This window comes from Rana temporaria, chromosome 5 (assembly GCF_905171775.1).
Source record: "Rana temporaria chromosome 5, aRanTem1.1, whole genome shotgun sequence".
NCBI lineage: Eukaryota > Metazoa > Chordata > Amphibia > Anura > Ranidae > Rana > Rana temporaria.
In genome coordinates this window covers 299,873,792-300,153,357 of record NC_053493.1, presented here as the reverse complement: position 1 = coordinate 300,153,357, position 279,566 = coordinate 299,873,792, and the positions used below count along the sequence as shown (strand labels likewise).

The 279,566-nt window shown below is 42.9% G+C and overlaps 4 protein-coding genes across 4 annotated transcripts in view; 2 read left to right on the top strand and 2 right to left on the bottom strand.

Annotated features, from left to right (window-relative positions):
- The first annotated feature begins 45,047 nt into the window (after nucleotides 1–45,047).
- CLUL1 (clusterin like 1) lies at nucleotides 45,048–105,107 on the top strand. Its single transcript, XM_040354039.1, has 8 exons — nucleotides 45,048–45,119; nucleotides 68,534–68,649; nucleotides 70,936–71,084; nucleotides 81,603–81,776; nucleotides 92,026–92,452; nucleotides 96,012–96,131; nucleotides 99,461–99,675; nucleotides 104,613–105,107. Coding segments are annotated over exons 1-8 (1,380 nt in total). The 5' UTR covers nucleotides 45,048–45,117; the 3' UTR covers nucleotides 104,790–105,107.
- Nucleotides 105,108–113,166: 8,059 nt separating this feature from the next.
- TYMS (thymidylate synthetase) lies at nucleotides 113,167–128,340 on the top strand. Its single transcript, XM_040354038.1, has 8 exons — nucleotides 113,167–113,341; nucleotides 113,427–113,577; nucleotides 117,979–118,052; nucleotides 125,440–125,614; nucleotides 126,481–126,582; nucleotides 126,728–126,903; nucleotides 127,057–127,128; nucleotides 127,830–128,340. Exons 1-8 carry the CDS (start codon nucleotides 113,294–113,296, stop codon nucleotides 127,965–127,967), a joined length of 936 nt encoding a protein of 311 aa, XP_040209972.1. The 5' UTR covers nucleotides 113,167–113,293; the 3' UTR covers nucleotides 127,968–128,340.
- Nucleotides 128,341–142,142: 13,802 nt separating this feature from the next.
- Nucleotides 142,143–205,399, bottom strand: ENOSF1 (enolase superfamily member 1). Its single transcript, XM_040354037.1, is given in 17 exon segments — nucleotides 142,143–142,644; nucleotides 145,679–145,760; nucleotides 157,806–157,905; nucleotides 166,912–167,041; nucleotides 168,768–168,809; nucleotides 171,476–171,610; nucleotides 173,482–173,569; nucleotides 178,473–178,510; nucleotides 179,272–179,351; nucleotides 181,109–181,147; nucleotides 181,236–181,308; nucleotides 187,073–187,099; nucleotides 189,053–189,139; nucleotides 193,982–193,992; nucleotides 193,995–194,096; nucleotides 197,639–197,747; nucleotides 205,211–205,399. Coding segments are annotated over 17 exon segments (1,335 nt in total). The 5' UTR covers nucleotides 205,295–205,399; the 3' UTR covers nucleotides 142,143–142,536.
- A 58,137-nt stretch (nucleotides 205,400–263,536) lies between these two features.
- The window catches only part of YES1 (YES proto-oncogene 1, Src family tyrosine kinase), an 89,723-nt gene continuing 73,693 nt past the window's right edge, over nucleotides 263,537–279,566 (bottom strand). Inside the window, exons 6-12 of the mRNA XM_040354036.1 lie at nucleotides 279,120–279,269; nucleotides 277,243–277,398; nucleotides 275,489–275,668; nucleotides 272,093–272,169; nucleotides 271,851–272,004; nucleotides 268,628–268,759; nucleotides 263,537–265,717 (exon numbers count right to left, since the gene is read on the bottom strand). Coding sequence (XP_040209970.1) covers nucleotides 265,509–265,717; nucleotides 268,628–268,759; nucleotides 271,851–272,004; nucleotides 272,093–272,169; nucleotides 275,489–275,668; nucleotides 277,243–277,398; nucleotides 279,120–279,269 — 1,058 coding nt within the window. The 3' untranslated portion in view covers nucleotides 263,537–265,508. The remainder of the gene's footprint in view (nucleotides 265,718–268,627; nucleotides 268,760–271,850; nucleotides 272,005–272,092; nucleotides 272,170–275,488; nucleotides 275,669–277,242; nucleotides 277,399–279,119; nucleotides 279,270–279,566) is intronic.

The following is a 279,566-nucleotide window of genomic DNA, read 5'->3' as shown; positions in this document are numbered from 1 at the left end:
GCAAATTAGGAGTTACGGCGATCCACGATGGATTTTTGCGTTCGCTACGTCGCCGCTAGTCTAGTTTCCCGTCGCAAAGTTAGTCGTCGTTTTTGGTGCCTTAACTTTACACAGCAATCGTATTGCTGTATAAAGTATGGCCGTCGTTCCCACGTCGAAATTTAAAAATTAACGTTGTTTGCATAAGCCGTCCGGGAATACGGAATTACGTTACGCGCGTCGCCGTTCGAAAAAATGACGTCACTGCGCGCAAAGCACTGCGGGAATTCCAAACGAAGCATGCGCAGTACGTCTGGCGCGGGAGCGCACCTAATTTAAATGGCACACGCCCATTTAAATTATGCGGGCTTACGCCGGAGGCCGCCGGCGTAGTTTTCATCGCAAGTGCTTTGTGAATCAGGCACTTGCGATGAAAACTTGCGGCGGTGTAACGTATCTACGATACGTTACGCCGCCGCGATTCTACGTGAATCTGGCCCTATATAAGTTAAAGAACATCTTTGCTTTTAATAAATAAAAAGGACCAAGGACACGTGTGTACACTAGGTACAGGACAGATAGGGATGTCTTTCTTGCAAATGATTTGCAGTGCCAGCAAGGAATCACACAGTGATGGACTTAGGAGTGGGGATGACAATAATGCTAGCCATACACTATACGAAAAATCGGCCGAAATTCGGTCATTCAGACAGTTTGTTTGTTTTTCGATCAGTTAATGGGCACAAAATCGATAAACGTTGGGACGTTTTTGAGCCGAAAAAACGAAGGATAAGTTTGGAAATTGTGATCTGCCGAACGAACGATAAATTGAAAGGTTCCCGTCCATACTTTCTGCACTAGGTATGTGTAAAAAAAAAAATGTATTTATGTCCACTGAACGATTTATCGGTCATTACATGATGGCACTGTCGTTTGTGCTCACGGCCGAACGTTCGTTTTTCGAAAGTTCGTTTGGACGATTTTTCGTATAGTGTATGGCCAGCATAAGTATTTTAGTGTGGGAAATACATTTTAAATCTGAACTAAACTGTATCTGAGTGCCAGATATAAGAAAAAAAATATCCATAAAGATGACATCATTTTAGCCAAGGCCCAACTCCAGGAAGCAACTGAAGAAATGTAAAAAAAGAGTTTTAAAATAGGTAAATATAAGACACTTTCCTATCTATTTACTAATGCTAGCAGCAAAATAAGGATAACATAATGGTAATGTTGATTAAAAAAGAGCAAAGTTCCACTTTTAGGACAACTTCACTAAAAGTAAAGTTGTTCTTTAACCACTTAAGCCCCAGACCAAAATGCAGGTAAAGGACCAGGCCCCTTTTTGCGATTCGGGACTGCGTCGCTTTAACTAACAATTGCACGGTCGTGCGACGTGGCTTCCTTTTTTTCCCACAAATAGAGCTTTCTTTTGGTGGTATTTGATCACCTCTGCGGTTTTAATTTTTTGTGCTATAAACAAAAATAGAGCGACAATTTTGAAAAAGATGCAATATTTTTTACTTTTTGCTATAATAAATATCCCCCAAAAATATATATAAAAAAAAAATTTCCCTCAGTTTAGGCCGATACGTATTCTTCTACATATTTTTGGTAAAAAAAATCGCAATAAGCGTTTATCGGTTGTTTTGCACAAAATTTATACAGTTTACAAAATAGGGGATAGTTTTATTGCATTTTTATAATTTTTTTTTTTTTTACTATTAATGGCGGCGATCATGACTGCGACATGGCGGACACTTCGCACAATTTTGACACATTTTTGGGACCATTGTCATTTTAACAGCAAAAAATGCATTTAAAATGCATTCTTTATTGTGGAAAAGACAGTTGCAGTTTGGGAGTTAACTACAGGGGACGCTGAAGGGGTTATGTTTCACCTAGTGTGTGTTTACAACTGTAGGGGGGTGTGGCTGCAGGAGTTACGTCATCGATTGTGTCTCCCTATAAAGGGGATGACACGATCTATGCAGCCGCCACAGTGAAGCAAGGGAAAGCCGTGTTTACACGCGGCTCTCCCCGTTCTTCAGTTCCGGGGACCGATCGCGGGACCCCAGCGGCGATCGGGTCTCACGGTCCCGGAGCTTCGGACCGGGCCTGCGGCGTGCGCCCGTGACCCACGGCTGGGTAGATGTAAAGGACGTGCCGGTACGTCCATCTACCCAGCCGTGCCATTCTGCCGACGTATATCGTCGTGCGGCGGTCGTTAAGTGGTTAAATCGGAGGTTCCGTGGGTTGTGGAATTTTTCTTAATATGTGCAATGCTCAGTAATATAGATTGCAATCTACCACTCACCTGCTAGCCGCTTGTACGTCTATCCATTCGTTTTCCTTCAGAAATAAGAACTTTTAAAAACAAATCCTGGGCTTTTCCATTTTGCTTGTGGGCACTGTGAAGCCCACAAGCAAAGACTTCCTGGATTCCGTGCCACGTGATACTCAAGCTAGCGCGAGAATACACGCCTGGCTATTTCTGATGGTCTTCTGTGAGTCTGGAAACGTCACTCCCAGGAGACATTGCACACAGCTCCCATAACGCCTTGAGGCGTCGGGGAAAAGGATCGACACGCCCACTCCCGCAGGGAACAAGACCCGGAAGTGTGGCTAGATGCAACTGAATTAAGGTAATGGTAGAGACCTGGAAAAAAAACACAGCGGTTTAGACATGTATTAAGGCTGCAGTTCAGATAAATAGAATGTTCATTTTGAGGGTGAACCTCCGCTTTAAGGAGGAATTCCACAAGTAAAATCAGTGAGTTACTGTACTGTACTAAAATCACTAAATTAATTTAGTTTACTTTTATTTAACTTCTATGTAAACTACTGCAAACTACTAGGGCATTAAAAGTATTTTATTGTATGTAACATACCATAAAATGAAAAAATGTATTTCAATGATGACATAAGGTGGTTTTGATACCGTAAATTCTTCAGGAGGAAATCCAAACATGGTGCATTAGAGTCGGTTCACGCTGCAGCGGCATGACTTCGGGGGCGACTCTGCAAGTCGTCCTGAGGATGACTTTAGAGGCGATTTGCAAAACGACTTCTGTATAGAAGTCAATGCAGGTCGCCCCGAGCCGCCCCCAAAGTCGTACAAGAACCTTTTTCTAAGTCGGAGCGACTTGCGTCGCTCCTATTAGAACGGTTCCATTGCATTGAATGGGACGCGACACATCAGGCGGCTGAGCCACCTGTCGTGTCGCCCCAGTGTGAACAGTCTAACAGTAGAACACATGAAAAGATAAACACCAAACATTTAAAAATCTGGGGGAGATAGAGTGGATGACCAAAGCAGCGTCCATGTCCGGGGTTTCTAAGACAATTCCCACTCAGAGAACTTACTCCATACATATTATATATTCTTCCCACGTGTGTATTGATTTTTCCATGAGTGCAGTTTTCTTCCACAAACTAAGGTTAATTGTCTTCTACCTAAACTTGGCCAGGTGTTTAATGAAGGCTATAGATATGGTCTTATCTTGTAAGACCAGGGCTTTTTTTCTCAAACAATCGGTGCCGGTGATCTGCCGAGCTGGTTCCAGCTATCGTGGAAGTTCCAGCGCAGGCGCAATCTGATGTGCCGAGATGGTTCCGGCTAACGGGAACGTTCCTTCAAGGACTGCGCAGGCGCAAACTTGCTGACGGAAATCTCCGAACCTCGGCCGGCATCCAGGGCGACGTGGATTTCGAGGTAAGTGGCCAGTCGGCCTCACGTCCTCGCTTCGCTGGCTCTTTTTTTAACATCCTCCAATCCACGGGGATGTTAAAGAATGAGCCTGGATGCCGGGCGAGGTTCGGAGACTTCCGTCGGCAAGTTTGCACCTGCGCAGTCATTGAAGGAACTTCCTCTTTAGGGGAACATTAAGGACAAGTCACTGGAAACTCAACCACGACCCCCCAAAACCCCTCCACCCGCAAACACTCTCCAAATCACATGAAATAGTGGGTGTGGTCAGTCAAATTTAAGAACAGTAGGAGGGACTTAAAGAGGCAATAAATACCAAGATTGCATTACATACAGAGTGCAGAGTTCAGGGGGGGGGTTACATACAGAGTGCAGAGCTGTCACTTGTAAACACAGAAACCAGACTTCTGTGTTTACAAGTGATTGTGGTAAGCAGGCAACAAAGGGTCTGAGCCAGAGGTGGTGGAACTGAGTTCCATCAAGTTCCACCTGAAAAAAAGCCCTGTGTAAGTCCCTATAGAGGCAATAACTGATGTGAATGCCACCATGGACATCGTAAACACTGAAAAATGTAAACTACAAAAAAAAAAAAAAAAGGAGGACAAAAAAATAGAAGGTATTACGCAATCTTTATAAAAAACAAACCCAACTTTTTTTCAGACAGTATATTTAGATTTCGTAAAATCGTGACATGCTTAAATAATGCAAAGTGTTCATTCCCTGGCTCACTTCCCTCCAGCTGGAATAAACTGGAACATTTCCTATTATACAAGAAACAAACAATCTATGTAATATTCTTTGTCTTCTTAATCCCTGCATGACTTAAGCATTATTTTCTGCAAATATATAGCTAATGAATTGTTATTGAGAAAGACTAGTTGTTTATGTATGTTTTATTTTGTACTTCAATTTATTCGCTGTTTTGCCACTACCTAGAGACTGCCAAAACCTCTAAAAAAAATGAAGTAAAATGTATAGTAAATTCTGTAGCAGCAAATAAATCACTTCACTCCTATATATTAAATGTCAGGGCCATCAGCGGAAATGACTTTATCCTAGCATATCTTTAATAAAATGCTGCTGATGACTGTTTTTAAAGCCCATCCCATATGGAAGTAATTTCTGCTTGACAGTTTTCATCTAGTTTAATCGGAATGTCACCAAGAAAAAAAAAAGCTTGGACGCTACAATATTACTAAGTACACATGTCTCTGCCAAGCCAATCAGTGTTTAGGTTAAAGTAGATTCAAACCCAGACTGAAAACAGTCCATTTGCCAAAGAAGTAGAGTAAGTTCACTTTACAAAGTAACTTTCTTGGAGGTTAACCACTTAACCCCCGGACCATATTGCTGGTCAAAGACCAGAGCACTTTTTGCAATTTGGCACTGCGTTGCTTTAACTGACAATTGTGCGGTCGTGCGACGTGCTCCCAAACAAAATTGGCGTTCCCTTTTCCCCCACAAATAGAGCTTTCTTTTGGTGGTATTTGATCACCTCTGCGGTTTTTAGTTTTTGCGCTATAAACAAAAATAGAGCGACAATTTTGAAAAAAATTAATATTTTTAATTTTTGCTATAATAAATATACCCCAAAAATATATAAAAAATAAATACATTTTCCTCAGTTTAGGCCGATACGTATTCTTCGACATATTTTTCATTAAAAAAAATCGCAATAAGCGTTTATTGATTGGTTTGCGCAAAAGTTATAACGTTTACAAAATAGGGGGTATTTTTATGGCATTTTTATTAATATTCTTTTTTCACTAGTAATGGCGGCGATCAGCGATTTTTTTTTCGGTAGTGCGACATTATGGCGGACACTTCGGACACTTTGGACACATTTTTGGGACCATTGGCATATTTATAGCGATCAGTGCTATAAAAATGCATTGGATTACTATAAAAATGCCACTGTCAGTAAAGGGGTTAACACTAGGGGGCGGGGAAGGGGTTAAGTATGTTCCCTGGGTGTGTTCTAACTGTAGGGGGGTGGACTGACATGGGGAAATGACTGATCTTCTGTTCATACATTGTATGAACAGAAGATCAGCATTTCTCTCCCTGACAGGACCGGGAGCTGTGTGTTTACACACACAGCTCCCGGTCCTCGCTCTGTAACGAGCGATCGAATGTGCCCGGCGGCGATCGCGCCCGCCGGGCACGCGCGCGGGAGTTGAGGCGAGCAGGGGGCAAGCGGCCTAGCAGTCAGTGAATTTCAAGTGCAATACTCTGGCTCCTGCAGACTATTCCTTCAGCTCATTTCTGTACTATAGTACGAACCTTCAGGTACAAAGCTGGAGGAAGTATCAATGGACTACAAGTGCAGTGACTTCACCATGCTTTTGCTCCATTGAAAACTACAGTATCCCCTTGTCGTGGTGGCCGATGGGACTCGTTGGCTTTTCATTTACAACCCTCTGTCAATTAATTAAGGCTGCGGAAATTAATGATTAATTCCTCGAATAATCGTTAATTTCTTTGATCGATCAAAATCATTTTAATTAAGATGATCCGTGGATTGAGCTCCGCAGTCTCGCCCATAGGAAAGGCCGCGGCTTTGGCCTAGCTCCAGAGCCGTGGCCATCTTGGTACACCCGGTGGCGGCCGAGAAGCGGCGCGAGCAGGGAGATGTGGACATTACAGTATGGGGTGAAATGTGGACATTACGGGGGAGATGTGGACATTACGGTATGTGGGGAGATGTGGACATTACGGGGGAGATGTGGACATTACGGGGGAGATGTGGATATTACAGTATGGGGGAGATGTGGACATTTCTGGGGAGATGTGGATATTACAGCATGGGGGGAGATGTGGACATTACAGTGTGGGGGGAGATGTGGACATTACAGTATGGGGGGAGATGTGGACATTACAGGGAAGATGTGGATATTACAGTATGGGGGGAGATGTGGACATTACAGTATGGGGGGAGATGTGGACATTACAGGGGAGATATGGATATTACAGCATGGGAGGAGATGTGGACATTACAGTGTGGGGGGAGATGTGGACATTACAGGGAAGATGTGGATATTACAGTATGGGGTGAAATGTGGACATTACGGGGGAGATGTGGACATTACGGTATGTGGGGAGATGTGGACATTACGGGGAGATGTGGACATCACGGGGGAGATGTGGATATTACAGTATGGGGGAGATGTGGATATTACAGCATGGGGGGAGATGTGGACATTACAGTATGGGGGGAGATGTGGACATTACAGGGAAGATGTGGATATTACAGTATGGGGGGAGATGTGGATATTACAGTATGGGGGAGATGTGGACATTACAGGGGAGATGTGGATATTACAGCATGGGGGGAGATGTGGACATTACAGTGTGGGGGAGATGTGGACATTACAGTATGGGGGGAGATGTGGACATTACAGTGTGGGGGAGATGTGGACATTACAGTATGGGGGGAGATGTGGACATTACAGTGTGGGGGAGATGTGGACATTACAGTATGGGGGGAGATGTGGACATTACAGTGTGGGGGAGATGTGGACATTACAGTATGGGGGGAGATGTGGACATTACAGGGAAGATGTGGATATTACAGTATGGGGGGAGATGTGGACATTACAGTATGGGGGGAGATGTGGACATTACAGGGAAGATGTGGATATTACAGTATGGGGGGAGATGTGTACATTACAGTATGGGGGGAGATGTGGACATTACAGGGGAGATGTGGACATTACAGTATGGGGGGAGATGTGGACATTACAGTATGGGGGGAGATGTGGACATTTCTGGGGAGATGTGGATATTACAGCATGGGGGGAGATGTGGACATTACAGTATGGGGGGAGATGTGGACATTACAGGGGAGATGTGGATATTACAAAATGGGGGGGAGAGTTTAATAAAAAAAAATGTAAAAACTGTGTGTTATAATTAACCGAAATTAGTCAATTAATCGATTAAAAAATTGATTAATCGAACACAAAAATTTTAATCAGTAACAGCCCTACAATGAATAAAATGAAACTTGACAGGAGCAGGCCATAAGAAGAACCCCCACATTTTGGGTGTATTGCACAAGTGTCTCTCAAGTGTCTCTTCATCATGGCTAAAATTTAATAAAAAAAGCTCGTAAATCTCTTAGTAACACAATTATGAAAATACGAGCACACCGTGAGCAAAGAAAAATTACTTGATTGGCACAATTCATAAAAGTACATTAGTGGAAATATTTATGATTGATTTCAGGGTCCAGTTATATACAGGCATACCCCACTTTTAAGTACACAATGGGGTGTGTAAATGATTGAGATCTACCCAAGCAAGATTAAACAGGCTTCACCCTGCATTCCACAGTCACGGTTACCCTATTTATAATAGAATGTGCACCAGGTGAAAGCAGCTGTCTGCGAATAGCCATTGAATCTCACATGTACACTATTAATGAAGATTTGGATTTAGCGTGAAAGCGAATCTGCCATGGATACTTATCAGATGGTGATGGAAAAATAAATCTTCAGTGCCAGTACCATTGCCGATTTTAAATGAGGCCCGTCAAGCATAAGCAAGTGTTCATATCCTCCAGTCACAGGGGCAAGGTGGACAAGGAAACAAGAGAGCCTAACCGGTTGGTCTTGTTTTTGATATAATAAATTTTGACTTATTGTACTTGCATAGTGGGCTGTGTATTTCCTTTCCTTCTATCCTTATCCCCTTTATGTCATTGGAGCCCAAACAGTGTTTTTATTATGATACCTTCAACTCACTGCCACAAGACCCTTCCTCTAGACCAGGAATCCTCAAACTACGGCCCTCCAGCTGTTCCAGAACTACACATCCCATGAGGCATTGTAAAACTCTGACATTCACAGACATGATTAGGCATGATGGAAATTGTAGTTCCTGAACAGCTGGAGGGCCATAGTTTGAAGACCCATGCTCTAGACTCCTTAGAGGCACATATTACTGTGATCCCCAAGGAAGGTAAAGACCTTTCCTTGTGTGCCAACTACCATCTGACATCACTTCTGAACAAGAATCTGAAGATTTTCATTCTGTCTCAAGCCTCTTTTCCAATATATCTCTCACCCAGAACAAGTGGGCTTTGTACCATTGAGAAAGACCAAAGAGTCCTCAACGTAAAAAACTTGGCACACACCTACAGATTTCCACCTTGCCTGCTTTTCACCAATGCCGAACAGGTATTTGATCGAATGGACCAGCACTTCCTGCAGGCAATTCTGGCCTATATTTGGGTAGGAGATAACGGGCTAGATTCATATACCTTTAGGCGGGCGTAGCGTATCTCCTATATGCTACGCCGCCGTAACTTTGAGAGGCGAGTATGGTATTCTCAAAGATTTTGCCGCCGAAGTTACGACGGCGTATCGTATTAGGGCCGGCGTAAGCCCGCCTAATTCAAATGTTGAAGCTGTGGGCGTGTTTTATGCATATTAAACATCAGACAGACTTTTTGAGGAGAAGTGAAATGGTATCTTGTATACTTAATTTATATTGCCTACACAAAATTTTGTATATGTACTTAGCCTCCTCTGGGTCTTTGTGCCTTTTTTATGTTGACGAGCCTGTTTTTTCTGCCCTGTCATGTTGAAAAACTTAAAAATAAAGAATTAAAAGAATTAAAAAGCTATGGGGAAAATTTGTGCAGCCTGGATGAATGCTTGTGACATTGTGATGCTGCTGTACAGCGCCATGTCTTTTGTACACTTCAAATAAAGTTTGTACAAAAAAAGGGGGAGCTGTGTAATGCGCTGAATCACACACCACATTTCCCCCTACTGTAGTCCGGAATGAACAGCTGCTGGAGAGGTAAATGTTCCAGCAGCTGTCCATTCTAGTGTAAATTTGCCCTTAGTAAGCCGTAGTTAGAGACTCTTTAAATTAGGTTGTCTGGCAGAAATCTGAATGGCATTGGGATGTGTTGGAGGAATGGATTTGTGTTAAGACATTTCTGTACACTGGCTCCTATAAGGGGACATATCCATTACACTATTAATGTCAGAATATTATGTTGTTATCAAAGGTTCCTTTACTAAGCAAATCTCAGGCCTCGTACACACGACCGAGAAACTCGACAGGCAAAACACATCGTTTTGCTCGTCGAGTTCCTTGTTAGGCTGTCGGGGATCTCGGCGAGCCAAATTTCCCCATTGCCGTTGAGGAAAAAGAAGACATGCTCTCTTTTTGGCTCGACGAGATCCTTGACAGTTTCCTCGTCGAAATATGTACACACGACCGGTTTCCTCGGCAAAAAAAAAATACCAGCAAGTTTCTTGCTGGTTTTTGCCGAGAAACTCGGTCGTGTGTACAAGGCCTCAATGTGCATAGTAAGATTTTCTAGCCACATCAAAAACACACTGTGGGGCACTTCACCCTGGGTTAGTTATATCAATATTCTGTTGCCTAGTGTTTTAGGAAATGTGCATCTATCAGATGCGGGAATGAACATGGATCTGTATTGATACTGTGAGGCCCCGTACACACGTCCGAGGAACTCGACGGACAAAACTCATCGTTTTGCTCGTCGAGTTCTGTGTGAAGCCGCCGAGGATCTCGGCGAGCCAACTTTCCTCATAGAACAACGAGGAAATAGAGAACATGTTCTCTATTTGGCTGACGAGGAACTCGTCGGCTTCCTCGGCCGAAAGTGTACACACGCCGGGTTTCTCGGCAGAATTCAGCTCCGACCGAGTTTCTGGCTGAATTCTGCCGAGAAACTCGGTCGTGTGTACGGGGCCTCAGACTTTGTAATTGATTTACTAAAACTGGAGAGTGCAAGTCTGGCGCAGCATTCCACAAAAAAAAATCAGTTTCCTGATTGGCTACCATGCACAGCTGCACCAGATTTGAAACTCTCCAGTTTTAGTAAATCAACCCCGTAGTGTCTGTAGCAAGGTATCACCTTTCTTATGTGATTAAAAGACTACCATCTGTTTATCCTGAAGGATCTTAGCTCCCTCCGGTGGCCAAGTTAGGTTATAGCCACCTTTTATTTACTTTCACACTGGTACAGCAAGGAATGTTGGGAAACTGAGTATGGAGAGAAAGAGACTCCATTGCCCTGGTTTATTCATGAACTACAATACCCAGAGAGCAACTGTACAACCCTGAATGCTTTTGCTCCCCGCACGGCCTGCTGGGGGAGGTAATTTAAGGAAGAGGACGTGTTTAGCGCGCTCTCGGGACCGCCTCTTCAACCCAGGAGGACACCTGTGTGAGGTGTCTCATGGAAATCTAGGCCAGAGCTAAGGCCTATCGACATCCTGTCGGAACGCCGTCTATAGACAGAGAGAGGATCCCTGCCAGAGTGAACGGACGGTGTCCCAGTTCAACGGTGACCTGTGGGAGAGCCTGAGACTGTCATCCTGAAGGACGGTGTGTTGGAGTTCGTGGACGGAGTGTTCCGAAAGGACAAGGCCTGATCTGGTTGGGTGAGACGGGCACCTGCCCAAGCATACTAACTGCATTGCAGGAGGGTGGATCGCTTACAATTAACACTGTGATTAGACATTTTCCGCCAGTTTACTTATCCCCTTTTCGGATTACAAATTACCAACTGTTGTGTTAATTTGTATTGAGGTTTGGTCTGGTCAACCAAACCATATTAGTGAGGTATATTACCTAAAGACTGCCTATTAGGTATAGTAAACAGTTGATATTCCTATACATACCCTTTAAACGGGTAATTGGTTCTAGTAGTCTGTACAGTACTGTTATATAGGAGAGCTGGGTGAGGTTTGGCAAGGGGGTGCTTCAGTGTGAGTTCCTTACTGAACGAATCCCATAGCTGTGTACTTACACAGGTCCACATAGTAATTATAATTTAACTCGTATTTATCTGTTACCACTAATTCTGACTCTTGCAGGGCTCTGCAAGGGTCACTTATGGTTTACCTCTGTTTCTTTTGCTTTTATCTTACTAAGTAAAGTGTTACACTTAATTAGCTGAACCTGTGTGTGCAGTTCCTCTGTCATCCTACGGGACCCATACAACTCAAGGTAACCATTTGTTTACATAATTTACTGTGGTGTGCCAAGGTATTGTGTTTCCTATCAGTTATTGGGGTTCACAATTCCCATTGATGCCAGGTGTGCCAAGGGGGGGTTCAAAACAGTTTTAGGGGTTGATAGCCAAAGCGTAGACCCGAAACAAACCAGCAGCTCCTTCGGGAGTAGTGCTACATGTCCCATACCAGTTGAGTATAGTGGAGAAACCAGAAGTCACTAAGCAAAAAACTTCCCTGCGGCCTCTGGATTTCACCCGTAGCCATCATTACTAGCCAATGAACATTCTGGAAGCGACCCACCAATGACAATGCCTGAGTAAAGCAGCTAATTAGAATAGAACGGCTATTGGATTGCTGGAGTAACAGATTGAGGTCTGATTGTAGATTTGCTGTATGCTGAGGATGCTGTACACTAAACATCTCTGAGTAATCTGCTTCTGCAGACACAGTGGCACACAGGTCTTCCATTCCAAGCTGTTCAAAGACAGACCTTGGGAAGGTCCCCATTGAAATGTCCCTCTCAGCACTGACCAGGTCCTTAATGAAACAATTATTTTCCAGCAAAAGGCCATAAAAATTTGTAGCGATGAGAAAATGCATGGGTGACAGTTGCCTCTGAAGCAGCTGGCATGACTGGCGAAACCGGTCAGGCTTCCAGCCTTGCTCCCATGTTGACAGCTTTTGGGATACCTTCTCCCCTATCTTCTCCATCCAATTAAGGGACCATGGCTCTTCTAGATATGGACCTATAGACCATCACTTTCTATAAGAACAGCTTGGACTTTCCAAGAAGTTTATTCCTGAACAAGCCTATTGGCCAAAGAAGTGGCTAGAAGCTGAATGCGAGTTAGGGCCAGTCTTATGGATTCAGGTCATGCTGCTACAATCCTGCAAAGCTGTAATTTTAGGCACCTAGGCCAGGAACTGGATAAATGGCCTTGCCCCTGAATGGCCTGTCCTTCAAGCTGCTTACAGCCTTACACCAAAATGTATAATTAGATGTAAATAACGAAGGACATTAATCCCTTTAGCAAGAATGTTTTGCAAAAATCATACAAATCAGTGTTTTCCCAATAGTATAAGTATTGCACAGTCTAGTCTTGTAACAAGAGAAATAAATACATTTAAATGTCTACATTTTTTATAGGCAGTTTTGACTTCCACAGTAAGAAGGTCTGTTTGAAGTATTTATATTAAATTTGTGTGTGATATATGCATCCCCTTTTGAGGTGTGTTTACATTTTGAAATTCTGAGATTCATTTTTTGTACAAATGTATATTTAGATTCTTTCGGCATAGATTGTTAACAGCTGTTTAGCAAGTATTTTGAAGTCTGTAAAACTCTTATGAAGAGAAAACGTATATTATGTTTTTTTACATAGAAATAAATGTGAATAAAGTTGGTGCCATTTGTATAAGTAGATCTGGCTAGGAAGTGAATGGGAGCCTGAAATGGCCCACAGATGGCAAAAAATGACATTGGTGTTAACCATTCCCTAGTTCATCTAAAATAATAATAAAAAAAAGATATAGATATACTCAAATGCACAGTTGAATGTTAAGCCGATTGTGTTAAAAATCTTTCTTCATCTGTCAACAGCACATAGGAGAGGGTGGAGAGGCTGCAGTTATAGTGTACGAGAGCTAATTGGAGGAAAGGAAACACTCCCCTTCACACAGTGGGGAACTGTGTTCTGAATAGACAAGCTCTGTTCTGAGCCCCCCCTTCCAGACACAAATTTATGTGTCTGGAAAACTTCTCAAAAGGGACTCAGATAACAGAGGAACGAAGCAACAGAGAGAAGCGACATTTAGAGCTTTGGAGAGAGATAAGTAAACACTGCAGATATATGTTCTTTGCTCAGGTTCCATAACTAAGGTTTACAAACACTTTAACCACTTTTCCCACGGAAGAATTGGCTGCTCAATAACCAGGCCATTTTTTTGCGATACGGCACTACATTGCTTTAACTAACAATTGCGCGGTCGTGCGACGCTGTAACCAAACAAAATTGACATGCTTTTTTTCCCACAAATAGAGCTTTCTTTTGGTGGTATTTGATCATCTCTGTGGTTTTTATTTTTTGCACTATAAACAAAAAGAGTGTCAATTTTGAAAAAAAAAAACAATATTATGTACTTTTTGCTGTAATAAATAGCCTCAATTGTTTCTTAACCACTTGCTTACTGGGCACATATATACCCCCCTCCTGCACAGGTGAAATTTCAGCTTCCGGCACTGCGTCGCTTTAACTGACAATTGCGCGGTCGTGCGAAGTGGCTCCCAAACAAAATTGATGTCCTTTTTTCCCCACAAGTAGAGCTTTCTTTTGGTGGTATTTAATCACCTCTGCGGTTTTTATTTTTTGCGCTATAAACAAAAAAAGAGCGACAATTTTGAAAAACAATTCAATATTTTTTACTTGTTGCTATAATAAATAGCCCAATTAAAAAAAAAAATCTCAGTTTAGGCCGATACGTATTCTTCTTCATATTTTTGGTAAAAAAAAAATCGCAATAAGCGACTGGTTTGCGCAAAAGTTATGGCGCCTACAAAATATTGGACAGAATTATTATTTTGTATTATTATTGTTTTTTACTAGTAATGGTGGTGATCTGCGATTTTTATTGGGACTGCGACATTATGGCGGACACATCAGACACTTTTGACACATTTTTGGCACCTTTCACATTTATACTGCGATCAGTGCTATAAATATGCACTAATTACTATATAAATGTGACTGGCATTGAAGGGGTTAACACTAGGGGGTGAGGAAGGTGTTAAATTTGTACCCTGCATAGTGTTTCTAACTGTGGGGGAAGGGGACTGACTGGGGGAGGTGACCGATCTTTGTCCATATGTACAAGGGACACAGATCGGTCTCCTCTCTCTCTGACAGGACGTGGATCAGTGTGTTTACACACACAGATCCACGTCCTTGTCTCTGTAACCGCCGATCGCAGGTGCCTGGCGGACATCGCGGTGATGCGGCGGGCACGCGCGCCCCCTAGTGGCTGGAGGCCGGAGGCCTTATATAGACGGCCTCCCGGCAATTAAGATCCACACTGCGGCCGTATAAAGTCGTACGGCCGCCAGGAAGTGGTTAAAAGGCAATTTTGTTCCTCAGTTTAGGCCGATATGTATTCTTCTACATATATTTGGTAATAAAAATCGCAAAAAGCTTATATTGATTGCTTTGCGCAAAATATAGGGGATAGATTTATGGCATTTTTATAATTATTTTTTTTTTTACTAGCAATGACGGTGATTTTTTTCAGGACTGTGACATTATGGAGGACATATCGGACATTTTTGACACATTTTTAGGACCATTGGCATTTATACAGCGACTAGTGCTATAAAAATGCACTGATTACTGTGTAAATGTCACTGGCAGGGAAGGGGTTAACACTAGGGGACGATCAAGGGGTTAACTGTGTTCCCTAATGTGTGATCTAACTGTGGGGGGAAGGGACTCACTATAAAGCCTTGTACACACGACCGAGGAACTCGACGGGCGAAACACATAGTTTTCCTCGTCGAGTTCCTTGTTAGGCTGTCGAGGAACTCGACAAGGCAAGTTTCTCCATTCCCGTAGAGGAAATAGAGAACTTGCTCTCTTTTCCTCGACGAAAATGTACACACGACCGGTTTCCTCTGCAAAAAAATATCTCCCAGCAAGTTTCTTGCTGGTTTTTGCCGAGAAACTTGGTCGTGTGTACGAGGCCTTAAGAGATGACAGATCGTGGTTCTTAGCTTGTAGGAACTCACAATCTGCATCTCCTCTCCTCTCAGAACAGGGATGTGTGTGTTTACACACACACGTCCCTGTTCTGTCTCTCGTGCCCCCGATCGCTTGTGGCCGAAGGTCATCACGACCGCCGGTCATGCTATCCCGCTTAAAGGGACCGTCGTACAGCTATGACAGTCCGCGGGAATGACAGTGGCTGGTTGGCAAGCGGTTAAATTAGCTAAATATTTTTCAGGTACATTAAAACAAAAGGTCTGCAAAGTCTTACATCAGCCATATCCTCAGTGGAAAAGCATGTCCCATGTCAGCAGCTGCAGAGTGGGATATTTGCTGCCTTTGTGGAAGCAGTGGTCTCTTTGAAGCAGTCTGGAGCCAGAGCTCTCCAAACAGCGGAGAACATGAGCTTTGCTGAATGCAGGCCTATATGTCTGACTCAGTAGAGGGCATGTCAGGCCTACATAAAGTTCCATACAGAGAGCATTTTGGTGCACCTGGAATGTATTTATTGAATAATTAAAAAAAACTGTTCACTTTTGATACCTAATCATATACAGAGTACTTAAAAAGAAAAAAAAATAGTACATTCTTTGACAAAGACTGGATGATTGAGCTGAGTGGAAAATGTGCTTCCTTAGTAAATTAACCACTGTGAGTTTTCTCAGTATGCAATGCTGTATCAGTTTTGTTGGTAAAGTAGAGAATTTTGGACATACATATAACTTTAACAATGTGGCAGTGAGTTATATTCTTGGATTTTAATATGAGTGTTGGAGCCAAAAAACTGTTAAGATTTGCATGTGCATTCCGTATGTATCCTGGAGTTATAAGTTGTTCTGGTATACTGATTTATTTTCTTCCAGATGTTATTTACTATACTGGTTAAGAACTAGAAGCTCTAAGCTCTAAGCTTGTTAAAACAAAATTTCAGGAATCTCATAGTCAGTTAAATTTCCAAGTAAACATTATTTTTTCCCATTTCATTTTTTGTTTACTGAGAATATGACTTGCAATCAAATTTACAAGGTGAAAAGAATTTTACTAATTGGTTAGTGTCTATTTATTTAATTAATTAATTAATTAACCTCCCTGGCGGTATGATTCTTTCAGAAAAAACATGCTGAAAGCGGTACCATTATTTGCAAGGAAATTTGGCGTTTTATACTGTAGGCCTGTAATTCTTAGGAATAACTCACTTAAATCTGACCAAACAAGAGACTAGTAGGCATCCCGGGTATGACATTTTTTTAAAAACAAAATTATAAATTATAATATAATAAATAATTATAAATAATTATAACAAATAACAATATAATTCTAATAAAAATGATTCAATAATGTAATCAACTCAAAATCACTTTCGCTGTCGCTGTCATTATATATATTTTTTTTATAACGATTTTCCCCACAAATCGCTATCGCACAATTCTGCAAGTGATTATAATTTATTATCGCTGTTTTCTAGCTCTAAAACCATTTTTGACATAAAGGGACACTTTTGGTTGCTGTGGACAATCTACAGTTTGCAGGGAGAAAGAAACGTTTTTATTATATAAAATAACATGTAGGACACTGGGCAGACCACTAGGGACAAGGGGGGTGTGTATTTTTTACATACAGTACTGTAATCTATAAGATTACAGTATACTGTATGTATTGTGTTTGTTTACGTTTTTGAATTTGGCGCCGTTCTCCGCTCCCGTGCGTCGTAACGTCGCAGGGAACAGAGATCGGCGGCACAGGAGAACACTGTGTGAATCGAGCGAGGTCCCGCTCGCTCACACAGCGCGGTGGCATCGCTGGATCCAGGGACAAGGTAAGTAACTTTGTCTGCTGCTGCAGTGAGGCGAGCCCGAGTCTGACTCGGGGTTACCGCTTTTGGTATGAAAATCTCACCCCGAGTCAGACTCGGGAATACCGCCAGGGGGGTTAAATGTCAATGTTTTTGATAATGATTGGTTTGCATGTTCTATAAGACATGGGACTCTTACACATACAGTATCTCACAAAAATGAGTACACCCCTCAAATTTTTGTAAATATTTTATTATATCTTTTCATGTGACAACACTGAAGAAATGACACTTTGCTACAATGTAAAGTAGTAAGTGTACAGCTTGTATAATAGTGTGCATTTTCTGTCCCCTCAAAATAACTCAACATACTGCCATTAAAGGAACACTAAAGGTTTGTTTTTTATTAGATCAATTGATTGCTGTAAGCTAGAGCATTTAAATATCACTTACCTCGTTTTTCCTTTTGACCTCCAAAATACAGTAATCCAGGTTTGAAAATGCCATTTCCTGTCTCTCCTCTTCTTGCTTTCCACCAGCATTTGAGCCGTTTTGCATGGTGGAAAGCAGAATGTGCTCATCCCCTCCCTATGACTACAGCCCTGCGTGAAGATGCTCTCTTTTCCCTCATGGGCATGGAGGCTAAACCTAATGGGAACTGTAGTTCCCAATAGGCCGTGATGTAGCAAGAATGAATGCACACCGCAAACCAGGAAGTCAGTGAGAATAATGATTCAGGAGTGACGGAGGTGAATAAAACAGCTCGATTTCAACAGGTATCAAACTAGTTATAATGCAAAACATTACTTTTTACTTTATCAGCTACTGTCACACTTTAATTTAAGAGGAAAATATTTTTGTCTTTACAACCCCTTTAATGTCTGAACCGCTGGAAACTGGAGTACACCCCTGAGTAAAAATTTCCAAATTGGGCCCAATTAGCCATTTTCCCTCACCAGTGTCATGTGGCTTGTTTGTTTGTTTTACAAGGTCTCAGGTGTAAATGGGGAGCAGGTATGTTAAATTTGGTGTTATCGCTCTCACTCTCTCATACTGGTCTCTGGAAGTTCAACATGGCACCTTATGGCAAAGATCTTTCTGAGGATCTGAAAAAAGAATTGTTGCTCTACCTAAAGATGACCTAGGCTATAAGAAGATTGCCAAGACCCTGAAACTGAGCTGCAGCACGGGGGGCCAAGACCATACAACAGTTTAACAAGACAGATTCCACTCAGAACAGGCCTCGCCATGGTCAATCAAAGAAGTTGAGTGCACGTGCGCAGCGTCAAATCCAGTAGGAGTGCTGCCAGCATTGCTGCAGAGGTTGAAGGGGACAATCTGTCAGTGCTCAGCCCATACGCCGCACACTTTATCAAATTGGTCTGCATGGCTGTCGTCCCAGAAGGAAGCCTTTTCTAAAGATGATGCACCAAGAAGCACGAAAACAGTTTGCTGAGGACAAGCAGACTAAGGACATGGATTACTGGAACCATGTCCTGTGGTCTGATGAGACTAAGATAAACTTATTTGGTTCAGATGGTGTCAAGTGTGTATGGCGGCAGCCAGGTGAGGAGTACAAAGACAAGTGTGTCTTTCCTACAGTCAAGCATGGTGGTGGGAGTGTCATGGTCTGGGGTTGCATGAGTGCTGCCGGCACTGGGGAGCTACAGTTCATTGAGGGAACCATGAATGCCAACATATACTGTGACATACTGAAGCAGAACATGATCCCCTCCCTTTGGAGACTGGGCTGCAGGGCAGTATTCCAACATGATAACGTCCCCAAACACACCTCCAGGACGACCACTGCCTTGGTAAAGAAGCTGAAAGTAAAGGTGATGGACTGGCCAAGCATGTTTCCAGACCTAAACCCTATTGAGCATCTGTGGGGCATCCTCAAACGGAAGGTGGAGGAGTGCAGGGTCTCTAACATCCACCAGCTCCGTGATGTCATCATGGAGGAGTGGAAGAGGACTCCAGTGGCAACCTGTGAAGCTCTGGTGAACTCCATGCCCAAGAGTGTGAAGGCAGTGCTGGAAGAAAATGGTGGCCACACAAGATATTGACACTTTGGGCCCAATTTGGACATTTACTTAGGGGTGTACTCACTTTTGTTGCCAGTAGTTAAGACATTAATGGCTGTGTGTTGAGTTAGCTTGAGGCGGCGAAAAATTTACACTGTTATACAAGCTGTACACTCACTAATTTACATTGTAGCAAAGTGTCATTTCTTCAGTGTTGACACATGAAAAGATATAATAAAATATTTACAAAAACGTGAGGGGTGTACTCACTTTTGTGAGATATTGTATGTATATTTTATATTTTTTTTTATATAATTTTTTTTTATGTTTATCAAGTCAACATTTTTAGCTGACTGTAAAGTAAGTTTATGTACTACGTTAAATCAAAACGCTGTTGTCTATGAAGGGCTGCAGCTTCTAAGTCTGAAACACGACACTGTGTTTTTTATAGCAAGCTAGTAATTTTCCTTTATCATTCTCCCAGCCATTTCCTCCCACAAGTATTCTTTATTTTTTAAGAATTAGCCTCAGTTCTGAAGACCATTCTGCTTATGCCAAGGCTTCAGTTATGGATCGTGATAATCTGCACCAGAAACCAATTAAACTGTATTATTTTTATATTGATTAATATAGTGCCCCATATAAAAGATGGCATACCGTATTTATCGGCGTATAACATGCACTCTAACTATAAGTGGGAAGTTTCAGGAAAAAAACTTTCCACAGCCCCCTGCGTATAACACGCAGGCATAAAATGGAAGGTTTGGTATACACTGCGCTGCTCGAAAAATAGCTGCTAACACTGCTAAAAAATAATGAATTTGCGAAAGCAAAAGTGTAGGATAAAGTGTAGCGCTTAAGTCATATGTATCAATACGATCAACATATGAATATGTGAATAATAATAACAAGTATATACAAATAAAATTGTAACACACTGCATGTGAAAATAAATAAAATGATATATGCATATAAAGTCCATGCAATAATATTCCACCAACTGGATGATGAAATGTTCAATACATAAAAGTATCCAAGTGCAGCATAATACAGTCCATATGAATGGATTTCACCACGTGAAGATGAGTAGATGTGTGCATGGAAAATCTTTCGTCTTTTAGTGAAAATAAACCACCACCACTAAAATGGAGGCTTACCAGAAAAGGTGGACTTTTAGTGACATATGTCACAACAAGTCGAAACAGGCTTATTATAAGTGCGTTTCTCAATCGTGCAGATAGAAGATATGTAGATATACACTTCAGGTAGTCTGCTAGATGTTAGTTCGACAGATGGGACAACATACGCTGGAAAGGGAAGTTCCTCAACGGTATCGCTCCAAAAAGATCGTTTAGCAAGGTAAGATAGGAGAGAAAAGTGGCCACATAGCGTAATCCAATTTCGTTAAAACAGAATTTATTAAAGCAGCAGGTACACTCACATGTAAGCTGTAGATATCACGCATGTATACATAGGTGAGGCGGCAGTGGAGACGACCCGACGCATTTCATGTACCAACACTTCAGACTACCTGAAGTGTATATCTACATATCTTCTATCTGCACGATTGAGAACCGCACTTATAAGCCTGTTTCGACTTGTTGTGACATATGTCACTACAAGTCCACCTTTTCTGGTAAGCTTCCATTTTAGTGGTGGTGGTTTATTTTCACTAAAAGACGAAAGATTTTCCATGCACACATCTACTCATCTTCACGTGGTGAAATCCATTCATATGGACTGTATTATGCTGCACTTTTCATCATCCAGTTGGTGGAATATTATTGCATGGACTTTATATGCATATATAATTTTATTTATTTTCACATGCAGTGTGTTACAATTTTATTTGTATATACTTGTGATTATTATTTACAGATTCATATGTTGATCGTATTGATACATATGACTTAAGCGCTACACTTTATCACGCAGGCATAGTTTACCCTTTATTTTTCGGGTAAAAAAGTGAGTGTTATACGCCAATAAATACAGTACATAGTAAAACTGAATGACATTAAAACGTGAACAGTTAGAGAGAAGCAATAGACCCAGGTAGAACAGATAAGGTGTCACATATATGGGCATATGTCTCATTGAGGATGACATGTAGTGAGATATCTGCTTTTGCAGAGTCTGCCAGCACCCTCTGTAACCCACTGCCATGTACATTCCAACTTGGACAAAGAACAGGGGTACGTGTGATAGTTCTTGGGAAGCCTAAAACAACCAATCCTGGGCCAGACTAATGGCCAGATTCAGGTAGATCCGCGTAACTTTGCCCGGGCGTAACGTATCCGATTTACGTTACGCCTCCGCAACTTAGACGGGCAAGTGTTGTATTCTCAAAGCACTTGCTCCGTAAGTTGCGGCGGCGTAGCGTATATCGGCCGGTGTAAGCCCGCCTAATTCAAATTTGGTTCAGGGGGGCGTGTTTTATGTAAATGTACTGTGACCCGACGTGATTGACGTTTTTCTCGAACGGCGCATGCGCCGTCCGTGGAATTTCCCAGTGTGCATTGCTCCAAAGTACGCCGCAAGGACGTCATTGGTTTCGACGTGAACGTAAATGACGTCCAGCCCCATTCACGGACGACTTACGCAAACAACGTAACTTTTTCAAATTTCGACGCGGGAAGGACAGCCATACTTAACATTGGTATGCCGCACTTATGCCACCATATAGCAGGGGTAACTATACGCCGGGAAAAGCCTAACGTAAACGGCGTAACTTTACTGCGTTGGCCGGGCGTACGTTCGTGAATTTGCGTATCTAGCTGATTTACATATTTTGACGTGTAAATCAGCGTACACGCCCCTACCGGCCAGCGTAAAATTGCAGTTACGATCCGACTGCATAAGAGACTTACGCCTGTCGGATCTAATAGATATCTATGCGTAACTGATTCTAAGAATCAGGCGCATAGATACGACCGGCCGGACGCAGAGATACGACGGCGTATCTGGAGATACGCCGTCGTATCTCCTCTAAGAATCTGGCCCTACGTTTTTTTTTGCTTTAAGTCCTAGAGTTTTGCCATGATTGTCTATGTTACACTGATGTCACTCTTGCTGGGCTTTGCAGAAAGAGAAAAGAGAATGTAAGTCAGCACTCAACATTCAAGGGAAAAGTTGAGACTTGTTTGTCAGGGTGCCCCTGTTATCAGGGATCCTGGGTACTCCAAACTCTGCATGAAAGAATGTTCAGGCATCTGAGAATTGTATATTGCTACTCACCTTTCTTAATTTTTGCTTTTGGTACAGAAAAGAAATAAAAGCTAAATCACCCTGAACTGTAAAATATGAACTCTAATGCCACGTACACACGATCGGTCAAACCGATGAGAACGGTCTGATGGACTGTTTTCATCGGACCAAACCGATCGTGTGTGGGCCCCATCGGTTATTTATCCATAGGTTAAAAAAAAGCAATCTTGTTTTAAATTTAACCGATGGATACCTAACCGATAGAAAAAAAACGATCGTTTGTAGGCACGTCCATCGGTTAAAAATCCACGCATGCTCAGAATCAAGTCAACGCATGCTTGGAAGCATTGAACTTCGTTTTTTCAGCACGTCGTTGTGTTTTACGTCACCGCGTTCTGACACGATCGTTTTTTTAACCAATGGTGTGTAGGCTTGACTGACCATCAGTCAGCTTCATCGGTTAACCGATGAAAACGGTCCATCAGACCGTTTTCATCGGATGGACCGATCGTGTGTACAGGGCTTTACACTAATGCCGCGTACAGAAGATCGGACATTCCGACAACAAAAATTTGAGAGCTTGTTCTTAAATTTTCCGACAACAAAATCCGTTCTCGTAAATTCCGAGCGTGTGTAGCCAATTCCGACACACATAATTCCACGCATGCTCTGAATGAAGTACGAGACAGAAGCGATCGGTCTGGTAAAACTGGCGTTCGTAATCGAGATAGCACATTCGTCATGCTGTAACGAACTGAAAAGCACGAGGATTAAAAGCGCGAATCGTCTCTTACCAAACTTCTACTAACACGACTGGTATTGAACTTCCCTTTAATAGTACTGTTGTACGTGTTGTACGTGACCGCGTTCTTGGCATTCGGAATTTCTGACAACATTTGTGAGACCGTGTGTATGCAAGACAAGTTTGAGCCAACATCCGTCGGAAAAAAATACACGGTTTTGTTGTCAAAATGTCTGATCGTCTGTACACGGCATTAGTGTTACTAAACCCTGGACCCTGCATTCACTATATCTGGTCCCCCACTGTACACAGAACATGGAAATGCAATTATTTTAGTAAATATAAACTGCTAAATACCCGTTCTCATCAGCAGTTAGAGCAATCTTGTGACTTCTATCAGTGTCTGGTTAAAGCTTGCAGGAGGAGTTTTCATTCTCCTCTGACTGTCCTATGAGGCTGCAGGACTCCTGACCCTTTGTCTGGACAGTGCTAATTGGCCCTGTGCTGATAACATGCACTCTACCAATAAAATAAAAAACTCTCTTGCAATACACACCAAGGCTCTGTTCTATCAGCATATAGATTGGGGATCGTGGAAGAAGGGGAGGTTAAGAGAAGACAGGGTCAAACAATCTTTTACACAATGCAGAGGATTAACTCCTTAGATTCCACAGTGAGTATAAGAAGTGTGCTTTACTGCAAAAACAGATATGTCAGAGGGACTCACAGATCATGCCGGGACAAATGTAAAGACACCACTGTACCTGTAGTCGATTGTTTACTTCCTCCAGACCCATAACATAAGGTGTGTTCTTACATACAGACCTGGGGGTAAACAATGCAGAAATCTATTAATTGTACCTGCAATGACCCATGGTTGCGGATGCAGTGCTCTGCAGGCATGAATGCTAAAATGTTATTCCTATTTTGAACACATTCCTATTTTTAACAATGTGGATACATTTATTACATTTTTGTGAAAGGCGGATTATGTCTTTAATCCTTCACCACTTGCTTGCTGGGCACATATACCCCCTTCCTGCCCAGGCAAAATTTCAGCTTTCAGCACTGCGTCGCTTTAAATTAAAATTGCGCGGTTGTGCGACGTGCCTCCCAAACAAAATTTACGTCCTTTTTTTCCCACAAATAGAGCTTTCTTTTAGTGGTATTTGATCACCTCTGCGGTTTTTATTTTCTGCGCTATAAACAAAAAAAGAGCAACAATTTTGAAAAAAAAACACAATATTTTTTACTTTTTGCTATAATAAATATCCAATTTTTTTTTTTTTTTTTAAATATTTTTTTTCTCAGTTTAGGCCGATATGTATACTGCATATTTTTGGTAAAAAAAAACAAAAAAAAACGCAATAATTGTATAGTGATTGGTTTGCGCAAAAGTTATAGTGGCTACAAAATAGGGGATAGAATTCTGACATTTTTTTTATTATTATTTTTTTACTAGTAATACGGTGATCTGTGAATTTTGTCAGGACTGCGATATTATGGCGGACACATTGGACACTTTTGACACATTCTTGGGACCATTCACATTAATACAGCGAACAGTGCTATAAAAATGCACTGATTACTGTATAAATGTGACTGGCAGGGAAGGGGTTTACACTAGGGGGCGAGGAAGGGGTTAAATGTGTATCCTGGGAGTGATTATTACTGAGGGGGGAGGGGACTGACTGGGGGAGGTGACCAATGCTGTGTCCCTATGTACAAGGGATACAGCATCAGTCTCCTCTCCCTGACAGGACGTGGAGCTCTGTGTTTACACACAGAGCTCCACGTCCCTGCTCTGGCACTGACGATCGCGGGTACCTGGCGGACATGACGCCGGCGCCGCTCGCGCACCCCCCAGTGGCTGGAGGCCGTATATAGACGGCCTCCCGGCAATTAAGAGCCACATTGTGGCAGTAAAAACACGCTGGGCGGGAAGTGGCTAATATAACTTTTAAAAGTATAATTAAAAGCTTAACTCCAGCCAAAATGTTTTAATTAATTTTGTGGACACCATATGGAAGTTACTGCATTCTGTATCCAGGGAGGTATGGGACAGTTTTAAATGCTGTCTCCACTGAATCGGCCTTTACATCGCTGATTGACTGATATTAGTCTGAATATGGGCAATGATGGGTCCTTATTGGATGAAAAAAAAAACAGAAAGAGATGGAGGAGCTTGGAGACCTCATCCTAGTACTGTAATCAGGGGATCAAACACTGCCTCACTCAACGCAAACCAGTCATTTATTTTTCTAACAAAACATACTTTCCAGTCACTTGTATTACCTAAAACTAACTTCACAGTTGACTTATTTTATGTGGAAAATATGTCCTGCATGCCACTGTTTGAATGATGATTGTAGGATAGATACTTCCTGTGAGATTTCTTCACTTGAACCTGTGTCCATCTGTCCATCACACACAGTCTTCTAAAACTTTTGAGTTATATACTGTTGCACTTCATTTGTGAGAAGAACTTTTTTTTGTTTCAATCATTTTTATTGGTATATCTCATATCTTATACAAACATAACAAACGTGTAAATATCCATCAATATTTCATAGAGTTACATATACCTTGAAGTCTACAATGCAGGTACAGTATATTATAAACATTCGAAATCTATTTGCCATTTTTAATAGAGTGTCCAATGAAAGTATAACAAAACAATATTTCCATATACTAGATTCAAAATAATTTAGTCATACTAAAATACGTTGAAATTTAATATTTCATATAACTATAGAAAATATGTATTTATATGTATCTCATATATCACTAGTAATTTAAAGAGAAGAAAAGAAAGAAAAGAAAACATTGAACCAGATAATTTCAGAGATTAAACTGCAGTCTGAAAATTAACATTTCGATTGATCCATGTTTTCCATGGGATCCATGAAGTTTCAAATTTTCGTAAATTATTTTGGGACAAAGCCCATAGTCGTTCGTATGTCATATGGAGATTTGTAACGTCGATGGCTTCAATCACCGATGGGGGACAAGGATCTTTCCACCTCCTGGTGATTGACAACCTGGCAGCAAGAAGTAAGTGAGCTATCGAACTTCTCTTGGCGACCTGAATATCATCAATTCCCAAGGATAATAACGCCAGTGCAGGATTGGGTGTTAGATATATATTAGCCATACTTGTCATTATATAGAATATATTTTTCCAATATTCCTTCAGTTTGGGGCAATCCCAGAGAATGTGAAGTAGATCTCCCCTTTTTCCACATGCTCTCCAACATTTATCAGAATGTTGTGTACCAAACTTAGATAAAACACTAGGTGTGTAGTACCATCTTAAGTTAATTTTAACCGTTAGTTCCCATAAGGAAGCACATCTGGACACAGAATGATTCACAACACAAGCCGATTTCCATTGGTCACACGTATAAGAAAGGCCTAGCTCACTTTCCCATTGTATATGTGAAGCTGATTTAGTAAATATTTTTTTCTCTTGAAGAATATTATAGAAAAATGAAATTCCCTTATCTAGCTTAACTTTGGAGGTGAAGAACAACCAAGCTTGTGTATAGATGTGCATATATTTAGAATCAAAGTTTTTTAAGCACCGATGAATCTTTTTATATTGAGTATGGTGTGATTTGGGTAGGTTAAATTCAGATTCAATATCGTCAAAAGATTTAATCTCATTTTGAACGAATAGATCCTGAACTTTTTCGATTCCATGAGAGTGCCAAACATCAAGGTTTCCTATAGACGTAACTAATTCCAGGATCTTTAAGGGAACATTTATTAAAATTCTTGGAAAGGAGTTACCTGTACCTTTTAAGAATTTCAACCATGTTGATATGGAAATTTTCATAGTAGGTGGTAGATGTGAGGGGATTTTCAAGCCTATTTGTGCACCAAAGAGCCAATTTTTAGTAGGTCTTTGTAGACAGTATGAGGACTCAATCAGTCCCCATGATGTCGACGGAGAGGACTGAAACCATTCTGTAAGCTGGGTCAAAATAGAACTGTGATAATAATCCTGGAAATCCACATAACCCACTCCTCCGTAAAGTCTGTGTTTTATAAGCTTGTGATGTGCGCATCTAGATTTTTTTCCTTGCCACACGAATTTAGAAAGAATTGATTGTAGGGATTTGAGAAAACTAGCCGATATAGGGATGGGAATACATCTAAACAGGTATAACACTTGAGGCAAATGAATCATTTTAAAGGCTGACAATCTTCCCCACCACGACAGTTCACGTTTTCCTAATTCAGCTAGATCTGATTGTAACTTCTTTTTCAGTGGTAAATGATTTTTTGTAAATAATGTTTTCGTATTTCTAGACAATTGAATACCTAGATATGGAATTTCAGAATCCGCCCAAGTATATGGGAAGGTATGCTGTAACACAGCACTATTTACAGCGTCTATATTCATATCCAGTATTGAAGATTTGGATGTGTTTACTTTGTAAAATGAAATTTTGCTGAAAGAGGATAATAATTTTTGTACTTCTGTTAGGGATGTAGATGGATAAGTTAACATTAGTATCACGTCATCAGCGAATAGACTAATTTTGTGTGTATGATCACCTATAGTCACTCCCGAAATATTTGGGTTAGACCTCACATTTTCTGCCAAAGGTTCCATTAAGAGATTGAACAGTAGTGGGGATAAGGGGCAACCCTGTCTAGTCCCGTTAGATATAGAAAAACTATTGGATAGAAAATTAGAAGCTAGGACTTTTGCATTTGGAGAGGAGTACAAAGCTAAAATTGAATTTAGGATAAAACCCTTAAATCCGAATTTTCTGAGAGTCAGGGATAAATAGGTCCAATTGATTCTATCGAATGCCTTCTCTGCATCTAAAGATAGAAGCAGAGAAGGCGTTCCTGTTAAATTAATATTATGAATGACGTTTATCAATCTTCTGGTCGCATCAGAAGCTTGTCGGCCTTTGGTGAACCCAGTTTGATCAAAATGCACCAATTTAGGGATCAAAGTCATGAGTCTATTCGATATTGTTTTAGCAAATATCTTTACGTCAACGTTGAGCAAAGAGATAGGACGAAAATTCGAAGGTGAGGTTGGATCTTTACCGGGTTTGGGAAGAGTCAAAATTGTTGCAGATAGCATTTCCTGTGGAAATTTTGAAATAGAGGCTGAATAATTGTAAATCTTTGTCATGTGAGGTACTAGTAATTTTTTATTCAATTTAACATATTCATTAGTGAAGCCATCTGGGCCAGGAGCTTTTGCTCTAGGAAGTGAATCGATAGTTCTAATTAGTTCCGAGTCGCTAAAGGGAGCATTAAGTAATTGTAGGTCACTGTCTGAGAGCGAGGGCAAATTTATTTTGGAAAGAAATGTATTGATGTCATCGACAGAAGGTTGATGTGTATTGCTATCTCTTTTAAGATTATAAAGTTTGTCATAGAATAGTCCAAATTCGTCAGCGATCTTCTGAGGGTGCACTATTTTAGTTCTAGTGGCAGGATCATATAGGTAGGGAATCAGAGTTTTAGTTCTGTATCCTTTAATCCTATTGGCTAATATTTTGCCAGCTTTGTTATTGGTTGCATACGAATTCGCTTTTAGTCTCCTAAGTTTGCTATCATAGGAGTCTAAGAGCATCGAGCGTAGTTCATGTCTCAATTTAAAAATATCCATTTGAAGCAATCGGGAAGGATTACTTTTATTTAATGTATCGAGACATTTCAATTTTTCAGTTATCTCTACAAATTTTTCATTTCTTTTTTTCTTGGCTCTTGAACCTAGCTGGATGAAAACTCCTCTAATAAATGATTTGTGTGCATTCCACAATATTGTCGGGTCTGATACAGATCCCTCATTATCCAAGAAAAACTCTTTAATTTTTTGTTGGATAAGATCAATATTTTCTCGTTGTTGCAAAAGAAAATTATTTACTCGCCATATATACGCTCCCTTCTGGCAATTAGAATCCTTGACTGTGATGCTAATAGGAGCGTGATCAGACCATGTAACGCTATGTATGTGGGATTCAGATACGTTTTGGAGAAGCCATTTATCAGATATAAATAAGTCTATGCGTGAGTATGTATTATGACGAGGTGAGTGAAAGGTGTAATCCTTCTCCGACGCATGGTAGCATCTCCATATGTCATACAATCCATTATCTGATAAAAATTTCGAGAGAGGGGAAACAAATCTTTTAGCACCTGAAGATGAGTCTATAAATGTGTCTGGAACCATGTTGAAATCTCCACAGATCAAGAGTTGTCCCTGTTGTATATCTTTAGATTTCTTTAAAACTTTCTTAAAAAATTGTATTTGTTTAGTATTAGGTGCATATATGTTTATAATAGTGTATGTTTTGTTGTTTAATGTACAAACAATTATAATAAATCTGCCATTAGGGTCAGCAACTGAGTGTAGTATATTGAATGTCACTGTATCTCTAATTGCCACTAATACACCTCTTTGTTTACATTTATAATCTGCTCTAAAAATGTTAGGGAAGTTATGATGTGTACATGCTACTTCGTTTGGAGTAAAATGAGTCTCTTGAGCACAAACAATATCATAACCTCCCGTTAACGCAGTTTTCCATAATGAGGATCTTTTTGCCGGGTGATTTAGGCCATTAGTATTTATCGATAAGAATTTTATAGACATGTTGATATTAGATAAATTCCAAACTATAAATACTTACAGACGAAGGATGACTTGTTGTAGATAAAAGGTCAATCAAAAATCGATGGTAGGAATATTATAAACCAATAAGAATCTTACCCAGATAATGTGGATGGGTATTTGTTGTGAAACTAAATAAAAAAAATAAATAAAAAACAAAAAATAAATAAATAAATAAATAAATAAATAAAATCAATAAATAATTAAACAAATATATAGATCAAAATAAATAAATAGATAATATATATATAAGATTAAAAAAATATATATATATATATAATATAAATAAATTATTAAATGAAATTAAATAAATAAGATAAAATTATATTAATTAAAAATAAAACATAATAATCGAATCAATTAAATGAAATGAAAGAGCAAAACAAATGGATTAAAACTAATAAGTAAATAAATAAACAAATAAATAAATAAATAAATAGGGAAATAAAAAGATAAACCTCTATAAATAGATAAACCAAGAAGATAAACTATAAACACTAAACAATCAAAAAAACAGAAAAGAACAAATATAGGTACTTATCAAGATATTACTCCTGACAGGACCTATAGCAGTCGGATATTCTTATCCGACTCAGTGAAGGGGAAAGTTCAGAAAGCTCCTGTCTGATGAGGGTATAAAAACTCAGCAGACATCTCGGGTTATTGGTAGTTGTTTCAAAGAAAAACATTAAAGGCATGTAAGGAGGAAAATAAGGCAGAAACAAAGTAAATCTTTCTCTTTAGTATAGTTCCTTTTAGTTCCTTATTGGTAGAATGTATCCTTCTCTTATATTACTGAATCTTCCTGTTCCATCGTTGTGTCTTTGTTCTGTTGGAGAAATTATTGGTACAATTCCCCATGAATGTAGTAGTCTCAGTCCTTCTTGTTGTGAAGATATTGTTGTAGTCATTTCATCTTTTGTTATGAGTAAAGTTGCTGGGTGTTTCCACTTGTATTGTATCTTGTAGTCATAAAGAGCTTTTGTAACAATTTTAAGTTGCCTTCTTAGATATAGAGTGTGCTGTGAGAGGTCAGCATAAATGTGAACATCTTTGTAAGGCTCTGGAAGTATCTTTAACATCCTTGCTTTGGTAAGCATTTTTTCTTTGGTAGTGAAAAAATGTACTTTCATCAGAATGTCTCTTGGAATAGATGGATCCAAATGTCTGGGTTTGGGTATTCTATGAATTCTATCAATCATACGTTCAATTTGCGGCAAGTCAGGAAGCAAGGTTATTATTAGGTCGTCAGCAAATTTAGGGAGCTCAGATGATATGACAGACTCAGAGACCCCCCTCAATTTTACGTTCTCTCTGCGCGATCTGTCCTCCAAGTCTGCAAGCTTTGTTTTAATCCATATATTCTCTTCCATTCTATCTTTGCAATTTTCCACTATGTCATGAACTGTACCAGACTGGGTCTCCATTCTGTTTTCAATAGTATAAACTCTGTCATTTAAATTTTTCACCTCCATAGAAACATTATGTAGCATGGATGAAAAGTTTGACATTAATGACGATTGCAGCGATATAAGCATTTCTTTCATTGTAGTATCCATTACTGGTGTTCCAGATGTAGGGTAGTTATTAATTGATGACGCAGTATTGGGGCCTAATACGCATTGATTGACACCTGTCATGTCTGACATCTGATATTGTACTGCGTCATCAACTCTTCTCCTCGTCTTGGCAGGACTTTTGGAGGAAGGACTCAGTATATATGAATTAGGGGATTCCTTTAGTGTAGTATCTGAGGTCTGATGGGTAGTTTCAGTGATAGGCAAATCATTACAGTGTGATGGATTAGCAAGTGCGTCATTACCTCCGCCATGACATGACACATCCCCCGCAGCTCCGGAAGGTTCAGCTAAATTTGCCGGCTTCTTACTTTGTTTCTGTTCTTTTCTCTTCCGCTGCGATAGCGAGTCCATCTTTATGTATATACCGGTACTTTCTTTTCCTCCGGAAGACGCTGTGAAGGTGATCTTTTTGCCGTCTAACCCGGCGGTCTGAAGGAGCAATCTCTCAGGCGGCCATCCTGGTCGCGCGCAAGCCTTCAAGATATTTGTGAGAAGAACTTAAAGCGGGGGTTCACCCAAAAAAAAATGTTTTAACATTACATTCAGCCGCGTTGTCAGAATGACAATCGGCTGTTTTTTTTTATTTTATCCCCGTACATACCGTATTTTCACCACCGCTTCCGGGTATGTCTTCTGCGGGACTGGGCGTTCCTAGTTGATTGACAGGCTTTCGACCGTCGCATACAGCGCGTCACGAGTTGCCGAAAGAAGCTGAACGTCGGTGCGCAGGTGCCGTATAGAGCCGACTCGCAGTCCGGCTTCTTTCAGCAACTCCTGACGCGCTGTATGCGACGGTCGGAAGCCTGTCAATCAATTAGGAACGCCCAGTCCTGCAGAAGACATACCCGGAAGCGGCGGTGAAAATACGGTATGTACGGGGATAAAATAAAAAAAAAACAGCCGATTGTCATTCTGACAACTCGGCTGAATGTAATGTTAAAAAAAAATGTTGGGTGAACCCCCGCTTTAATCCTTCTAACGACATGTTTAGTGTGGCCTATTTGACTATAGAGAGAAAACAGTCATCTCCAGTATTTTTTAGGTTTCTTTGTAAATAAAGTTAAAGATAAGTTTCAGCTATCTTTAAAACTTATCTTATAACTTCCATAAAGACTACAGTTTATATTATGTAGCATAGTTCTGCTATACTGTGGTGTATTAGGAAAGTGCATGACAGACTTTTCTACATATGCACCAAAAGTAGGAGCCCCCAGAGGATATTAATCATGATTCATTAAGCTGCAGAATTCTTAAAAGGACCTTTAAATGTGCTTAAGTCATGCTAAGTGGCCTCTTATGCCCCGTACACACGATCGGACCTTTGTCCGACCAAATTCACATCAGAATTCTGACAGAATTCCATCGGAATGGGTCATACACACGGTTGGAATTTCCGATGGAAAAAGTCCGTCTGACTTTTTCCATCGGAAATTCCAACCGTGTGTACGAGGCATTAGTCAATATTATTGCGTGCCAAATTTTGAATGCCTTATACCTGAGAGGCTAACTAGCAATGGCATTCAAAGACTTCTGCAATTACCTGTGCAGAAAAATGGCTTGGGCCCTCCCTTTAATTCCACACGTACATTGGGAAATTATGCTGGGCAACCAACTATTCCTGTAATAAACATAAAAGAGTCTCAATTAATTCTATGCACTTTGCTATACACCCTTACACCCTTTAAAAGAGAAGAATGGCCAAAGCTTTTGTGGCCCTTCTTCTCTTATGGGTCACAGGAGTGTACTTACTGTACCTGTTCTCTCCCAGGACCCAGATTAAGCGGGCTGACATCACAGAACAGCTCCAAGCTCTGGAAGGAGCATGACAATAATGGCGGTATGCATTGGGATCTACCCAGATGCCTGATAAGTAGCTGGCTCAGACATTCAGTCTGCCACTGAGAGCCTGAACCAGCTGCTCCAACGCCCTCCCCACCCTGGAGCTCCAATGAGCGCTGGAGGGGCAGAGCAGAGAGCGGTGACAGACATTTACCGCTCTCTGCTCAGGGTGGACCTAGAACTGAGCATTCAGCGATCATGTGATCACTCGGTTTTCGGGCTTAGAGTCGACGGGGGAACAGCTGCATCATCGCAACAATGCAGTCATATAGGTGAGTATGTATGTGTGTTTTTCGTTCCCACACTTCTCCTTTAAGCATATTTTGCTAAAAAAAAATCTTGGCTTGCATACATTGCAATACATGTTCAAGCTGGCTCACTCTGCCCTTAAAAGTGTATGTAATGAAAGCAGACTTCAAGGGTACTATGCTCATGTGAATTAGTTCCTTGAAAGCCTTGAAATTTGGACTGCATGACAGTACTGTGCTTTGAGCCAAGTCTTAATAACAATAGCTGGACATCTGCCATGTGTTTTTGTTTTCACACCTGGATCCCATCTTTGATTTGTTTTCCTTAAGTCCAAGGAGAAAATAAAGCTGTGGAGAAAGGACCTTAGCGGAGTAGAACAACAAAGGATATGGTACTCTAGAAGAATGCGTAAGCTAGAACAATAACAAATACACTGCATGAGCCGGCTTTGCCATGTGCACTGCATTCACTGGAATTCTATTGAAATTACATCTCTGGAAGCATCTGGGTCGTGGACAACTAACATAGAGCCTTTTCAAGCAGTTTAATACTGTGCTCTGGAAATAGTAGGAAAATATTATTAGGAAAGAGATTTTGGCAACCACATAGATATATAGTAAATATTCTTAAAGTGGACCTTTAACCTAACTGTCAAAGCAATGGACAGTCTTTTATTATCATCACTTTTGCTTTGTCACGGCCCCTGGCACGTACACAGATGTCCTGCCGGTCTCGGATTCCGAGAGAGCCCCTCGGCACATCTGTGCATGCACGGGCACCCAGTATCTGTGCACACGTGATTTGTTGCTGCATATGCGCAAAGACCGCTAATGGGGAAGCGGGACGCCTTTCCTGTCTTTCTGCGCGGGTGGCATTTCCACAGCGCATGTGCAGATGAACTGATGGTCTCTGCCAGGACCCAAAGTCTGGGTAGAGTCCATGGGTGCATCTGTGCATGTGCCATAATGGTTGCATGCATGGGGCAAAACCATTTAACAATGTGGACTGTAGTTCCACTTTAAAGCTTAATAGATCCTAAGCCACGCTCTGGGCAAAATCTATATTCAGTAGACTGTTAGGCAGATAAAAATCATGTAATAATGTTACCTTAATTTACCTGTTAGCAGCATTTTCTACTAATCATCTTTCTTTTCTATTTGCCATTTCCTGTGCAAGGAAAGGGACAATTGTGGCTGCTTTATATGCAGTAGGGTGACTGGTCCCCTCTCCAGTCCCCACCCAGTATAGGCTGATTGGCCACTACACTGATTCCATTATGTCGGCGCAAGAGGAACAGCAGAGATCAACACTTTTATAATGTTATGAGCTGGAAATTCCTTACTGTCTGTGCGTATCTCTGCCTAGCTCCACCCACTTTTTATCAGCTACACCCCCACCATCATGCAATCCCCTCTGGGCTCCTCAGCTCAACCTATTCTGTATTTGCTCCATCCACACCCTGTGTCAGGTATTAAGGTTTACATACACTTTAATTAAATAATGTAATAAAGAGTTTGCACAGGTAAATGCATATATAAAAAGATCAGTTGTGGGGATGGGTATATTGACTTTGTAAATGCCTGATAAATTTCAAAGTATCTCAAGAGAAGTTCTGAAGGGTTATTAGGTCATACATATGGTATTTAAAGTGAACCTGTGCTTTGTCCATGTGAGTCTAAACAACAAGTTATTTTAAAGTGAGCCTATCAGGGGATCTAAAAACTTTTTGTAGCAATAAACAAATGGCCCCTTCCCCCACCTATAACTGGCCTTCACAGCAAGGAGCACATGGAAGGGCAAACACATGACAGACAACAACAGAACATTCCGTAGCTCAACTCACCAACCAGTCTGCCAACCGTCCAAATTAACCTGTCCAACAGTCTGCAATTAAAAAAAGGGATTTAGTTAGCACGCATTTGCAAAAGCATGTGTAAGCTGCAAGGCCTCTTTACTGCACCCTGTGTATTGCTTGCAGTCTTAAACGCTACTGAATTTATGAGCGTCTCTACAATGGAAGCACATGCATTAAATGGATAGATGAGGGGCAGGTGGGCCTGGAGGCAGCCCAATCCAACTTAATGGAACAGGAGCACAGTGGACAACCAGCACTTAGCACAGTGGCAGCGAAAGTGCCCAGTGTGTCCCCGAACCATATTTCCACCAGTAACAAACAAATGACCCTGCCCCACCTATAACTGGCCTTCACAGCAAGGAGCACATGGAAGGGCAAACACATGAAAGGCAAAAATAGAACATTCCATAGCTCAACTCACCAACCGATCAAATGTTTTTGTAAAAGAATAAGCTTCATACTTACAGAACCTGGACGGTGTGTTAAAACTTTGCTCCTTTAAGCCCAGTACACACTGCTATATATTTTTTTTTTTTCATTCAACGCAGTAGGCTGAACGAAAAAAAAAACAACCTACTGGGTTGAACGGAGAAAAAAAAAATAGCTCCCCTGCTGTTTCCATTGGCTCAGAGTGCTGATCGGGAGCCAGTCGGCATACATTTTTTTCGGTTATGCCCCTTTGATAAAAGCCAGTCGAAACAGCCAGCTTCTGTCAAACCAGTTGCAGTACACACGGGCCGAATGTCGGCCTGTTTCTATAGAAGTGGCTGATACTGCCCGACATTTGGCCCCTGTGTATGGGGCTTAAAAGAGCTCCAGTTCCGATATTATTTGGCACTTCAGGGTGTGTGTCGAATAGCATGTACCCCGCTGGCTGTTGTGATTCTTCCTGCAGACCCTTATGTCAACAAAAGACACATCAGTAATATGTAGTTCGGCGGGAGGAACCACTAAATGTTGCAGTGGACCAAGGAGATCAACACTCTTGGAAGTATGGATTTCTCAGCAGACTTCGGTGGAATACTTCCTTTGAACAAAGCTATGTTCTGGTGTTGGGGACAGCAGGAAAATATCACTCTCATCATTTTCTGGTAGTCCTATTTTGTATTTTTCCTTTTACTGACAGGGTTGCTTAAATACAGCTGCACAGGACCTGTTATCTACTACAGAGCAAACGCATATATATATATTTTTTGCTGAGCTAAGCATACTTAAGTAATGTAATTTTGTGTTACTGACCTATCCCTTTTGTCTTTCTATGATCCTAATTCATGTTCTTTCTCTTGACCAATGGTTATATGTATATAGCTATAGAAACATCAAAGCTTCTTGCCTTATTGATTTAATGCATATACTTCTCAGCATTACATTGTATCTTTGAACTTGGATGGATTATCAGCTAAAATAAATCTGAAATCATTTCATTAGGCTGACTTCAGGTGAGCCAAGAACTATTTCCCCAAACCTAAAACAGATGCATAGGGTACAAGGGCGGAAAAAAAAAACCTCATCTGTATGAGCTGACAGTTTGGTAACGTGACATATAACAGGTTCATTTCATGTTCTGACATTTGCATACATGGCTTTACCTGCCCTGTCCTTTTCAGATCTTCCTCATGATGAACTCATCACACTCATGTCCCTTTTGTCACACAAGGTCTCACTGAACACTCACACGGGTTATTTTACAGCAACAGAATTGACCTATGGCTCTGATGCCAAACAAAGACAGACTTCCCATCCTATGCCCATCTTTGTCATTAAGCCTTTGGGATGCAATGAGTGTGGCTCATAAATTTAGATCTCCCCTTAGCCTTTTAGCTCCTATATTAAACAACCCAGTGTTCACATTGGGTCTAAAGCCCTGTACACATGATTAGTTTGTCCGATGAAAACAGACCGATGGACTGTTTTTATCGGTCAAACCGATCGTGTGTGGGGCCCATCGGTTTGTTTTCCATCGGTGAAATTTTTTTTAACATGTTTTACATTTTTCCTATGGATAAAAAACAGATGGAAAAAAAACGATCGTCTGTGTGGAAGTCCATCGGTCAAAAATCCATGCATGCTCAGAATCAATTTTACGTCACCACGTTTGGACACGGTCGGATTTTTGATCGATGGTGTGTAGGCAAGACTGATGAAAGTCAGCTTCATCGGATATCCGACGAAAAAATCCATTGGATTAGATTCCATCAGATATCCGATCGTGTGTACAAGGCTTTACTCCTAGAAATTTTATGTGGTGGACAAATACAGGATTTATGTAAATTGCTGATTTTTGTAATGACCAATGCATCTTGACAAGTCAAATTCTACAAGAAAAACACCAGCTACCTCTTGCAGAAAATTATTGTTACACACAGATAACACATTTCTTCTAGGCTCTAGAACATTATTTAGATTTGGTAACTATAATGTCATTGGAGCATCTTTACAAAAATACTGACATAGGGCCAGATCCTCAAAAGGGATACGCCGGCGTAACTGCTGTTACGCCGTCGTATCCCTGTTTCTAACTATGGAACTGATCCACAGAATCAGTTTTCCATAGTTAGGCAGAAGATCCGACATGTGTAAGGGACTTACACTGCCGGATCTTAGGATGCAGTACCACATCCGCCGCTGGGGGCATTTTGTGTCGAAATGCCGCCTTGGGTATGCAAATTAGCACTTACGGAGATCCACGAAGCTTTTCAGCTTCATTTTTTCTCCGTAAGTTTTAGTTTGCAAACGCAAAATTAGGGCTGCTTTTACAAAGTGTAAACTGTTTACACCATGTAAAAGCAGACCCTTCTGTCCAGCGACGCAATTTTTTTTTTGTTTTGAATTTTTTTTTTTTCGCCGTATCTTTTTTTTTTCCCGACGCAACTTTATTGACCCGTCGCGATCCACAAAGCTTGACGTAACGTAATTTCACGCTATGCACATCGGGAAAATGATGTCACGAGCATGCGCAGTACGGCCGTCGCGGGAGCGCGCCCAATTTAAATGGGAATCGCCCCCATGAAAAGAGGAACGCCCTGCGCCGGCGGAATTTAAGTTACACAGCCAAAAATTTCTAGGTAAGTGCTTTGTGGATCGGGCACTTAGGTAGAAATTTTAAGGCAGTGTAACTTAAATGGGAACATTTTCGTTACGCCGGATCTTTGTGGATTACCCCCAAGGTTTCCGGTCACATTTCTGAAATATATGCTATGCTCGACTCGAAACATGATAAACTACCGTATATGATTAAGTGGAAGCAAGATTTGAACGAAGATTTCGATCTTAATGAGTGCAATAAATTGGCCTTTACAGCCTCTAGGTCATTTAACACCTTGATTGTGGTTGCTAATTATAAAGTGCTCTTAAAGGGGTTGTAAATGGAAAAAAAAATGTTTCTCTAAATAGCTTCCATTATCTTAGTGCAGTCCTCCTTCACTTACCTCATCCTTCAATTTTGCTTTTAAATGTCCTTATTTCTTCTGAGAAATCCTCACTTCCTGTTCTTCTGTCTGTAATACCACACAGTAATGCAAGGCTTTCTCCCTGGTGTGGAGAAAGCCTCTTGAGTGGGCGAGCAGGATAGTCAGGACGCCCACTAACACACAGCTCCTTTCTCTATCTACAAAGTAGAAAGCGTCCTGACACTCCTGCTCGCCCCCTCAAGAGGCTTTCCCCACATCAGGGAGAAAGCCTCACATTACTGTGTGGAGCTACAGACAGAATAACAGGAAGTGAGCATTTCTCAGAAGAAATAAGGACATTTAAAAGCAAAATGGAAGGATGAGGTAAGTGAAGGAGGACTGCACTAAGGTAAAGGAAGCTACAGTATTTAGGGGAAAAATGTTTTACCTTTACAACCCCTTTAAAATGGTATGTGGTACCTACAAAATAGCTTTTTATGAGCCAGGTGCCTCCCCTGGTAGCAGGGCATAGAAACAAACTCCAACATAGGCGCATATGTTCTTGACATTATGAATTATTTGTTAATAATGTGAAACATATACAATTTTGTATATTACAGTTTGTGAATCTTGTTTTTAAAAATAAATGACCCAAGGCTCTTACACACAAGAACTGCAATCAGACTATGTTTTGCTTCATTTGCTTATCAGTAGGGATGAGCCGAACACCCCCCGCCCCCCCCCGTTCAGTTCGCACCAGAACCTTCGAACGGACCGAACGTTCGCGCAAACATTTAGAACCCCATTGACGTCAATGGGACTCGAACGTTCGAATTCAAAAGTGCTCATTTTAAAGCCCAATATGCAAGTTATTGTCGGAAAACGTCTTTGAGAACCCAGGTCTTGCCCCTACTTGGTGTGTACTGCCCGTGTCCTCTGCAGTTTGCACCTAAAGCTACGAGATGTGTGTGCTGACTTTGTCCTCTGCAGGCCATTATAATGTCTGGAAGGACAACAAGGAGAGGCATAGAGTCACGAGGGCAAGCAGGCTCTGTTTGGGAAATATTCTCATCTAAGGATAGCCATAGAAAAGTGTCTAAAGAACAAGGGAGAAGCACCGAAGGGGGATTAAATCCAGGCACATTTTGAATTGCATTCTGTGAGATCCATGTAGCATACTTACTGTAAAATAAATGCTTCAGGACATCACTTCTGCTGTAATACTATTTGGACAGCTAAATCATTCTAGTTCTTGTTAGCCTCAGTCATTAAATCTCATATGCAATAACACACCATTGGCCCATAGATAGACATTCATTTTTTCAATTTCTAATCAAACCTCACTGTGTGTTTTGGATAGTTGTGCAATTGAAAGGTACGTGTCAAAATATATAATCTATTGCATAGCCACTGTCAGAGGAACCCCCATACAGAGGCGTATCTAGTGAAAATGGCACTTATGGCAAGCACTGAAACTGCACCCCTGTCAAAACCAAAAAAACAGCTAACAAAACTACAAGTCAAGCTCTTTAATCTTTCAATTAACAAATTATGGATTGGCACTACATAAACCGCCCAAGTGCCCGATGGGTCAGTCCGCCCCTGCTCATTAAACAGTCTACATTCAGTTAAAGCAGAGTTTTGCTGAAAAAATATATATATTAAAAGTTAGCAGCTACAAATACTGCAGCTGCTGACTTTTAATATATGGACACTTACCTGTCCAGGGCGCCTGCAATGTCCGTTCCCAAAGCCGTTTTGTCCCTCGGCTCTCGGGTGGAGGCGCCGCCATCTTTGGTAAGGGAATCAGAAAGTAAAGCCTTGCGGCTTCACTTCCTGGTTCCCTACTGCGCATGTGCGAGTCGTGCTGTGCGATCCCACTGGTCCCTGCTGTCTTCTGGGACCTGTGTGTCTCCCAGAAGACAGCAAGGGAACGGAGTAGGCGCCGGACATGGCGTAGGTCACCGCAGTGATCTATGTCTGGAAGTGGGAGCAAATACCTCCTCCCCCCTAAAAGGTGCCAAATAGACACCGGAGGGGGGGATTCCAAAAAGCGGTCCATTTTTGGATGGAACTCCGCTTTAACCACTTGCCGACTGCTTCACACACATATACGTCAACACAATGACACAGGCAGGTAAATGGGCGATTGCGGTCGGCAAAGGCAGAACAGGGGAATGCCTTTGTAAACAAGACATTCCCCTGTTCATGATCGGGAACAGTGATCAGTGACGTGTCACTGGTAGCTCCTCCCCCTAACAGTTAGAATCACTCCCTAGGAAACACTTAACCCCTTCAGCGCCACCTAGTGGTTTACCCCTTCACTGCCATTGTAATTTTCACTGTAATCAGTGCATTTTTATAGCTATAACCTGAATGGCTACAGTGTGCATGTAATCAACTGTTTTGACATGCATCAAAAGGTAAGCTGAGACAATAAGTAAGGGCTTTTTTCTTATGTTTACTTTATCCACTTATTTCATTCTCCTAACATGCAGTGGGGACTTCTAATGCTGGTTCTTTGGGTAATTTTTTTCTTTATCTTTCTTTAATAGAATGATCAATCCTGCAGCACCATCTGCCTCTGGGCTTAGCAAAGCTCCTACAGAGGAAAGGAAAACATTATTGAATACAGTTCAAAGATGAGCCTCCAAGGGCTACAGGCCTGCTAGCTTTTGCTAAGCCTGTGATCCCTTTTGTTAGTCTTGTTAAACCATCATCAGGAGAAAAATGTATATATGTAAAAGGGATGGTTGTTTATGGCTGACAGGTTCATAGTTACTATGGACCTTCAGCATGACTGAGGGCAGGGACTGGCGTGAATGTACAATATATATGTAAAGCACTGCATAAATTGACAGCGCTATATAAGTACCTGAAATAAACAAATACATAAATGATAGAGTCAGTTGCAGGTGTTGGAATGGTATTGGGCTGCACTGCAGGAAGAATATAGCCAAAGTATAACTGCAACATTCTGAAAATGAACATACACAAATAAACAAATAAAGTGCACGTTTCGGCCAATACAATTGTAGCAAAATTAATTTTCAAACATTTTTAAAAGTGTATTTCTTGGAAAAATATAAAAAAATATATATGATATCTCTGTAATAAATGCACATTCCCCCATGTTTTTTCTATTAAGAAAGCTTTAAGTACAGAAAAGTAGTTGTTTATCCTGCTAGAAATCTAGTGTGCTCTTAAAGTGGTTGTTACCCACTATGATAACTTTATATAATCCTCTGTGTCCCGTTAGGTTCTCCTGTCTCTGTGTTTTATAAAAAAAAATGCAGTTTATACCTGTTTTCAGAGCGCCGATCAGTGCTCACGTGACCTGCCGCCTCTCTGCTCCCCCTATCTGACAGCTGCAGCGGGCCAAGATTCCCCCTCTGACGTCAGTCAGGTCGAGAGGGGGAGAGGAGGAGAGAGTCGGTCATGGTCACATGAGTGCCGAGTGGTGCTCTGAAAACAGGTATAAATGTATTTTTTTTTATAACTCACAGAGACAGGAGCACCTAGCATAACGAGACACAGAGGATTATATAATATTTTCAAAGTTTTTCCAGCAGCAAGAGGGAGTGGGGGGGAGACAGGCACTGTCACAACCTCACTGGGTGGCCCCGCACTTGCCTATATAACAGCTGTCAAAGCAAAAAGATGACTGTCACGGGGACTCCACCCATGGAGGCAGAGTTTTTTCGTATTTCTTCCTTTTTTCTCAGGAACATCAGACGCTGTGATTGAAGAAAAATGGACATCGCGAGACACATGTTCCCCTCCTCATTGGGTGCCAAGTGTGGGTCACATGAAGGGTTGGGTTCTTCAGGGCTCTGCTAGGTACTTGTGCCGTGCATCGTGTACACTTTAGGGTGCCCACGTGTCCCAGATTGCCCGGGACTGTCCCGCAATTGACATGTCTGTCCCTGGTCCCGAGCACCTTCTTTCCGTGACAATACAGTGTCCCGGAATGAAATAGAGGACACAGTTACCCCCTACTAACTAGTAACTACATTTCCGGAACTGGTTGCTAAGGCCAGCGCTGCCTGACGTCTTGAAACCAGTGACAATTTACTGCAGCACCCACCTCCCACCCCACCCTCCTGGTCACCTCCTCCTTCTCTGGCACTAATCGGCAAGCAGCAGGGACTGGTGTGATCTTCACTCTCCAGGTAGCGACTCCACTCCTTTCCTGTAATGCATGGGGCTCATGCAAAGGGAGTGACAGCAGTACTGCATCTGGCGGCAGGCTATGGGTGGCAAGCGGCACTGCATCTGATGGCAAGTGGCACATTCAGCTGACAAATAACCCACTGCCAAATTCCCCATCAACTCCGAGACTACATTTCCCCTGTCCCCCCTCATCTTTTTTTGGGGAAGGTGAGGGGGACGGGGTGTCCCTGAATGGCAGTTTGGAAATGTGGTCACCCTAGTACACTTGAGCAAAAAACTGTCCTCCAATTTTAAAAAGGACTTGTCCAAAACTGTAATTTTTACATTCTTGACACTTTTTTGGGTGAATGAGTAGGGGTACAATGTACCCAATACCCATTCACATAGGGGGTGGGATCTGGGGGCCCCCTTAGATAAGCCCCCCTGCTCGCAGAACCCAACAACCACTGGGCAAGGGTTGAGGTGATGAGGCCATTGTCCCCATCAACATGGGGACAAGGTGCTTTGGGGGGACCATGTTGAGGGCCTGTACGTGGCCCTTTAAGCCCAGTCGTGGGGTTCGCGCACGCCATAATGTCGCGGTCACGAAAATTAGTAGTAAAAAAAAAATATTAATAAAAATGCAATATAACTATCTCCTATTTTGTAAACGCTATTAATTTTGCGCAAACCAATCGATAAACGCTTATTGCGATTTTTTTTACCAAAAATAGGTAGAAGAATACGTATCGGCCTAAACTGAGAAAAAAAAATATATATCTTTTTTGGGGATATTTATTATAGCAAAAAGTTAAAAATATAGATTTTTTTTAAAAATTGTCGCTCTATTTTTGTTTATAGCGCAAAAAATGATGTGTTTAGTTATGTGTTCACTTGTAGTTCCACCAAACAAACAGCAAATTTCAATTCCAAACGTGCTATCAAACATCATAGCAAATGTTCAAGCAAGCAAACTGCAAACAGCAATATAAAGCAAGTAAAACTATTGATTAAGCCTCAGAGAGATCATAAAGTGTTTAAATAACTTAAAGTGAGAGTACAGATACTGAAGAAAGAAATATATCTACCATTTTATGCAGAATGACAAGATTGAACAGTTGAACCGCCGTTTGTTATACTTTATTCAACACATGTTTGTACATGGACTGCTTGCTGTATATTGTCAGTGTTATATATAAAGAAAAGCTGAAGTTAATAAAGAAGTTATCTCAAGAGTTTGGTGTGCTCTTTAAACCTACTGCTTCCATAGAACGGTGCTAGAGGAATTATAGAGTAACAGATAGTCTTGCTTGGACTAAAAGATCAGAGAAATCAAAAATGTTCTAATGCCACAGCGCATAAAGGCACTGCATAGTGCTGCACCTGTCACAATATTGTGCATTCACATCAGTCCATGCCCTCAAGAACATTAAAATCGAAGGTTTCTAAGGCAGGCTATACATGGTTCATGCTGAACCAGCCGAGATTCGAACGTGTATGGGCAGGCTGAATATACCAAGTTGAACGATCGATCAACTTGGGTACAACCAGCATGCCGGGTTTTACCTGCAATTATCACTAGTGGCTGCGATAACTGCTAGCAATAATCACTGTCTTCTCCCAGCTGGAATGGCTTCCCCCACTCTCCCTGCCAGGAGAAGACAATGGCAGGAGGGATTCCCGTATCAACACTGTCTGTGTTGATGGGGGAAATTAGCTAATTTCTTCCCTGCAACCCGTGGTTGCAGGAAAGAAATGCTCTCTGTGTTTAGCTGGCCAAACTCACATTCATATATACACATACTAGGGCCAACCAGCATGTCTTTGAATTTTAAAGCTTTTATAAGATTTTAATGAGCGGGTTTTGTTTTATGTTAAAGAAGAATATAAGGTACGACAGGCTCAAAATAAGAGTATGATGTGCTTAGCTGAATCCTGCATAAAATGGTGCTCCTGTCACTCCAGAGATGGACATATTAAATGCATGGTCATCTGGCTCTGCCTGTACTTTTAAGCAAATGTCTTTTCTCTTTAAGGTAAGCAGAAGGATTAGCAGTAAAGCCAGGCACACGTGCCTAATCACCAATATGTTAAACAGATTAACTAACAAGTCATCAGATAAGCAGTAGTGTAGACTCCTGGGCACTTCAGAGCATTGAAGCGGACTTCTCACTGTCATCTCTTTCATCAAGAAATATGTTAGTATGTTATGTTTGCTGTTTTATAAGCTGTATGTTAGTAGCATAAAAGTTAAAGTTTTTATCTCACTGATTATTACTAGGAAGGTTTGGGCAGTTGCATAATGCAATATACTGTGGTACCAACTGAGATCACTTTATTATAAACAAGTATTAGGCAGCTGACTGTATAAAGTAGTTCTTGTGTGTTCCAATGAACTAATGGTATTCAAAGGATGCTAGATTGGTTAGATTTGGTTTTATTAAAAAATGAATGCTTGAAATAAAATGTTTATGCAGTAGATTTAAATATATGCTATCTATCTATCTATCTATCTATCTATCTATCTATCTATCTATCTATCTATCTATCTATCTATCTATCTATCTGTCTGTCTGTCTGTCTGTCTGTCTGTCTGTCTGTCTATCTATCTATCTGTCTGTCTGTCTGTCTGTCTATCTATCTACAGTGGATAAAAAAGTCATTAAAATGTCAGGTTGATGTGATGTAAAAAAATGAGAAAACATAAATCATTTCAGATTTTATTCCACCTTTAATGTGACCTATAAACGGTACAACTCAGTTGAGCAACATATTGAAATCTTTTAGGTGGAGGGAAGTAAAAATAAAATAATAATATGGTTGCATTAGTGTGCACACCCTTGATTTAATCACAGCACTCAGTCTTTTCGGATAGGCGTCTAACAGCATGGTACATCATGACTTGGCAATATTTGCCCACTCTTCTTTGCAAAAACACTCAAAAATCTGTCAGATTGCGAGAGCATCTCCTGTGCACAGCCCTCTTCAGATCACCCCATATATTTTCAATCAGAATCGGGTCTGGGCTCTGGCTGGGCCATTCTAAAACTTTAATCTTCTTCTGGTGAAGCCACTACTGTTGTTTTGGATGTATGCTTTGGAACGTTGTCATGCTGAAAGATGAAGTTCCTCTTCTTGTTCAGCTTTCTAGCAGAAGCCTGAAGGTTGTGTGCCAATATTGACTGCTATTTGGAACTGTTCATAATTCCCTCTACCTTGACTAAGGACCCTGTTCCAGCTGAATCAAAACAGCCCCAAAGCATGATGCTGCCACCACCATGCTTCACGGTGCGTATGGTGTTATTTTGGTGATGTGCCAGTGTTGTTTTTGCGCCAAACATATCTTTTGGAATTATAGCCAAAAAGTTCAATCTTTGTTTCATCAGACCATAAAAAAAATGCCCACATGCTGTTGGGAGACTTCAGATTTGTTTTTGCAAAATCTTGCCGAGTTTGGATGTTTTTCTTCAGAAGAAAAGGTCTTGCCACTCTACCCCATAGCCCAGACATATGAAGAATACGGAAGATTGTTGTCAGATGTACCACATAGCCATTACTTGCCAGATATTTCTGCAGCTCCTTTAATGTTGTTGTAGGCCTCTTGGCAGCCTCCATGACCAGTTTTCTTCTCGTCTTGTCATAAATTTTGGAAGGATGTCCCGTTCTTGGTAATGTCGCTGTTTTCCACTTGATTATGACTGTTTTCACTGTATTTCATGGTATATCCAACCCCACTTGAAGGTACCTCACTATTTGAGCCCTTATTCTTCCTGGGTGACCCTATGGGATACTGGAGTTTGGAGTGGTGAGAGCGCCTGGAGTGGAGAGGGGACTTCCAGATAGAATGGACGAGAGGCAGTGGAGGCAGCAAAGGATTTGATCGTTTACCCTGAAGGAGTGGAATGATATGCTGGTTTAAAGAAACCTTCTGGTAAGAGTTTAAACTTACTCCTCTCCCGGGTGTGCTGCAAGTTTTCTCTCCTTGTGCATTCAAGCTGGTGGTGGAATTTCTCTTATCCTCGTTTTCTTCAACATTTTTTCCTCCCTGGAGTTTGTTCTATGAACTTGGACATTTTCTTCACTGATGAATATTATTATTATTTTAATATTTCTTGCTTGATTGATCATTGTGTGAGGGCAATACACACTTATACCCCTGAGGACATTATAGGGAAGTGTCCACATTTATGGTACCTGGTTAACATTCTGATCTGTTAGCCTTGGTCGGATCAATATATATATTTTTATATACATTCAATAATCAATATTTTTTAGTTTTCGATGTATATATCTTTTTATTATTATTGATTATGAACATTTGCACATCTCATTAGGTTGTGCCACTAGCGCAACCCTTCCTTTTTTTATTTCTGTTTGTTTCACATGTATCACGTGTTTTTTGGTGTTGCAGCTGGAGTTATTTAATTAACATAACGTTTCATTATTCATTTATTTTTCATATTTATCTTTATCTTAGCGCAAATATTTTTCTTGTTTTTATGGTATATCTAATGCCTTGTAAATTCTTTTGTACCCTTCTCGTGACTGACTTTTTGCCAGTCCTACCCAGAGCTCTGCCAGTCCTAAGCTACCCTGGGTTCTACCAGTCCTACCCAGAGCTCTGTCAGTCCTCCACCACCCTGGGCTCTGCCAGTCCTACCCAGAGCTCTGCCAGACCTTTGCTACCCCAAGCTCTACCAGTCCTACCCTGAGCTCTACCAGTTCTTTGCTATCCTGAGCTCTGCCAGTCCTACCCTGAGCTTTGCCAGTCCTACCCTGGGCGCTGCCAGTTATTTGCTATCCTGAGCTCTGCCAGTACTACCCAGAGCTCTGTTAGTCCTCTGCTATCCTGGGCTCTGCCAATCCTCCACTACCATGAGCTCTTCCAGTCTTTTGCTACTCTGACCTTTACCAGTCTCACTCCTACCCTGAGCTCTGCCAGTCCTCCCCTGGTCTCTTCAGCCCCCTGTACCCTGCTCCACTCTCCTCCATCCCCCTGACTGATGCCGTTTAACCATGAGATCCCTCTGATGCTTTGGAAGCTCTCTGCGGACCATGGCTTTTTTACATCACAGAAACCTGACATTTTGACATCTTTTTATATCCACTGTATCTATCTATCTATCTATCTATCTATCTATCTATCTATCTATCTATCTATCTATCTATCTATCTATCTATCTATCTATCTATCTATCTATCTATGGAGATGGTATTTGGAATTGTTTTATACAATGTCAATCTTTTGACATTGTGGTAACACTTTACAGCATTTTATTTAAAACGTGTTAAAACCGAGTAAATTGTGTTTTAAAAAATAAATAAAAAAATTAGACTAATTACAACATTACATCTAAAGCTTGTCATACATTATACAATTTTCTTATTCAATTTCCTTTAGATCTACCTTCAACTGTAGTATGTAGTAAAATAGCCTGCCTGATTGCATACAAACTAAAAGTGTTTGACCTCATATTATATGGTTTTGGCACATCTAAAGGAATATTGTACAAGAAAAAAGTATAATGTATGGCCAGCCTAACAGCTAAATATAACAAAAAATACTGATTGGTTTTTATAAACAAATGTACCCCAAACTGTGTAACTTTTTGCGCCGTGTTTAAATGATTCATATTAAATCCAATGTTGTGTGTTCTTTGGTCAATGAGATTTAAAGCAGAATTATGGGTAAAATTACATACATCCTGCAGTCTGGAACAGTAATAATATATAATTTTATGTTTTTCATTTTTTTCCCTGTAAGGCTGGCCATAGATGATCACTCGATTCCCCTCACAAAGCTATTGTGTTCTCCTGGCAGGGGGGCAACGGGAGGCATCCCTGTCAAGAGAGTACAGTGAATATTGGCTATGGCTGGTTTAACATAGTTTTATTATCTGTTGATCCTGCCATTCGTTCTGTTGATTTATACTTCAATAGGGTGACAACATTGCTCATTCTGTAAATCTGAATGTTTAAAAGCTAACACGTTTTTCCTGGTCGTCCTACGGCGGCACACAATGGGTTAAGCTTTCCATCTAACCCCTAAAGGAAGAAAACTTAAACAAGCAGTGAGACAAGTTAAATCAATTAATCAATTAATCAAGCACAGCAAGTCCACCTGTCCTGAAGCTATAAACCTCCCCCAAGAACACACACAGACGTATTTTTTTCTTTCTTCTTACCACAGATGAAGAAGACGTGAGGCAAGTGCTCACACCCGGTGCTTCTGGGTTGCTGAGCTTAGGGGCGGCTGTATACTGGGTGCTATCCTCGGTCCCTCGGCCTGCACCCCCACATCCCCTGGTCCGGCAATAAAGGACGTTGTTTTCCTGAGGAGGCCGCCATGTATTCCCCGCTCAGCGGCTGAATGGATACCGGGGATGTTTGCGCTCCATAGGCCGGAAGTCGCCGCAGAGGACCGCGCAGACCTATGACGCACTTCCGGGAGTTCCGGAATTCGCGTCTAGGACCGGAGGAAACGGTAAGCGCCGATGGCGAATTAAATACTCGTTTTTGGATAGCGATTGCTGACCGTCAGCTTGCATGAATATGGTGTACAGTATAGGCGGCTGGGGTCCGGAGATCCCAGTGCTCTGCCGCGTCACTCCCGGTCCGGGTCCCTGGCTTATTTCTGACCGGCGGGATCTGCAAATGGCTGCACTCAGCCTAGGCAGCAGATCCCTTGGCCGGTCAGAGGTAGGAGGCATGGTCCTTATTTTTTTACTTATTTTAAACTTAAAATCTGCAGCAGCATATTATTTAAGTGGCAACTTATGCAACAAATGTGAAAAACGCATCTTGTTTGAATCAATCTGATAATGCTAGTTCTTTCCTGTCATGGTTTAAGGGAGAAATGTGTAACACATTCAAAGAAATTAAAGACTCTCTGGTGCCCAAAAAGGAAGTACCAGAGATATATCCCCTGCTGCATCTAACTCCTCATCTGGGGAACGTAGTGCCTCCTCATCCAATCCGGAAGTTGTTTTTGATGATTTGGATGACCACTTGTACTTGTTACCCAAAGATAAGATTCCCAAGTTACTGTCTGCGGTAATGAATACTATAGAATCTTCCAAAGATGTATCGGCTAGACTAAAGAAGGATCAGCTATATTATTTTCCTCAGATCCCAGATATGAGATTCCCTTCTCATCCCATTCTGAGTGACTGGTTCAAAAAGGTCTGGGCCAATCCTGACAGAAAATCTGATGCGGGGGCCCGCTTTAAATCCTCTTATAGGCTGGACTTCCGAATTTTCATCTGAGTGGGAAAATCCACCTAAGCTGGATCTGGCGGCTGCCCGGATGGTTAAAAATCTCTGTTTCCCTCAGAAGAATCCTCCAGATTGTCCGACCCTTTAGAGCGCAAGGCAGATAGCTTGGCTAAAAAGAATTACCTAGCGGCGGCTTCCACCCCAAAAATTGCGGCTTCCTCAGTTCCGGTAGCCAGAGCCCTAAGGATGTGGCTGAGGAAGGGGTGTCTAGAGACTCTTTGTTGAAAGGAGTTGACATGATGAAGTCGGCCGCAGAGTTTTTATGTGATGCTCCTGTGGATGTTCTAAAATTTTCGTCCAGATCCCTCGCCTTGTCCAATGCGACCAGGAGGGCGCTTTGGATAAGGGAATGGTCGGGTAACATATGATCAAAGTCAGTTTTGTTAACATGCCTTTCCATCCTTCATCCATGTTTGGCCCTCATCTGAAAGATATTCTCAAATCTTACAATGAGGAGAAAGACGCTGCCTTTCACTTAGAGAGGAAAAGGTCGAGTAAGCCGGTTTACGGGAGTTCCAGATACTCCACGAAAAGGAACTATTCCTTTCGGGGCAGAAGGTCCTACTATAAAAAAAGGCAAGATTCAGCGACAGCCAAGCAGCCTTTCAATAAGCCCAAAGAAGCCTGACGCCATCAGCGCCTCTCCTCCAGTGGGAGGCAGGCTGAGGTTTTTTTCTCAGATCTGGCAAAAGACGTTGTTGGACTCCTGGGTAACGGACATCGTCTCAAGAGGGTACTCTCTAGAGCTGGGGTCTTTTCCACCACAGAGGTTCATGCTCAACAAGCCCTCCAACCCAGTAGTTCTAGAGTTGGTGGAAGATTTCATAAGAAAGCACGCTCTAGAAAAGGTTCCAGATCAAGAAAGATTCCAAGGTCTCTACTCCCCGATATTTCCAGTACCCTAAGCCTCAAGAGGAGGGAGGCTAGTAATAGACCTGTCTTACCTAAATCAGTTTTTGTCAAACGCAAATGCAGAATGGAATCAATTCGTTCTGCCATTGCGAACATAGAAGAAGGAGACTTCCTAGCGTCAGTCGACCTTCAGGACGCATACCTGCACGTCCCTATTCTCAGGGCACACAGGAAATATCTACGGGTCGTTCTCCTCTTCAATCTCCAGATTCTCCATTTTCAGTTCACATGCCTGCCATTTGGCATTACCTCGGCACCTCGAGTTTTTACGAAAGTGGTGGTGGTCCTGACTGCAGCCCTGCGGCTACAGGGGATATGTGTGACACCCTATCTAGACGACTGGCTAGTCAGAGCTCCCTCAGAGGCCATGTTGAAACAACATCCTCACAAGACTCTACAAATGCTGGACGCCCACGGTTTCATAGTAAACGTAAAAAAGTCTTCTCTGAACCCTACTCCAGTCATTCCCTACCTCGGGTTCACAATAGACACCCTTCAAATGAAGTTGTTCCTTTCAGATCAGAGGGCTACCAATCTTCAACAGGCGGTACAAGATCTCTTGCAAATCGATCACTGCTCAGTGAGGAAGGCAATGAGAGTACTGGGAATGATGACATCATCCTTGGAAGCTGTTCCTTCGGCCAGGGCTCATTTCAGAGTGCTACAGGACTGCATTTTGACCCAATGGGACAAGAGCCCAGACTCTTTGCAGAGAACTATCAACATTTCTCTGGCAGTGAAGCAGGATCTCCGTTGGTGGATGCACCCACAACATTTCCTGAAGGGCAGATCCCTCAAGGCTCCGTCTCAGACGGTCCTCACCTCGGATGCCTCAGGCTTAGCCTGGGGTGCCCATGTGGAGGATCATTGGGTACAAGAAGCCTGGTCGCAAAGGGAGCTTCTAATGTCTTCGAACTTGAAAGAGCTCACGGCAATCAGGAAAGCACTCGTCCATTTCAAGTCCAGAATTCTTCACAAGGCGGTTCAGGTACAATCAGACAACTTAGCTGCAGTATTCTACCTGCAGTATTCTACCTGAACAAACAGGGGGGAACACAAAGCCCTTCCATGCAGAAGGAGGGTGCCCGCATCATGCTCTGGGCGGAGGAAAACCTCCTTTCTCTAACGGCCATCCACATCAGAGGAGTGGACAATGTGAGAGCGGATTGGCTCAGCAGGAATCCGATCGGCCCGGGAGACTGGGAGCTGAACCCTCTGGTCTTCAGGAAGATCACCTCCAGGTGGGGTCTGCCAGATTTGGATGCGATGGCCAACTCTCAGAACAGGAAGCTTCCCCAGTTCTGCTCCCTATCCAGAGTGGGGATTCCGCTAGCGATAGACGCTCTGTCGATAAGCTGGAGGAAGTTTTTCGTCTATCTTTCCCCCGATTCCACTGATCCCGAAAGTGCTGCAGAAAATTCGGGACGAGGAGGTGAGAGCAATAGCAATCCTGCCATTTTGGCCCAGGGGGGCATAGTTCCCGCTAGCCTTGAATATGGCAAAGGATCAGGTCTGGAAGTTACGCATCCAGAAGGACCTTCTTCTCCAATCGGAGATGCTCCACCCAGACCTCGAGAAACTCCAGCTGGCGGCATGGAATTTGAACTCAAAGCCTTAACGGCTCAAAGCCTATCTCAGGAGGTTATTGCTACCCTTCTAGCCTCTAGGAAGCCTGCTACCTTAAAAGTCTACAGTAGAGTGTGGACCCTCTACTCGGCCTGGTGCGCCAGGAATTCATCTTCTCCTGAGCAAGTGGCATCTCTCTTGCAGTTCTTACAAGAGGGCTTCCAAAAGGGTCTGAAGCCGAACACTCTGAGGGCACAGTTGACCGCCATTAACTCCTGCCTGAACGGAATATTTTCAAAAACACCTCTCGTCAGCAGGTTTTTCAGAGCAATTATTAAATTACGACCATCCTTCCATAAGCCATTACCAGCTTGGAGCTTACCTTTAGTGCTAAAAAGGCTAACATCACCTCCCTTCGAGCCTCTGGAGAGTTCATCCTTAAGGTTCCTCACTTTCAAATGTATCTTTCTGGTAGCAATTACATCCGCCAGAAGAATAAGTGAGCTTCAGGCCCTCTCATCCAAAGAACCCTATCTCAGGTTTGTATCGGATGCAGTTATTCTAAGGACTATGCCGGGTTTCCTTCCCAAAGTCTCCACGTCCACGAATATCAATCAGGAAATTGTATTGCCTGTGTTTGAAGATGTTTCTGAGGATGACCTACACCTCTTGGACGTAAAAAGAACCATCTCTACCTACTTACAGAGAACCTCGGGGTTCAGACAGTCCGAGGCACTGTTCCTACAGTTCCAAGGGCCAAACAAGGGGAAAAAGCGAGTAAGTCATCGCTAGCAAGATGGATAAGGGATACCATCAAGCACTGTTATTTTCTAGAAAACAAAGAATCCCCTCTTCTCTTAAGAGCTCACTCCACAAGGTCTACAGCTATGTCCTGGGCTGAGAGGTATCATGTTCCAATGGACCAGATCTGTAAGGCAGCTACGTGGGCTTCACCGAACACGTTCATAAAACACTACAGAATCGATGTAGTTTCGTCCGAGGGATCGGCCTTTGGCTCGAGAGTGCTTCAGGGTGCCATAAACCATTGATGTCCCTCCCTTTCTTTTCTTGCACTGCTTTGCAAATCCCATTGTGTGCCGCCGTAGGACGACCAGGAATAGGAAAATTTATTCTTACCTGAAATTTTCTTTTCCTGTAGTCCGTAGGCGGCACAGGTTTTCCCTCCCATTAAAATTACTATATTGCTGCATAAGATACGTCTGTGTGTGTTCTTGGGGAAGGTTTATAGCTTCAGGACAGGTGGACTTGCTGTGCTTGATTAATTGATTAATTGATTTAACTTGTCTCACTGCTTGTTTAAGTTTTCTTCCTTTAGGGGTTAGATGGAAAGCTTAACCCATTGTGTGCCGCCTACGGACTACAGGAAAAGAAAATTTCAGGTAAGAATAAATTTTCCTATTAGCAGTTGCAGCAACAGCAAAAAAAAAATCTATTAATTAAACACATAAAAAAATAAACCATATAAATTAAAGGTGACCTTTGCAAACACTGTTATATGGTTTGTCCAATCCCCTATAACTGTCACCTTTGCTTGACATCTTGGCCTTCAAAGATAGAGAAAATTATAAATAAGGGCCTGTGAATAAAAAAAATGAATTCACATACTAAATACTATCCTTTCAGAAATTAACACCCTTACCAGATTACACTATTTATCACTGTACTGGGTCTTTAAAGGATAACTATACTTTTGAACCCATGTGTTTTTTTAATATTGCCACAGAGATACAAAGCAATCTAGAAAATATAACCTTTAACCTCTGCCTATAATTTAAGCTGCCATCACAGGCACAGGCACTGTAAACATTCCACTGTTTATTTCCAGCCTGTCTTCTTGCAGATTAAGACTAAGAACAATAAGGGCTCATTTACACTTGCTTCGGCTTCAACACACATTAATGGCTAGTTTACACTTGCTTCAAAACAAGGCTTCAGACAGGCTTTGTTAAAGCTCTCTAAATACTAGTCTAAGCCCCTGTCACTAAATAAAATAGTTAGCTTACAGTCCTGTTTACACCTGCATTTGCTTTGCTTTGGCTTTCCTTCAAAAATTATAAAGCTTTATTGGTGCTTCAAAAAGTCTTCAAAGCCTCCATAGATGTCTATAGCAAAGCTTGCTTAAAGCACCACTAAAGCCCCACAGAAGCCTCATCGAAGACTCATCAAAGCCCCATGAAATCTCACGAAGCCCCATCGAAATTCCACCAAAGCCTCATTAAAGCACCAAGAAAAAGCAAGGTGTAAACAGGAATGTAAGCTAACCATTTTATTTAGTAACAGAGGCTTTGACTGGCATTCAGAGAGCTTTAACAAAGTGCGAAGCCTTGTTTTGAAGCAAGTGTAAACTAACCTTAAGACCCCTTTCAAACTGGGGCAGTTTTCAGGCGCTTTAGTGCTATACATAGCCTCTGCTAAGCACCTTAAAACCGCCTCTCATTCATTCCAGTGTGCCTTTTTACACTGGGGCGATACGCTTGTGGGACGGAAAAAAAAGTCTTGCAAGCAGCATCCCTGGGTGGGGTTGGGAGCACTGTATACAGCGCTCCAAAAACTCCCCCTGTCCATTGGAATGAATGGGCAGTGCTTTCACAGCATCTCAAAAGCGTTTTGAAAGCGCCACAAAACTGGAGTTTTTAACCCCTCTTTTGGGGTTAAAAGCACCCCGCTAGAAGCCAAAAAGCGACACGAAAGCGCCGCTAAAACAAGCAGCACTTTACCATGAATGCGGCCGCGTCCTCAATGTGAAAGGGGTCTAAGGAGGAATCGGCTACAAAAACTTATTTTGACTCAAAGTGTAGCTGCATTTAGGTATGCCCTGCCCATCCTCCTCTCCCATCTGATTTAGTCCAGCTAATTGTGGAAATCAGAATGTTTAGGATCATTAAAGAATACCTCAGAGCACAATCCTTAATCAAACGGTACTGTTCAAAGTACACAGTAAATTATGAACATGATTAAAAATGGATATTGTTTTAAAGGGGTTGTAAAGGTTCCTTTAAGCTAGTGCATTGTTGGTTCACTTACCTTTTTCTTCGATTTCCCTTCTAAATGTTTTTTTTTCTTTGTCTGAATTTCTCACTTCCTGTTCCTCCTCAGTAAGCTTGCCCCCATCATCCGAGTCATTCTGGCTGGGGGTTAGTGAGCGTGCTCACCCCCTGTCTTGGGACTACAAGGAACACAGCATCTCCCCGCAGGGATGTAGTCCCATTGGAGGGGGTGAGCACGCTGACTAACCCCCAGCCAGAATGGCTCGGATGATGGCGGCAAGCTTACTGAGGAGGAACAGGAAGTGAGAAATTCAGACAACGAAGAAAAAAAAAAAAAAGAAGGGAAATCAAAGGAAATGGTAAGTGAACCAACAATGCGCTAGCTTAAAGGAACCTATTTAGAAAACCGAGAGTCGGCACCGCAAGGGTTTTTTTTTTTTCCTCTGAGCACCAGTGTCACTTTTGATTGCCTGAATCTTCCTAATGAAGACTCCCCTAAGAATCGCCTTAAAGGCTTCCCAGGTGCCGCTGGTATTTGTCTCCCCCGTATGGATCTGCCAGAAATCTACTATCTGTGTCACCACCTGCTCATGGGAGGGGAGGAGACGGAGCCAGAAAGCATTTAACTTCCAAGAAGCCCGGGCCAAATTTGAAGGCAAACGGACCCCTCCAGCCCACCTCATCTATACATTTTTTCAGGGCGGTGCGTTTGGTCATACGATGTGAAACATGTCAGACACTTTTTTCCTGTTGTTCACTTCATTTTGACTGCATCGCTTTGGTTATTTTTTGGATTTTATTTATACAATAAAGACATTGTTTTAGGGAATGCGGCAGTCCAGGATTTTCTTCTATCTAATGCACCTGTGCATAGCCAGCACCTTTTTGGTTTAGTGGGACGGAAGCAAAGCAAACCGATCAGCAGTTTTTAGAGCGGTATCATTTCTCACTTCAGTGCGTTTGGTCCCCCGTCTAGCTGTGACATAGGGATGTTTATCTAAAACCGGGTCTGTGTAACAGTTAAAATCCCCTAAGACATACAATGGCACCTCAGAGTGTTTGATCTGAAAGTCCACCAGTGCTCCTAAGTGTCAAATGATCATAAGGCGATGGTACATAAACAAAGGCAAGAATACATTTAAGGCCTCGTACAGACGAGGTGTCATCCGCTGGAAACGGTCCGCCGGACCGTTTCCAGCGGACATTCCTCGTCCAGATTTTGATCCGATGGCTTGTACACACCATCGGATCAAAATCCGCGCGGAAAACATCCGCGGTCACGTGTCGCGCCGTCGCCGCGACGTGCGCGACGCTGGAAGGTAAACACTTCCACGCATGCGTCGAATCATTACGACGCATGCGAGGGATGGGAGCGGACGGACTGATCCGGTGAGTCTGTACAGACGACCGGATCAGTCCGCTGGACTGGATCCCAGCGGATAGATTTTGTAGCATGCTACAAAATTTTTATCCGCTGGGAATCCGTCGGCTGGATTTTTATCCGCCGAAAATTGTCCGCTAGGGCCTACACACGACCGGATCTATCCGCTGGAACTGATCCGTGGATCAATCCCAGCGGATAGATCCTCTCGTCTGTACGGGGCCTAAAGGAATATAACTGACATAGTAAGAAAATATACCTCCCCTCAGCATCTATTACCGAATCAAATTCCTCATAATCTAAAGAACTATGCACCAGGACACTCACACCTCTAGAGAACGAGGTATGAGTGGAGTGGTACGCCCTTCCCACCCACCGAAATCCCAGACAAGAGACCGAGTCAGCAACCAGATGTGTCTCTTGCAAGGCACAGATGGCTGGCAAGTATTTTCGAAGCAACGTAGACACCATGATACGTTTCAAATGATCATTAAGCCCCCTAACGTTCCAGGAGAGAACTGATACCGTGGTCATTGTGACAATGTTTGTGGGTACATTGCAGGATAACGTAAAGTACCTCCATACCCTGGCGCCTCAGGCAGATGGGGAAACTGTATTACAGTCATATGCCAGTAGTCCAGGAGTATCCTGGGCCATGGCCCAGTTTGAGACTTGGCCGCCATATATGTAGAAGGAAATGCTCTGAAAAAATAAAACCAAAAATACCAGTTCAACGAGCACAACGGTGCTTCAAACTATTTCAGTGCGGCATGACAGGTAAATAGAACAGCCTGAGAAGGCCAAGTAAAGCACAAGTCCTGAGTATTCTGTATGCCCATGCACCAAGGTGACCAAACCAACTTTTGGAAAAAAGAGGACAACGTGTCCTCAATACTGTCCACGTGACTGCCAACCGCAGCAAATAGGACACCAGTTAGTAACACTATAGGGAAGCCCATATAGAAACACAGTTCCGATCACGCATTTAGTTGAATAGTAAATCAATGTATGTTTCCAGCAGCACTCACATACAAAGGGGAGAGTTAAGCAATCCGAGTGTGAACATCAACAATTGCTCTTGGGATAGGGTACTCAGTCCTCTTCTGCCACAGGCCTGCCTGAGAACATTCTCATTTGCGTCCAACCACTCCGACGCCTCTGTAGCATTCTCAAAAAAATGGGCTCGCCCCCCAGAAGTGATCCTGAGCTTTGCAGGGTACAACATGGCATATGTGGCTTGCAGCCTTTGCAGGCGCTTTTTAACATCAGAAAACCGTGCTCTGCTCCGCTGTACCTCCGCCGAGAAATCCGGATAGAAGGAAACTCTGGTCCCATTAAACTGGACGTTTCTGCGTTCTCTGGCCAACTGAAGAATGATTTCTCTGTCACGATAGTTCAATAGCCTAGCCAATAGCGGGAGCGGAGGGTGGCCCGGTGGCAATTGTCTGGTAGGGACTCTGTGGGCTCGTTCCACAGCATAAAAATGCGAGAATGACCCTTTGCCAAAAACATCTAGCAGCCACTGCTCCACAAATTGGGTGGGATCCCGGCCCTCCACCTTCTCAGGCAGACCGCCGATCCCTGCAGATCCATCTGCCTGCTCCAACATGGCCGCCGCTCCCCGCTTACGCAGCGTGTCATCCATGTCTGTATCACTGTGGCCTGTGTCTGCATTTAGAGCAGGCTGGTCCGGGCGGTCAGTTTTCTCTGCTAGTTTCAGCGCATAGTAGCGCATGTCTTTAGGGGGTCTCCGGTCTTGTCTTTAGGGTCTTTGCTCAGCTTACTCACCCCCTCCTTGGCTTTATCACTCCCCCTGCAGAGGACGGAGCGCCGCCATATTGGACATCGTGGCGCAGGCTGTCGCCTTTGTTTCCCCGGGTCATCATAGCCTGCAAGCCGCCGATAAGTCGATCGGGATATACAGCAAGTGTTCCTGCTACTCCTGGAGCAAAACAGTACGGATCGTGCCGCTGGAAACCGGATCAGATCAGGGTAATATGCGGGAGCTCTGTGCTAAAGCGTCTGCTCACATGCCGTGTGAATATGTGAATATCTTCTGTTTACTTTACTGTGCTATGCACTGATTTGTTCGAAGGGCTATTTGATTTGTTTAGTCCATTCTTACCAAAACGTGTATGGTTATATTGTCTTATTGGATCCCAATTTCACTTTCACAATTCCACAAAAAACAGATGGCCTCTTCTTCGATATATTGCCAGGATCCACACACCCTGGACCAAAGAAATAGTAACAAACTGTAACTTGCAATTAATTGTGATAAATTCATTGTTTTAAATAGCTCCATCTAAGGATGGTGAATTAAACTTTTCACTGTGCACTAGTGAATGTGCAGTTGGCTCTTTCGGGTATAAAGGAATGCTTTGTATGGTTCCTTCCAATGTCCTGAAATTAAGAATAATCCTCTTGCGTGGCCTGGAGCAGCATGTGAGCAGACGTCTTTGCTAGCAGCTCCGAGATCCCTCTGAACAATCCTGCGCCATCCTGCTAATCTATCCTCTAAAACTGACTACTAACCTTTCAATTTCCTTGGGGAAGCCCCTGGGATACTTTTCAGAGGATTCTGGTGGATGGGAAGGCGCAAAAAGCAGCCCGCGGCCAGGATGAACATCACCACGCGCTCCGGCCATGATGGCCGCCGCAGCGCTGCACCGCTCTCCTCATTGGCATCCACGCCGGAGCTTTTTGCAGAGGACCCTGAGACGTCTCCCCCACCCTCTCCCGGGACCTCCACTACACCAGCGCTGCCTGCTCCTGGATCACCCAGCGAGGATGGACTGGAGGACGGCCCGGAACCGGAGCCCACGCTGTTGGAGGTCCTCAAACTCATGAAGGTAAATCACTCTGACACTATGGGGAAGATGGAAGAGCTAAAGCTGGACATTACTATAATGCGCCAGGACATGCATAAGATGAGGGACCGGGTGACAGAGACGGAGCGCCGCATTAGTGACCTGGAAGACACTGTAGGCCCAATCCTTCCTAACATTAAGGCCCAGCATACAAAACTCCGGTCATTAGAGGACAAAATGGACGATTTGGAGAATTGCTTGCGCAGAAATAACCTGCGCTTGGTGGGCCTTCCTGAACGGGTCGAGGGATCCGACCCGGTTGCTTTCCTGGAGAGTTGGTTCACCCAGGAATTTGGGAAAGACTGCCTGTCCCCCTGCTTTGTTCTGGAGCGGGCCCATAGAGTGCCTGGCAGGCCGCTGCCTGCTGGAGGCCCCCCTCGCACCATGATCATGCGCCTCCTTAACTATAGGGACAGGGACTCTATCCTGCGAGCTGCCCGAATCAAAGGGAGCCTGAAGATCAACAACGCATCGGTGTCCCTCTTCCCCGATTACTCCCCTGCTGTCCGTGCCTCCAGAGCCAAGTACCAACATGTCAAGCAGAAGCTGAGGGAGAAGACCATGCAGTATTCCATGTTATTTCCAGCGACGCTGAGAGTAGTGCACCAGGGTCAGGTGCATTTCTTCCAAACCCCAGCCAACGCTTTGTCCTGGTTCGAATCCCTGCATCAGCCTGGCCGTGTGTCTGACAGGGCACCCGACACCTGATTCTTCTACCTATCTGTTTTATTTTTCACCTTTTTTTGAGGTTCCCAGGGGTTTTTCTCTACCTTTTTTGGTTCTTTTCTTTTTGTTTGGTTTTTTTGAGGGGGGCACCCCGCTCCACTGGAGAGCTCCTGGGACACAAGGTTTCAGATAATTGCTGTGACAAGAGGACACAGATCTCAAAGGCAAATTGTGCTGCTACTACTTGCTAATAACTGTTCTGTTTTCTTACATTGCATTAGCTGTTGACTGTTACTATTGAGTTTGCTGGCTTGTCTGCGGAAGGCCATGTTCCTAGCATTTACATGCAGTTCGGGGGTAAAGTCAGCCCCTTGTTTCTGGGGTCTGGCAGGGGTTATGTGTGTTGGGCTGTTGCCCATACTGTGTATGCTTGGGGGCGTGCTTGCAGTGTTGTATGAGGTGATGAGTGTGGTGTGTCTGTGTGTGAGTGTTCCTGGCCCTCTCTCTACCCCCCCATATGCCTTGATTGGGAAATTGCTGATTGATTTGCTTATGTGCTATGTTATTTTCAATGCTTTAACATGTCGGTGATAAGATGTATCTCATGGAATGTCAGGGGGTTAAACTCAAAATTCAAGAGAGCCTTATTGTTTGACTTCCTCAAGGTGCACAACCCCCATTTACTATGTCTGCAGGAAACGCATCTACTGGGGTCAAAGGTAATGGCACTGAAAAAATGTTGGGTCATGCACGGGTATCACTCCACCTACTCTAGTTATGCACGGGGGGTGTCCGTTTTGGTAAGGAAGGGCCTCCCATTTTCCTGTGAGAGGGTGGTGTCGGACCCCAAGGGTCGGTATGTCTTTCTTCAATGCACGGTGCATGCCACACCGCTGTTGTTGGTAGTGGTGTATGCTCCCCCCCTGTCACGGCAGATCTTTTTACAGACCTGAGTGTACAATTAGCCACCCTCCCGGTGAGGGCTACTCTTATAGTGGGGGACTTCAACTCGGTGCTCGACCCGGCTCGGGACCGCTTGAGGCCCATCCAGTATGACTCTAAGCTGTTTAGCCAGTGGTGCTCCACCTTTGGCTATGTGGATCTATGGAGGCTCAGCCATCCCGGGACCCGGGAATATACATGTCAGTCCCGTACGTACCGTACTCTTTCCAGGTTGGACTATGCATTGGGGACCCCTGACTTGCTTCCCAATATACGGACAGTTTCCCATTTACCCCAGACACTGTCAGATCATTCTGCCCTTTCTATAGAGATGGTGATGGGACACAGGCCCTCCTTTCGGGTGTGGCGGCTCAGTCCTCTCTGGGTCTCCACTCCTGAGTTCCAGGAGCCGGTCCGGCAAGAAATGTCCCACTATTGGGGGGATAATGCTGGTACGGCTTCCTTTGGCCCCACATGGGATGCTTTTAAGGCATCAGTGCGGGGTTCATATATTTCTAATATTGCCCAGCACAGAAGGTCCTCCCGGGCTACCCTTTTGGCCCTGGAATCCTCCCTGGAGAACGCCAGGGCCCAATACTCTGCGCTCCCCACCCCGGATTCCCACGGGGTCCTGGTGGGGGCGCACAGGGCTCTGGACCTTCACAGGGTGGAGGTGACGCGGAAGCAGCAGTTGTATCTGTCGGCCAGGCTACTGGAGCACAGTGGTAAGAATGGTAGGATGCTGGCTTATCTCTCCCGCACGGAATATGTGGATCGGACGATACCTCAGATTCGTTTGTTGGATGGCTCTGTCACTTCGGACCCCTTAGTTATAAACCAAACCTTTCAGACCTTCTATGAGAACCTATATACCGCCCCGCCCCCCCCGGACGAGGTGGATACATTGGGATTCCTTGAATCTCTCCAATTCCCGATCCTGGAAGAATCACATGTAGCGATTCTGGACAAACCCCTTACTGTAGAGGAGGTCACTGAAGCTATTTTTTCACTCCCCCCCAATAAAGCCCCTGGGTTGGACGGCTTACCTGCCGAGTGGTATAAAAATTATGCAGAGGACATGGCGCAGAAGTTGCACACCTTGTTTGGGCAGGCGCTGCAGGAGGGTGAGCTTCCCTCCTCCATGTGTGAGGCCCTGATAGTGGTGCTCCCTAAGCCCGACAAAGACAAGCTGTTATGTGGGTCGTATCGCCCCATATCCCTATTAAATAGTGACGTAAAGGTGCTCGCCAAAATTCAGGTCCTGAGACTGCAGAAGGTTATTCTTCACCTTATTCATAGGGACCAGGCAGGATTCATGCCTGGGAGGAGTACGTACGATAACATCCGACGTCTCTACCTACACATTCACATGGCAGAGTCCCTTAAAAGAGGTGGCCTGGTGCTGTCTCTAGACGTGTTGAAGGCTTTTGACACGGTAAACTGGTCCTTCCTGTGGGAGGCCATGCACCGGATGGGCTTTAGCGCCCAATTTATTCGGTGGGTCCGTTTGCTCTATACCAACCCTAGAGCCAGGGTGTGCACTAACAGAGATGTATCTGCTGCTTTCACTCTACAAAGGGGTACCAGGCAGGGCTGCCCGCTTTCGCCGCTCCTGTTCGCTCTGGCCATTGAGCCACTGGCTCTGGCGGTGCGGCAGACGGCGGAGGTGGGTGGCATCTGTTATGGCCCCCTCTCGGAGAAAATCTCTCTCTACGCAGATGATGCCCTAATTTACCTGGATGGCACGGAGCGGTCTTTTGTATCCCTGATGAGCGTGGTGGAGGAGTTCGGTGAGGTCTCTGGGCTGAGGGTGGGGTGGGAGAAATCGGTGGCATTCCCTATAGGTCCTACACTTGACTACTCTTACCTCTCTAGATCTAAACTCTCCATCCAACCTACTTTTAAATATTTGGGGATTTATATTAATGTGGACATGGCTTCTTTTGAAACTCTTAACGTCACCCCAATCATGTCCCATATGGAGACCAGGCTTAAAACCTGGGCTTCTCTACCACTTAATCTCATAGGCCGTATAAATATCTTTAAGATGATTTACCTACCCAAGTTTTTGTATGTGTTCCGGGCATCCCCGGTTTTTTTATTGAAGAAACTTTTTAAAAAAATTGACTCGCTCCTGTTCACTTTTCTGTGGCAGGGGTCAAGCCCACGGATTGCCAGGGCCTCTCTCCAGGCTGCGAAGCTGGATGGGGGTCTGGCGTGTCCCAATTTAAGACAATACTTTATAGCATCTCAGCTCACATATGTCTATGACTGGTTCCTGGAGGCCTCTCCGTCCTGTTCCACCGCTCTACTGACCGCTCTGGAGGGCTCCAGGGACTCGCTGGTTGATGGCCTACTTAGGTCAAGGGCTGGGCGGTGCTCCCGGGACTCCCCGATTGAGGTTAGCTGGTTGGCCTGGCATGAGGGTAATGGGGTGCTTACTGATGCGGGTGGGGTGTCTCCTAGGGCTCCCCTATGGCAGAATTTGAACTTCCCTGAGCTCCTGGGCCACCCGGACTCCGGGTGGTGGACCCAATTGGGGGTCACACGAGTTTCGCATGTCTTTGTTCAGGACAAGCTTATTTCCTTTGAGGATTTGAAGGTACGCAGTGGGATAACGGATAATGCTCTACTCAGGTATATGTCACTCCGCCACGCCATACGGTCTCAGTTTGAGGGTCTGACCCAGGAGCTCACGGAGTCGCCTCTAGAGGCACTCATGTCTTACTCAGATTTGGGGAAGCTGGTTACGACATTTTACTCACGCCTTCAGTCGAAAGGGGTCAAACCCTTCCTGAATGCTCAGCGGAAGTGGGAGGTAGATATCCCAGGGCTGTCCGAGGAGGGGTGGGAGGAGGCCTCGGAGGTTTGTTTTCTTGATTTGATTGGGTCCAATGACCAATATGTACAATTTAAATTTATTCACCAGCTACACTACACTCCGGCCAGATTGGCCCGTATGGGTTTGATTACCAGTGCCTTCTGTCCTCGGTGTGACTCCACCGAGGCCGACTACTTACACATGTTTTGGTCATGCCCTGGTGTGACAGCGTACTGGAGGGAACTGTTTTCCTTTTTTGGGGACACTCTACACTTCACGGTTCCGCTCACCCCGGAGGCCGGGTTGTTAGGGGTGCTTAATGACTCTGTACCTACAACGCATGCTCGGACTCTGTTACGAATAATTTTGTTCTATGCCAGAAAACTGATATTGTTACAATGGAAGAGTGCGTCCGCTCCGGACATTCAAATGTTGTATCGTATGGTGAATAAGGTTTTACCCATATTTAAATGTATATATAAAGGCAGGGCTTGCCCTAAGAAGTTTGGCAATATCTGGCAACCTTGGCTGGATATTGCTGACTCCTTCTGGAAGGATACCCCACTTTCTCAGCCATAAAAGGATTAGGGGGGCACGGCTCTGGGTGCTCTGTTGATTGTTGGAAAGACGGGGGCGGAGGGTCTGGGTGTGGGGGGGGGCTGGGGGTTGGGTCGGATGGATGATTGAGGGTGTGAGAGCGTGTTTGTGGGTGTGTGTGTGGGAGTGTGTATGGGTTATGGTTGACCTAAAAAAGGTAACTGGTACTCGCGGCCAGGTTCGGGCCGACTGGGTTACCCGGAAGTAACGGGTTCTCCGATTCCTCCGTTGAGGGAGCGGGGCAATTTGTTTGTGGGAGGGAAGTACAGTGGAGGGATGGGAAGTGGTAGCATTTCTGTGTGCCATGATATGCCTGTATTGTTCCAACTACTGTGCCATTACTTTTTGGACCACTGTACCTGTACTTGTGAAAAACTAATAAAAACAAGTTTAAAAAAAAAAAAAAAAAGAATAATCCTCTTATTTTGGGGATATGTGATAGAATCAGACAAGCCAATATTTTCTGTTTTCAGAAGGCTGTTCTATGTATGTGTAGCGCCCTGCTCTCATTGAGTGGGCGCTATGTGTTAATTTATAGTTGCCTGAGCAGTAGTTTTGGCTCAAGATGATTATTCTAAATTGTTGGTTCTGTTCAATTCAGCTGGGTTGCACAAGTTTCCCCTTGACGTGGGTGTCGCTGTCACCACAGGTCACGGTTGGAAAGGCAACAGGCTGGACGTATTGGGTATCTCTCTCTCAGAAGAGGCTCAGGGGGTGTGGTCAACCCACTGTGCATTCAGGGGAGGGGTATTTAAGGAACAGACGCAATTTAGCAGGGTTCGTCTTCTGATCCCGACCTGAGGGCCCTCTTGGCCTCAAGGTTGTTGAGCTGTTTTGGAGCCTCTAGGCCGGCTGGCCCGAGGCCTAGCAACTAAGAGTAAGCCCAGGAGTTTCTGGGGCCTACTGATCCAAGGCGGGTCCTTTGCTACCTGGTTAATGGAAGGAAGCTGAACCAGTGGGATTCAATTGATGGATGTACCCTGGCGGATTTACCTCACTGTGCTGCCGGTCCGGCTGAAAGATTCTTGGCACCGTGAGTCGTGTAACTTTTGTTGGAACTATATCGAGTGTGCAGTCGGTTGCATGATCTTGTGGCAGAAGATCGTGGGACAGCCTGACGATACTCATCAAGTCTGTGGCAGAGACTTTGTCGAGCTTCGTATCATCTGCTAGGCCAGTGAGAGTGGGCCTATCTGGTGGTTGCTAAAATCCAGTGTGGAGCTGAGTTAATCCTCTGGATCTAAGTGATACCCGTGAACCGCAAAGTGAAAGTGCCTGAGTCTTTCTCTGTCCCTCTACCCCTCTGTTGGAGAACTTTGTTAATAAAACCCTTGAAAGAGACTTTGTGTTGGTGCGTACATTCTTATGGACAACTCTTCAAGGACAACCCCTGAAGCGAGTGTATGGAACAGTAAGAAAACGGCAGGCCCAAATCTAAACCAGCAGCTCCTTCGGGGGTAGTGCTATATATGCACTGATTGTATTATTCTAAAAAAAAAACTGAGATCTACAGATTAGCCACTAGAGGGAACAATGTATTCCACTGCAACCAATACACACTACACAGTATAAATTATACTGTATATAGTCAAATATATTTTATAATATGCAGCAGTTTATGTAGTTGGCTGAAAAAAAAACTTCCCAGGCCAGTACAAGGTCACTTTAATTCTGGCATTTGCATTTATTACTAAAGTATTATGTAGGACTAATGATACAAACAGGAATACTTTACTGTGAATACCTGAAACAAGCAGCTACTGTATGGGATAATAATTGACTAAAGAAAATGTACAGAATAATTTGTAGTAGTAATAAATCAGACCTAAATGGAAAAATAACAGTCATAATAATAAAGGTTATAATAAAACAACATACATAATAATTAGGGCTGTGGAAATTAAAGATTAATTACTTAATTAATCTTAATTTTTTTTGATCGATCAAAATTATTTTGATCGGTACTAGTGGTGCAACGGATCGTAAATGATCCATGATTCGAACGGGTCACCATATGCGGATCGGCACACCACGTTTTCCGCGGAACTCCACTGCTGCCTCGGCCATAAGGAAGGCTGCGGCTCTGGCCTAGCTCCCGGAGCGGTGGCCATCTTGGTCCACCCGGCAGTGGCCTAGGTGAGCCTAGAGTGGCGCACTGATGTCATCACCCGGCCTCAACTGCTCGTGTTCAGCCGGCTTCTCTGGTAAGCCTAAGAAAGCACTAATCTTCCTATACAGTGGGGGATATGTGGACCATATTACAGTGGGGGAGATGTCTGTGGATATTACAGTGGGGGTGATTGTGGATATTACAGTGGGGGAGATTGTGGATATTACAGTGGGGGAGATATCTGTGGATATTACAGTGGGGGTGATTGTGGATATTACAGTGGGGTAGATTGTGGATATTACAGTGGGGGAGATTGTGAATATTACAGTGGGGGAGATTGTGGATAATACAGTGGGGGAGATATCTGTGGATATTACAGTGGGGGTGATTGTGGATATTACAGTGGGGGAGATTGTGGATATTACATTGGGGGAGATTGTGAATATTACAATGGGGGAGATGTCTGTGGATATTACAGTAGGGGAGAGGTCTGGGGGTATTACAGTGGGGGAGATGACTGTGGATATTACAGTAGGGGAGATGTCTGTGGATATTACAGTGGGGGAGATTGTGGATATTACAGTGGGGGTGATTGTGGATAATACAGTGGGGGAGATGTCTGTGGATATTACAGTGGGGGAGATTGTGGATATTACAATGGGGATGATTGTGGATATTACAGTGGGGGAGATGTCTGTGGATTACAGTGGGGAGATGTCTGTGGATATTACAGTGGGAGGAGATTGTAGATATTACAGTGGGGGAGATATCTGTGGATATTACAGTGGGGGAGATTGTAGATATTACAGTGGGGGAGAGTGTGGATATTACAATGGGGGAGATGTCTGTGGATATTACAATGGGGGAGATGTCTGTGGATATTACAGTAGGGGAGATGTCTGTGGATATTACAGTGGGGGAGATTGTAGATATTACAGTGGGGGAGAGTGTGGATATTACAATGGGGAAGATGTCTGTGGATATTACAATGGGGGAGATGTCTGTGGATATTACAGTAGGGGAGATGTCTGTGGATATTACAGTGGGGGAGATGACTGTGGATATTACAGTAGGGGAGATGTCTGTGGATATTACAGGGGGGGAGATTGTGGATATTACAGTGGGGGTGATTGTGGATATTACAGTGGGTGAGATGTCTGTGGATTACAGTGGGGAGATGTCTGTGGATATTACAGTGGGGGTGATTGTGGATATTACTGTGGGGGAGATGTCTGTGGATATTACAGTGGGGGAGATGTCTGTGGATATTACAGTGCGGGAGATGTCTGTGGATTGTACAGTGGGGACTATATATGGTGGTGATCCAAAAAATATATGTGCGTTATAATTAATCGAAATTAGTCGATTAAAAGAAAAATTTAATAATCAAACATGAAAATTTTAATCAGTAACTGCCCTAATAATAATAATAATATAATCAATCAATGTGTTCTGCTTTTCTAGGAGGCATATAACATACATATTTGGACTAACAACATTTTTGCTCTGTTTGAAACTCCATCAAACTGCACCGTTGTCCCCAGCATTAGAAGTTGGTGCCCTAGGCAAGAAGCTGAGAGGTAATTTTATCACAAATCCTTACTATGCTGTATATCATTCCACAGAAAACAGAACAAGGCATCTGGAAATTTTTGAACACAAAACAGAAGCCTGGAAGCAGAAAAAAAGGTGTTATTGCATATATTTTTTAAACTGGAGAAATGTAATGCAAAATAGTGTTAAAACATACTGTACATGAAACACAAACTTTTTTTCTTTCCTTGCTGTTAATGTTTCTGATAGAAATGTCAAATGTTCTTGGCAAAGCCCCCCCACCTCAAAGCACCCCCCCAGGTTGAGGGTGCTCGCTCATCCCCCCCCTTTCCTGGTCTGCTAGGCTGAATGCATGGAAAAGGTTCTGGTATGGATTCCGGGAGGGACCCCACGCTGTTTTAAAAAAAAAATACCAGAAGTCTGGTATGGATTTTGGGGGGAGGGGGGACCCCACAGCATTTAAAAAATAAAATTAAAATTGGTGTGAAGTTCCACTTAAAATGAATACCACACCCAAAGGGCCTATTATATATTGGGGGGGACTCCCATGCCATTTGTTTCAACATTTTCTGTTTGTTTTTTTTCATTTAGCTGTCAGAAAGGAAGTCCATTGACAGCTGATAACTCCTCCATTGTTAAGGACGCAGTCCGCTTCTTAACAACCAGCTATTCTCTGTGCCCTGATTGGGCAAAGCCTTGTTTTAGCCAATCAGGGCTTAGAATGCACTGTGCAGCGCGCAGTGCATTGTGGGGCACTCTGCGGGTGAACATTCTATCAGGTGCCCTGCAAATTCGGGTGTTCGCAGAACGAACGATGTTCAAGCCAAACTTATGCTCAGTCCGAACTGCTCATGCAACACTACCTGGGCGTTTCTTATAAATCTGGTCCTGATCATCACATGTTTACCTTTACAGCTGTAGGACTGTTACTAAAATTGCTGAAACCCAAACAGCAGAAACATTGGTTCCACACTTCTCTGCAGTCACTATAGACGTTTTTGAGATCAATAAGTTACTACAAGAACATTTTTATGAATAATACAGCAGTAGTTAAAAAAGGGCTGCAGTATTATTTATTTAATAAAAAGATAATATACAAGTTATCTGTTCTATCAACCCTAGACTTGGGACATTCGAAGTGGATCTATAACCACTCACTGATATGTCATATATGTTTTAACATATTATTGGAATTCCAAAAGTGGTTTTAAAATCTTGTTAGGTATAGAGCTTTCATTAAACTAATACCTGGTGGCCCTTCACTTGATTGTCTTTATTCGGCACTCCCTTATAGGGTTACAGTTGTCTCCTGATTGTGCTCCTGCCTTGTCACCCAGTCATATGAATCTCTTGTGGAGCCTCCAAGTAGCCATGTTGAAATACTTTGCACAGACATAATGCACTATTTTTACTATCAATAAATAGGTGCAAAAAAAGGAGAAACATGGTGAAAGCATGATTTTAAATTAAAATTAAACATGACATTGTTTATCATACACAGAGCTTTAGAAAACTAAATGCCATTAGGGGTTAGGTCTACCTTAATAGATGTACACCTAACTCTGCCTTGCTTCTTTAATTGCAGTTTCTTTCCTACTCCCAGTTATCTCCAAGTTTTTTTTGAATATGTACTGTGCATACAGATATATTTGCATATGATTTGTATTTGCATATGATTATTTCAGTGGCCTCCCCATTGTCATCCAGATAGAGATTAAACTTTAAAATTCCAAAAAGACAAATACAAAGTAGGTCGAGATTAGACAAGAACCCATTAACCCTACCAGTAATGGCTGGTATACACATATTATTATTTAATTTTTTTCATTCAGACAGGAGGATCGCCCCCTCCCCCAAAACACACCAGTCAATGTTTGCGTCCATTGGCAGATGTTTTTTTGCAAGGCCAGTTCTATAGAAGTTGGACATTCCACAGGCTTCTGTCGGACCGGCTGCCATACACAATAAAAAACGGCCGATATTCAGCCCGTGTGTCACAGGCTTAAAGAATCTAACTCAGAGTCTTAGGTGGAAACCTATAAAACATAATAAAGACCTGCCAAGTCCATACAGATGGTGCAATTTTAAAGTGTATTCAACCACCCACATATGACATTATTGCTGCACATGGATGAATTTTTTTGTCACGATTTGGCTCCTTTTTCCTTCAAAAAAGTCCAGACATGCTTAAATGTATACATGCTACAGTTAGAATTTATGATGTTTCCCCCTTAGGCTAGAAGTTAGCTTACAATAGCTTTATGAAGACTTTTTGTTTGCAAAAGTTATTTATAAATTATTATTTCCTTCAGCACTTTCAAAACTTGGAGAGGACTATGTGGAGGATGAAGTAAAGAAAGCCTTGATGGGAATAAAACAAATGAAGGAAACTATGGAAATAAATGAGGAAAAACATGAAAACATACTAAAATCCCTCAAGAAAACAAAAGAAGAGAAGGAGGTAAATATATATGTATTAAGTAATTCTATGTAGATGAAGGATAGTACTTTTAATGAGATTCCTGAATTCCTTGCACCCACATGAACAAGACAGGAATAAGATGATGGTTTTTTTCAAGACTCAGGCAATGTCAACTATGGGGTTGATTTATTAAAACTGTAGAGTGCAAAATCTGGTGCAGCTCTGCATGGAAACCAATCAGCATCCAGGTTTTTTTGTTAATACTAAATTGAAAAAGCTGAACTTGGAAGCTGATTGGCTATCATGCACAGCTGCACCAGATTTTGGTCTCTCTGGTTTTAGTAAATCAACCCCAATGTCTAGTTTACGGGCCATGTAATTTAATGTGGTCCATTTCAGGTTCCAAATAATGGGATTGATTTACTAAAGGCAAATAAGAGTTCTCTCAGCAAGGGAATGTGCCGCAGGGCTTAGTGCAGGGCTCAAAATTTCAAGTCCTGAGTTACTAGCCAGGCCTTAAAGCGGTTGTAAATAATGTATATATTTTTTTTTTAAACCTGCAAGGCAAAAGGCATAATCAGCTAGTATGCACCGCATACTAGCTGATTATGAAATACTTACCTTGGAACGAGGTGAAGAAAACTTACCTGGTTCATGCCGAGCGAGATGTCATCTTGCTCCGACGTGTCTTCCGGGTATCGCCGCTCCAGCGCTGTGATTGGCTGGAGTGGCGATGACATCACTCCCGCGCGTGTGCGCAGGAGATTTAAAATCGGCAAGGTCCGGCGGCTGCCGGATCTTTCGCCGTGGATTCCCCCTGCGCATGCGCCGCTGCAATCAGCGGCGCATTGCGAGGGGAATATCTCCTAAACCATACAGGTTTAGGAGATATTCTTTATACCTACAGGTAAGCCTTTTTATAGGCTTACCTGTAGGTAAAAGTGAAAAATAAGGGTTTACAAACGCTTTAAGGGTTACTCGCCACCAGTTGCCCCAACCGATCCCTACCCTCCACTGCCCCTAATCACGCTATCATAAATTATCGCATGAAATGACACTTAAATGTTTTATGCAGAATTAAGCTACAAAAATAAATATTAACAACTTCATCAGTGCAGCCTCACCAGTGTCCATCAATGCAGCCTCACCTGTGTCCGCCATTGCAGCCTCACCTGTGCCACCATTGCAGCCTCACCTGTGCCACCATTGCAGTCTCAGCTTACCTGTGCCCACCATTGCAGCCCCAGCTTACCTGTGCCCACCATTGCAGCCTCAGCTTACCTGTGACAACCATTGCAGCCGCAGCTTACCTGTGCCCACCATTGCAGCCGCAGCTTACCTGTGCCCACCACTGCAGCCTCAGCATACCTGTGCCCACCATTGCAGCTGCAGCTTTCCTGTGCCCACCAGTGCAGCCGCAGCTTACCTGTGCCTACCATTGCAGCCTCAGCTTACCTGTGCCTACCATTGCAGCCGCAGCTTACCTGTGCTTATCATTGCAGCATCAGCTTACCTGTGCCCACCATTGCAGCCGCAGGTTACCTGTGCTCACCATTGCAGCCTCAGCTTACCTGTGCCCATCATTGCAGCCTCAGTTACCTGTGCCCCCCATTGCAGCCGCAGCTTACCTGTGCCCACCATTGCAGCCGCAGCTTACCTGTGCCCACCATTGTAGCCGAAGCTTACCTGTGCCCATCATTGCAGCCTCGGTTACCTGTGCCAACCATTGCAGCCGCAACTTACCTGTGCCCACCATTGCAGCCGCAAATTACCTGTGCCCACCATTGCAGCCACAGCTTATCTAGGCCCACAATTGTAGCCGCGGCTTACCTGTGCTCACCATAGCAGCCTCAGTTACCTGTGCCCACCATTGCAGCCTCAGTTACCTGTGCCCACCATTGCAGCCTCAGTTACCTGTGCCCACCATCGCAGCCTCAGCATGAAGAAAGAGAAAAGCCGCGGGATTACAGAGCGGATAGCTGGCTGTTACAGCCGAGTTTACATTACAATTTCCTCCTCTCCGCTCGTGGTTACATATAGCCCCGCCTCCTGACCCCGCTCCTGTGATAGACAGAATGCCAGTCCAATGCTGGGACGTGTTCAGTTTGTTTAATCTGGACACAGGAGGGTCCACTATGAGGGGCGAGGTCCATTTATTTAAGAAACTCTCCTCCAGTGGGTAACGTACCGCCAGGTTCTTAGGTACAAAAAGGGCTTTTTGTGGTCTGTCCCATTCCTTGTATAAAAGCTTGTCTAAATAAGACACACAAGGGAAGACCTTAGCAGTGCGGGTCGCCTTACAGAACCCAAAGGGGACCGGCACTTCTGTTGCTTCTACAGACCCCTCTATCTTTAGGGTATCTCGCACTGCGGTGATAAGGTCACTCACCAGAGCCTTCTCGCGAGCTGACCTGGGTCCAGAGTCATCCTTACTGTCTGACCGATCTAGGTCTGCACCGTCAGATACCTCAGAGTCAGGGTCTTGAGTCGTAGCTAGACCTGGCTCCTTATGTGAATTGTCTCCAGGAGATGGCGGGGGGGGGGGGCGGTTTCTACCCCCCGTTTTCCCATGCGTTGATTCCACATCGGATGCAGGGGCATCAATTGCCAGCTCAGGTGTTTCCGGGGAAAAAAAACCTCTGTTTCTGATGCCATGCTGCCCACACAGGGATTCCAAGCAAGGTGGACAACCCACCCTCCTAACTGCAACAGAGATGAGGGGCTCCCCCCCAGAGGACTCACCACCCTGGAACCAGCAGTGCAGTGCCGCTTAGCTGAGCTGCTTCTTGTTCGCTGAATCTATCTGTCAGTCTGCTGAATGGCTGCTATACTACAAGGCTGCTGTCCTTAAAACAGCTTGTTTGCTAGTCAGCAGCGTGTGTCTGTTTGGCTGCTGATTAAAAAGATGACCGCCACTCAGGCACTAGAGGTCAACCATAGGCATGGCCCCAAAGGCATGGCCGCCAGTGTATAGGTTTAGGCTACAACAAAATGCCCGCCGAGCGGGACGCTAGAGGCCCAAGCTTCATGGAATGCTGCCGGAGCATAGCCGTTTAAGCGCCCTTCCTGGGGCGCAGGGCGCTGAGCGGCCGGAAGATGCGGTACAGCCCCCTTGGGTGACCGCAGTGAGCAACACCTCCAGAGCACTGGGCGGCTACAAGAAAATGGCCGCCGTAGTAACATATAAACCCCAGAAGTATGGTCGCCGAACCAAGTAGAGCCAATACAGTGCCGCTACAAGAAAATGGCCGCCAGACACACAGCAGCAGAATCTCTTATGCAGCTCTGTACATTGAAAGAGGGAAGCAGCAGCTGACAGTATGGACACAAGTAAGAAAAATCTATGCACTTTATACATTATATTGGTTCTCAGGTGGGGCTCCCCAGGTGGGGCTCCCCAGGGCTCCTGACCCCGCTCCTGTGATAGACAGAATGCCAGTCCAATGCTGGGACGTGTTCAGTTTGTTTAATCTGGACACAGGAGGGTCCACTATGAGGGGCGAGGTCCATTTATTTAAGAAACTCTCCTCCAGTGGGTAACGTACCGCCAGTTTCTTAGGTACAAAAAGGGCTTTTTGTGGTCTGTCCCATTCCTTGTATAAAAGCTTGTCTAAATAAGACACACAAGGGAACACCTTAGCAGTGCGGGTCGCCTTACAGAACCCAAAGGGGACCGGCACTTCTGTTGCTTCTACAGACCCCTCTATCTTTAGGGTATCTCGCACTGCGGTGATAAGGTCACTCACCAGAGCCTTCTCGCGAGCTGACCTGGGTCCAGAGTCATCCTTACTGTCTGACCGATCTAGGTCTGCACCGTCAGATACCTCAGAGTCAGGGTCTTGAGTCGTAGCTAGACCTGGCTCCTTATGTGAATTGTCTCCAGGAGATGGCGGGGGGGGGCGTTTTCTACCCCCCGTTTTCCCATGCGTTGATTCCACATCGGATGCAGGGGCATCAATTGCCAGCTCAGGTGTTTCCGGGGAAAAAAAACCTCTGTTTCTGATGCCATGCTGCCCACACAGGGATTCCAAGCAAGGTGGACAACCCACCCTCCTAACTGCAACAGAGATGAGGGGCTCCCCCCCAGAGGACTCACCACCCTGGAACCAGCAGTGCAGTGCCGCTTAGCTGAGCTGCTTCTTGTTCGCTGAATCTATCTGTCAGTCTGCTGAATGGCTGCTATACTACAAGGCTGCTGTCCTTAAAACAGCTTGTTTGCTAGTCAGCAGCGTGTGTCTGTTTGGCTGCTGATTAAAAAGATGACCGCCACTCAGGCACTAGAGGTCAACCATAGGCATGGCCCCAAAGGCATGGCCGCCAGTGTATAGGTTTAGGCTACAACAAAATGCCCGCCGAGCGGGACGCTAGAGGCCCAAGCTTCATGGAATGCTGCCGGAGCATAGCCGTTTAAGCGCCCTTCCTGGGGCGCAGGGCGCTAAGCGGCCGGAAGATGCGGTACAGCCCCCTTGGGTGACCGCAGTGAGCAACACCTCCAGAGCACTGGGCGGCTACAAGAAAATGGCCGCCGTAGTAACATATAAACCCCAGAAGTATGGTCGCCGAACCAAGTAGAGCCAATACAGTGCCGCTACAAGAAAATGGCCGCCAGACACACAGCAGCAGAATCTCTTATGCAGCTCTGTACATTGAAAGAGGGAAGCAGCAGCTGACAGTATGGACACAAGTAAGAAAAATCTATGCACTTTATACATTATATTGGTTCTCAGGTGGGGCTCCCCAGGGGAACCCCCATATCAGCAGTTTTAGGGAGGAGGGAGGGGGAAGGAGGGGAGAAGGGAAATATAGAGCCCTTTACTCACCTCTCCAGGGATGCCCAGCTCTGTTTTCTTGCCGAAGCAAGGTAGTAGCTACTTACCCTCCTGTGGTTTAATGCCGGAGCATCCTGAACAGTGCATCTTCCACATGGTAACGGAGATGACTGTCGGCCAGGCTACTGCGACTCGGCCCTGCAGACCGGTCTTTATGCAAGCCCTGGAGCGTATAGCTCACCGGCCACCCTAAAGCGACGGGCATGTCGTGGACGACCCAGCACGCAGCTACGGTCGGCACACACTCGATGGCCGAAACTGGGAAGAATACAAGGATCCAGGATACAGCCTGTCGCCCAGTCGGCAGTTGATCAAAGATCGCAGGAAAAAAAAAAAAAAATCCGGAATCTTGAACTAACAGCCTTCAAGCCATGTGCGTGAAGGGAGCCATGTCTTCTCCTGAAACTAAGCAGAAAAAAACTGATCTGCGAGATGCAGAGAGAGGGGTTATACCCAGAGGGCCCGCCCCCTGGGCGGGGCTATAGGGTGTGTATGATAAGTTAACCTTTTATATATAAGTTTCTGCCTAGTCACTCCTAAAGGAAGGCTAATACCCACTAAGTCAAGATTAAGGCTGTGTCCGTCCATGAACGAAAGAGAAACCTTTTTTTTATTTTCATTTTGAATAGAGCTAGGGAGGGTTATAACCCCTGTCAGATATTTCTGCCATCCCTTCACTTCCTGGCCCATAGCCAAACAGGGAGTGAGAGTAGATAATGTACAGATGATACATCATTACAGCACCATACACTGCCAACATATCCTCAAAATATTTTCTGTTTAATTATAGTTAAATAAGGAATTTTGGATCCTGTTTTAATAAAATGGTTTAATAAATGAATTAGTCTTTATATCAACTGCATCAATAAACCCTTTGTGCTTCTCTGCATGGCCCTTGATATGAAATACATATGTATACTGGCTTTGAATATATTTATTAACATTAATCAGGTCAGATTTTTGCACCTTTAGAAGTGTTCCATTCACATATCTGGTGGCAACGCTTTTCTTTTGGAAGTCAGGAACTTTGCGTGTGTGGGCTCTAGTGTGAAATGAGAGCTCCGAAAGGAACAAAAGTTAATAAGGAGCAAGAAACACTTGACTGTAATTAGTAAAACATTTAGACATTTAACTTTATTATCTGGAATTTGTATCAATAACATGAACAACTGAAATTTCTTTCTAAATGTGCCATGCAGTCCAATAAGTATACATAGTTAGTGGCTGTGTAACCCTTGATCCTAGCAAGATTTTCCCTTATTTGTATGTAAATGTCAAAGGAAATGGAATGTTTATTCACTTGCTGACATTGCAATCGTGAGCTTTCTTCTACCAAGCCGTGCTTGAGTCTTTCAACATGGTTTTCTTGGAACCAGTTCTATTTAAATAGGTAACACAGCGGACTGCTTTAAACTATCACAGTTTGATTATAGTTCCAGAGCAGACGTTTAAAGTAAACAGCCATGGAACAGGAACATTCCCACTGAGATTTTACAAAATAAAAACATTCAATTAACTATACTGTCCTCATGATCCACTTTACTTTTTATGTTTCCACTACATCTGCTCACTGCAGGAGGCAGCTTATGGGTCCTTGCATGTCCCTCTGATGGCCTCACTCTGAGCGGCCGTAGGGTGAGGAATGAAAAATATGTGTACATTCTCCTCCAGCATTCTTAGCTGACATTACATATTGATCCTGAAAATAAGGATAAATAAAATGTAAATGAAAATGCTGGTTATAGAAAACACTTGGAAATGCAATGTTGGCCCACGTTTTTGCTATCAACTACACATGAACCATAGAAATAGATGTAAATCCAGTGCTTGGTTCACTCACTGTTCAGGACAGTTTAGAATTACACTTTGGAATTTGGACTGTGAAGGGCAATCATTATAGGGATAAAAGGTAATGGGTATTTCTCAGATGGGCAAAGTTTGCAAAGCACTGTTTTCTTATTTCAAAGTTTTCTCCCAACTTTAATGAATACCTGTCATATGTTTATTACTGTATAAACAGCATTGTTGAACAGCAGACACTGCAAGGTACTTCCACGTATCTCTTAGATCTCCAAAAGTTTGCCTCATACAAGGTGGGTTTGTCACATACTGTAGGCCCCAGGTTCTCTGAATGAGACCTAAACATAGCCCCTATTTACTCAAACTGCTTAACATGTCCAAATTAGAGTTGTTCCTGGTAGTAACAACCCACTAGGCTCTATGTCACACTGAGTCTGATGTCCAGTTGGGTAAGACAACAACAACAATACCAAAAAATGCTGAGGCACTAAATAGGGCTTACAATAACATAACTTACTAACAAAACATCAGATTCATGTATGACTGATACGCAATAAACTGAGGGACAAAGCTTAGACCTCCTAGACCCTCACTTAAAGGGGTTGATTTGCTAAAACTGGAGAGTGCAAAATCTGGTGCAGCTCTGTATAGAAACCAATCAGCTCCCAGGTTTTATTGTCAAAGCTTAATTGAACAAGCTGAAGTTAGAAGCTGATTGGCTACCATGCACAGCTGCACCAGATTATGTACTCTCCAATTTTAGTAAATCAACCCCAAAGTGTCACCATAACTATGGGAGCGACACACAGGGCCTATAAAACTTAGCCCCTCCTCCTCACCCTCCAACTGGCCAGTGATAAATGCCAGATGGTGGTTGGCACTGGGGCCCAAAGTTTATGTTGGAGCACTCTAATGGAGTTTTCTAATCTAACAAGAAGGGGAAACACTTTCAGAAAAAAAAAACCTTAGGGTACAAGAGAGAAGGTAGTGCTATCCCTTTGAGCAGGAAGGTAATTAAGATGGTGACCAAAGGTCTAATCTGGAGTCCACCCTGAAGATTCCTCCCTCTCCTGGAGTGACTGGAACAGTGCCACTGGATAGAATTAGCAGGCAGTCCTTTGAGTGTCCTTGAGGGTGATGATGGCAATCTTAAACACAGTAACAGGAACCTCAGATGAAACGGTGGACATCCTGGATACAGACGCTCTCTCAGCACGAAGAGCCTTGTGATCCCACAGCAACACAGATCTGAATACCAGCACTTCAGCAGTGTCCCACACAGCAGGGATGTATTTAGGTTTTGTGCTGCCCTAGGCCTGACTAAACTCGTACACCCCCTAATTTAAATATGACCCACCCCTTCCTGTCAAGGCCACACCACTTGCGGTTTAAGACCGACCCTGAAATTTTCAAGTGGGGACACTAGTTCCGATGGCCTGGGGGGTGGGGGGGGCAATGGATTCCCTTAATTTGCATAGATTTCCTCTCACTTCCTGTTTGGCTATGGGACAGGAAGTGAAGGGAAATCTCTGCAATGGGACAGGGATGGTAGAAAATTTGAAGCCACGCCCCCCCCCCACAGTTGCAGAATGCCAACTGCCCACATACTGGAAGCAGTGCGGCCGATTTATGGGGGCGCTAAACTAATTTGCCTAACAGTGTAGCGCAAGCCAGCGGAGAGACTGTCTGTGCTGCCCCCCTGCAAAGTGCTGCCCTAGGCCTGGGCCTTGTTGGCCTAGGCCAGGATACAGCATTGCCACACAGGCAGGGGAATGGGGAAACAGTCTCTCAACAACCGAAGCATGAAATTCTATGTCCACTGCCTTGTGGGTCTCTCTGTTTCTGGATATGGTCCTCTATACTCACACAGAGGTCCCCCTAGCAGCAGCAGTCTCTGGCCAGGTGCCACACTTCAGTCCCCCTGTAGCAGCACTCAGTGCAGCATTACTCACTGTTGAAAAACTCTCAGCAGCATTAGGAGCTTTCCACAGCATAGCATTCTCTCCTGGCTCTCTAAGTGAGACTCTTCACAACCCAGCTTTCCAGTTCTTCTCCCTCCTCCACAGCTGCAGGGCAAGCTTTCAGAGGACTTCAGAACCCTGCAGCCCCTGCATTCACAGCTCTTTTTTATCTCCCCTTCTCTGGCTGCAGCTGCAGTCAATGACACTCTCTTTGCAGTTTGGCAGCGGTGGGATTTGACTGCGCCTGCAGCCAACTACAATTCCTTCCCTCTCTTCCCTCATGGCCGCACAGTCTGATTGTGCCAGGGAAGAAGAAATGGCAGTGGCACCGAAGTGTGGGTGGCACTGGTACTAGCTTAGGGCCCTGTGGCTGCAAATACAGGCACCCCTGGCTGGGCTACATTTTCATCAGAGCAAGTACAATATAAATGAAGTGAGTTTTGAAAAGACATGCAGCCATTCACTGAAATTGGAAGAGAAGCGGTTTAACCTTAATCTGCGTAAAGCGTTTTTTACTGTCAGAGCAGAGCTTGTGGAATTCTCTTCCACAAGCAGTGGTACCAGTAGGGAGCGTCGATAGTTTTAAAAAAAAAAAACTATTAGATGGGCATCTTAACGATCACAACATACAAGATATACAATTTACAATTAACATAATCACATACACACACACACCCCCCACACAGTTTGAACTGGATGGACTGGTGTCTTTTTTCAGCCTCACCGACTATGTAACTACCGGTATATAAACTAACAACATCAATGCTGACAAAAACATGCATCTACGTTGCACATATTCAGTAAAAGGAATAAATAAGGTCTCTGTAATATTCATACACAGAAGCAATGTATTAAACAGACAATTGGCAAGATATCAAATTGCTAAAGACAATTGAAATGAGAAACAAAATCACAGACTGTTTGCAGGATTAAGTGCAAAGTCTCAAATATAGGGGTATTTTGTATTTAGTAGCATGTCTGTTAGAAATAACAGATCACAAATGTGGCATTGCAACTTGAGTAACATTGGACCTAAACACGTAAGAACCAATGGCTCTAATGGCATGTCTAAGTTTTCTGAAAAAAATAAATAAAATTTGGGCAACCTCTGTAGATCAGTTTCTTATATGGGAATATCTTATTTTTCTTTGCTTGTTGTAAGGTAGGCACTACAGCTTGAATTCATACCATAGTTATGAGCTTCCACAGACAAAAAAACAATGCAAATTAATGTTTAAAGGGTCACTAAAGGAAAAAAATGTTTTAGCTGAAATTACTGTTTACAGGGTATAGAAACATAATAGTTAACTGATTCCTTTTAAAAATGATTAAAAATAGATAAAAAACAATCATATAATGTGCCTAAAGTTTAGTTTCGTTTTTTGCTGTTGTTTCCTGGTTCTCTCATGTACAGAGACAAAGAGCCAATAGAGGGCAGTGATGGATTGTAAAACGAAACTGGATTGGTGCTGAGGGGTTTTAGACACACCTCCTTGATTAGTCACCACAGTGAGAAATCTCCCAGTACTGTGGTTATCAGGAAACAGACAACCAGGAAGTGTCCAGAACAGAGAGGAATTACAGCAACGTCAAAGCAAAAACGAACAATGAGGACATGAAACCAGGACTGCAGTAAGGTAAAGGAAGCTATTTAGCTAAAAAAAAAATTCCTTTAGTGACCCTTTAATTCATTAGAATTAGGATAACCCAGCAGGTATAGCTGAGGGTCTCGGTGTACCACGGAACCCAAAACATCATGCAAAAGATTATAATCCATATTCAGTAAGCCTGTATTTGTGGGCAAGACCAGAGCAGTTGGAAAAAGGAGCCATATTCCCTTGACACATAGGGAATAATTGGTTATAAGACAGGGATCTTTGTACAATATCAACTCATCTTATAATACATGTTTTATGTCTGATTGATAACAAATAATGTTCTGAATAACATGCTATATTTTTGTACAGGAAGCTGTCAGGCTCTTTCAGGACATCAGCGAAAAGCTGAGCGAAGTAGAAATGCAATGCAAACAATTGCTGCAAACTCAGTGGGATGGATGTCAAGTTTGCCTTGATCGGTCCTGCATAACATTCTATACAAACAGCTGTTCCCAGCAGGGTTTACAGGCATTTATCGTCAAGGTAAAATAGAGTTGTTATTATAGGGACTGTTTATTTAACCATAGCTATTTAAGCACATGTGTTAAAGCAAAAATAGTGCTAGCTGTAAGCACATACACAGAATATATGCATTTTACTGAGTTTAATCTTTCCTGATGTCAGTTTGTTCAGACACCAGCAATCAGTTGAGGAGTAACCAAAACTTTTTTTTTGTTTTGGATACAGTAAAGAAGGTTAAAACCCAGACAGTTTTTCTTTTCTTTGCTGTCTGAATCACATTGGAGAGAATTCTCTTTACTTCCTGTCTTGGTGGCACAACACAAAGTAAGAGGAAATATTCTTTCTGGAACAACCGTCCCCATTGAAAGATTTCCCCTCACCTCTGCATTCTGGGGAGGGGTACTAATGGCACAGACGCCGTTTTGGCTGGGTTTGTCTTCCGATCCCGACCTGATGGCCCTCCTGGCATTTAGGGTAGGTGAGCTGTTACATAGCCTCGGGGCGGCTGGCCTGAGGCCTAGCAACAGAGAGTAGGCCCAGGAATTTTGGGGCCTACTAATCCAGAGATGGTCCTTCGCTACCTTATCTACGGAAAAAAGCTGAACCAGTGGGATTCAATTGATGGACATACCCTGGCAGATATGCCTCACTGTGCTGCCGGTCCAGCTGGAAGATTCTTGGCACCGTGAGTTGTGTACCTTTTGTGGGAACTATACCAAGTGTGCAGTTGGTTACACGATCTTCTGGCAAAAGATTGTGGGATGGCCTGACAACACTTATCAAGTCTGTGGCAGAGACTTTGACGAGCTTCGCACCAGCTGCTAGGCCGGTGAGAGTAGGCCTATCTGGTGGTTGCTGAAATCCAGTGTGGAGTTAATCCTCTGGATCTAAGTTGTACCCGTGATCCGCAAAGCAAAAGTACCTGAGTCTTTACCTATTCCTCTACCCCTCTGTTGGAAAACTTTGTTCAATAAAACCCTTGAAAGAGACTTTGTGTTTGGTGCAGACATTCTTATGGACAACTCTTCAAGAAGAACCCCTGAAACAAGCGTATGGAACAGTAAGGTAACGACAGGCCCAATCTAAACCAGCAGCTCCTTCAGGGTAGTGCTACATATCTCCTGAAAATAGTCACCAGGACAGGTAAAGAGGACAAATCTCCCTAGCATGAACATAGACAGTAATAAAGCAGCAGAGGATATGACTCCATTCTCTGTTAAAAAGAAAAAAGAAAAACAAGTCTGTGCTACAGATATAGTTTACAGTCTAAACTCAAACTGTGAGTACAAGACGTCCCTGCAAGGAAGATGGTTAAATCTGATCTCCAGACACAAAAGCAATAATTAAAGTTAAATTAAACCCACTACCACAATTTTTGCTTTATATCAAGTTTATATAGCATATATATCGATGACTGTTTCACAGTTTTAAAAAAAAATCTAAATATCTTTTTAATGCGTTGTACACCACAGTCATATGACTTTGTTTCACTAGTCTCACACCACAATGGGGGTGATTTATTAATACTAGAGGGTTCAGAATCTGATGAAAGCTGCCAACTTCAGCTTGTTCAATTAAGCTTTGACAAAACCAAACAAAAAAACTGAATATGATTGGTTTCTATGCAGAGCTGCACCAGATATTGCCCTCTCCAGTTTTAGTAAATTAACCTCCAGTGGTGGAGAACACTTCAATAACTGTCACTGCAGAACACTTAAATAAAATAGTGGGGCTCCCTGTGCTCACGTATGGAGTTGTGATTGATAGGGGATTTCTCTCCCTGGTCTCACATTTCACACAAGAAACAGATAACAGAATCTGTGAACTGCCCCTAAATCAAGACTTTAGTATTTAGACAAAAATTTCTTATGCCTGAGTTTAGCTTTAATACTCACCTGGTAGGTACGGCCAAGCGAATGTGAGAATAATGTTTCCTTTGTAGGTACCACATCCTCAGGAACGTAGGGAAACCCCCATTCGAAGTCCAACTGTATTCGGTGTACTAGGTACCGCTGCAGGCAGGACAACCTGGTCAGCCACTGGCTGTATCCTTCTCTTGACAGAAGATAGGAGTTTGGGGCCCGGCGAACAGTGGTTAGTCTAATTTATTTTCAGCCAATGATGAAAACACAGTAGGTAAAGCACATAGTCATTTGCTAAATGTCTGGCAGGTACTGCCAAAACCAGGGCCATGATGGAATAGGACAACCTTCCAACACATAGGCCTCGCCAGGCTTCATAAAGAGCTTGGTAGTAGAAAGCAAAAATTTCATCTGCAGAAATGTAGACTCCTCTGCGGTTTGCTCTGTCTTTTCAACTGAAGCAAGAGGTGAGTCTACCCCTCGCTAATTGGTACAGAAGTGCAGTCCAATGATAATAACATAACCATATCCTTAGTTAATGTCCCCGCTATAGACACAACAGGATCCGGAAGCCGTTCCACAAGTGTAGTCTCACCTTTTCTGGACTGATCACTTTCCTCCTGGCAGGGTGATAACTCACAGGGTTGAGACAAGCTCCCAGTATCCCGTATCTCCAGCTAAACCAGACATGATGAGAAAATTGATGAGAGAGATTAGAAAAAAGGGATTTTTAATACAGCTTACCTGTAAAATCCTTTTCTTGGAGTACATCACGGGACACAGAGCGGCATATTCATTACTATGTGGGTTATATGGAGTACCTTCAGGTGATGGACACTGGCAATCTCAAACAGGAAGTGCCCCTCCCTATATAACCCCCTCCCATAGGAGGAGTACCTCAGTTTTGTAGCAAGCAGTATGCCTCCCAAAATGGTCCCCATAAGAGGGGTGGGAGCTCTGTGTCCCGTGATGTACTCCAAGAAAAGGATTTTACAGGTAAGCTGTATTAAAAATCCCTTTTTCTTTCTCGTACATCACGGGACACAGAGCGGCATATTCATTACTATGTGGGATGTCCCAAAGCAATGCTTACAATGAGGGGAGGGAGAACATCTTCCCAAGGATTTAATTTAGAGATATACTTAAATCATAATAAATCCAACTTAGTTGAGAAAAAATAATTTTAAATTTTAAATTTAACTCAAAAGGGAGCCCCCGGAATCCGAGGGTCTCAAACTGCAGCCTGCAGCACTGCCTGCCTAAAGGCTGTATCAGTATTCCTTCTTACGTCCAGCTGGTAGAATTTTGTAAACGTGTGGACAGAAGACCAGGTTGCCGCCTTGCAAACTTGAGCCATAGAGATCTGGTGGTGTGCTGCCCAGGAGGCGCCCATGGCCCTAGTAGAATGAGCCTTTAATGATAACGGAGGAGGCAACCCTTTCAAGCCGTAGGCCTGAGAGATTAACTGTTTAATCCATCTCGAGATCTCGAGATCCACCTCTATCTTGCAGCTGCCTGCCCCTTCTTGGGCCCATCCGGTAAAATGAACAACACCTCTGTTTTCCGGATCTTCTCTGTAGCTTTAAGATAGGCCTTCATGGCCCTGACAATATCCAAGGTATGCAGCAACCCTTCCTTTCTGGAAGTAGGTTTAGGGAAGAAGGATGGTAATACCAAATCCTGGTTTAGATGAAAACTGGATATAACCTTCGGTAGGAAGGAAGGATGAGGGCGGAGAACGACCTTGTCCTTATGTAAAATAAGATATGGTTCCTTACAGGATAAGGCTGCCAGTTCCGATACTCTTCTGGCGGAAACTATGGCTACCAAAAATACTAACTTCCTTGTTAGTAAAACCAAAGGAATTTCAGCCAACGGCTCAAAAGGTTGTTTCTGTAAACTTGACAGAACAAGATTTAAATCCCACGGACAAAGCGGGGATTTAACTGGAGGATTAATACGTAAGACCCCTTGAAGGAAGGTCTTAACTAGCGAGTGGGTGGCCAGCGGCCGCTGAAACCACACTGACAAAGCTGAAATCTGTCCTTTGATTGTGCTTAATGCCAGTCCTTTATCCACTCCTAGCTGGAGAAAACTTAATACTCTATCGATGGTAAATTTGCAAGAAAGCCATCGCTTGGACTCACACCAGCCTACATAGGCCTTCCAGACCCTGTAATAAATCACCCTAGAGACCGGTTTCCTGGTTCTGATTAGGGTAGAGATTACTTTCTGAGACAGACCTCTACCCCTGAGAATCAGGGATTCAGCTTCCAGGCCGTCAAATTTAGATGCCGTAAGGCAGGGTGGAGGATCGGACCTTGCGATAGCAGGTCTGGCCGTAGAGGAAGAGTCCAAGGGTCTCCCACTACCATCTTCAGGATTAGTGAATACCATGCTCTTCTGGGCCATGCTGGAGCTACCAGGATGACTGGTATGTGCTCCACCCTGATCCTGCGCAGCAGGCGGGGTAGTAACTGGAGCGGGGGAAATGCATAAAGAAGTTTGAACTGATGCCAAGGGCAAACTAACGCATCGGTTCCGCAGGCTCTGGGATCCCTTGTGCGGGACATGAACCTGTCTAGCTTCTTGTTTAGTCTTGGTCTGCAGAGACCACTCCCCCGGCAATAGAGTCTGGCGACTTAAGAAGTCCGCCTGTAGGTTGTCCACTCCGGGAATGAATATAGCCGATATGCAGGGCACATGGGCTTTTGCCCACAAGAAAATCAAGCTCACTTCTTTCTGAGCGGCTTGACTCTTGGTTCCCCCTTGGTGATTTATGTATGCCACCGCCGTGGCATTGTCCGATTGTATTCTCACCGGGAACCCCTGCAGTTTGGACGTCTAAGCCCTGAGGGCTAGTCGGGCAGCTCTGAGCTCCAAGATATTGATGGGCAACTGCTTCTCTGCCGCTGCCCAAGTGCCCTGGCGAGTGCAACCATCCAAAATTGCTCCCCAGCCGATCAGGCTGGCGTCTGTGGTTACTATCTTCCAGGTCACAGGACTGAACGTCTTTCCCTTCAGGAGATTCTGAGGGTTTAACCACCAAGATAGACTTTGCCGGACTCTTGGTGAGAGTGGCAAAGGAATCTCCAAGGCCTGAGGCCTCTTGCTCCATGCTGACAGGATGGCTGCCTGCAGGATGCGAGTGTGGCTCTGAGCATACGGTACCGCCTCGAAGGTGGCCACCATCTTGCCTAGTAGCCGCATACATAGGCGAACAGTTGGCTTTCTCTTGCTCAGAACTATTTGTATTAGCTCTTTGATGGCCTTGACCTTTAATAGAGGTAGGAACACCCTCTGTTGTTCTGTATCCAATCTCATGCCGAGATATTCCAGCTGCCTTGTGGGCCGAAATGCTGATTTGTCTCGATTTAGGACCCAGCCGAACCTCTCGAGGTACTGAACCGTGAGGGCGACTGCTCGTTCCAGGCCAGGAAACGAGTGGTCTACGACCAAGAGGTCGTCCAGGTAAGCTAGGACCGTGACCCCTTGGGTCCTTAGATTGGCTAGGATTGGGGCTAGGACCTTCGTGAATACCCGGGGGGCCGTAGCCAACCCGAAGGGGAGCGCCACAAATTGGAAATGACGCTGAGCCACCGAGAAGCGTAGAAATACCTGATGTGGCTGAAAAATTGGCACATGAAGGTAAGCATCCTTTATGTCTATGGACGCCATGAAGTCGTCCTTCTGGAGCACGGCGACAGCTGACCGAATAGTTTCCATCCGGAATGAGCGGACCTTTAGGTACGCATTTACTCCCTTTAAGTCCAAAATTGGCCTGACATCGCCGTTGGGCTTTGGGATGATAAACAGGTTGGAGTAGTACCCCAAGCCCTGTTCCTGGACTGGTACTTCTACTATCACCTTCTGGCACAGCAGATGATTCAATGCCTCCATCAACGGGGCTCCCTTCACCGGGTCGCCTGGTACTCTTGACTCCTGGTAATGAGGAGGAGGGAATTCTGAAAATTCTAGTTTGTAGCCCGTGGCCACGGAAGACCGTACCCAGCAGTCGGGAATGCTGGCCTCCCAAACTTCTGCAAAGAGACGTAGCCTTCCCCCCACCATCGTGGGTGGGGGCGCCCCTTCATAAGGCCGACTTGGGGGCTGGCTTCGCAGGCTTGCGGTACCACTGCTTCTTGCCCCCAGTGGCTTGGCCTTGTGGCTTATTGTTAAAGCCTGATCTTGCAGGAGGCCGTCGATACTGTCTGGTATTAGAGGGCCCCTGTCCCGGGGAGGGCTGGCGCTTAAACGCGGGCCCTCGGGCTTTCTTCTTGACTGGCAAGAGAGTGCTTTTGCCGCTTGATATAGTCTGAATATATCTATCCAGATCTTCTCCGAAGAGTCGTCCTCCATGGAAGGGAAACCCTACCAGGAGCTTTTTGCATGGGGGCTCAGCCTCCCAACTCTTCAACCATAAGAGCCTTCTCATATGGATTAGAAATAAGGATAAACGTGATGCCTGCTGGATGGAGTCCTTGATAGCATCCACCGTAAAGCGTATAGCCCTCGGTATATCCGAAAATTCCTCTGCCTGCTGGGCAGGGATAAGTTGCTTAGTCTTATCGGATAATGCTTGGGTAATTCCAATAGCAGCCACAGCGGGCTGAACTATCGCCCCTGCTGAAGTAAAGGAGGCTTTCAGTAATGTTTCCAAGCGTTTATCAACCGGATCCTTAAACACCTGTACGTTTTCCACCGGACAAGTTAAAGATTTGTTCACATAGGAGATGGCTGCGTCCACCGCCGGGGGCGCCCATCTTTTGGAGAATTTCTCCTCCATAGGATATAAAACAGAGAATTTTTTAGGTGGTAAAAAGACTCTATCTGGCTTAATCCAATCCTGAAACATGACCTCCTCGAGTAGAGGATGGATCGGGAAAACTGCGTTGCTTTGAGGCGTTCTTAAAGAGCCTAAAGCTGAAACCGCCGATACTTGAGGTTCTGGTATGGGTAACTTAAATGCCTCATCGACCATGTCCGTTAAGGCCTGAACCCACAAACTTTCCCCTTGGGAGGCTGAACCAGACCCCTCAGTATCCAGATCCTCGATCTCTGAACCACCCTGGTCCAAAGCGTCAAGTCTATCCAATTCCCCTAGGGAAAGGATTTCTGTGTCTGAGGGTTCTTGCTCGGGTGACGGAGACCTAGTCCGCTTTCTACCCGATATAGCTTTAGCTATCCTTTTTGCCATTCTTTTCTCTAGTTCACCTAAAGAAACAGCAAGAACTCTCTCAGTGACAAAGCCGGGGTTGGACTGACCTGGATCAGCCCCAGCACCAGATCCCCCAGGTCCCATCAAGGCGTGCCCTGATATGTCCTGTGGGGAGAGCAGCGGCATAGCCGTGTCTGAGCCCTCGGATTTTGCGGGGGAATCCCCACCCCTTGTACCCTCTGACCCAGAAGGCATGGTACAATACCGAGGTACACCTGCTATCACCCAGCCACAAACGTAGCTAAGGGGATCTGTCGGTTTGGGAGCGATAGAGACTAACGCCCAAACTGAGAAGGGAGATCAGCAGTTCTTTCCCTTCTTCTTTTCTTTTTTTTTTTTTTTTTTTCTTGAAGAGGAAAAGAAACCACTCTGTCTCCCACTAAGTATTGCCAATAGCCATCTGCTGAAAAAAGGAAAAGAAAACCTATCTGCAATTCTTCCTTTCGCCACCGGGTGTCCTCGGCGTGCTCCGCTCTGTGTCCTCCTCTCCTCTAGCTCAGGATGACACTGAGCTCTTGGCAGCTAATGGAAGGACCTCCCCTTCCTTTATTTGTGATTCGCCGCCCACCGGGACGCGCCCCCACCACGGAAACGGCGCGAAAATCGTTTATATCTCGGGCACGCGCGCGCGCCCGTCGGCGGGGGCCATCACACATGGAGGAGGACGGAGCAGCGCAGGCACCCAGGCAGGTAAGCCCTTTAGGTAGGTCACAGACCTCCTTTTAGCATGGGAAAAGACTCCCCTCTTACAGAGATCCCACACCTAGCGCCAGCAGCCCAGCTAAACAACACTTACCAGGGAGGTCACATATTACTGGGGAAAAAAGATTGAATCATCCTGTCTCTGTCATAGACATAGTGATTCCTTGCCAATGCAGAGCATACCCAGGCCTGTCCCCCTGTGCACCCCCTGTAGGGAACCTGCTAAGAACCAAGTTCCGCAAGCTCCCCCAATACTTACCTGCTCCATGCCGCAGGACTTTTGCACAGCAAGAGGTCCAATCTTCCCCCATCTCCGTGGGTGGCGTCTAGACCTTCAGGCCCTGGGTTCCTATGAAGGAGCCACTGTCCTGGGCCCATATAGCACCCTGGCAACAGAAACATTAGGCCCCCAAAGGTTTCTAAGTTCTGGGCCCAGGGTCCAGCTCTCTGAACAGAAAGCATTATGGGCTACACCCCAATGGTTTGGGGTCCGGTTGCTGACCACTTTAGCACTGAGGCCTTTGGACAGAACCGGTTAGCCCACCTTAATCCCAAGGATGTGGAGGTAAGCTAAACCATGACCAACACCTAAGACACTGGCGAAAAAACTGAGGTACTCCTCCTATGGGAGGGGGTTATATAGGGAGGGGCACTTCCTGTTTGAGATTGCCAGTGTCCATCACCTGAAGGTACTCCATATAACCCACATAGTAATGAATATGCCGCTCTGTGTCCCGTGATGTACGAGAAAGAAATTGAGTATTCTCTTTAGACAAAATTTCAGAAAAATGCATTCAATAAATTTGAGATAAAATTTTGCCACACCTTAGTTGCTATAAATGACTTTGCTTTGGACATTGTTTTGCATATGCCAGTAAGTAACTTATCAAACCATTTTTTGCATTTGTTCTATCAATCAATTTTATTTAAACCATGTCTATAGTCCAAGCCTGAGAAAATATTGATGGTTCTGCTGCATGATTTTAATGTTGCAACAAACTAAGGCCACACTCTGTTAATGTTAACCGTGCATAAAATCTCAGCTTCAGCTCAGTCCCTTCACTATTACTGCACCTCACTGGCGTGTTTCACCCTCATTGAACTTGTAGAAGCACTTCCACAATTACCGTATGCCCAATCTGGGTGAACCATCTGAGAGGGGTATGGCTGGCGGGAGGGGACTGAGTTGAAGTCAATATTTTGATTAAAAGATTACGGTTGACATTGACAGAGTGCCGTCTTGGTTTGTCATACCAGTGAACACTGTGAACACATTGGAATATTTGTGATTAGTCAGTACCTGTATAATCAGGTGCTTTAAGGCATAGAAGTAATTATTACTGCTATACCACTGAAGCTGGAGAGGAAGGCTCGAAATATCTATATATATATGGCTACCAATGGAGAGTACTGTGTATGTGGCTGCTGCTTTAGGTACTGATAGGTAGATTCAGGTAGACTGGATTAAATTTAGGGCGGCGTAGCCTAGCCTGTTTAGGCTACACCGCCGTAAATTAGCTAGGCTAGTAGTGATTTTCAATCTACTTACCTGCTAATCTACGGCGGCGTAGCCTCAAACGAGCGGGCGTAAGGGCGCCTAATTCAAATTGGTTGGAGGGGGGCGTGTTGTATGGAAATGAGGCTTGACCTCACGTTTTTTGCTACTGCGCATGCGCCGGGCGCCTACATTTCCCAGTGCGCATTGCGGCTAAGGACGCCGTACGGGCCTATTGATTTTGACGTGGACGTAAACGACGTAACTCCCGATTCGCGGACGACTTGCGCAAACGACGTAAAAAATTCAAACCTTGCGGCGGGAATGGCGGCCATACTTTAACATTGTTATTCCACTTCATAGGTGGAATAACTTTAGTCCGCCTAAGGCCTTACGGAAACAACGTAATTCAAATGCGGCGGCCGCGCGTACGTTCGTGAATCGGTGTACAAGCTCATTTACATAATCTACGCCGGCCACAATGGAAGCGCCATCTAGCGGCCATCAACAACATTGCAATCTAAGATAGGACGGCGCAAGCCATCGTATCTTAGATATGTTTAAGTGTATCTCTGTTAGAGAATACACTTAAACATAGGTCGGTGCAGATTCAGAGTTAGGTCGGCTTATCTGTAGATAAGCCGGCCTAACTCTTTCTGAATCTACCTATGAGAACGCAACTTTACATTCAGGTATATATATGTTATTGTGAACATTGCTAGCAAAACAGTGTGGTTGATTTAATAAAACTGGAGAGTGCAAAATCTGATTCAGCTCTGCATTGAAACCAATCATCTTGAAGGTTTTTTCCAATGCTTAATGGAACAAGCTGAAGATAGAAGCTGATTGGCTACTATGCACAGTTGCACCAGATTCAGCACTATCCAGTTTTAGTAAATCTCCCCCAGTGATACATACTGTGTATGACAATTTTAAGGACCACTTTTGAACAGTCAGATCATGTAATTTGAATGGTGAATTTTCTTTGAATAGGACCATGAATTATTTAAAGAATGGCCACCAAGTCTAAATACCGAAAGCACTGAAGTAAAAAACACAGGTGAATATTACATGACTGCACAACTGAGCCAGGCAGAGGACATGTTTAGCAAGCTCATTTCTGATGTTGGCCTTATCTTTAATCGAAGCACTGTATTCTTCACAAACTTCCAGAAGGCATTTGATGAGTCATTTCAGAAACTTTTTCTCTCGGATGTTAAACACCCAGAGACCACGACTACTGTGCCTCGGAAGGACCCCGTCATCATTTCAGACTATTTTGAACATTGGGAATTTTCTAGCTTGGTTCAAGGTTTATATGAATTTGGACAAACTTTTTTTGAAGCCATGAGTGACTTTGTCATTACGATGTTCAAAAAATTGAACAGTGATTCTGAAGATTTGTATATACCAATGGAAGGTAAAACAAAGTTTATTTATTACTCTTTATTGGATTAATTCAAAATTTAATTTGTACACAATTGTCAGTTAACCAAGAAACCAAATCAGAATATGAATAAATACTACACAGGGCTCAGTCTAGGGTAGAAAAATCTGATGGGGTGGGACATTTTAGCTGATAGGAAAGTCTTAACCTTGCTTGGCTTTGGAAATTGTGAGTTCTGATTTAATGCATGGTATAAGGCCTCCAGTGTCAGCCCTTTTACTAATAAGTGGGAATGCTCAATAGCATTCCCAGTATTGTTATTTGTTTTTTATTATTCTTAGATTTAACATTGAAGTCAATGAGAGCATGCTTCAAATCCTTAAAATCTTGTTCCGCTACCAAAAGTTTCAGCTCCTTCATACTTTCATCTACAGACGCCAAAGAAACTTTAAAACGTTCACAAAATATTCAGCTATCCGGCTATATCTTTTCAGTTTGATATCTTTAACAGTTTTTGTGAAAAACCTGTTTAAGTTTAGTGATCTTTTCAGGAAATGTTATCGATTTAACGGAGTGTCTCTATGGGGCTGGTTAGAGTGGATGATGTCATCGCTACAGCAAAATTATCTTTGTTCCTTCTCTATAAATTGCTCTCACGCCCACAAGATCTACTTGTCATACACAATTTATACATCAAAACGTAGGTATTTTTATTTAGATTCAGGCAATGTTTTGTGATATACCTTTTACTTTTGGCTGGTTGAGCTTCCAAATGACAAGAGTTCTACACTTTCTTTCATTGACTGTCCTGTATAAAATTCTTCAGATTTCCCAGCGAAACGCACAGCAAACGTCTTTTTTAAATCGCTGACATGCCCACATTTTTAAGTTTGTCTCTAACGGTGAAGTCGCTGTTTCGATAGCATGTACTGTTGTGGATTTATTAAGGCTTGTTTGAAGGGTTCTCTCCCTCATTAGGTGTGGGGATTAATGATCAAATAGAGGCTTTATAAGTACTGAAGGAACACTGCTTGTATGTCCTAAAGATAGTGTAGTGGTTATGGTGAATGGATTTGGTGTGGGTTTAGCAATTCAGCTATTTAGCATTCCCATGCATTTTCTGCAGGAAATGCATTTTCTAGTTGTTTAACCAAACAGGTTTGCCAGGTATACATTCTCTTCTTGTTCCCAATGAGAGTCTTAATATTGTCAATAAAGTAATAATATTTTCTTTGCATTTCAAACATTTATGCCATAATTTAATTTGTGAAATTGACTTGTCTGGAACTTTACAATTTCTGCTGCCCACACTAAATGAGTCTCATCTCTCCCTCTGCAACTTGTAATGACATGGCGAATCAATGTAAACCGGAAGATTAATCATCTTATATGCATCAATAAAAAATAATAATGTTCAGCAAATTAGACCAGAAATCATACTAAGCTATGTCTAAAAAATCAATATCTACAATTTCTATTTTGTAATATGCCTTCTCTGGTAGAAAATTTCTCATCAAATATAGAGAAAGCTTATACAAACTGAGTTGGTTTAAAAATTTCCACAAAATACCTACAGTTGTGCTCATAAGTTTACATACCCTGGCAGAATTTAGGATTTATTGGCCATTTTTCAGAAAATATGAATGATAACACAAAAACATTTATTTCACTAATGGTTAGTTTTTGGCTAAAACCATTTATTATCAATCAACTCTGTTTACTCTTTTTAAACCATAATGACAACGGAAACTACCCAAAATGACCCTGATCAAAAGTTTACATACCCTGGTCATTTTGGACACAGGTTGACACAAAGGGGTTTAAATGGCTATTAAAGGTAACCATCCTCACCTGTGATCTGTTTGATTGTAATTAGTGTGTATGTAGAAAAGGTCAATGAGTTTCTGGACTCCTGACAGAACCTTGCATCTTTCATTTAGTGCTGTGCTGACGCTTCTGGATTCTGAGTCATGGGGAAAGCAAAAAAATTGCCAAAGTATCTGCGGGAAAAGATAGTTGAACTGTATAAAACAGGAAAGGGATATAACAAGATATCCAAGGAATTGAGAATGCCAATCAGCAGTGTTCAAACTCTAATCAAGAAGTGGAAAATTAGGGGTTCTGTTGAAACCAAACAATGGTCAGGTAGACCAACCAAAATTTCAGCCACATTTGCCAGGAAAAATTTTCAGGACGCAAATAAAAACCTACAAATAACTTCAGGCGAAATACAGGACTCTCTGCACTTGAAGAAAGCCATTACTAAGCAAATGCCACAAAATATCCCGCTTACAATACACCAATCAGCACAGAAACAAGCCTCAAACCTTCTGGCACAAAGTCATTTGGAGAGATGAGAAAAAAAAATAGCTTTTTGGCCACATCCATAAACGCTACATTTGGAGAGGAGCCAACAAGGCCTATGATGATGTACACCATTCCTACTGTGAAACACAGAGGTGGATTGCTGATGTTTTGGGGATGTTTTGGGGAACTACAAAGGCAATTTGGTAAAAATGTATTGCAAGATGAATGCAGTATGTTATCAAAAAATACCGGAGGAACATTTGCATTCATTAGCCAGGAAGCTGCCCATGGGACGTACTTGGACATTCCAACATGACAATGATCCAAAACACAAGGTCAAGTCTACCTGTCATTGGCTACAGCAGAATAAAGTTAAGGTTCTGGAGTGGTCATCTCAGTCTCCTGACCTCAATATCATTGAGCCTCTCTGGGGAGAGCTCAAACTTCATGCAAGACAGCCCAAGAATTTACAGGTACTGGAGGCCTTTTGCAAAGAGGAATGTTCAGCTTTACCATCTGAGAAGATAAAGAGCCTCATCCACAAATACCACAAAAGACTTCAAGCTGTCATTGATGTTGAAGGGGGAATTACACGGTATTAAGAACTGGGGTATGTAAACTTTTGACCAGGGTCATTTTGGTAGTTTCTGTTGTGATTATGTTTTAAAAAGAGTAAACACAGTTGATTGATAATACATGGCTTCAGCCAAACACTAACCGTGAGTGAAAGAAAAGTGTTTGTGCTATCATTCATATTCTCTGAAAAATGGCCAAGAAATCCTCAATTCTGCCAGCGTATGTAAACTTATGAGCACAACTGTATGTGCCTTTTTAGGTCTCCTTTGTTTAAATAAATTCTGTTGTGCACGGCGCAGTTATGAATTTAAAAAAATATATATAATTTTTGTAGAAAACAGTAAGATTACGTTTACGCTGGCTTGCCCATGCTCTGAAAATTATTCATGGTGGTAGCTTTTTAGAGTGCAGCTAAGCAGTTGCTGTCAGGCTTTCAGGAAGCGATAGTGCCTCGTCCTGAATACCTTATTTTGATGCACAGCATCACGCCTGTGGCATGTGAACAGCTGTGTTGTAGGCATTAGGTGGGTCGGTTGGAGAGTGGTAAAACGGCAGCTTAACTGCTCGTTTTTACTGCTTCCATGTGAAAGATGCCCAAAAGATGATTTGTTTGGTTGTGCGTTAACACATTCTATTTTGCCTTGCAAACTATTTTTGAATATTTAAAAAATCAATGTTGCTCATATTAAAGTATGTATTACATTTTCAGAGGTTCCTGCTAATTTGAAAACGACACCAGAGAATCCAAAATGCAACAAACTTCAAAATGCTACTGAATGTTCTCTATTTCAAGAAAGGTGTCAGCTATGTTTTGAAACTGTGACAAAAGGTACAGTTACTTAATACTGTAGGCAGTGTGTGTGTTGTGTTTGTCAGTGTAGGCATTATATAGAAAAAGATATGCATTCAGAAGTTTATGCTGATAAGAAGTGTTTGAATAGCAAGGGAGGTCCAGAAACAATCGTGTACATGTACATTTTGTGATTCCATTTTGTTTATACACATAACTGATAATCTAAAATTGTGGAAAGCTATGGCCATACACCCCACAAATCACAGTGCATTTTGAATGTACATTTTGTTATTTGTTTTTTAGAAATCATATTTTTACTAGTATCAGTATTTAGACAAAACTACCTGCATGACAGTTAGGAAAAAAATTCCAGACAGGCCCCCATGCAGCTTCAAAATGTGATATCTACAAGGATGTACAGCTGGATTACATTGTATGTACCAGCTAGATATGTGCCAAAACACACAAAAGCACCATTATGGAGAAAGAATGCGACATAAGGTTTCTTTCTGCAGACCTGTTAACCCCTTAAGATACATTGCACCCATTCTCTTTAGTTCAAGTGTGAGACCTCGTACACACGACCGAGTTTCTCGTCAAAAACCAGCAAGAACCTTGCTGGGAGATATTTTTTTGCAGAGGAAACCGGTCGTGTGTACATTTTTGTCGAGGAAACTGTCGAGAACCGACGAGCCAAAAAGAGAGCAAGTTCTCTATTTCCTCGACGGGAGTCCAAATTGGCTTGTCGAGTTCCTCGACGGGCTGGTTTTCGACAAGAAACTCGGACGTCTGTATGCTAAGAAACCCGCGCTTGCTCGGATTAAAGTATGAGACGGTAGTAAAAGTAGCATTTGTAATGGAGATAACACATTTTTAAAGCTGTAACAGACTAAAAAGTGCAAATCGTCTCTTAACAAACTTTTATTTAACACGCAAACACATGAAATTAGCAAAAGCAGCCCCAAGGGTTGTGCCAGTGTAATCGAACTTCCCCTGCCGTTGTATGTGTTGTATGTCACCGCGTTTGAGAACGAGGAGATTTTGGCTTGACTGTGTGTACGCAAAGCAAGCTTGTCGAGTTCCTCGACAAGCCTAACAAGGAACTCGACCAGGAAAACTATGTGTTTCGCCTTTCGAGTTTCTCGGTCGTGTGTACGAGGCCTTAGATCTGCTCTCTTGAACACTGGGTTCTCCCTTCCACACTGATAACTGGGAGAGCTTTGACCCCCAAAACCTCAAAGCAACCTCACGTTAATCTTTGTGGGGCTTTCCAAGGTTCTGGACACAGGGACCTAAAGTCTTAAATCACACGGCACGACACCAGTGGATGTAAAGATCATTATCCACACTATAAGAACCCCCCTCTGGGACACTGGACAGAATTCAATCCAGCAAGATTGAGATTACCAGTATCACTACACTCTTCTGATGTCTTTGCTCTTTATCCTTTACACAAGTTCTTCCATCAAGAATAAGTAAGTAAATAAATAAGGATGAGCTCCGGCGTGTTCGCACAGTCCACATGCAGAGCCCGCCAGGAAGTTGGCACCACGCTGCACTAATCGCAGGCAGGGAGACATTTCCCGAGCTCTGCAGCCCAGCATCAGGACAAGTCTCCCTGCCTGTGATTAGCGCAGCACGGTGCCAACTTCCTGGCGGGCTCTGCACGTGAACTGTGCGAACACGCCGGAGCTCATTCTTATCCATAAATAAACAAATGTCCATATGGGGACGCCTCTCAAAGAAAGGGGAATTCTTTGAGTAAAATAAAGTTTGCATAATCTTCAGTCAAACACTTAATTTCTTCCAAAATTACAGTTTCAAACAGAGGGGCCCAGTATTCACACAATTCAGATAATCATCCCTATAACATCTTTCTCCCAAAAAGGAGGTAAACATTTTCCTTCCCTCCGTCTCCAGCAGAGAGCAGTCCCAATGTGCCCCTGAAGGGGAGAACACAGCCCAATTGTACATTATGGATGAAAAATCCAACCCTAACCCTATGGACCCCTTTCATTTGGGGTTCTAAATAGTTGTTAGGCAGCATTCCTTGTCAATCTTTAGTTGGGTGGGGTGGATGCGTACAAAGAATGTCAAGAAGTAACACCACTTTTCAAAGAGCACTGATAGAGCCAGAATGTGAATGAAACTAAATGTGGGTCCTGGGTGACAACCCAATAGAGAGGCGCTACATCCCTCAATAAACAACAGAAATTAATTAATAGAAGATTGGCATTTTTAAGGCACTATAGAGGATACAAAAACCCATATTATAAAATCCATAATATTTATTCAAAAAGATACAGAAAAATAATAAAATATCCAATCTTGTTAAAAAAAACTCTAAAGGGATAAAGAGTTGACCCCTGCATACCTAAGAGGTCACTCTGTCAAAGGAAAAGATCCATAAGCCTCACATCATGAAGCAGATAAATGGCAGCCTCAGCCTGGACTCCAGCCAGGCCTCCCCCTAATGCCTGGCTGGAGTCCGGGCTAAGGTTGCCATTCATCTCACTTCATGTACATAGGTCTGCTTCATGATGTGCGGCTTATGGACCTTTTCCTTTGACATTGCTAAGGCTTGGAGCTAGGATGGGCTCCCTGACCCTTCCTGCAATCACAGCGGTCTAGTTGGACTTCCCCTCTCTACCCGAGCAGCACATAAATTTGGTCTTTTTGGGTCACAAGAGGTCACTCTACTATTGAAACATAAATACGGTTGTGTATTTTATTCTTTTTCTTTTTGAAAAAATATTACGGATTTTATTATATATTTTTTTATTATCTATAGTGCATTTAAAATCAAAATTTCCCATGAATTTTTTTCTGTTGTCGATTGGCAAGTGATGCTGCCTAACAACCATTTAGAACACCAAATTAAAGGGCCCTATACTCACCTCCTTTTTCTGCTAAAGACCTAAAGCAATGGATTTACTAAAGGCAAATAGACTGTGCACTTTGCAAGTGCAAATGCTCCAGAGCTTAATAAATGAGGGGAAGCTCTGCTGACTTTCAACATCCAATCATGTGCAAGCGAAAATTATGTTTTTTTATATTTTCCTGGCACGTGATTGGGTATTCTTTGCAAAGTGGAGCATCATCAAATTTACTAAGCTCTGGAGCAACTGCACTTGAAAAGTGCACAGTCTATTTACCTTTAGTAAATCCACTTCATAGTCTCTTGGAGCATTTTTTTTTGCAAAAAAGGTTAACTAAGAACTAAAAAAATAAGCACATACATATGGAAACTCATGTAATAAACTTGTTAAAATATTTTTCTTTTCTGGAGCCACATAATAGCAGTTTGTTTTTGTGACATTTTCTTCTACTATGTCTCCCTCATTGTTGTTTCATTGGAAAACAAGACTGTCCCGATGTGATAGAACTACACTTGAAGTCTGAGTCAGCACTGAAGTTGGTAAATGTATCGTCACATCAATATGATGATGTTGTCCAGCTTTCACAGCAGTACAATGATGACATGTTTAACATAGTAAGCCAAATGAAAGAAGAATATGGATGGGTGGCTGAACATACCAACACAACTTCTGGGACAAAGACATTGTTCAGCATAGAAAAGGTAAATCATACAAAGTCTAATCAAAAATGCGCAAATGCTGCTTAAGTTAAAAACAAACAGTTTTTTTATGACACAGTTTTTTGGAATTTGAATTTTAAAAAATCTGTTAAAGCGGGGGTTCACCCTATAAACAAAAAAAACATTTTTTTTTTCTTCTAGCATAAAATGAGGCATAGTAGCGCGAGCTACAGTATGCCTGTCTTGATTTTTTTCGCCCGGTACTCACAGGGCAATCGTACATTGAAGATACCGACTCCCCGCGGGGAATGGGCGTTCCTATCCAGACGGAGGATAATTGACGGCCGGCTCTGGCACGTCACGCTTCTCCGGAAATAGCCGAAATAGGCTTGGCTCTTCACGGCGCCTGCGCATAGTCTGTGCGCAGGCGCCGTATAGCGCCGTGAAGAGCCGAGACCTACTCCGGCTGTCTTCGGGGAGCGTGACGTGCCAGAGCCGGCCGTCAATCATCCTCTGTCTGGATAGGAACGCCCATTCCCCGCGGGGAGTCGGAATCTTCTATAGATGATTGCACTGTGAGTACCGGGCGAAAAAAATCAAGACAGGCATACTGTAGCTCGCGCTACTATGCCTAATTTAATGCTCAAATGTTGCTATGGAGGGTGAACCACCGCTTTAAGCAGATCTAAAACCAATCACTATGCTGCCATAAACACTTTAGTATGTTAACCACTTCAGCCCCAGAAGATTTTATCCCCTTCCTGACCAGAGCTATTTTTACAATTTGGCACTGCATCGCTTTAACTGTTAATTGTGCGGTCATGCAATGCTGCAACCAAAAAAATTTGCATTCCTTTTTCCCCACAAATAGAGCTTTCTTTTCCACTGTGGTTTTTATTTTTTGCGCTATAAACAAAAAAAGAGTGACAATGTTGACAACATAACTATATTTTTTACCTTTTGTTATAATAAATATGCCCAATTTAAAAAAAAAAATTGTCCCATTTGTGCTTCTGTATCTTCACCCTACCACACTTGCTCCAGATGGAGACTACTTTACATGTAAATGGGATGACACATTGAGCAGGCATGTTTGGCCATTGTCACCATCAGGAAGCCAGTTCAGAGTAATGATTTGCAGCCAATGATAGCGTGCATGGATGTGAACAGGAAGTGGCTACAATGAGGCTGCAGGAGATCAGGAGATGCAAAATAATGTAAAAAAATGCAATGCATATTTTTGGTGCGTTGCTTTATGTAGTGCAGGGCGTAATCATTCCACTCATCTATTACCTTTTGGACAGTTGAAAATCTACACCTGTAATTTTGGACCAAAAGCTCACATCTGACTTTTCTTGTCTGAATTTACGATTGTGTGTACATTACGCTACATTCACACTTGAGCTGAGCGTTTTCATTTTTTTTTTTTTTTCAGACGTTTTTCATTTTTTATAGGTGTTTTTCATTTAGGTCTTTTTTTTACTGTGGCCAATAGAAACCTGTGTAAGGTATGTAGTGATGCTAGAAAAGAGGGGAGGGAGCTGCTGTTGGAGCTGAAAATGCCTGGAAAAAACGCTAAATTTATCATTGTTCAGGCATTTGGTCGATGGGGACAAAAACGCTAAAATCTGTACTTTTATAAGTGACAGGCGTTTTTCTACAGGTCACAAAACGCTCAAATGTTAACAGGGGCAATTGAAATGAATGGGATTTTGATTGTTGAGCGTTTCTAAGCGTCAAACTGAAAAAAGTGTGAACGGGGTCTAAGACAGATAACAAGAGGGCACTGTGTCAATGTACACAAATTCAAGAACAGTGCTGCACTAGGTCGGTCCACATGTCATCCAGCTTGTCACTGACAATTGCACACATATGTGTTAATAGATGACACTGGGTAGTGCGTGCAGCTTTTTTATTCACAAACTTGGCACTTTCACACGGGGCGGATCAGTAATGATCCGCCCCATGAACCTCCACTTGCTCAGCGGGGATCGCTCCGTTGATCCCCGCTGAGCCGGCGGATGACAGGGCGGTCCCCGCACACTGTGCAGGGACCGCCCTGTCTTTTCTCCGCTCTCCCCTATGGGGGGGATCGGTTGAACACGAACCGTCTGTCCATGTTCACCCGATTCGATCCGCCAGATGGATGGAAAATTAGGTTTTTCCTCCGTCACACTTTGGCGGATCGGAGCGGGTCGGATGTCAGCGGGCATGTCACCGCGGCTCCATAAAGGAGCATGGAGCGCCCGTTCAGGTCCGCCTAAAAAACTGGCAGGCGGACCTAAACGGGCCGCCCGTGTGAAAGAGCCCTAAGGCACATTTTTTATTTATCCTTTGAAGGATGAAAAATGGACATCAATGCATCTCTATGGAAAAACGGATATGAATGGATGATCATCCATTTACATCTGTTTACATCCGCTTCCGTCAACATCCGTTTTTCTGTTAGAAAAAATGGATTGAACGAAAATCAAATGGAAATGGACAAAAGGTCAGTTTTTGCATTAAAAATAGCTCCAGGACTCAAGTGGTTAAGGACTCTAGCTGGCAGATGTAAAAAAAAAAAAAACTGATGTAAAAACAGATGAAAAACTGATGACAGACTGATGTAAACTTCATGCGAAAAAAAGTGACTGAGCTGATGAAACAAATGGTCCGTATGTGTGAAAGGGGCCTAATGCGTTTTGTGCACCCAGGTGTTTAATCACAGAGTGGCATCTAGACATTCAAACTCGCTTCTTAAAACATTATGCCCCTTCTATCTCCCTCCATTTAGCATGTCAAGTTGCATGCCAAACCGAAGCCTATTGCCGGAAACAGGACTGTCCCAAACGGTGCGACGCCGAATTTGCGGCGCCGCACCGATTTGCAAAAGTAGTTCCTGCACTGCTTTTGGCGACTTTGGGGGCGATTTCAATAGACATCAGTGCATGAAACCGCATATATGTCTTTCAAATCGCCCCCGAACTTGCGCTGAAATGTGGGTTTTAAATCTTGCGAGTGTTCAGCTGAACTCACACAATTTTCACACCCGCGTTCAGTGTGAACAAGGGCTTAATCAAAATCCTGCTGTTGAAAATTAAGCCACCTTGATCCCATAAAAAAAAAATCACTGATAATAATATCATATAAAAAGAATATGAACAAACAACTATATAAACTAATTTAGAACATACATGGTCACATATAGTAAATAGTCAAGCATGCAATATTGAAAGAATGTTTGCATAAAATATATATAAAAATAACCTAAAAATAATTTAGTGAGATTATATAGATAGGGGCCCAGATCCACAAAGAAATTACGCTGGCGTATCTGTTGATACGCCGCGTAATTTCTAAGATGCCCCGTCGTATCTTTGTTTTGTATCCACAAAACAAGATACGACTGAATGTGGGCTCGATCCGACTGGCGTACGTCTTAGTACGCCGTCGGATCTTAGGTGCATATTTACGCTGGCTGCTAGGTGGCGCTTCCGTCGATTTCCGTGTCGAGTATGCAAATTAGCTAGATACGCCAATCCACAAACGTACGTCCGCCCAGGCGCTTTTTTTTACGTTGTTTACGTAAGGCTTTTTTCGGCGTAACGTTATCCCTGCTCTATGAGGCGTACGCAATGTTAAGTATGGACGTCGGGCCAGCGTAGAATTTTCCGTCATGTACGTCGTTTGCGTAAAACGTTTGCGAATAGGGCTTTGCATAAATTACGTTCACGTCATCTAGGCATTGAGCAGGCGTAATTTAATTTGAAAATCCGACGTGATACTGAGCATGCGCGCGCATGCGCCGTACGAAAAAATCGTAATTTACGTGGGGTCAAGCTTGTTTTACATAAAACACTCCCCCTGTTCATCATTTGAATTCCGCGCCCTTACGCCGGGAGATTTACGCTACGCCGCCGTAACTTTAGAGGCAAGTGCTTTGTGAATACAGCACTTGCCTCTCAAAGTAGCGGCAGCGTAGCGTAACTACGATACGCTACGCCTGCTAAAAAATATGCCGCCCTACGTGGATCTGGCCACGGATGTCTTGTAATCCAGCACCAGACTTCATGTCAGGACTCTCAGCTGTGTCAGCCCATAGAAGAAAGTTAGGGGCAGTCTGTTGGCCTGATCCACAAAAGGGATACGCCGGCGTATCTACTGATACGCCGTCGTATCCCTGTTTCTATCTATGGAACTGATCCACAGAATCAGTTTCACATAGATAGGCAGAAGATCCGACATGTGTAAGGGACTTACACTGTCGGATCTTAGGATGCAGTACCGTCGAAATCCTAATGCAGTTTCTCGTCGAAATCCAGCGTCGGGTATGCAAATTAGCACTTACAGAGATCCACAAAGCTTTTACGCTTTGTTTTTTCTCCGTAAGTATTAGTTTGCCGTCGCAAAATTAGGGCTGCTTTTACAAGGTGTAAACTTAGTACACCATGTAAAAGTAGACCCTTCTATCCCGCATCGCTATCATTTTTTTTTTAACATTTTTTTTCCCCGCCGCAACTCGTTTTATTTTTTTTACGCCCGTCGCGATTCTCAAAACCCGGCGCAACGTAAAACCGCGCAAAGCACGTCGGGAAAATAACGTCAGGAGCATGCACAGTACGTCCGGCGCGGGAGCGCGCCTAATTTAAATGGGACTCACCCCATTAGATTAGGAACGCCTTGCGCCGGACGGATTTAAGTTACACCGCTCAAAATTTCTAGGTAAGTGCTTTGTGGATTGGGTACTTAGGTAGAGATTTTGCGGCGGTGTAACTTAAACGGGAAAAATTAGGTTACGCCGGGTTTTTGTGGATCAGGCCCTGTATTTCTGGCAGGATCACCAGGTATATTACACTACTAATAGAGGTTTGACAACAAACAGGGGACGATATACTGTAATTGTGTGGAAAAGCTCTGCCATTTATTGAATTTTCACACTTTACCTTATTGCTGCGATTTTTGAATTATATTGACAAAATCTTCTCTTCTTTTTGTAGGTGTCCTCTAGTCCAAGTACAAAGGACCAGAATGTGTATGACACAGTTGTTGAAGTGAAAATCTTTGCTTCCCCAAATGTTGTGATCAGGCTTCCAGCCAATGTGGATATTGATAGCCAGGAATTCATACCTTATGTTGCAAAGAAAGCATTAGAACATTACAAACACAATTTTTAATAGCTAAAATAATAATAATATGTCAGACTTTGTTGCATAGAATGTTTTTCAACATTTCAGAAAACATTTTTTTTTTTCATGATTTGTTGTCCTTTTATCTTGTAGTAGCTTTTCACTCCAGAATTTTGATTGTTTTTGTTTAAATGAATGCAGTGTTGTGCTGTTGTATTGGAGGCTGAAGTATGTTTGCAGTCATCCTCAGATCCTATTTTATGGCTCAGTTTACGGGACGTACTAAACTGCATATTGGGATGATTGGATTATTGGCTGCAATACTGAGAACTCTCACTAGATGTCAGTGCACTTTATACACATATATATGGTAATAAATCTGTTGTTTCTCAAAATGTGTATAAAGTGCACTGACATCTAGTGAGAGTTCTCAGTATTGCAGCCAATAATCCAATCATCCCAATATGCAGTTTAGTACGTCCCTCGGTTTACACCACAATTTCTGCATTCTGCTTGCATTCTGGATGCGTTTCTGCATGCGCTTCCAGTGTGCTTTTGATGCATTTTGCTGTGTTCCACTGCATTCAGCTTTTAACTACACTGAAACATACTGCACTGGTGTGAACTAGGGCCATTGGAGTAAATGGAAAGCACTGCGCATGTGTTTTTGATGCTGAATAAAAACCCATTGGACTGCATCTGGTATAAACCAGCCCATAAACAACATGAAATCAAATCTGTGGAAGATAAAAGTGGACTGGATAATAAAACAAATTAGCGTAAAGTTTTGCAACTGATTGGACTTCTTCATTGCCAGTTGTGAAATATTATTTTTACACAATGAAATTGTGTGTCAGTGTCTATAATTATTTCCCATATTCCTGTATGTTGTGTTCTTTAACTTGCCGACCAGCTCATGTACATTTATTGCGGCAGGTTGGCTCTCCTGTGCGAACCAACGTACCTGTACCTTGGTCCGTGCAAGGAGGATAGCAGGGGCTAGCGTGCCGCCGCATGCCGTGGGATTGTGCGTCCGGGTCCGGTGGACTCGATGTCTGCGGGTGGCCCGGAATCGCTGTGTGCAGAGGCAGAATGGGGAGCTGCCTATGTTAGCAAGGCGATTCCCCGTTCTGCCTAATAAGATGTCAGAGATCTTCTGTTCCCAGTGATCGGGAGCAGTGATCTCTGTCATGTCCCAGTGAGCCCACCCCCCCTACAGTTAGAACACACCCAGGGAACACACTTAACCCCTTGATCGCCCCCTATTGTTAGTGTCATTTTTACATTGATCAGGGCATTTTTAGCACTGATCAATGTAATAATGTCATTGGTCCCCAAAAGGTCAGATTTGTCTGTCGCAATAAAAACAATAAAAAAACAATAAAAGTCCCTAAATCTATGTCGTAGTTTGTAGACGCGATAACTTTTTGCCAAACCAATCAATATACGCTAATTGTATATCGACTTAAACTGATGAATAAATTTGTTTTGTTTTTTTTTATATATTTTTTGGGGATATGTACTATAACAGAAAGTATTTTTTTTTTAAATTGTCGGTATTTTTTTGTTTATAGCGCAAATTAAAACCTGAAATGTTTTCAAATACCACCAAAAGAAAGCTTTATTTGTGGGGAAAAAAGGACGTAAATTTTGTTTGGGTACAGAGTCGCACAACATCGCAATTGTCAGTTAAAGCGACGCAGTGCCGTTTCGCAAAAAATGGCCTGGTCATTAATGGGGCAAATTGTGGGGCTGAAGTGGTTAAAATGCACTTTCAAGAGTCTTTTTAAAATGTTCATACTCCCCGCTGCCACCACCAGTTGTGGAAGAGAGTTCCACAGCCTTATTTCCCTGACAGTGAAGAACCCCCTGCGCAGTTTAAGGTTAAATTGCTTCTTCTCCAATCTGATTGTGTGGCCCTGTGTCCTCTTACACTCCCTGAGACTGAATAGTTTTTTTTCCTATGCTGGGATCACCATTGAGATATTTGTAAATCGCTTCTCCAGTGAGAATACATTTAGTTCTTATAGTTGTTCCCTCGTAATTGAGGTCGTCCAGGCCCCCTATTCATTTTGTTGCTCTTCTTTGGACTCTCTCCAGTTCCAGTACATCCCTTGAACATCCAGACATCACTCTGCTGGTCATTTTAGGCACACTTTTCCAATCAATGGACAGTCTCGTGTTTGTTTGTTGCTTTTTATTAGGGGATTAAATTTAGATGGGGAAAAGGGACATGATGAATCTTTAGTAATGGAAATAAATGTAGTTGAATCTAAACTGACCGTCTCTGCTACTTCACATCTCCTCCAGCACACTACTTGCGATCACTTGCTTTCCCTATGCCGCGTACACACGACCGTTTTTCATGACGGGAAAAATGCAATTTTTTAAATTGGTCATTAGTCATTGGTGTGTGGGCTCCAGAGCATTTTTCTTGACGTGAAAAATGGGCATTAAAAATTTAGAACATCTAATTTTTATCGTCGTTTTTCACGTTGTCGTTTTTCACGTCGTGAAAAACGGACGTGTGTAGGCTTTAACGAAGGAAAAAAACGTGCAAACTAAGAGACGGGAGCACTCGTTCTGGTAAAACTAGCGTTTGTAATGGAGATAGCACATTCCTCATGCTGTAACAGACTGAAAAGCACGAAGACTGAAAAGCGCGAAACGTCTCTCACCAACCTTTTACTAACACGAAATCAGCAAAAGCAGCCCAAAGGGTGGGGCAATCTGAATGGAACTTCCCCTTTATAGTGCCGTCGTATGTGTTGTACGTCACCGTGCTTTGCTCGAGCATTTTTTTTTTCACGATCGTGTGAATCACGTCGAGAAAAATGTTGTTTTTTCTAGGACATTAAAAATGGTTGTGTGTACGCGGCTTTACTTTCCAGATTTCTGTCACCATTAGAACATGGCTAGGTCTCACTCTGAATAGGTCCTAACATTTTCCTAGTAGCAACCGTTTTAGAAGAAGATAATTGTGCCAACTGATCCTTGGTGGACTACTGCTCCCAGCACGTTCGATACAAGTCCTGTGAACCCCCCTGGATGCAGCAACTTAACTCCAAAAACATCACAGTCTCTCCCTCAGGCTCCACATCCAGTCCTGGCATGTCTCCCAGAGCTTCTCACTCACCGACCCCGGCATGGATCCCTCCTGAATGACTTTCCTGGCCGTGCTCCCCACTAATTTCCTCCTGCTCCTGTTCCAGGACACCTCTCAATGACCGTGTAAAGAGAGGCTACCTCCCAGCTCCCGAGCTCTAGGCATGAGGTACACCGCCCCTCCAGAAAGGAGGTCTCTCAAGGGCCACCACAGCCTAACAAGCCATCATTTAGTTCTTCCACCTGACAACTCCTCCCACAACAGGCTGACCATGGGTAAATATGGGCGGCCTGTCCCCTGCCAATCCTACTTGGGGATTGGTCAGGGCTCCCAAATACAACCCATGTCACTCCAGCACGCCGCCCTGGCTCTTTTCCAAAACATTCTCACTGGAAACAGGGGAGGTGCCCAAGAGCTGAGGCACATGTCAGTCACCTGCTGCTACACTAAACCCCTCTCCTGCCCCCAGATCAAAAACAAACAGGCCTAATTTGCATCTAGCACACCTGTGCTGGCAGTATACACAAAATATGGAAAAACAAAAAACCGCGCTTCCACCACAGAGTCTATAGGCAGCAGCTGACGTTGGAAAAACAAAGCAATATATAGTATAAAAAAGCCGCGCCACTCTAATAAATTCAAAAACAATGTCAGTCAATAAATGAAAATTGGTGAAATCCCCATGTAGGCAATAACATCAGATGGAGCCTTAGGTTTGCTTGATGAATGACACTAGGTTCTTAAATTTAGTCAAACTTCGAACACCCAGGTGACATGCATGCATTTGGTGCAAATCCTCCACCGTAAGAATAAGCTGCTTACCAAACGGCAAGCCTTTATTGCAATTGGCTATAGCCCAGCCACGGCCTTTCAATCCTCTGGATACTCAGGGTGGAACACTTATGTTAAGCAGCGAGATCCAAGCCTCAGCAATAGGATGGAAAGGAGTTGCAGTTCACTCTCAATAACCCCCTCAATAGACAGCAGCAATCAAGCGGTCCAGACACATACACCGGAAGATAAAGAAGGGGCACAATAGCGTGATACCGCAGGATAAAATATATTTAATAAAAGTAGTGTACTTACATCAGTACGAGTAAAAACAGCGTGTGACAACAAACAGTAAAGCCGGCCGGCTTGAGGAGCCCTCCTCCTTGGCGTGGTGACGTCACTGACGCAGCCTCCCAGACGCGTTTCGTCACTAATGGACGTTTTCAATGGGGGTGTTGAGAGTGAACTGCAACTCCTTTCCATCCTATTGCTGAGGCTTGGATCTCGCTGCTTAACATAAGTGTTCCACCCTGAGTATCCAGAGGATTGAAAGGCCGTGGCTGGGCTATAGCCAATTGCAATAAAGGCTTGCCGTTTGGTAAGCAGCTTATTCTTACGGTGGAGGATTTGCACCAAATGCATGCATGTCACCTGGGTGTTCGAAGTTTGACTAAATTTAAGAACCTATAGTATACACAAAAACCCACTACTATAGCACCTTCCTAAATGAAGAGGGTGCTGCACTTATGGTAATTAACTCCTTGCGACCCAGGCTGACGCGAGGAGAAAAAAAAGGTGATCACCGGCTTATGTGCAAGGGACATTAGTCCAAAAGAGGAAGAGGCACATCTGTGCCCACCATTTCCGCCTGCCAGTCCCACCTGCTAGTGCCCACAGTGCCCACCTATCAAGGCCCATGAGTGCTACCTATCAATGCCCACCAGTGGTGCCAATCAGTGCCTCATCGGTGCTACCTAGCAGTGCTGCCTATCAGTGTAACCTACCAGTGCTGATCAGTGCCCATCATTGTCACCCATCAGTGCCCATCACTGCCACCCATCAGTGCCCATCACTGCCATCTATCACTGACAGCGATCAGTGCCACCTATTAGTGCAACTTCTCAGTGCCCACCAGTGCCATCTATCAATGCCCTTCAGTGCCACACATCAGTGCCACCTCTCAGTGTCCACCAGTGCCACCTTATCGGTGCCCATCAATGCAGCCCATGAGTGCAGCCTATTGGTACGTCATTGAAAAAAAAAACATTACATGTTTGCAAAATTTTATAACAAAATATAAAAAAAAAGAAAAAAAAATTATTTAAATTTGGGCTTTTTAATTTTTCTTAACAAAAAATAAAAACCGCAGAGGTGATTAAATACCACCAACAGAAAGCTCTATTTGTGGGGAAAAAAATGATAAAATTTCATTTGGGTACAGTGTTGTATGGGGTTTAAGTGCCCAGTAATCAAGTGGTTAAAAATGATACATTTGTAACAATGTTTTCACAGTGTGTCTTTTACCAAAAAGAAACACTTTGCATTGTTAATGCTGTGACATATTCTGAGTATTTGTCTCCCTCTTCAGGCCTCCTCTTTTAGTTGCACCTACTCACAATGACTGTAGCATCACTGGTGGTCTGGCTTCATGCACACAGGACGTTTTTTTAAAAAGCAGGGTTATAAAATGCGCCAAAAGCCGCATTTTGCAAATACATTTCATTTAGGTATGTCAAGCGTCTGGGTGTTCATTCATTCCATTGGCCAGAATATGAATTTATTATGACCACTGGAATGAATGAACGTTGAAGTGTTAAACACACCTAGCACTTAAACATTGGAAAGTTTGCCTATGGGCGCAAGGATAAATATTCTAGCATAGAGAAGCATTTAGAGGCAGAAAAAAAAAACATCAAATGCCCTTAATGAACTGAAGGATATATGGGATTTTTACATATACAAACATAATAGAAAAATGAAAAACTGTTTTTAAGTGCTTTTAATTTTAGGTAAAGAAGAGTGAACTGGTGCTGGCAATGTTTCTGTACTATTACTGCTAATATATCAGTGAGTGTTCTGTGTTATAACAAAACGTAATCTCTCCAGACTTAGATAAGAAAGTGCTCAGATCTCCCCAAAAAAATAAAAGTGACTTTAAATATAAGGACACTTACCTGCCCCTGGATCCAGCGCTGTCCTCACCCAAGCTGATTCTTCAATCAGCTTCGGGTGCAGGTACCGGCATCTTCACTAAGGCCCCTTTTACACTGGGGCTTTTCTCAAGCGTTTTTCAAGCGTTATTCGAGCATCATTCAAACGTTTTTCAAGTGTTATTTGAGCGTTATTCGAGCGTTTTTCAAGTGTTATTTGAGCGTTATTCGAGCGTTTTTCAAGTGTTATTTGAGCATTATTCGAGCGTTTTTCAAGCGTTATTTGAGCATTATACGAGAGTTTTTCAAGCGTTATTCGAGCGTTTTTCGAGCGTTAATCAAGTGTTAGTTGAGTGTTATTCGAGAGTTTTTCGAGCATTTTCCAAGCGTTATTCGAGCGTTTTTCAAGCGTTTTTCAAGCGTTATTCGAGCATTATTCGAGAGTTTTTCGAGCGTTATTCAAGCATTATTCGAGCATTTTTGAAGTGTTATTCGAGCATTATTCGAGAGTTTTTCAAGCGTTATTCGAGCGTTTTTCAAGTGTTATTTGAGCGTTATTCGAGCGTTATTCAAGCGTTTTTCAAGCGTTATTCGAGTATTATTCAAGCATTTTTCAAGTGTTATTCGAGCATTATTCGAGAGTTTTTCGAGCGTTATTCGAGCGTTTTTCAAGCGTTTTTCAAGCGTTATTCAAGTGTTATTTGAGCGTTATTCAATAGTTTTTCGAGCGTTATTCAAGCGTTTTTCGAGCGTTATTCAAGCGTTATTCAAGCGTTTTTCAAGCGTTATTCGAGCATTATTCAAGCATTATTCAAGCATTATTCGAGCGTTTTTCAAGCGTTATTCGAGCATTATTTGAGCGTTTTTCAAGTGTTATTTGAGCGTTATTCGAGAGTTTTTCAAACGTTATTCAAGAGTTATTCAAGCGTTTTTCAAGCATTATTCGAGCGTTATTCAAGCGTTATTTGAGCGTTTTTCAAGCGTTATTCGAGCATTATTCAAGAGTTTTTCGAGCGTTATTTGAGTGTTTTTCAAGTGTTATTTGAGCGTTATTCAAGCGTTTTTCGAGCGTTATTCAAGTGTTATTTGAGCGTTATTCAAGAGTTTTTCGAGCGTTATTCAAGCGGTTTTCAAGCATTATTCAAGCGTTATTTGAGCATTATTCAAGCGTTTTTCAAGCGTTATTCGAGAGTTTTTCGAGCGTTAGGCCCCTTTCACATTGGACCCGTAGCTGCGTTGGCGGTATATCGCCGCTAAAAATAGCGGCGCTATACCGCAGAGTTTGCCGCGGGAAACGGCCGCTAGCGGTGCGGTATTAACCCCCGCTAGCGGCCGATAAAGGGTTAATACCGCCCGCAATGCGCCTCTATAGAGGCGCATTGCGGGCGGTATTGCCGCGGTTCCCATTGTTTTCAATGGGAAGGAGCGGTAAAGGAGCGGTATACATGACGCTCCTCTCACCGCTCCAAAGATGCTGCTGACAGGAGATTTTTTTGTCTCCCGCCAGCGCATCGCCTCAGTGTGAAAGCCCTCGGGCTTTCACATTGAGTCTGCAGTGCAGGAGTTTTTCAGGCGGGATAGCAGCGCTATTTTTAGCGCTGTACCGCCTGAAAAACTCCTCAATGTGAAAGGGGCCTTATTTGAGCGTTATTCAAGTGTTATTTGAGCGTTATTCAAGCGTTATTTGAACGTTATTTGAGAGTTTTTTGAGCGTTATTTGAGTGTTTTTCAAGCGTTATTCGAGTATTATTTGAGCGTTTTTCAAGTGTTATTTGAGCGTTTTTCAAGCGTTATTTGGGCATTATTCGAGAGTTATTCGAGAGTTTTTCGAGCGTTATTGTAGATATTTTCTCACCACTGCCACTGGGTCCTCGCGCGGGAGGCGGTTAACATCAGCAGCTGCAGGTGTAAAAGAACTGCAATGCATATCCACCCTTCCACCTGTCTCTCCTATTATTAGAATTCAGACTATCCTTTCCCAAAATGCAAAGCATCCTGTGACTAGAAGACAGGCAGAAGAATTACAGGGTCCACCTCCTCTAATCACAGAAGACTTAGCATTCTGTGAAAAAAATACTACGAGTTCTATGAATGGAGGAGGCAGATGGAAAGGGGCGAGCGGTGCAACTCTTTCACACTCACAGCGGCTGATGTTAACCCCGGTAACGGCAGAAGATCAGCGTTGTGAGGAGGACCCTGTGACAGTGGGAATACTACTATTCCATTCATTTAAATCGCACTTAAAATGGCGGTGTGGTTCTGCCGCGATTGTCACAGCAAACCGCATCACGTGAAGCAAAAAAAAGTTCAGGATCTACTTTCGGGAAACATGTTTGCCGCGATTGCAGCACGATTTATCGAGCGACAGAACTGCACCACGATTTCTCCTCTCCTCCTTCGCAGCGGGAACACTGGGGGAGTCCGCCTCTGCTCCTCACATGACACGAGAATTTTGGCGGGAATTAGAGCGCCCAGTTTGAGTCTCTCAGCTGCAGTGTATTTCCCGCGTTTCTCGGACATACAGAATGCCGGTAGCAGCAGCGGAGGAGACGGCGTGTGTACACCCGGAGCAGGTATATACAGACGGAGGGGGCTGTATGAGGCGATGTGTGCCGTCACTGTATACATGTTCCTGATCTCTCCGCTCATTTCTCTCAGGCCCCCCCTCACCACGAACAGCCCCCCCATGACGAGGAGCAATATCTGGATCAGATCCGACATATCCTCCACAGGGGGTACCGCAAGGAGGACCGGACCGGTACCGGGACCTTATCTGTGTTCGGCATGCAAGCTAGATACAGCCTGAGAGGTGAGAGAGGGAAGACTACGAGTCCCAGCAATTCATTAGCATTCCCTCAGATAATCGGAACAGCTGCGTGTCAGTGAACTGTATTTTATTACATTCATTGAAGACCAGAGGGGTGTGTAGGGGATGGGGGGTGCCATTTGTGGAGGATAGGATGTGTGCACACAGCTGTGTGACATTACTGCAAATGGCATTCAATATCTTGTGCAAAAAGTCCTCTATGCATGTTGTGTGCCCAATATTTAAAAGTATAGTGTTGCTACAGCTTATTGGTTGCTAGGATGACAGGGGCCAGCTTTCCGTCTGTTGCTAGGCGGCCGCCGGGCTCTCCGTCTGTTGCTAGGCGGCCGCCGGGCTCTCCGTCTGTTGCTAGGCGGCCGCCGGGCTCTCCGTCTGTTGCTAGGCGGCCGCCGGGCTCTCCGTCTGTTGCTAGGCGGCCGCCGGGCTCTCCGTCTGTTGCTAGGCGGCCGCCGGGCTCTCCGTCTGCTGCTAGGCGGCCGCCCGGCTCTCCGTCTGCTGCTAGGCGGCCGCCCGGCTCTCCGTCTGCTGCTAGGCGGCCGCCCGGCTCTCCGTCTGCTGCTAGGCGGCCGCTGGCCGCCCTGATCTCCATATGTTAGAGGGCCGGTTGCACAGCGGCCCCATTTGTGCAGCATGCATGCAAACTTATTTTTATTTTATTTTTGTTTCTCTAGAGTTACATTATTCTGGATAAACTGAGATCACAATTTATTTGCTTAGAATAAAGATCAAGATTCTCGGCATAACATCTTTCTTATTATACAAAAAAAAAAGGGCTAATGTTACCGTTTTAATTCAAATAGTTTGACATAAAATATTGCAACGACTGCCATTTTATTCTCTAGGGTCTCTGCTAAAAAATAAAAACAAAATGTTTGGGGGGGGGGGGGGGTCCAAGTAATTTTCTATCAAAAATATTGATTTTTAACTTGTCAGAAAAAGTCCTGGTCTTTAAGCGGTTAAAGGGTTTAACCCATCTATATAAAACTATGCCAACCCCTTCTATTAGAGGCTGGCATAGCACACCATGTCATTTGTTTTTAAAAACAAGTGCTGTAAATACTTAATTTGAGCGGTCTTCATGCCGGTCATATCACTCCAGCCGCTTTACAGCTCTCTTCTGTGGGAAGGGCTGTGATCTCCGTCAGAGGGGGAGATCACGTGCCCGCTGGTCTCATCTGCGGCCGCGAGTCACGTGACCGACCTGAAGACCGCTTAAATTTAATATTTACACTGCTAGTTTTTTTTTTTTAACTGACAGTGTGCTATGCCACCCTCTAAATAGAGGCTGGCAGTGAAATTTTATTTTACCAAAATGGCGGCCGGCTGGAGACACAGAGGGTGATGACAGACAGGAAGTAGGGGGAGAGAGTAGGGCAGACTATCACAGAGGGAGGCACTTTGACCACGGTGATCAGGGTGGAGCAGCCTTGATTTTCGTGGTCTGTTTAGAGAGGCCATACAGGAAGTGGCAAGTTCAGGGAGTTTTTTTTTGGTTAACAAATACTTTTAAACTGCACTCATTTGCAGACCGAAAAGAACCAGGTGACGCAATGTTTCTCGTTATCACTGAGCAAAGTTGTGAAACTTTGCTGGCTCTTCAAAGCCATACCCCCCCCCACTTTTTTTTTTTCTTAACGATTTAATCCTGCAGCTCTTCTTTCTGCTATAAAATTGACATCCAATAAAAAAAAGAGAAAATTTAGTGTCTACGAATAGAGATGGCCTGCCGGTTCGCTAGGCGGTAGTGTCACGGCGAACTTTGGTTGTTCACGGTCCGCCAAACCGTCCGACATCTGGCGATGTTCGCGGCACTCCGCAATGTTACATGGGTAAGAACTTTGACCTATGACACATCCATCAGGTGGTGCAGGACAGCCAATTGAGACATTTCAACACATGGACATACCCCCTACATTATAAATAGACCTGATCTGGTGGCCATCTTACATTCTGCTTTTTGTCAATGTAGGGAAAGGGTGCTTTTTGGAGCAGGGACAGGCTGTATTCATTCAAGTAGCTATCTAAAAGGTCCACAAAAGTCCCTTCAAGCACTAGTATAGGTGTACTACTTGCTGTGCACTGCAGTATATAGGTGTCTAATACATTCATATACTTTTTTGTCAGTTTAGGGAGAGGGTGGCGTTTCCAGCAGGGACAGAGTTTAGCGACACAAATCGCTACCTAACAGGTCCACAAAAGTCCTTTCAAGCACTGGTAAGGGGGGGGGGGGACAAGGAGTGCTGGCGGGGGACTTGAGGAGGAGGATTAGGGCTGCTCTGTGCAAAACCATCACATGGAACAGGTAAGTATAACATGTTTGCTATTTTTTAAAGAAATTACATTTACAAAAACTTCAGATAATCTGGTCATATTTTCCATCCTGAAAAAGGTGACTTGTTCTATTGCTACAACACCCCTCCTCCCCAGGCATTGGTAATAAAAAAAATATTCCTTTACACTTTTTTTCTGTTTGAAAGTGGGGTGCATTTTTGTTTTGGGGTGCATGGTGTGTTTCAATTGATCTAAATTTTTCAAAAAAACAATCTTGGGCCACATACATTTGACCGTGTACTACAATTTGGTGGTGTTCCAATTAATACCAAATAGGCTCCCAACATGCAACCATGGCTCAAACTATGCATTTGGCTCTCAGTGCACTACAGGGCATACACCAATTTCTATGCTGCTTTAATAATTTGTGGTGGACAGATGTTCTCTGGGGACCCAGGAAAAAGGATGGGTACATATACCACAACACGCATCGACACAGCAAGGAACATATTTAGATGGTCTCTAAATGCTTTGCAGATTGATGCATGAAAAGCTCTAGGCTGTACTTCTCATGGGGATCACAGGAGTGCATGATGTTTTGCACTGATGTGACCCATATTCAGCTGACAGCGGGCTAAAGCCTGCTGTTGGTTGATGTCACTCGACCAGTACAAGCTCTGAAGAGATCCTGACTTTAATGTTGGAATCCACCCAGATGTCTGAGCCAGCAGCTGGCTCTGTCCTTAAGCCACTACCATCCCCTGCACAGCCTGGAGCTACAGTGAGAGCTGGACACTGACAGTTACAACGCTCTGCTTACTGAAGACTGAGAGCTGAGCAATCAGCGGTGTTGGATCGCTTAGTTCTTGGTTTAGAGGTGGTGGGGGGCAAATGCTGCACCCATTTAAGGGAGTAGTATTATTAATACTTTTTTTTTAACCTTTTCTATTGAAACCTCCATTAAGCTAGAGCTACACATCAATTTAAGCACCAGTATTAAGCTCTAGAATTGTTATTAATTGCTAGATGTAGCAAATGATTTCATACAAGTTGGAACAAGCGACACCCTTCAAATCAAGTAACTGGCTGCAGCAATTATTCTCATTATCCCACAGTGATCCAGTCATGTAGTGCTACAAGATGCTACTTTGCATTCTGATAGTGGAAAGACTTCTCCACCATAAGAATACACAGATCATTTCTGATCAAATGAAAATATACCAACAGGGCCGTTGAGCAGAAGTCAATCAGTAGATCAATTTCTGATCATTCACAGTGACGCGCTCCACAGCCTCGGCCATAGGAAAGTCCCCGGCTTCGGCCTAGCTCCGGAGCGGCGGCCATCTTGGTGCACCCGGCGGCGACTGTCTCATCGGGAAGTGAAATTTCGTCGCTGCCATCTTGCTCCACCCCAGTGGAGACAGTGTGCTTGCCTAGTGTACAGCGGGACCCCAGAGTGGAGGGGGGGACTCCGGAGTGAAGACAGGAGGGGTGACACCAGAGGGGAGAGGGGGACACCAGTGATACTAAAGTAGTGATTAGGGGGCAAGTGGACATCTTGTTACACCCAATGGAGTTTTAGATTTCAGTTATTTTTAACACAAAACTGAGCTTATATGCTTAAATACAGTATTTGGAAATCCAACGGACTGTTTACATGTTAAATTTTAAAAGCCACAGCAAACCTGCTGACCTTGCATGCTTGCTAATGTGAAAGAACACCTCTGCTTTTCACATTTAACTAAACGTGAAAATCAGGTGTTCTTTCACATTATCAAGGTGTAAGGTCAGCAGGTTTGCTGTGGCTTTTAAAATTTAACATGTAAACAGTCCATCAGATTAACATATACTGTATTAAAGCATATAAGCTCCGTTTTGTGTTGAAAATAACTGAAATCTAAAACTTTTTTTTGCTGATCCGAAAAATGATCCGATCCGTGACTCTGATCCGAGGATCGATTCGATCCATGAGTTTTTTGATCTGTTGCACCCCTAATGGCCAGGTTAATTCACTTACTGAAAGAGATTGAGCTAAAAAGAGCCATAATATGCACACAGTATGCTTATACACATTCATTACTCAGTGACTTGAATATTTACTTTTTCTCTCAGATCAGTTTCCTGTGCTTACGACAAAGCGGGTATTCTGGAAAGGAGTGCTTGAAGAGCTTCTGTGGTTCATTAAGGTAATTTTTTTTTTTTTTATGAACTTTAAAGAGAAAATTCAACTAACCTCTGTTTAAAAAAAAATGCTGAAATTGTGAACTGCATTTAGCAAAGTCCCGGGCCCCTTAGGACCTAATGGTGACCTCCAGAGTTGGGGACAGCTGACATCCTTCTGTGTAGAGTGGGTTACAAGGCATGGTAAGTGTAATGCAAGATGAAATGGTGGGCACCAGACAGGGAGAGAGGGTTAGGGCCAGGACACCCTTAAAGGGGTGTTCTAGGCTTTTTTTTATGTTTATTAAAAGTCAGCAGCTACAAAAAGTGTAGCTGCTGGCTTTTAATAAACATACTTACCTGTTCCTCGGTCTAGCGACGTGCCGCTGGGAGCTTCGTTCCGGTCCCCCCCTTCACCACCGGCGCCTCCACTACAACTGTGGGCACCCGGCTGTGACAGCTTTCGGCTTCACGGCCGGGCACCCACTGCGCATGCGCGAACGGCGCAGCGCTCCCTGATTGGACAGGCGATTGCCTGGGACCTGTCACGTGTCCCAGTTGATCGCCTACAGGGAGGGGCCACTAAAAGGCGATATGACGTATCGCCTTAGTGGTCCCTGGGCAGAAGGAGGAAGTGGGACAGGAAGTCCCACTCCTCCTGAAGCCCCCCCCCCCCCCCAAAGAAAATTACATGCCAAATGTGGCATGTAAGGGGGGGTGAGGAGTGGATTAAGTGGAAGTTCCACTTTCGGGTGGAACTCTGCTTTAAGCAGATGCAATATTAATTAGCAGATTCCGACTTCTATAGAATGACAGCTATACAGTTGAAGGCCTCCAGCCGGACACCACTTCTGTATAGGTAGTACTGCTGTCTCCTATGGCAACAGTCTTGTAGTAGTTACGAACAATAGTATATTCAACTATTGACAACACAAACTGTTCTGTTTATTCCACAATCACTCACTGTGGATCTTTGCTCAATGAATCCAGTCTTTCACTAGACTTCAGATCCAATAGCCACTGGATCCCTTGAACTCTTTGATTGTTGGCACTCAGTATCTTCCTCAAGTGTCACCCCCCCCCCCCCCCCCACTTCCCTGCTGGGTCCCTGGCTTGGCACTCACAGATGCTCTTCAAGTGTCACCCCTGCTGACCCGCTAGGTCTCTGGCCTGGCACTCACTGAAGCTTTCCCACTTCTTCACCCGGCTGATGAGAAGACTGCTCAGGTACTGACTTCAGATTATTCACAGGGGTCTCTGGGAATAGGGTGGATGGTCCCTTTTTAGTGGTGACAGCTTTCCCTTCCACCTCCGACCACAACTGGTTCCCCGTCCAGCAGAATCAATATTTCTGGTTGGCTTGCAGGCCAGCAGTCCCAACCCTACGTTGCTCTCCTGCTTCTGGATAGGCCTTCGACAGCCTATCGGCCAGATGCCCCTGGAATAGGTCTCAGGCTTGCAGCCCCGGGGCAGTACAACACACGTCCACCCAGACAGCTGTCCAGGTGGCACAGAACCCTGATCACCTAACTCCACCCAAGCAGGCTCTCCCAGCAGGTCAAGGGGCTTAAAGATACACCTATCAATTGTCTGAGACATCCTATTCATTCAAAATCTGTCCTGGCTATGCCCTTGTCTTACCCAATGTCACCAGATACCATGCCACCTAGTGACAGAGGAGAGAAGTGCAGCAATTCCAGAATTTAGGGGAAATCGATTGATCTTCTAACAATTGGCCAAGGCAACTATCGCCCGGCAACTAAATTTGATAGCAACCCTGCCTAAACTTCAGGGTGCTTCATGCAGATGACTATATTGTATAGATATGATTAGATTTGGAAGCCTGTTGTGAGCATGACTCAAAAGGAAACTCGCTGAGACAGTTTCTGGGGAATGTTAATAGGCATTGTACATTTATTTTTGAGTGAGGCAAATTTTATTTCTCTTATCGTCCATGGACGGACACAGCTCCTTAAATCTTGACAAGTGGGTTATGTTCCCTGTTTACAGGAGAGGACTAGGCAGAAACATGTTAAATAGTTAAATACATGTTACATTAACAGAGTTGAACAGCCCCGCCCAGGGGGCGGTCCCTCCAGACATAACCCTCCTCACTGCAGCTTGCAGCCTCAGTTTCGTTCTGCCTAGCAAAGGAGAAGGACGTATGGCTCCCTTTGGGCCCAGCGCCCTGAGGAGAAATTTTATTTTATTTTACTTTACTTTTTCTTGAAGAATCTTCTTTCAACTGTTGGCTGAGAGACAGGCTGGATAATATAGATCCTTGTAGTCTACTCAGTCCGACCAGCAAGCGTGGGCACACCTTTGCAAAGAGGCTTGGTCTGCCACGCCATACCTCATGACTCCTGAGGTGGCCGGTGAGCTTTGCTCCGAGGTCCACATATGACTGAGCTGTGGTGTTGTCTCAATCACAGTGGACCGGGCCGACAGCTACCTCCATTGCGGTTGTAGGTCTGTCAGGAATGCGTCAGCGAGTCCTCGCTCGGACGGGTAAGTACAGTCCCTCCTGCTTCGGTGGGTTGGTACAGCTGGGCATTCCTGGGGTTCGGGGGTCCCTTCCCCTTACTTCCCTGCTCCTTTCCCTTGCTGCATTGCTAACATTGCCGCTGTCAGGGGGGAGGGGGCCTTCCTGAGGGGACTGTGTTATCTGGCCTGTGTTTTTTCTTTTTTGTATTGGGCTTTCCTGTGAGGTAAAAAGCCCTGTGATGAGCACAGATGTTTATGATTATACTTCAGCAGACGCTGACTGATTGGTGACACCTGTAATGGTTTTGCTTTTTATGCTGTATCTGTGACTTGTCCTTAAATAAAACAGCCCTATGAGGCTTTTCCTGTTTAAACACAGGTCCCTGCAAAAGTTACCTCACGGTTCTTTTCCTCACAGGCAGCGCTGTGCAGTCTCCTCCTGAGGGAGTCCCCTGGTTACCCCTGGTCAGCGCAGCAAGTGGGTGAGAGGCCCTGAATAGGGCTCTAGGAGCTTTTGTCTATTTGTATGGACAGGTGTGCATATTATAATACACACTATATGTAAATATTGGAGTCAGTATCTGGGTCCTTCCCCACATGCTGGTGGTGGCAGCAGGTGTTAGCACCTGTGATTCCCACAGAGTTTTTGTTAGTCCTGGACACAGTTTGTGCCAGGGTGGGGGTGGACTGCGGGCGGGCGGTAAAAGAGTGCCCCCTTCCCCCGTTATCCCCTGGGGAATGCTCTGTTATGGAGCCATGGACTAGGTACCTAGTTAAAAAAAAAAAAAAAGGCAGAATAAGGCATTTATGGGTGCGCTTTTTACTGCTGCAAGGGACTCTCCTAAGCTGCATAGTGCAGCTGGGTTTCCGCTGAGGGCTCGGTCTTTTTTGGATCACACAAATCAGACCGCTGTGTAGGTTTTTTCCTTCTGTGCCCTTCTTTGATAACTTCTGAGATGCGGAATGAGAAAAGCCACTGAGGGCTTTTGTAGTCCCTCACCGCCGGGCGGGAACCCCTACTTGTATGGATCTGACTGATAGAAGATCCGAAGTACTGACCCGTTCCATGTTTACCATGCTGGGGTCTGGCTTGCGGCCTATTGTGGCCACTACACTGGGGTCTCAGTGGTCGCTGGCGCTATTTTTTTTGGGAGATTTTTCAATTACATTGAAAACTCCCATTGGCGCCCATTTTGTCGTAGCCACGCTATGGCGCAGCTTACATTGTGCTGGCCTTTTTCCTGTGGCCGCGTTCTGAACGCTCGGCGGCCATCTTGGAGTAGTCCTGACCCCTAGTGCTGTATACAACTCACAGAGTGAGCATTTTGCACCAGACAGTGGAGGAGCACCGACTCTCTCCTGAGGTTATTAGCCTAGCGGACCAGCTGGTCCAGGGCCTCATATAGGTCTGTGATGCTTCATTGAATGCTGCGCCCTTGTTATCCAGGGCGTCTGTTTCAGAATGGTTTTATGCACACGGTGGTGTAGTGCTTAACTCCATTACTTGGCAGCAAAAGAGTCATTGGTTCAAATCTGCACACTGACGCCAATCTGCCTGGAGCTTGCATTGTCGCTCCCTGTGTCTGTGTGGGTTTCCTCCGGGTACTCCGGTTTCCTCCAAAGACATGTGTGCATACACCTACATAATATACATACACACTATGTGTGTGTATTATTTAGGGGCAACCCTCCCAGGCCGTCAAAGGCCCAGCTGGGGGACTAATCTGTCCCTGGGTGCATAAGCCGATCACGCCGGCACCCAAATCCTGCCAATGTATATAGCCTTCCCTCCCTGTCTCTAGGTGGGAGGGGCGGCTTGCAGGTTCACAATTCAGTGAAACCTCCCTGCTCTCCGACTAGTGGGTCTGCGAGGTGGTCTCTTCGGAGTACTAGATAGGGTTTCCTCCTATCCACAGAACAAAGTTCTGTCCTTGTGTCTTCCCCTCCCGGCACGTCGGTCTGCCTTGGGCAGTGTGGGATGTTTTTTTCAGCCGCTAGTTTTTGCCGGCGGCTGTTTAAAGTTGCACCTCCTCCGTTGAGGAGCTCTGCTTGTTTTGGGGTGAAGTTAAAATTGTTTTTACTGATATATTTCCCACCCCTCGTTTTTTGACACTGCTTGGGGACGTCCCACTTGTCAAGATTTAAGGAGCTGTGTCCGTCCATGGACGATAAGAGAAAATAGGATTTTTTGTACTCACCGTAAAATCCTTTTCTCTGAAGTCCATGGACGGACACAGCTCCCACCCCTCCTTTTTAGGTTTGTACTGCTTGTTACGAACTGAGGCTGCAAGCTGCAGTGAGGAGGGTTATGTCTGGAGGGACCGCCCCCTGGGCGGGGCTGTTCAACTCTGTTAATGTAACATGTATTTAACTATTTAACATGTTTCTGCCTAGTCCTCTCCTGTAAACAGGGAACATAACCCACTTGTCAAGATTTAAGGAGCTGTGTCCGTCCATGGACTTCAGAGAAAAGGATTTTACGGTGAGTACAAAAAATCCTATTTTTGGCGCAAGGAGCTCATCTGAAAAAATGTTATGTTCCTTGAAACCTAATTGACCAAATCTGAAAAAGTAATACATCTAGTCCTTCAACTGGACATATTACTGTAAAACGTACTTTCAGATGCAGATTGTATCATTTATTATAATATCGAAACTACTACTTCCAAAAAGCTGTGGCAAGAGCAAATCGTACAATATGGGCAGCACACCATACACACAACTGTTTTTTCTATACGTGGTATGATGAGTTTTGGCATACTATTCATTAACAACAAATGTGTACTGTCGGATTATCCGATCTTGTACAGTCCATCAGAAAAAAAACTCCAAAGTACAAATGCATGCTCAGAAGCAATGCTAACCATAGCGCAGCATTAGCAGTTGCCCAAAGGGTGTCTCTAAAGAGCAGAATAACCATGTAGTTTCGTATTTGTTGGCTGACAAAGTTTTGCTGTCTGTATGCAGAACTAGTTCACGGCCAAAGACCTTCAGACAAAATTCCACAGCTTTGTCCGACGGAAATTTGTTCGTGTGTATGAGGCTTAAGATGTTTGGAACAACCTACCTGCTGAGTTCATTCCATAACTGAGTGCAAGTGTACTTGAAAGAATTTATGCTGTTTTGAAGGCAAATGCCAGTGTCACCAAATATTGAATTGTGTTTGATTTGGATTTCTCTTCTATTTTAGGTTTCATGTACACAGGACGTTTTTTACAACCTCTCCTGAACGATTTAACTTGACACATAGTAACCCACGTTTAAAATGTCCATTAACGAAATGCGGGTTACCGCGTTTGGCGTATGAAAAGTTGGAAACTTCAGCATCTGAACTTTTTTTTTTTTCCTTTATCGACCGTAAACAAACCTGTGTACATGTACACATAAGATAACATTGAATGAGTTTAGGGGCAGTTGAAAAAAGTGTCCAACTGCCTCTGAGCGTCCTTTTAACAGCAGTGTACATGGGGGGCCTTACGGTCTATTTTGTTAATTGAGAAAAAGAATATAAACATTTAACACTTCTATTTCTGAAAGCCTTAATTTTACAGGATTTTTTTATTTTATTTTTTTTCACACCTGCCTTAAACATTTGCACAGTAGTGTATATAATATTGGTGCATTCGGGAGATTTGTCAGTAATTCAGTTTTCCTATATAATGGAACACATCCACATATGTGTTGCAGACCATTATCCACGACTTCACTTATGTGGGGTTTTCATAATCTAAAGGTTTCATTTGCACAGGAGGCCGGTGGATAAACTAGATGCATGAACACCATGGGGTTGACTTGGTAAAGGCAAATGGGTTGTTCACTTTGCAGAGGAACGGCAGCTGAAAGTGCATTTTTGCTTGCACGTGATTAGATAATGAAAGTCAGCAGAGCTTCCCCCTTTTTTTTTTTATTTTTTTTTTTTTTATTAAAGTGGTGTTCCACCCAAAAATGGAACTTCCACTTTAAAGAAAAGTTACCCCCCTGACATGCCACATTTGGCATGTCATTTTTTTTAAAAGGGGGGGGGGGGAGAGAGACACGAGCGGGGCTTTGTTCCTCCACATCGCTGGAGCCTGGGACAGGTGAGTGTCCGATTTTATTAAAAGTCAGCAGCTGCAGTATTTGTAGCTGCTGGCTTTTAATTTTATTTTTTTTAGGCGGCACGCCCCCTTAAGCTCTATGGGAAAATTCCCTTCCCAAGTGAATAGCCGAATCAACCAGTGTGTGGGTAACCAGCAACAGCATGACCAGATTTGTACCTTGGCTGCAGCCAATCGGTTTGAATGCAGCTCTAGGACATAGTGCTGCTGTTTAGAGGTGGTGTTCAGCTGCATCATAACATGGCAGCCTATCTGCCCTAATTTGCCCATCTGAATAAAGAGCTTTTACTTCTGCTAGTCAATCAGGATTGCCCTCAAGATATCTCTGTTCACTTGATTGATATCTGTTCAAGGGCAATGTTTTGACGACTTTTCCAAGTACATTCATCACATTCATCCCCTTTTTTTTTTTTTTTTTTTTTTTTTTTTTTTTTTAACCTGCTCTCCCTCATTTATTGTAGTATTTTTAGGCCCTAATCATCTAGCTCTAGATTGTGGCATTAAACATGCGTTGTGTTAAGTCAGCCAATTCAATTTTAAATGGGCTGGCAACACAGCATAACCGAAACAGATCTGCAGCAAATTTATAATGCAGAATGTTTTGCAGTGTGCTGCAATGTAGTCCTATTGGACCCTACTATATTGACATTGGTGTACAATTCTGATTTAGTTCCACTAAAGCACACTGCAGAGGTGTGTCTGTGTATGTTACATTCACACAGTAAAATGCAGTGTCCTGTTATAATACATAAATGTTATAGGGCCTTAAACAAATATTCGTTATGTTCTCCTTCTGTTTGTTACTGCTTGAATATTGGCATTTTTTTTTCAGGGCTCCACAAATGCAAAAGAGCTTTCTGAAAAAGGGGTGAAAATCTGGGATGCAAATGGTTCCAGAGAGTTCTTAGATAAGCAAGGCTTTACTTCACGGGAGGAAGGGGACCTTGGACCTGTATATGGTTTTCAATGGAGGCATTTTGGTGCCGAATACAAAGACCTTCATACAGGTAAGTGTGCAATGGCTTATGGTCAGTGTGGTCATGTCACTGTGACAACTGCTGGCCAATGAGGGTCAGAAGAAGGGTTGGTTCACTTCAATTTTACTCCCATTTTGCTTAGTGTTTTAAAGCGTCTCCATAGAAGTCTGATACGGCTTACTAGCAGCACCTGCAATTTTTGAGGCTTTTTATTTAGCTTTGTTTTGGAGGTATTGCAAGTATGAGATCCCAGGATGCACTGGGAAACCAACAAGCAAACGGGAAAGACCTCATAAGCTGTCACTTCTGGTTCATGTGTATGTATTCAGGAAATGCCTGATGCAGATGTCACATCTGATGTAGAGCAGCAGGAAGGTGGGTGGGGTGTGGAGCAGATCAATTAGCAGACGGCACACATTGTGCGCAACATGTGAGCGGGGACCGCAGAGAGAACTGAGCGGCAGAGCAGGGGGGGGACTGGAGCAGGAGACCGGCATGGGAGCAATATAGTGGGAGGTGAGCAGGGAATAGAAAGGGGAGCATCAGCACAACTAGGAGGGGGGGTACTACTGTATTGGATTTCTGCTGAGTGGGGGGTACCAAGCTGGGGTTCTACTTGGCCCCTTTAAAACAAATAGAAAATCTACGCACAAACAGGGCGTTTGCCAAGGTTCAAAAACATGTTGAAACGGTAGGTGCTTTAATGTGTTGAAATCAAAGCAAGTGTAAATGAGCCTTAAGACGTGTATTCACATCTATGCATTATCGCGCATCTACCATGTTGGGTGCCCTCCATATACAATGTATAACACAGGTTAGAATACAGTCACATTTTGATCTTCTTTTTCACATCAGATTATTATTATTTCTTCAATTTTTTTTTTTTTCCCCTACAGATTACACAGGGCAGGGAGTTGACCAGTTGCAAAGAGTCATTGAAACAATTAAAAACAATCCAGATGACAGGCGGATCATTATGTGCAGTTGGAATCCCAAAGGTTGTCGGTTTTAAAATACTACTGTGATTATTTTTTTTTCTATACCCATTCCCCTGTAAATGGGGGTGTTTTTTTTTTTTTTTTTTTCAGATGAAAAGTTTCTGCATCTATAGAAATATTTTATTTTTTCCCCCCTTTAATTTAGATCTCCCTTTGATGGCACTTCCCCCATGTCATGCTCTTTGCCAATTCTATGTCATCAATGATGAGTTGTCGTGTCAGTTATACCAGCGATCTGGCGATATGGGCCTAGGTGTACCATTCAACATTGCCAGTTATGCTTTATTAACCTATATGATCGCTCACGTCACAGGATTGAAGGTAATGTTGGATACCATTTTATTATTCTGTCTAAACCTTTTTTGTATAGATACATCTATTTTAAACATTTTATTGTTGAATTAAAAAAAATAAGGAGCAATATTTTTTTTTCTCTAATGACATTTCACTGTTTTTTTTTTTTTCCTATCCAAGCCTGGTGACTTTATCCACACACTGGGAGATGCTCATGTTTATCTCAATCACGTTGAACCATTAAAAACGCAAGTAAGTTTACACATGAAATGTATAGTGTAGTACTAATATTCTCCTGAAAAAAGATGCATAGTCCATGGTACCCATTATATTTAGCAGGGAGCAGGATTATAGTTGTCTAAGCTATGAAGGACTAGGGAAATGGGCCACATTTCTTATGAAAGTAAGCCTAAATTTCAGTGGGATTAGCAGGTGGGTTTGTGTCTGAAACTTTTTTTATTCCTAATGAAAAAGTCTGGTATTCTAAGCTACATAAATATATCACATCTGCCAGGAAAATTTAAAGTTGTCTCAAACGGGTTCTGAGTTCACTCAACATGTACTCCTTGTAGACACCAGAGTGCATACTAAACATGATACCATGCTACCCAAAGAAACATTGATTTCTGAAAGCAATTTTCATTTGTTTGAAAAAAATAAGTTTTACACTTTTAGTTTTTTTTTTTTTAGTTTTTTTTTTAATCCCTGCATCTCCTTCGTGTTAGCCTATGGGTCCATGCACACATAGGCTTTTAGCAGTGTTTAGAGGCAGGAAAATAACCCACTGCATTCAGAAGCAGCAGCATTTTGGTGGGCGGGGACACTAGACGCGTTTTAGAGGTTGAGTTAATTCAGTTCATTGGCATGAGGCCTCATAGTCTGGGTGTTTCCGGATGTGAAAAGTTTTTTTATACAAAAGCTCTTTTTATTTTATTTTTTCCTGTATATTCCAGCTTCAAAGAAAACCTAGGCCATTTCCTAAGCTGAAAATCCTTCGCCAAGTGGAAAACATCAATGACTTTAAAGCAGAGGATTTCAAGATTGAAGGTTATGATCCTCATCCTACTATCAAAATGGAAATGGCTGTATAATGTGTGTGTTTTTTTTTTTGTTTTTTTTTATAGTAGTCTTTGTATAGTAGACTGATGTTTTCAGTTGTGCACTAAAGGTTCGTTTTGTATACTGTATATGGCTGTGTATGTTTATTCATTTTAGTAATTAAAGTATAAATTGTGACTGCTTACTTCAAACACTCATACATACTATGCCAACTTTATTCTTGTATACGCCTGAAGTGGATGTTTAGCAGTAGTCCACTGAAAGTTTCTGGTTTTAGCACCATTCCAGCCACAAAATGTTAAAGTTTGTTAAGATTTAGAATGTCTGTCTCTTTTCCTGTTCATCCTTCACTTAGATTGAAAGTTAGTAGTAATATCCCAAATGGAGGCAGTTAAAAATAAAAAAAATTCTACGGAGGATGACTGTCTGAAGAAAGTTCAGGCAGAATTTACGCTGGTATGACTGTTTCAATAAAATCAAAAATTTGTAGTAATGTTACATGAATTACAGGCTCACAATGAATAGACTGCTATAATTTTGATTTTCTAGTTTATTAACCACTTAAGACCTGGATCAAAATGCAGCTAAAGGACCTGGCCAGGTTTTGCGATTCGGCACTGCGTCGCTTTAAGTGAAAAATTGCATGGTCGTGCGACGTGGCTCCCAAACAAAATTGACGTCTTTTTTTTTCCCCCCACAAATAGAGCTTTCTTTTGGTGGTATTTGATCACCTCTGCGGTTTTTATTTTTTGGGCTATAAACAAAAATAGAGCGACAATTTTGAAAAAAAATGCATAATTTTTTATTTTTTGCTATAATATCCCCCAAAAATATATTTTAAAACATTTTTTTTTCCCTCAGTTTAGGCCGATACGTATTCTACCTATTTTTGGTTAAAAAAAATCGCAATAAGCGTTTATTGGTTGGTTTGCGCAAAATTTATAGCGTTTAAAAAATAGGGGATAGTTTTATTGCATTTTTTTAATATTTTTTTTTTTTTACTACTTATGGCGGCGATCATCAATTTTTTTTTCCGTGACTGAGACATTATGGCGGACACTTCGGGCAATTTTGACACATTTTTTGGAATGCATTGTTAAAATGCATTGTTGTGAAAATGACAGTTGCAGTTTGGGAGTTAACCCCATCAGCGCCCCCTGTGGTTATGTGTGACCTCGTGTGTTTACAACTGTAGGGGGGTGTGGCTGTAGGTGTGACATCATCGATTATGTATCCCTATAAAAGGATCACACGATCGATGACGCCGCCACAGTGAAGAACGGGGAAGCCGTGTTTACACACGGCTCTCCCCGTTCTTTAGCTCCGGGGACCGATCACAGAGATTCGTACCGGGGCGCGTGCCCGCGACCGGACAATTTCTGCTACACAGCTGCCACTTGTAGCTGCGTGAAAGAGCCTTTCCTTTGGCCTGATGGAGCTCCTGTGCCTATCCCAAAATGTAACTGACCAGCTCATAGAGCAAATGCCAGAGGAGCAATATATCAAGACATGGAGGCAATAACATTAGTGTCACATAAGTGTCCAGGGCGATATGGCTATTCACAGGTTAGATTCGGGTGCCTTGTGTGTTCAGTCTGGATGTTTGTTATAAGGTTCTCTGAGTAGAATAGGAAGGGGTTCAGGCTGGGCAGTTCTGTTTGAAGCGGTAAATAGAGGGGTGCCCTTTAGTGGCAGCAGTTCACTGCTGCAGTATTTTCAGTTGGGCTTTAAATGCTTAAAACGGTTGTAAAACCCCAAGGTTTTTCACCCGTAATGCATTAAGGTAATAAAACTTTGTGTATTCGCCGGACGCTGATGGCAATGGATGCTTTCTGAGGGAGCTCCGTCCTAGCTGAACTGAATCCGAAGCCATCCGGTACCAAGGACCGGGAATTTAAACTTCTAACCCCTCCATCCTGACTCGGGAAATCTCCCTGCACAGCCCCATACTATTATTGTGCCTTTTGATGGTCTGCCGGCGGTGTAAATCAGTCCGTGACGGAGTTCAATTGCAGACGTCCCGCCGCCATCTTGGGGCCTACGAAGCCTTGATCACAGCTGTGCTCTAGTGAGGTAAAAACAGCAGAAATAGACACAATCATAGTGTCATCCTCCTCATATGTGTAGCGATCTACGTGGTGGCCCAGAGACATAAGCCTGAGCGGCGATTTGAAGCGGTTATTAGGTCCGGGAGCAGATCTTTAACCTAGAGACCCGCCGCCATTTTGGGGCCCAGTAAACATTATACCCTTCGATCTAAAGTACTGTGACAGCGGGCTAAACGAACACAGCTTCCGATCGTTATGTGGATTGAAAGCTAAAATTGTTGCTCGTTCATCACTGTGAACCGAGGCCTCCTCTCTATGCTGTGGCGTCATCGCTATTTTGAGGCCTAAGACACCACCGAGCTCGAGTACGGATCATAGTATCCACTACACGGAGTCCAGTACGTGCGTCCGCTCGGGGATTACATGCAGTATTTACTCCTTTTGTCGGAGTCCCGCCGGCGGTTATAACTACAGGCTCGGGAGTTACACAAGTGGCTAGCTAGCCAGTGGAGGGACTATTAATAATTAAAAATATATATATATATATATATATATATATACACCCCGAATATACAGGTGAGAGACGTCCATTATATTAATCCCAGGGCCCTCTGAAAGCTATGATAACTTTCCTCATACGCAGCAGTTTTTTTTTTTCTCATTGCTTTGATATGAGATTAGAAGGCACAATCAAAAGCACTTCTGTAATGGAGGCTTAGAGGGGAAAGGTTTACCTAACCACTGGCCACTGTACTTTATCATCTCTAGTATGAAGGGAGATTGACCTGATAAACAAAAGTGACTGTCTTCTGAATGTTGTGGCTCTGTTTAAGATCCATTGTGATACAGGCACATGTCTGGTAAATATTGTAAGAAAAAGGGAAAACAAAATTATAAACCTGCAGTTGTGACACAGAAACTTTCTAAAATGTCAGCAGTCCCTCAATCGTATGCACACGTTGCAGCAGAAGCGCCTATGTCAGACAAACAATCTAAATCCCCTGACATGCAACAGGCTTCACCTCAGGAATCAATAGCTAATGCTTGCCCTGCTTCTTCTTCCCACTCACTGATGGAAAGGATAAAACCTGTGGAAATTAACCATATGTCACCTGTACTGGTTTCCTCACGTGATGCACTTCATAAAGCACCAAATAGCGAACAGGCTCTTGATGTTACATTTAATGTTTCTGAACTTTTTGCTAGAATATCTGAAATGCTGGACAGAGGCTTGGCACAAAATGTGGAAAGGATTACTGGAGAAATTAGAGCTGACTTTCAAAATCTGGGTAAAAGGATTGAGACTATTGAACACAATTTGGATGTTAATATTTCTAGAACGGATCAAAACGCTGATCACTTACAATACATGCAGGAACAGCTTGACATAGCACAGGATAGGATCGATGAACTTGAGAACAGATCTAGAAGGGCTAATTTCAGGATAAGAGATCTGCCAGAATCTATCCTTGATATAAACTCTGCCGTGCAGGACATTATCAAAATTCTTTTGCCATCTGTCTCAGCACATAAGTTGGAATTGGACCGTGCACATAGGTCCCTAGGACCGATAAGAAAAGACGGCTTACCAAGAGATGTAATAGTAAAACCACATTATTACTCTACAAAGGAGGAAATAATAAAAAGCTCTCGCCAACTTGAACAACTACAATATCAAGGTATCACTGTTCAAATCTTTTCCAACATTTCCCCTCACACAATACAAAAGAGAAGAGCAATGAATCCTTTATTGTCGGCCCTTATGGGGAAAGATATAAGATATAAATGGGCATTTCCTTTTGCGCTTAAATTTTCTCGTAATTTTCAAGGAGAATGATTACTGACGAGTCTGAACATAATATCTGTGGAACCTGATATGGACACTACTCCTGCCCAACAGGGCTCTACCAAAAGACAAACTCCTATAAGCCCGACTTCTTCTTCTTGGAACAGGGTCAAACACAGGAAGGTTAAAGATAATATTACCTGAATGGATATTGTATTTCTTTATGAATGAGAAGCAATTTTTACAAATTTTTTTTTTTTATCTCTTACCTGGGGAGAGTTGAATTTTTTCAAAACCAATACTCGAATGTATTTCCATTGGTATAAGGAATGGAATACCCCCTTTTTTTTTCTCTCCTCTTTTTGACACTTAGTGGTGTCTCTGTACATATCCATATCTATACATCCGAATATGTGATATATGCATATGTATTTTTGGAGGACGGGGAACAAAAATTTTTAAAAACATTTTCCCCCCTATAATTTTTTTTTTTTTTTTTTTATTTCTCTTCTCACACATATTGTGAAAAGCGCACTTACTATCATTCCGTTTGATGTTTGAAGTATGCTGAACCTTATATAATTGATTGTATTACCTTATGTTAATTTTTTGACAATGATAGTGGGTCAGTGGTGGGTCAATAGGCCTTAACTCACTCCTTAGATTGACGTTTGGTCGTCCTGGGGTGTGAGTTCATAGCCCTCTCCATGGGCTATTCTAAAGTTGTTTTTTCGAATGAGGGAAGGAGGACTTCACCTTTCCCTCATTCAGAGCCTTTTTTTGGCTCTCTTTTATTTTATTTGTTTCTGATGAGTTTGTATTTCTCTTCTTTTTCTATGATTTTCTCTATCTTATCTGCTTTTCTTACCTTTTTAGCCTACCTGCCAAGATATGAATATATTGAGATGAGTTCACTACTGCAGTTATACGACCCATTCGCTGTAAGTTTTTCTTGTAACATTGAATCTAGAACCTCCAGTCTCAAGAAGGGCATATTGCTTAGATTCATTAATTTCATGAATCATGGCTGGAATAGCTAGTTCTCCCTCTCCCCTTTGTGTTATTTCTCATAACGCGCAGGGGTTGAATTCTCCGATCAAAAGGAGAAAAGCATTTCATTACTATAAGTCCATTCGTGTAGATGTAGTGTTACTACAGGAGACTCATTTTCCAAAGCGGTACACCCCTTCGTTTTTACATGAAAATTTTCCAAAGTTTTACTTATCCAAAGCTGAAAATAAAACAAAGGGAGTAGCTATTTTGTTCTCCAAACACTGCAATTTTGACCTGTCTAAGGAGTATGTTGATCCTGACGGCAGGTTTGTTTTGGTCAAGGGCACCTTGGATGGGATGACATATACTTTTATTTCCTATTATGCCCCTAACAGGGGACAGAAGTCCTTTTTTTTACCATATGATTGAGACTCCCCACCCTCTCATGGAGGGGATCATAATTATGGGTGGTGACACCAATTTGGCCTTTGATTCTGGACTGGATAAGTCCAAACCATTAAGGGCTAAATCGATGGGACCAACTAAGGCCAGTACACAAGTTGCACGTCTGATTCACCAATCTGGATTGTCGGATATCTGGAGGGAATTGAATCCGACAGCAAAGGATTATACACACTACTCTAGTCCTCATCAATCATTTTCGCGTATTGATCATATATTACATAGGAAGACTTGAAAAGGAATTTACTGATTTGAGTTTGCAGCATAAAACTGACCCTATTGGGTTTCCTAAATCCAATTTGGACGCTGCTAGAACTGCCCTGAACCTAGAGCTGACCATTAAAGCGGATGAAGCTATTAAATGGTCAGGGACGAAATTTTATCGAATGAGGGATAGAATTGGTCCGATGCTAGCTAATAATCTTTCACCCAGATTTAGAACAAGGATCATTCCCAAGATTAAACTAGGTGATAGTTCTATTACTCTAAACCCCCAACGGGTAATGGAAGCTTTTCAACATTTTTATTCAAAGCTTTATCATTATGATGACAGCTGTGGTTCTAATAGAGTGTCAGAATTCCTTGAAAGCCTAGATCTACCAAGACTGTCGGATTTACATAAAACAGAAATGGAGGCTCCCATTCTAGTTGAGGAGATTATAGAGGTTATTAAGGGATTGAAGACTAATAAGGCCCCCGGCCCTGACGGCTTTTCATCTCCATACTACAAGAAGTTTTCGGTCCTTTTGGCACCCTTTCTCGCAAGGTTTTTTAATGGTTTGTCGGGAGGTAATTCAATAGGCAATGAACTTAATATGGCCTACATATCTGTGATCCCTAAGCCTGACAAAGATCCCAGCCTAGTTGAAAATGATAGACCGATATCTTTAACCACTTGCCGACCTCCTCATGTACATTTACGTCAGCAGAATGGCACGGACAGGCACATGTACGTCGTCTGCTTGACGTGGGTCGGGGGTCCAATCGGGACCCCCCCCGGTACATGTGGCAGTCGGTAAGCCTCGGGGAGCGATCCGGGACGACGGCGCGGCTATTCGATTATAGCCGCCCCGTCGCGATCGCTCCCCGGAGCTGAAGAACGTGCTTCACTATGGCGGCGCATCAATCGAGTGATCCCTTTTATTAGGGAGACTCGATCGATGAGGTCAGTCCTACAGCCACACCCCCCTACAGTTGTAAACACACACTAGGTTAACACTACATCCTACAGCGCCCCCTGTGTTTAACTCCCAAACTGCAACTGTCATTTTCACAATAAAGAATGCAATTTAGCCTAGGTTCACACTGCTGCGAATTCAAAATCGCGGTAAAAATGCGCGATTTTACCGCGATTTTGCCGCGATTTCGGCCGCAATTTAATGTAAATCGCGGCCCGAAATTGCAAAAAGTAGTACAGGAACTACTTTTTGAAATCGCAGATGCGGCGTCGCACTGATTAGGACAGTGCCATTGCCGACAATTGCCGCCGATTTGAGATGCGATTTGACATGTCAAATCGCATCTCAAATCGTTCCAAATCGTACCCAGTGTGAACCAGGGCTTAAATGCATTTTTTGCTGTGAAAATGACAATGGTCCCAAAAATGTGTCAAAATTGTCCGAAGTGTCCGCCATAATGTCGCAGTCACGAAAAAAATCGCTGATCGCCGCCATTAGTAGTAAAAAAAATAAAAATGCAATAAAACTATCCCCTATTTTGTAAACGCTATAAATTTTGTGCAAACCAACCGATAAACGATTATTGTGATTTTTTTTACCAAAAATAGGTAGAAGAATACGTATCGGCCTAAACTGAGGGAAAAAAATTTTTTATATATGTTTTTGGGGGATATTTATTATAGCAAAAAGTAAAAAATATTGAATTTTTTTCAAAATTGTCGCTCTATTTTTGAGGTGAGAGGTGATCAAATACCACCAAAAGAAAGCTCTATTTGTGGGGAAAAAAGGACGCCAATTTTGTTTGGGAGCCACGTCGCACGACCGCGCAATTGTCTGTTAAAGCTACGCAGTCCCGAACTGTAAAACCGGGGCTTAAGTGGTTAATTAACAATGACCTAAAATTTTTTACTAAAATAATGGCTAATAGACTTTCGTCCTTCATAGGCCAATATATACATAATGATCAGGTAGGTTTTATTCCTAATAGACAAGCTCCAGACCAGATCAGGAGGGCAGTGGACTTAATTTCAATATTACAATCTGGTTGGATAGGAAACAATAGACAGGAAGGCATGCTATTATCAATAGACCTCCAGAAGGCCTTTGATTCAGTGTCCTGGCCATTTATGTTTACAGTCTTAAGGCGATGGGGATTTGGTCCTAGAATTTTAGGTCTTTTGACTGCTCTTTACTCTTCGCCTGAGGCCAAGATCCGTCTACAGGGAATATATTCAGAGACTATTAAAATTAAAAGGGGTACTCGCCAGGGATGCCCTCTGTCTCCCCTGTTGTTCGCTGTCGTTATAGAGTACTTAGCAATAAGCAATCAGGAACGACCCGAATATCAGGGGGGTTGAATGTACCCGGAAGGAACACAAATGTGCATTATTTGCGGATGATCTTTTATTATTCATTACCTCCCCAATTTCTTCTTTACCTGCTATATATTCTCTGCTGGATGAATTCTCTATAGTCTCAGGCCTTAGAGTCAATATTACTAAATCCAGGGCCCTTAATGTGTCACTCCCTGAATCTATTGTTTCCCTCATTCAAAAAAATTATACTTTTTGCTGAAATACATCGTCCATTAAATATTTAGGTATTTTCCTGACCTCAAAATTCGAGGATCTTTATCAGGCCAATTACCCTCCCATGTATAAAAAACTTGAATCTGATCTAAATGAGTGGAGCTCACATAACATAGGCTGGATGGGAAGGATAAATTCCATTAAAATTACTCTTTTACCTAGGATTTTATACCTATTCTGTTCGCTCCCAATACCAATAAAGTCAAACCACTTGAAAACCTTTTAGAGTAAGCTTACCAAATTAGTTTGGAATAAGAAGCATCCACGTATTTCTTCATGCTCTCTTTTTAATCTACCTGAACAGGGTGGTTTTGGTCTTCCGAATTTATTGTGGTATTTCAAGGCTGCTAGATTGGCTCAACTTTCGGACGTTTACATCCAAAGTGATCGTCCTGGTTGGATAAGTTTGGAAGAGCAGGCTACTCCCTCTTACTCGTTGGAAGATTTATTATGGATTACTCCCAAAAGTAGACCTCCTATTATCTCACCGACTCTGTCTCAAGCCATGGTACTGTGGGATTCACTTAGAAAAAATCCTTCTTTGGTCTCCAAAGGTCACCCATTGGCTACTATATTCAGAGACCCTACTTTTGCCTCGGAAGTAAAAGGGGAATCCTTTCAATGGTGGCGCGACAAGGGGGTGTACCGCATTGGACGTTTCTTCACACATTCAGGTCCTCTTTGCGAAAAATATTTTACGGATAATCTGGACCTCCCATCCTCTGAAAAACCGAGATTTTCTCGAATCTTTAGTTTTACTAAGAAGCTTTGGTTAGATAAGACCGTGTCGGGCTATATGAGGGATTATGAGGTTAAATGTGACCAAGCCTTGGGAAGGAGGGGAGGAATTTCTATAATATATAAATCGCTTGCTGCTAATGAACAAAAATTACCTCATATGATTGCTTGGGAAAGGGATCTTCAGGTTGAATGGGATTTGAAAGAATGGTACTCTAATTTTGATGGATCCGTAAAGGGGATTACCAATGTTTCACTTATAGAAGCTAATCTGAAGGTCTTTACTAGATGGTACTTGGTACCCTTGAAGCTAGCCACTATTTACCCCTCTCTGTCGCCTCTATGTTTTAGAGGATGTCAGGGAGTTGGTTCTATGATTCATATATGGTGGGAATGCCCAAAAATACGCAGATACTGGAATAGGGTATTTCATATTATAAGACATATAACTGGTTGTAATATACACCAATCTCCAGCGATTGCTTTGCTGAATGGACTAGTACCGCATGCTCATAAGTCTACAAGATGATTGATTTTATTTATCCTAGTAGGAGCAAGGATTTCGATAGCTGCTGCTTGGAAAAAAACGACGGTTTCGATATCATATATGAAAAGGAAAGTGACTTGGATAATGGAGAATGAAAAATGGTTGGGCTTGTTGTTAGATTCAGGTAACCAGTTTCATGAGATTTGGGAACCGTGGATGAAGTACTTGGGTATATTAAATTCAACGTGAATGTAATATGGTGATTCACCGTATTCTGTTGTATACACTTGGCAGGTAGGCTATCTACTCTTCTTCCTCTCTGATCTTTAGTCCTCATCTATGTATCCCTTTTCTTTCTTCCTGTTCACCTTTTGGTTCGATTTCTTTAAATTGTATTTTATTTCAAATTTTTAGATAACATATGGTACTATCTATATGTGAATATGTTGTTAATGACTTGGTACTCTTCTTTATCATATAAAAAATTTTTTTATCCATTTGGATGCACTCTATGATCAATTTGGATAAACTGTAATTTCTGGATATAAAATCTTTTGACTCATGGATCCTGTGGAGAGTATATTGGAGGTGGATTCAGTTCCTCAGACAATTTCTAGATATGGTTGTTTGACGATATTTTCTGGTGTCAAAATATTTTTTTAAATAATCCGGAAATATCAGTTTGACAAAGTTTATGGTTGTTTATTCAATCTTTATCTTTTCATTTTATCCCTTCCAATTCTCAATATGAAAATATTTTGGCAATGGGGGATGAAATGAATTAATGGGAAACTATACATTGGTTGAAACGACTCGACTCTAATGTGTTTGAAGGATTAGGGGTGGGAGGTATAGAATTTAATTATTCTTAAGAGGTCAAATGGTATTACTTATGATTTGACAAATACTATAGACTGCCATGATTTGAATTATATTGGATGATAGTTTGGAGTATATAGTATAAGTATAATTATTAGACCTCCGATGGATCGATTTACAAAAACAGGGGTTTGTTCCTTTAATTTTGTTTTTTATACCTCTGACTATAGAGTAATCCCTTCATTGGAACCATTTGTGTAGTGCAACAGCCCCCCTTTTACTTATCTGAACCTAATAGTTCTAGCGACGGGGAGGAGCACAGCAGCTCCAGCTGCTGTCGCTGGTCCTCTTTGGATAGATTGATAGCACTGAGAGCCATTGGCTCCTGCTGCTGTCAATCAAATTCAGTTACACGGGTGCCTAGGGATGGAGCTGGGTCCTGCTGTCTGTGTCAATGGACGCAGCAGCAGGACTCGGGAGTGTGCCCATAGAAAATGGCTCTGTGGCAGCACTCGAGATGAGGAGGAGCTAGGGGTGCCTCTGGAGGACTCCAGAAAAGGATCGGGGCCGCTCTGTGCAAAACCCTTGCACAGAGGAGGCAAGTATAACATGTTTGTTGTTTTTAAAGAAAAAAAACAAAACTTTACAACCCCCCTTTAAGGCTGGATTCACACCTATGCATTTTTTTTGTGCTTTTTGCAGATTTGCACTGTAGTCCATTTAACATGGTTTCCTATGGAACACGTTTTGTAGTGCAAAATGCATAGGTGTGAATCCAGTCTAACGCTTTCTTAAGTGGTTCCATCTATAGGAAAAAGTGGAACAGTCTTAATGTAGGTATTGGGTTAACCAGTCACATCCCTATACCTACAGGCATTTAATATATCAGACCTGGTGACTTTGGTGGCATAAGCCCCAGGTCCCTGAGGCATTCTGTGTATTGCCTTGGGTGGGGAAGATCATCCTAAATGGAAAGCTTCAGCAGTGGTTAATCTGGTGCTTTTGCAGAAACTGTACATATAGCTTAATTTCACATCATTTTTGGATTGTAGATGGTGCAAGGTCAGCAAAAAGTCAACAGAAATAGCTTTGAAATTAGAAATTGTCTCTGGCCACTTGCACTTGTTTTTTTTTTTTCTTTTGTGTGATCGTAATGAAGTTTAACCACTATGTCCCTCAACGGTTCATATGGAGAATGCCTGGTAAGAGCTCTATATACTCTCTCTATCCATTCACATAGAATTTCTGGACACAGTTCTTGAAACAAGCCTGTGGCCATCACATTGAGATCTACAGTGTCTGGGATCCCTCTTATCTTAAAATCTTGATCGCCTAGATCTGTTCTTGACATCTTGTTTAAAGTGGAGGGTTTGAATCTCTCTAATTTGAGGGAGTCAATGTTCTTTTTGTGGCCATCCAGTACTGTGGTCACATCTTTAATGTGCCTTTCCAGTTGTATGTGATGGCCTAGTTCCCTTTTAATCTTCTGGAATGTTTCAGCCAGAGGAGTGTGAACTGAGCCTTAGCCACTGAAGAACATTTCAGCCCTGGCTTCGGTACAATCCATTCAACTAGACTGCCACCCACAGCTACAGAACCCACCCCACCACATCAGGACATTTAATCAATTTGCCTTTTTTAGTAGTGTATGCAATAGTTTCTGTTTATTTGCTACCTCTGGGCCACAAACTGCTACATGGCTGTTAGTGAATGGAGTTTTATTAGTTTATTAGTGAAGTTGAGACAGGTTGCAGATGCACATTTAGGAAGTGGCTGGACAAAGGTTTAACCCCCTTACTCCTAGAGGTAAAACAAATCTAAATACCTAAGCACAATTTTGCAACTTTGACATGTGTAAGTGAAACTGTACATATTATCACAACTACTTTGTGTATCAGGGTGGATTATACCTTGTTTTGGTTTTTTTTAGGACAATTTGGGCTTTCATCTGGTGGTAAATGGTAATAAATAGCTAACTTTGTCAAAGGAAAACTGGCCCAAAATATATAATTTATTTTTATTTTTTATACAAATTATAGATTCCTTGGTACAATACTACCATAACTTTACCCTAAAGAACAACTAAATTCTCCTGCTGATTGCAACAATACCACATATGTGTATGTACCTGTATTACAGCCCAGAAACAATCATGCACATTTTTTTTTCTACCTAAAATACACTAGTTTGAAAAAAAAATCTCTGACCTTTAACCCAAACTACCTAACCCTGGCACTGACCTAGATAAACCCTTGATCTAGGTATTTAATTTTATAATACTATTATTTTTATTTACTAACACTTTTTTTTTTCAACCAGTGGGTTGAAAGGGGGGGGGAGTTTAACCAGTTCCTGCCTGGCCTATAGCAATTTGACAGCCGAGCGGGACTTTCAACAAGCTGGGTGGATGTCAAATGACATCCTCTTGGAATGACCCCCATAGGTGGCTGCAGCAAGGCAATCGGGGATGAGGCATGTCCCTCGGACCCAGCCTATCCCCAGATCTGTGTAAAGAGCCAATGAAAAAAAAAAAGGCTCTTTACCACGTGACCGGCTGTGTCCATTTACAGCTGCCCACGGCGTGCAGAGAGCCGATCGGGGACAAGGCTTGTCAACCTGACACAACCCAACCCCGATTGTGATAAAGAGCCTCTTTACCACGTGACCGGCTGTGTCCAATCACTGAATAACAACAAACCGCGGTAACGAGATGTTACCGGGTTCTCCTCCATACACATCGTGTGTGAGAAAGGGATTGCGGTCACAGCTCATTACCAATAAAGAGGACCTGTCACCAGCCATCAAAGTGCCTGTCACAGTTCATCTGTGTACCCGAGTACATGTCACAGCCCATCTGACTACCCGAGTACCTGTCGCAGCCCATCAGAGTACCCGAGTACCTATCTGCAGCCCATCAGAGTACCTGTCACACACATGTGGTATCGCCATACTCCGGACGAATAGCAGAATATATTTTGGGCTGTAATTTTTGCTATATAAATGCTATGTGTTAGAAATATCTTATAAACTGACAACTTTGTGTAAAAAAAAAATTGGTTTTAATTTTCTTTCCACGTTTTCCGAAGACTTGTGGAAAAAAACAACCGTTCAAAAGACTCATAATGCCTTATAGAATATATGTTGGGGTGTTTGCTTTCCAAAATAGGGTAATTTTGTGGGTAATTCCATTGTCCTGGAGCGCCAGGGCCTTCAAAAGTGTAATAAATTGTTAGGAAATTAAGGTGTAATTTATGCTCCTAGAACCCCTGATGGTGCTCCCTGCGTGTTGGACCTCTCTATGTAGCCAGGCTGTGTAAAAGTCTCACACATGTGGTGTCGCCATACTCGGGAGGAGTAGCAGAATGTATTTTGGGGTGTAAATGAAAGTATGCTGTGTGTGTGAGAAATAACTTGTTATGACAATTTACAATTTTTGAATTGGGGGAAAAAATTCAACTTAAAAAAACTCACCATGCCTCTTTCTAAATACCTTGGAATGTCCACTTTTCAAAAAGGGGTAATTTGGGGGGTATTTGTACTGTCCTGACATTTCAGAGCCTCAAGAAATTAGATAGGCCATCAGTGCATTAGGTGTGATCAATTTACAATGATTTGCACCATAGCTTGTAGACTCTAGGGATGAGCTGAACACCCCTCGGGTACCCATGTTGAGGGAATATGGCCTGGTACGGTTCAGGAGGGGGGGGCACTCTATCGTCCCCCCCCTCTTTTCCTGTGGCCTGCCAGGTTACGTGCTCGGATAAGGGTCTGGTATGGACTTTTGGGGGGGGGAATGCCATTTTTTTTAAATTTGGCGCAAGGGTCTGGTAATGGAATTTAGGGGGACCCCCCATGCATTTTTATTTTTCAATGACTTTGATCTGTATTGCCAGGACCCGACAATTCATTATAGCCGCGAGTAGTTTTAAATGCCTTTTTTTTTTTTTTTCTTTAGAAATGTAATTTTGTGCAGAGACTGTTAAACACGGGAAACATGCGCTACTTTACAGGCATACTATAGACACCCCCAGGTATGAAATTTAAAGGAACATTTCACTTTTATTGTTTCACTTTAAGCATTATTAAAATCACTACTCCCGAAAAAACGTCAGTTTTAAAACTTTTTTTTTTTTTTTGCATCGATACATGTCCCCTGGTCTTTAAAAAATGTCGATGTTGACATCTGGTTAAACCAGAAGTGATGTCAGGTCATTGCTTCCTGATGAGCCGTGGGGGGGGGGGGCGACCCACTCCTGATGTTTGTAAAGCAATCCAGGCATCACGCGGGTATAACCATCTGAAGTCCAGCGACGTACGAGTGCGTCGCTGGTCAGTAAGTGGTTAAGTAGTTGGATTATAGCTGTTAATGTTGGATCATTTTTTTATATATAGGTTAGGATTTTCTGGTTATTGTGTATTATCTTGTTAATCTGATTGTACTGGTATTGAAAACCATTGTGTGTTGAGGTAAACCGAGATCAAACCATTAATACTGTAAGTGTTATATTTCAACCCTTTCTTCCATGATTAGCTTCTGCCAAATATCTCCACCTGGGAACTGGTACTGCGACACCGATTCTGGTTTCATTTCTGTGGAATAGCCAGGATCCTAAAAGAAATATGAGCAGATAAAATGTAATTACTTAAACAAAAAACTACCCGAGACATAACTAAAAAAATATTGCTTTTTTTGAATCGTCTAATTAGCTAATAAACAGAAAAATAATGAATACTTACCAGTAGTTCCTACGTAATAAGAGCTGTCATTTTGAACACACCTTTTTAAGAGAAACTGGCCAGAACATAAAGTGAGGAACATGGCTGGAATTAAATAATTACCAAGAAATATGTAGGGTTTCATTACTAATTTCTCTTTTTGAAGTTGTAGGTTGTCTGCACTTCATGTCGATCCAATGACATTGATACTTTGTAAGGCACCAACTCATAACAGTTATGCAGCAGTGGAATTAATACTCCACTGGCTCCATAATTGTTGAGGGTCAGTGATTAAAAAGTATTGAAGGCATAAACAGAGCTTAATCGTAGATAGCTGGCTGTCAATGGGAGAAATGTGTCAAAAGATTTAGGTAGGGTTGTATTTGAACCATCCAAATAAATAGAATTGGACTGCTGATGCTGAAACTGGTGTGTCATTTGCTCCTCTCTTTGGTTTAACAGACAGACAAGTAATTAGCATTTTCAAGAAAAACTCAATGAAAGCCCACACATTCCTTAAATATAGATTTCCTTTAAAAGTATAAGGGCCCTTTCACACGGGGCGGATCAGTAATGATCTGCCTCCGTGTGTCCGTCAGCTCAGCGGGGATCCTCCATAAAATTCCCGCTGAGCCGTCGGCTGACAGGGCGGTCCCCGCACACTGTGCAGGGACCGCCCTGTCTTTTCTCCGCTCTCCCCTATGGGGGGATCGGATGAACACGGACTGTGTGTCCGTGTTCATCCGATCTAATCCGCAGACGGAAGAAAAAAAAAAAGGATTTTCTTCCGTCCGCAAAATCGGATCTTTGCGGAGGCGGGTGATTACGGGTGTCAGCGGATGTTCATCCGCTGACACCCGCAATCACATAGGGACCAATGTATGTCCCGTTGTATGTATGTCCAAAAATGGATGGATGAAAATGCGGACATATGGTCCACACATGTCCATGTCCACACATGTCCACATGTCCACACATGTGAAAGGGGCCTAACTGTAGCCAAAACTTCTTTCATTTTGAAAAAAATGCAGGAGAGTTGTACAGCCAGGTTGTATTTATTGATCTCTATTTGGAAGTCTTTCCATAAGCTCCTGTCCTGGTGATCACTGTCACAGAAAGAAAGGGTTTTAAAAAACGTCATTTAACCACTTAAGCCCCGGACCATATTGCTGCCTAAAAACCCAAGGGGTTTTTACAGTTCGAGACTGCGTCGCTTTAACAGACAATTGCACGGTCGTGCGACGTGGCTCCCAAACAAAATTGGCGTCCTTTTCTCCCCACAAATAGAGCTTTCTTTTGGTGGTATTTGATCACCTCTGCGTTTTTTATTTTTTGCGCTATAAACAAAAATAGAGCGACAATTTTGAAAAAAATTCAATATTTTTTACTTTTTGCTGTAATAAATATCCCCCAAAAACATATATATATATTTTTTTTCCTCAGTTTAGGCCGATACGTATTCTTCTACCTATTTTTGGTAAAAAAAATCGCAATAATCGTTTATCGGTTGGTTTGCGCAAAATTTATAGCGTTTACAAAATAGGGGATAGTTTTTTTGCATTTTTATTTTTTTTATTTTTTTTTACTACTAATGGCGGCGATCAGCGATTTTTTTCGTGACTGCAACATTATGGCGGACACTTCGGACAATTTTGACACATTTTTGGGACCATTGTCATTTTCACAGGAAAAAATTCATTTAAATTGCATTCTTTATTGTGAAAATGACAGTTGCAGTTTGGGAGTTAACCACAGGGGGCGCTGTAGGAGTTAGGGTTCACTGTGTGTGTGTTTACTAGTGTAGGGGGGTGTGGCTGTAGGAATGACATCATCGATCGGATCTCCCCTATAAAGGGGAACACCCGATCGATGCGCCGCCACAGTGAAGCACGGGGGAAGCCGTGTTTACACACGGCTCTCCCCGTTCTTCAGCTCCGGGGAGCGATCGCGACGGAGCGGCTAAAAACAAATAGCCGCGCCGTCGTCCCGGATCGCTCCCCGAGCGGACCCGACCTCCGCATGTACCGGGGGGGGGGGGGGTCCCGATCGGACCCCCCACCCACGTCTAGCAGAGGACGTACAGGTACGTACATGTGCCTGTCCGTGCCATTCTGCTGACGTATATGTACATGAGGAGGTCGGGAAGTGGTTAAAATGATCGTGTGTGGGCTACACATATTTTTTCAGGTTCTGAAAAACGACAAAAAAAAAATTCGAACATGCTGCATTTTTTAACGTCGTTTTAAACAATGTAATTTTTCGGGTTGTAAAAAATGATCGTGTGTGGGCTAAAACGATGTAAAAAACCTGCAGCAGTTGTAAGCGCCATTCTTGCATGATAATTTGCCCATCAAATCAATGTGAGTGGTAAGCTTATGTGCACAGACCTATTGCTAACTGCATAAGACCCCTTTCACACTGAGAAATTTTTCAGGCGGTACAGCGCTAAAAATAGCGCTGCTATACCGCCTGAAAAACTCCTTCACTGCCTACTCAATGTGAAAGCCCGAGTGCTCTCACACTGAGGCGATGCACTGGCGGGAGAGAAAAAAATCTCAGCGGCATCTTTGGAGCGGTGAGAGGAGCGGCATGTATACCACTCCTTCCCATTGAAAACAATGGGAAACCGCGGCAATACGCCTCTATAGAGGTGCATTGCGGGCGGTATTAACCCTTTATCGGCCGCTAGCGGGGGTTAATACCGCATCGCTAGCGGCCGATCCCGGCGGTATAGCGCAGCTATTTTTAGCAGCGCTATACCGCCACCGCGGCTCCTGCTCCAATGTGAAAGGGGCCTTACAGTTAGTATTTTTAGCAAGGGCTTTTACACACCATTATGCTTTTTTCTTCTTTATTTTCTCAGTTATTTATTATTTGCCTGGAGCGGCAATTTAAGCCAGTTTTCAAAAATATAAAATATTAGTTACCTTTGGAGGCATATAAGAAGCATTCTGGATAGCCACTGGATACTTAAAGTGTTCATGGAGGTGATCCACATACTCACACATCCTGAAACCAAAAGACAACATACATAAAGAACATACTGTACACCTAGTTAATAAGCTCTGTAAATACAGATATCACTAGGGATGGGTAAATGGTTCGGTCCGAGCATAATTTCAGGCCGAATTTTGGTTGTTCGGCGAACAACGAACATTATGCGGTGTTCGCTGCAAATTCAAAAGCCTATGGGACTCTATCGTGAAGAACAAAAAGTGCTCATTTTAAAGGTTAATATGCAAGTTAATGTCATAAAAAGTGTTTGGGGACCCGGGTCCTTCCCCAGGGGACATGTATCAATGCAAAAAAAAAAGTTTTAAAAACTGACATTTTTCGGGAGCAGTGATTTTAGTAATGCTTAAAGTGAAAGAATATCACCAAAAGAAAGCTCTATTTGTGGGAACAAAATTATACAAATTTAGTTTGGGTACAGTGTAGCATGACCGCGCAATTGTCATTCAAAGTGCAACAGCGCTGAAAGCTGAAAATTGGTCTGGGCAGGATGGTGTATAAGTGCCCTGTATGGAAGTGGTTAAATATCGTGCCTGGGGGGTGTCTATAGTATGCCTGTAAAGTGGCACAGTTTTCCTGTGTTTAGAACAGTACCACAGCAAATTGACATTTATAAAAGAAAAAAAGTAATTTAAAACTGATCGTGGATGTAATGAATTGTCGGGTCTCGGCAATATTGATATTGATTTTTTTTATTTGGCACAGGTCTCCCCTTAATATCCATATCTAAATTGTGGGTGTGCTCTGATCACAAGTCATGGAGATCCTGGAGCTTACCACGTGATCAGCTGTCAGCCAATGACAGCTGATCATGTGATACAAACAAAAGATTGGTAACCAGCTTTTTTTTTCCCTCACGCTGACAACGTGAGGGAGAAAGAAAGCCGGTCGCTGGCTTCTGACAGAGGGACATCAGTCCCGAACAGGGAGAGGTACTGCTGCTAAACAGTGCCACCTACAGGTGCAAATCAATGCCCACCAATGTCACCTATCAATGCTACCCATCAGTGTCACCCACCAGTGCTGCCTCATTAGTGCCCATCAGTGCTGCCTCATCAGCGCACATCAATTAAGGATAAATATTACCTGTTTTCAAGATTTATAACAGACTATTTATTTTTCCAAATTTTTGGTCATTTTTATTTAAAAAACCCAGTGGTGATTAAATACCACCAAAATAAAGTTCTATTTATGTGAAATAAAAATTTCATTTGGGTACAGTGTAGCATGACAGCGCAATTGTCATTTAAAGCGTGACAGCGCTGAAAGCTGAAAATTGGCCTGGGCAGAAAGGGGGTTTAAGTGCCCAGTAAGCAAGTGATTAACAGTGATCCAGCTCGAGTCTGCAAGCAAGTGAAGTGCAGGAGACTGTGTGTGTGTATGTGTATATATATATATATATATATATATATATATATATATATATATATATATATATATATATATATATATAGCCAAGGTTTGCTACTTCTTATGATTAGGGATAGTTTCTTTATTGTTATAATGGGTTTGGCTCCCTCTAGTACATGCTGGACTCCTGTGTGAAGACTCAGAGCAAAGCATCATGGAACATGTAGTCCGGGATGAGGAAGTGACACTTATAGCAGGGTTAATCTGGATTAACCACTTGGGATCCGCCTGCCGTCAATTGACGGCTACAGTGCGGATCCCAATCTCCAAACTGCCGTCAATTGACGTCCGCCCCTTAGGGCGGTCCCCGCGCGCGCTCCAGGGAAAATCTGTGTTGGCCGTGTCCCTCGGACACAGCCAATTACAGATCGCCGCGAACGGCCAATCAGAGTGGCCGTTCGCGAGGCGATCTGTGCGGCCAATGAGAGAGGATCTCATATGTAAACATATGAGATCATCTCTCATTGCCGTTTTACACAGAGGCAGCGGTGCTGTCTCTGGAGAGGAGACCGATCTGTGTCTCTTGTACATAGAGACACAGATCGGTCACCCCCCCAGTCACCCCCCCTCCACCTACAGTTAGAACACTAAGCAGGGATACATTTAACCCCTTCCTCACCCCCTAGTGTTAACCCCTTCAATGCCAGTCACATTTATACTGTAATTAGTGCATATTTATAGCACTGATCGCAGTATAAATGTGAATGGCGCCAAAAATGTGTCCGATGTGTCCGCCATAACGTCGCAGTCCCATTAAAAATCGCAGATCGCCGCCATTTCTAGTAAAAAAAAATTATTAAAAAAAAATAATTCTGTCCCCTATTTTGTAAGCGCTATAACTTTTGCGCAAACCAGTCACTTATTGCGATTTTTTTTTTTTTTCTTACCAAAAATATGTAGAAGAATACGTATCGGCCTAAACTGAGAAAAAAAATAGTTTTTTTTTTAAATTGGGATATTTATTATAGCAAGAAGTAAAAAATATTGTATTTTTTTCAAAATTGTCTCACTTTTTTGTTTATAGCGCAAAAAATAAAAACCGCACAGGCGATCAAATACCACCAAAAGAAAGCTCTACTTGTGGGGAAAAAAGGACGTCAATTTTGTTTGGGAGCCACGTCGCACGACCACGCAATTGTTAGTTAAAGCGATGCAGTGCCGAAAGCTGAAATTTCACCTGGGCAGGAGGGGGTATATGTGCCCAGTAAGCAAGTGGTTAAAGGTAACAGAAACAGAGAACAGCCTGCTGGGAGAGGAAATAAAAAGGGCTGGTGCGTCCTGATTTGCTCTCTCTGGACGCCATTCTGACAATGCCAGCAGGAGGTCTGTGGGACAGGGAGTGCTGGGAATCTGTGGCTTACACCGCAGGGAGCCAGATAGCCAGCCACAGAGGGATCTCTGAGCAGGGCCGATCCTGGGCGGGTGCACGGGGTGCACTGCACCCAGGCGCCGCAGAGCGGGAGGCGCCAAAGAACCAGGGTATCCTGATGTCCCACGTGCTGCCTCGCGCCCGCGGCAGTGTGCATTTTCACCCCGCCCCCGTCACTAAGTATATTAGCCCGGCGCTCCTGCGGTCAGTGTGTGCCTAAAAGTTAATACAGCTATTCCCCGCCCCACGGCAATGTGCATATTGGCTGCCCGCTCGCCTGCTGCATATGATGATTCATTCCCTGCCCGCTGTTCCTTACAAGGAGGTAGGCTAGGTCTCCCCCATCTCCCGCCTGTGCCCGCCCACAACCCCTTCCTGCAGCCAATCTGTGTCTATGAAGGGGGTGTGGGCGGGAGATTTCGAATCAGCCAGCGATCTTGCCTGTCACGCCTGTTGTCGCTGCCTGTAGTGCTGCACAGACATGACAGATCACCCCCCCCGCCCGGCGCCACCGCCCGCTGTTTTACCCCCTTCCTAGGCACAGATTGGCTTCAGGAAGGGGTTGTGGGCGGGACATGGGGAGGAGGTGGGGGAGACTGTACGGAATAGCGGGCGGATCGAATGAATCATCATATGCAGCAGGCGAGCGGGGAGGCGAGCGGGTAGCCAATATGCACACAGTGACGGGGGCGGGGAAAATGCACACTACTCCCTGTGCCTGTATATTCCGTAGGAGGAGGTAGGCTAGGTCTGCCCCACCTCCTCCCCATGTTTTCAAACATGCCAGCTAGTGATCCTGCCATGTCGCTGCCTGAGTGCCTGTGCCTTTGAAGATGATGCAGATTGTGTGAGTGATCTCTTCCCTCTCACTTCTCTAAATGTGCCACAAGCCTTCCAACCTTCCATGTTCCACAGCTGTCCAGCCTTCCATGTTCCATAGTCTTCCAGCCTTCCATGCGCCATTGCCTCTCAGCCTTCCATATGCCGTAGCCTTCCATGTGCCGTAGCCTTCCAGCCTTCCATGTGCCATAGCCTTCCATGTGCCATAGTATTCCAGGCTTCCATGTGCCATAGTCTTCCATGTGCCAAAGCCTTCCATGTCCCATAGACTTCAGCCTTCCAAGTGCTATAGCCTTCCATGTGCCGTAGACTTCCATGTGCCATAGTCTTCCATGTGCCATAGCCTTCCGTGTCCCATAGACTTCCAGCCTTCCATGTGCCGTAGCCTTCCAGCCTTCCATGTGCCATAGCCTTCCATGTGCCATAGTATTCCAGGCTTCCATGTGCCATAGTCTTCCATGTGCCAAAGCCTTCCATGTCCCATAGACTTCAGCCTTCCAAGTGCTATAGCCTTCCATGTGCCGTAGACTTCCATGTGCCATAGTCTTCCATGTGCCATAGCCTTCTGTGTCCCATAGACTTCCAGCCTTCCATGTGCCATAGTCTTCCAGCCTTCCATGTGCCATAGCCTTCCATGTGCCATAGCCTTCCAAGTGCCATAGTCTTCCAGCCTTCCATGTGCCATAGTCTTCCAGCCTTCCATGTGCCATAGTCTTCCAGCCTTCCATGTGCCATAGCCTTCCAGCCTTCCCCTGCCCCATAGCCTTCCATGTGCCATAGCCTTCCATGTGCCATAATCTTCCAGCCTTCCATGTGCCATAGTCTTCCAGCCTTCCATGTGCCATAGCCTTCCATGTGCCATAGCCTTCCATGTGCCATAGCCTTCCAGCCTTCCATGTGCCATAGTCTTCCAGCCTTCCATGTGCCATAGTCTTCCAGCCTTCCATGTGCCATAGTCTTCCTGCCTTATGTGTACCATAGTGGTTCTTCCTTCCTGCCCTCCATGTGCCATAGTCTTCCAGCCTTCCATGTGTCATAGCCTTCCATGTGCCATATACTTCCAGCCTTCCATGTGCCATAAACTTCCAGCCTTCCATGTGCCATAGACTTCCAGCCTTCCATGTGCCATAGTCTTCCAGCCTTCCATGTGCCATAGACTTCCAGCCTTCCATGTGCCATAGACTTCCAGCCTTCCATGTGCCATAGACTTCCAGCCTTCCATGTGCCATAGCCTTCCAAGTGCCATAGTCTTCCAGCCTTCCATGTGCCATAGTCTTCCAGCCTTCCCCTGTCCCATAGCCTTCCATGTGCCATAGCCTTCCATGTGCCATAGTCTTCCAGCCTTCCATGTGCCATAGTCTTCCAGCCTTTCCCTGTCCCATAGCCTTCCATGTGCCATAGCCTTCCATATGCCATAGCCTTCCATGTGCCATAGCCTTCCAGCCTTCCATGTGCCATAGACTTCCAGCCTTCCAAGTGCCATAGCCTTCCATGTGCCATAGTCTTCCAGCCTTCCATGTGCCATAGTCTTCCAGCCTTCCCCTGTGCCATAGCCTTCCATGTGCCATAGCCTTCCATGTGCCATAGTCTTCCAGCCTTCCATGTGCCATAGTCTTCCAGCCTTTCCCTGTCCCATAGCCTTCCATGTGCCATAGCCTTCCATATGCCATAGTCTTCCAGCCTTCCATATGCCATAGCCTTCCAGCCTTCCATGTGCCATAGCCTTCCAGCCTTCCATGTGCCATAGCCTTCCATGTGGCATAGCCTTCCAAGTGCCTTAGCCTCCATGTGCCATAGTCTTCCAGCCTTCCCCTGTCCCATAGCCTTCCATGTGCCATAGTCTTCCAGCCTTCCATGTGCCATAGTCTTCCAGCCTTCCATGTGCCATAGCCTTCCATGTGCCATAGTCTTCCAGCCTTCCATGTGCCATAGTCTTCCTGCCTTCCATGTGCCATAGTCTTCCTGCCTTCCATGTGCCATAGTCTTCCTGCCTTCCATGTGCCATAGTCTTCCTGCCTTCCATGTGCCATAGTGACCCCTCCTTCCTTTCTTCCATGTACCATAGTGATTCTTCCCTCTCTCTCTCCCTAAGGGGTCATACTGCAGTACTTATTCTTTGGCTCCATCCCGGGTTCCTCAGATCCTTTATAATCCTCTATTTCAAGCTCTTTGTCTATTCTCAGTGTATACAAAACCAGATGTATTGGAAGTATTTTCTATGATTGTGTTGAGGTTTATATGTGTCCCTGAGACTCCCAGCTTGTGGCACAGCAATCAAAGTGCATGTAGTGGGATATTTAGGCTGCATTTGGTGGGCACTGATGAGGCTACATAAATCTCTTGTATAATTTTTGCAGTCTCTGACCATTTCTTGTATCATGTTTGCAGTCCCTGACCATCTCCTGTCATATGTCTGCAGCCTCTGACCACCTTTTGTCATGTCTGTAGTCTTTGACCATCTCCTGTATTATGTTTGGGGACTGTTTCTAACAGAGGCCCTCTCTGTGTGCATTAGAGAGACCCCTCCCTCCAGGTCCCATTAGTGTACTCCTTGCTCTTTCTGTATTTTGTTTATTGTTAAAAGATCATGGGAGGATCCCAGGGTAACGAAGACTCCTTAGGGGAGCATCTCTGTGTTTAAGTCGTTGCCATAGAAACACGTGTAAAGGGGAGGAGTTAGTAAAGATAACCACGCCCATGTGGGGGCGCCAGAAATATTTCTGCACCCAGGCGCCTGTGACCCTAGGATCGGCCCTGTCTCTGAGCACAGCATCGCTATTCCAGTACAGCTGAATTCCGGACCATCCGGAGGTACCTGCAATCCAATCTACAGGGAGCTGCAGCGTGGCGCCCCCATTTCTACAGAATAAAGATACAGAGAATTACGTCTGGAACCCTCTCTTTATCTGATCCATTCATCTGACGTTTGTAGCGGTGAGCGGGCATAGCCCTTGTGATAGATAACAACAGTACTGCTGAGTAATACTTATACAGACTGGCTGGTGTTACTTGTAGTTCCACAGGTGTGAATCTACTTCTACACAGGCCACACACAGCGGGCACTTGGGGTCAATACAGGGGAGGGCTGGCAGGGGGGGCAGGGTGGAAATCTTCCCCCGGGCTGGTGACACTATGCACACTCACCGGCCGCCACTACCAAATGCTGTTTTTGGAGAGCAGGAATATGCCTGCTGGAGCTCTGTTAACACAGGTCACGGCCGCTGCTCACCTTCCACTGTGCAGCCGTGCCTGTGTCAGCTCCGAGGTAGATGGCTGCAGAGCTGAGCTATGTCTCGTCTCACACATAGCTCAGCCTCAGAGCACACCAGCGCTGACATCCCCTTCTCTCTCTGCACAGACACAAGGAGAGATAGAGCTCATCTGCTCCTCCTCCTTCTGAGTCTGCCCTGTCCACACTCCCCGGGCATGTGTGGGCACTGGACAGGAAGTCTGAACCCAAAAAAGCATCAGACAGCCTGTCTGCGCCTCAGCCTCCATCCTGGTAAGCTCATCCTCTCTAGTCTCTCCTGCCTCCCAGTGTATAAAAAAGGGTGCCCTGTGGACTTTGTTAAAGGGGAGGGGGGGCAGGCTTTGGTGAGCAGAGACCCTCTTTACACAATAGTCCACAGCATGCACCCTTAAATCAAGTTTCGCAGAACACCCCTTACATCAGATCTGATGTATATGGGGTCTGTGCAGACTCTGATGTAAGGGGGCCTCTGTGCGGACTCTGATGTAAGGGGGGACTCTGTGCGGACTCTGATGTAAGGGGGGACTCTGATGTAAGGGGGGACTCTGATGTAAGGGGGGCCTCTGTGCGGACTCTGATGTAAGGGGGCCTCTGTGCGGACTCTGATGTAAGGGGGGCCTCTGATGTAAGGGGGGCCTCTGTGCAGACTCTGATGTAAGGGGGGCCTCTGTGCGGACTCTGATGTAAGGGGGGCCTCTGTGCGGACTCTGATGTAAGGGGGGCCTCTAAAGTAAGGGGTGCCTCTGTGCGGACTCTGATGTAAGGGGGGCCTCTGTGCGGACTCTGATGTAAGGGGAGCCTCTGTGCGGACTCTTGTGATCTTAAAAACTCTTAGACTGTTTTCCTTGATCCATCACTTTTCCACGCTCTATGGGCCACTTGACTGGACTTGCCCCCCAGGCCTAAGGCTGCCAGCCCTCCCCTGGGTCAATACACCCATTGTGCCTTATAATCAGTATTGGGGACATCCTTTTGTTACAGTTAAAGGAAAAATACATTAATTCATAATTTCCTTGGATAAGTCACAGTTTAGCTCATTCTTATTGTCTTTTACATCTTGGATTACTATTTACTTTACTACAAATAACGCGGGCTAGCTGAAGATATCTGGAACTAAAGGAACAATTCTTTTTCCCTCTCTTTTTGCACACAACTTCCTCCACTCAGTTGCATACATTGCATTGAACTATTATCTATGGTATTTTATTTGGGTTTATACTGTTGATATTTTACAGTTTTCTGGTCTGTGTGTTGGGTATTTACTCCCCTGTACACCTGTCCACATAGGTCTTGTAGTGGGTCAATGTTAAAGGGATTGTAAAGGTTTGTCTTTTATTTTCTAAATTGGTTCCTTTAGGCTAGTGCATTGTTGGTTCACTTACCTTTTCCTTCCATTTCCCTTCTAAATGTTTTTTTTCTTTGTTTTAATTTCTCACTTCCTGTTTCTCCTCAGTAAGCTTTCCACCACCATCTGAACGGTGGAAAGTCATTTCGAACAGCTTACTGAACAGCTTACTGAGGAGGAACAGGAAGCGAGAAATTCAGACAAAGAAAAAAAAACATTTAGAAGGGAAATTGAAGGAAAAGGTAAGTGAACCAACAATGCACTAGCTTAAAGGAACCTATTTAGAAAATGAAAAACTAACCTTTACAACCCCTTTAAGTATTCATGCATAATAATATATGGGGCATATTCATTGATAAAGTAAGCTGAGTTACTTATGCAGTTTTCTGTGTTTTTTTTCATCTCAGTAAACATATCTGATTTGCTTCATTGATATTGTGTGAGTCTCTATTTACTATCACAGATGTGACAGGATGGAACCCAAAGGCCCCGTACACACGAGAGGATCGATCCGCTGAAATTTATCCGCGGACTGGTTTCAGCGGATAGATGGTGTGTACAACCCAGCGGATATTTATCCACGGATTTTTTTCGGCCCGATGGATTTCCAGCGGATAAAAATTTCTTAGCATGCTAAGAAATCTATCCGCTGGAATCCAGTCCAGCGGATTGATCCGCTGGTCTGTACAGACACAGCGGATCAATCCGTCCGATTACATCCCTCGCATGCGTCATAATGATTCGACGCATGCGTGGAATTCCTTATATTACAGCGTCGCACACGTCGCCGCGTCATCATCGCGGCGACGGCGCGACACGTCACCGCGGAGGGAATTCCGCGGGGATTTTGATCTAATGGTTAGTACAACCATGAGATCAAAATCCTCCAGACCGTTTCCGCGGATCGATCCTCTCGTGTGTACTAGGCCAAAGTGTCAGAGGTAAGAGAGGATTTGCAGAGTCAAGGTAACCAATGGGGTATAGAGTCTATTAGCAGCCCTTACATGGGGTACCGCTACATACCATTTATATATATATCCCTGAAGTCGCTGCCAAAGTTCTGTTGTTGAAGTCAAGTGGGCATCCCATAACCTCCTATCCAAGTTATTAACCCTCAATAAACCACAACAAAAAAACAAAGTCATGGGCTGTTCTCTGTCTCTGGAGTGCCTGTGAAAATTTGGTTTGCCTGGCTGTGCAGAGTGGGGGATCCCAGTTAATCTGCGGCTCCTTAGCGTGTGCGCTACATTTATTTTTTACTATATAAAAGGAAAAAAAAACAAAAAATTTTGAAAGAAAACCCGTTTCCTTTAGTTTCTGCTATAAAGCTTTAAAAATAATATTTCTTTGTAAATTTAGGGGAAAATGTAATCTACATTTCTTTGGTAAAAACAAAAGTGTATATTATTTTGCCAGTGTGAAAGTCATATAAACTAGGGTATTCTGTATATTTTAAATAATCAACCCCGATGTTGACTGCTTAAATCATTTTTTAATGTCCTAAAATGCCAGAACAGTATAAGCACCCCCAAAATGACCCATTTCTTTTGAAAGACACTGTAATGTACAGTATTTAATAAGAACCATGGTGAGTTTTTAGACTTTTCTTTTTTTATTCAAACTGACAGCGCATATGGAGGTATGGGCTAAAAGCTGTAGGGCTTGTCTGCAGAAGTCTGACATTGCACCCCTAGCAGCACCCCCTAACATTGCTAGAATGTTTTTGTGTTATAGGTCAATTTTCAGGGTTGGGTGATTGACTCAGGTAGGCTGGATGACTCGGCAGCAGATTCTCTCTTAGCTCATCCCTGCTTGCTAGAAACTTGGAGAAGGTTCCAGAAGCAGGAGGAGATAGCTGGAGTATTCTGAGGGGCCTGACCAATCCCCAACAGAAGGGTTGGCAGGGGGTAGGCCCCCTCAAATACTCAGTATCAGCCCAGCAGGGACAGTGTGGAGTTCGGGTGGAATATAGAGTGTTAGGCTGTCAGGAGAAAGCCGCAGGAGAAGCACAGCTTTGCAAGCATCTGATATGCATATGTGGTGCACAGCATTGTGATAACATGGAAATGATATACACAGAATCACACTGTTTGACCAGATTATGCACTGCAGTAGGTCAAACATGGATGTTTTGGTAGATCAGTGTTTTCATATTTCCCGACCACACAGCTATAGATGGCCATTCTTTGCTTTATGTCTATCAACTTATGTTCCCATGCCTATTGGGTTATGTAGTTTGCTTTTAGCAGATACTCTTCATCGTCAGGCTGTTCTACTTTTTATTTCCTTGATTTTGATTTTTGGAATGTCACTATGTTGCTGGTTAAATAAATTGACCGCTTTCTTTTACAGAATAGGACTGCTGATACCATCTGTAGATAACATAGGGCCAGATTCAGGTAGAATTGCGGCGGCGTAACGTATCGTAGATACGTTACACCGCCGCAAGTTTTCATCGCAAGTGCCTGATTCACAGAGCACTTGCAATGAAAACCTACGCCGGCGGCCTCCGGCGTAAGCCCGCGTAATTCAAAGGGGCGTGTGCCATTTAAATTAGGCGCGCTCCCGTGCCGGACCTACTGCATATGCTCCCTTTTGAATTACCCGCCGTGCTTTGAGCGAAGTGACATCATTTTTTCAAACGGCGACGCGCGTAGCGTAATTCTGTATTCCCGGACGGCTTACGCAAACGACGTGAATTTTTAAATTTCGACGCGGGAACGACGGCCATACTTTATACAGCAATATGTTTGCTGTGTAAAGTTAAGGCACCAAAAACGACGACTAACTTTGCGACGGGAAACTAGACTAGCGGCGACATAGCGAAAATCCGTTGTGGATCGCCGTAACTCCTAATTTGCATACCCGACGCTGGTTTACGACGCAAACTCCCCCCAGCGGCGGCCGCGGTACTGCATCCTAAGATCCGACAGTGTAAAACAATTACACCTGTCGGATCTTAGGGATATCTATGCGTAACTGATTCTATGAATCAGTCGCATAGATACTCTGAGAGATACGACGGAGTATCTGAGATACTCCGTCGTATCTCCGCTCTGAATCTGGCCCATAGTGCCTATTTGGCGTGGATCTATTCCACATAGCCAGTTCCCCTGTAGATGCTATGCTGTATGCCAGTGTATGATACCACCATCAGAGGAGTAGGATACACTGTATGCCTAAAGGTTCCATTCATAGTATTCATTGGATATTATCCAGCTCTTCAAGTTTATGTTGATATCATATTGTTATTTATCTACAACTACTCAGTTTTTTTAGTTGCTTGATTGGCACCTGTGGATTGCAATGAACTGACTTTCTATCGCTGGATTCAGTGATCCAATTGATGACGTTTGGAAAGTTTTCCTGGAGTTTACTAGTAACTCCATATACAAGTGGTGTCTCTTAATCGGATCAGTGTGCAGAACTACATCTCTGTAATGCAGATGGCAAATATTTAGTTTTGATTATCGATATAATGCATCATCATTGTTAATGTAGGCTTTAATGTAGTTTAAACTTAGTCATACATTTGGATTATGGTCTACTGGGTCAGATTGAGACATTTGTGGCCACAATGTTCTAGCAAAATAGCCCTGCTGCTATGGTATGTCGATGTGGTTTGTTTTAGGGTCTCTGCCTAACACTGTGTGTGTGTATATTTGTTTTAGACTATGGATCAATAAATAGGTGATTTTACTCTGACCACTTTGTGAGTGTCAATGTAAGAGCCTTGGTCCAAGTCCTATATGACTGTTCCCTTGCTATCATTTCGTTATAGCTCTGCATTATTTAGTAAAGATAGAACATAACATTAAATTAACCAACCTGTTTTCTAGGCTTCTCGACACTGAAATGTAGTCGAATATAATCAAATGCTGTACCAGTTCACAAAGACCGACTCCACCGGCATGAGGGCAAACAGGGACTGAAAGAAAGCACAATTGATTTTGAATGTATTTAGATGACATCAGTATCATTACACTCAGTAGTATTGTAGTTATACTTTATTCTGCGGTTTAACACACATGATACTTTATTCTGCGGTTTAACACACACATGATACTTCAGACACAAAATAAATATTATCCTCACATCTGATTAGCAATAATTCTATATATACAGATCTAATCTACTACCAGAATTGCCTAAAATTACTTTAATATCTTTATTACAATGTATTAACATGTATTTTTTGTACTACAAGAAATTGCTTTATAACTCTCATGCCGCTTACACACGATCGGAATTTCAGATGAAAAAAGTCAGATGGACTTTTTTTCATCAGAAATTCCGATCATGTGTGGGCCCCATCGGACTTCTTTCCGTTGGTGTTTAGAAATAGAACATGTTTTATTTTTTGCCAATGGAAAAAAACACAATAGGAAATTCCTATCGTCTGTGTGCAACTCCGACGGAGAAAAACCAACACATGCTCAGAATCAAGTCGACGCATGCTCGGAAGCATTGAACTTCATTTTTCTCGGCTCGTCATAATGTTTTACGTCACCGCGTTTTGGACGGTTGGAATTTAGTCTGACAGTGTGTATGCAAGACTGATGTATGTCAGCTTTATCGGAATTCCGACGAAAATTCCATTGGATTTTATTCCATCGGAAATTCCGATCGTGTGTACGCGGCATTATCGTTTTTAACAATTGTTGTTTCCCGATGATCTTTCAATAAAAACCTTTGAACGAGAAATAAAGAGCAATTTATACACCGTAAATTGATTATTACCAGATTTATACAAACCGATTTTTAGAGGTCTCTCATTTCTTTTGTCTACTGGGAAAAGTGATACATTAAAGGCTTTATAGTTTTCAGGAATATCTTACATTTATTCAAACCTTTCAGTCACTCCAAATATAGCAGGAATATTCTTTTCAATCTACAGCAACCAATAAAACTTTTGAGGTAGAACCATTTATAACTTGTTCGACCAAAGGAGTTATATACCTTATTCAGTGCCCTTGCGGTCTGCAATATATTGGCCGTACCAAGCGAGCTCTGACAGTTAGGTTAAATGAGCACATTGCTAAAATTAGGAGTGGGTTCGACAAACATTCTGTCTCCAGACATTACGATCTAAAACACAATAGAGATCCCTCTAACACTTTGTTTGTCGGGATTGACAAATATCGTCCGCACTGGAGGGGGAGTAACCTTGTCCGTGAAATATCTAGGCAGGAAATGGTGTGGATCCATAGAGTTAAAACATACACGCCATATGGGCTGAATATCGACACAGATATTAACGCCTTTATTAATAACTCCTAGACTTACCCCTTAAATTTTATTTAATGTCACCATGTGTTGTCTGGGCAACACGGTTTTTAAAACAATGCTTTCTATTTTAGACGTTTTATAATCATGGGGTTTGTTGCCCTTAACATCTATGAGGATCTTTTTATCTGTTAGTCATTATAACAGACTTTATATATAGGCCCTGAGTTTCATCTTGTTGCTTCTTTAGATTATGTCAGATACTAATTTTTGATACCATGAATCGTGAAGGCCATACACTGGAGATTCCTTTAATGTTGTTCTTACAGATTATGTTAGACAACATTTTTTTATCATTAAACAGTTAAAATGCTTTATACAGGTCTGGTATCGTGTACTGTGGTACATTGGGCTTCAGCCTTTTGACTATTGGCCTGTTATAGAGACTCAATTTTTAAACCCAGTAATACAGATAATGCTATATATACAGGTCCGGGATCATGCACTGTGGTACATTGGGCTTTGGCCTTTTGAATATTGGCCTGTTATAGATCTTCATTTTTAAACCTAGTAATATAGATAATATCTATTTTTTAATTCCATTTTTTATAGAGGTTGTTCTTGTTTCAATTTCAAATTATCATATATGCAGCTTTCGTTTATTATGATCAATGACATTGGATTGCACTGCAGCGATTTGTTGATCGGCTCTACTCCACCCCTAGAGGGTTAATCCAGCTTCGGTTTAGTGGAGCCACATAATTGGTACCTTTCGACCAATCGAAGCCTGTGCTGGCGTTCAGTGCAATCCATTTCGAGGCTTGACCCGCATTCTTACCCAGAATGCTCGGGTCTAGCCTGCACTGACACGCAGGGGGCTTCTGGTTGGTCACGGCCCGTTGCCGATGACGCGTCACGTGACCGAAGGAGAACACGTGACGCGGAAGTACCCTCTGCGTCCCAGGGGCGGCTTTATGGTTTATGTTTCCCGCAGTAGCTTCGTTTTGCTCTGCGGGAACATTATGTTTTATATACAGTGCCATTGTGCGTTTTTGACACTATCGCCGTGTGTTGGCGATTTTCGCTATCCGTCCTGTCAGCGCATGCGCACTGCCTATTGGTTCTAATCAGGATGAGGCTTGGTTTGATCCAAGCACGCGAACGCGCGGCTGATGACGTCATACACCTACATATGGCTTTTTGTTACTTAAGGGGGGTGATCCGGTGTGTTGCCCGTGCCCCAGATGAAGCGAATTTTCGCGAAACCAGGTCGGGCGGAACGTGTATTCACAGCGGTATCACCCCCCGTTGACTGCACCTATTCCACACCATTGATGGGTTGTCTGGTCTGCTTCCGGCCGGAGCTCCAGCTTGACAAGCCTTTCAAAACTACTATTTTGTAAGTGTGTTTTTGTCTTTATTTTTAATAAATATTTTATACGGTTTTACACTATTGCGGCTTCCTATGTGTCTTTCATGTGGTACGGTTACCGAGTTTTCCACTACGGGAATGTTACAGTGATCGACTTCTGGATATGCCTATACAGACTCTATATCCTCTACATTATTAAACCACACGCTACCTGGGGTCCTCTTTTAACTAAGAGACCACTGGGAATCTGGATCTTCTGTCTTCAAAGGACTTTGGACATTTTATTTTTCCATATGCACAATTCTACTATTTATGGATATTTATTAGTTTTATTTGTTTTTTGGATGATAATTTTTCACTTCACTTAAGTGTAGCGCATCTTGTTTTTTCCTTTTATGTTATCACTGTTTTATGTATGCAGTAAGGTGCAGCTCCACTCAATCACATATGAGCATCATTTCAGTAGCATTGGTTTGTCTATTGTTTAATATATTAGCGCGGTTGCTCTCTCTGTTTTTCCATATTACTTATGTCTTTATGGAGAAACATAAGCAAACTCTTTAACCACTTGACCACTGGGCCTATTTTGGCACTTCTCTACTTCATGTAAAAATCAAAAAATGTTTGCTAGAAAATTAATCAGAACCCCCAAACATTATATATTTTTTTTAGCAGACACCCTAGGGAGTAAAATGGCTGTCATTGCACGGTATTTGCGCAATAATATTTTAAATGCCTTTTTTTGTTTCATGAATTAAAAAATAACAAAACAGTAAAGTTAGCCCAATTGTTTTGTATAATGTGAAAGATGATGTTACGCTGAGTAGATAGATACCCAACATGCCACGCTTTAAAATTGCGCACACTCATGGAATGGCGCCAAACTTCAGTACTTAAAAATCTTCATAGACGACACTTTAAATTATTTTACAGGTTACTATTTTCGAGTTGCAGAGGAGGTCTAGTGCTAGAATTGTTGCACACGCTGTAACCCACGCGACGATACCTCACATGTGGGGTTTGAACGGCGTTTACATATATGGGCTGGACTTGCATGTGTGTTAGCTTCTGAGCGCGAGTTACCGGGGACAGGGCATTTAAAAAAAAAAATATTTTTTTATTTTATTTTTATTTTACTTCATTTTTTTTATCACGTTTATTCCTATTACAAGGAATGTAAACATCCCTTGTAATAGGAATCACTGTGACAGGTCCTCTTTATGGAGAGATGTGGTGTCAATAAGACCCCACATCTCTCCTTCAGGCTTACAAGCATGAGATCGTGAAAAAAAAATTCACCGATCTCATGCCGACAGCCGCGATTGCGGCTTTGTTTACTTCCGGATATCGGGCGTCACGTCATAACGTAGCGCCCGGACCTCCGACGGTCATAGAGATGACTGGTGATCATCTGGTCACCAGTCATCTCTATGATTCCCAGCCAGCGCCGGCCGATTCGCTCTACGGGCCCCCGATGGCATGGGAGAGCCCGGAGAAGCACCGGATGGCGGCAGGAGGGGGGATGTCCCCTCCCGCTGCCTATAAGAATGATCAAGCGGCAGAACTGCCGCTTTGATCATTCTTATCGTGCAGAGAATCGGTGGCTGAAGACGGTGATATCTGAATGATGCCTGTAGCTGCAGGCATCATTCAGATATCACCGCACAAAGTCGAGGATGTCCATGGACGTCCTCGGTTGTCAAGTGATTAATTGCCTTAAGTTGAACTCCAAGCAAATAGCCAAGTACGTAATTGAAATACATGTTTATGACTTGCTTCTACTGCCAAAATACTTGTAATTATGTGACTTGTGATACAGGCACTTCTTCCAGCCATCCCAGTCAGGTCAGTGGCCTCACATTTCTCCATTAAAGTGGCTCAACACTAAAGTAGCAGTACACTGATGGGGTCATTCTTGTGTTCTACAGAGCTTCACTACCTCAATCTACAGGTATTTGTTCATCTCCTACTCTGGCTTCCTGTAGGCAATGGTGAAAACTCGCCACTTCAGGGAAGCCTATGCTGCCTCGGCCCGGGAACAGAATATTTACTTTTTCCATCAACTCATTCCCACATAGTTATTACCTTTTGAATCACTTGCCCCTCGATTTTATATTGTAAGCTCTCATGGGCAGAACCTTTGCAACCTTCTTGTATTGTACCTGTTGGCACTATATAAATCCTGTATTATTATAATAATAATAATCACAGCATGTTCGGAATTCACTTTACACAGAGCACTTTACAAAGCAACAGAACCTTTACTGGTTAGAGTTCACCACCTCTCCGTTTGAGTGTTATGGTGCAGGAGATTACAGGAGGACAATATCAACTGAGAATTCGGGTACTCAGACAGCCTGAACTAGGAAACATTAATGCATTTCATTGTGCATGTAACTGTGTTATGGCTTTTAATTATCTTTCCGGAGCTCCGTTAAAGGGGACAGAAGGCAGCAGCCCCTTCACTATAACAATATCAAATAAAAGCATGTTTTCCCCATGTCTATGGTTGTAGAATGCAAGGTAATCAGAAAACAATTGTTACAGAGTCTTTGTTTCTGCTCTGAAGGACTAACGATTTGTTAGATAATTTTTTGTGTAGGACTTATCCTGGATGGGAGTGACTTTTTAATTACTGATCAGCTAATGCACTTGCAGGGCTCTAATGACTTTCTTTAGAAGTGATCAACCCTTTGGGAGCATATCACCAAAAGTGAAATTTTTGTTGCAGAGGATGCATATAATCTGACTTGCATCTTTTTGCAGACTTATCAAAAAATCAGCGAGCCAATAACATGAGCAGGAAATGACATCTCTGGGAGGGGTGTCCATGCACAAACTGTGTACGGAATGCCTCAAGGTTGCCACATTGCATTGAGTTTTACAGAAAATTAACGTACTGCAGATTAAATACAAAAGGTCATTTTTAATACCATTAACCACTTGCTGACGGCCGTACGACTTTGTACGGCCTCAGCGCGGCTCCCAATCTCTAACAGGCCGTCTTTTTACGGCCTCCCCTTTTCGCGTTCCCCGCGCGCGCTCCCGAGCGCGCAGCGGGGAACTGCTGTGCTGGCCGTGTCCCTTGGACACAGCCAGTCACAGATCGCCGTGAACGGCCAATCGGAGCGGCCGTTTCCTAGGCGATCTGTGCGGCCAATGAGAGATGATCTCATATGTTTACATATGAGATCATCTCTCATTCCCGGCTCTCGCAGACAGCGGTGCTGTCAGGGGAGAGAGGAGACGGATCTGTGTCTCTTGTACATAGAGACACAGATCGGTCACCCCCCCCAGTCACCCCCCCCTCCCCCACAGTTAGAACACTAATTAGGGTACACATTTAACCCCTTCCTCACCCCCTAGTGTTAACCCCTTCCCTGCCAGTCACATTTATACAGTAATTAGTGCATATTTATAGCACTGATTGCAGTATAAATGTGAATGGCGCCAAAAATGTGTCAAAAGTGTCCGATGTGTCCGCCATAACGTCGCAGTCCCAATAAAAATCGCAGATCGCCGCCATTTCTAGTAAAAAAAAAGCATTTATACAGTAATTAGTGCATATTTATAGCACTGATTGCAGTATAAATGTGAATGGCGCCAAAAATGTGTCAAAAGTGTCCGATGTGTCCGCCATAACGTTGCAGTCCCAATAAAAATCGCAGATCGCCGCCATTTCTAGTAACAAAAAAAATGTATACAGTAATTAGTGCATATTTATAGCACTGATTGCAGTATAAATGTGAATGGCGCCAAAAATGTGTCAAAAGTGTCCGATGTGTCCGCCATAACGTCGCAGTCCCAATAAAAATCGCAGATCGCCGCCATTTCTAGTAAAAAAAAAAAAAAAAAATAATAATTCTGTCCCTTATTTTGTAGGCGCTATAACTTTTGCGCAAACCAGTCGCTTATTGCGATTTTTTTTTTTTTTTTACTAAAAATATGTAGAATACGTATCGTCCTAGACTGAGGATAAAAAAAAAACGTAAAAAAAAAAAATTTAGCTATTTATTATAGCAACAAAGTAAAAATATTTTATTTTTTTTCAAAATTGTCGCTCTATTTTTGTTTATAGCGCAAAAAATAAAAACCGCAGAGGTGATCAAATACCACCAAAAGAAAGCTCTATTTGTGGGGAAAAAAGGACGTTAATTTTGTTTGGGAGCCACGTCGCACGACCGCGCAATTGTCAGTTAAAGCGACGCAGTGCCGAATCGCAAAAAGTCCTCTGGTCAGGAAGGGGTTTAAGTGCCCAGTAAGGAAGTGGTTAAAGTACAATATGGCTTGTATATATACAGTCATTGCCAAAAATATTGGAATCCCTGCATTTCTGTCAGATAATACCCAGAAAATTGTTGCAATTACGTTTAGGCATTCTCATGTTTATTTCTTTTGTTTATATTGTTATGACACAAAAAAAGTAGAGAAACAAAAAGCCAAATCTGAGACATTCCATGCAAATATCCAAAAATGAACTGGACAAAATTATTGGCACCTTCACAAAATTGTAAGAAATAATTGTATTTGAAGTTTGTGATACCCCTGTAATTTATAATTAAACTCACCTGCAACAGGTGCTGGCAATATAAAAATCAAGCAACTAGTTAAAATGGTAAAAAAATTACTCAACCTTTCTGTTGTGTGTCTCTGTGTGCCACACGGAGCATGGAGAAGAGAAAGAGTGGTGAAGAATTGTCTGAGGATTTGAGAAAAAAATTGTGGAAAAGCATGGACAATCTGAAGGTTACGAGTCGATCTCCAGCGATCTTACTGTTCCTGTGTCCACTGTGCACAACATTGTCAAGAAGTTTACAGCACATGGCACTGTGCTAATCTCCCTGGACTTGGACAAAAGAGAAAAATGCAAAAACATAAAAGGCAACTTATTACAGTAACCAGGGGTCGGACTTTTAAGGCATGGAAACAATGGAGAGGTACATGTCAAAAAATAATATTTATTAGAAAAAGTACATAGTAAATCACAGTGTTCAAGAATTTAAAATAAATCATATAAAATGAAATAGTTTGTACAATGAACCCTTGCTGACACACAGGGGTTCATTGTACAAACTATTTCATTTTATATGATTTATTACAATTTTTGAACACTGTGATTTACTATGTACTTTTTCTAATAAATATTATTTTTTGACATGTACCTCTCCATTGTTTCCATGCCTTAAAAGTCAGACCCCTGGTTCCTGTAATAAGTTACCTTATATGTTTTTGCTTCAACTTACGGATGTGGCATTGTGAGTGCTTCCTTCTTCATTTTTAACAATATGATCAAAGACTGCAAGAAAGGATTGTTCAAATGGTGGATAAAAAACCTTGATCAACTTCCAGACAAATTGAAGTTGACCTTCAGGCACAGGGTACAACTGTGTCAGCTCGCACTATGCATCGCCATCTGAATGAAAAGGGACGCTATGGTAGGAGACCCAGGAGGACCCTACTGCTGACACAGAAACATAAAACAAGCCAGATTGGAGTTTTTGCCAAAACTTACCTGAGGAAGCCAAAATCCTTTTGGGAATGTGCTGTGGACAGATGAAACCAAATTACAGCTTTTTGGTGAAGACCATCATTTCACTGTTTTCAGAAAAATAAATGAGGCCTTTAAAGAAAAGAATGCAGTCCCTACAGTCAAACATGGATTCATTGAATGTTTTGGGGTTGCTTTGCTGCTTCAGGCACTGGATGTCTTGACTATGTGCATGGCATTATGAAATCTGAAGACTACCAAAGAATTCTGTGATGCAACGTAGGGCTTAGTGTCAGAAAGTTGGGTCTTCGTCAGAGGTAATGTGTCTTACAGCAGGGCAATGGCCCAAAACACACATCAAAAAGCACCCAGAAATGGTTTAAGACATAGTGCTGGAGAGTACTTCACTGGCCAGCAATGAGACCAGATCAAAATCTAATAAAGCACCTGTGGAGAGATCTCAAAACAGCAGTTGGGAAAAGGATCTGAGAGACCTGGAGAAGTTGGCGAAAGAAGAGTGGTTAAAAATTCCAGTTTTCTGGCCGAAGTGGTGCATTATCTGACAGAAATGCAGGGGTGCCAATATTTTTGGCAATGACTATATATATATATATATATATATATATTTCATTTGTGATATTTTCCAGTGCAGTTACCCCATTAATTTGTGGGAGGTAAGAATGACAGCAGACAGGTCAGTTATGCTGAACAGACATAGAACACAAAGATACATCCTAACCATTGCAGAAAATAAAAGCATACTTTTGTACTTTAAGGCTAACATAAAAGCTAACATTTGTGATGGTCTCAACAGTTGTCTGGTTTCTGGAATGTATATATAGGCTTACTATTGTATTTATTTGCCATGAGAAGAACAGAGAGGTTTTCATTCACACTTCCCAATCTGCAGCTGTCAATCTGAAGATACTGGAGAGCACGAGCTTGTAGAAATTGTTTAAACATTACTCTGTTCTGACACTACAGACCGAAGAAAAAAAAAAAGAGTTTAGCCATAATGTACATAAAGATTCAATAGGAAGAACACACATACAGCAACGAAAGGGTAGATTAGAAATAAATAGATAGTTAAACATTCTTGGAGCCTGTAATAGTTAGCATTTATGGAAACTATAGTGTAAATTTATTGAGCACAATTACAGTTATGATGATAACAGTACTTTAAAATATATTGTTGTATCCAAGCTTTACATGCCTGCCTATCTTTATTTTTATATTCCATGTAGAGATTTGTTGCCACTAGAGGCAGTATAGATAATAACCTCTGTTACTCGCCACTAGAGGCAGTATAGATAATAACCTCTTTTACTCTTCCTAACAACTGTTGAGGTAAGATAAGACACACAATATTTTCATAGGCCTAGATTCACGTAGGGCGTCGTAAGTGTGGGCGGGCGTAGCGTATCGTATTTACGATACGCCGCCGCAACTTAGAGAGGCAAGTGCTGTATTCACAAAGCACTTGCGTCCTAATTTACGGCGGCGTAGCGTAAATGTGTCGGCGTAAGCGAGCCTAATTCAAATTGTGAAGAGGTGGGTGTGTTTTATGCTAAAAATAGTGGTGCTCTACCGCCAACGCCCCAGTGTGAAAGCAGCTTAAAGTGTAAGTTCACCTTTACAGAAAAATCTGTAAGGTGAACTTACACAGTTCTCCCTCCACTGACCTGGACTGCCGCAATCTCCGGCTCCTGGGGCTTAGAAAACCTCTCTCCATTCTCGCGTCATAGCTGACAGGACGGGCTATGCGGCTGCTTATTGGTTGTGCCGCCCTTGTGATGGCGCTGACCAATTAGAATGCTCCAAAACATTTTGGACATTCAGTACATTCAGGATTTCTAAGCCCCGGACTCCTGGTGCGGATATACCCGAGCTTAGTACCAGAGATTGCAGTGGTCCAGGTTGGCGGGATCGGGAGGGGGGGGTGAGGAGGGGGACCTGTGTAAGTTCACCTCACAAAGTTTTCTGTAAAGGTGAACTTACCCTTTAAAGAGGAAGTAAACCCTGATGGGTTTTACTTCCTCTTTGTTTCTCTGCAAAGGTAAAGCATAATGGGCTACTATGCAGCCCAGTATGTGTCACTTACCTGAAACCGAAGCCTGCGATGTCCCCAATTTCCTCACTGGTTGGAAGCGTCCATTCTTCACCCCTCTTCCTTCCAGGGCCGCGAACTCCGGCTCTGTGATTGGCTGGAGTCGCCAGTCACGGGATGGCCCCAGCTTGAAACGGCACAGCGTGCCTTTTCTAGAGTGTACATGCGCCGAATACACCGGGGCATGTGCGGAAGACATCGTCGTACGAGGAAATTGTAAATATCTCCTAAACCGTGTATGTTTAGGACATATATCCAGCACACTTTAACCCCTTTGTTACCCAAATTTGTACAAGCTTACATATGCAAGTCAATTTTAGCAGTTACTGTAACTTTACTAATTCTTTGATTAATTTATCATTTTGAAATTCAGTCTGAGAACTAGGAAAATGCACTGGTGCACATTCCAAGTTCTCTGCTGCAGGTATAATAAGCGTTCTCACAGTCCTGTGCATTGCATTAGAAAACACACTTGCCAAAGCTGGGATCTTTCATTACTTTGATCTCAATCTTCAATGTACTAGTGTATTGAAATCAGTCACTTGGCCATCCCTTGAATGTGCAATATAGACATATGAATAAACACTAAAGACTTACTTGCTCTCCTGTGGCAACTCCGATTCCGTATGGAGCTAAAGCCTAATTAAGAAATAACACCATTATGAAATATGTTAATTTACTTTTGTTCACTTTCTTAAAAATAATAAAGATTATTGAAAAAGGAAATATGTTCATTTACTGTATGTATTTTAATCAGCTAAGTATTATTTTACAGTGTGTTTATATATTAGGTAAAGATTCTAATTTTGATATTTTAACATAGAGTAGATATTTGGCAAGGATGTCATTTTAAGCCTAAAGTGGCTGTAAACCCTTACAAATACCCAGTGAAGTGACTGGTCTCAGGTGATATACAGAGATGAAACAAATCCTCCTACATAGGTTGTACCTGTTTATCTGCTGCCATCTTTTCTGTATTTTTTTCTAAAAACACACATAAGGGTAAGGAAAACACCCTGCTCTACACAGGCTGACTGGCTTAGGCTGGGTTCACACCAGCTGCGGCTGTGGCTCACAGCAGGGGTCCGATGCATCCCTGTACACCAGGGGTAGGCAACTTTTGAGAGATAGAGATCTTCTTGAAAAACACTAATGAAGTCAAAGATCCCCCCCCCCCCCCCCTCAAAAACAGACAGTAAGCCCGACCTTTTTTTTTTCTGATAAAATATTTTTACTCAGAATTAAAATAAAATAAGTATTACAAGAGTGCAGGGTTCACCAGTGCATTACGCTCAGAATGCAGTAATCATGAGTGTATTACGCTCAGAATGCAGAGTTAAGGAGTGCGTTGCGCTCGGAATGCAGGGTTGAGTGCGTTGCGCTCAGAATGCAGGGTTTAGGAGTGCGTTGCGCTCAGAATGCAAGGATCAGGAGTGCGTTTTACGCTCAGAATGCAGGGATCAGGAGTGCGTTTTATGCTCAGAATGCAAGGATCAGGAGTGCGTTTTACACTCAGAAGTGTGTTGCGCTCAGAATTCAGGTTTAAGAAGTGTATTAGGCTCAGAATGCAGGGTTCAGGTCTGTGCGGGATGATGTGAGGGGTGGTAGAGGACACTGCTATGGGGGTGGCTTTGGATTCAGGCTATTGCATACTATAGAGAGAATTGTTAATTTTCCATGTCTGAGGTTTACAACCACTTTAAATGTCAGGAAATCTCAATGTGCTATGAGAAATTCCACAAAGGGCTATGTAATCTTAAACATCTCCAGTGACCAATCAAACTGAAATGTTAATTTTAAATTTGATAAAAAATTGAATTCCAGTTCACCTCCCCACATCATCAACCAAACCATGTGAAACTAGCTTTCTTAAAGTCAGTGGGCCAGATCCACATACATGTAGATCGGCGCAGCGTATCAGAGATACACTACGCCGCCGTACCTTACCTGGCGCATTTTCGAATCCTTAGCGATTTCACGCCGTAAGTTACGGCGGCGTAGTGTATTTCTGGGGGCGGATTTAAAATTGGGTGGGTTGGGGGCGGGTTTCATTTAAATGAAGCGCGTCCCCGCGCCGAATGAAATGCATATGCGTCGTCCAGAAATTTCCCATCGTGCTTTGCGTGAAATGACGTCGCAACGACGTCATTTTTTTAACTTAGACGTGAGTTACGTCCATCCCTATTCACGGACGACTTACACAAAAAAAAAACAATTTCAAATTTCGACGCGGGAACGACGGCCATACTTAACATGGCAATTCCATCTATACGCCGCAAAATACCAGCTTTAACTATACGCCGGAAAAAGCAGACTACAGACGACGTTAGAAAATGCGACGGCCGCGCGTACGTTCGTGGATCGTCGTAAATCGCTAATTTGCATACCCGACACGGAAAACGCCACCCAGCGGACGCCGAAGTATTGCATCTTAGATCCGAAGGCGTACGAAGACGTACACCTGTCGGATCTAACCCAGAAGCCGTTGTATCTTGTTTGAGGATTCAAAACAAAGATACGACGCAGGAATTTTGAAATGACGTGGCGTATCAATAGATACACCGGCGTAATTTCTTTGTGGATCTAGCCCAGTATTCCCAGTTACATTTCCACTTCTATTCCAACAGACAAATCAGTGCTTAGGCCTGGTGACAGGACTTCCAAACATCAAACACGACACTGTGTGCCTATTGTTTTTATAGCCAGAAGGGAGGTTTTTTCAGGATTTTGATGAAACTCTAATGCCCTGTACACACGATCGGAATTTCCGATGGAATTTTCCGTCTGTATTTCGTTCAAGCTGTCTTGCATACACACTGCCAGACCAAAACGCGTTGATGTAAAACACTACGACGAGCCGAGAAAAAAACAAAGTTCAATGCTTCCGAGCATGCGTCGACTTGATTCTGAGCATGCATGTTTTTTTTCTCCCGTCGGAGTTCCACAGACGATCGGAATTTCCGATAGGATTTTTTTCTATTGGAAAAAAATAAAACATGTTGTATTTCTAAACTCCGACGGAAAAAAGCCTGATGGGGCCCACACACGGTCAGAATATCCGATGAAAAAATTCCATCTGCCTTTTTTCATCGGAAATTCCGATTGTGTGTACAAGGCATAACAGTAAAAGGGGTGAGGTCATAGCACCTTTCCCTGTACTGCATCCTCAGGCTAGGTTGCTGCACTACACTGAAAATGTATTTTGAAAGTTATATCTTTTTCCCAATGCATAGGTCGCTTTCAATAACTGGTGGGTTGAAACCTATTCATCCAATATTTTTTATTTGAAGAGAAAAAAAATGTACCTTGGAGATTGTTGCATGGCCAAGTATATCATCTGGGGATGTGGGTTCCTCAATCCAGAGAGGTTTGAAAACAGCTAACTCTTTCACCCATGAAATGGATTCATTCACTTCCCACCTCTGGTTTGCATCAAGCATCTAAAAAAAATGTAATGATTCATAATCAGCAGCATCAACTTCGATTTTTGGCATTTCCAGTTATGCAGTGGATTTAGTAGGGTTAAACAAGGAACTAAACTTACAAATTAAATCGCAGGTAGAGTTTTTTGGTAGAAGATATGTTACAACTTTTTTACCCAACTCCTATCAAAATTTGACATGGTGTTCACTGCCTGAGGCACACAGACAGTATAGTATATGCTCCTGGCTTACACCTGGCATCCTGCACATGCAGGAGTTAGATGATTACCAGCCACTCAATGGCCAAAGAGGGAAGATGCCAGACCTGGAAGAAGACAGGGTGAAGAAGGCAGAAGCAGTGTACAGAGCGGTCATTATTGCCGAAGGGCACACTAGGGGGTGAGTCTATCATAATATGCATACTTGGATGTTATAGCAAAAGCTATAGAGCATGCTGCACATTTAGTTTAGCTTTAATACAGCTCATTGCGTTTTTCAACTACTCAATAGCCAATAATTTTTGGTTCATAAGCTAACAACTTTCATATGTGGTCATCACTCATATGATCTAATAAAATTAATTCAAGACTTGACACTATAGTCTTCTAAGAAAGAAACTTTTTATCTCTGACTGTTTCACATAAGACATTATGATGGCAGGAGTGTGGCAGGAGTGTGAGTTTAACGGGGTGTTCCAGCCTTTTTTTAAGTTTATTAAAAGTCAGCAGCTACAAAAAGTGTAGCTGCTGGCTTTTAATAAGCAGACACTTACCTGCTCCACGGTTCCAGCGACGCGCTGGCCGGGGCTCCGCTCCTCGTCTTAATTCCTAGTGTGGGCACCCGGTAGTGACAGCTTTCGGCTTCACGGCCAGGCACCCACTGCGCATGCGTGAGCGGCACTGCGCATGCGCGAGTGGCGCAGCGCCATCTGATTGGACAGGCGCTCGCCTACAGGGAGGGGCTGCGATAAGGCGATTAAGCTAATCGCCTTACCAGCCCCATCGGCGGAAGGAGGAAGTGGGACAGGAAGTCCCACTCCTTCTGACCCCCCCACTCCCCCCCAAAAAAATGACATGCCAAATGTGGCATGTAAGGGGGGAAGGAGTGGATTAAGCGGAAGTTCCATTTTTAGGTGGAACTCCGCTTTAAGAATTCCTCTCTTGTATGACAAGGAGTTCTTAGACCACCAAATTGCCAACAAAAGCGATGCCTGGGTAAACATTGGCGTACGAAGTAGGTAGACTGTGCTCCCAACACACATATTATCAACACTTCATTTTTATTTGTAATTGGAGTGTACTTTTGGGAAGCAGATTAACAATAGCATTTTTTTCTGATTTTATTTGTTGCCTGAAATCTCTATCCAACTGTCCAAAATGCATGCTTGCATTGAGATAAGGGATTTCACTAAATTGAGAAAAAATACAAATAAATAAACGTTGCCCCACTTCCTCTAGGGGCCTATGCAATAGAGACCATTTGAGGTCAGAACACTCACGAGGGATTTCTAATTAAATGAAGCATGTTCTGAGACAAATAGGTAGATTGCCATTGTCGGACTCCTTCTGAGGATGCTAGTTGCCAACTCTATCTGGCTTCACACCTTCTGAGTCAGTGACCTGCAAAAAATATGCAGCCAGAGAAGTCAACACTCCATGCCCTCATGTTTCTTCTTTGTTAGTAAGTCAGAAGTTATTGAAGTGGTATGACAGCCATCTAGACAGCATCTTCAGGAGGAGAAATAAGTAGCCATATACTTGATTGAAAGTCAGTTTTACCTTCAGTAGCAGAAAATTATATACTTCAATGACCAGTTCCAGGCATGCTATAAGGTGGTTTACAATATATGAGCATCATGTAAATGGTTAAAATATATTTTGATTACTCACCAGTTTATTGTCAGGCCCAATCATATCTCTAATAAGTTTACACCTTCTAATATCATCTTGTAAATCTGCCCCTACTTTCACTTTAAATCTAAAAAAAGATAAAATGGATAACAAAGAATTATAAAATTATTGTAGAAGATTTATATCAGTGTTGATGCTACTTCTAAAACCTGCTGGCAACAGAATGAACAGAACCTAATGTTACATATCCAAAAAAAAGGACAACAATATACTCAGAATATATTACTGATATGTTTACCTGTAGGCACTGGTTGTATCTCAACTTAAACAGGAATGGCAAAAACATAACTTAACCGCAACTGGAAGTTCACAGAGATTAAACTAAATTTTTAGTATAGAGTGGAAAGGGTGGGAACTTTTACCTTTTGTACCACCATCCCCTCCCTTTAGAATGTAAGCTTTACAAGCAGGTCACTCCTGTACCTTCTGTATTGAACTGTACTGTAAGGCCGCGTACACACGGTCGTTCCAAACCGATGAGAATGGACCGAGGTTCAGTTTCATTGGTCCAAACCGACAGTGTGTATAGCTCATCGGTCTGTTGTCCTTCGGTCCAAAATTTTAAAACATGCTTCAAAATCGAACCGATGGACCACTGACCCATCGGTCCAAACTGATGGTTAGTACAGAAAAGCATCGGTTCAAAACCCGCGCATGCTCAGAATCAAGTCGACACATGCTTGGAAGCATTGAACTTCGTTTTATTCAGCACGTCTTGTGTTTGACGTCATCGCGTTCTGACCCGATCGGTTTTTGGAACGATGGTGTGTACGCACATCAGACCATCAGGCCACTTCATCGGTGAACCGATGGAAATGGCCCGTCGGACCATTCTCATCGGTTTGGAACGACCGTGTGTACGCGGGCCAATTGTGCTGTCCCCTCCTATACATCGTAAATCGATGCGTAAACTGTTGGCGCTATATAAATCGCGTATAATAATAATATTAAGACAAAGTAATTATAACCTCACAGAGGTTTAACTCTTCTGTAAGCTATCCAAACCCAAAGCAAAAAAGGTATTGGCTGTAGTTGGAATTAAAATTGGACATCAACTGATAAACTAAATGAATATAAAATACTAACATTCTACAGTGGCTTGAAAAAGTATTCATACCCCATTGGAATTTTCCAAATTTTGTCATGTTACAACCAAAAAAGTAAATGTATGTTATTGGGATCTTATGTGATAGACCAACACAAAGTGGCACATTATTGTGAAGTGGAAGGAAAATTATAAATAGTTTTCAACATTTTTTACAAATAAATATCTGAAAAATGTGGCGTGCATTTGTATTCAGCCCCCTTTACTCTGATACCCCCAACTAAAATCTAGTGGAACCAATTGCCTTCAGAAGTCACCTAATTAGTAAATAGAGTACACCTGTGTGTAATTTAATCCCAGTATAAATACAGCTGTTCTGTGAAGCCCGCATAGGTTTGTTAGGGAACATTATTAATTCAACAGCATCAACGAGGCCAAGGAACAGGCCAGACAGGTCAGGGATACCATTTGTGAAGAAGTTTAAAGCAGGGTTAGGTTATAAATAATATCCCAATCTTTGAACATCTCACGGAGCACTGTTCAATCCATCATCCGAAAATGGATAGAGTTTGGCACAACTGCAAACCTACCAAGACATGGTCGGCCACCTAAACTAATAGGCGGGCAAGGAGAACATTAATCAGAGAAGCAGCCAAGAGGCCCATGGTAACTCTGGAGGCACTGCAGAGATCTACAGCTCATGTGGGAGAATCTGTCCACAGGACAACTATTAGTTGTGCACAGTGCCAATCCTGACCTCCCTGGGGCCCTAAGCAAAATTACATGTCACATTAAAGATTAAAGTTGAGAAGCGGGGGAGGGGGTGTTCTGCTGTCAGAAATGACATCTTACATTAAAGTGAGAAGCGGGGGGTGCTGACTTATTACCTCTTCTTCCATGCAGCCAGCGAGTTGAGAGGCGGGGTGAGGGTCCAAAAACTACTTCTCAGCAGGTGGGGCCTCTAGTAATTTGGGGGGCCCTCCGCAGCTTTGTGGGGCCCTAAGCGGCTTGCATAGTGAGCCTATAGGGCGGATCGGCCCTGGTTGTGCACTCACAAATCTGGCCTTTATGGAAGAGTGGCAAGAAGAAAGCAATTGTTAAAAGAAAGCCATAAGAAGTCCCCATTTGCAGTTTGTGAGATGCCATGTGGGGGACACAGCAAACATGTGGAAGAAGGTGCTCTGGTCAGATGAGATCAAAATTGATCTTTTTGGCCTAAAAGCAAAATGATAGGTGTGGCGGATGTCACCTACTGGAACAGTTTTACAACCAATCCCCTAGTGAAGTTTGCCAGTGGGTCCAAGACAGGCCCGGATTGGCCATAGGGCAACCGGGCATATGCCCGGTGGGCCGCGGCCGCCGGGCCGCCATTCATGCTTGCGGGGCCAAGGCAGGCTGCTCTGTAAGCCCGCGCGGTCCTCCGACCTTTCCGCGGCCGCCCGGCTGCCAATTCAGCCTTCGGCCTCGGATCTGCAGCAGGAGGGACGTAAACAAGAAGGGGGAGGGACTAGAGAGACACCGCTCCACAGCCGCCAATGAAGTTCAGCCGTTGGTGCCGGGGGCGTGACCAGGAAGGGAGAGGAGCCTGCAATAGCTGTTCTGCAGATGGGATCTCGAGAAAACGTAAGTGCGGCCCCTGTAACCTGAATAGGAGGAGCGGTGCGGTGGCTGCATCTAGAAGAATAATCTTTCCATCATCCTCCCGCGGTCTCTGAATGCCTGCTTCTGCTCCTCTCCCTCTCGCAGGCATTCAGGTACTGCGGGAAGAAGATGGAGAGAATGATTCTTCTATATGCAGCCCCCGCACCGCTCCTCCTATCCTGCTCATCTCTGCTGCCCCCACAGTGCTCTCTACCACCCCCCCCACAGTGCTCTCTAACCCCCACACAGTGCTCTCTACCCCCCCCACATTGCTCTCTACCCCCCCCCCCCCACAGGGCTCTCTAGCCCCCCCAGTGCTCTCCACCTCACCCATGCTCTCCGCTGCCCCCTGCCTCTCTTCCTGTGCTCTGCACCTCCCCCCTGTGATATCCACCTCTCCCTGTGCCCTCCACTTCTCCCCAGTGCTATCCAGCCCACCCCCCTGTGCTCTCCTCCTCCCTCCTGTACTCTCCACCTCCCGCCATGCTCTAGGTTGCCCCCCTGTGCCCTCGCCTCTCCCCCTGTGCTCTTCACCTCCCCCAGTGCTCTCCAGCCCCCCCAGTGCTCTCCACCTCCCCCATGCTCTATGCTGCCCCCCTGTGCCCTCCGTCTCTCCCCTGTCCTCTCTACCTCCCCCCATGCTTTACGATGCCCCTGTGCCCTCCGCCTCTCCCCCTGTGCTCTCCACCTCCTCCTGTGCTCTTTTCAATTCCCCCTAATTCTCTCCAGCCCTCCCAGTGCTCTCTATCACCCCCAGTGCTCTCTATCCCTCCTGTGCTCTCCACCTCCCCCCATGCTCTACGCTGCCCCCTATGCCCTCCATCTCTCCCCCTGTGCTCTCCACCTCCCCCATGCTCTATGCTGCCCCCCTGTGCCCTCTGCCTCTCCCCCAGTGCTCTCTAGCCCCCCAGTGCTCTCTAGCCTCCCAAGTGCTCTCTACCTCACCCTGTGCTCTCCAGCCCCCCATGCTCTTTAACACCCCAGCCAGTGCTCTCCACCTCCCCCATGCTCTACGCTGCCCCCCTGTGCCCTCCACTTTCCCAATGCTCTAGCCTCCCCTGTGCTCTCCACCTTCCCAATGCTCTACGCCTCCCCCTGTGCTCTCCACCTCCCCCCATGCTCTACGCTGCCCCATGTGCCCTCTGCCTCTCCCCCAGTGCTTCTAGCCCCCAGTTGTTCGCTAGCCCCCCCCCTTTGCTCTCTACCCCCCCCATGCTCTACACTGCCCCCTGTACCCTCTGCCTCTCCCCCAGTGCTCTCTAGCCCCCCATTGATCTTCACCTACCCCCTGTGCTCTCCACCTCCTCCCATGCTCTCTGCTGCCCCCCCTGTGCCCTTCGCCTCCCCCCAGTGATCTCCGCCTCCCCCATGTGCTCTTCACCCCCTGTGCTCTCCTGCCCTCCCTGTGCTCTCTGCCCCCACCCTGTGTTTTTGCTTCCCCTGTGCTCTTCAACCCCCCACTCCCTGTGCTCTCCAGACCCCATGCTCTCTGGCCCCCTTGTGCTCTCCTCTTCTTCCTCCCTGTGACCTCTGCCTCTCCCCTGTGCTCTCTGCCCCCCTCATTCTCTCCACCTCCCCGTGCTCTCACATCACCCAATGTTCTCAAGGTTCTTCCCTGTGCTCTCTGCCCCCTGCTCTTTCCCTGTCCCCTTGCCCCCTGCACCTTACAGAGTCCTACAGGCCATGGTTGTCCTGCAGCCCCAAAGTCTGTGACAGCGGAAAACTAACACTGCACATCACCCTGAACACACCCACCCCCACCGTAAAACATGGTGGTGGTAGCATCATGTTGTGGGGATGCTTTTCTTTTGCAGGGACAGGGAAGCTGGTCAGAGTTGAGAATCTGTGGCAAGACTTGTAAATTGCTGTTCACAGATGCTCTCCATCCAATCTGACAGAGCTTGAGCTATTTTGCAAAGAGAATGGGCAAAAATGTCTCTCTAGATGTGCAAAGCTGGTAGAGACATACCCAAAAGACTTGCAGCTGTAATTGCAGCGAAGGCGGTTCTACAAAGTATTGACTCAGGGGGCCTAATACAAATACACTTTTGACATATTTATTTGTAAAAAAAATTGAAAACCATTTATAATTTTCCTTCCACTTTGTGTTGGTTGATCACATAAATCCTCAAAAAATAAATGTATGTTTTTGGTTGTAACATAACAAAATTTGGAAAATTTCAAGGGGTGCTTTTTAAGGAACTGTATATACACAAACTCCCAAAATGTTTAACATTATCTACAACATACAGCTATAGAAGATACAATATATTTCTTTAAATACCTTGTCCACCCCTTCCTCAGTGCATCTGTACACAACTGGAAAATAACAGCAAATGTTATAATTAAACCTATACAGCCAGTGCTTTAAACAAAAAATAAACATTTGATTGTTTGGGTATTTGATGTGAGATCAGATGAATGTCCATTGTTCTGCACATATCATCAGCTAATAAAACCTATTTGTCAGGTCACCTGTGGCCAGGTGACAAGTGCACCCTGTTGAGACAGGGGTTGCACCGCAAGGGTAGTGAACCCAATAGCTGACTGCTGCGGATGGACAGGAAACGTGAGCCCAAAATTCCCCAGAGTGCAGGGGTCTAAGGTCCAGCAGGTGTTCACCAGAGCCTCTGGTGGTAACGATGGCCTTCGCTGCAACTGAACCCAGGTCGCGGCTCCTGGGGTCCCCCCAGGTCACGCTCCGTAGGGAGAGAGGAGAAAGCAGCCACTAAGGGACACAAGGGATAGTGATGGGTAAGCCGAGGTCGGGGCAACAGGCAGACAAGGGTAACAAGGGACAGGCCAAAGGTCAGGGTCACAGGCAAACAGGAGTAGTCAGAGACGAGCCAAAATCGGTACACAGAAAGGTAAACGTTAAAGAGTAATGCAGGGTTATATTGGGCTAATAACCAGTGAAGTGGATTTTAATCATTCACTAATTTCCCTTAATTCAAAAGTCATTTTAAGGATTCCACAAGGGTATTACATTAAGCCATTCTACAATGGTCACACTAAAAATAATGGATGATATACATGAAAACCGGGGAACAAAAGAGATATTGCCACATCATTAACTCACACCTTTTTTAGCTGTCATCTGGATAGCCTAACCAGGCACATGATGTTGTATATGCAGGGTATCCATTCTTTAGCATGTACTGCTCTAATAACAAATAAAACAATCTTATTTAATTTATATACTGGTATATTTTTTATCTATTATTCTAATATTTTTATTTCATGTTCTACAACGATACAACACATATCTGTTTATCAAAAAAATACACATATTAACCAATTAAGACCCGGACCAAATGCAGCTAAAGGACCCGGCCAGGTTTTGCGATTCGGCACTGCGTCGCTTCAACAGACAATTGCGCGGTTGTACGACGTGGTTCCCAAACAAACTTGGCATCCTCTTTTTCCCACAATAGAGCTTTCTTTTGGTGGTATTTGATCACCTCTGCGGTTTTTATTTTAAACAAAAATAGAGCAACAATTTTGAAAAAAATGCAATATTTTTGCTTTTTGCTATAATAAATATCCCCAAAAATATATAAAAAAAACACTTTTTTTCCTCAGTTTAGGCCGATACGTATTCTACTACCTATTTTGGTAAAAAAAACATCGCAATAAGCGTTTATTGGTTGTTTTGCGCAAAATGTATAGCGTTTACAAAATAGGGGATAGTTTTATTGCATTTTTATAAAAAAAAAATTTTTTTGCTACTAATGGCGGCGATCAGCGATTTTTTTTCGTGGCTGCGACATTATGGCGGACACGTGGGACAATTTTGACACATTTTTGGGACCATTGTCATTTTCACAGCAAAAATGCATTTAAAATGCATATGTTTACTGTGTGAAAATTACAGTTGCAGTTTGGGAGTTAACCACAAGGGGGCGCGTAAGAGTTACAACGCATAAAGTTGCCCTGGGTATATGAGGCGCAGTCAATGTTAAGTATGGCCGTCGTTTCCCGCGTCAAAATTTTAAAAATTTACGTAGTTTGGTAAGTCGTCCGTGAATGGCGCTGGACGCCATTTACTTTACGGTAGAAACCAATGATGTCCTTAGCGCAATGCCACGTCGGGAATTTTAGGGACGGCGCATGCGCAGTACGTTCGGCGGGGAACGCGCCTAATTTAATGATCCACGCCCCTACCCGGATCATTTGAATTAGGCGCGCTTGCGCCGGAAAATTTACGCTACGCCGCCACAACTTTACAGGCAAGTGCTTTGTGAATCAAGCACTTGCCCGTAAAACTTGCGGCGGCGTAACGTAAATGAGATACGTTACGCCGCCGCTGTATTACGCCCATCTACGAGAATCTGGGCCCAATTGTCTGCTGGGTGTGATTTCTTTTTAGACAATAGTTGTACTGTTATTCCTCCTGCTGGTGGTGCTGTCCCACCTGCCCCCTTCCTTCCCTCTCCCTTCTCCCAACCCCCCCCCCCCTTTTTTCTCCTCTTCTCTCCCCCTTTTCTTTTTTTTCAAAGCTTACATTTCTCTTATTGTGCATCCCGTATACCCTTCCACATTGCACTGGGTTTCATGACGGGCTATTGTTTAATGTCCTATTAAGTCTCTTGAGTCTGTTGGACTATGCTTTTGGCCCAAGATAGGTTTATATTGTACCTATGTTGAATATTCTAGACCTAGAGGTATGGTGTTATCCTAATGGTCCCCTTTCTGAATTTGTGCGTAATTGTTAGGTCTATGTATCCTGAGTATTTCTGTTTTTCTGCTTACTGTAATTGTGAAAACTTTCTATAAATAAAAAAAATAAACGTGGCCACCACTGTGCTAGAGTGTCATAGGCAGCGCCACAGGAAAATAGAGTGTACAGTACTGTGACAAATATAGATCATAAACATACGTGCAAGTGAATATAGCAGCTTGGTATGGTTTCCGATTTACCTCTGGTTTCTTGTTCTTGTTTTCCATTTTGAAGTATTTCTGCAAAACATCATTGCATATAAAATATTCCCAGTGTGGAAATTATAATAATTTCATATTGTGACCCTGGTGTAAAAATGTGGCCTACCAAGAGCTTCTTCCTCTGTCAGTGCATCTGTTATGTATCTGAAATCAATACAGGATACCAGCTGCTCTGGAGTCTGTTGGATACAAAAGGAAAAGACACATTACAATATAACATATAGCTGCAGTTTAGGAAAATTAAATCTCTATTAGGTGCTTAAAGCTGAATCCCAGGCAGATATAAAACACATAAGTTAAAGTGGTGCAATCTATGCATTAGGGTGAAAAACATTCTGGTCTGCAAAATCCCCCCCCTTTCCCCCCTATTCTTACCTGAGCCCGATCTGATCCAGCGATGTGCACAAAAGTAGCGGCTTTCGCTGCTGTCTCCCTCCTCACTGGGCAGATTGATTGCAGTGGGAGCCATTGGTTTACTGCTGTCTATCAAATCCAGTGCAAGTGGGGCTGAGTCGCCCAATTTGTGTCTACAGACACAGACAGGGCGGCTCAAAAATGAGCATGCACAGGTGCCCCTATGCAAAGCAGCTTTCTATGGGGGCACTTGTGGAATAGGAGGAGCCTGGAGCACCAGTGGCAGTCCCCAGAAGAAGAGTATTGGGGCTGCTCTGTGCAAAACCATTGGTAGGTATGTATAACATGTCTATTATTTTAATTAAACAAAACAAAAACTGAAGCTTTATTATCACTTTAATGCATTTCTGTATTAATACATATTTAAATATATTTTGAGGACCTGAATTTTACAGCCTCTTTCAGTCTGTGTGTAGTGGAGCTCAGAGTAGGAGAGGTAGAAATAGCACAGTTAGTTCAATAAAAAAAACATGCTAATAGGAGGAGCCAAACCCATCACTGTGCAGCTTCTCCTTTACTGTCCAGTCATAGGCAGGGTAGGCCAGTGACAGCCTAGGTTCAGAGAATGCCGAATGATGCTTGTCCTCATTCAACTCGAAATACTGGGGACATATAGCGGTGAAAAAAGAAGTGCATCCGAAATGGTACACATCAGATAGAGTTATTACATCCTTATATGTGGGAGTCCTCATACCAGTGGGTATGAGGACGGCAGAAAGTTTACCCTCAATGCATTCTACAACTGTTCCACGACACATGTGTACGGTCTATCTTGCCCGTGCAGTATGCTCTACATTGGCAGAACCATCAGGGCCTTGCGAACCGGGTCAGTCCAGGAAGGCAGTCCCCAATATACTGTCTCACGCCATTTTGCTGACCACCACCCAAAAGCCATTACTGATCTACAGGTATGGATCATTGAATGTATACCAGATAAATATACACCAGCTGAAAGGTTCCAAAGCCTGTGTAAACAGGAAACTTTATGGTTTTATACTCTCAATACTTTGATGCCCCATGGCCTCAACGAAGAACTTGAGGTCAATACAGTTATTTAATAATTGTATCTATCATATGTACAGCCATATTGATATGGTACATTTAACATATTGTTTTCATAATTTTTCAGGTGTTTTTGGGGATCCCCCCTCTCTATTTTCCCCTTTGGGATTACACGACCTCCTTCTACAATTCTGTAAATTGTCATAACAATAGTCACATAGAAAATATGTATAGACTTCCTTATACACATATAGAAAACATTTTTGTATGGATAATCACATCAATGCCATTTAGGTTCATAGTGGCCCTGTCCTTTGTGTTGTACATGCACTTAGTGACATATATACATGTATGTACAGTTGTATGCAAAAGTTTAAGGAACCCCTGACAATTTCCTTGATATATCATTTATAAATATTTGGGTGTTTGTATCAGCAATTTCATTTTGATCTATCAAATAACTGAAGGGACATGGTAATATTTCAGTAGAAATAAGGATTATTGGATTAACAGAAAATGTGCAATATGCCATCAAAACAAAATTAGACAGGTGCATAAATTTGGGCACCCAACAGAAAAATCACATCAATATTAGTAGAGCCTCCTTTAGCAGAAATAACAGCCTCTAGAGGCTTCCTATAGCCTGTAATGATTGTCTGGATTCTAATATGAATGTTTTGTGGACCATTCCTCCTTACAAAACATCTCCAGTTCAGTTTTTTTATATTTAAACTTTATTAAAAAAATGTCTTTACATATAACATTTAACATGCCTTGACACTTAAAAGGCAACTCGATACTACCTTCCTTTACTATATGGTGGTTTCCAGTCCTCCCCCCAAAAAAAAAACCCGCAGGAAAACGTTTTTAATGACTATAAAAAATGTATTAATATATATGTATTCCTAGTGCTAGATACTTTGTCATATTTATTATGTTCCTCTGTGCCTTTCTATATTTATTTGTCTGTGATTCAGAAAATAAATACCCCCCCCCCCCAAAAAAAAAAAGGTTGTGTTTAAGATGTTATATTTATATGTGTTTTCTTATTTATAATTATAGTATTCCCTTCTAAATTATTGTGTTTTGGATCCTCCCCCTCCCCCCCCCCCAAAAAAAAAATGGGGAAGAGGAGAAAGAGAGAAGAAAAAAAACACCACCCAGAATAGGTGAGGAGGATCGTTAAACACCTTCCCATAGTCTTCTAGTATCACATTCTTTGCTTAGACATAATAACAAGACATACATAAAAAACATACACCATTAAAAATAAAAGCTGTGGATTGTTCTCTATATATATTTTTTTTTATAGTTACAATCTACTTTTTTTTTTTTTTTTTTTTTTTAGCTTCATAAGGCTTTTGGTTTTATCCATCTATTTCCTGGTTATGATTTTCCCAGATTTCCCCGATTTTTTTAAATTTCTCCTGTTTATGCCTGATGTCATGTATCCATTTTTTCTGCTCCCATTATTATAACTACTTCCCTTTTCCATTCTTGAAGGGTGGGGCATGTTCTTTGTTTCCAATACCTTGGTATTAATCTTTTGGCCGCATTTAATAAATGCGTTACAATGCTGTTTTTATACGTTTTTAAAGCTCTTGTGGTTTCATGGAACAGGAATTGTAACGGTGTAAACTCTATTGTTTCCTCAGACATTTTCCTGATCCATGGCACCACTTCCTTCCAAAAGATTCTTATCCCTGGATATGCCCACCAGATATGGAGGTATGTTCCCTGCTCCCCGCACCCCCTCCAACATCGGTCATCTCTTGTTGGATATATTTAAGCTAATCGACCGGGGTGCAGTACCATCTTACCAAGAACTTATATGCCATTTCCTGAGTGGCTGAGCTTGTGGATGTGGCATGTGTAATTGTGATTATTTTTTTTTTATTGTAATAGGGGGAATCTGCATCCTAGTCTTTTTCCCATTCTTCAATAAAGTAAGGGGTTGTTTTATCTGTTCACTACATATTATTTTATACATTTGTGACAGTAAGTGATTCGGTTTTAATATCTTTATACATGTTTTTTCAAATATGGTTAGGGAATTCAAAGTTCTTACTTTAGGGTCTAATCTTCTAAAAAAAACTTTGCATCTGACTTATCTCTATTCTGCCATTACCATATCTCCTTGTGTTGATACTAAATCTACCTAAGGCATCAGGAACCCCAGTGGTGAATACCTCAGCACATTGAGTTGCCTTCCGATTCCCATGGGCCTAATGCTCCTTTTTCCTCTCCTGGAGGGAATCATGGTTAACCCCCAGTGGTGCAATGGGGATGTTTTTGGGGCATATTGCCAAGTTGATTTATCCTATCCCATACTGCCAGTGTGTTCCGAGTTAATGGGGATGTCCATTCTGATAATGCCCTGGCTTTGTTGATATCCATGGTGCCCCCGCCAAGTCCCTCCCGCCATATTTGTCTCCATTACTATATGCTCTATTACTTTCATCATGGCACCAGTGCAGTTACGCACCAGAGCCATCGCTTTATAATAGGATGCAATATCTGGGAGCCCAACTCCTCCTTCTTCCTTGCTTTACATAGAATTTCATATGCTATTCATATCTCCAGTTCTGTAGGTTTGATGGTTGCTGAGCATGGACAGCCCACTTCAAATCACCCCACAGATGTTCAATGATATTCAGGTCTGGGGACTGGGATGGCCATTCCAGAACATTTTACTTATTCCTCTGCATAAATGCCAGAGTAGATTTTGAGAAGTGTTTTGGGTCGTTGTCTTGTTGAAATATCCAGCCCCCGGCGTAACTTCAACTTTGTGACGGATTCCTCAACATTATTCTCAAGAATCTGCTGATATTGAGTGGAATCCATGCGACCCCTCAACTTTAAACAGATCCCAGTACCGGCACTGGCCACACAGCCCCACAGCCTGATGGAACCACCACCAAATCTTACTGTGGGGTAGCAAGTGTTTTTTGGAATGCTGTGTTCTTTTGCTGCCATGCATAAGGACCCTTGTTATGACCAAATAACTCAATCTTTGTTTCATCAGTCCACAGCACACAAAATGAAGCTGGCTTGTCCAAATGTGCATTTGCATACCTCAAGCGACTCTGTTTCTGGTGTGTGTGCAGAAAAGGCTTTTTTTCGCATCACTCTCCCATACAGCTTCTCCCTGTGCAAAGTGCGCTGAACTGTTGAAGGATGCACAGTGACACCATCTGCAGCAAGGTACTTTAGATCACAGAAAACTAATTCTCCTGTGCACGAGGGAGGATAGTCCAAAAGTCAATTGTCCATAGGGATAATACCAACAACTGTGCCACGGCCTTGCTGCCCTTCATGGATGGGGATATCCTGGTGGCAAACAAGAGAAAAGTAAACAAAGGCGCACCAGCCTAGTGTAATTACCAATAAAAGATTTTATTAAATTAAAATGTATATACAGGGCCTACTGTATGTACATTTTAATTTATTAAAATCTTTTAACGGTAATACACTAGGCTGGTGCACTTTGTTTTCTTTCTCTTGGTACACCATCTGCAGCAAGTTGATGTTGTAGGTCTTGGAGGAAGTCCGTGGGCTGTTTTTGACCGGTTTTCACCATCCTTCGCCTTTGCCTCTCCAATATTTTTGTGGCCTGCCACTTCTGGCCTTAACAAGAACTGTACCTATGGGTCTTCCATTTCCTCACTATGTTCCTCACAGTGGACAGTGACCCCTTATATTCCTGTGAAAACTTTTTGTAGCCTTCCCCTAAACCATATTGTAGAACAATCGTTTTTCACCTGTTTTCAGGTCATTTAAGACTTGTTTTGAGGCCCCCGTGTTGCCACTCTTCAGAGGAGAGTCAAAGAGAACACAACTTGCAATTGGCCACCTTAAATACCTTTTCTCATGATGGGATGCACCTGTCTATGAAGTTCAAGGCTTAATGAGCTCACCAAACCAATTGTGTGTTCCAATTAATCAGTGCTAAGTAGTTACAGGTATTGAAATCAACAAAATGACAAGGGTGCCCAAATTTATGCACCAGTCTAATTTTGTTTTGAGTGCAAATTGCGCATTTTCTGTTAATCCAATAAACCTCATTTCACTACTGAAATATTACTGTCCGTCACGTATTTGATAGATCAAAATGAAATTGCTGATCCAAACACCCACATATTTTATAAATGACAATCATGGAAATTGTCAAGGTTTCCTAAACTTTTGCATACAACTGTATATCATCATAAGTACACAAATGTGTTTTTCTATCACCTCCTGTAGTCCCTTGCATAGAAGCATTCAGGAATATCAGCACACTGTCCACTTGTCAGGAGTATGATAAACAGGAATGACTTCCCAGCAACAGCTTTGTCATTGTCCGTCAAAGGCTATGATTAGCCCTGGACAAGCTGAAATGCTTAACTGCAGTTCTTGCTACAGTAGTAAAGTAAAGACAATACCTATAATGTCTGGAAGGGGTGCCTGGCAGATCATAACACCAGCTGTACAAATCACAAAAACGGTATCTAACAATTTGTCTGATTGGCTTTACTAAATCCTTACCATGTCAACCAGCAACTTCCAGAGGGGCTAAATACAAAAAAAAGAAAAATTGATATAAGTATATTAATATATTGTTGCTAATATTATTCTCTTTTTCTCCATTCATTTATTATGAAATTGTATTTGTAGCAAAATCAGAGACATTCGCTTTGCTACCTGTTGTGTAGGTGTGCAACGGAACGGGTTCACTATGCAAACTGACATTTTCATCTTTCTGCCCTGGTTCACACTGGGCTGCGGGAGTGAAGCCGTGCGAGTTCAGCTGAACTCGCACGGCGCTTCACTACCGCTGGCAGTCCCGATTTTGCAGGTTTCTGCACAGATGTCAATGTAAATCGCGCCCTGAAATCGCAAAAAGTAGTACAGGAACTACTTTTTGAAATCTGTGCAGCGCCGCAGATGCGGCGTCGCACCGATTAGGACGGTGCCATTGCCGACAATTGCCGACAAATGCCGCCGATTTGAGATGCGATTTCACATGTGAAATCGCATTTCAAATCGAAGCAAATCGTACCCAGTGTGAACCTGGGCTCTAGAGAAGAGGGTAGCCGCGTTTTTCCTTGCTGTATTTATGCAAGATAGTAAACCTAAAGGTGTCCGTAGATATGACAGAATCATGTTTTTGAGACTGCTCTACACCACACAAATTCAGCCAGTTATTTATAGTAGAAAAAGTGATTGACTTTGGTGAGCATCCTTAGGTGATTGCTAACAATTCATCTAAAATAAAATTCTACAGTTTAAAGGGTGTAAAGTGATAGTTGATATCTTTAATATCTTTAAATAAAATCTTTATGTTGCAAATAAACATTTGTCACATGCAACATTGTAGCTTGCTCGACGAAGAGCTAATTTTATCGAATAAAAACTGGTCACTGATTAAGATTTATAATTTATAGTGTAACTAAAGGCAAAACCTTTTTTTTTTTCGTTTTGGGTAGAGTGGAGTGTGATTAAAACACCTGTCAGTTTTTATTGCTGTTTGTGCCCCGTTAGGGAGATTCCTCCCCTCTATTTGTCTTGTTTACTATTTTAATCGAAAAGTGAACGTAAAAGAAAATCCAAAATTTTGAGTTGACATCAGAACACTAAAAGAGGGGAAATCTTCCAATAGGGTCACTAGTTCTGGTTACCCTGGTAACATACCCCTCACTCTGGGGGATTTCCTCTCACTTCCTGGTTTAGCTGTGGGACAGGAAGTGAAAGGAAATCTCCCCAAATGGACACAGATGGTGTTCCGTCAGATTAGGTGACCCGTCAGAATTGGTAACGGAAGTGCACTGTCCACCTCCTGCGCTCAGCCGCTGTTAAGAGGGGGACAGAGAGTGTGTTGTGCATGTGTCAAATTGTGAACAAACACTCATTTGTGTCATCCTGGGAGCATGCTCAACAGTCGGAGCATCCTAGCTTCTATGCTGGGTCATGGTTGATCTGACAGGCTAAGGGAAAACAGAGATTGGCATACAGTCATGTAAACTAAGCTGGACAATGGTTTTTACACTACTGGGCCCTAGGATGCTCTGACTGTTAAGCATGCTCCCAGAATGACACAAATGAGTGCTTGTTCACAATTTGACACATGCACAACGCACTCTCTGTCCCTCTCTTAACAGTGGCTGAGCTCAGGAGGTGGACAGTGCACTGTGCATGCACAGGTCTTGAAATAGAGAGTGTGCTTGCTTACTCCTGTGATGCTGGAGGCGTGCCTCATGTACAGTACATCCCAGTCCTGAACATGAGGCAGATTGCTCCCTATACTAGTTTTTCAGTTGGGCTGTGGGGAAGCCAAGCTTGGCCTACAGGTATGGCGTTAAAAACCAAGGACAATTTTGAGCACAATGATTTTAAAAAGTACTAGGCCCTGTGACTTCATAGTACATTTCAATATAAAAGAGAACTGAGCCTTAAAGAACACTATTACAATATTTAAAAAATAATGCATAGTTTAGGCATGAAGCAAATTGCCAAAACATACAATACCTTTCTTTCCTTTTTAGCCCATAGGTCCCATACTGCATTAAGTACTGCAGCAGTTGCCAGCTGCACTACACCCTTCTCTGGTCCAATCTGACAACAAATAAAAAATAACGTTATGCCTCATAGAAGATGCATTTCTGAAGAAGTTACATTACCTACAAGGCCTGGCATATTAGAGGATTCGTTCATCACAGTACCACCATCCTATACAAAGAATTGTCAGTGTTGCCCATATAATGGAACACACCTTCACCTGTGTAGACAAAAATCCTTGCACAAGCTCTGCTCCTGCCTACAGTAGACTGATGACATCATCTCAGCCTAGTCAAAGTTACTTGACTGGAACTCAATAATGAATTTTGAATGATGCCAGGTTCTGGATGGAAGGAATTAGGTGGATAAGTAGCCTGTTGGGATCTATAAAGGAGATCATTGAAGCCCACCTAGCCACCCAGTCCTCAGGAAGAGGGACAAGTTATCTTTCAAAAACACATAGAACAATACCGCAAGGCGATATACTGCATTACTTTACTACACTCATGTGCAATGAGCTTAAATAATGATGGAGCAACTTCAATATAGCCACAACGAGGAGCTGCTGTTAATCTGTACGTACCAAGCACCGGAGCTTATGCCGCATACACACGATCATTTTTCGGCATGAAAGAAAACGTCGTTTTTCAGCATGTCCAAAAAACAACATTTTTCCAACTTCCTCATTAAAAACAACGTTGCCCACACACCATCGTTTAAAAAAAATGATAAACAAAGCGCGGTGACGTACAACACGTACAACGGCACTCTAAAGGGGAAGTTCTATTCGCCTTTGGGCTGCTTTAGCTGATTCCTTGTTAGTAAAAGATGATTCACACTTTTTTTCTGTTACAGCGTGATAAATGCGCTTATTCCATTTTGAACGGTAGTTTTACCAGAACGAGCGCTCCCGTCTCATAACTTGCTTCTGAGCATGCGCGGGTTTAAAACATCATTTTAGCCCACACACGATCATTTTTTACTACCCGAAAAACTACATTTTTTAAAACGACGTTAAAAAATGCAGCATGTTCGAATTTTTTTTTTTTTTTTCGTTTTTCAGAAACTGAAAAACGATGTGCAGCCCACACACGATCATTTTAAATGACGTTTTTAAAAACGACGTTATTTTTAATCCCAAAAAATTATCGTGTGTACCCGGCATTAGACTTGGTTATACAAATCTGCAAGTGCATTTAACAAACATTGAGCTACAGGGTGAGATTTCACCAGATAGACAGGATTTATATGCATATCTGTTTCATTTTGTTTTAAACTATAGTAAATGCTGTTCAACTACGTATTTGGATCATCATTTACTGTTTGAAGTGGGGAAATTATGTTTTTTTCTTCGGATGCTGCCTAGTTCTAGTTTGCAGAGCGCTCCATACCTGTTGTCTTTAATTTGAAGTACGTATTTATTTAGCATAATAAAATGTATTAGCATGCACTATTCATCCTAATAATACAGCAAAAGTTTTGTTTCAGAGGGTTTATTTACAAAAGTCTATACAAGCCTCCTGTCACTCATATTACTAAATAAATTAGATTAAAAAAAATTAAATTGCATAAAGGCAAAAATGGTGACGTCAGAGCTTAGATGACTCAGCCTATTAAATTACCTAGAACAAAAGTTCAATGCAATGAAATATGGGTGGCTAAATCTCCAATGGCCTCATAACTATATTCATGATATTCTTTGCAGTAAACGCTTCTGTTGGAATTGTTCTAGAATATAATTGTATTTGGCACTTAAGGTATTTTTGTTACTGCTTTCCTCTGCTAGAATTCCTAACTTCCTACCACATTCAATTGAAGGGATACTGCAAAGGCATTTTCTTTGCATTTTAAAAAATTTTCAATGATTGTTTAAATGTCTACCTCATGTTTTCATGGATTTAGAATTACTGGTTGCAACTTGGCAGTTTAGAATAGCTAAGTGCAGGCTTTTTTTCAGGGGGAACTTGGGGGAACTCAGTTCCCACCACCTCTGGCTCAGACCCTTTGGTGCCTGCTCACCACAATCACTTGTAAACACAGAAGTCTGTTTTCTGTGTTTACAAGTGACAGCTCTGCCCCTTAATGCCCCTTTAAGACCCTTCTACTGTTTTTTAAATCTGAACGGGTCGTGTTGAGTTCCTGAACCTATTTTCTGAGAAAAAAAGCTCTGGCTAAGTGGTTATAGCACTTCCAACCTAAAAGCGCTTAGGTTGACGGTTCAAATTCAACCACGGCACTACCCGCCCAGACTTTGCATGTCTTCCTTGTGTATATGTGGGTATCCTCCCACACTCCAAAACATGCTGGTAGGTTAATTGGCCCTAGTATGAATGTGAGTTAGGGACCATAAATTGCAAGCTCCTTGAGGGCAGGGACTGATGTAATTGTACAATTTACTGAATAGTAGAGCGCTAAGTAAAATTGTAGATGTTATGCTAATACCTGTAATAAGTAAAAAAATTCACAATATGAAATTCATGTTTCAATATTTCCAAATAACTGCAAGCTGTATATTCACTGAATACTTTCAGAATCATTATAAGTTGGTCATAACACTCAGAGACATTTGTTAGAAAAAGGTTGTTTGACTTTCTAATAGCTATTGGACTCAAATTGATGATCATTTTAAACCATAGTGACAAGAAATTCACAGGAGAAGGATGCAAATCTTTTCTCAAAAGAAATTCTAACTGTGAATGTGATTTTCCTGACACCAGTATGGCAGCATACATGTGATATCGCTCAGCCCCTATCTCCATCCACAGGACCTGTTTGGCCCCTTTCACACTGGGGCAGGACCAGCGGTGGCGGTGAATCCGGCGGCGCTATACCGTCGGATTCGGCCGCTAGCGGGGCGGTATTAACCCCCGCTAGCGGCCGATAAAAGGTTTATACCACCCGCAATCGGGCGGTATTGCCGCGGTTTGCCATTGTTTTAAATGGGAAGGAGCGGTATACACGCCGCTCCTCTCACCGCTCCAAAGATGCTGCTGACAGGAGATTTTTCTCTCCTGCCAGCGCATCGCCTCAGTGTGAAAGCCCTCCGGCTTTCACATTGAGGTTGCTGGGCAGAAGTTTTTCAGGCGGTATAGCAGCGCTATTTTTAGCACTGTACTGCCTGAAAAACTCCTCAGTGTGAAAGGGGTCTAAAAGGAAAGCCAGAGCAACCTCCCTCATTTAAGTTAGGGGCAGCACATGCAAAATATCTTTGTAAACCATCCGAAAAGCAGCAGGCTTCCATGTTCAGGCTTCCATGTTCAGCTTCATGTCCATTGTAATAAAGTTTAATCATACATTACTGAAGTTCTGGACATACCCTACACTCACTACCTCTCTTACAGAAACCCCATACTACTGATTCACTGATGCTTGTTTTTAGAGAAATGAGCTGAGCTAAAATAGGTATCTGATGTCTTTAACAACAACAATCTAGGAAAATGAATCAGGTACTGAATGCCTGTAAATTGTGGTCCTAAATGGGTCTACATTTTTTGAATGAGCTGTGTAAGACAAGACAATTACCAGTTAAGTTTTATCATATTTTTAACAAGAGAAAGTTTTATCATATTACTAATATTTTAAGAATATAATTATTATGTTAACCACTTAAGACCCGGGCCATTATGCAGGGTAAGGACCTTGCGCCCTTTTTGCGATTCGGCACTGCGTCGCTTAACTGCCAAGGAGCGAGGGCGGTCGTGGCACTGGCTCCCAAACAAAATTGGCGTCCTTTTTCTCTCACAAATAAGCTTTCCTTTGGTGGTATTTTATCACCTCTGGGGTTTTTTCATTTTTTTGCGCTATAAACAAAAATAGAGCGCCAATTTTGAAAAAAATGCAATATTTTTTACCTTTTGCTATAATAAATATCCCCAAAAAAAGATATAAAAAAAAAAATGTTTTCCTCAGTTTAGGGCCGATACGTATTCTTCTACCTATTCGTGGTAATAAAAAAAAAACGCTATAAGTGTTTATCGATTGGTTTTCCACAAAATTTATAGCGTTACAAATTAGGGGATAGTTTTATGGCATTTTTATTAATATTTTTTTATACTACTAATGGCGGCGATCAGCGATTTTTTTTCATGACTGCGACATTATGGCGGACACATCGGACAATTTTGACACATTTTTAGGACCATTATCATTTTTGCAGCGCAAAGTGCTATAAAAATGCACTGATTATTGCGAAAATTACAATTGCAGTTTAGGATTTAACCACTAGGGGGCGCTGAAGGGGTTAAGTGTGACCTCATAGTGTTTCTAACTGATATCAGGGACAGACGATCACTGACATTGCCACAATGAAAACGGGGAAGGTGTGTTTACACACACCTCTCCCCGTTCTTCAGCTCCTGTGACTGATCGCGGGACACCGGCGGCGATTGGGTCCTCGATTCCCGCTGGCGCGGTCACGGAGCTTCAGACCATGTATCAGTATGAAATGTGTACAAGTATATGTTTGAGCAACATAAAAAAAGGAAAAAACACATTCAATGCAGCTCTGCAAATACATGTACATTTCTCTATGTTAAAAAAATGCTGCAGTTGAAGGAAAATATCTGTTAATCCTCTCAAAAATCTAGAGAGCTCCTACTGAGCTGAGCACTCTTTCTGCAGCTCTGCTGCAATGAAATCATTTGCATTGTCAGCCCAATTCTACCTTTGGGAACACCTTACATTTATGTTATGATGATGAGGAGAGGAGGAGGGTTCTGTATCGGCTGAGTAGACCTACAAATTTTTTGGCTGGTAGCACAGTTCATATAGATGTATTTAGCTTTCAGAAGCCTAAATCTACATAAGCCATGAAATATATTTACAATATGTACGATTCTATAAACAAGGTATTTTACTCAACATTTTAAACAGAAAAAAAGCTGTCAAAGTTCACCATACCCAGCGCAGTTGCCATCGCTGCTTAGCTCCCTGTAGAACCCCCTGAAATTGTTGACAATGTCTTCAAACGCTCTTCCCACCACATGTCTTGAAAGAGCTTTCACGGCACACACCACTGCAAAACAGCATATGATTTATTCCACAATGGTATTTAGATGTTATTATAGAATAAGTGGTTGTTTGTTAAGCGGATGTGCCACTAAAAAAATATATTAAAAGCCAGCAGCTACAAATACTGCAGCTGCTGACTTTTAATATAAGGACACTTACCTGTCCTGGAGTCCAGCGGTGATCGCAGCAGATGACGAGCCGATCGCTCGTCACCCTGCTGCTCCCCCCTCCATCCACGGTGAGGGAACCAGGAAGTGAAGCGCTCCGGCTTCACTGCCCGGTTCCTACGGCGCATGCGCGAGTCGCGCTGCGCCGCCTATTGGCTCCCGCTGTGTGCTGGGAGCCGAGTGTTCCCAGCATACAACGGGGGACGGACGGAAGGTAAGGAAAAAACCCGTCCTTTGCCTATCGTAGGGCCGGAAGTGGGTGCAGATACCTGTCTGTAGACAGGTATCTGCACCCCCCTCCCCCCCTGAAAGGTGTCAAATGTGACACCGTAGGGGGGGAGGGTGGCCGATCAGCGGGACTCCACTTTAGAGTGAGATCCGCTTTAATACAATAAACCTCTATACAGTACATTGCAGTTGCATTGCAACGGTCATGCTTTTTATAGATCGTACCTGTTAACTGCACATTTCAGTACAATCTGTGACATAAAGGGGGTCTATTTATAAAACGATTAGTTGGATGTTGTGACGGGAGGGCCCGTGGAACCCAGAATCCCTTGGAGAGGTTGGGAAACCCTTTTTTCAGCTCCCATTCACCTCCTATGTCTAAGTTACCATGTGGCCATTAGGGGCACAAGGTGACTGAGAAAATGTGGCTTGGTTTACTTAAAATGGGACACTAATACCATACAAATATGGTGTGACAAAAAGTATTGCAACGACTACCATTTTATTCTTTAGGCTGTTAGAAAAAATATATATATATAATGTTTGGGGGTTCTATGTAATTTTCTAGCAGAAAAAAATGTTTTTTAACTTGTAAACACCCCATCTCAGAAAGGGGCTCGGTCCTTAACCACTTTCTTACTGGGCACATATCCCCCCCCCCCCCCCCAGGCGAAATTTCAGCTTCCGGCACTGCGTCGCTTTAACTGACAATTGCGCGGGTCGTGCAACGTGGCTCCCAAACAAAATTGACGTCCTTTTTTTTCCCACAAATAGAGCTTTTCTTTATTTTGGTGGTATTTGATCACCTCTGGCGGTTTTTATTTTGTGTGCTATAAACAAAAAAAGAGCGTCAATTTTGCTATAATAGATATCCCAATTTCTTTAAAAAAAACAACTATATTTTCTCAGTTTAGACCGATACGTATTCTTCTACATATTTTTGGTAATAAGCGTATAGTCACTGGTTTCCGCAAAACAAAATAGGGGACATAATTATGATTTTTTATTTTTACTAGTAATGGCAGCGATCTGCGATTTTATTGGGACTAGCGACATTATGGCGGACACATCGGACACTTTTGACACCATTCACATTTATACAGCGATCAGTGCTATAAATGTGCACTGATTATTGTATAAATGTGACTGGCAGGGAAGGGGTTAACACTAGGGGGCGAGGAAGGGGTTAAATGTGTTTCCTACTATGATTCTAACTGTGGGGGAAGGGGACTGACTGGGGGAGGTGACCGATCTGTGTCCCTATGTACAAGGGACACAGCATCGGTCTCCTCTCCCTGACAGGACGTGGATCGCTGTGTTTACACACAGAGATCCACGGTCCTGCTCAGTTACAGGGCTATCGCGGTGCCCGGCGGCCATCGCGGGTGCCTGGCGGCCATCGCGGCCGCCGGGCACGCGCCCCCCTAGTGGCTCTGAAACACGAGGATGTCATATGACGTCCTCTCAGAACAAGAGAGCTATCGTGGTGCCGTCAATTGACGGCGGTCAGTAGTAAGGAGGCTAATGGTGGTATTTCAGGTGCAATAATACAGCCCTCAAGTTTTTGAGAAACAAGAAAACTTTTGTATAATCACGTACCTTGGCAATCCCAGAAAAATAGCATCAGCAGACAAGGTGACTGATAAAAAAATTATTATAATAAAATATTACTGGGCTAAATGAGCCATTCTGATAAGATGATATATGAAAACCAGTCATATACAGGGCTACTGGAAAAAAAAGATTTGATGTTATGTTGCAAGCATGTTAATGATGTACTGTATAGGGTTTAAGTGACAATTTAAGGGAATGAAATACACAGAAAAATCTGTACATAACCTTTTTTTATACTTTTAAAATCCTGAACAAAAACAAACATACTGTAAACCACATGTGTCAGGGCCATTTGATGTAGCCTTTGCAGCTCTCCTGCAGCTGTGGCACTCCCCCTTGTGCAGGCCGCAGAAACTCCTCGGCAGTAGAGAGGAGAGCAGATCTATTCCTACAGATTCTGCACCTCTCTGTGCAGCAACCCTGTGCAGTAAACCCATAAATATACCTAGTGAAGTGACTGTCCTCAGGTAATACATAAAAGTGAAACAAATCTTTCTACATAAGTTGTACATGTTTATCTGAAGCTCTCTCATCTCTGCACCCTCTTAAAGCAGACATTTTACACAGGCATTCCTGATCTCTAGCTGCTGGGGACAGGGATCTGACATCACACACTACAGAGCACATAGCACATAGCAGGGAGCTTACTGTAACCAGAGACCTGAGTGGAGGGAAGGGGCACACCCCAACTACATAAATTCTTAGGGAACATGCAAAGTTGAGGCTGTCAATCACAGGCTGTGTGCTGAAGTTCCCTGTCCCCCCTTGATCTCTTGTAGTCTGCATTAGCTGTCAGAAATTACTCCTGCATAGCAGAAAGCAGGCATAAATTACTCTAAGGCCTCGTACACACGATCAGTCCATCCGATGAGAATGGTCCGAAGGACCGTTGTCACCGGTTAACCGGTGAAGCTGACTGATGGTCCGTCGCGCCTACACACCATCGGTTAATTAACCGATTGTGTCACAACGCGGTGACGTAAAACACAACGACGTGCTGAAAAAAACAAAGTTCAATGCTTCCAAGCATGCGTCGACTTGATTCGAGCATGCACGGGTTTTTAACCGATGCTTTTGCATACTAACGATCGGTTTTGACCTATCGGTTAGGCATCCATCGGTTTAATTTTAAAGCAAGTTCCTATTCTTTTGACCGAAGGTTAACTAACCGATGGGGCCCACACACGATCGTTTGGACCGATGAAAACGGTCCATCAGACCATTCTCATCGGATGGACCGATCGTGTGTACGCGGCCTTAGTGGTTTGGACTGAGGCAAGTACATACTATGGAGGGATATGCGTTGTTAATTTTCATGTCAGAGGTTTAAAACCACTTTAAAAGACTGAAGGTGACAGATTGGTTTTAAGTATTGGTTCCGGTTATTGTTTTAAAAAAAAACTCTTTCGGGGTGAAAAGTGAACACATCCAGACTGATTACAACAGTCTCAGTGTTATACTTCCCTAATATATCCCTAGTTCTTGAAAACAAAATGAGAAGTTTAACATATCTCTTGAAAAGAAAATAATTTCTTACCAACTTCTGTGCCTCTGCCCAAAGTAAAGGTTAAGCCATATCCTTTTATACCATCCGATGCATCTGTTTCTAGGGTCACATATGCTGCAGAGTAGTCAGGGTCCGTGTGCTGTGTTGTAGGCAAAAAGGAAGATACACTCAGAGTGTTACATTTAAAATAAACATGCACACATACTGTGTATAGTGTATATATATATATATATATATATATATATATATATATATATATATATATATATATATATATATATATGCAGAGCTTTTTTCTCAGAAAATAGGCGCAGGAACTCAACCACGACCTGTTCAGATTTCACAAACAGTAGAAAGGTCTTAAAGGGACATTAAATACCAGAATTGCATTACATACAGAGTGCAGAGTTCAAGGGGTTACAAAATTGTAAACAGGCACCAAAGGGTCTGAGCCAGAGGTGGTGGAACTGAGTTCCCCCAAGTTCCCCCTGAAAAAAAAGCCCTGTATATATGTATCCCTTCCCCCGAAGGAGCTGCTGGTTTGTTTGGGTGGCATGTTACCTCATGGCTCTTCCGCCGTCCTAGGGGTGTATGATGCATATATCAGTAACGGAATGTCCATGACAGGTGTCTTTTTCTGTGCTCATTATTACCCAGGCCGGGTAAAAACATTAAAACTTGTGATAAAGACTAGAGTAGAGGTGAAGTAGAAGAACAAAATAGCTGACTCAGGCGCAACAATAGGGAAACAATCCTGCTTCCAACAATGCTTTGTATCTCCGCCATTCTAGCCAGAGTGGGTATAACGTACCTGGACAGGCCCACTCTCACTGACCTGGCAGCCAGGTACCGCTCGAACTTGAAGGAAAAGTCCCTGCCACAGACCCTTCTGAAATGGACCCAGGGAAAAGCCCCCACCACAGGCCCTCTCTGTGATTGCGATTACGGAGATGATCCTCCTTGATAGAATTGCGTCTGGAACTCATTCAGATAATTTTCAGGTACCGACTGACAGGTGACCAGTCTCTCAGTGTCCGGCTACCTTGATCCCCGGGGGTTTGTTGAGACCCTATTGGATCGCCAGCCTCTCATTGGCTCTCCTCAGATGGACTCCCCACCGAACAGCTATCCCGCTTGGGATCTTCAGGATTGGGAACCCAGTCGACCACTGGGCTCCCTGCCACAGCTCAAATGTTCAGGACCAACATGGTCCCAGAACCAGGAACACACCGCGTGGCACGCACACCCTGGCCTGGAAGGCCATTTCGCCGGGGCGCCATGATGCGCAGTCACCCTAAAGGTGGGTGCCGAACTCCAAAGAAGAACCCAGACTAATGGCGCCTGCCCCATAAATACCCTCCCCCAGCATGCACAGGGAGGCTCAACCCTCCTGATTGGCTGCTGAGAAGAGCACCCAAACCTCGACTACACTGCGGTCCTGGGGGTAGGAATTACACCCCAGTAACAATAGACAGCCCACAGCACAACAAAGCTGAGACAGAGACCAGTTTAGAACATAATAATTGGATCAGAGTCAGTTAACATTCTGATCCTCCTCTAAATTTGACTAGCACCGGTACCTTTTAAAGCGGGGGTTCGCCCTGTTAAAAAAAAAAAAAAAAAGTATTTTTTTATTATACCATTAAATTCGGCATCGTAGCGCGAGCTACGGTATGCCGGTCTTACATTTTTTATGCCCGTACTCACTGCGGTATCGCTGATTGAAGAATCCGGGGAATGGGCGTTCCTATGGTGAGAGAAGGTGATTGACGGCCGCCCTGGCACGTCACGCTTCTTCCGGAAATAGCCGAAATAGGCTTGGCTATTCACGGCGCCTGCGCACAGGCTATGCGCAGGCGCCGTGAATAGCCGAGACCTACTCCGGCTGTCTTCGGGGAGCGTGACGTGCCAGAGCCGGCCGTCAATCATCCTCCCTCTCCATAGGCACGCCCATCCCCCGCGGGAGTCGATTTCTTCAATCAGCGATACCACAGTGAGTACGGGGATTAAAAATTTAAGACCGGCATACCGTAGCTCGCGCTACGATGCCGAATTTAATGGTCTAATGATGGAAAGGAGGGTGAACTACCACTTTAAGTAACCAGGCGCTACATATATATATATATATATATATATATATAATATTTTGTAATCATTTTCTTTACATTAAACTTTTGTTTTGGATAGAGTATGACATGGCTAAAATCCCTGTCAAGTTTTGTTGTCTGTCCCCTATTGAGCAGATTTTTATTCACTTCCTCCCTTAGAAGCACAAAACAAAAGTAAGAGGAAATCTCTATAAATTAAAGCTGAATTCTAGAAAGCTGTGTCCACAGTTGTTTGTTTAGTGTGGGGGACATAGAAAACACATCTACTTACCTGATCCTCTGCTACCCAGCAAATAGTGCTGCACTTCACTTTAGCAGTGGACTGTCCATCTGTGTCCTCACATTCAATGCTAAGGGCTCTGTATCGGCTTTGAGGTTTGTCAGATAACCTTAGACCCAGACCAGAGTGCAGGAGTGCAGCACTGGCAATGATTTATCAAACACAGAGACTTTTCTGCATGTTGCTTCGTGCAAGCAGGTCCCAGAAAAGGGAATAATTTAACTATAGGTACACTGCTACTCACATTGTCCGAATTATAGTGGTCCTTTTGAAAGTTGCCAGATGACTTCTTGAGGTCATGTTTGGTAAATCATCTACCTATCCTCAATATATTGGTTGTCCATTCTAAATTCTGAGTCTACACGGAAAACTTATTGGCATGTGAAAGATTGGTTATCTTCCATACTACATGGTCAAAACAACAACAAGGAAGGACAGTGATGACTTGACTTATGACCAGTGGTAAACTGAACAAGAATTGGGTTTTCACCACAAATCATAATATACCCATTAATGACCCACTGACTGTGAATTTTGACTGGAAAAGTTTTCAACAACAGAACATCTTTTATTTAAACTATACAATTTTGGTTGTTGTGTAACCTAGAATGGACAGTGTGTGTATCTTGTACCATGTTTTGGCTCATTACAAGGTCCTTGTACAAACCAAAATACTTTTGTTTGCTCCAGAAAACATGGTTTGCTTGTATTGAACACAGATTATAATTTGTTTTTAATGTTATAGATGAAAAAATGTGCATACAGCTTTAATGGTCCACTTAAAGCGGAGGTTCACCCAAAAAAATGTTTTTTAACATTACATTCAGCCGAGTTGTCATAATTACAATCGGCTGTTTTTTTAAATGTTATCCCCGTATATACCGTATTTTCACCGCCGCTTCCGCGTATGTCTTTTGCGGGACTGGGTGTTCCTAATTGATTGACAGGCTTCCGACCGTCGCATACAGCGCGTCACGCGTTGCAGAAAGAAGCCGAACGTCGGTGCGGCTCTATACGGCGCCTGCGCACCGACGTTCGGCTTCTTTCAGCAACTCGTGATGCGCAGTATGCGACGGTCGGAAGCCTGTCAATCAATTAGGAACGCCCAGTGCCGCAGAAGACATACCCTGAAGCGGCGGTGAAAATACGGTATGTACGGGGATAAAATAAAAAAAAAAAACAGCCGATTGTCATTATGACAACTCGGCTGAATGTAATGTTAAAAATGTATTTTTTGGATGAACCAACGCTTTAACAAGAGAACCAATATTTTCCTAAGAGAATTTCTTTTTTTGGAGTTAAGGCAGTAAATTATTACTTTCCACAAGCAATGGGAAGTCAAAGTTCAATATCTAGTCTCTTAAACATCATTGTAAAAGGCAAAGGTAGTTTTAGCAAACAGAATTTTAAGAAATGCACCGACAGGAACTTTAAAAAAGCCTAAGAAAATACCATAAGCCTATCTTCCATAATTTTGAGGTTCATTTAATACATATGATGGTAGAGGAACATGTGCAAGCTCAGACCGACAATGTGAATATTTTGGTATTTGCCACAAAGGCTGGCCTCTTGGTGTGGGAGAATTCCAGTAGGACATTCGTCCTTCTTCAGTTAACTTTCAATAAAGCTACAAATTGAACTGAACCCTTTATACCTTTTATCCTTGGGCACAGCACTGGTAATGATGAGAAGATCACCAATATGTAAGCATCATAGCTGCAGTAAGCTTTGATTATGGATACAGAAGTAGGCTGTGTAATTCATATTCCTTAGTTGCTTTTTATACCCATCCCAACCTTGGACATCAGGGCCATTGTACATTTTTATTCTGATAGCTAATGAACCAGGAAAATATATAGGCAAATTGTACCTGACTCATATCTATTGATGCCTGGCTAAGCTTCAATAATCTTCTATGATGCTTTATGAGCCCCGAAATGTGAACATTATCTTAAAACCTACAGGTATGTTGGCCCCTTCGGCCCATCCTTTTCTTATCTAGAGCCTCCTTACTGGGATAGGTAGCTTTGCTAACCAGAACAAGTGCCCCAACTTCATGAGTTCAGTTGATATTTGCATGATAGAGCCCCCTCTACGTGGATTTCAGGGCACAAGGACTGCTCTGGGTTATTGCCGCTAGCTTACCTTGCTAAAGGTAAGTATATCTTTGGTTTAGTTTATGCAGTTTTAATCAGCTTAGCCAATAAAATAAAGTGTAAAGGTAAAGAGATCGCGCTAAAGTTATACAGTGACAGTAAATGGTGAAAAAGTTCAAATCAATAAATGAGTAGTCCCGCCACACAGGCAAATTCATAAAACAATCTCCCAAGTGCACCAACGAATCCACAAGAAGAGTGCTTGAAAGGAAAGATCCTCCACCAAAGTTACAAAGGGCCTCTTACCGGATGGAATTGATCTCCAGATAATAAGAGATCACACACAGCATGATAAGAGGTACTGGGATGGTATCACATAGGCAGCCACAACAATGGAATCCTTATCAGAATATATCCTCATTTAGCCAGGAACTCCCATTAGAACATCCACAGGTATGCAAAAAACAGAAGGGCTCACATAGTGTAAAATCCTTTTTTAATTGTTCAAAGTAAATGAAATTGCACTTACATGAATTGTATTAAAAACGAGCACATAAAAGCCGGCCAGCTTAGGAAAACAGCCCGTATCCGGGTAGAAGGTACGCGGTGACGTCAGCATGCCGCCTCCCAACGTTTCGTCGTAGTGTAAAAGGATTTTACACTATGTGAGCCCTTCTGTTTTTTGCATACCTGTGGATGTTCTAATGGGAGTTCCTGGCTAAATGAGGATATATTCTGATAAGGATTCCATTGTTGTGGCTGCCTATGTGATACCATCCCAGTACCTCTTATCATGCTGTGTGTGATCTCTTATTATCTGGAGATCAATTCCATCCGGTAAGAGGCCCTTTGTAACCTTGGTGGAGGATCTTTCCTTTCAAGCACTCTTCTTGTGGATTCGTTGGTGCACTTGGGAGATTGTTTTATGAATTTGCCTGTGTGGCGGGACTACTCATTTATTGATTTGAACTTTTTCACCATTTACTGTCACTGTATAACTTTAGCGCGATCTCTTTACCTTTACATTTGTCTCTTTGTAGTATAACACTTTTTGATCGCAGCTTCACATATTTTTGTTAAATAAGCGCAATATTTCTTTTGTAATAAAATAAAGTGATTAAAGCCCAACTCCAGCCAAAAATTTAAATTTCCCAATGCTATCTTCTACCCCCTCTATTGTGTTAGCCGATTTTTTGTCTTATCTGGTGCAGGAAGATATACTCACTTAAGTATGCTGTCCGTGATTCTCACCAGTTCCCTTTTACGCTGTCGGGAACGGCAATACAGATGTTAGTGGTTCCAAAGTCACTGAAGACAATTACAAGAATCCCCTCTGTTATAGCAAGCTATGTGTGTGTGTGTTTTTATTTTTATTATGACGCCCGGGGAAGGTCATGTGACCTCCAGCCACTCTCCTTTCCTGATCTAAGGACTACAGCAGGAGGGGCTGAGATGTCACCCAGAAGGTCACATGACCACACAACAGCACTATGAAATAAATTATTTAGCATCATAATAAAAAAAAAACACATACACTGTGCAATATAGCTTGCTATAAAAGAGGAAAAAACAGTAATTATGCTTAGTGACTTTACAGTCATATGGAATAGTGGCAGGAGGGGAGAGGCAGGGGAGAGATGGTCTCTCACAGCACAGACTACTGAGCTGACAGGCAGGGAGGGAATGAAAGAGGGAGAGACTGATCACACAGCGGAATGATGGAGGAACGTAAACTGACCATGGATCAGCAGCTATGATTACCATGATCAGCACACCTAGGGGGGCACAGAAACAGGCAGAATCAACCAGGTATTTTACAGCATAGAATGGCACAAGTTTATCGTGCTTTAAAGTAACAGGATCTTTTTTTTTTATTTCTTAGGGTTACAACCACTTTAACGTCCCCTACAATCCCCTCACGGTGACTAACTCCTCTTTTGGATCCTAAGAGGCCCCCCCTACCATTTTCAGGACCCAAAAGTTATGTGACCTTTGGTTTAGGTAAATAAAATGTATTTAGATATGTTTTTTTTTCATTTCAGCAATCAGGTATAGGGTAGTGGGAGGGAAGAATAAGTGATGGTTGTATTTTATCTGGAGTTGGACTTTATTACACCTTAGGTCTGAAGAGGAGACCTGAGCTATCTTCAATGCTTGGTGTTTATAAAGCTAACTCTACATTAGAAGGAATGTCCTGGAACTGGAGAGGGTCCAGAGAAGGGTAACAAAGCTAAAAAAGTGACTGGAGGATCTCAGCTATGGGAAAAGACTGCAAGCACCAAACCTTTACTCTCTGAAGAAGAGATGCTTGAGAGGGGATATGATTTCAATGTACAAATACCGTACTGGTGACCCCACAATAGGGATAACATTATTTCACGGAAGGGAATTTAAAAAGACATGCAGCCATTCACTAAAATTAGAAGAGAAGCAGTTTAAAATGTAAACTGCATAAAGGGTTCTTTACTGTTAGAGCGGTAAGGATGTGGAATTCTCTTCCACAAGCAGTGGTTTCCGTGGGGAGCATTGATGATTTCAAAACACTATTAGATGGGCACCTGAACAATCACAACATACAGGGATATACAATGTAATATAAACATAAAAGCATACACACAGGTTGGACTTGATGGACATGTGTCTTTTTTCAACCTCACCAACTATATAACTATAACTATGCTTCTATCCATGGGATACAACACTGCTGCTATGGGACAATTTTGAAAATTGCTGATAAATGTATATGTAAAGTTACAGGATCTAATATAACAGAAACAAATTTACACATGCACAAAAGCTGTTCCCAACAATTGCTAATAGCTCAAGACCTGTTCCAGTAATAGGCAAATTGTGTCAATTAGCACTATACACAAATCTGAAAGAAACATGATAATAAATATCCAGCTATACAAATGTGTTGATGCATGTTTGCTTGTTAGCCAATCACTAACACATATAATAACGTATTTGAGCCTATTTGTTTTTATTTGAACTGAATGATCAACGTTTTATGCATTGTTCCCACAGCATAACTGAAGTGAACTTTACAAAAGACAACAGAAAGGAAGATGAAGAAGTGGCAGGGACATAGCTGGCTTAAATCAGTTCTTATTCTTACCATAGCATCAGAGCCGTGGTGACCCAAAGAAGTAGGGAACCGGACATCGGTCACGGTTAGTCCAGTAATCTTTTCTTTAACCATAGTAATTTGCTTTTAGCTTTCCAAAACAGGAAAAAGTCAATGTCAACACAGTGGAAGCTAGCAGCCTGTACAGCTTTGAGTGCAGCACCCAGACTTCCTCATATGCAGATTACCCAAAGTCACATGCCCACCCCCTGCTGCTGACTTGCACACACGCTGCAATGTTTAACCCATGCATTCCTGAAAATCAACCCACTGTATTTCCCAGGACAGACTCTTCAGCATCTTTTCAACTGACTTCTAGTTACACTCTAGAACCAATAAATCACACATGTAATTTTCACTTTGAAAATAAAAGAGCAATAAAAAAAAACAACCATTAATATATTTAAAGCAACCATTTCTTGCCAGTGATTGCGGTAACAGCTGTAGTAGCAGTAATAACTAGTAAATGTATAAGAATTCTGCTCATATATTTACATAGTAGGCAAGGTTGAAAAAAGACAAAAGTCCATCAAGTCCAACCTATGTGTGCGATTTTATTTCAGTATTACATTGTATATCTTGTCCTGTATGTTGTGGTTGTTCAGTGCTTGTAACCTTTCCTCATAACTAAGGTCCTCCAGTCCCTTTATTAGAAGTGCCATTCTCTGGCTTCTCTCCAGTTCCAGCACATCCTTCCTGAGGACCAGTGCCCAGAACTGGACAGCATACTTCAGGTGCGGCCAGACCAGAGTCTTGTAGAGTGGGAGAATTATCGATTTATCTCTTGCGTTAATCCCCTTTTTAATGCATGCCAATATTCTGTTTGCTTAGCTTGCAGCTTATAAACAAGTCCCTAATTTTAAAAGCAGTACGAACCCCAGCAAAAATGCAGCTTACCAATTTTTAGATGTGATGGCATTAATTTTCCTTTTTTAATTTGTTTTCCCTTTATTTTCATCTGATTATTCAGACAGTAAAGCCCTGTACACACAATCGGATATCTGATGGAATCTAATCCGATTGATTTTTTCATCGGATATCTGATGAAGCTGACTTTCATCAGTCTTGCCTACACACCATTGGTTAAAAATCCGATCGTGTCCAACCCGGTGACGTAAAACAGTACGATGTGCTGAGAAAAATAAAGTTCAATGCTTTCGAGCATGTGTCGACTTGGTTCTGAGCATGCATGGATTTTTGACCGATGGACTTCCCCACAGACGATCGTTTTTTCTATTGTTTTTTTAACCATAGGCAAAATTTAAAACAGGTTCTATTTTTTTTCACCGATGACAAAAAAAATTGATGGGGCCCACACACGATCGGTTCGTCCAATGAAAACGGTCCATCGGTCCGTTTTCATCAGACAAACCGATCGTGTGTACAGGGCTTTAGCCTAGGTTTATACTAGTGCAGCTGCATAATTATGCATTTTTTGTGTGCTTTTGTATGTTTTTTTTACACATTTTTGATGCATTTTCATGACTGTTAAACAAAAAACCCTGCCAAAATACATTAAAAACGTGCCTACATGCATTTTTCATGCTTTCCCTTTGATGTGCTATGAGGCTGAAAACACACTATGCTGCACCATAATTAAGCAACTGCACTTTTTCAAAAATTGTACTGCGCCATGTTGCACTTATGAACAGACAATTTAGATACGAATGTGATTCCCATTGTCGTACATTGCAACACAATGGCAGACACAAGAGAAATCGCACCAGTGTGAGCACCACAATCTTCACACTCAGTGTGCAGTTCCACGTGTGTTTTTGTCGCCTTTGTGGTGCTGTTTTATAGGCTTTTTTTTTTTTAATGAGTTAGAAATACACACATTTGAGGTGCATTTATGTGCATTCCGGTACATTTGCGTGCAAAAAAAATTGCAGCATGCTGTACTTTTTTAAACACACATGAAAGCACCACAGTGTAAAGTGGGCTCATTAAAATGCATGCATATGCATTCATACTGTCTTTAAAAACACATTTGACGGCATGAACAATTTTGAGGCCCCCCTCCCCCATTCCCATAAATGTAAACGCATGCATCAGTTACACGTTACATATTGCTGCGCACGCCAGAGTGAGAGCAATATTTGAAGCACCTCCCCCGTAACACTAAACTGATGACCTATAGGGGACTTTTGAAGTGTCACCTATGGAAAATATAAAGTATTGAAGTTTGTTGCCTTTATGGTAATATTTTGTGACATATATAATTGGAACTACCACTATTTTTTATTATATAGAGTGTCTGCTTTCAGAAAATATATACTGTGTTGGGGTTGTGATCTTCAGAGCTAAAATAGTTTTTTAAGCATGTGTGAATTTTTTTTGCAAAAACAGCTCTGGCGGCGAAAGGGTTAATTCCTAATGGTACTCCAGGGGCGGTTAGCAGATTCGCATTTTGCCACATGACAAATCACTGCGCACTATTACCAAATTCCTCTTATTAATACTTAAAGAGGAAGTAAACCCTGATGGGTTTTACTTCCGCTTTGTTCCCCTGCAAACCCTGCAAAGTAAAAGCATACTGGGCTTGTGTGTTGCGGGCTCCTACGGACGGCAGGCAGTGGGCGGGTTGCAGGCTACTATAGGTGGTGGACAGCGGCTCCTGTGCCATTCTCCCTTGTTCTGCATCACAGCAGCTTCCACTGTGTGGCTCCTTCCTCCTCCTCCTCCTCCTAGGCGTCCAAAAGAATTGCCTGTCTTTTCAGCCAATTGGGTGACAGGTCTCAAGACCTGCTTCCTGATTGACCGGGAGGAGGATCAGTGTGGCGATAGCGAATATGAATTTGTTATTGTCACACAACTGGGTGGGATCGGGGGGCAGTGCTCTGTGCCCTGAGTCGTCCCTTTTTTGAAGCCTATTAGAGCCTCTGGCTCTAATCACGTGCTTCAAAAAACACACCCATGCCATTGGAATCCATGTATCCGACGCCCTGTATGTAGATCAGGGGGGCGGACGCATGAATAGGGGGGTGGCGCTTGTGTGCCCTAATGGATGAGCTGCCACTGGTCTTACTCACAGTGTCCCAGTAGCTGTATGCTACCCAGCTTTCACAGGTAGATCCTCAGTGAAGGAGATTAAAGATCCTCCTCTAGAGCAGGACTGTGTAATGTGTACTCTTACAGTCAATAAAATTTTAAAAAACTGTCAAACAAGTGTCTTCTTTGGAACCTAACATTTTTCTTTTTAGAACTAATTCAGTTTATTATTAATTTCAGTTCACTTTTTATTTATCATACAATTTACTTGAAGTTTCCCCCGGGCCCCCCAGGGTCTAAATCCAGCACTGCCCAGGGGCGGCAGCCCCGGGAGAACTGAAACCTTCCCTGAAGAGGAAAGAAACCTCTGGAAAGGCCTCCCAATTATTTATTACTTCCCCAGCCACCTTCTGGAGCCTCCTTACAGGCATTGGCTGGGTCATGATGATTATTTATACTTAACACTTGACTTTTTCTGCTATTTATTCTGAAGGCTTCTTCTAGAAGCACAAACAATTTGGACTGAGGATATCATGGACTTTCATGGTACTGTACAAAGGCTTGACATACACAAGGTAATTGTAAAAAGTACATTTTTTGCAAACAATTAATTAAAATGAAAAAAGGGAAGGTTAGAACTGCGCCATGGCACCCAGACTTCGTATGATGTAAAGTCAATGCAATAAAATAACCCTCGTGGGGGTTATACAAAAGAGTCTATACAAATCCAGCAAGATCGTAATCCTGATGCATAGGATGATTAATTCCACCGTGATAGACAGCACACTTGTATAGGTAAAGCCCACCACCGGGATCATAGGCAGCTTACCAGATCAATAAATTAAAACAGCAGGCGGCTGTGACCCAGCCACGGCCTTTAGGGGGGATTCCCCTTCCTGGAGATGGCACTCGCTCCCCAGAGCCTACCGCAGAAACCACAGGGTATACAGGAGATAATCCAAACGTGATTCACAGCACACTTGTTGGAGTGAGAGCCCACCACCAGTAATAGAAGCAGCTTACCAGATCGAAAATCTCAGACAGCAGTCGGCTGTGACCCAGCCACGGCCTTTGGGGAGATTCCACTCCCTGGTAAGAAATCACCACTTGCTCCCTCGATTCATACCAAGAACGCCACCGCACATTTATAGATAGAAAACGGCAAACATAGTATAATTCCGCAGGGAAAGGTATTTTATTAAGAACAATAGAACATTACTCACATTTTATGAGAATCAAAAAAGCGTTTTAAAATTGCCGGCCGGCATGTACACAGAGCGGAGCCCTTCCTCCAAACGTGATGACGTCACCGCACGTCCTCCCAGACGCGTTTCGTCATTGGATGTTGTCAATGGGATAGGGCATTTGGAGGAAGGGCTCCGCTCTGTGTACATGCCGGCCGGCAATTTTAAAACGCTTTGATTCTCATAAAATGTGAGTAATGTTCTAGTCGAGTATGCAAATTAGCTAGATACGCGAATTCCCAAACGTACGCGTGGCCGACGCAGTAAAGTTACGACGTTTACGTTAGGCTTTTTCCGGCGTAAAGTTGCCCCTGGGTCTATGAGGCGCAGCCAATGTTAAGTATGGCCGTCGTTCCCGCGTCAAAATTTAAAAAATTTACGTTGTTTGCGGAAGTCGTCCGTGAATGGGGCTGGACGGCATTTACGTTCACGTCGAAACCAATGACGTCCTTGCGACGTCATTTGGAGAAATGCACCCTGGGATATTTTACAGACGGCGCATGCGCAGTTCGTTCGGTGCGGGGACGCGCATCATTTACATGATACACGCCCCCTACCCGCCGAATTTGAATTCCGCCGGGTGATTTACGCTACGCCACCGCAACTTTACAGGCAAGTGTTTTGTGAATAAAGCACTTGCCTGAAAAACTTGCGGCGGCGTAACGTAAATGAGATATGTTACGCCCACACAATTTTGCACCCATCTACGTGAATCTGGGCCAATGAATTGTGTCCTTAAGACACTAATTGGCTTTGTAAAATCACAGATGAAGTGACACTGAGAAATGGCCACTACCACGTTACATGTGAAATTGATATTGGCCATTTCTCAGTGTCACTTCATCTGTGATTTTATAGAGACAATTAGTGTTTTATAAGAACACAATTCATTGTGTTTTACACCTATGTTCATTTTAATTCATTGTTTGTAAAAAAAAATTTACTTTTTATACTTACCTTGTGTATGTCAAGGTTTTGTACAGTACCATGAAAGTCCATAAATGCCTCAGTCCAAATTTGTGTGTGTACATTAGTTAGGACAGTAGTACCCTTTTATGATATACCAAAGCTGGCTCTTTTTCTAATATTCTCCCAGAAGCAGGTGGGAGAAATCAAACACCCAGCCCAGGAAGCCCTGATCAGACAGAAACAACAGATCACTGCTCCACTGGCTACAGTGAAGCCATAAACTAATTTAATCTAACAGGCTAACTAGAGCTGGTTTACTTTTCAAGGAATGAATGTTAAAGTGTTAGAGTGTAATTATGGATGGGTGGAAATTGTTCTTCTCTTTTTCTATCTAGCCCAAAAAAAAAAAAAAAATGCATACTGCAAATTGTACCAGCTTGACATACTAGGTATTTAGCGAGAGGTCTGCAAAAGTGTGAGCTCCCTTCCTTTTAACTCCAACTCTTATTCCCTATTCGTCAGGCAGGTGTTTGAAAATAATGTAGATTAAGGAGAAAGGAAAGAATAAAATATTAGCAGAAATATCATTCTCTTGTGATTACATTTACTGATGTCAGCAGGTCCTCATTCAAAGCTGGATCCTACTTTTTAATTTCTTATCCAATGAAATGTTAACAGAAATCTCTGTTGGCACCCTGGGATGAATACATGAAAAGTAATCAAAGGGATGAAATGCTTACCTTTCCTTGGAAAAATGCTGCCATATAGTTATTGATTGTAATGGTATATAATGTACAATGGCTCAAGTAACTTGTGTTTTTATGATGTCTAAATGCCTTCATTTTTTAGGGTACCAAATGCAAGAAGTTTCTTTCAGTTATAATAGTTTGTCTGATTGTGGGGCATATTTATTAAAATTTGTATAAAACTTTATGAAACAAAAAAAAAAAATTGTACAAAGTAAGGAACCTGTCCCTAGAATTTAGGTTTTAATTTCGATTCTCTGGGATAACTAAGTAAGAAATCTTTTTAATCACTAGAATCAAGTTCTCTTTTTTACCTTCACAATGTTAAAACTGTCCCAAAGTAATTCAATATTCATTTACTTATGTAAAAATCTAATACCACTAGAGTGTGCTATAGTATTCAGTAAGTTGTGAATGCCATAATAAAGAAATAAGCAGTGGCTAAATCAGTTGCATGTGCAAGGGAAAATATAGGGCACAGTCCACCTTTTGGAAAATTTACAAAAATGCACCAACAATGCTAGCAGCCCCACACAGCCTCGCCATACCTCCCAACTGTCCCTGATTTCGAGGGACTGTCCCTGATTTGGAGCAATGTCCCTCTGTCCCTCATTCTCCTCATTTGTCCCTCATTTTGGTCTGATCTGTACAGATGTATATAAAATGCACTTTTTATCTATCAAAAAGTGTTTCCCAGTGCTAAACCTTTCATCTGATTTCTAAATTGCTGCATTTGTAAATTCCAAAAGCCAATATAAAGAAATAGTAGTGGTAAAAAAAGCACTTGTGGGTTTAACCAATCTTATTTTTTTTTGTACAATTCTCCTTTAAGGGGGCGCGGCATGGTAATTGATCTGGTAACAATAATTTGAAATCTGATTAGCGGTTATGGTGTACTGTACTGTGCACTGCTTTATTTAATATATATTAATATATCATGTTAATTGGACTGGCATACATGCAATATACTGTACAGAATTTGGGTTTGGCAACTAGGCAATTATTATCTACCCGTCCATTGCAGCCATCTGATGGGTTAGCCTTGACCCACCTCTCAGACCAGAGCAGAGCTGAGAAAGTCCTAGACCAGGGGTGGGACATACCCTGGGAACTAGAGGGCCACTGTGTTAGGTTTCTGGAACAATTGGGCCTCCAGGCCCTCCAGAATGGAGTTTTCAACAGTACCAACAAGCAAAGGATGGGCAGAGGGGCTGTCTGGAGTAGATTACATGATGCCTATGAGGTGCTGAAGTTGGGCAGCTTTCAAATGAGTGATTAGTGTCAAATACAGAGATTGAGCTGTTTACCCCATCCTCCAGGTCGTTTATGAACAAATTAAACAGGATTGGTCTCAGCACAGAACGCTGAAGGACCCCACATCCCACCTCTGACCATTCTAGTATTGCCCATTTATCACCAACCTCTGAACTCGCCCTTGTAGACAATTTTCAATCCATGTACTCACCCTATGGTCCACACCAATGGACCTCACTTTGTACAGTTAACGTTTATTGAGAACTGTGTCAAATGCTTTTGCAAAATCCAGATACACCAAGTCTACAGGCCTTCCTTTATCTAGATAGCAGCTCACCTCCTCATATAATGTTAATAGATTGGTTTGGCAAAAACGATTCTTCATGAATCCATGCTGATTACTGCTAATGATACCATTTTCATTAGTAAAATCTTGTATATAGTACCTTATCATACCCTCCAAAAGCTTGCATACTATTGATGTTAGGCTAATTGGTCTGTAATTCCCAGGGATTTATTTTGGCCCCTTTATAAATATTGGTGCTACATTGGCTTTTCTCCAATCAGCTCAGTGGCGGTGCGTCCATAGAGGGTGCAGGAGCGCCGCCCCCCTTGCTCCTGCACCGCCACTGAATACAATACATGGATTCGTGCATTGCATGAATCCATGTATTGTCGCTGCCGTCCACTATTCAGATGGCTGGCCCACTGGTGAGCGCCGGCCATCTGAATAACGACAGCTGGTTGGCTTAGGAAGTGCTGCTCTGATAGGCTTTCTGATTACAGCCTGAGGGTGTTCAAAACTTGCTTGCGTCTGTAATGTATTGCTGACTCCTTGCAATGAAGATTTAAAAAAAACATGCTAAAATCCATACCAGACCCTTATCCGAGCATGCAGCCCAGAGGTCAAGATAGGCCCCCTCCTGAACCATACCAGGCCACATTTCCTCAACATGGGTAGGTGGGTGCTTTAGGGCAGGGGGGGTTCTGCGCCCCCCCACCCCAAAGCACTTGTAGCCATATTGATGGGGACAAGAGCCTCTTCCTGACAACTCTGGGCTGTGGTTGTCAGAGTCGGCAGGTGGGGGGGCTTACCAGTTACGTCACCTGGTGGTACTGCCCCTTCTGACATCACATGGCGTCAGAAGGGGCGGTGCCACCAGGTGAAGTAGCTGGGTTGCCCTGCCCCTTGACTATTTGAGAGCTGTCAAAGCAGAGAGGAGGCAGATGGTTGGAGGCCTCTCAAGAGATCACAGCAGGTTTTTGTTTTTTCTATTTTTGCAGGCGGCATGATTAACGATGGATTACATCGAGGGATGCATTTATTTTTTATTTTTTAATAAATTACTTGTCAAAAACTGTTTTGTGCGTTTCTTACTTTTTGACACTTTTTTAGTGAATGGGTATGGGTACGATATACTCGATACCCATTCACATGGGGGGTCAGGATTGGAGGGTGCCAAAATTTACACACGGCACCAATTTTTTTTACTGGCAAAAATTATTTAAAAAAAACATTTTTTTACTGCCACTCCAAAATGTACCTAAAATGACAGTGCTAAACAGTGCATATATCAATATTTCAACTATAAAAATACAGTTGGTGCGATTAGCAATGTGTTCAAGGTAAACGAAATTCAAAAAATCATATTTCTCCATTTACATGAAGGTCAGGTTAATCTAACCCAGCCAGCACAGAGTTCCCCCTTACATCAGAGTCTGCAGGATTCCTCCTTACAGTGAAAGGGAACTCTTATGTAAACGGTAACATTGCAGATCATGATCTAAGGGGGAACTCTGATGTAAGGGGGCACTCTGGTGACCAGAGACCACCTTATATCAGAGTCAACTGCGTTCCTCTTACATCAGAGTTCCTACTTACATCAGGTTCTGCAGCATTGCCCTTGCACTGTAAAGAGGAATCCTGCAGTTTCTGATGTAAAGGGGAATGCCATGAACTCTGATGTGGGGGGCACTCTGGTCATCAGAGACCACCTCCTGTAGAGTGAATAAACTAAGGTAAGGGGGGAGGTTACTAATAAAGGAGGGGGGCTTTTATATCAGTGCCCTCTTACATTATTGTATTCACTCCCCCCTTACATCAGCACACCCCCCCCTCCCAGATGGGCGGCGCTGTCACTGACCTCCTCTCAGGTGCACTGTGCAGGGCTCAGTCAGCTTAGCGGTTCTGGTTTTATCGTATAGTCTTCTCTCCAAGGTCCACACACATCTGACTTCTCTGTAATCCCAATCCTGGCTGTGCTCTCATTCTTGATTCCGCTCCAGACTCCGCCTCAGAGACTGCAGACATGATTAAAGACAAGAGAAGGTTAGAGATTGCAGACGTGATACAAGAAATTATTAGAGGTTGTGGACATGATACAGGAAGTGGACAGAGGCTGCGGACATGATATAGGAGGTAGACAGTCCAAGGTAGTAAAAGGCATTGTGAGTTTTTTGAAGTTGTAATTTTTTCCCCCAATTTTGGGAAAAATTAAGATTTTTTTTTTACACAAAATTGTTATAATAACAAGTTATTTCTCATACACAACATATGCATACTTACACCCCAAAATACATTCTGCTACTCCTCCTGAGTATTGTGATACCACATGTGTGAGACTTTTTCATAGCCTGGCCACATACAGAGGTCCAACATGCAGGGAGTGCCATCAGGCATTCTAGGAGCATAAATTACACATCTAATTTTATTTCCACCTATCACACTTTTGAAGGTCCTGGAGCACCAGGGCAGTGGAATTATCCACAAAATGATCACATTTTGGAAAGAAAACACCCCAATGTATATTCTATGAGGCATGGGCTGCAGGTAGGTACCCAGGTACTCTGATGGGCTGCAGGAGTGTTCCTGCTGGTGTCATTTTACAATGTGCCTGTAGGGGAGTGGTTAAAATCCATACCAGCCCGAAAGGGTCCCCCCATGCTGTTTTTCCCCCATGTTTTTTAAATTTACATTTTTTAGCCTTACCAACCTATTGACTGTGTGCTCGGCAGGCGCACATCCCACTAAGTGCCCAAAAAGTTTGAGTGTTAAGGGAGGCCCAAACCGTTCACCCATCCCTACTGGTGCCTGAACACTGTAACCCCTCACATTTACTCTTGCTGGGCGCAAGAATGGGCCCTGCTGTTAAAAATGAGACAAAAAAATTTGAAATTACATGCACCTGTCAAACAGGTGCAGAACAATTGGGCCTCTACTGCATGTTGTGGCTCAATAACACAGCCAGGACCAAAAAGTAGAGGCGTGACCCACCTGCAGAGGTTGCACCGTGTCCGTGACCACCACTTTTCACTGTAGACACAGAGGCTGCTTGCCCTCTTTTAGTGGCCTGTGAGCCTCTCCTTGTTGGCCTTTCGGACACGATGAGGATTTTTTGAGGGGATTTTAATAACTTTTTATTATAGAGTGTGGGATGGAAATATGGTGCTTGGGTTAAATACTTTTGTGCTTGGTGCACTATAAACCATTTTATTATTGTTTTTTTATTTTGAGGGGGGGGGGGGTATAACTTTTGATTATAGAGCATGGGATGAAAATATGGTGCTTGAGTGCAATACGTTTGTGCTTGTTTTTATTTTTTGGGGGGGAATTTTTGTTAAATTTTTATTATAGAGCGTGGGATGAAAATATAGTGATTGGGTGCAATACTTTTTTGCTTGGTGCACTATAGGCCATTTTATTGTTTTTCATTTTTTGGGGGGGATTTTTATAACTTTTTATTATAGAGTGTGAGATGGAAATTGAATATACACTCCCACTTCTGAGAATTACATGTCTAACATTTTATTTCTATCATACTTCTGATTGTATTGAATTGCTATTTTTTTATTTATATTCTTTGTTATATTTCAAATTCTAATCTTATTTGTTATTCTGTTTCTTTACATTTAATAAAATATTGAAAACAAAGTCTGCTGCACCCCGATGGTCTTTGCGCTCTACCATGTTGTTCAGGTAAATTTCTACCTCTCCAGGGTTGCCTATTCCAGTCATTATTTACAAACCTGACCATATAAAACCGCAAAGGAGAAAGTAAATAATTTGTGGGACTGAATTGTTTAAATATGATGGCTAGAGACCTGGGGACTGTGCTCAGTATTTCATTTTTTTTATCCATTTATTGGATAGATTACATTATTAGTCTATTAATCTTTAGCTCAGTTACAAGGCTGTTGTATCAAATTTTAAGAAGACTATGAAAAATAATTACACAGAAAAGGATTAGTTAAAGGTGAACTCTAGACAGATATAAAAGGCACAAATGAATGCATCTCTGTGTTACTAACATATTGGATATATATATAAGAACAAGTTCACCTTTACATACGGGAGGTAAGGGCAGACACCTATACTGAGAGTTTTCAGGAGCCTGACATTGAACCCACGATCTGCTGACCTGTGCAAGATAAAGGGAAACCTACAAACATGGCCTGTTGGGGGTACTTAAGGACAAGGTTGAGAACCACTGCACTAGAAAACAGCTGATTGTGTGAGAAGGAACTAGGCACTGGCTGCAAAATGAAGCCTTTGTCTACTTCCATGATCATTGTGATTGGTCACAACAATCACATGGTACAGGGCCAATTTCATTGGGTCTGTGCCATTGATTTGTGATCTGCCGTTTCTTATGGGCACAGTAATCACTGTGTGTGCTTGCAGGATGCACACAAGCTCCCCAAGAAGGGGCTGTTTTAAAACGGCCTCCTGCCCTTAGAAGGTTATTTTGCATAAACACTAGCAGTCAATGACCTATTCACTTAATCTGGCTGCTTTAACCCCAAATGTGCATTTCATGGCTACCGTATTTTTATATAGGTTTTTCAATGTAGCAAATGCGATCATTTGGATGTTAGATGAAAGAATAAGTGCAGTATTACAATTTAGGTGGTAAAATATATTTTTTTTATGGAGGTCAATGCATGAGACCAAAAAGAGGGACAACTGAGGAGAAAATAGGGACAGATATATTTGGATATATTAGATGGACAGTCCCTCCAAATAAGAGGCAATTGGGAGCTATGATACTGGTGAGCTTGAGGGAAAACTTTGATTTTTTTTATAAATATCCTTATAAGTCCTGCACTCTCTTATCAACATTTCTGTAAGATTCATGCTGTGCAGCATACTGGGAATTGTACAGTTTCCTTGGCTTTTATAGGGTTTAGATTCATGTTATTTTACAATAAGTGTAACATAATTCCCAGTAAAGTAATAATTTACTGCAACTTTAACCCCTTGCCGACCAGCGCACGATTACATACATCGGCACAATGGCACAGCTGGGCAAATGGGCGTACCTGTATGTCCCCTGTAAATCGCGGCATAGTGAGCGTGAGCGTGCACCCGCTGTGAACTCCGTGAGCATGCCCGTGGGTCCAACGAACTCGATGTCCACAGGGGGCCTGTGATCGTGTCATGGAGCGGCAGAACAGGGAGATACCCTGTAAACCCTATAAACAAGGCATTTCCCTGTTCTGACTAGCAACATGACAGGGATCTAGGTGCTCCCTGTCATCAGGAGCAGTGATCTCTGTCATGTTCTAGTGAGACCACCCCCCCTACAGTTAGAATCACTCCCTAGGACACACTTAACCCCTTGATCGCCCGCCTAGTGTTTAACCCATTCCCTGCCAGTGTCATTTATACAGTAATCAGTGCATTTTTATAGCACTTATCGCTGTATAAATGACAATGGACCCAAAATAGTGTCAAAAGCGTCCGATGTGTCCGCCATAATGTTTCAGTCACGATAAAAATCACAGATCGCCACCATTACTAAATTACTAATAAAAATAAAATTAATAGTAAAAATGCCACAAATCTATCCCCTATTTTGTAAAATCAATTTTGTTTGGGTGCAAGGTGGCACAACCGCGCAATTGTCAGTTAAAGTGACGCAGTGCTGAATCGCAAAAAGTGCTCTGGTCAGGAAGGGGGTAAATCCTTCCGGGGCTGAAGTGGTTAAGGTTATTATGAATACAACAATCTCTATATAAAAAATGTATTTAATAACATGATAACTTCTCCAAGTAAATAATTATGTGCAAGGTCTCCTCAAGGATAAGATTTTCTGATTAACTGTAATGGGATGACATTTTAAATAAGTATTGTATATGAGAAATTACAGTGTGATCTGTCACAGTAGAGATGTTCAGTGACAAGACTGAGGCTGGCTGCCAATTCTGTTAATTAGAGAAATTCATGTGATGCAGAGGTAATTCAATTTAATAATTATTTTATGAAAGTCTGGACAGGACTGTGCAACTGTTGGGCCTATACCTGATTGTTGTTGTATATGTAAGAAATTAAGAGGGGTCAGAGAACATGTTCTGGTTGTTTTCTATGGTACAGAACACACAATTCTCTAATAATCAAATGGCAGCACAGATAGATAAAACCAATATAAGATAATGATCGCTGATCTGATATGGTTTTTGTTTATAGTGCTATTGCCAACTGCATACCTTGCATCTTTCTGAGCTGAGAAAGATAGATGCCTTTAAAGCAGTAGTAAACCGTGCCAGTTTAAAAAAAAGCAAAAAAACACCTGTACATTATGAAATACTTACCTTGAAAATAAGCCCTCCAAGGGTGCGCTGTCACTGTTGAGAGGAAATCTTTCCCCCGGTCTTTCTTCCGGGTTCACTCGCTCGGGCTGTGTGAGTGGCTGGAGCCGCGATGACATCACTCCCATGCATGTGCGCAGAAGCCCTTGGTTCTGGCTAGAATCTCTGAAGGTCTGGCGCGGTATGCTGGACCTTCAGAGCGCATGCCTCAGTGATGTCACTGGTTGCATCCAGGGTGAATATCTCCTAAATGATGCACGTTTAGGAGATATTTATTTTACTTACAGATAAGCCTGTAAGCTTTAGTACTGCTTTAAGCACAAAGTATGTATAAATTAGATATGTGCGTTCCCGTTCGTAACAAATGGATTTTCGTACGAATTTGTTAGTATTCGTACATTCAGATCAATTCGAACATCCGAAAAGCTGAAAGAACCAAAATATTAAAATTACGGAATTACACATAAGCAAAATAACGAACAAGCGAAAATACGAACGTATGATTGGACAATCTTACTAAAATACGAAACACAGAAAAAGCAAAAGAACTAAAATGACATCTATAACGAACGATTTGCATTCCGTATTTTAAATCCTTGGTCTGTTCGTATTTTCATTTGTATGTTCGTATTTTCATTTGTGTGTTTTGTAAATGCGTTTCTTTGTCTGTTCGTAAATTTGTGTACTCATATCGTTAATGAGTGATGTATCTTACTTAATATCTTAGCCAATCAGATTATCTCTTTTGTGCTGAGTCACATTGGACAGTGTAAAGCCTCATACACACGATCGGACTTCAAACAAACTTTTCCGTGGATTTTTGTCTGAAGGGAGTTGGCCAGACTTTTGAAACCAAAAAAGTTTGTCCGATATATCTTAATATGGATTAGCCGCGTGTTGCTATGTATTTACGAAAGTACAAAATTACGAATCCATTAAACGAAAATTATTATCTAACAAAATTACGAATTTCGAATTAACGAAAATAAATTAACCACTTCCAGACCTTAGGTGTTTTTCAGATTCGGTGTTTGCAAGACTAAAACATTTTTTTCTGCTAGAAAATTACTTAAAACCCCCAAACATTATATATATATTTTTTTCTAACACCCTAGAGAATAAAATAGTGGTCATTCCAATACTTTTTGTCACACCGTATTTGCGCAGCGGTCTTACAAGCGCACTTTTTTTTGGAAAAAATTCACTTTTTTGAATTAAAAAATAAGCCAACAATAAATTTGGCCCAATTTTTTTATATATTGTGAAAGATAATGTTACGCCGAGTAAAATGATGCCCAACATGTCACGCTTAAAAATTGCGCCCGCTCGTGGCATGGCGTCAAACTTTTACCCTTAAAAATCTCGATAGGCGATGTTTAAAAAATTCTAGAGATTGCATTTTTTGAGCTACAGAGTAGCTCTAGGGCTATAATTATTGCTCTCGCTCTAACGATCGCGGCGATACCTCACTTGTGTGATTTGAACACCGTTTTCATATGCGGGCGCTACTCGCGTATGCGTTCGCTTCTGCGCGCGAGCTCGTCGGGACGGGGCGCTTTAAAAAAATTTTTTTTTTGTTTTCTTATTTATTTTTATTTATTTTATTATTTTTTACAATGAAAAAAAAAAATTAGAATTTGATCACTTTTATTCCTATTACAAGGAATGTAAACATCCCTTGTAATAGAAAAAAGCATGACAGGTCCTCTTAAATATGAGATCTGGGGTCAAAAAGACCTCAGATCTCATATTTGGGCTTAAATGCAAAAAATAAAAAAAATAAAAAAATTTAATTTTTTCAAATGACCAAAAAATAAATTTGTCTCTTTAAGAGGCTGGGCGGGACTGACGTTTTGACGTCACTTCCGCCCAGCCGAGCTATGGGGACGGGCGAAGGAGATTTTTCCTTCAGTCTCGTCCCCGCTCACCAGCCGAACAGTCGCGATCTCCTCCGCCGCTACCGACGGCTCCGGTAAGCGGCGGAGGGCGCGGGAGAGCGGCGGGAGGCCCCTCTCCCGCCACCGATAACGGCGATCTCGTGGTGAATCCGCCGCGGAGACCGCCATTATCGGATTCCAGACCGCGCACACTAAAGATTGATACCTCGATTGTGGCAGCAGCTGCTGCCGTTACCGAGATATCAGTCTTTAAAAATAGGACGTACATCGTCGTGCGCAGGTCTGGAAGTGGTTAAACAGAATTACGAATCATTCAATATAAATGAAAATAAAACTGTTCTGAAAATATGAACCGGTCTGAATAGGAAAACTTGAGTCTTACGAAATACGAACGGATCCGAATAGGAAAACTTGAGTCTTACGAAATTACGAATCTTTACAAACCTACGGAACGAGACGAAACGGAACAAAAAAATACAACATTTTTTGTTGTGCATAGTAGTAGTATAAATCAAATGTTAAATCAAAGATGTCATCACCAGTCCCTTTGTTTATTTTTAGCAGCGGGGACCAGAGCTGTCATTCGGGGAGCATGAGCGACAGAAGCAGATTGTCACGGCAGATTTTTTATTTTCTCCACCAGTTTGTTTTCTGTCACCAGTGGTTCCTACGGACTACCAAGGTTCTGATGAAAGGTGTTCGCCTCCGAAACGCATCAGCCATACACCGATCTGATACCATCTGATCCGTGCTGTTATCGTGTTCGGTGGTGATGCTGTGTACCTGATATATCATCTGTTAAGCGCTGTTTACAACTCATTTTGTGAGTATGACCATTGTTCTAATATATCTAATAAATCCTTTTTAAACAGTAACACACTAGGTCGGTGCGCCCTCTTTTCTGTTTTCTTTTTCTAGTTTTATGAATTCCCATGATTCTGAGGGCTGCAAGACTATAGAATTTACCTTGGAATCGGATTACATTGCCCTATAGCAAGAGACACCAGAGCGCAGGAGAATTTTTTGTGTGCTATTTCCAGGGAGGTCATTACAGAGGACAAGAGGACACTTTTTATGCTTAAAGGAAAAGCGATTTAACCTCCACATATGAAGAGGCTTCTTCACAGTAAGAGCTGAGAAAATGTGAAATAGACCATTAACATTTCTAGGTAATAACATTAGGGGTGATTAGTCCAGAGAATATCCAATTGCCTCCTGGGGGACCAGGAAAGATTTGTTTTCCCCTTTGGAGCAAATTGAATCATGCTTTATTGTTTTGTTAGTTTGTTTGCCTTCCTGTGGATCAACTATGGCATTAGGATTGTGTATATGGAGGTTTTCTATTAGTTTTTTTCCATTGGTTGAACTAGATGGACCTGACTAAATATGTAGGTGAGTTAACTGATAGCTTCCGTAGTCAGATGGAAGAGAGTGTGTTAACATGAGGTTATCCAGTGGCCGCAGCTGTGTTGTATCAGGTTGTTATGGTAGCAGCTGGGAAACTTATATAATAGCTCAGGCGGAATGGCTCCCCTACCTCCTGAGGAAGCTTATTGGAGGGCGCTACGCATCTGGGAGGGAGGAGCCGATCCTGTGACCTCACGCTGCCACTGCTATGTACGAAGAGAGTGGTGAGCCAACTGATCTAAATTTACTACAAGCGCTTTTTACTTTTTTATCTTAAGTGTATTCCATTGGGGGTTTTAATAAATAGTAAAATGGGAAAGCAGTGCACTATGTATCTGCCTCTTTGTTTCCTATGCCCTCGGGTGGTAATCAACACCCTTAATAGTGAATATGCACCGTCCTAATACTATGTGAATAAAGAACGATTGAGGAAAAATTTACTTTGTAGGCACATAAATATAAAAATAAAAAATGTTATGTTTCACAGAAAAATACATCTAAATACACATAAAAAAGTATATATATATATATATATATATATATATATATATATAAATACAGTACAAAATTGGGATCATGCGATAACACTCTAACGGGAATGACTCAATAATATTATAGGTAACTTGCTACAAGGATGTCTATATAGTAGATGCCTATATTGAGTGCACATATCTCCTCCATAGGAAGTCCACAGGATCCACAATGAAAAGCTTGAGCTCTACATGTTTCGCAATATATAATCGCTTCATCAGGAGCCTCTAAATTGTATAGGGAGAAAACAAGTCTCAATTAAATTGTCAAATACAACGATATTGATTTGATTTTAAACAAAGTCAAACAAAAGACATTGGGCCAGATCCACGAAGCAGCAGTTACGCTGGCGTATCTATTGATACGCCGCGTAACTGCTAGGTTGCTCCGGCGTATCTTTGTTTTGTATCCACAAAACAAGATACGCCTGAAGCTGGGCTAGATCCGACTGGCGTACGTCTTAGTACGCCGTCGGATCTAAGGTGCATATTTATGCTGGCCGCTAGGTGGCACTTCCATCGATTTTCGCGTTGAGTATGCAAATTAGCTAGAGACGCGAATCCACAAACGTACGTCCGGCCGGCGCATTTTTTTACGTTGTTTCCGTAAGGCTTTTTTCGGCGTAACGTTACCCCTGCTATATGAGGCGTAGCCAATGTTAAGTATGGACGTCGGGCCAGCGTTGAATTTTCCATCGTGTTACGGCGGCGTAGTGTATGTGAGATACTTGTACATGGGGTGGTGGGAAAAGTCCCGTATCTTTGGAGGTACTAGCCCCCGCCGTTCAGATACCATTTTGTACTGTCGCTATATTGACGACCTGCTCCTCATCGTATCTGATGAGTCAGCAGATCTCAATGAATGGCTAAAATATTTTAATGATAATGAGTTGAACCTCCAGTTTACAGGTAATCTACAACCCATTAAAATAGAATTCCTGGATGTAACACTAATGGGAGCCAATGGTCAGATTTCCACAGGTCTCTATAGGAAGAGTACAGCAGGCAATGCATTGTTGCGAGCTGACTCGTCCCATCCTATACACACCATAAATAGTATCCCATATGGACAGCTACTCCATTTGAAAAGACTGTGCACCTCCCCTACAGACTTTACCAAAGAAGCCAGTCAAATGGCCCTCAGATTCAGGGACAGGGGCTATCCAGCCTCGGTCATCAATAATGCCCTGCGTAGGGTTAACACCATCTCTAGGGACTCACTGTTGACCAAAAAGACAGCGAGAGATACACATACCGAGCCTCCGGTTTATAGATCGGCCCCTTTATTCTCCACAGCTTACAGTATAGAGTATAACAAAATCAGACAAATTGTGAACAAATACCTACCTGTTTTATACAGTGATACTATTTATGCATCCATTCTGTCTGATGGGATTAAATCAGTGAGCCGCAGGGCCCCTACTCTAGGGGGTGTTCTATCACCAAGTCTATTTGCTTCCAAACCCATTTCCCACACATGGCTCAATTTTGTGGGCACCTTTAAATGTGGCACCCATGGGTGCAGGTACTGCCCGTTGATAGGCACTGGCAATATGGTCCAGTCCTGCTCTAATGGCAGGGATTTTAAAATAAAACAGTTTATTAACTGCAATACGAAATTTGTAGTTTATGTCATTACATGCAATACCTGTCGGGTGCAGTATGTAGGAAGAACAATAAGAAGATTAACCACTTCCAGACCTTAGGTGTTTTTCAGATTCGGTGTTTGCAAGACTAAAACATTTTTTTCTGCTAGAAAATTACTTAAAACCCCCAAACATTATATATATATTTTTTTCTAACACCCTAGAGAATAAAATAGTGGTCATTCCAATACTTTTTGTCACACCGTATTTGCGCAGCGGTCTTACAAGCGCACTTTTTTTGGAAAAAATTCACTTTTTTGAATTAAAAAATAAGACAACAATAAATTTGGCCCAATTGTTTTATTTATTTTGAAAGATAATGTTACGCCGAGTAAAATGATGCCCAACATGTCACGCTTAAAAATTGCGCCCGCTCGTGGCATGGCGTCAAACTTTTACCCTTAAAAATCTTGATAGGCGACGTTTAAAAAATTCTACAGGTTGCATTTTTTGAGTTACAGAGTAGGCCTAAGGCTAAAATTATTGCTCTCGCTCTAACGATCGCGGCGATACCTCACTTGTGTGGTTTGAATACCGTTTTCATATGTCGGCGCTACTCGCGTATGCGTTCGCTTCTACGCGCGAGCTCGTCGGGACGGGGCGCTTTAAAAAAAATTTTTTTTGCTTTTCGCATTTATTTTTATTTATTTTAGAATTTTTAACACTGAAAAAAAAAAAAAAAAAAATTATCACTTTTATTCCTATTACAAGGAATGTAAACATCCCTTGTAATAGAAAAAAGCATGACAGGTCCTCTTAAATATGAGATCTGGGGTCAAAAAGACCTCAGATCTCATATTTGGGCTTAAATGCAAAAAATAGAAAAAAAATAAAAAATGTCATTTTTTCAAATGACCAAAAAAAAAATTTGTCTCTTTAAGAGGCTGGGCGGGACTGACGTTTTGACGTCACTTCCGCCCAGCCGAGCTATGGGGACGGGCGAAGGAGATTTTTCCTTCAGTCCCGTCCCCGCTCACCAGCCGACAGCATCCGATCGCCTCCGCCGCTACCGACGGCTCCGGTAAGCGGCGGAGGGCACGGGAGAGCGGCGGGAGGGGGGGGGGCCCCTCTCCCGCCACCGATAACGGCGATCTCGCGGTGAATCCGCCGCGGAGACCGCCATTATCGGATTCCAGACCGCGCACCCTAAAGATGGATACCTCGGTTGTGACAGCAGCTGCTGCCGTTACCGAGATATCCGTCTTTAAAAATAGGACGTACATCGTCGTGCGCAGGTCTGGAAGTGGTTAAGAGACAGACTCAGTGACCATCTTTACGATATTGAAAAGAACCATAACACCAATGTGGCTAAACACTGGAACATCTCACACAACAAGAATATCTCTAGCCTATCGATACAGGGTATGGAGAAGGTGACATGTCCATCCAGAGGAGGTGATAAATTCAAGCTCCTCTGCAAACGAGAGGTATTTTGGATCTTTCACCTTGACTGTAGACAGCCCCGGGGACTCAACTTTGATTGGGACGTTTCACACTACCATGATTGAACATCCCCCACCAATACCCCCCTTCTTTTTCCTCTGTCCCTCCCCCCCTTCCCCCTTTTCCCTTTCCCTCCCCCTCCTTTCATCCCCCTCCCCTTCCCCCCCCCCTTCCTTTACCTTCACTCCACATACTCATGTTTTCACATATACATCTTAAACAGTGACCCATAGCCTGGCTTAACCAAATAGATCTCTATTGGTGTGCTGTTCGTTTCATATATGGCAAGCACACATTGGCTTATAGATGGGCCAGTTTATATATAGATCTTTATTTGTTCATCAGGCTGTTCAACCTTATTACATATTTCATATCCTTAACGAGTTTTTATTTAACCTATTTGACAGGCAGTAGGGTTCTGCATAAAAGAGGGGAACCAGATTAGAAGTGGGTCAATTTACCATATATATATTTTTATTTTTTTTTAACATCAGTTTGGGGCTTAGACTTAATTCTGCCCAACTTGTTAAATTTACTTTTATATATGTGTACGGCTTTGATCGGCACATTTTATATATATCGGATACAACCCCTTCTATTGGGGTAAACTGACCCACACCTTTTCCCCTTGGGTTCCAATGGATTTCTATGGAAGTCCAAATCCTGGAACACAACATTCACCATCTTCTACGCATTTATAGGAGCAATCAGCTCTTTTTTATCGCATAGATTCTAACTACACCTCCCGTTTATCTAGATATTATTACTTGCCTGTTATATATACACACCTACATGAGTATACACAGGGTTAATGGTTCCAATGGTTGTTATTTATTTTTTATTTTTTATTTTTTACTGTGGGCATACTACACTGGCCTTTTGGAGAGTCAAGAACGGGCCTTTATCATCTGGCCATACCATTAACTCGAAATACACGATCTCAGCACATGCTCTGTGCTTATTTTACATTCATCCCATGTAGGTATCACAGCTGCTGTTGTCAGCACCATGTGTACTGTATTGTATAGATTTTTACAGGTATGGTGTTCATTTACACACTTTCTGTTTACGATACACCTCTATACTAGATTTCTGATCTCCATTCAATTATAGCTATCAGAACATTTCAATTGATAACATCTTCCAACAGCTGGGTTCGGCAACTCGCTCACTCCTTAAGATATGAATTCCTGCCAAAATTGCATTATATACCGTTATTTTAGCTTATGCTCTTGGCAAGTCCTTGAACATGCTTCACATATATTCTAGGCGCTAGCCTCACGGTTTAGTGGTCATTTTGACCACCTGGCCTTTTGGAGAGTCATGACCGAGTTTCCGACAATAGACTGTTGCATCAGTTCACCATTACACATAACTCTCACTTTGATGTTTATGACCCTGCATATGCTGCAGTGTCTGAATGGTCATTTATATCATGTTGTCACAACATTCCCGTGGTTGTAATAAAGTATTGTACCAGGTCATTACTTTATTTACACTTCTTCACACCTGGCATTTATGTTTGCACCTTCATATGAAAAACCAGCACTTAGAAGCACTTTAATAATATTTCTTCAACTCATATAAACAAGGCTGCTCACATTACATAGAAGTGTTCATGAATAAACATTGGATGTTCACTCTCTCAGCACACAATGATATTGTGTCCTGTTTGTTTTTTCTTCTAATGGTCACAGTATATGTATATACTTCATTAATTTCACTTATTCATCTTTAATTATACACGGGTTAATAGCATGACTTCATAACTATATAATTTTGGAGTTCCACAGGGACACACACAGGTGTTTTGTTATTTTGAATGTATATGTGTAATTTTTTGTTTTATATATATTATGTGAGATTCTTTTAGAGTCTAATAATTTTGCATGTATTCTCTTTATATGATTTTCACATTATTCTAGGCACTCTCTCAATTTATTGATTTTAAGGGAGGTTTTTTAATTCACTTCACATGATCTAAATTGAATATGCTTGCAATCAATTGTCTACTTAATTATTTGATTATTTGATTGATTTCATCCTGCCATTGGCAGATGTCTTTCTCACATGATGGTGGTTTTGATATTTATGTTGTGTTAGTTTGAACCCATGTTAGCCATGACTAAGCGCTGAAGTACAGCGTGAAACGCGTCGGCCAATACTGTACCTTTTTGCTTGCGGTGAATGCATGTGCATTTGAAAATAAAGACCTAATTTGTTTTAGTCATTTTGGAGTGCGGCAGTCCAGAGTTTTCTTCGTTTATTTTGTGTATCTGAGATACACTACGCCGGACGTAAAGAAGCGCCGAGGTACATGGCTCTGGCCCCAGATGTGTGAAACGCTCACCAAGAATATGATGCTGCTTTGAAGCTGTTCATAGAAACGTCCACCCAATAATATGCAGTGCTGGTTGCCTGATGTAATACACCCCTGATAGCAATGGGGTGAAGACCCGTGAAATACGGATAAAATGGACCCAATTGTGCAGCAAGGCGAAATGTGGGAATGCGCCAGATAACTAAAAAAGAGAATTTGTGGAAGAATATAAAGAAAATACCAATGAATATACTATATATAGCCCATTGTTATAATGGTAATGTAAATATATGTGGTAAAAAAATATTTCTGAAGGAAACACGAAAAAAACATACAGGGACTTACATAGGTATCAGGATAAGGCTGATAAGTTAATATGAAGGTCCAGGACTAGACGTGGGGTAGTCGACAAATGTAGAAAAGATATAGCTGGACACTTGTATATGAGTGGAAAGGAATATTTTTTCTGATTTTTTTGGTGCAACTATTACAATTGGAGAGAATGACACTATAATATTTGTTTATTTGAAAGAGAATTTATTAATATATATACAATTGTTGCGCTGCACTATGAAGGTATAAATTTATGTTTGGTGTTGTGAGATCACTACGGTTCACATATGTTGAGTTTTTTTTTATTGCGCTGATTGTCACTATATACTTTATGTAACCATAAGAAAAAGTCTTCATCCTCAAAGGCTAAACTAAAAATAAATAAATTAGAATTTCTGGAAGTTGGGTATCTTTTTTTAACCAGTAGACAGTTAGGGGGTTAACTGGGGTCAAGGCAAACAGTAGGTTACAAACCAAACGTGAAATTTTATATGAAATCAAAAAAGGATACAAACATAGGCGAGCCCAGGGGGTGTACTGGTAGTGCCCAGGTACACCCTAATCACCATCCCCCCCCCCCGATGGACTTTCTTCTGGCAGAACTGCCGGACTGGAACTCTGATCTGGCAAATATATGCAAGTGGCAGTGGCTATGCTGCGAGTGGGAGGACTCTTCTGTGTGTAAGAGCCTGTAACAAGTGTAAGGACTTACTTCAGCCACGGAGTAAACAGGTACTCCGATGCAGCTTCTATAGTCCTGGCTATAGGTCCCCTACAGTAGGTGGCTGAGTGATACAGCTGCACTCCGCCTACCCGCCAGAGTCTCTCTTCTGCTTTCATGGGACAGGAGCGGAGGATTGTGGTAGGCTGGCAGCAGAGGTAAGGGCAGAGCAGAGAGATTTAAAAAAAAATTATAATGTAAAAAAGGCAACAATTTAAAAAACAAACCCTTGGCTCATAAAGAGAAATGCGTGCCTCAACCCACAACCTCCAACATTTTTTAACTGATCTTTTTAAATGCCCATTCCTGGCATGCAAAATATAACTGTAATTTAATAAAAAAATATATTAAAAGTAAGATCCCCCAGTATCTTGTATAATAATCGAATTGTGGTGGTTGACAGTCCGTAGGCTTGTACTAAGATTTGTCTAAGAACACACATTACAACTGGTTTGAATTTAAAACTTTTAATATTGTATACAGCTCTTTTAAAAAGTATTCACCCCTTTATTATAAAATTATGTGTAATTATATTTAATTATGATACAGGTTATGTTTTATTCTCATATAACATTGATAAACAGAGGATTTCATTGAATTCATTTAAATAACCCTGCAGAGGTCTCTTTTACTTTCTTTGACATGAAACAGTATATTACTGTTATTCAGTGTAAAAAAGAAAAAAAATACGAAATTAAAATTGGACCTAGTTACAATATATAAAAGTCTACGTGAAAACATTTCGGATATGTCACAAAAACTTTATTTTACAAAAAAAAAGGTTTACAAAACACTCATTGTGCTGTAGTCAGTTGCTTTACCTTGGCTGAGATGATGCCATGCAGAAGGAATCAGTTGCACCAGAACCTGCGAACAGACCAAAAGTTTGTGTGAACTTTAGAACCCCTATAGAAAAAAATTAGCCCTAAGGCTGACACTGCGCTGAATGATGAATAATGATAAAGTGGAAGAAAACACAGCAGCTAGCACTAAAGTTCAGTACAAAAAAACAAAAAAAAAACAATTATAAATAACAAAGGAGTGCAGCGCTAATAGTGAAATAATAAAGGAAATCAATGATGACCCTGAATACAGTAAAACAAACACAGTGATAATAGTAAACTGATGTGAATAGCTAATGATAAACACTCTGCAAGGTAAAAAAAGAAAAAAACACACTTGAAAAATAAAATAAAAAATTTGAAAAAGAGGAGTTAACTTCAGAGGAGAGACAATGAATGAACACCAATCTTCCCAAAAATAACCAAGGAGCGTTTCTTCAAACACCTGTGAATATGGTTGTCTGCTTACCAGAAAAAGCGACTGTAACCAGTCTCATCAAACACAGGGATATGGGTCTCCCAAAAACCAATCAGGTCAGCAGCTACTAAATCCGGGGATGGCTCAAAGGATAAAAAACAACAAGATCTCTCATAGTGCAATAAGTTGATATAAAAGCGTTTAATGAAAGAAGTATTGCACTTAGTAACACCGCTGTCTCAGACAAAAACGCGATGACGTCACCGGCACCCTACGCATGTTTTGTCTCAATAGGACTTCTATGAGGGATTGGCCGAAGTGGTGTTTTTGAGCAGTAAAAAAAAAGTGGGGTCTGAGAGATGTTTTTCTGCTCTAAAAATGCTCTAACTCATGTTTTTTAACATTTTTGATACGATGAAAAAAAATTCTTAAAAAAAAAAAAAAACACTATTGCAAAAATGTTGAAAAAAGTTAAAAAATTAACCGCAAAGCTACTGGCATTTTTATAACATTATTTTAACGTCCAGTGTAAATGAGGCTTAAGGGTTGTTCTGGTTGAACCATACAGCATTAACAGGAAAATGTTTGCTTTATTAGGCTGCATTCACACCTAGGCGACAAAACGCCTGAAGCGCGGCGCTACAATACGCTGGAGGGGAGAAATAACATGATTCTCTATGGAGATGGTTCACATCTCCGCGCCAAACTCCAAAACGCCAAACGCCTGAAGCTCAAACAAGTCCCGGACTCTTTTTTGTCGCGGCATATCGGGCGGCTTCGGCGTTCTCCATACCCGACAATGACCTATACAAAACCGCGGTTAAAAACGCAGCGTTTTGTCGCGGCAAATCGTGGTAAAAAACGCTGCACTTTGTCGCGGCAAATTGCAGTAAAAAAACGCCGCAAATCGCCTACGCCTAGGTGTGAATGCAGCCTAATAGTCATCAGTAGCCTAAGCTTGTATTGTCAAACTAGAAAAAAGAAAACTCCAACTTTTAGGCAGTTCTAAAGAAAAAAGGTAAATTGCGTTTCAGAATAGTACACATTGAGACATCATTAAAATAATTAGATGCTTGTTTGATACTTGGCAAAGTTATAATAATTAATTATCGTCAGTAACTAAGCAGAAAATCCATAAATGCTTTCAGCGCACGTTGTGCTTTATAAATAGTTCTCCAGTCTGGAAATATCTCTTATGGACATTTTATATTTCTGAAGCTCTTATAATTCATTGAAATGCACATTTACCTGCACACTTCTGTGCTGTAACAATGATTTTCAAGGGAATGTATTGTATAAATGAATATTATGTATTATTAGAGTGCCCTCTTGTATTTTATTGTATTGTAACTGTACTGTTACTGTTACTTTATATTGTAAAGCACTGCACATACTTTTAGTGCTATATAAATCTTGTATAATAATTATATATATATATATATATATATATATATATATATATATATATATTGTACAACTGTTCTTTATTGTATTCATAATCTAAAAATAAATACTAAAATTATTTCTCCTTTGTTTTATTCTGGTAATTATATAATTTTGCACATGAATATACAAACATTTTTAGCCAGCAGCTGGAGCTCCAAACTCCATTTCAAATGATTATCAGGCAATCCTTTGTGGTTTGTTCCCAGTGGTTGTGTTGTTATGTATTGCTTGTGTTATGCACAAAATACATTGATTTTTTTTCTACCAGAATAGACACTGTTCACGTTGCAAAGGGACTGATCACTGTAAATAAGTTGAAGCTGTGTTCACTTCAGTCATCCAAACATGTACAAGAAAAGATCCTGGGCCAGATTCATGAAGAAATCCGGCGGCGTAACGTATCCCATTTACGTTACACCGCCGCAAGTTTTCAGCGTAAGTGCTTGATTCACAAAGCACTTGCCTGTAAACTTGCGGTGGCGGAGCGTAAAGACGTCCGGCGCAAGCCCGCCTAATTCAAATGGGGCGTGTATCATTTAAATTAGGCGCGTTCCCGCGCCGAACGTACTGCGCATGCTCCGTTTTGAAATTTCCCGCCTTGCTTTGCACGAAATGACGTGCGTTACGTACTTTCGAATTCCCGGACGACTTACGCAAAAAAAATAAATAATTGAAATTCAACGCGGGAACGACGGCCATACTTTAACATAGGCTGTCTAATTTTCCACCACCTAAATAGCAATCGCAACTTTACGACGGGAAAAGCCGACTAGCGACGACGTAAGAGAATGCGACGAACGCGCGTACCTTTGTGGATCGCCGTAAACAGCTAATTAGCATACCCGACGCGGAAAACAACGCAAACTCCACCCAGCGGGCGCCAAAGTATTGCATCCTAAGATCCGAAGGCGTACGAAGCCGTACGCCTGTTGGATCTTAGCCAAATGCCGTTGTATCTTTGTTTGTGAATTCAAAATAAAGATACGACGCGGCAAATTTGAAAGTACGCCGGAGTATCAGCAGATACTCCGGCGTACTTTTTCTGTGAATCTGGCCCCCTGTTTTTAAATTTCCCTTGCAAGTAATTGGGCGATCAAATTCACCTTAAATACTGACCTCAGCGATCATTTACTTTTCTAAATGAAGAGTTTATTTTCTTTTAGTAAAAAGCCACATTGCTTCCAAAACAATCTGTCCACGCCAAAGTATTGTGTTTCTATTTTAAATACAGCTGTTCTGTGAAGCCCTCAGAGGTTTGTTAGAGAATCTTAGACCTCGTACACACGACCGGACATGTCCGAAGAAACTGGTCCGCGGACCAGTTTCAGAGGACAGATCCGATCGTGTGTACAGGCTAGCGGACAAATTTCCAGCAGACTAATGTTTCTTATCATGCTAAGAAACTTGTCCGCTGGAGAGCTGTCCCTCGGACATGTCCGCTGGTTAGTACGTCTAACCAGCGGACCGAAATCCCGCTCACGCGTCAAATTGATTCGACGCATGCGTGGAAGCATTGAACTTGCGCGATAGAGAACGTCGGTGTCGTCTACGTCACCGCGTTCTTTGTCCGCGGGGATTTCGGTTTGATGGTGTGTACAGCCATCAGACCGAAATCTCCGAGCGGACATGTCCGATGAAAACGGTCCGCGGACCGTTTTCATCGGACATGTCCCCTCGTCTGTACGGGGCCTTAGTAAACAAACAGCATCATGAAACACCAGACAGGTCAGGGATAAAGTTGTGGAGAAGTTTAAAGCAGGTTTAAATTATAAAAAAATATCCCAAGCTTTGAACATCTCACGGACCACTGTTTAATCCATCATCTGAAAATGAAAAACGTATGGCACAAATGCGAACCTACCAAGACATGGCCGTCCACCTAAACTGACAGGCCGGGCAAGGAGAATATTAGAATATTAATCAGAGAAGCAGCCAAGAGGCCCATGGTAACTCTGGAGGAGCTGCAGAGATCCACATCTCAGGTGGGAGAATCTGTCCACAGGACAACTATTAGTCAAGCACTCCACAAATCTGGCCTTTATGAGAGAGTGGCAAGAAAAAAGCCATTGTTGAAAGAAAGCCATAAGAAGCCCTGCTTGCAGTTGAAGCCATGTGGGGGACACAGCAAACATGTGGAAGAAGGTGCTCTGGTCAGATGAGACCGGGTATGTGTGGTGGAAAACTAACACTAACACTGCACATCACTGTGAACACACCATCCCCACCGTGAAACATGGTGGTGGCAGCATCATGTTGTGGGGATGCTTTTCTTCAGCAGGGACAGGGAAGCTGGTCAGAGTTGATGGGAAGATGGATGGAGCCAAATACAGGGAAATCTTAGAAGAAAACGTATGCCCTGTACACACGATCGGTTCATCCGATGAAACCGGTCTGATGGATTTTTTTTATCAGATATCCGATGAAGCTGACTTTCATCAGTCTTGCCTACACACCATCAGTTAAAAAAACGATCTTGTCAGAATGTGGTGACGTAAAACACAACGACGTGCTGAGAAAAATGAAGTTCAATGCTTCCGAGCATGCGTTGATTTTTAAACCGATAGAAAAAAAAGATCGTCTGTGGGGAAATCCATCGGTTTTTTAACCATCAGATAATTTTAAAACAGGTTCTACGTTTTTTCACCGATGGGAAAAAACTGATGGGGCCCACACACGATCGGTTCGTCTGATGAAAACGGTCCATCAGTTTTCATCAGACGAACCAATCGTGTGTACGCGGCATTAGAGTCTGCAAAAGACTTGAGACTGGGGCGGAGGTTCACCTTCCAGCAGGACACCAACTCTAAAGCATATTCATGTGTTAGAATGGCCCAGTCAGGCCGCGTACACACAACCGGTCCAAACCAATTAAAGCGGACCGAAGTCCAGTTGCATCGGTCCAAACCGACCTTGTGTACGGCCCATCGGACTTTTGTCCTTCAGACCAAAGTTTTAGAACTTGCTTTAAAATCGAACCGATGGATGGTTAGTACACAAAAGCATCGGTTCAAAACCCGCGCATGCTCAGAATCAAGTCGACGCATGCTTGGAAGCATTGAACCCGATCGTTTTTTGAACTGATGGTGTGTACGCACATCAGACCATCAGTCTGCTTCAGCGGTGAACCGATGAAAACTGTCCGTCGGACCATTCTCATCGGATGGATCGACCGTGTGTACGCGGCCTCAAAGTCCAGACTTAAATCCAATTGAGAATCTGTAGCAAGACTTGAAAATTGCTGTTCACAGACACACTCCATCAAATCTGACAGAGCTTGGGCTATTTAGCAAAAAAGAATGGGAAAAAAATGTCACTTTCTAGATGCGCACAGCTGGTAGAGACAAACCCAAAAAGATTTGCAGCTTTCACTGCAGCGAAAAGCGGTTCTACAAAGTATTGACACTTTTCACATATTTGAAAACAATTTATCATTTTCCTTCCACTTCACAATTATGTGCCACTTTGTGTTTGTCTATCACATAAAATCCCAATAAAATACATTTATGTTTCTGGTTATGACAAAATGTGGAAAATTTCAAGGGGGTATGAAAACTTGTTGAAGTCACTGTATATCTAGTGCAAAAACATTGCCACGCTATATCAAAGAATTATATATTAGATATATAAATAAATCATTAAGTCCCAAATATATTACAAGTGATGGTGACCTTCTGTCCACCCAGGTGTGAAACATTTAATTGGTACCATCTGTGATAAAACTCGTTAGGAGAGTGTAGCCATCCTGCTCCATCATGGCTGCTGGTTTGAGCACCCTGGTTTTGACTATGATGCATTCTCCGTCTGTCTGTCCACCTGGAAGACGATTGATGTAGCCAGGATCTGGGTGGAGACCAAACCCGATTTAAGCCAGCAGTCTCATGCTTTTGATAGCGCTGGTTACACATGCTCAAGCTCCCTGTTTGTATGCCCTGCTGTCTGGTTTCCCTCATTGAGGACCTCAGATTGGATATCGACTATTCTCTAAACTCAGCCTGCATTTTGGCTACAGATTTGATCCTGACTATTCTGAACCTTGCCTATCTTGTGTCTGAACTGTCATTGAACTACTCTGCCTGTCTGCCAACCGCAAGTACCTGTTTGCTGTGCTCAGTTCGTGCCTGCCTCCGTGTAGTGGAGTACTGGTAGGCCTGCTTGCCTTATGGAAAGGAGGCTGCCATAGGTGAGGAACACAGAAGCCAGCTATAGTGTCTGACCACCTGCTTAAAGCGGAGGTTCACCCTTAGAGAGCACTTTTTAGCCTTAGATTCCTGCTCGTTTTCTCTAGGGGAATCAGCTATTTGTTGTAAAATATGAGCAGTACTTACCCGTTTACGAGATGCATCCTCTCCATCGCTTCCGGGTATGGGCGTTCCTTCTTGATTGACAGTCTTCCGAGAGGCTTCCGACGGTCGCATCCATCGCGTCACGATTTTCCGAAAGAAGCCGAACGTCGGTGCGCAGTATAGAGCCGCACCGACGTTCGGCTTCTTTCGCTACGAGTGACGCGATGGATGCGACCGTCGGAAGCCTCTCGGAAGACTGTCAATCAAGAAGGAACGGAAGAAGATGCATCTCAAAAACGGTAAGTACTGCTCATATTTTAAAACAAATAGCCGATTCCCCTAGACCAAACGAGCAGGAATCTAAGGGGAAATTTTTTTTTTTTTAATAAATGGGTGAACTCCCGCTTTAAGGGATAAGCAGGACAAAACCAAAAAAAGGAAAAAAAACAAATTATTATATGTGCATGAATGTCAACAAATGTAAAAATCCCCATTCAATGTTTGGTGAATCCCACAGTGAAAAGAGGAGAAATGTCACCACCAATAAGTTGTAGATGTACACTCACTTTCCAGTATGGACCATACTACGGTCAAATGCACCTTTACCCCTTTAAAAGCCGGGATCAGCTATCCATAATGGACTGTGGTTCCAATGATGATTACTTTCAAATTCACACAGATAAAGCATATAAGAGAAAAAAAATAACGAATTGTGTCTTTGCTTTTAACCACTTAAGGACCGTCTCCTGCACATATAAGGCTACGTCGCCTTTAAGAGCCCAGCCATGGGTCGCTTGCACACGACCCGGTCCGAAGCTCCGTGACCGCGGGACCCGTGGACCTGATCGCCGCCGGTGTCCCACGATCAGTCACAGGAGCTAAAGAACGGGGAGAGGTGCATGTAAACACACCTTCCCCGTTCTTCACAGTGGCACTGTCATTGATCATCTGTTCCCTGATATAGGGAAAGGTGATCAATGACGTCACACGGTCAGCCCCGCCCCCCTACAGTTAGAAACACATATGATGTAACACTTAACCCCTACAGCGCCCCCTAGTGGTTAAATCCTAAACTGCAATTGCCATTTTCACAGTAATCCATGCATTTTTTAGCACTTTTTGCTGCGAAAATGACAATGGTCCCAAAAATGTGTCAAAATTGTCCGATGTGTCCACCATAATGTTGCAGTCACGAAACAAAATCGCTGATCGCCGCCATTAGTAGTAAAAAAAAAAAAAAATATTAATAAAAATGCCATAAAACTATCCCCTATTTTGTAAATGCTATAAATTTTGCGCAAACCAATCGTTAAACACTTAGTGCGATTTTTTTTTCCAAAAATAGGTAGAAGAATACGTATCGGCCTAAACTGAGGAAAAAAAATGTTTTTTTATATATTTTTTGGGGATATTTATTATAGCAAAAAGTAAAAAATATAGAATTTTTTTCAAAATTGTCGCTCTATTTTTGTTTATAGCGCAAAAAAACGCAGAGGTGATCAAATACCACCAAAAGAAAGCTCTATTTGTGGGAAAAAAAAGGACGCCAATTTTGTTTTGGAGCCACGTCGCACGACCGCGCAATTGTCAGTTAAAGCGACGCAGTGCCGAATCGCAAAAAGGGGCAAGGTCCTTAACCTGTATATTGGTCCGGGTCTTAAGTGGTTAAAAGATTTATAAGGAATGTTATTTTCCATGAAGAACGACACTCACATTGTTCGTTAAATACACAGACATATCAGTATGCAGAACAGGCTCTTGTTTTTGGGTTTTTTACTTTATGTGTAAGACATAGGAAAATGTCATGCTTTGAACAGTACTAAGCAAAGCTACATTTGGTGAATCTGCTTGAGGCCCCTTTCACATGTCCGTTCCGCTCATCCGTTATTACAAGTCCGTTAACGGACTTGTAATACATCCCTATGGGATCGCGTCCGTTAGCGGATGGAGCATCCGCTAGCGTCCGCGTCCGTCGGGATCCGCTTTTCCGAACGGAAGAAACCCTATTTTTCTTCCGTTCGGCGGAGCGGAACTGATGCAGACGGACCGTCTGCATCCGGTTCCCCATAGGGGACAGCGGAGCAGAGACAGGGCGGTCCCTGCACTGTGTGCGGGGACCGCCCTATCTGCCGACAGCTGAGCGGGGATCCCCGCTGAGCCGACGGAGACACACAGAGCGGACCCGGAAACGGTCCGCTCCGTGTGAAAGAGCCCTTAATAATTTCAGTGTATAATCAACTACGTGTCAGACTTCACCTGAAAGGACTTCATCAACATTTCCCAACAATAAAACAAACTTCTCTTGTCCTCAGAATACTTTTGATTGTAGCTAGCAGGACCGCTTCATATTAGTGCATTGCAACAAAAGTACTGCTTTGATTTTGATTAAGGTGGTCCACCCCTGAAAATTTGGATGTTAGTGCAAATAAAAAAATATCAGTCACTACTCAAGTTATTTTTGTCCTTGAAATCCTAGGACATATACCTAGCTATCCTTGTGAGGTTGGCACACAACAAGCCTTTCTCTGTACCACGTTTCCTAAGCCATGCAGGAATGCCCTGACTCGGCTTTTATGTCAGAATATCGGTGTTTGTTTTCTGAAAACATTTTGTGGTCATTACTTTGACGTTATACTTGTTACATTCTCCATCTGTATTATGAAAATTCCTGAGAGGAAACCTCACAAGGGCTGAAGGCATGGAAAGCTGGAAAACATTTCTTTCTCTGTTCCGGAAATAAGACATTTCATTTTCAATCCTACAAGGAATCTCATAGAGGAAGAGCAATGGAAAGATACAAGATTGCAGAGAAAAATTTGTCACTATGCAGTGTTTCTTAGATTAACCAAAGTGGCTGCATTAATATCCATAGTGCAGTCCATCATGTAACAGTATATATACTAAATGGTCCCTAAGGCTCTACAGAAATCAAAGGGGACTAGGGGAAATATATAATTACATTTCTCTTAGGCCCCTTTCACACTGGGGCTGTTTGCAGGCACTATTGCGCTAAAAAAAGCGCCTGCAAACCGACCCTAAACAGCGGATGCTGTTTCTCCAATGTGAAAGCCCGAGGGCAGTGCGCTAGGAGGACCGCTCCAAAAGTCCTGCTAGCAGCATCGTTGGAGCGGTGAGAGGAGCAGTGTGTTTACCGCTCCTCCACCGCTCATTCCCATTGAAAGCAATGGGACACCGCGGCTATACCGCCGGGAATGCGCCTCTGCAGGTATGTGCCTCTGCAAGCGGTAATAACCCCTTTTCGGCCGCTAGCAGGGGTTAAAACCACACAGCTAGCAGCCAAATAACGCCGCAATTCTGACGGTATACTGCCACCGCACCTCCCGTCCCAGTGTGAAAGGGGCCTTAAAATACAAGCATTTATTCGGCAAGACTCAGACTTGTGAAAAGGTCTATGCCTCTAAATACCTTTTTTTCAGGTATCTTCAGGCCAATCATGATCACAAACTACGATCCAGGGCTACAGTGGGAGGTGCCAAGCGGCCAGCATTGTGGTCCTGTGACCTCCTGGCTGATGTCAGAGGCAGATTTTAGCCCCTCCTGCTAAAGGGTTGTAGTCGCAGAGCGGCCGGGAGTCATGTGAGCGGCCTAAAGAAAACTGGAAAAAGGTATTTAGAGGCAACATAGATTTAACAAACACTTATACGGTGAGTTATCGCTGGATAAAGGAGAGGGGCTGGCAGTGAATTTTTTTTTTTTTAACGTAACAACCCCTTTAAGTCCTTTTAAATCACTTTGGCCTCTTTTGCAGCTATAGCTATGTGAAACATTAAAAATAAATACTTATACTGTTTAAAATCCATCAATACCTTGTCTTACCTTGTTCTGCAGATGCTCAGTTGCTCTCCACTTTTAGGCACTGTGCCAAATGCGTCGATCTGCTGGCAGCCTAAAGATTTACTGTTGTTCAGGGGCTCTGGGCTTCAGTAAAATGACAGCTTCCAGCAAGAAGAAACAGTAACAATGCTGGAGGCAATTTACAACACACTCATTTTGGTAGCATAATTATTAATGTGGAATGTATGTTCCTTGCTAAAGGACATTCATTTTGTATCACGTTGTTATGGGTAAATTTCAACAAGGAGTTAAATCTCTTGCCAACAAGCGATTAAAATCTCACATCTAGTTGATCCTTTAATGTCTCCTACTGATGAAACTGCCATAAGAACTGTAGAAAAAAAAAATATCCTCTACATCTGCCAATAATGGATCAGTGCATTATTAAAACGTGTAAAAAAAAAAAAAAAAAGTTTGTTGCTAGGAAACAGGACCCGTTATTATGCAGTTGGACAGATGTTCTACAGTCTCCGTAGTATCACGTATATTAACTCATGTCATATCTGCAGTGTAAATTAATTTATAGGGCTTTTTCATGTTGTTAAACCCTGCACATATTTCTAAAATGTCTGTTGGAGACAATTGTGCAACGTCTTAATTACAATACTGTCCGAAAATACCATTTAACCATTTTATGTAAAAATCTGAATAAAGCATTGGCAGAATGTTATTTTTATGTTCCTGTTTAAAGGCTAAGTTCACTTTTTTCTTAATCTAAATTCCAACTCCCTATGTACCAATATAGCATTAATGTACTTATTTTGCTAAAATAAAACAGCTTTCCATTTATTCTACACATGCTTACCTCATTCTATTTAGGGTTGTTTAAAAACACTCATCCATTACTTTTGCCTTACTTCCTGGGGAGACCCAGGAAGGAGTTGACCAGCTGATCTCATTTGCACACACCCTGCATTATCTACCCTCAGCTTCCTGGCCCATATTCTCTCTAAAAATCCGCGGGCTGCGCTTAAGGCACTTACACTCCGCTGTCCCAACTTACAGGAGCAAGTGTTGTATTCCCCAAACACTTGCTCCGTAAGTTGGGACGGCGGAGTGTAAATGCCCCGGCGTAGCCTGGCGGATCTCCAAGGGGGCGGCTTGTATTCAAATTAAGCGCGCCCCCGATTCTAATGAACTGCGAATGCGCCGGGCTTCAAAAAGCCCAGTGCGCATGCTCCAGTTCTCGGCGGAAAACGTCAACGACGCCGACGTGTGCGTCATTGACGTAAAGTCGTATTCAAGAACGACTTACAGAAACGACGTACCCGACGAAAAAACACGACGCGGACCCGACGCCATCCGTAACATGGCCTACGTGGAACTTGCGGAAACTTACTCCTCATATAGCAGGAGTAAGTTTGCGCTTACGCAAACGACGTTAGCGACGCGAACTCGTTCGGGAATCGGCGTAGAAGGATCATTTGCATACGCAAATGAGTCCTTCACGTAAATGCCATCTAGCGGCGGCCGGCGTCATTACATTTAAGATCCGCCAGTGTAAGTGACTTACAGATGGCAGATCTTAAGTGTATCTATGCGAAAATGATTCTAAGAATCAGTCGCATAGATACACGGGCCAAAAAAGGGAGATACGATGGAGTATCCTGAGATACTCCATCGTAACTTCTATGAGAATATGGCCCAATATGTCATGACCTAATGTCTGTCCAGGAAATAAGGCAGAAGTAATGGATAAGTGTTTTTGAACAGCCATGAGGAGAGTGAGGTAAGAGTGTGTAGAATAAATGGAAAGCTGTTTTATTTTTGCAAAAGAAGTATAATAATACTATATTGGTAACTCAGGGAGCTCAAATCAAGAAAAAAAAAAGAAAAGGTGAACTTAGTCTTTAAAGCAAAATGCATGGGACCTCTTCATTAATTACGATTTGATGTCAAGGAATCGACAAGGAATGTGAACAAATGTTATAACCATTGGCACCTTCCTTCCCACTCCACCCCACCCCTGCGGCTGACAAGTGCATAGGGTGCAGCTGCATGCCGTTTTTTGTGTATTCATGTAATTAGCTTCAGTAATGTAAGACTAATTTAATGTGAAAGAGGATGTAAAAATAATCATTAAAAAAAGGGATTTATATTTCTGTCTATCTAGACCATGGGTGCTCAACCTGTGGCCCTCCAGCTGTTACGGAACTACAAATCCCATCATGCCTCTGCCTTTGGAAGTCAAGCTTGTAACTGCCAGCCACTTGCGTTGCCTTATGGAACTTGTAGTTCCACAACAGCTGGAGGGCCACAGGGAAGTACCCATGATCTAGACCTTAAATTTACACAGCCCTTGCCACACTGCACAGCCTGGCGGTTGACGCCAATTTCCTGTCCAACAGGAATGTAGTGGTATCATCTCCAGCCAGTCAGCCGCTGAAAGTGGAACTTCTGCTCACCTGATTCCCCCCCCCCTCTGGTGCCACAATTGGCACCTTTTGGGAGGGAGGGGGGCATGATACCTGTCTGATAGTTAACCTTTTCCACTTCCAGAAGTCCGGGCCGGGGCTGGTGCTGTCACCACAGGGCTCCCTCCTCCTCCCCCGACCGCTGGGTCAGGAGGAGAGAGAAATGGGCCTCGCGCATGCGCAGTAGGGTTCCCGGCGTGAAGCCGAAAGGCTACACTGCCGGGTTCCCTTACCACAATTGCACCGGCAGCACCTGACCGCTGATGGAAACATCAGCTGTGGGTGCAGACATCGCTGGACTCCAGGACAGGTAAATGTCCTATTAAAAGCCAGTAGCTGCTGGATTTTTTTTTTTTTTTTTGTCAGAACACCGCTTTAATGATCTATTAATACAGAGCTGCATTAATTTGCCTTGAGCACAGCTTTAAAAAAATAATTGTCACCAGAATCTCCCCAAAGCACTTGTTTCCAATAGAATTCATGCAGTAGTTTAACCACTAGAGGGCCGCGCTATAGACGAAAGACGTCCACAGCGCGGCTCTCAAGTGCCAGGTGGACGTCCTGCTATTTACATTCCCCACGCGCGCCACTGGGGGCACGCAGCGGGGAAACACTGTGCCCGGCACATCGCTGGGAAGCCGATGCGCGTGCCTGGCGCCCGTGATCAGCGGTGACAGCAGGGACGTGGAGCTCTGTGTGTAAACACAGAGCTCCAGGTCCTGTCAGGGAGAGAGGAGACTGATGCTGTGTCCCTTGTACATAGGGACACAGCATCGGTCACCTCCCCCAGTCAGTCCCCCTCCACACACAGTTAGAACACACAAAGGGAATACATTTAACCCCTTCCTCACCCCCTAGTGTTAACCCCTTCCCTGCCAGTCACATTTATACAGTAATTAGTGCATTTTTATAGCACTGATCGCTATATAAATGTGAATGGTGTCAAAAGTGTCCGAAATGTCCGCCGCAATATCGCAGGTCTGAAAACAAAAAACAAAAAAAAAACCTGCAGATTGCCGCCATTACTAGTAAAAAAAAAAAAAAAAATCATAAATCTATCCCCTATTTGGTAGGCGCTATAACTTTTGCGCAAACCAATCAATATACGCTTATTGAGATTTTTAACAAAAATATGTAGAAGAATACGTATCGGCCTAAACTGAGGAAAAAAAATATATAAAAAAAAAAAAATTGGGATATTATAACAAAAAGTAAAAAAAAAATTTGTTTTTTTCCCCCCAATTTTTCTGTCTTTTTTTGCTTATAGCGCAAAAAATAAAAATCGCAGAGATGATCAAATACCACCAAAAGAAAGCTCTATTTGTGGGAAAAAAATGATAAAAATATAATTTGGGTACAGTGTTGTATGACTGCGCAATTGTCATTCAAAATGCGTCAGCGCTGAAAGCTGAAAATTGGTCTGGGCACGAAGGGGGTTTAAGTGCCCAGTAATGAAGTGGTTAAACAAACTGACACTATGGGGCAGGGGCGGACTGACCATTGAGTCACTCGGGCACTGCCCGAGGGCCCCATGCCACTAGGGGGCCCCATCCGGGTTGCCAGGCTCAGTAAAACCAGGGACAGTATGTAAAAATCTGTGTTTTTTTTAGATCTGTCCCCGATATGTCCGAAAATGACATGCTTTTAATGTGAATATCCCAAGATTTAACTGCCCGCCTCTGCACTACCTCCTGGCGTGGTGGCCATCTGTAAGCCAGAGGGGCCCCATACTCTTCTATTGCCCGGGGGCCCCATGAGTTGTCAGTCCGCCCCTGCTATGGGGTTTATTTACTACAACTGGAGAGTGCAAAATCTGGAGCAGCTCTACATAGAAACCTACCAGCTTTCAGTTTTTTTTTTTTTTTTTTTTGTCAAAGCCTGCTTGAACAACCTAAAGTTAGCAGCTGATTGGCTACCATGCACTGCTGCAGCAGAGTTTGCACTCTCCAGTTTTAGTAAATCATTCCCTATTCTTCAGTTTGTGCTGTAGCTCCAGCCCAGGCTGAAGTCCAATTTATGGATTGCGTCCCCTGTTTATGGATTGCGCACTCAATGCCAACCCTCTCTCTAAAGGACTGATATTTTACTATATGAATGAACAATAAATGCTGCAGGGCTGTGTGACAAAACTGCCAAGCAAGCATACATGACACCGGCAGATGCATCACACAGCCCCAACATCACTAACTGTTCATTAGCAATAGGGCCATGCTTAGTTTACTTATTTTCTATGCTCCCACAAGGCTATTCTTTCACCTTTTGGAAACAGTTGGTCAATGTCAACCTGCCTTTGTATAAGCACACCTTAATTAATAGGGGCTGTCAAAAGAAATATAATAAAGTGTGGTCCAAGTGGTTGGCTGACCCAACCACAGCCTAATCATAATATGATAAATCATAATACTCCTGTCATCTTTTGATTATGGTGTTTACAATTGAGGTACACAGTGTTACTGGGGGCACTATCCTTATATTAGCATCTTGGCATTTACAAGGCGTACTGTATTTTTAAAACTTGAGCCACACCTTTTTATTTAGACCTATTATGGTAGCCTACATCCTGGAGTTATATTTTATGTTGTTTTTCATGACCCCTGAGTGGGCGACAACGTCATTTATTTTGCCCCAGCCCACCAGTTGTGTGACAATAGTTAATGAATATTTGCTATTGTCACACGGATTCTCCTACCAGCCATTTAGGAAGCGGCGGGTCTTGAGACCCATTTCCTGATTGACCAGGAGGAGAAGCGATCCCGTTGGCCTAGGAGGCAGGAGATGCGCCAGACACGGTGATGTCGAGGAGAAGACGTAGAGGAAGCCGCCACTCGTTGCCCAGAGGGAAGTGCTGCTCGTGCCATAGATAAAGTATAGGGCCGACTGATTGACACCCCCCCCCCCCCCAAAAAAAAAATACACACCAGCCGCCACTGCAGACTTTAAAAACACACAATTTACACAGCATCTCTCAGCAGCAGGCAGGGATCTGATGTAATACACACTGCACTCGAAGGGGGGGGGGGGGGGGGGGGAGTGCCATTTCCTAGCAGGCTGAGGTGTCGGTTAGAAGTTCCATCAGTGGCGCATTCACATTGCAGAAATCAGAGAAGAACCAGAATCCCACCTAGATTTTGAAGCATTTTCTAGTGGCAAAACAGTTTCATAGCAGTGTAAGCTTCTTTTTTTGTAATACTACACTGTGTTGTCTAAAACATTTAACCTCTTGCCAACCGCGCTATAGCAAAAATACTGCTACAGCGCGGTCGAGTTACTGTGACAGGACGTCCCTGGGATGTCCTCGTGCACTTCCGCGTTTGCGCGTCCCCTGGGGCGCGCTCGCGGAAGTGTCTGTGCTCACCCGGCGCATCACGGATCACCGTAAATTGCCGATGATAGCGGCCGTTTACCACGTGATCGCTCTGTCAAATGACGGAGCGATCACTTGTAAACAAACCGGCGTCATTTGATGACGCCGGTTCCTCCCTCCCCTCTCTGTACCGTTCGGTACAGTGCGAGAGGAGAGGGGGGGGGAGCGCGGGGTGTCAGCAGTGCTGTGGCTGGACAACTGCAGTCACAGATCCATCCCAGCTCAGCTATCCCTGCGCAATACTCTGCAAATACCCCATGCTCTGGCAATACCCCATGCTCTGGCAATACCCCATACTCTGGCAATACCCCATACTCTGGCAATACCCTGCGCAATACTCTGCAATACCCCAATACTCCGCAATACCCCAATACTCTGCATATATAATGTTTTGGGGTTCTATGTAATTGTAAGAATTGGTCTGGGTGTTCCAGAACGCCTGATGGCGCTCCCTGCATGTTGGGCCTCTCTATGTGGCCACGCCGTGTAAAAGTCGCACACATGGGGTATCAACATACTCGGGAGGAATAGCAGAATGTGTTTTGGGGTGTAATTCGTGGTAAGCATATGCTGTGTGTGAGAAATAACCTGCGAATATGACAAACAAGTTTTTTTTTTTTTTTTTTTTTACAGAATTTTCTGTCGTTTTTCTTTTATAGTGCAACAAATAAAAAACCCAGAGGTGATCAAATACCACCAAAAGAAAGCTCTATTTGTGTGAAAAAAAGGACAAAAATTTCAAATGGGTACAATGTTGTATGACTGAGTAATTGTCATTCAAATTGTGAGAGCACCAAAAGCTGAAAATTGGTCTGGTTAGGAAGGGAGTTTAAGTGCCCAGTGGTCAAGAGGTTAAGACAATGTCAAAACAGTGCATAAAACCACTTCAAAAGCGCAACCCCCCCATTCCCATAGCCCAAATTATTTCAAATAAAAATTGTCTAGCGTCAAGACAGTATGTGAACACATGAATAGGCAGCAAATGGAAAGAAACAAGGCAGAATATGTCTTGCAATTCTAAAATATTGCATATTGAATATTTTATGTTCTCTAGAGCAAGCAAAAGACTTCATCTCTTTTTCACTAGTAGTTGTAGTGACTTTGCTGAAATGAAGCAGTTGTCTGCATAACCAAGTAGCTCAAGCTAATAAGTGAGAGGAATTGCGCATCAACACTGTACGCAAATGAAATTTATATAATTTTTTTGGTCACACAAATAGAGAGGGCATTCTTGTGGTGGTATTTGATTACCACAGTGTTTTTTCTAATTTATTATTTCAACGAAAAAGACAAAACATTTGGAAGAAAAAAAATATATACAGTACAGACCAAAAGTTTGGACACACCTTCTCATTCAAAGAGTTTTCTTTATTTTCATGACTATGAAAATTGTAGCTTCACACTGAAGGCATCAAAACTATGAAGTAACACATGTGGAATTATACATAACAAAAAAGTGTGAAACAACTGAAAATATATTTCATATTCTAGGTTCTTCAAAGTGGCCACCTTTTGCAGAAGACACATCTCTAGAACTGTTAAGAGGAGACTGTGTGAATCAGGCCTTCATGGTAGAATATCTGCTAGGAAACCACTGCTAAAGAAAGGCAACAAGCAGAAGAGACTTGTTTGGGCTAAAGAACACAAGGAATGGACATTAGACCAGTGGAAATCTGTGCTTTGGTCTGATGAGTCCAAACTTAAGATCTTTGGTTCCAACCCCCGTGTCTTTGTGCGACGCAGAAAAGGTGAACGGATGGACTCTACATGCCTGGTTCCCACCGTGAAGCATGGAGGAGGAGGTGTCATGGTGTGGGGGTGCTTTGCTGGTGACACTGTTGGGAATTTATTCAAAATTGAAGGCATACTGAACCAGCATGGCTACCACAGCATCTTGCAGCGGCATGCTATTCCATCCGGTTTGCGTTTAGTTGGACCATCATTTATTTTTCAACAGGACAATGACCCAAAACACACCTCCAGGCTGTGTAAGGGCTATTTGACCAAGAAGGAGAGTGAGGGGGTGCTGCGCCAGGTGACTACCTCTTGAAGCTCATCAAGAGAATGCCAAGAGTGTGCTAAGCAGTAATCAAAGCAAAAGGTGGCTACTTTGAAGAACCTAGAATATGAAATATATTTTCAGTTGTTTCACACTTTTTTGTTATGTATAATTCCACATGTGTTAATTCATAGTTTTGATGCCTTCAGTGTGAATCTACAATTTTCATAGTCATGAAAATAAAGAAAACTCTTTGAATGAGAAGGTGTGTCCAAACTTTTGGTCTGTACTGTATATATTTTTTACTTTCCGTTATATGACATGTCAAATAAAAAAAATTGAATTTCTTAAAAAATATAGGCCAAAATGCATTCTGCTACACAAATATAAACACTATATTAAAATGGTGGTGGATCAACAACTTATAGTGGGGTGGTGGACAATCTGGCAACCCTCACAGAGGTACGCTGACGTCACTAGTGACATTAAAACAATGATCAGGTATAATACTGTACACCAATACTGTACGGACACTGGCCAATAAGGGGGTTAACATCCTAGGACAATCAAGGGGTTAACTGTGTGCCTACCAAGTGTAATATGTGCTGCTTTTACGTACAAATCTGTTTTTTTTTTTTCTGCCTGCTCAGCCAGATTGCTGCTCTGTGTGTTTGTAAACACAGGACTCCATTCTGTGATTGGCTACAGCTAATCAGTAGGACCACAGCCAAAATCATTGGCCAAGACCTGCTGCCAAAATTGTGCTGTAGCCAGTGACAGCGCCGTGTTAGGAGGGAGCGTGGGCATACCCGGCTGGAGGACGTACATGTTCGTGATCCAGCCTGCCTGTGCCACCCGCCTGCAGTAAATGTACTGTGGGTGGGCATCAAGCAGTTAAACATAACTATTTGTTTTGTAGATAAAGTGAAAGATTTACAGCAATGAGTGTCACATTTTCTTGTAATCAAGGGGTTCCTGATGGATTTAGAAGCTTGATTTTGTCTGTTGATGAGCTGCAGAGCAAAATTATGCATAATCAGGGGTTAGCTTTAGGGAGAATCGCACATCAACGCGATTAATAGGATTTAGACACATCACATCAGACACAGCTGAAATTATAAGCACAACTCTACCCGAGTCTCCACATTGGACAATAAAGCCAGCTGTAAAATTTAAGCGCAACTAGGGAAATTGCAAGGTGGCAGGGCCAAACTGGACTTTACAGGAAAGTCAAAATCTTTATAACCTCAGCTGCTTATAAATTCTGAGTCAGCAGAATTTACTAAATACTAAAGTGTTTATATAGCATCACGCACCCACCTTAATCTTTTTCACAGATAAGTGTACATGCAAGGAAGCTTTGGTTCTTTTCACTCCATTTTTCAATTCAACTTATTTTAAATGCATGCAAATAAATGAGCAGGATGAGCAATGTAGATAATAAAACAGAAATTAGTGAAATCCTCTAAAGACTCTTGGCAGTGATGGTGTGATTTACACTCATTGTACCAGAGCTGGAAATGTTATTTTTTTTTTTTCGAGGAAACTTTTTATGTATATACTACCACGCTCATGATTAAGCAGTTGTAGAGCTAGAAAGCATAGAGCCTTCATGGCACTCTTTTCTACCCAAGACTTGCTCTTGTTTCCTTTTTTTGGCTCACTCTATATCAATCAAATTATTGTATGTTAACAACCTGTTCTCTTTGTGTATACTGTATATGTTAATGCAAGTTGAGTTGTATTTCTTGTATGTGCTATTGCAAGGTTTTTACACATAATTTTGCTTGCGTGTGTGTATATATATATATATATATATATATATATATATATATATAGTATGCAGCCCTTCGTTACTTGTGTTACATTCTTTAACCCCTTCAATACAGGGCTTTTATACCCACCTCCATACCAGGTCTATTCTGGCACTTCTCTCCTACATGTACAAATAATCATTCTTGTGCTAGAAAATTACTCAGAACCCCCAAACGTTATATATGTTTTTTTAAGCAGACACCCTAGGGAATAAAATGGTGGTCATTGCAACTTTTTATCTTGCACGGTATTTGCGCAATCATTTTTTAAACGCTTTTTTTGGAAAAAAAAAATTATTTGAATGAATTAAAAAAAAAAATAAAAAAAAATAACAAAAGAATAAAGTTAGCCCAATTATTTTTGTAAAATATGAAAGATGTTGTTACGCCAAGTAAATAGATACCCAACATGTCACGCTTTAAAATTGCGCACACTCATGGAATGGCGCCAAACTTCATTACTTAAAAATCTCCATAGGCGACGCTTTGAAATTTTTTACAGGTTACCAGTTTAGTTACAGAGGAGGTCTAGTGCTAGAATTGTTGCCAACGCACGCGGCAATACCTTATATATGTGGTTTGAACGGCGGTTACATACGTGGGCGGGACTAACATGTGCGTTCGCTTCTGAGCGCGAGCTACCGCAGACAGGGGCGTTTTAAATTTTTTATTATTATTTATTTTACTTATTTTTACATTTTATTTATTTGATCACTTTTATTCCTATTACAAGGAATGTAAACATCCCTTGTCATGGGAATAGTGTGCGACAGGTCCCCTTTATGGAGAGATGCGGGGGTCAATAAGACCCCACATCTCTCCTACAGGCTGGAAAGCATGAGATTGTGAAAAAATAAAAACTAACAATCTCATGCTTACTAAGCCGCAATCGCGGCTTTGTTTACTTCTGAGTACCCGGGCATGACGTCATCACATCACGCTCCCAGGCCTCTGACGGTCATAGAAATGACTGGTGACCATCTGGTCACCAGTCATCTCTATACTTCCCATCCAGCGCCGGACGATTCTTTCTCTGGGCCCCCGATGGCATGGGAGAGCCCGGAGAAGCACCGGATGGCGGCGGGGGGGGGGGGGTCTTTGATTGTTCTTATGGTGCGCAGAATCACCGCCGGAAAATAATGATATCCGAATGATGCCTCTAGCTGCAGGCATCATTCAGATATCCCCTCACAAAGCCCATGACGTCCACCCGGGATGGGAGATCCCCTCTGTGGACCGGTAAGAAAGTGGTTAAATAACATACTGTATGTGGTTGATGCTTGCTGTATACGGGCAGCTTTTTTTTTTATTGGCCAATATACTCTGCTAACATCATGCACAAATCTACAGCGGGTAAAATAAGTATTGAACACGTCTCCATTTTTCTAGGTTAATATATATATATCTAAAAGTGCTATTGACATGAAATTTTCACCACATGTCGGTAACAACCCATACAAAAAAGAACCCAAAACAAATGTTCATAAATGAAGTTAGGTGTAATAAAATGGAATGACACAGGAAGGTACAGAAAGGTGAAGAAAGGGAGGTGTAAAAAGGCATGGAAACCAAGACACCACCTGAAATCTATCAGTAATTAGAAAGCAATTATGCCCCCTCTGTGCAAATTAATATCAGCTGGTTCAGTTTCAACTGATGGCCTATACAAAAAAAAGGGATTTTTAATACAGCTTACCTGTAAAATCCTTTTCTTGGAGTACATCACGGGACACAGAGCAGCATATTCATTACTATGTGGGTTATATGGAGTACCTTCAGGTGATGGACACTGGCAATCTCAAACAGGAAGTGCCCCTCCCTATATAACCCCCTCCCATAGGAGGAGTACCTCAGTTTTGTAGCAAGCAGTATGCCTCCCAAAATGGTCCCCATAAGAGGGGTGGGAGCTCTGTGTCCCGTGATGTACTCCAAGAAAAGGATTTTACAGGTAAGCTGTATTAAAAATCCCTTTTTCTTTCTCGTACATCACGGGACACAGAGCAGCATATTCATTACTATGTGGGATGTCCCAAAGCAATGCTTACAATGAGGGGAGGGAGACATCTTCCCAAGACAAAAGGATTTAATTTAGAGATATACTTAAATCATAATAAATCCAACTTAGTTGAGAAAAAAATAATTTTAAATTTTTACTCAAAAGGGAGCCCCCGGAATCCGAGGGTCTCAAACTGCAGCCCGCAGCACTGCCTGCCCAAAGGCTGCATCAGTATTCCTTCTTACGTCCAACTGGTAGAACTTTGTAAACGTGTGGACAGAAGACCAGGTTGCCGCCTTGCAGACTTGAGCCATAGAGATCTGGTGGTGTGCTGCCCAGGAGGCGCCCATGGCCCTAGTAGAATGAGCCTTTAATGATAACGGAGGAGGCAACCCTTTCAAGCCGTAGGCCTGAGTGATTAACTGTTTAATCCACCTCGAGATGGTGGATTTTGCAGCTGCCTGCCCCTTCTTGGGCCCATCCGGTAAAATGAACAACACATCTGTTTTCCGGATCTTCTCTGTAGCTTTAAGATAGGCCTTCATGGCCCTGACAATATCCAAGGTATGCAGCAACCCTTCCTTTCTGGAAGTAGGTCTAGGAAAGAAGGATGGTAATACCAAATCCTGGTTTAGATGAAAACTGGATATAACCTTTGGTAGGAAGGAAGGATGAGGGCGGAGAACGACCTTGTCCTTATGCAAAATAAGATATGGTTCCTTACAGGATAAGGCTGCCAGTTCCGATACTCTTCTGGCGGAAACTATGGCGACCAAAAATACTAACTTCCTTGTCAGTAAAACCAAAGGAATTTCAGCCAACGGCTCAAAAGGTTGTTTCTGTAAACTTGACAGAACAAGATTTAAATCCCACGGGCAAAGCGGGGATTTAACTGGAGGATTAATACGTAAGACCCCTTGAATGAAGGTCTTAACTAGCGAGTGGGTGGCCAGCGGCCGCTGAAACCACACTGACAAAGCTGAAATCTGTCCCTTGATTGTGCTTAATGCCAGTCCTTTATCCACTCCTAGCTGGAGAAAACTTAATACTCTATCGATGGTAAATTTGCGAGAAAGCCATCGCTTGGACTCACACCAGCCTACATAGGCCTTCCAGACCCTGTAATAAATCACCCTAGAGACCGGTTTCCTGACTCTGATTAGGGTAGAGATTACCTTCTGAGACAGACCTCTACCCCTGAGAATCAGGGATTCAGCTTCCAGGCCGTCAAATTTAGATGCCGTAAGGCAGGGTGGAGGATCGGACCTTGCAATAGCAGGTCTGGCCGTAGAGGAAGAGTCCAAGGGTCTCCCACTACCATCTTCAGGATTAGTGAATACCATGCCCTTCTGGGCCATGCTGGAGCTACCAGGATAACTGGTATGTGCTCCACCCTGATCCTGCGCAGCAGGCGGGGTAGTAACTGGAGCGGGGGAAATGCATAAAGAAGTTTGAACTGATGCCAAGGGCAAACTAACGCATCGGTTCCGCAGGCCCTGGGATCCCTTGTGCGGGACATGAACCTGTCTAGCTTCTTGTTCAGTCTCGATGCCATGATATCCACGTCCGGCACTCCCCATTTCTGGCAGAGTGTCTGAAAGACCTGTGGATGCAGAGACCACTCCCCCGGCAACAGAGTCTGGCGACTTAAGAAGTCCGCCTGTAGGTTGTCCACTCCGGGAATGAATATAGCCGATATGCAGGGCACATGGGCTTCTGCCCACAAGAAAATCAAGCTCACTTCTTTCTGAGCGGCTTGACTCTTGGTTCCCCCTTGGTGATTTATATATGCCACCGCCGTGGCATTGTCCGATTGTATTCTCACCGGGAACCCCTGTAGTTTGGACGTCCAAGCCCTGAGGGCTAGTCGAGCAGCTCTGAGCTCCAAGATATTGATGGGCAACTGCTTCTCTGCCGCTGCCCAAGTGCCCTGGCGAGTGCAACCATCCAAAATTGCTCCCCAGCCCATCAGGCTGGCGTCTGTGGTTACTATCTTCCAGGTCACAGGACTGAAAGTCTTTCCCTTCAGGAGATTCTGAGGGTTTAACCACCAAGATAGACTTTGCCGCACTCTTGGTGAGAGTGGCAAAGGAATTTCTAAGGCCTGAGGCCTCTTGCTCCATGCTGACAGGATGGCTGCCTGCAGGATGCGAGTGTGGCTCTGAGCGTACGGAACCGCCTCGAATGTGGCCACCATCTTGCCTAGTAGTCGCATACATAGGCGAACAGTAGGCCTTTTCTTTCTTAGAACTATTTGTATTAGCTCCTTGATGGCCTTGACCTTTAATAGGGGTAGGAACACCTTTTGTTGTTCTGTATCCAATCTCATGCCGAGATATTCCAGCTGCCTTGTGGGCAGGAATGCTGACTTGTCTCGATTTAGGACCCAGCCGAACCTCTCGAGGTACTGAACCGTGAGGGCCACTGCTCGTTCCAGGCCAGGAGACGAGTGGTCTACGACCAAGAGGTCGTCCAGGTAAGCCAGGACCGTGACCCCTTGGGTCCTTAGATTGGCTAGGATTGGGGCTAGGACCTTCGTGAATACCCGGGGGGCCGTAGCCAACCCGAAGGGGAGCGCCACAAATTGGAAATGACGCTGAGCCACCGCGAAGCGTAGAAATACTTGATGTGGCTGAAAAATTGGCACATGAAGGTAAACATCCTTTATGTCTATGGACGCCATGAAGTCGTCCTTCTGGAGCACGGCGACAGCTGACCGAATAGTTTCCATCCGGAATGAGCGGACCTTTAGGTACGCATTTACTCCCTTTAAGTCCAAGATTGGCCTGACATCGCCGTTGGGCTTTGGGATGATAAACAGGTTGGAGTAGAACCCCAATCCCTGTTCCCGGACTGGTACTTCTACTATCACCTTCTGGCATAGCAGATGATTCAATGCCGCCATCAATGCGGCTCTTTTCACAGGGTCGCCTGGTACTCTTGACTCCTGGTAATGAGGAGGAGGAATTTTAGAAATTCTAGTTTGTAGCCCGTGGTCACGGAAGACCGTACCCAGCAGTCGGGAATGCTGGCCTCCCAAACCTCTGCAAAGAGACGCAGCCTTCCCCCCACCATCGTGGGTGGGGGCGCCCCTTCATAAGGCCGACTTGGGGGCTGGCTTCGCAGGCTTGCGGTACCACTGCTTCTTGCCCCCCGTGGCTTGGCCCTGCGGCTTATTGTTAAATCCTGATCTTGCAGGAGGCCGTCGATACTGTTTGGTATTAGAGGGCCCCTGCCCCGGGGAGGGCTGGCGCTTAAATGCGGGCCCTCGGGCCTTCTTCTTGACTGGCAAGAGAGTGCTTTTGCCGCTTGATATAGTCTGAATATATCTATCCAGATCTTCTCCGAAGAGACGTCCTCCATGGAAGGGAAACCCTACCAGGAGTTTTTTGCACGGGGGCTCAGCCTCCCAATTCTTCAACCATAAGAGCCTTCTCATATGGATTAGAAATAAGGATAAACGTGACGCCTGCTGGATGGAGTCCTTGATAGCATCCACCGTAAAGCGTATAGCCCTGGGTATATCCGAAAATTCCTCTGCCTGTTGGGCAGGGATCAGTTTAAGCATTTGCTTAGTCTTATCTGATAATGCTTGGGCAACTCCAATAGCAGCCACAGCGGGCTGAACTATCGCCCCTGCTGAAGTAAAGGAGGCCTTAAGTAATGTTTCCAAGTGTTTATCAACCGGATCCTTAAACACCTGTAAGTTTTCTACAGGGCAAGTTAAAGATCTGTTCACACAGGAGATGGCTGCGTCCACCGCCGGGGGCGCCCACCTTTTGGAGAATTTCTCCTCCATAGGATATAAAACAGAGAATTTTTTAGGTGGTAAAAAGACTCTATCTGGCTTGATCCAATCCTGAAATATGACATCCTCGAGTAGAGGATGGACCGGAAAAACTGCGTTGCTTTGAGGCGCTCTCAATGAGCCTAAAGCTGAAACCGCCGATACTTGAGGTTCTGGTATGGGTAACTTAAATGCCTCATGGACCATGTCCGTTAAAGCTTGAACCCACAAACTTTCCCCTTGGGAGGTTGAACCAGACTCCTCAGTATCCGGATCCTCGATCTCTGAACCACCCTGGTCCAAAACGTCAGGATTATCCAATTCCCCTAGGGAAAGGATCTCTGAGTCTGAGGGTTCCTGCTCGGGTGACGGAGACCTAGTCCGCTTTCTACCCGATATAGCCTTAGCTATTCTTTTTGCCATTCTTTTCTCTAGCTCTCCTAAAGAAACAGCAAGCACCCTCTCAGTGACAAAGCCGGGGTTGGACTGAACTGGACCAGCCCCAGCACCAGATCCCCCAGGTCCCATCAGGGCGTGCCCTGATATGTCCTGTGGGGAGAGCAGCGGCATAGCCGTGTCTGAGCCCTCGGATTTTGCGGGGGAATCCCCACCTTTTGTACCCTCTGACCTAAAAGCCATGGTACAATACCGAGGTACACCTGCTATCACCCAGCCACAGACGTAGCTAAGGGGATCTGCCGGTTTGGGAACGATAGAGACTAACGCCCAAACTGAGAAGGGAGATCAGAAGTACTTTCCCTTTTTCTTCTTTTTTTTTTTTTTTTATATATATTTTTTATTTTATTTTTTTTTGAAGAGGAAAAGAAAAACACTCTGTCTCCTAATAAGTATTGCCAATAGCCATCTGCTGAAAAAAAAAAGGAAAAGGAAACCTATCTGTAGGTTTGACAGTCTATTCTTTAGAAAACGACTGTAATCTTTCCTTCCGCCACTGGGTGTCCTCAGCGAGCTCCGCTCTGCGTCCTCCTCCTCTGTAACTCAGGAAGACACAGCCTTTTGGCAGCTACTGGAAGGGCCTCCCCTTCCTATATGTAAATCGCCGCCCACAGGGATGCGCCCCCACCCCAGCCAATGGCGCGAAAAAACGTTCATATCTCGGGCACGCGCGCGCCCGTCGATGGGGGCCATCGCAACTGGAGGACGGAGCGGCGCAGCACCCAGGCAGGTAAGCCCTCAGGTAGGTCACAGACCTCCTCTTAGCATGGGAAACACGGCTCCTGTATTTCACAGAGATCCCACACCTAGCGCAGCAGACCCAGCTAAACAACACTTACCAGGGAGGACACCTATCACTGGGGGAAAAGGATTTGAATCATCCTGTCTCTGACCATAGACATAGTGATTCCTTGCCAATGCAGAGCATACCCAGCCATGACCCCCTGTGCACCTCCCTCCAGGGAATCTGCTAAGAACCAAGTTCCGCAGGCTCCCCAATACTTACCTGCTCCATGCCACAGGACTTTTGCACAGCAAGAGGTCCAATCTTCCCCCATCTCCGTGGGTGGCGTCTAGACCTTCAGGCCCTGGGTTCCTATGAAGGATCCACTGTCCTGGGCCCATATAGCACTCTGGCAACAGAAACATTAGGCCCCCAAAGGTTTCTAAGTTCTGGGCCCAGGGTCCAGCTCTCTAAAGAGAAAGCATTATGGGCTATACCCCATTGGTTTGGGGTCCAGTTACTGACCACTTTAGCGCTGAGGCCTTTGGACAGAACCGGTTAGCCCACCTTAATCCCAAGGATGTGGAGGCAAGCTAAACCATGACCAACACCTAAGACACTGGCGTAAAAACTGAGGTACTCCTCCTATGGGAGGGGGTTATATAGGGAGGGGCACTTCCTGTTTGAGATTGCCAGTGTCCATCACCTGAAGGTACTCCATATAACCCACATAGTAATGAATATGCTGCTCTGTGTCCCGTGATGTACGAGAAAGAAAAGGTGTCTCATTACCAAGGTGTCACACGAGAAACATCTCATAATATACAGGATTTATATAGCGCCAACAGTTTGCACAGCGCTTTTCATCAGGGAAGACAGTAGTCACAATACAATTCAATACAGGAGAGATCAGAGGGCTCTGCTCGTTAGAGCTTACAATCTAGAAGGAAGGGTCAAGTGGATGGGTAAAAGCAATTGGTTACAGAATTTCTAATCATGAATGTTTCAGTAAGCACTGTTGGGGGCATAATACGGAAGTTAAAAGATCATTGCACCATAAACCAGCCATGACCAGGTGCACCTCGCAAGATTTCAGACAGAGGAGTGAAAAGAATTATCAGAATAGTTGTCCAAGAGCCAAGGACTACTTGTGGAGAGCTTTAGAAAGACCTGGAAGTAGCAGGTACAATTGTTTCAAAGAAAACAATAAGTACTGCACTCAACCACCATGGCCTGTATGCACGCTCACCAAACAAGACTCCATTGCTGAAGAAAAAGCATGTTGAAGCTCGTTTAAAGTTTGCTGCACAACATTTAGACAAGCCTGTGAAATACTGGGAGAATATAGTCTGGTCAGATGAGACCAAAATTGAGCTCTTTGGATGCCATAATACACACCATGTTTGGAAGTCAAATGGCACAGTACCCTAAAAACGCCCACATACCAACAGTGAAGTTTGGAGGTGGGAACGTCATGGTGTGGGGCCGTTTTTCAGCATAGGGTACTGGCAAACTTCATATCATTGAAGGAAAGATGAATGGAAAAATGTACGAAGACATTCTTGATACAAATCTGCTGCCATCTACCAGGATTATGAAGATGAAACGAGGCTGGACGTTTCAGCAAGACAATGATCCCAAACAAAAAGCCAAGGAAACTGTTTGTTTTAGCCCTGGTTCACACTGGGCTGCGGGAGTGAAGCCGTGCGAGTTCAGCTGAACTCGCACCATTTTACTCCCGCTGGCAGTCCCGATTTCGGCCGCGATTTAAGAGACATCTGTGCAGGTTTCTGCACAGACGTCTATGTAAATCGCAAAAAGTAGTACAGGAACTACTTTTTGAAATCAGTGCAGCGCCACAGATGCGGCATCGCACCGATTAGGACGGTGTCATTGCCGACAATTTCCGGCAAATGCCGCCGATTTGAGATGCGATTTCACAAGTGAAATCGCATCTCAAATCGAACCAAAATCGTACCCAGTGTGAACCTGGGCTCAAGGAAAGAAAATAAAAAAAGTGGTTAGACTGGCCCAGCCAGTCATCTGACTTGAATCCAATAACATTTTTTACTGACCACCAATGATTGCAAGATTGTTTTTTATAGGGATGTGGCACTTAGGGGCATTTAAAACGTGCCCTATACCATAAATAACAGAGGTGATATTATATTTTGCCACTGACGACCAGAGATAATAGGATTAGATAATTTTTTTGTTGGGGGGGGCAAGCATTAGGATGTTTTGGGCTCATCTATGACTTCTAGCCATTGTACGTGATACATTTTGAAGGCAATTCAATTTTATTCCCCCAAGGGAAAATTTCTCCAATACTGACAGAAGACCAAAATAATGTGTTATAATTTGCCACCGCCGACCATTGATTGCAGGATTCCTTTTTTTCTGGAGGGGCGGCACAATAAAGTGTTTTGGGTTTATCCGTCACATTTAGCATTTTACCTGATGCAGTTTAAAGGCAATGCAATTACATCCCCCCAAGGGATTTTTATTCCAATACTGACAGCAGACTTACAGTTGGCATTAGTGAGCAACCTTTAAAGCCCAAGCACACCTTAGCCACCTCAAAACCATCACCACCACCCCTGAAAACTAAAAATGCCACAGTAATGTGGGAGAAACATGCCGATATTGAGGTGGTTAAAGTACAAAAACATGACATGGAAATGCGTTTAGCTGCACTCAGCTAGTATGGTTGCACCATAATGGGCAAAAAATTCACAGATGAGTAAACACTTAGGGACCGCCCAACGCTGATATACGTCGGCAGAATGGCACGGCTCAGGCGTCCCACGATCGGGTCACAGGAGCTGAAGAACGGGGAGAGGTGAGTGTAAACTCACCTTCCCCGTTCCTCTGTGGCTTGTCACTGATCGTCTGTTCCCTGTTATAGGGAACAACGATCAGCGACGTCACACGTCCAGCCACGCCCCCCTACTGTAAGAATCACTCCCTTAGGGCATACTTAACCCCTTAGCTCCCCCTAGTGGTTAACCCCTTCACTGGCATTTTCACAGTAATCAGTGTATTTTTATAGCACTTTTAGCTGTAAAAATGACAATGGTCCCAAAAATGTGTCAAAAGTGTCCGTCATAATGTCGCAGTCACAAAAAAGAAAAACAAAAAAAAAAAAAAAAAAAAAAAAAGACAAAGAATCGCTGATCGCCGCTGACTACTAGTAAAAAAAAAAAAAAAAAAAAAAAAAAGCCATAAAACTATCTCCTATTTTGTAAACGCTATAACTTTTGCGCAAACCAAACGCTTATTGCGATTTTTTTTTTTATATATTTTGGGGATATTTATTATAGCAAAAAAAATAGTTTTTTTTTCAAAATTGTCGCTCTATTTTTGTTTAAAGCGCAAAAAATAAAAACCGCAGAGGTGATCAAATACCAACAAAAGAAAGCTCTATCAGCCGATAATGCCCCCACGGAGCCACCAACGCGTCTGCCGCGTCCGTCCATGGATCCTTGGAACTGGCCACAAACCTCGGTACCTTCTGATTGAGCCAAGAGATCATCGTCTGGCTTGCCCCATCACAGACAAAGGAGTCGAAAGACCTCCGGATGTAGCGACCATTCCCCTTGGTCCGGCATCTGGCGCCTTAGATAGTCTGCCTGCCAGTTTTCTACGCCCAGGATGTACATGGCCGATAGAGCCGGCGCGCGCCGCTCTGCCCACCGCAGGATGTGAGCGACCTCCAATGCTGCAGCCGAGCTCCTTGATCCTCCTTGATGGTTGACATACGCTATCTGGATCCTGACTGGGCGTCCCTGCAGCCTCAGTGCCCATGTGGAGAGGCACTGTCTGATTGCTCGAAGTTTAAATACATTGATCAGCAGGCGGGATTCTTCCTGCGTCCAGCGACAATGTGCCGACTGTATGCCCCAAACTCCTCCCCCCCGCAACTGGACAGGCTGGTGCCTGTCATGATCACTGTCCAATGAAAAGAAAGAAACGACTTCCCGGATTGAAGGGCCAGAGACCTCAGCCACCAGACCAGGGATTCCCTGACTAGGTGGTTCACCTGAATCCGAAAATTCAGACAATGGAGATTTTGACAGGATCTCCTTTTGCAAGACTCCAGTGTGAAATTGAGCATAGAGAACCGCCTCGAAAATGGCCACCGGGAGGCACAAGATTTGCATGCAAAAAACGCAGCGACGACTTGTGGTATGCCAACAGCTTCACCGCAGTCTGAAGAGTCTGCAGCTTGTCCGAAGGGAGAAAGACCCTTGCCTCTGAGGAGTCCAGAATCAAGCCCAAGTACTCCAGGCGTTGAGTCGGTATTAACACAGACTTCAGAACCCAACCGAACTGTCAAAGAGTCTGACTGGCTATCACCACATCGTCCTCTAATTCGGAGGCTGAAGCTGCTCTCAGAAGAGGTTGTCAAGGTAGCCCATGATGGCGATTCCTCACTGTCTCAGCAAAGCCAGAATCGAGGCGAGCACCTTGGTAAAAACCCTTGGTGCCGACACCAGGCCAAAAGGGAGAGCTACAAACTGGTAGTGCTCATCCCCGACCGCAAAATGCAGAATCCTCTGATGCCCGATGCATATGGGGACAAGCAAGTATGCGTCCTTGATGTCCAGAGATGCCAGAAAATCCATCGGATGAAGTGCAGCGACCACAGTGGATGAGAAACTATCTTGTATCCTGATTAAACCACTTTGTAGACCCACTGGTCGGAAAGCAGGGAGGTCTACCGAGCTGCAAACTCCGGAAGGAGACCTCCCACCCGAAAGTCGGGTGGGGGCAAACCGTCATGCCGTCGCAGATGTCTTCGCAGGCTTGCGAAACCAGGGACGCTTCTGTCCCTCAGTGGACGACACCTTATCAGTCTGGGGATCTTCTCTCCCTACCCGCTGTCACTTTTGGAAAAGAACAAATGAGCACCACCCACACGGCCGCGTCATTCATTTACGGTTTCCTGTGAATGAATGAAAAACTACCGTCGGCAAATGCAGCCTGCGGCTTGTAGTTCTCAATGAACTGCAAGGGCGCCATTGAGCACCTTCAGTAAATCAGTAGCTATTTTGAGCTCTGATCGCTGTATAAATGTCAACGGTCCAAAAAAGTGCCCGAGCTGTCCGCCCGCAATGTCGCAGTCCAGCTAAAAATTGCAGATCGCCGGCATTCCTAGTAAAAAATAATAAAAATAAAAATGACAAATCTATCAGCCATTTTGTAGACGCTATAACTTTTGCACAAAACCAATCAATATACGCTTATTGCAATTTTGTTTACCAAAAATATGTAGAATACATATTGGCCTAAACTGATGAAGACTTTTTGGGGGATATATATTATAGCAAAAAGTAAAAAATATGGTTTATTTTTTCAAAATTGTTGCTCTTTTTTATGGTGCAAAAAAAAAAAAAAAAAAACCCCACGCAGAGGTGATCAAATACCACCAAAAGATAGCTATTCGCGGGAAAAATAAAATACAATACTTCAATTTTGTTTTGGTACAGCGTCGCACAACCACACAATTATCAATTAAAGCAACACAGTGCCGTATCGCAAAAGATGGCCTGGTCATTAAGGGGGCAAATCCTTCCGGTCCTTAAGTGGTTAAAGTGACCCTGCATTCACTATATATGGTCTCCCACAGTACACAGAACATGGAAATGCAATCACTTTAGTAAATATAAAACTGATAAATACCTTTTCTCCTTAGCAGTATACAGCAGCCTTGTGACTTCTATCAGTTCCTAGTAAATCTTGTAGTAGTCGTTTTTATTTGCCCCTAAACCTGTCTGGACAGTGCTGATTGCCTTGTGCTGATCACACGCACCCACCCAAAGAAAAAAAAAATGCTCTAGCAATACACACCAAACTGATCATGTGCTGCCCATCCTGGCTTTGTAAATATCAGGTTATTTTTTTTGAGACAGTGGAAGAAGAGGATCAGAGAGACAGGATCAAATAGTCTTTACACACAATGCAAAGGATAAACCCCTTAGGTTCCACAGCGAGTATAACAAGCATGCTTTACTGCCTATACAAACTGATTTTACTATTGTGGGTTTTAAATTGTCTTCACACTGCCCCGATGCAGTCCTGCTGCACTATGTGCAAAACGCAGCTAACCCCCGAGCTGCGTGGGGGTTTGCTGCGCTTTCCCATAGACTTCAATGATGTCCCGTGGTTTTAATGCGGTTTCAGAAAGCACGCTGAAAGAGCTTTGGTTTGCTTTCTAAACCTACAGGACATCAAGGAAATCGATGGGAAAGTGGTTCCAACTCGCACAAAAACCACGGGTTATCTCTACTTTAGCAAAAGCACATTGGGCCACCCTTACAGAATACTTTGCCAGATTACTTAAAGTGGAAGTCCATGCAAAAACTAAAATCACTGCATCTATAGAGGGTCTGAATGGCTCAAAACTCCCAGCTGGCCAAGAACAGTCTGGAACTGTTTTTGCCAAAGTAAAGTATAATTTTAAATTACACATAACAAAATATATATATATATATATATATATATATATATATATATATATATATATATATATATATATATATATATATATATATATATATATATATCTCTCAACATACAGGCATACTATTTACAGTAAGTTTGTATCACATGGATATACAGTATATCGCTCCAATAGAGCCAATCTGAATGGATGAAGTAGCTAGCGCATCACCGTAAAAGCAGGTAACAGATACTCATGTTCGAGGTATGCAATTATATCGAGTCAGAATCCTGAGATGCAAATTTTAGCCACCTAGCGTTATCTGGTCTTGCATATATCGGCCAGTGACGTTGCCATCACAGTTTGCTTTAACTGTGTTATTAGTTTGATAGCTACCTGAACCATGTAGCTTTCTGACAAACCCCCCCAAAAAACTAGACCACGTTTGTAAAAAAGAAAAATGATTTTGTTTATTTTACATATTGATCTTCTGTTGCTCCAACAGGCATCATATTTAACATAAAACTGTGTTAAATGCATCAACCAGTAAGCTCCCCTTCCTGTTAGATATGCATCATCACAATCATTTCCAATGCAATAATTACTTTTTGTTACTATACAAAATGATATTACATGATCAATGTTTAGTAGTGAAAAGACAATGATTGACAGCCAGTCGGACTGCCAAGCACTGATGCTTTTTTACTTAGTACAGAAACTTACAGAGTTTGCGTTAAATTAGTTTGAAAAGTCTTATAAAAAGATACACTTCCATAATTTTTGTATAAAGCCCTTAAAAAAAAAAAAAAAAAAGGTCTCATTTTAAGGAACAATGTTGTGATGGCACCGCCATTGAAAACACATGTTGGGAGTTGTAAACAAAATATAGTTCCACATTACCAAATATCTGTACATATTTGCCAACAATCCTCAATAAATGGGTAAAATGATTGGGTGTTATGGAAATGGGTGAGTTGAGGGCATCGCCTAGCTGGTCCCCGGTGTTAAACTGGAAATGTTAGCAAGTAGGCCTGGAGGCTAAGAAGAACGGATCTTGGACCTGTCCAGACTGTAGTGTGTAAATGTAGAATGGGAAATACAAGTAGAACTTTGTTTTATTGTTAGATAAACATAATAACAAAAAAAAAAAAGAAAATTCAAAAACAAATTATTGCCACATATGGGTCAGTTGTAATTGTAAAAAATTTGCACAAGCGTGTTTGTCCAGCCATCTTGGCACTGGGGACCTTGCGCCCCAACCACAGTAAATAAACCATGTCAGAATACAGTCATTTAAAGCATTCACATTTTGCTCCAGTCACCTCAAACTAATATTAGTCAAATCAAAGGTAAGCCAAAGTGCTATCACTGAAACCCCTGAACTACAGGAAATTCTCAAATAGTGTTATAGATGTATGATTCCGATACTTCTTACAAATAAAAAAAGTCACGAAAATAGCATAAAAAAATTGTATCAAAAATGCATGAGATTGCATACATGATTATCTGCACTTTAAATAACCTAGAACCACTTCAGATTGCCCATGATAGTTATGGGGGAAAAAAAATAAAAATCATATATCACCTTTAATGCATAATAAACATTTTTGGATATTGCTTGATGTTAAAACACCACTTTATGTCCTGCAGGCAGTTTTAGGCAATTCAATTGTCATTGTTTGGAGAGGTTCTGTGCAGAGGAAAAGTCTCTGGAGGGAGGTCCAGTGACTCTGCAGTGAGCTCAGCTTAAGTGCTCTTTCCCCTGTATGACAATAGTGACAGTAAACAAAGGGAGATGTATGCCCTACTGAAACGGAGCACTAATGTAATGTCTAAATTGAACACGTCATGTCTAGCCTTTTGGTGAGAAGGCTATAAAAAAAAAAAAAATCCTAATTAACAATTTCCCTTCACTTCATCCATGGGCATTGTAGCAAGTGGAAGGCAATGTATTTTCATACTGTATATGTCAGCATATGATGTATATATAAAAAACAAAACAAAAACAAAAAAACACAAGATCTTATCGATCGACCAGGAATGAAATGCTTGGTCCAGTGATGAGCCCCTATTTGATGTTCCTGAAATGTTTGCTCAAGAAAGAACACAAATAAAAATAAAAAAGAGAAATCTGTATTAAAACAGCGGGCTGAACATTGTGTTCTTAATGGCTTAACCAACCATCCACACCACTGCTGACCATTCTTTGGGACCTGCTCTGAATCATATGATTTGTCCATTTTGCTTGCAATACTTTCAAAGTGGTTTTGTGCAACTGTACTGTGGATTTCCAATTCGCCATAAGCATGCAGAGTGATCAAGACTCTCCATTCCGCTACAGGAACAGGTAAGAACTTATGCAAAGTCTCTTGTATACTTTTGGCAAGTATTGTGCATTTTATGGTTACTCTCCCTCTTATAGATTGTCTCCAGGTTGGTACTGTGGCTCTGTTGCTGTAAAGTAGTCTTCTAAAAATGACTGGATATATTCAAAGGTTGGCCTCTCATCTGGGTCCTTCTTCCAGCACAACTTCATTAATTCATGCAGGGACTCTGGGCAGCCTTGAGGGCAGGGCATTCGGTAGCCACGCTCCACTTGCTCCAGTACCTCCCTATTCACCATTCCTGTGGAAAGAGTTTCATATCGTTAGCCTATTGAACAAGGGAGGTTAGACGTATACAACTCGGCAAATGTATGAAACAGAGCTGTTGACCTGGAATCAGATATTTCCCAATGCAGGTTAGACAAAGACATAGCGGAAGACATTTCTGGCCTACTGAAAATGCTACCCATCACCGGCCAGGAGCAAAAACACAGTAAATCAATACTAGTAAAAACGGGAGAATTCCATATGCATGTTCACGTTCCATGTTAGCAACTCAAAGCAGCCTACAAACTTCTGCCATGATTGGTTTCCTTTATTAAATGTTTACCAGATAAAAAATTCCTATGGTTTTCATGAACATCTCATGCAGGGGTGTGCAAATCAAAAATTGCCCGATGCCTGGGATATGCAGTTCCAGGCGCCGGGCAGTGTATTTTTTTTTTACATACACACACACACACACACACACACACACACACACACACACACACACACACACACAAATATATATCAGGGTTTGACAAATTTGCTTGGAATCTAGGAGCCAGCTAAAAAAGTTAGGAGCCAGAAAACATGCCCCGTCCCGCCGAGCTCGCACGCAGAAACGAACGCATTTGTGAGTAGCGCCTGCATATGTAAACAGTATTCAAACCACACGTGTATATATATAACACGTAGAGGGAAGGAGATGGCAACAACACATTAGAATTGCTGGATTGCTGTTTTACTTGTAATGCCAACGGCCACCACAAGATGGCACACCAGAAGATCACAGAAGGAAGCTTAGGCCCCCCAATTAGCCTCAATGCAAAAAGCCCCCCAACCATCAACTTCAATGCAAAAAGGCCCCCGTCAATTTTAAATGCCTGATAATAGCAATCCTATGTGAACACTTATCTCTGCATGCTACTATACTCTATCACTTGTGAGTCTGGAACGCACCGCTCCAAACTTGAAAAGGACCCCTTTTCGCAATGTCACTCAAAACGCAATGCATGTGGATCACACATCTGTATAATATCCAACTTGTGAAGCAAATCAGTGTGTTTGAAACCACCCCCCCAGAATCACATAGGGGCTCAGGCTTCATTCACACCTGGGCGTTTTGGGATCGCAGCAAAATCAATGCAATTCTGCCCTCGATCACAAAACCCAGGTTCAGATGCTACCATTTTCAATGGCACCTAAAACGCGGTGTGATTTAGCCATTGGCTCCTGTTGTAAATCAAATCCAGTGGTGAGGGAGCAGGGCCAAGCCAGTCTCTGTGCGTCTATAGACACACAAAGGCTGTCTCGGGATCAAGTCCACATAACTGCCCCCAAAGCAAGCCGCTTGCTGTTGAGGCAGAAGAGAAGGAGCAAAACACCAGCGGTGGCCCCAATAGAGGAGGGCAAGGAACAGGTTTGTGCAATACCAGTGCATACGAACCTCTCTTTAAAAAAAAAAGGGACTTTAAAATAACTTTAAAGTGGATGTAAACCCTCCAAACACCCGGTGAAGTGAACAGCTTCAGATGATACACGGGGATGAAACCAATCTCCCTACATAGGTCTTACATTTAGATCTGCTGTATTCACGTTTATAAAGTTCAGATTTTGTTAGGAGAGTTTCTCACAGAGTGTGATGTCTGGGCGTACAGCCAATATTACCGATTGGAGGAAAGGCCAACACCCCCTCTTATCATAGGCAGAGACTCTGAGGTGTTTTGTAATAGGAGCTGCTCCCTGCTAATCTATTTTAGCAACCTACCCAGATTCAGGCTGCTTTTGTCTAAAAAGTCTGAGAATTTGTCAGAAGTTATCAGGCTGATAACAGAGGAACAGTTCAGGAGAGAGCTACGGGACATAGCTCATTGAAGAGAGATAACAAAATACTGCAGATGTATGTACCCAGCTCAAAATTTCATGAATCGGGTTTACATCCACTTTAAGAATATTCGATTCATACCTTTTCACATTTTTACTGCCGTGTGCGGCACCCTAAAGATATCTAAATAAGGGATCTTCTTTAAGTGCCTTAAGCCGGCCATAGTTGGATAGAAATACCTGCAGAACCAGACTAATTCTGATCCCTCTATGGCCAGAATTGGTTGTACTGAAGTTGATCTATCGATTGACTTCAGTACAATCAGCCTGTTGGGTATTTTCGTATAATGATCACTGCTGGTGGCTATAGCACAGTAGGAGGGAATCCCCCCAACAATGACTTTGTTGATGCGGTTTTCTTTCCTTCAACCAGTGGTTAAAAGGAAAGAAAATTGCATAGTCTATGGCCTGCCTAACATTTTACCCATTATGGTAAATGGCTCCCACTAATGCAAAATTGAGCTTGACATTTCTACAGTGTAACTCGCATAATAGCCTGCAAGCTTTGTACCACAATATAATGTCTTTAAAAGGTGCATTACTTTAGTGTGCATTAATCATGTCGTTTCTAGACTCAGAGCAGTTTTTATCTCACAAATGGACCATTTATGCCTCTGTGGTTTGTCCAGCATCCTTCCGATGGACGCAACACAAAGTGATGAATAAAAGGCAGATGTTAAACTACCCATGAGAATGACCTTTAAAAGTTTTACTTTTCAGGCTGTTGTCCACATATATTACAGTTTGCCAACATTGTCAATAATCAATTTGCACAAAATACATTTACTGCTTTGTGCAAAACAAGCTACACTGTGTACTTCTCATTCCTGTAAATGCTACGTGTGCATAAACTGCAATTAGAAGGAAAATGTAAGGACTATTCAACACATTAACATGCTGACTTAGAAGTAAACATTACATAACTTGCACACTTTTACTTGCATTGCGATTCACATTTTGATTATTCAAAGGTCATATATACATTTTTAAATGCTTCCTTTAGGGGCAAAATACACATTACAAAACACAGGAAGTGGAATGAAACAGCCATGGGATATAGTACCTGGATATGGCACTCGTCCTTTGGTGACCAGCTCTGTCAGAAGAATGCCAAATGACCAGACATCAGACTTGATGGTAAATCTGCCATACAAAGCAGCCTCTGGAGCTGTCCACTTGATAGGAAACTTTGCACCTAAATTGGAACAGATTGCTTGTGAGTGTTTGCTCATAAAAAATAAATAAAAATGACATAGTTACAAGGTAAATACAATCAACCATATTTACACAAGCATTTCATTAAGCACAGATGTATTTCACTAAATCACCAGAAAAAAACGGACCTTCAAAAAGAAAAAAAATGGATTTTTTCACTCTTCGTAAATTACTTTTCTCTGAGCCTATTCAGGGACATAACTTTATTGGTAAAAGGAAACCAAATGGTTATATTGTAACTTACAGAAAAAATGGGAACTTAAGGCCAGCCCACTAGAGGCTAAACCCCTCCCACCTCATCCATGCCTGTCCCAAGCAGGCCAAAGAGGAAACAATGGCATATGAGTGGTGGAAGTCATGTCCCTCAATGGGCTGTGAGAAAAGGATTTTTGCAAAAAGGTAAAACTATACTATTTTCTCTACCGACCATTGAGACACAACTTTACTGGTAATGAGCAACCAAGGTACAGGCAAAAAGCAGGCCATGCTATGAGGCAAGCACATTTAAAAACACAGGCAAACCAACCAAACAGGACAAAAAAAATGGAGGAAAACAAAAGGCATGAAGTAGCAGCTTGCCAGACTTTTTCAGTCAAAACTGACATTCGCATAAACATTGTTGGACACAACATCGGTAACACAAAATTATTATATTATATAGGATCTATATAGTGTACGCAGCACTTTACAATACAAAAGGGAGACAATACAGTTATAATACAATAAAATACAAGAGGATTAAGTGGGCCCTGTTCAGAAGCGTTTACAATCTAATAGGATGGGGCAGGTGGTACAAAAGGTTCTAACGGTGGGGAATGAGCTGATGGAAGTGGTAAATAATTAGTTGGAGATGTGATAGGCTTCCCTGATGAGATGAGTTTTCAGGGATCACCTGAAGGTAGCAAGAGTAGGGGATAGCCGGGAAAGCTTGAGGTAGTGAGTTTCAGAGGATTGGAGAGGCTCTGGAGAAATCCTGGAAACGAGCATGGGGGGAGGAGACGAGGGAGCTTGAGAGTAGGAGGTCTTGAAAAGAGCGAAGAGGACGGTTTGGGTGACATTTGGAGACAAGACTGGTGATATAGCTCTGGGCAGAGTTCTGAATTGGTTTGTATGTTGGTTAGTATTTTGAAATTAATTCACTCGGTGATTGGGAGCCAGTGTAGGGATTGGAGGAGAGGGTTGGCAGACACTGAGTGGTTGGTAATGGATAAGTCTGGCAGCAGCATTTATGATAGAATGAAGAGGGGATAGAGAGGCAGGCCAATGAGATGGGAGTTGCAATAGTCATGACGAGAGATAAGAGAGTGAATGAGGTTGAAATGAAATTAAACCCACAGTTTTAAAGCACTTTCAGCAGCTGATTTAAATCGCTTAACAAGTAGCTTCTTCATCTTTTAAATTCTTGCCTATGTACATGTATAGCTAAAAGGGATATTGTTTGGTTTTTAGTTTCAGATGGGTATTCTAATTCATCTCCAGTCTATTAGGCCTTCATTGCTTCCTGTGTCCCCGATAGGACGATACACCCTCTTTATTTGTCCCATTTACCCATTACCACTGAAAGTAAAAGAAAACCCCAAATTTTGGGTTGTCCCCAGAAAAGTAATACAGGGAAAATCTTCCAGTCTTCAGCTATCAGGTGCTGTGTGCTGGTAGCCCATTACTTTCTATTAGGACTTAGAATCCCAATTTGACAGCTGAGCAGGACCTGAACACAGACCGTCTGCATTCAGAGAAAGACTGGATTTGTCAAACACTCTGTGCAAACTTCTGGAATGGAAAGGGAGAATAGAACCATGGCGAAGGTGGATACCATCAATTCCAGCAGGTGCATACAGTTCTGCTAGAAAGACGGAGGTTGGGACTGAAGCTGTCAAACCTGAGGTCACAAAGACATCCAAGGTCCAAAATCGATTTAGACACATTGGAGTCCAAGACCAGAGAGGTCTACTCACGCAGCAGCAGATAGTCTGATCATTGGATACATGGACAATCTCAGATACAAAGAAAACCCACAACTGGTGCAATTACTCGCAAACTTCCAGCTGTTCCTTCACCTCTGATGAAGCATAATTTATCGTTCGACTTTGGGACCTTTGCTTACCATGTAGGCTTCAAACCCTCTAAACTTGTGGTGGTAAAGAAAAGTTGGGGGTTCTGTAACTGGGACCCGACTTGGAGGAGAGGAAAGCAGCAACCTTTGTCATAGAAGCTTATATTTGTGTAGCAGTCATCCTCCCATCGCAATATCAATGATTTTGTCTAGTAAGAGTCAAAAGATAGTCTCCAACAATGTGTAGGCAAAACAAGGCCACTTAAATAAGCGCACCCTGCGGATCTGAACTAAGGCAAGTGTTAACATGGCATAGCTCAGCTACAATCCAGTGTTGTGGTGAACAAAGTTTAATATAAACTAGTCCTTAATCTGCTACATCGGGTCCCAGCCTGAGTGAAAAAGCAGGAAATTTGTTTGGGCTAAAAGCAGTACCCAGTTGCCACAGTAAGAAACAAAGTAGTGCTAATACATAAAGCGGTTTGAGTATATGCAGTGCCCAGCCGCTCTAGACAGTGCCGACACTCGAAAATCTTCCATTTTTTTTTATTTTTTGTGAAAATCCCAGAAGAAAATCCCAGAAGAGCATCCATTTCCCATCCCCCCCTCCCCCAACTACCAAGCTGCTATGGCCACTTGTGTGCAATTACTGCACACAAACGTCAGGAACATATAGGAGCTTCATACAGAAGGGATCCTGCTTCATCAGAGATGGGGACAGACAAAACAGCCGCAGTTCTGGTCTAAATAACTCGGCAAAGAATAGCCAGATGTCCCGGATTAGCCTGTGTAGTAGAGTCCTGTGTAACAGGTACACAGACATGTAGTCACTGATGACTGCAGAGCGGTTACAGAGATGGCCTAGAAAGTATGACAAACAAACTGGAAAAACCTGCACTCATTGGCTAACTAGGAAAACTTCCAGTAATTAATATATCCGGGTATGAACCCACCAGCAGTTAACAGCAGAAAATCTTCTAGTTCAGGAGAAAACCAATTAATTAAAACATAATTTTACCTTGTCTTGCTGTGTATTCATTGTCTTCTATTAACCTGGCCAGACCGAAATCAGCAATTTTACAAACAAGATTGTCTCCCACTAGGATGTTAGCAGCTCGGAGGTCCCTGTGGATGTAGTTCATCCTTTCTATATAGGCCATACCATCTGCAATCTACAAAAGGATACAATGTTAGGTAAATTATTAACCTGTTGATTGCAACAACAACCATGAGCAGAGAAAATGCAGCATATACTCCTACCTGTGCAGCCATATCAACAAGCTGTGGCAACTTCAAATACTTCCCATCTCCTTCTTTAAGAAAGTCCAGAAGACTGCCTGTTAAAAAAAATAAAACAGAACAAACCAAAATTTTACTTGGCTTCATTGCTATCCAACAGCAAGAACATCTTCAATACATTTGTGTACTCACTGTAAAATCATTTTCTTGGTGTTCTTACCATTCAGGCTATACTGGCAAAAAAAGAAAAAACTGCAGGCCAGCCTAGGATAACCTCTCCCACTACCAGCAAGGTAGTGGGAGAGCTAAAGCGCTTTCTAAAGGACATAATGCTCAAAGCTAGCATCAGATAAGGCTCCAACGTAGTAGAACCCAGAGAACATAGGATCAGGTGGCAGATGCTTAATGCTGAAAAGCCTAGTAGATCTAGTAGAGTGCACCCTGACAGGGAAGAATTGAATCTTATCCTTGAGACCATGAGCTTGACAGTCTGTCTGAACTTCCAGAGCCACCATACAAGTGACAAGCTGGGAATTGGTGGAAAATGAACCAGTCTGTTCAGGGACTCTATTAAATTGTCATGCATGTGTTTTACTCTATATTGCTTTGGGTATATGTATCCTGTTCTTTTACAGAGAGCCTTATTTCTGCTTTAATAAAATCGTGTCCCCCTTGTCGGCTTAATTTTGACCACATCATTAAGCATAGGAGAGGATCCATGCTGGTGCAGTTGGTTTGCTTATCTTTTTCCTGAACATACAGGATGCCGTGCACACATTCAGTGCGCCTGCATCTCCCGTAATCAGCTTGCCCACCATGCCCAGCCATACGGTGTCAAAGGACGTTGGCAACAGTAGACACACTGCAAGAAGCCCTGGAGCCATTCGATCGTGAGCTGGGGGCACCCATTACAGTGGGACCGTCCCAGTCCCCTTCCTGGTCTACAATCACACATATTGCGACCCTGCTGCAGCAACAAAGCGCAAGGGTCAGGGTAAGATGCAAGTCTTTAAAGTGGTTGTAAACCCTTAAAGACCACTTTATGCTACAGGTAAGCCTATAATAAGGCTTACCTGTAGCTACCCAGGATATCTCCTAAACCTGCACGGTTTAGGAGATGTCCCCTGCATGTGCTGATGTCATTGGCACATGTGCACTAAAGCTATGGCATGTATGTGCCATTGCTTCAGTCAGTGTGCCGTTACTGGCGGCTCCCGCGTGCATGTGCAGGAGTGACGTCATCACAGCGTTACGATACCAAGAAGTAACCCCCGGGAGAGATGTCACCGGCCGGATGGGGGCTTTAATGGAAGGTAAGTAACTCATTATGCCTTTGTCTTGCAGGTTTTTTTTTTTTTTTGCTAGGGTTTACAAACACTAAGTATTTACAAAACCTGGAAAACTGGTAGCAAGTGAGAGCCGGATAGTCGAAAAAATGGGTGGTAGCAAAAATAGTCTAGTCTTTTACACTGAACAGCTGTAAATCTGATCCATACTGGTAGTGGGAGGGGTTATCCTGGGTATAAATGGGTTGACCTACAGTTTTTTCTTGTTTGCCAGTCTCTGGTCCTCCTGTAGGTGGCAGTATAACCAGTGTTTTTTTTAAAAGATACACTTACCATGTCTCCCTCAATGGACAAATTAACATCTCACACACAGTTCTGTACAGAAGACAATCCAACCAAATACAAGAAAAGGACTGACTAAATTCTTGGCCTTGTTTAAACCAGCCCTTCCCAACCAGGATTCTGTGAAATCCTAGGGATCCTTCATCGGCGATCAATCTCCTTCCTGAGAATGCCTGCATAGTTCTGAAAGCAACCTGTCTGTCTGTAAGGGTAGACTTAATTCTGTGGGCCACCAATACATTAGAGCACTTTTCTGATAGAGACCAATAAAAGATGTCTCCACTTAAAACCTTATTCTAACAATAACATTTTACGTGTTGGTGCATTTTTCCACTGGACATTTGTTTAATTTTATAATTATTATTGAAGTAAATTTCGCAGAATATATCAAGAGGGTGTTAAAAATGATCCCCTCTGGGTCTATATAATAATAATAATAAAAAAAAAAAACACTTTAGGCCCTTTATTATTATAGATGCAACATGCTAATGTACCGAGATATTGGGTCTTGGGGTCTCCCCCTTCAAAAAAGTTCCCTCTGTGTGAAAAGGTTGAGAAAGCCTGCCTTAAATCAATAAGTAGTATAGCATTTACATTTTACCAACAACTTGCAAAATACAGATGCTCAACTTATACTGCTGTAAACACCCTAGAGCAGGGGGTGCCCAACCTTTTGAAGAGAAAGGGCCACTTAAGCGACTTGGTAACCGGTCGCGGGCCACAATGAGCGGAGAGAGTGGATGGCATCCCACTCGGCTTTATAGAGCACACTCTACGCTCAGCACACTGAACTCGCAGCTAATAACAGAGGTCTATGGCTCAGTGCAGGTAACCCACAGGTGCACTTCTCTGCTCCTGTGGATCAGTTTGAAAAGACCAGTAACCACTGCAGAACAGATATGCCCATATATACACTGATTTTAGTTACCTTTAATAACAGTATTCTATTTTATTCCATCCAAGAGCAGGAGGTCGTGGGCCACACCAGAGGGCTCCGCAGGCCACATGTGGCCCCCGGGCCACTGGTTGGGTACCCCTACCCTAGAGGGACCTTAGAAAAAGCATATGAAGTATGATGACATTTAGGGCCAGCTCACACCACATGCAGTCCAGTACCGTTGTATTTCTGCATCAAAAACGCACGGAAAGTAGGTTATATGGTTTTCGATGGCAAAGTTTGCACCAGTGCTTGCAGTTCCAGTCAAAATAGTAGAACATGATGCATTTTTCCTGCACTGCAAAGCTGTAAAACACATCTGGAACACATATGTCCTTATTTAAGGTTAAGAAAATAAAGTGGGTAAATTGCACTGACTGCATCAAAAACACACTGGAATGCATCAAAAATGCGCATGCAGAAAAGCATCTGGACTCTGTTTCTATAGTGTGAATTGGACCTTATAGTGGATAAGCATGTGGTTCAGTAAGTTTAAAGGTTAGGCCCATGGGACACTTATTATCTTGCCACTGGCAGCAGGGTTCCTAGAAATTCCGAGAGTCAGTCCCTGGCCAGATCAGTGAGACTGCTCCATGCTGATAGAAACGCTACAGACAGACATTTGCCATCGAACAAGCAACTCTTCAATTCATCAAGCCAGGGAGAAAGCAGCATGGAGAAGCAGCAAGTACTACATCATTGATGAATTGTCACTAGTGTGCCTTTTAGCCAATATTCCGGAATAGGTTTCTTTATTTTCTAAAATAAACATTTGGATTGTAGAGCAAAGATAGAAACATTTTAGCGTTACATAACCGGGTTTGTGAAAAAAATGCTTTCAATGGGACAAACCTTTTGACATGAATTCTGTAACAATGTAGATTGGTTCTTCTGAAACCACAGCATAAAGGGGGACTAGTTTGTCATGCCTTAGCTTTTTCATGATCTGCGCTTCTTGTAGGAAAGCTTCAGGCATCATTGTTCCAGGCTTTAGTGTTTTAATGGCTACTTTAGTTGTTCCATTCCAGGTTCCTAGAGGAGGGGGGAAAAAAAGCAAACAAGCATGTTGAGAACTCTACTGAGCAGAAATAATAGAGCAACCAAAGACCTATCAAGGAAAAGTAATATGTTACATTTTGAGATTGCTGGTAGAATATTAAATGCAAAAATATATTTAAAAAAAATATATTTTTTTTATTTACACCTTTTTGCACTTATAAAGAAAACGCTATTTGGAGATCAATGCACAAAGGGAAGTTAAAGGCAACAAACATCACAGAAGAGAGAAAAATATACTTGAAGAAACATTTCCTTTTTAAAGCCAATGTGCAGATATGTAGATCAAAGAATTATCCAAGTTCACTGATGTTTGGTAAAGAACTTATTTACTCCTGTTGAAGTATAGACAAAACTTCAAAGGGCGACAATTTCAGACGCGGTCTGTCTGCACATAACAAATATGTTATCATTTAAAAAAACCAGGAAACTCATTACCTGGAGATTAGTCTCACTATACTAAATGAAGTAATGAACGGGTCAAAATACATCAGATGTTTTATTAGTTTGTTCTGCATTATTTAATTGAAGCCATGCGATATTGCCCCATAAAAGAGGTAGAGAAGAGGAGCTGAAGTACGCTTCAGCAACATGTGAGATCTGAGGGCGTTATGAGTAAAAAGTTAAGACTGCAAGCTCAAAATATACATAAAAACGCAAATCTTTCCAGTGAATGTACAATGCTTGCCAAGACTCATGCAGTTGTATGCTTACTTCAGATGGTACTTTTTCTTTTTTTAAGCTTACGTACAGTAAACCCTACCAATTCACTTTTAAATGTGTTTTTATTACCTAGCTTAATATATGATTGAAGGTGTTCAGTTACATAGGTTTAAAAGTGCAAATACGTCTTCTTGGTGATCCTGCCAGAAATGTATTGAACCCATAGCTTCTTCCAATTTTGCTGCATAGTTGTCAGTTAAAACTATTTTATGTTTTCTTGGTAGACTACATAATACTCCCCCCTAATGTTACAGAGAAGGGGTTGTCTGTAGTCCTGACACTCTAGTCAATATTCCAATCGCACACGGACCTGGACTTCGAAAAATGGCTCGTGGAAAAAAAGGTGGGTGCTGAAACGATCCCCAGCTTGGCACTGGAACCATCAAACAGTTAAAAAATATTCGCCAGCACACCATGGATCGCAGATAGCGTCCAAAAATGTTTTAATACAAAGAAGGCATTACAAAAAGTGCAACGTTTCAAAGGACCTCTTCATCAGGCAACTAATCAAGTGAGTCAGTGCATCAGAAAGCCATATATAAGTAACAACCACCAATTAAATCATATGAAAAAAAAACAAAAAAAAACAAACATGTGAAAAACAAACACTCAGTCCGCCCCCCTATAGTCCTGTCCTCAGGGGACAACACTTCCAACATAGGTACAGTATATGGTTTTTAAGGCGATTATGCAGCCTACCTAAATACTTCTATAGAACCAGATCTCTTAACTGAAATCACCAGAGGCAGCAGTACAAAATAGAAACAAGCCTTTAAATTTATTTAGAAAACAAAACTTGCACTAAAAGCATCAAAATTACAACTTACCCATCCATACTTCGCCAAAGCATCCCTGGCCCAGCTTTATTTCAAGTCTCAAAGATTCTCTAGGAATTTCCCAAGCATCCTTCGCTAATCCCTGGGTTTGTGGTTTCACAGTGGGACACACATTTGTTAACCTATAGCACAAGCCATCGGCATGTTCTAAAAAAAAAAAAAAATACACATTATTTGTAAAATGTGTTGGTAAATATATTGCATTTTAGACTTTAAGTATTAAAGGCAAAGTTAACTTTTTTACCCATAAATTCCAGTTTTCCTAAAAAAGCTGTGGTAATTACTAAGGCAGTGAAACTGATCACATCACCTGTGCAAAATAATGCAAAGCCTGAAAACATGACCTGTTGGGGCGCCTTGAGGACTGGAGTTGAGAAACACTGCCCCTTAGGACATGAAAACCGTTGGAAAGAAGTACTTTATCAGCTGAGCTCATTAACACACCCTGCACCTGTCCTCCCCCTGTAGGAGATTGCTCCAACTCACCTCTGCAGTTACACACTAATCCCAAACACACAGCCAGGGTCCTTGTTCCATGTTTTGTTACCTTTTTCCTTATAGATTGTGAATTTAGCAGAGTGTGCAGGAGCTCATAAATCACAACAGCCTATGTGGAGCAGAGCTGTACTATTGAAAACGGAAGTGTGTCTCTGAAAGTCTGTAAAGCTCATCCATGTCCCTGGAAAAAAAGCTGCAAACGTGCATTGCCATTAAATGTTAATTGGACCCCAAAGGCGGATTGCAGGTGTGTGTGTCGTGCCATGCGAAAAATGCATTGCAAGTGCACCAAAAAGTGTAGCAAAAGTCCTGGAGTTTCTTTTGGGCTTTTGCCATGCACAGGGCAGCATATTTAAGTGAATTGCTCCAAATTGAAAGCTGCAGTGAATGAGGATAAGTGAGAGATAAGCACATTGGGATGGCTAGGGGGAAAAAAGACATTCGGAGAGGCTTTTATTTATTATGAATAGAAAAATTCTGCCTGAAAAGGTGAACTTATCCTTTAACGTAAAAATAAAAGATTTAGAACATTCTTTAATACATTTTGTTGCTCTTTGAATTACTTGAATTTCTGTAATTAGTTGAATTTTTCTCTCGTGGTCCATTCGCACCAGGTGCCATCTCTACCACAAGACAATATGCCTGGTCAAGGGTGCGACTATTTCACACCACTATGTTGCAGTGATATGCAATGCAAAAAAGAAGTACTTCAAGCAGGAGTAGGTCACTGCACGCCGACTGATAGAACTCATTGTGTGATGTTTCAATAAAATTATTTTTTTAAAAAAAAATAAACACACACATTGCCATTAGGGATCGACTGATTATCGGTGGGGCTGATTATTGGCGGCAGTTACTCACTTTTTTTTTTTACGTATCGGTTTCGGGCACAAACGTACCCGATATTACTTCAAGGGGTTTTACCGGTGTGTACTGTTCTTCAGAGCGGACGGTTGGCTTTATTGTAACAACCAATGTTCGGCTGTTATTATAAGCAGCAGAAGGGGACATCCCTGTCACTGCCTATTACGGTCACAAGAGATGTTTACATTTCTTGCGACAGCAAAAACAAACAGTAAAAGAAAAAAAAAAAGGGGGGGGGAACTTGAATGTACAGAATATTGGCAGACAATATCAACAATTGGCCTAAGAGGTTGCCGAAATATCTGCATCGTATAAGCACCGGAAAAACAAGGGCATCAACACTACGCTGGCGTGAACAAATCCTTATAGCAAGTGCTACTGTATAAAAATAATACTAAAATAATGAAAATCTTAGAATTAAATGTCTGTTTTTTGGCATTCAGAAATGAAGAGGTAACAGAATTCTGTCCAGACGTGGCAAATTGCCAGTAAAATGGCTTTATTACCTGAGTAGTGTTTTACAAGTTTCTGCAGTGAATCAAACTGCGCCCGTGTAGTGATATAGTATCCTCCATTGTCAAGTTTTCTGATCTTGTAGTGTTTCACATTATCACCCTTTACTTCATCCCAATCTCGAATAGAAAGGGAATATGCTCCTATAAAAATTTAATTTGAAAAGAAATGTGTTAATCATATGAAAAGAGAAGTATGGGGTTGTTCGTTTTTCTTTCCCCCAATCATACTCCCCTAGGTGGAAGCTGCATCTGTCCCCTGCCGGCTCCAACACTGAGAACCAAGCAATGTAACACAGCCGATCACCCTGTTCTCAGAGCTCACTGAGCAGACTATCAGCCACTGCTCTCTGCTCCCTCCTCGCTCACTGGAGCGCTGGGCTGTGGAGGAGTGCGAGTGGATATCTCAGGCTCTCAGCAGACCGCTAAGAGGCTGATCCG

Excerpts from the sequence above, each read along its gene's own strand:
- CLUL1 (XM_040354039.1), top strand. Across the intron at positions 81,777-92,025 it reads TACAGGCATTTATCGTCAAG|GACCATGAATTATTTAAAGA; the intron begins GTAAAATAGAGT and ends TTCTTTGAATAG. Across the intron at positions 99,676-104,612 it reads CATTGTTCAGCATAGAAAAG|GTGTCCTCTAGTCCAAGTAC; the intron begins GTAAATCATACA and ends TTCTTTTTGTAG.
- TYMS (XM_040354038.1), top strand. The coding sequence starts at position 113,294 with ATGCCGGTAGCAGCAGCGGAGGAGACGGCGTGTGTACACCCGGAGCAG. Across the intron at positions 113,578-117,978 it reads AGCTAGATACAGCCTGAGAG|ATCAGTTTCCTGTGCTTACG; the intron begins GTGAGAGAGGGA and ends TTTTTCTCTCAG. Across the intron at positions 125,615-126,480 it reads ATACAAAGACCTTCATACAG|ATTACACAGGGCAGGGAGTT; the intron begins GTAAGTGTGCAA and ends TTTCCCCTACAG.